The sequence below is a fragment of the Mugil cephalus genome, chromosome 14 (assembly GCF_022458985.1).
Source record: "Mugil cephalus isolate CIBA_MC_2020 chromosome 14, CIBA_Mcephalus_1.1, whole genome shotgun sequence".
NCBI lineage: Eukaryota > Metazoa > Chordata > Actinopteri > Mugiliformes > Mugilidae > Mugil > Mugil cephalus.
The window spans coordinates 17,382,744-17,620,914 of NC_061783.1; the positions used below are offsets into that span (position 1 = coordinate 17,382,744).

General features: G+C 44.1%; 6 protein-coding genes across 13 annotated transcripts; 1 reads left to right on the plus strand and 5 right to left on the minus strand.

Moving 5' to 3' along the window:
• Nucleotides 1-11,280: 11,280 nt before the first annotated feature.
• Nucleotides 11,281-14,955, minus strand: LOC125019428. 2 transcript variants are annotated; one of them, XM_047604199.1, is made up of 3 exons: nucleotides 14,627-14,955; nucleotides 14,044-14,106; nucleotides 11,281-13,317 (listed from the first exon to the last, which is right to left on the minus strand). In XM_047604199.1, exons 2-3 carry the CDS (start codon nucleotides 14,085-14,087, stop codon nucleotides 11,520-11,522), a joined length of 1,842 nt encoding a protein of 613 aa, XP_047460155.1. In that variant the 5' UTR covers nucleotides 14,088-14,106; nucleotides 14,627-14,955; the 3' UTR covers nucleotides 11,281-11,519. The 2 variants fall into 2 exon arrangements, with proteins under 2 accessions (XP_047460155.1, XP_047460156.1); XM_047604200.1 differs by lacking the exon at nucleotides 14,044-14,106.
• A 73,035-nt stretch (nucleotides 14,956-87,990) lies between these two features.
• Nucleotides 87,991-128,359, minus strand: sdc2 (syndecan 2). Its single transcript, XM_047604763.1, has 5 exons — nucleotides 127,905-128,359; nucleotides 94,713-94,827; nucleotides 93,869-94,038; nucleotides 92,181-92,304; nucleotides 87,991-90,292 (listed from the first exon to the last, which is right to left on the minus strand). The coding sequence occupies exons 1-5, from the start codon at nucleotides 127,962-127,964 to the stop codon at nucleotides 90,129-90,131; spliced, it is 633 nt and encodes a 210-aa protein (XP_047460719.1). The 5' UTR covers nucleotides 127,965-128,359; the 3' UTR covers nucleotides 87,991-90,128.
• A 3,225-nt stretch (nucleotides 128,360-131,584) lies between these two features.
• LOC125020201 (protein phosphatase 1 regulatory subunit 36) lies at nucleotides 131,585-138,394 on the minus strand. Of its 2 annotated transcripts, XM_047605509.1 has the most exons (11): nucleotides 138,292-138,394; nucleotides 138,028-138,092; nucleotides 137,842-137,925; nucleotides 137,524-137,660; nucleotides 137,196-137,265; nucleotides 136,996-137,094; nucleotides 136,696-136,830; nucleotides 135,258-135,300; nucleotides 134,287-134,486; nucleotides 132,767-132,967; nucleotides 131,585-132,098 (listed from the first exon to the last, which is right to left on the minus strand). In XM_047605509.1, exons 1-11 carry the CDS (start codon nucleotides 138,319-138,321, stop codon nucleotides 131,831-131,833), a joined length of 1,332 nt encoding a protein of 443 aa, XP_047461465.1. In that variant the 5' UTR covers nucleotides 138,322-138,394; the 3' UTR covers nucleotides 131,585-131,830. The 2 variants fall into 2 exon arrangements, with proteins under 2 accessions (XP_047461465.1, XP_047461466.1); XM_047605510.1 differs by lacking the exon at nucleotides 132,767-132,967.
• A 766-nt stretch (nucleotides 138,395-139,160) lies between these two features.
• Nucleotides 139,161-144,357, minus strand: LOC125019587 (probable thiopurine S-methyltransferase). Of its 4 annotated transcripts, none has more exons than XM_047604441.1 (9): nucleotides 144,255-144,357; nucleotides 142,078-142,200; nucleotides 141,763-141,855; nucleotides 141,520-141,652; nucleotides 140,069-140,121; nucleotides 139,907-139,981; nucleotides 139,736-139,821; nucleotides 139,561-139,605; nucleotides 139,161-139,378 (listed from the first exon to the last, which is right to left on the minus strand). In XM_047604441.1, exons 2-9 carry the CDS (start codon nucleotides 142,182-142,184, stop codon nucleotides 139,260-139,262), a joined length of 711 nt encoding a protein of 236 aa, XP_047460397.1. In that variant the 5' UTR covers nucleotides 142,185-142,200; nucleotides 144,255-144,357; the 3' UTR covers nucleotides 139,161-139,259. The 4 variants fall into 4 exon arrangements, with proteins under 4 accessions (XP_047460397.1, XP_047460398.1, XP_047460395.1 ...); XM_047604442.1 differs by having other exon boundaries at nucleotides 142,078-142,203; nucleotides 144,258-144,322; XM_047604439.1 differs by lacking the exon at nucleotides 144,255-144,357 and adding an exon at nucleotides 143,376-143,790.
• A 1,004-nt stretch (nucleotides 144,358-145,361) lies between these two features.
• Nucleotides 145,362-229,171, plus strand: LOC125019586 (exostosin-1c). Of its 3 annotated transcripts, none has more exons than XM_047604435.1 (12): nucleotides 145,362-145,904; nucleotides 158,060-159,418; nucleotides 214,809-214,902; nucleotides 218,259-218,366; nucleotides 220,736-220,855; nucleotides 223,891-224,023; nucleotides 224,288-224,406; nucleotides 225,801-225,896; nucleotides 226,304-226,390; nucleotides 226,508-226,668; nucleotides 227,784-227,955; nucleotides 228,045-229,171. In XM_047604435.1, the coding sequence occupies exons 2-12, from the start codon at nucleotides 158,472-158,474 to the stop codon at nucleotides 228,228-228,230; spliced, it is 2,223 nt and encodes a 740-aa protein (XP_047460391.1). In that variant the 5' UTR covers nucleotides 145,362-145,904; nucleotides 158,060-158,471; the 3' UTR covers nucleotides 228,231-229,171. The 3 variants fall into 3 exon arrangements, with proteins under 3 accessions (XP_047460391.1, XP_047460392.1, XP_047460394.1); XM_047604436.1 differs by lacking the exon at nucleotides 145,362-145,904 and adding an exon at nucleotides 145,930-146,033; XM_047604438.1 differs by lacking the exon at nucleotides 145,362-145,904 and adding an exon at nucleotides 146,607-146,852.
• A 585-nt stretch (nucleotides 229,172-229,756) lies between these two features.
• Nucleotides 229,757-234,870, minus strand: zgc:114119 (Mediator of RNA polymerase II transcription subunit 30-like). The gene is made up of 5 exons (XM_047604445.1): nucleotides 234,680-234,870; nucleotides 233,136-233,382; nucleotides 231,867-232,025; nucleotides 231,601-231,690; nucleotides 229,757-230,701 (listed from the first exon to the last, which is right to left on the minus strand). The coding sequence occupies exons 2-5, from the start codon at nucleotides 233,370-233,372 to the stop codon at nucleotides 230,606-230,608; spliced, it is 582 nt and encodes a 193-aa protein (XP_047460401.1). The 5' UTR covers nucleotides 233,373-233,382; nucleotides 234,680-234,870; the 3' UTR covers nucleotides 229,757-230,605.
• Between the last annotated feature and the right edge of the window lie 3,301 nt (nucleotides 234,871-238,171).

The window sequence follows — 238,171 nt, forward strand, 5'->3', positions numbered from 1 at the left end:
AGTATATGAGAAGGTCGTTGATTGCCATGTGAGTCACCCTTCTTCTTTTTCTTTAAACATAGGCTGAAAACTTTAATCTTGCTTTGGCTTTTATGACATAGTCTTATTGTTATTTTATTCCATTTTACAGTTTATATTTTCCCATTTTTATTTACTTATTTACTTTTTTATCTCAATCTTAATTTTGAGTGTTTCTGTATTTTTTTCTGCATTTTATTTCACTCTATTTTTTAATGTTCTTGTATTTTACTATGTTTTTTATATTTTTTTATTTACACTGATTTTTTATTATTTCAACTTTTTACAGCGTGCATTAGTCTCCATGCCCTTCTGTTGTTGTCGTTCGCTATATAAATAAAATTTGATTGATTGTTTGATTTCAGCTGTTCCCTTCTGGCGACGCCACCACTAATTATCCTCCTCCAGTCTCGCCTTACCCTCTCTAACACCAGCCACCTTCATGGCTTCCCTCACTCCATCCGTAAGCCTCCTCTTTGGTCCTCCTCCAGACCTCCTGTCTGGCAGCTCTAACCATTATTCACCATCCCTCCTCTGAACATGTCCAAACCATCTCCACCTGGCCTCTCTAACTTTCTCTAATGTACATTCCTATACTCTATACTACTCAGCCTGGTCACACCCAGAGGAAACATCTCCAATCTGCTACGTCCAGCTCTTCCTCCCTTCTCGAAAACCGTACATCATCGCTGGTCTCACCACGAGATGAGATACAAGTCGGATTGTGAGAGGTCCGTCAACTCCTTGACTCCGTCTGTCCACGTGTGTCCACTCTCGGTGGTGATTTAGAACCCATGTGTAAACTCCCTGAGCCCCTTTCAATCACTACATTCGCAACCACAAAACACAGGCTTAATCATAATGTCATCCTCTGACCAATGCTAAGGATACAGTGACTGCTACAGTGTTCTCCCAGCCTTGAGGTCAGAGGAGGCTGAACCGTATAACACCCTGTCAGCAGAGAAGGGAGGGCATGTCAACATGTGGTCACACACCTGTAATAACACGCTGTCCACCTTTTATATACACTGTCGCGCACCTGCGAGCCACAGTCTGACTGAGTCAGCTTTTTATTTGCTTGCATAGCCTTCCCTTTTTTTTTTTTGCAGCGGCGGTGCTGGTCTGTATGTATTTCACTCAGTGGCCAACAGACAGCGCATTCATTCCACAGAAAATGAACTTCAGGGGCGATCGAGGGCTCGGCTCTCAGCTCGAACCGAAAGACCGACAATTTAGTGGTGTGTGCGGAGTACTTTCCGTCCTTCCACAGACGGCGTATTGTTCTGCTGTACAGTTAGAGTTTGAGGCTAAATGGTGGAAAATTGTAATTAACTTTAGATATACAGACATGCTGGGCTTCATTTTCTGAACTCCAGCTGGGTGCCAAATAATCCGGGTGAAGATGAGCACATCTACTGCACTCCCATAAAAACTACATTATCTTGCTCTGCGTGCTGGAAAGGATTCTTTATTATTAAATCTGTTCAGATGATTTATGTGTGCATTCTTCCTTTCCATTGTAATAATAATGAGTCCTCGTAACCCTTGTTTAAACAGGTAAGGAAGTCACTGGATGATTCAGTGAGTGGACTTTGCAGGTTGAGTGTAATAATAAGCAATGATGGGAGATCCTGATACCGCCACTTTTATCTCAGTTTGGGCAGCAGAGGTCACGACAAAATAACAGTTTGCTTTAACTTGAACTGCAATTTCCAAGTATGTCAGGTTGGGTTCTGGATTTCTGCACACACTGGCTTATCAGAATGAAAATAAGAACGGAAACACTGGGATATCATTGTGAGGCGTGTTTTAATTTTAGACTGTACGAAAAAATGAATGATGCATCCCCACTTCCTCCATCCCCATAGGAAAAACTGACCCTTGAATATGCATCAGCCTTATATTTACAACCTAAAATGACAGAAACCATTATTGAAAACAAAAATTAACTTGTACTGCAGATCATAGCTCACGTCAATGCTGAGGTTTTATGAAATGGAGGGTTTTCACAGTGCGTCATCAGCGTGTCATAAATACGGAAGTCGCCATGTTAGAGGCGCTCGGCAGGGTAAACAGAGCACATGGGCTGAAGTAGATCGTGGAAAATGGTAAATTATTGTTGTGTTTTTGGCTGCACCGATTCGAATTTTATAGACTGCCAAAAGTTACTACAAATCGGGGAGAACAATGCCAAAAGTTATCAGAGGCGCATGTGGTTAGCAAAGCGTTGTGTAGTTTGGATGATCCTACCGTGTCTGCAGCGCTTCTTAAGTCTTATCTTTATTAAATCCTTTTTGTTTGTTCGCAGGCCTCATCTCCCTGTGTCCATGTAGGACCAAAGGGAAGGCAGGGCTATATATACACACATCGGCAGAGGGATAACAAGACACAGGTGAAACTAATGAGGGCGGGGCACGTAAGGAGAAACCAATCAGCAATCCGGGAAAACACGGGGTGAAACACCAAACAGGAAACCAAGAAACTTAACAAAATAAAACAGGAAACTCATGGAACAGACAGACATAATCATGACAAATGGCACCCAATCTGGGTCATGCTTTTGATAAAGGTCAGACCTTTTACCTGGAGTACAACAAGAAATACAGCAGATTGTAGCTCTACATTTAAAGAACGGTGATGCTACTGTAGAAGGCTATTAAATGTGGTCAGAATCAGATATATGTCAATACTGTCACAAGAGGTTGCTTGATATGAATTATTATTATCATTACACTAGAAAATTAGTTAAGAGTCGCAACATTACCTGACAAGTAATTCAGATGTTGTCCAGGCTATTGTCTGTAGATCCTGGTTTAGCTTCGCTAACCACAACTGCCTGCTTTAGCCTGTATTTGGCATTGTCCTCTCTGATTTGTTAAAACTTTTGGCAGTCTATAAAATTCCAAATGTTTTTCACAGACTGCCTGGTTGACACAGCCAAACACACAACGATAATTCACCATTTTCCACAATCTACTTTAGTCCGTGCGCTTTGTTTACCTTGCCGAGTGCCTCCAGCATGGCGACTTCTGGATTGATGATGCGCTAATGACGCGCTGTGAAAACCCTCTATTAATGTTTTTGTTTTTTTTTGTACTGTTATAATATGTCTGAGGCTCTCTTTTTGCCTTTGCTACACCATGTTACTCACGTGTTAGCTTTCTAAATCGTTAGCCCTGATAGCATCTAGGCTCAGAAATTGTTCTCAGGTGTTCTCACAACTTACTTTCGTCAAGCCTTTTTCTTTTCGCACCTTCGTGAGCTGCAGACAGCATGCCAGCAGATCAAACCCGAGGCTCAAGTGAGACAGACAATTTCCATCATTTCTGTCTAATCTCTCTCCAAAACTTCCTTAAAACGAGGGCATAAAAACTGTGTACATCCGGGCACGGCTCGGGGAATTGTATATCAGCTTAAATTAACATTATATTCTCAAGAGGAGACAAACACAACAGGTCAGTAATCTGTTTAAATGTTTCCCCCTGTTGGAGCCGAGGACAGAAACTGGCTCACTTAGTTGGCCTTAATAATGAGCTGGATGAAAATCAATACACCCACTCTTATTCAGTGTGTGTGTGTGTGTGTGTGTTTGGACTGTAATTTGCTTATAAAACATAGAAACCTCTGTAGTGGTTTAAGTGGCTCAGAACGCACAATCTGCGTCTTAGAGACAATAAAATGGCCATATTAAAGAAGCAGTTTAAAGCTGAAACAGATAAATATTTCTGCAGAATGCCCATTATTTTGCCAAGTAGTTTATCTCTCTCCTTTCTTTGCCCACTAAAAGGGCCTTGGTGGTTCTAAGTGGATATAATTGTACATCTGGTAGCAGTTAGAGCGGCGTACTTGGCACCGCCGAGGTTTCAGCCGCTCGAAAAAGAGAGCAGCAACACGTTCCAAAAGCAGCTCTCTGGCCGTCTCCGTTCACTCGCTTCGTCTCCTGGATGAAAAAACAAAAGAGCTGCTCGATTCAAAGGACCTCAATATTTCGGTCTTCGTGGGAGGGGGGCAGAGACGCGGAGGGAAAGGAGTCACTGACTTTCCTTTGGTATCTCTTGATTTCTTTTGTCAATCCCGGGCACACGCGATGGAGAAGGCAGATGAAAGGCGACAGAAAGGGAGCAGGAAGTCAGAGTGCAGGCACAAGACGGAGAGACTACAGGGATGAGAGCGCCTCCGGAGATGATTGATGACAGTTTGCGAAGAAGATTCGAGGCTCTCTCCCACACCTGTAATGATGATGGCATGTCACATGGCCATTTTCTCTCCCTTGGTTTAATAGGTATTCTAAATGTGACTATCGCGTTTTCTCCAGTTTGAAAAAAAAAAAAGACAAGAAATTAGTTATTTTTGTTCTGCCTTTCGTAAGAAAGGACTAAGAGTGTTTGAACAGCTGAGTCTAAGATCCCTCTGACTTTAGCAGGCTTTGTTTCATCTTCTCCTCCAGCCTTTTTGCCATTTTTTTTTTTTTTTTTTTTACAACCTCTTCTGATAAGAACACTTTGCTGTTACCACCAAAACAAAATGACTTTCCAAAGACGAAACAGATAGACCTCCTATGTAGTGCAAATGGCATCATCCCCAACAGAGTCATTACTGTTTGGGCTATTTCATGCCATTTCTCATCCCAGATGAGTCCCTCGGCTTTCAGCTAAAGCCAATGTTTGCTGGGATAAAATGAGGCTGTGTGCGGTGCCAGCTCCTACCAAGTGTTCCAATCTCTTGAGGCGCAACACCAGCGCGAACCCGAGATCACACACCAGCGCGTAGCAACAAACCAATTCCAGACAACAACGCGTTTTAACTCCTCTTCTGGATCCAGATGTTGATTCATGCAAGCGGCTCAAACAAAACATTATGTAATATACCTACAGCAGCGGAGCGCTTTCACCATGACCCAATCTCGAACATCTATAATCTACGTAAGTGCTCAGTAATTAACTGCTTCGTCTGTAGGCTGTCTAAGAATTCCCCTGAAACTTAGACGTTGGCCTCAGTGGCAGATCATTTAGTCAAGTTTCATTCGGGGATATTTCCACTTTATGATCCCCTACTACAATTAACTGACAGTTGAAATTACTGGTGATGTCAGGTTGAGGTTTTACATGTGTTACATTTGACTCTGGAAAGGCATTTTTAGGTTGGGCCAGTCACTTTTTAGATGCAGTTTCAAGATTTCTGTTTCCCCCAAAACTTCTGATATGCCATATATCTCTTGGACCCTTTTCCCAAATCCTATATTGAGACTTACATCTCTGCTATCCATTCGTCCACCCATTACCTATGACTGTTTGTCCTCTATGTATGCATTTGTTTTGTTGGCGCTCATAGCCAGGAATACCTTTGGAAACTAGCCCTAAAGTGCTGAAATACTTGGATCGGAAGACGAGTCGTTGCACCCCAGTGATAAGATCACCATTTGTGTTAAAGAGTTGAAATCCTGGACATCTGCCGAGGGCCGAGGACCAAGGAAATGCACGTCAAAAGGCCTTTAAATGACTGTATGACTGAGCGGTCGAGTTTTTTTTGTTGCAGACTTCCTTTCCGATTTGCAAGTTAAGAGTGTGAGAATTTTTCGTTACCAGGGAAAGTCAACACAGAGGGTCTGGAGCCTATCCCAGGCAAAAGTACACCCATTACAGGTCGCCGGTCTTTCACGGCCAATTTAGAATCACCAATTAACCCAACATGCACGTCTGTCACCCGGAGAAAATCCACACATGGACAGGGAGAACATGCCAACTCCGCAGATAAAGGCCCCAGCCAGCCAGTGGATCCAACCCAGAACCTTCTTGTTGTGATGCGTAAGCGCTAACTGCTACACCACCATGCCACCACATCTCCACTACACCTTTTCTGGATACACTGGTCAATATCACTTTCAGTACGTCTGGTCTGGATCGATTGACGAGGCTCAAGTTCTCGGTCACATCTTCGGCTCACTCCTCTTCAGCTCCTCAGTCTCATCCAAACATTGTCCCGTCTGGCTCTAAAAATGGCAGCGGTCACAGGCCAAACGTGAGGCTTCGAGATGACAGTCCACAAACCAACGGGCGCCGTCGCTGTGGCTACAACCACGGCTTATATGCAGCCTATGGTAATGAAAAACAACAGGATACTGTCTCAGTTTGACGACAAGCACACAATCCCTTAGACGGGAGAAACCATGGGCATGATGACTTGTTCAAGTCTGTAGCTGGAAGGTTATAGGACGCTGGTTTTTAACACGTACCATGACACTAGTTGGGTTCAGTAGACGGTGATTTAAGTTTAACAAACATTGTAGTTTGGCAAACTCATCATTTGAAAGGATTTGACTGGTCAACCTCCCCATTACTACACAAGTCTAAAAGGCTGATACTCTGGTATTTTTTTTCTTTTTTTTTTTGCTGTGATCACCCAATCATGATTCAGCTGGGTCGGAATGTAATTATAAAAGCATTATGAGGTGCTGAGAGCAGCAAGAACAAGATATGCAAGGGAGAACAGCCCAAGCTCTCCTTGCCACCAGGTTACTTTACATATCTGCAACCCAAGCAGCTCAACACTCCCCGCCTCCCCCGGCTCCTTACTGTGGTAATGGGCAAGAGCGGTCGGTCTCTTTGGCACAGCCCATCTGTTGTTTTTGTTTTTCAGACTTTGGGTTAGAGGGGAGTGGGTTGATGGGCGGGTTGGTGTTGGCCTGGGTGAGGAATGAGAAAATGAAGGGAGGCTCTGGCTGCAGACTGTTGCTGGGCTTGTTATTACTGTAGGCTAGCAACGGTTGCACGGCCCAACTGTTCGACACAATGGCCGTCTCTAAATAAAGCCGTGGAATATGGATGCAGTCGGTTGGTTTTACATCTACATCTCATCTAAACGCAAATGTTTTCACAGTGTCACGGCCACCTTGAATGTAATGAAATGTTGATTCAGGAGAGGCTAGCTCTGTACCTAGGTTTGTAGGTCTTCACAGCCTCCTAGCCTTCCACCTGATAGTAGCACTTCTGGTTTCCTGTTTCTGATTTGGACTACTGCCCCCTGCTGGTATGGAGAGTTATTTCCTCACACAGAAGCGTGTTCAAGTGTGGTGTTTTTGACCCGGACACAAGCAACATGAGTCCCAGTGAGACGATGTTGCCAGTAGTTCTGTGGCGTCGGCTCGGCGATTTCAGGCCCTCTGAAAAAAATTGCGTGTTTCGTAAAAATCTTGAACCACTCCTTTACAAATTACACACGCTACCTCGTTCGAGAACAAAGATATGCCTTCTACTCCAGCTACTCCACAAGCTGTCAGCACATTATTATGATTTCTTTTGTGGTTGCAACATTGGCGTGCAACATCTGAGCTTGAATTTCCTGCAAAAGTATTTCAAAGTTACAGTTACAGTATTTCAGCTGTAACGGGGGCATGCATGCTTTTTTGAAAAGCTGTCTCCCACTTTGCACCCTGATATAACAACTGCTTTTTTTTGCAGTGAATCGGCAGTTGCTGAATGAGCCGTGTGGAAAAATCTAGAGAATGTGGCAGGTGCTCAGGACACAAGGTACAAAGCATACAGGGTACAGTGAGAGTCGGGAGTGAAAGACTTGTTGATGAAATCTCATACTGTGCCTCTCCCCTCAAGGTTTTATATTCAGGTCCTTGAGTCACTGACGCTAGCATAAAAATATAACTTTCTCCTCTCACTTATCTTCAGACAAGCTCGCTTTTGTTTGCAATGTAAGCACCCCGCTGTATCATAGACACATTGGCTACTAAAGCCAGCCATTGTTCCAGGCCAAGATAATAGTATCAGTCCTTGACGGGGGGAGTTATACTTGGATTGACACCAGCTGTTAAAGCAGTCATACTTTGTCAACCTGATTAGATTACAAAATTACACTCAATCTCATCTGGCATTAATCACCGGACCGCAACGCACAGCTAACCTGGCAGCGTGCTTCACAAGCCAGTGCTACAAACTAATTGCACGGTGCCTCTCTGCAGTTAAACGTGTCCACAGTTAAGAGGTCTGCCTGTCACAGTGTCCAGAGACTTGTGGGTAATGTCCTGTGAAGAGTTTAACGGGGAATCCAGACACCTTAATCAGAGTACCAATCACGTTTCCCCGAGGAGAGGAGAATATTTTCCATTGTTGTTCCATCGTGGCTATTGTTTCCAGGCCACCTGCGGGGCACATGTGCCGCTGAGCTGGTGAGCGCTGGTGTTTCTTCAACAGTGGACCACACTGAAGCTGAGCTGAAATGTAACAGTTATAATTTCCTCGTGCTTAATGTGTAAGCAGTACGTTGTGTGTGGCAAATTTTTTTTATTATTTTTTTTTTTTAAATCCACGAGCCTTGTTTGCTGGAATCTCAACCAATGTTTTTAGGTGTGTGTTTCAGGAGGAGACAGATGGCAGACACATGGCTCTCCACACCCTCAGTAATGAGTAGTCGTCAATAATGTCTCAATGTCAGAGAAGCAGCAGCTTCGCTGAGCGGTAAGAGGTTACAGGTGTTGCACAAAGCTGACGGTGATGCTAGGTTTGGTATATTTCAAGTGGATAAGTACACACAGAGAGCTTAGACGTCAGACAAAACATGGTGGCTGAGTGGGTATTGGATTCAAAATAGCGCGCATTAATCTAGTGGACGTTCAGCGGCATTAAAGCATAATTTGTACGTCACAGTTTTATCTATAAGAGAAAATCAACACACTTGTGTGTCAATGCACACATACTATTTTGAGTCCTCTGTCTGGAAGAGAGAGGAGCTGGGGAGGAGTGACTGACTGAGAACCCGAGGACGGCTCGTCTAAGAATTTTAAAGACCTGTGGAAAAATGTTTTCCTTTAGTATTTCAAGGCAGGGAGTTGGCCTTTTGTTTAATGAGAGTCAATTGGTGCCAGAGATTTCGGATAAAATGATCTAGGGACTTTCAGTGGTATTTCACATTGAACCACTTCCACATTTCCTCACAAGACCCTGCAGCTTCACCCAAGGCTAGTGATATTCTACACAATACTATTACGCCAAGTACACTCGATACATGTATATTATCCCTCTGGGCATTCACTGTCCTAAAACTATTAAACACCACTGATGGTGCGTAAAGGTGGATGAAGTCTTGTCAAGTAACCACACCCATAGGATTTCTAAGAGTGGTTTTGAAGCTCAGTGCAGTGACTCACTTATAATCCCCTTCATGGTTTGTAAACAATGTGACCACGCCCCTCAAAAACAATGTGTTTTTGAGGGGCGTGGCTTAACTGGAAGCCAAACATCTCAAACACTATAGTCTGTTAACAGCGGTTAGCATGTTTTAATGGACCTTTTTGGCAAGAATGGACGAGGAAAACGCATATTTAGAGAATATACTAATAGACTCACTTTCCGACACCTTGAGGGGATGAAGTCTGGTCTGTCTTTAGTGAAGCCACTCCAACAAAGATCTTACAAAATGTAACCTGCGTACTTGGACACCCCTGAAACACACAGCTAACATTGCATTAGCTAGCGGTTAGCATTAGCATTAACATGTAACGAGAATCTCCTAAATAATGTTTAACTTAATGTAATTTCAGTCACGATTTATTCTAACACATAATGTTTTCCAGGCTGAAACTGATGATGTATTACATATTAATCTCATCTAATAAGAAGTGTGGGTGTTGTTGATTGTCTCACTCCGATGCTTTCTTTTAATCGCCAAGCCAAACTAAAGTTGCCTGGTATGTCACAAAACTCAGTGTTCTTGATTTTTCGGTTTTGGCACCAATAAATACAGCAAGACGACATTTTCATGGTTGAATGTGACGGTGTTAGCCTCAAGCTTCCCTCTGCCTCCAGTTAACATTGTGTAGGCTATGAAGGGGTCTATCTAGTGGCACATAATAATTGTACTTATGTTATTTACCTAGTTAATTCCCTTCTGAGAGAAGCCAAACACTACTTCATTACGTGTATAATGACAATAAAGTTAATCCAGGGAGAGACTTCCAGGTAAATGCATAAATTTAGACAGTTTGCATTAAACTGTATGAAGTGGAAATAACACAAAATGGAATCAGACTTGCTGTAGCTGCATGTGTAGTTTGCATCATTAGACAGTAGGCATTGGGACAAACAGAGACACCTTATGACCTAGATAACCCACTTCTTACTGATGACCTAGGCCTGCGACAAATGACGAAACTCAAATGAAACCATGGGAAAAACGGTTAATTACCAAATCAGTAATCTCATCACCTGCTTGGTATGACTAAACCACTAAAAGGGCGACTTTAAAACAACCAACGCACCGCCATCTGTCATAAACAGCACACATCACGAGAGCGGCGCTCTTCTGATGCTAAATATTATACCAGCGCTCTGCTTATTGCCCACACATCTGTTGTCAGACGCTACGAATCCCCACGCAGAGCGGACAGCGCGGTAAAGTGAACGGACCGTGGGAGTGGGAGAGGCAATGTTTGGGCGGCAGCAGATTTATTGAGTGATATCAATGGAGAACAGCGTCTCGGGTTTAGTGCAGCAGGTCCGCAGCCTTTGAGGCTGAGACACCTCCGGAGACGAGCAGGCTCGTTCCTATTACGATTAATAATGCTAGTATTTACAGGGCCCAGATCTCCCCTCAGATCCCCGAGGCCACGCTGTGCCAAAACCACCAGCACAAAACAACAGAGAGGAGGGAAGGGGAGGTGTGTGGGAGAAAACCCTGCACGCTTCAGCGCATCGCAAGAGCCTCTCCTTTGTGATGCTGTGGTTTTAAATTTTGTTTCATTAAGTCTTCAATGGAAAGTGCAAAAAATGAGGATTTTGCTTATGCTTTTACTTCCGCCACAGCTGATCTTTGAAGGGTGTTGGCACCATTAACGCGTTCTATGTTTGTTTAGTAGAAAAAATTCAAAGTGTGACGCCGCGGCTATCGGCGGCAGGTTGGGGAGCAACGCAAGACGGGGGAGCCCCAGGAAGAGAGAGATGTTTGGAGGAATTTGTTGGTAAAGAAAAAGAACAACTTCCCAGTGTTCAGCCACACTTTGAATTTTGTCAATAGAGCAAACCATCGTGTTACAGTAATTAAAAAAACACGTACTTTAACGGATCGCTGGTGATCCGTTTGGTTTTAAAGGGTTAATCATATCTTTTAGGTGATAACGTTTCTGTCTTTGTCGGCCGTGACAGACTGGAGACCCATACAGCGTCTACCAAACCACTCGGACAGTGACAGCTGGAGATAACCAGTAACAGATAGTGGATGGATGAATATGTCTCGATACATGAACTCAGACATGTTATCTTCAATAAATACACAATGGTTTTATTCACACCAGGTACATGTTCTAACCAATATCTGACCTCGTTAATGTAGTTTAGGTTGCAGTTATAAGGTTTAATACCACCTGAGGCTTAATAAAAAGATACTACACAAGTATGCACTGTAGATGATTGAAACACACTAATCCGTCTACTTCATAGAGCGAAAGGGAGTTTAACAACAGCTGAGACAGTTCAGACAAATCATACAAGTGATTGTTGCTAATGAGTGTCAGACTGAAATGAACCCTTCTTATCTTCATCGCTCTCCAGCGGCGCGAACTCGCAGTCACTAGGCTCCAAGAGGTTGAGGTTCGCCTGCACGGCAACCAGTTTTTCAACCCTTTCGCCCGAGAAAGAAGCCTTCGCTTTAGTGTTACAAAAGTGCGACCGCATGCGCTCGCAGGCGCCCGTCGCCGGCGGTATCTGGAGTATAGCGAAGGCCACGGCGGAAAGCGGCTCGGACGAACACAGGCCCTTCCACCAGGTGGACGCGGACACGTGCTGGCACGAGCTCCATATCCCGGCCCCCTTCCACAGCCCCTGCTTCGCCGAGAACCGGGCGAAGCTGCCGAGCACTTTGCCCTCGTCGAGGTTCAGGTGATGCGACAGGCTGGATATGACGTAGTAAGCTCCGTTTATCTGCTCCCCGGAGAGCGGCTGCTGCCCGGCGTGCTTTGGATCGAGCATGTACGCGGCCGCGTGGATGGGCCTCACGCAAAACTCCTGACACCTGTCCAGTGACGCCATGACGGCTTTCTGCTCGCCGCTGTGCAGCACGGACCCCGACAGGGAGGATCCGATCAGATATCTCAGCTGACTGAACACGTCAACAACACCAGAGAGCACGGCTTCTTCTTTCTTTATATAATCAATATAATTCCCGATCAAGTAGAGCAAGTTTAGGCTGCTGCTCAAGCCTTCCCAAAACGCAGAGTCCTGCAAAATAGCCCTGATGGATGCTTCAACATCCAGTGTGTGAGATATGCCCATTTCTTGTAGAGAGGTCTGTCCCTCGAGGAGGCTCCTGAACATGTTCACCACCCCTGTCCAGTCAGAGCCGGAGGGCAGCTCCAGCATCGTCCATTTAGATGTGTGGGTTCTTATTTTTGTCTTTTGCCAGCATCTGAAAGTCTCAGCTAATATTTTTCTCTCTCTAACGTACCTCACCACCTGCTCGGCCCTCCTGCACAGCGACTTCATAGACGGCTGAGCCAACACGTCGTCAAAGAGGCGACGGATGCCGTACGCCGTGCAGCCGACGGCCGACACGTGCGGGAAAGCCTCCTCCACCTGAGCCCACGCGGCCTTCATTTCCGGGGCGTCGTCCGTGACAACAGCAAAGACCTTCTGCGACCCGACCTCGTCGATGACGCCTTTCAGTTCCTCCGCAATGAACGCGCTCGTGTGCGTCTGCTCATTTGTCTCAGAGCATTTGTAAAACAGCGGCACGGGAGTCGCAACGATGTAAACAATGGTTCCATTTTCTTTGAGGTTAGACCAGCCGCTGCAGAGGATGGTGACGCAGTCTGCTTTCCCTATGGCCTCGTGAACCTGGCTTTGCACTCTGTCATACTCTAAGTCCAAAAGATGAGAAGACAAAGCTTCTCCGGTGGGCGGACAGTAAGCAGGCCGGAGCACGCTGAGAAATCGTTTCCAATAAATATTGTCTGTGAGAGTGAGGGGCGAGGAGGTGGCGTACACGGCTCTCGCCAGGCACTCGTCAGCGTACGCCTGGCTGCGCTGATCCACTGAATCGATGAGGAACTGTCTCCCGGGGGAGGCAGATGGTAGGAAAGAAAAGGAGGGAACGGGGATGGAGGCGGACGAGCTGCCGTCTGGGCCCGGCGACTGCTGCGAAACCACAGAGTACTCCTTGCATTTGTCTAAATGCATCTGCATCTTAGTGGCGTTCTTCGTGTACGTCTTCGAGCAGTAGTTGCACATGAAGGTTTCCCTCCCATCTTTTATGGCTGGTGTGAAATGCTTCCACACACCGGACTGCAAACGTGGCATCGTCCTGTACAAGTATGATGAAGATGAGAGAAATACTAATGAGAAATCGTAATTAATATTTCTACCCCATTTTTATAAACGAGGGCAGTGAAATACCAGAAACATCTCACTGTATAATGCAAGACCACAGGACCGCAGACTCAGGGAGTCACAATCAGGTAGCTGTCTCAATCCTTCTCTTTGCACAACATCCACCATGATTAGATTTAAATAGATATTCTTAATAGACTGGAAACACAGTGCACTAAATACACTTGCCTGGTCATTAGGTACAAACAAACAAGTAAACAAGTAAACAAATGCATTATATTATAACAGTCCAACCCTAAATCCACTGTCATGATGGTTAAAATGTTCAGTTTATATTTAAACGGTGCAGGAAAGGTGATGATTTTAGAAGATGTAGATCATGCTGCGGTTAAACAGACTTGACTAAAACTCTAAATTTGAACTATATTATTTAGCAAAGCCCTCTGACTAAAACAGAAAAATGTGTTGGTATAGATACAATACAAGTTGGTACAATACAACTGAACAACACTACAAAATAAATACGCAATTGAAACAAGAGCAATTTTAAACAAATGCTGAGATTTAGTGCTATCAGTAACTAGCAGTCGACACGTGCACTTGAAAGTTCCCGCAGTTTATTGAAAAAGAATGTCCACTTCTTTCTGGTAAATTATATGTTTCTAAGGTATTAGAAAAAAAATCCCCATAACGGAATCACCTGCTAGTGATACATTTACCGAATCGTCCTGACGGGTAACACATCACAAAGGCAGACCTAGTTCTGTGCATGGGAAAAAATAAAAAACAAAAATTTGATTGGTATTTCAATTGATCACGGTTCCTTTACTTTTTTTTTTTTTTTGGCTCATAACCTTTCAAAACAATATTGTTTACTTATAGTCTCTCAACACAGCTTGCCTAAATTAAAAAAGACCTAGTTGAGTTCTATTTGATGCTTTTTAATGGTTTTAAAATGTAAAACATAACATAATTATGAAGAAAAAAAAGAAGAAATAAATCTCAACTTCTTCTCATCTTTTATCTCTTCCAGACAACCACCCCCCGACAGAAATCCTTCCAAGTCAAAGACACTTATTAGGAACTTACTCTCTTAGACCAAGATCTCCTTAAATATAAATAAAAGTTCAATATTCAATCTTGCCCTTCTATATTGTGCCATGAGAAGGTGTTTCCCTTTCACTTGGTTGGAATAAGATGAAGAAGAATTTAACAGCCTGTGATAAGATTAGTTTATTAGCTGTTACAGAACAATTCAGACACAACGAAGTTTATTTACCCACCTCGATGTACAGACACTACTCCACTCTCACAGCTATCTGAAAGCACATTCAAATCGCCGGATGAAAAATCTCTATCCAAGTAAAGTTACTGGAAACATTAGCCTAGCCGTGCAGGCTAGCCTGACTCAGACGTTAGCCAAGTGCTCCTAATGAAAGGGAAAAAAGTACAAACTGTCCCGGCAGTAAACTTTAACCGGTTAAAGGAACGTCCGTACATTGAAAATAGCCCGTGTTACCGGTCGGCTTAGCATGAAAGTTGGGAAATTTTCTCATACTCTGGCGAGAAAAGTGCGTTATATGTCTTTGTTATGAAAATGAAGCTACTTCCTGACGCCGAACGCTCAAGTACGGGAGCTCACATGGGTCAATAACGCGAGGTTCCAGGTAAACAAGGAGACGAAATGTTTGAACGTGGTACTGATGCGGTAGGAACAAACCCGTGGTAAGTCAGTGTAAAATAATAATAAAAATAATAATCAGTTTAACATAGAAATGCGACCAAAATGTCATTAAATTGTGTTCTGATTCGCCCCTGTGGTTTTTAGATGACACTTACGGTTAAGAACGTTTTGACTACACAGTTGTGTTAATGAGGTCGCGTACTCTTGTTTGTGCTGGTTCACTGTCGTGGTTTACAAAAACACATGTTATTAATACACCACTGTCTTCCTTGTAGAGCTAAACCCCATTGTCTCTCCTGCACTTATTGAAATGCTCAGAAAGTTATTGAATGGCCTCGCAAGACTTTTTAGCTTTTGTGAAATTTTTCAAAATTTCAAACTTTAATGGCGAAAATTAAGATTAATTGAGAAACACTAGGACACTTCCTTGTGGTACAGCAGACATTTCACATTTGGAATGCTTAGACCAGCATTTTTTGCTGTTTAAACAGTGACTTATATGCTTATCCTTACACAAATCGCTAAATTTCCCTCTAATCCACAATAAATAGTCCTGTACCTTTCTTACAGTGTCAAAAGAAAAACATAAAATATTCCTAAATGGGCTTCTTTTTACAGCCCTAGTGCATATAGTCTGCTTTCAGTCCTTTGTTTCCCATTATCTAACAACTTGCATTGCACACAGACCTCTGGGTAAATCTAATGCAGCTAGCAATGCAATGCAAGTTTAATTGAAGCTAGTTGTACCTAGCTAGCCTAACTTGCCTATTCTTAGCTAACTGTGATGGTACTTTACAGTAACAAAGGCAACAACATCTAGATATAAAGCTGCAATGAAATAATTTTCTAACAAATACTTTTTTTAATTAACTTGGAAAAAATGAAATGAAAAATATCCTTCACAATTTCCAATAAACTGACACATTCACCTTGTTTTATTATAATGTAAAGCAAGTAATAGAAGTGAATTGCTCCAATTATATCTGGCGATGTTGTTTTTCAGTTTTAATTATTGTATCACAAATTAAAAATTCAGCCTTTGTCTTTAGAGTCGATCAATTGTCTGTGTCATCCCTACAGTGATGAGTCAAAGTGGAAAAATGAATAAAGAAATTCTCCAGTTCATTTTCACTGCATAAGTGTTGTAAACCATCATATATAACTTATTCAAGTCAGTTAAATCTCTGTGGTAAATATAATGCATCACAAGTTTGATCCCTTTACTGACTCTTTTTGTTGTTGTTGATCTCCTAATATAATTCATAGATTAACTGTTTCATGTCTAAAGCCATTCTTATACTTGAAATAAGTTTGAGTAATACGAGAGTTTCAGGTTTTTCTCGGAGTTGCACCAATTTAAACGTAATTCGTTCTGGTTAAGGCGGTAAAACCATAGGCATATTTAAACACATGTATTTTACATTCTTGCCACTGTAGTCAAATTAACCAAACTGATATTTTCCAGTTGATGTAGGCCTTTTCTGTTCTGGTTGTTAATGTCCCGCACTGATTTGCTCTAACGCTAAATGACAGTGATTATCTCCAGCTCAGGGTCACATTTCAGTACCGTACGCCTGTCATTAGAGACATTTCTGGAGTTTATTCAGTGTCCGGGGTATTATGAAGTGGCAAATGCAGCCAAAGCAAACCAACTCTATCTAATTTGGGTTGAGTCCAAGCTGATAATGTCAGGTTCTACCGCAGTACACTTCAGAGGGAGAATATTCATGCTGACACGCCGTAGAGAGACGAAGAGAGCGACGGGACCTCACTAAAGCTGAGCACTGTTATTTTCTTGTCTCTCATCGTTGGATTAAGTCGCTCCAGCCCTTCTGAGAGTTTCAGTATTCAAGCCAGTGAATTAAGGGCCTAGACCTAGAAGTCATGACATGGCAGTGACGGAGGGTGATGTTGGTTTTCTGGTTAGTCGGCGGATTCTGCTTTTGTCGAGTCTCTTTTGGTCTCATGTGTAATGCCATCTATTTGAAGTGTTTACTTTTTTTTATAGTTGAGGGTCTTGATTGGAAATTCCACTGAGGACTGAAAGAGAAGCACAATCAAGATGTCTTGGAGTACCAGAATTTGATTTAAAGCGCAGAAAAACACATTTTAAAGTGTGATAGATGCTTCTTTCTCCCTGTTTCGTTCCAGATTTAGCCCTCCCCTGAGCAAAAACTTCATTCCTAATCGCATTAAATGTGGAACGGCACACCAAAAGCTTCCATCTTCCATCTTTTGTGCGACCAACAGTCGCACAAAAAAATAATATATATATATATATAGTCATATACAGTAATACAATGGTCCAAAAACTGCGATGATGACACGTAAACCCCGTCGATCTGTGGAAAATTTGGCTCTAAGATTAAAGTTATCGTTCAAGATCCAAGAAATGCTTTCATGTCCTCTCTCTGAAATTCCTCCCGTCTTTCTAAAGCCCCGTCAGAGCCGGGCTTAATCCGTCAGTGCTAGCGTTCGACTCAAACATTTTGTGACATTAAAGCCTTTCAATTAGCCCATAAAAATGCACTTCTTTAAACATGAAACGGCGACGCACGCGCTGTCGACTTGGGAACGCGTCAGGCCCGACAATAGGGTTAAATTAAACGGTATCGCTTTATTCCCCTTTAATGGCCGGTCTCAACCGCTTGGGGCTTAAAGCTGCAGTAACATCACAGTATTCTGTTAGCAATTACTTGATTTATATCTTGGCTACTTTTAAACAGGCTGAAAATAGCTTCGGTGAGGTCTTTGAGAGCGGTTTATGGGAAAACATTTCTTACTGTATGTGCAGGCTGTGCTCAGCCTTTAGACAATGGCATTTAATGTTGTGACGGTTTTGTCTTTAACACCAGTTTCATCTGTTTTTTGTTTTTTTTTCACTCTGTGGCTCACATTGGTTAATACAGAAGTGTTTCCATGTTGCCATAAAGTTCCCCTTCAAACATCTTGGCGTTGCAGTTTGTTTTTCTTTTACTTATAGTTTTATTCATTTATTTATCTTACGAGAGCCGACCTTGCTCTTATCTCGGGAATGCTAATTAATGCCAGGCATTAATTTAACATTCCCCACCACGATAAGAAACTAAACTATACTTGATTCCCCCTTATTAAAAAAACAATCCAGGTATAACTTGATGAGCTCCATTCGTGGCTGACTTCTGATTGAATCTCGCAAACAATATTACATTCCTGTTCAATTAAAAAAGAAAAAAAAGACAGAAAGCCAAACATTGCTGTCATCATTCTCTCCAGCAGCTGTGCAAAGACAGGACAGATGCATCCTACAGCTTCTCTCCCAGTCAACAGCTGAGATCCATCCATGTCAGTTATAATCCCCCACAACAGTTGGCTGAATATTGATTTGTTATCTTAAGATGAGCACGAGCCCATAGTTTAATACAAGATTAAGCCAATTAGTGATCATCAGCCCATACTTGAATAAATGTCACGGCTGTGCGCCGTTCTACCCCGTGCATGCAGTTCCTTTACCACTCAGCAGAGGCCACTGTGGGCCAAGCACCTCCACAGAACGTTTGACATCAATGCACAGCTTTATTCTTATTATGCTCCGGTGACCTCAGCTTCATACCTGAAGGTAAACAGCTCAAAACCAGTTAAACCTTATACTTCACAACACTGACCCTGTTGTGGACGGCAATTTGTTGAAGCGCATAATGCGTTTTTTTGTGAGTAGTACTTCAAGTTCATTGTTTTGTTTAAAGCTGTAGATGATGGTTGTGTTAAAATGAAAATATCCCATTAGATTTCCTTGATGTGTGTATTTTGGTCATAGAGGAAATAGCTGTTCATCCACGACTGCAGCACAACCATTACCAGCAGCAACAGTAGCTAGTGAATGACTCCTAAAAAAAAAAAAAGATCCCAATTACACAAGCAGCTATGCAACCAAGTTGTGTCCTTAACACTAGGTCAGTGTTTTTGAAGCAGTGGAATTCAAAGGTGGGCCAAACTGATTTTGCACGAGTTGTAAATTATTGGAAACTCCTGACTTCACATGCAGGAGGGAGGGAGAAAATATCTCTTTAAAGATGGAGCATATTTATGGCGTGTTTAATGAACAATAGGTCTTTGTTGTTTCCCCAAGCAAGGCCTGAGCTGGGGCTATCTGTTGATGAGGATCTATTTTCCCACCACAGATGCATTTTAAACAATTAGTCCATAATAAAACAACGATCATTCCACACAAGTGATGTGTTCTATAATCACTCACTTTCAATGAGATTGTACAGTATTGTAATTTGTATGCAAGCTACTATTGTATATCTTTGTGGGGATGATAATGGCTGGACCATAATAGGATTGTAAAGAGATTTACAAGGTTTTTGTTCCTGAACTTATTGAATTTATCATCCGATATCGAGTACCGATCGGAAACAAGTCCATTAAGAAAGCTGGTAATTCCTTAAAACACTGTGCAGGCACAATTTATAAAATGAACCAAACTTGGTAGAGTTGAAGAAAATGGTGCAGTTGGTTGTTTTGTGTTGTTGTCGTAATGCAGTTGCCAGCATTTGCTGCTGCAGTTAGTCTGCGTGCAGTGACAAAACTCATTGCACACCTTGCAGACATTCAAGGTGGTTGAATAAGAACTGGTTTGTGTTACTGTAGCGTTAGCCAGAGCGAGCAATATATTAGCAGTTTTTTAAACAGGAACCCTAGTGTCCAGATTGATTCTGCGTCCACCTCTTTCATCATTTTAGGCAGGTTCTGAGGTATTAGTCACAGTAGAAGTATAAGATCTTCTGTTTGTCTGTTGCTTTAAGTTGATATTTACAGTTCAGAAACTGAAGCCTTTGCTTGTATTTACCATAATAATGTCTCCTTTACTGTCTTTGGTGGCCTTTCACTTCACTGTGAAGAGAATAAAAAGAGTCATTTGCACAGGCGCAATCGGTTTCCATTCACACAGCAGCTGTAGACATAGGGTGGATGTATTGACCCACAGAGAATGAGAGGCAGCGCGCCTCATCTCCCTTCTTAACGCGACATAAGGAGGAGTCCTGTCAGGAGGCAGGTGCGTGAGGGGAGGCAGATCAGGGGACTGAAGAGAATAGGTAAAGCTTAATGTTGCAGAAATGCTGGGGGAGGAAATCAATCACCCTCCCGGACTCTGAATGTTTCCAGTCCGTTTTATGTTTTCAGTGTGAAAATGACGCCCCGGCGATCCAACGCTTCATTCCACATGTAAACACAACACTGGAAAATCCCAGAATCGTTTGTCTCTGAAATGATCTCTCATCCACACGGAGCAGCCAGCCTTCGCCGCACAGCAAACTCAAAATGGCGTCATTTAAATATCAAAGGGGCTCAAACAGCCAAGGAATGCAAAAGAATTAGAAGATTAATTTCCCTAATTGCACTGAACACAGTGTTCCTACAGTAAAGCGTTTTACGTTCAGTCGCAGCGCGAGCACCCGGGAGCTGCTTCACACACACATTTCATCCTGGTTTAACCTCCCCGAAGGGATAATAACAATAATAATAATAATAATAATAACCGTAATTATGAAGGGTGTAATGCAGCAGAAAAGCTGTAAACAAAGCATCATATTCGAGAGAGAATTTACACAAGGTTCTATCGCGATGATGAAACCGGTGTGAAATCGCAGAAAATGGCAAATCTCCTACATACGCTACAGACGGATGTAATAGTTTTTTTTTTTTTTTTTGTCAAACAAGAACATGTAAAGGCCAAACTGTAATCTGACACACTGATAACACCAAGCCAATCGCAACCACATCTGCATCCCGAGCCACAAACTGTAGACCGAGCGAAGCCTCACAGTCACGAAGGGGAAAGAAAATCAATGACCGCAACAGACACATTCTTGAAGTGTCAGGGGTTAAAAGGAGCCCTTTTGGGTTGAGTGCACATGCTTCCAATTAGGTCTTAAATAGGCAAGAGGAAACAGTTGATTTAGGAATATTACTGAAGAATGACTTTAATTAGCCGAGAGACTGAGGGGCCCCGAACGAGGGCACCAGCGTCGGCACCGAGCGGCGCTAGACGGCATTAATCAGCGGCTCCGACGCGGAGCCTGAACTTTGAATAAGACAATGATATTTGTTTATCACCACCGTCCTAATGCGTCACATCTGTTGACAGCAGATTGAAAAATAGCGGTAAGTGCAGAGCAGATGGGAGGAGGACTGTATGAAAGGAAGAAAGGTTCAGTCCGCCTTTTTTTTTTTTTTAACTCCGCGGCAGAAACCAGCCTATTGTGCCTTCTCATCGGCACAGCTGGATTGTGACTGTTGTGACTTTCAAACCATTCATAGCCTCATTTGAAAGGCAAACACAGCTGAACTGAATGTCGATAAAGGCTCATTTTATTAGGCTGTGAAGGCGGTGAGTCACTAGCTCTGAATATTTTACAATATAGCGGTGTATGCTCGATTATGCGGCCGTCACTCTCAACCAAGACTGATTTGCTTATTAGAATCAGAGTGTTTGTGAGCTCAGTGAGACGAAGGTTAAGTAATGTGAGGTGTAGTAAGGTAGCAATGTTTAGAAGTTGCACAATCCCTCAGTACAGTGGATGTTTTTTCTGTGTTTTTTTAACTTTGAATGAATGGGGGTTTCACTTGAGGGGCTGTTTCAGAGGTAACCTTGTGGCAGTGGTGAAGAGAGGCCAAGTACATTCAAGGACTCGAGGACCATTTGTAAGAATGTTTTTTTTTTTTTTTTTTTCTTACTTCTCTGAAGCATTTCTATTTCATGCCACTTTATAATTCTGCTCCACTCCACTTTAAAGGCAAATGCTGTACTTTTTATTCCATGAAGTGGAGTAGGATTTTTGGCATCGCCTCACCTACTTCTAAGGAGAGGGAGGACGGGAAAACAGAAAAAATAATTAAGAAAAGAGGAAACCCACTGGTCCCAGCATAAAGTGTTTCTACTAAGTTCTGTAGGAGACAATTACATAGACTGAACTTCTCAGCAGTTTTTATATTATTCAGTTTTACTCTGCTTCATTACGTATACCAGATACATCAATCAGGCATAACATTATGACCACCTTCCTAATATCATGTAGGTCTCCCTTTGGGTCCTCTAGTGACTTTGGAGGCCAGGTCAACACGCTGTTTTTCATGTTTTCTGAGTTGTTCCTAAACTGTTTTTGTTTGTGTGTCTGTGCCATCAAGGAGTGTCATTGCCATGGGGTGGGGGTGTCTGGTCTGGTCTGGTGTAGGTGGGTGGTACATGTAGTGCAGTAACATCCACACAAATGGTCCAGGTCCAAAGATTTACCAGCAGAATAATGATTTGTCTCAAGATAGCCAGTGTTATTTACTTCTCCTCGGTTTACTTCTTCTAATGTTATGCCTGATCGGTGTATATTGCATTCTTATGATAAAAATATATAATTTAAAATATCATGCACAATTTCACATCTTTTTGGACTCTTGATCAATTTTTCTTGCTTGCAGTTTCTCAAATGTGTGGCTCTGTTGCTTTTCTTTGTCTCAAATTAAAATTAAATGAACTTTTAGTTGGGAAAATAGTCCAGGTGAAAATGACTGTGCACAAAGCTAGCAATTAGTTGATTTAAAAGGAAAGTAGTCCACATTTTCCACAGGAAAAACAACGTGTTACTTCCTTTTCGCCTGTCTTGATGATCCTTTAACCCTCTGGAGTCCAGAGTATAATTGGCCTTTTTCATCATGAAAAGGGTTTACTCTCCCTTGTTCATTCTTTTCAGCACAACCTCACCTGTGTCATTTTACAATTATATTTTTCATTTTGACAAACTGTATTAACACATTGGACCTAAAACCACACTAAAACCATGAACTCCGAGTAGGGAAAAGTTCGATTCTTCACTGTGAAAACCGCCAACGTGTTTAACGACCCATTTTTAGAACTTAAAATGCAAATCTAAAGTGTAAATTTCAAAAGCTTATGTACAAATTTAGCTAATGACAAATGTATTTATAATTATTCCCATTAAAATGCAGCAAATGCATCATGTATTTTTGTACTATTATTTACAATCATTTACAAAACTCTTAGGTGTAACAATAAGTAATAATATCTAAATGTCCCCAAACCGCCCCCCCTAACCTACGTACGTAGCCTATGCCGGTACAAACCTTTTATACTTGTGCGCTATTCAGTGTGGCTCCATCTGTAAAGACGCACAAACACTAGTCGGTTCATTTTTTTTTTCCCTCTTCCTGCTTCACTTTCAACAATGGTGACTTTGTTTGTATCTCTGAACCTCCTCAGTTAACTTTTCCTCGATGTGTTTCATCCTTTATTGATCCAAAAACGCTTATTGCTCTTACTTCTAATCAAGTATTTTTACTCTTTTATATAAAACTCAACTAAAGGATCTGACTGGCTCTTCCACCGCTGCATGGTCTTCCTCATAAATCATGTCTGTCAGCGGCACATAAACTCTTCTCTGATTTCATTTTGTCGCCAGTATAATTCTAATCATCAGTTCAGTTTTATTATGTGTCGGCGTAGCAGCCTCCCTGACGAATGCTTGGCTTTCAAACACGAAACCAACGTTCGGCGCAGGTATCTTCAGGTGCAGATGTAACCAGGTAGAGATCCACCTAAGATGATTCTCAGTAATTATGTAGCAATTACTCATCCGATTCAGGAGGCTAGGGGAAGAAGCAGCACATTAAAACCATTATGGGGCTTTGGCAGCTTCTCTTAATTGATTGATGCTCCTCAACTAGCTGGTGATTACCATGCTGTGCACTCATATGACTCATCTCATGAAAATACATGAAAAGATTAAAAAAAAAAAAAGCTTTCAGCCACACATCACACTTCAGAGAGCAGAAGCACGTGGGTTAAAAATTCACATGTATGGGAGGGTGTTAATGAATCCAGAGATGTTAGAATATTATGATCACGATTGTGTGTGTGTGTGTGTGTGTGTGTGTGTGCGCGTGTTCATGCAGGTGGGTCCCTGTGAATATGCTGGTTCATTATGTATAATAACCACAGAGCTCCCTGTCAGAACATTGTCTCTACACTTGACTTCACACACTGACTGTTTCATTAAAAAAACAAAAACTGCAATTTTCTTTGCATACCCTTTTAACAGACTTTTGTCTGCGAGGACTGGGTGCCCACGGGCGTGAGGAATAATTGTGCTGAGAGTGAATGATGACAGAGTCTCACCAAACACTGGAAAAACTGATAAATACACACTTAAAACAGGTTTGACACGAACAAATGGTTCTGGTTTCTAAACCTTTGCTTGTACTTTAACTGACACAGATGAAGTAATTATGATTGAAAATCACTTTTTAACTCAAATTTTATATAATATGACAAATGGTTCTAACACTCTATAGCTCAGATGAATGCATTGGAGACAGATCATACTATAAAGAGAATTAGGAAACCAAGTCATTTGTCATTTTGTCGGAAATTAGATGAAAGATTAGTACGAAGCTACGTGTAGGAGGTGGTTAGCCTAGCTTACAACTGCAAAGACTATGTTGACACATGCATGATGTCGTTTGCCTGCAGTCCTTTATCTCCAGAGGTCAAAACAGACCAACCGGTTCCATCGATCTCTTTCCTAACCCTTCATCTGAACAGCTACTTTCTTATTTAACTAGAGCAGTGGTTCCCAACCTTTTTTCCTTCCTTCTCCTGGCCCTCACTAGTCCGCCCACCCCCCGGTGATGTACCTTAAAAATTAAATTTGAGAATATTCATTTAATTAACTCTAACGGATTATAATTCGGTTTTCAATTTATATAAATATTGTAGGACAAAATTGAGCAAAATTTAAATCCTGGTATTTAATATTAGTTACTATTATTATCTTTACTATTTTTAAGTCCTTTGTTTGTAGTCAGGACACATTCTCCTGGCTTCGTAGATTTACATAATTCCGACAACAGTGACCTAGACGAAAAAATGCCGGCTTAGATGTTACCTTGATGAAAACTCGGAAACTTCTGATATCATAGTGTTCATGTTACAGTTTAACTCTAAGGAGAAAAAATAAGTTTGGTGTATTGTCACCATTTGATGAACATTAAAATATGTGTAGGAGATATTTTTGGGGAATTTTTTGGAGGCAGTAATTTCCAAGTTTGACAACTCGGAGCACATTCTTTCCTAAGTTGTCTTGAATGCAGCATCAGCTGGATCTCAACCATGCTTTCCAAGACCCACCCCACCCTACATCTGACTGGCTAGTGATGATAAATAGGAGAGGGAAAGCTGCGTTACTCTCCTTCCATTGGTAGACGAACCTGACAATATCCCGCATCAACATTTATTAAAAAATTTTTTCCTAAACGTTGAGTGGCGACTGGTGAAACGGGTCAAAACTGATGATGAGCTCAGATCTGACAAGTTTTGGCACAACCCCTGTGAACTCTGGGATCCCAGGTTGGGAACCACTGAACTAGAGGATTATACCATTTTTTTTTTTGGATGCCTCCTGGATTATTTATTCCTGAACATTATTCCTAAGTGACAAGTATAACCTTGAAAATATAAGTTTCTATGAATCAATGTCCAGATATAAAGCGATTTGCTCTTCGTCCATCACTAGTGGACCTTTCAGGTTTTGGTTGCCTGGGTAACCCTCTCTCCAACTGTATATTTTTCTTGGTGAAACAAGCGGAACATGGAAATATCTTCTAGTCACCACTCACTCACTTGAAAAGAAGGTCCACTGCGTCTCCATCTGGGTCCACATGATGTTTCAAGCCTGCTGTCAGCACGCTGAATTTAGTGTCAGGAACCGAAGTGAACATTCTGTGTTAGAAACTCCCACTGGTCACCGCTTCTATTGCAATGCCCACGTTTTTCTGCCTATCATCACTATAACTAACTAGATTTAATTTAAATTCTGTATTTTCTTGTTTCCACTTCACAGTTATTTCCGGCCCTTAAAACGCACTGATGTCATACAAAGAGAGATATTTACCTGCCAATTCATAGCTTATTTGCAATACAGTAATACTTGTTTGGAAAGGGTTTGAGTGATGTTTATTTGTATGTAAAAGCCCAACAATACAGCTTTAATTTAGCTTTGGATGCGTTATATGCAAGACTCCGGTAATAAGTGTCCTATTTCCCTCTGTTTTTTACAGTATTTATGCAAAGATATGCTAAGTCTAGCAGTTGACAGGCTCCAGTTTCATATTTACAAGACACACTTGAGAGCGTTATCAGTCCTCCAGCTCTTGGCTCTTCTTTTGAGAGCTGTGAAGTGCTTCAATGATCCCTCATGACAACAAACAGGTTGTGTTTGTAGGTGTTTTCTATAGAATATTCATACACCCCTCGGATCCTCGACGCCCTTCAGGATCCAGTTCTGCATCCATTATCCATATCCCCTCCATTCACGTGCACTTTGTCCTACATATTTGTATATCTCTCAGAAGAAGCGGCTCCTCTGTCCTCAACTGCTTCCAGATGTGGAATGCCGGAGATAATCTGTCCTTTTTGGATCTCAATGAGAGGAGGGTGTCTCGCAGAAGCTTAAGGTCCACATCCGGCTCCCAGATTGTAGACACGTGCGCACGTGGTAAATAGAAACGCACACCTGGGCGTACACACGATTACGAAACCTGACCGGAAGGGAAAACTAACCAGATCAAAACACACTGAGCCGTATGTTGGCATCGGTGGCCTGAGCTATAGAGGCGCAGCACAGAGACGTTGTTGTGGCTCCAGAAGTGTTTTCTTCATATAGATGACTTCGCAGAATTAGATGTTTTATAAACGCTCTTATGTGGACTGGCATCTATACACTCCACTGCTTCAGCGGTTGCAGTAATTATTATCACAAACGCAGAATAAGAGCATACGAAGCAGACGTGGCGTTAGTTCAAGACAAATTACTTCCTCGTGTTTATTTTTTATTTATTTCTCTTTTTTTTGATTGTGGAAAAACTCACACATTTAACAAACGCCGTCAAGATGGGGCTTTTTTTCCCCCCTCCTTCTCCCCCATTTGATTCCATTTGATTACTATTTATTCATTCCAGTTTATCCAACGTTTTGTCTTCAACTCTGTCGCTTTTGAAGTGGTGTTTGCTGATGGTTAACAGATGCTCGCACACAGAGAAAACAGATATGGAACACAGGAAGCTCGGAGAACTGGATGCCATATCAACATGTCAGAACGCTGCCCATTTAATGCGCGTCGTCAACGAGACGCTTTGTAAACGTGTCTCTCTGAGTAATACATATGCCAGTCGCAGTTGCCAGCGGAGCAAATATCTGCGAAGCGAAGTGACGTCGAAGGAGGATTTCAGGTTGTTTAAACACGTTGTTGACTTTGGTTTTGTTTTCATTTTTTCCGGAGGAAATATTCAGTGTAGGATTTCATCACTGTTGGTTTTAATGTACCCGCAGCTGGCAGCTCTCCCACAGCCAACATAAACAATCAGTCCTGTAAACCGGGGTGCCAGCCATCACAGCCACCCAAAATGTACATGGCAAAAGCTCAGAGCACACTCTGCTGAGTTGTCATCCAATCGGAATGACCTTTTCCAGGCTGGAAAAAGTGTCTGTAACAATTACCGTAGTTTGGAGGGAAGGGATCGAGCAGCAAACTAAACAAAAGCCCCACACAAACATGAGCGTGGAGGGAATTAATGTCATTACTGTACATCTGGGTATTTTGCCGGCTGCCAAAACAAAAGGTTGGCTCCATCCGAAAGACGGTTCGCTTTTCCAGTTTCCCTGGCACCAGAGCAGACGTCGCAATGTTTAGCATCGGCTCGACTTTACGGATGAATTTTAAAGGCAATTCACGTTCACGGAGGGAAACGGCAGCGATCCAGAGTGACCTGAGCTGGAATTGTTCTGTAGTCGCTTCCTTTGGACAGGCCTGAAAATACTTAACATGTAAAGCCTTGACCACGTCTTTTGTCTTTTTGCTGTGCATGCGAGGCTGCATGGGACGTTGAGTTATATTGTTACACGGCAGGGGGGAGGCGGCGCGTCAATAAGACACCACATCATAAAGCATAACAAGCTCACATTTCTCAAAACAGTCGGCCTCCGCTCGAGGGAAAATAGGGCCGTTTCGAGAGAGAAAATGGACGTTGGATTCCAGACATTACGGCTCATTGTTGTTTCTGCAGAAAGCACAGACGGATTCGGGGCTCCATTACTCAGCCACCAAGTCAAGTGCCAAATGCTCCAAACTATACATGCGAACCAGCTTGCTTTCAAACATTAACGTGCTCTGGAAGGGACACTTGTAAAGCTGTACCGCTCGGTATCGTTCAGGTTTCACTTGTTTGTTTGAACAAATCATTTTCATCTTTGATTTCCATTGTCTCAGAACTCTTTAACACGGAAAGTCAATCAGTCAGTGGGAAGGCACGTCCGCACCTTTTAAGATGTAAACCAGCGCAAGAATGTCACCACAGACACTGAAATCTAAAACTCCTGTATAGCAGGAGTGCACGGCATGCAATCTAAACAATGTTTCACCCGGGCTTGAAGTAGGTCAGGGTGAGACGTGTCACTTTCCCCGACTTGTTGATTGACTGACAGCACATGCGCACCAGAGACCAGGAACTGAAGGGGAAGCAGCGTCATGGAGGCGGCTGAAGGGCCACTAACGTGAAACAGAAGGCACAAAGTCTCCAAAAACAACCAAGAAAACTGTTACCTGCAAGGTTCGTAAGCTGACCCTTACGCACCACGGGGCCACCTTAGCTATACGTGAACATCTGAAGAGGAAACACATTGTGGAAGATTCAGATTCTCCTCTGTAACATAGTTTGCTCCCATGCTAGTAGCTTGTATATTAATACAGACCTTAGAAGGCTGGTTGCTGACCTGGTTGCATGAATGTATTTTTTGCAAGGGCGCAACTAACGTAGATAGCTGCTGGAAATTTAACCTTCAGAGGTAACCGTACTTTACTACTGAGGGGTGCAAGCTCTTGTGTGTTTGGTTTTTGAAAGGCTGACCCGAGACAACATTTAAGCTCTTGAGTGCCATGAAGAGAAATCAAAGCTCCTGTTTTTATCTTTAGCTCCAAGGCTGTGATTTGAGAGGTCTAGGACTGGCTTTAGCAAATAGTAAATTCAATTTTCCTTTTTTTTTTCTTCTTCATGCTGCAGGATTCTCCGTTCTTCTTAATGTTGTATTTTACCTTTCCGCGCTGCCTAGTATTACCAAGCTGCCTTTTACTTACTGGCTTTTCATCTTTATCTCCCCTCCCACCCTCTCTAAGAACCTCTTCTCGGCTCATCGTGTCCAATCTGGTCTCATCTGAATCTGATCACTCGCTCTCCTCTCTCTTCTCCTCCTCCTCCTCCTCCTCCTCTCATGGAGATGTGAGGGGCATTGCCCTGGGTTCTGGCCTTAGAACAAGCGCACGCCTTGTGAAGCTCTGTTTGCTTTGCAATGTGTTTTCTCACATAGCAGCGTTTCACAGCTTTGCCTGGAAGATCACACCTCTCTGTGTACGCCTGTGTGTTTGAGAATGTTCTGTAGTTCTCCCAGCTTGTTAAAGCAACTGTATAGTTAAGCGTATTTCACTACGCGGACATTAGCATGCAAGTCCCTGCGTTTTCCTCCGTCTTTACTATGTTCCCAAATGTGTGTAGGAATATATTTGCGGTGCTCGGTTGGAGTCGTGTATGTTTGGAGACGGAGTTGCCTCTAGGCTGTGCGTACCAAAAGCTTTGCACACCGGATAAGTAATGAAGCAAGGCATGCCTGCCTTCCTGTTTTCTTAATCAACAAACATTTAAAGGAATTCTGCAGGTCTTCGCATGGCATATTAGATAGACTAAGAGAAAAACAGTCCATACTTCAAGTTCTCTCACATGAAAAACCAGGAGAGACGTAAGTAAAACTCACAGAGGCAGTGACTGTCGCGTAAATTGCCCCTTGTGCTAAAAAAAAATAAATAAATAAAGAGCTGTAAATGATAGACGCACAGTTTATTTGTGAATAGACGCTGGTAAAGCTACGGTTCTAACCAACGCCGAGCTGTTTGCCCGTCTGTGGCCCCAGTTTAAACAATGTGTCCTCCACCATAACGTCATCCGGCTGGAGTTAATATAACGGAGCCGAGCTATTCTACCTGTTTAAACAACGATACTACTCTTTTTTACACGCCTGGTTGAAGCGAGGCACCAGATGGCTGCCACACCTGGAAAACTCAACGCAGGCATGCATCATGCTACCTCTCCGCTACGCTCTTTTTCTTTTTTTTATTATTATTATTAATTTAACACAGCTGCAGGTCACACACAGACCAACACTGAGGCAACTGGTGCTTAAATGTCTTCTTCAGGTTGTGTCTGACTCAGTTTCACATGCTGGGCTACTTTTTTATATATATATATATATATATACACACCTCATCGATCAAAATATTACACAATGGCCTCATAGAAAGAAGATTTGATGCAGTGTGTTAGGTTTCATAAACATGTCAGGATTGTTCATTTTCAGTCAGTTCAGACTCAGGTTGATTTTTTTTTTTTAAAGCAAATACATATGAAATATTTTGACCAAAAGCCTTATTTATTTATTTATTTATCCATGCTGAAGGTTATGCTGTCCATTGATTCTACCTTACAATGTTACCGTGGGGCCACTCAAGATGAAGACATTTAAAACATTTTAAAAAAAAAAAAAAAAACGCCAGAATAGATCCCCTTTTATGTCTGGTACTAAACGTTAAAACTTTTATTTTAGTAACAGGCGAGGGGGGGGGGCGGCTTGCAAGCGTGAAAGAGAGCTGCACCACAGCAGACACATTGAATAGGTCTGTACGAAAACGATGTGAGACGGTTAAAAACTAATGCTGCATAAGTCCAGGGAGCTAAAAGGATAACACATTGCGTCACTCCGCAACCACGACACCAGTGAAAGTAGCATTCCTGTATTATGTGTGTTTATCACACCTGCCTGCCCCGGCCTCTCCTGAGATGTCTGAGGTGATGCGTGGAGAGATGTTAGCATTCCCAGACACAACTCATTCTCAAAACATTTGCCGCTAAATGACCTGAGGGATGGGATTTCCCCGAGATAATCAGAGGTAGCAGAATAAGGCAACACAAACGCACCGACCTCCTTTTAAAACCGGCGTTATAGTCAAAGAAGTCCACGGCAACAACTGAGTTGCTGAATAAGACATTATTCCTCAGATTAAATCTTTAATTGGTTCAAACCAGTCGTCCCCACTATCGAGCCCAGCCCCTGTGATTTTTACCAAACTGAGGATGTGCAGAACATGAAAAAAAACTGAGAAGATAAACATGTATGTATCTTGAGTTACAGCACCCCACTACCGCCACCGCCGCCGCCGCCGTCGCTCGTACCCACAGAGATTTACTGGCTGGAACCAGACTGAGAGGAATTTCAGCGCCGTGGCCAAAAAAATCGGGAGACTGGAGCAGAGATCACATTGCAAGTAGATGTAGATTTCGAGCTTACACTGACACCGGGCCGACAGCAAGGTTTCACAGGATTGGCCAACATCAAGCGCTTATGCAAGAGAGTGCGAGCGCGGAAAACATAGACCTTGAGCCGGAGTCAGTGTACCGTCAGTCGTTCATATTGCTATCAGGAGGGAGCGGTTTACATCATATCTTGACTCTTGTGTCTCCTTTGAGATTGCTTTTACTCCTTCTCGTTTGTGCACTCGATGTATATGTGTGTGTAAAGGTAATGATTATAAAGCCCAAAATAAATGTTAAGTATGAAGGAAGGAATAATAAAATGAAGATTAAAAAAAAACATATGCAACAATGCAGTGTTATTACATTGAACAGGGATACATTTTATTCTTTATTTCTTGCATTATTCAGAAATAAACATACTGTTTGTTCAAATAGCAGTTTAATTATACATTATATGTCCTCTTGTGTGAGAGATCATGAGTGCTTTGCTTCCATCAGGTCAACACCTTGTGCTGTTATCCATGTTTTTTTTTTTTTTTATAGTTGTTCCTAAAGCGTTTTTGTGTGTGTGTCTGTGTCAGGCTGGATCCTGCTGTGGAGTGTCACTGCTGTGGGGTGGGGGTGCCTGGTCTGGTCTGGTCTAGGTGACCATGTCAAAGTAACATCCACGTGAATACCAAGCCCATGAAATCATTTATTTCTCCTGTCGGTGGTCATAATGTTGTGGCTGATCGCTGTGTACTGAAAGATGACGGCTATTTAAAGGATGGGCGGGCGACACTTCAGCAGATGATTTATGCTGATTTTAAGACTTTGTGTGTAAGTGCTCTCACACTACTCAGTGGAGTCTATGAGTGGTTCTGCCTTTAGCGTGTTGGTTCAGAGCTGGGCCAAGTTCTTCAAAGAAGCCGGAACATTTTAGGGGTCAAAGATGTGTTTCTCATAAATAAAACTGGATATTATTTATACAGTGTGCAAGTAGCATTTTTTTGTCTTCTAATTTTCAGGATTTTAGAGTTCAGTCATGGAAAGGAGACTTAAAGTACAGCCAGACATAGACGCCATAACCTACGCATGTAGCCTACGCCAGTACCAAGCATTTATACTTGTGAGCTCATCAGTCTGGCACTCTGTGTAAAAATGCCACCCAAGTGCGGAAATTTCACCAAAGATGAATTATAAAAAAATGCTTGTATCTCCTCGGACGACCTTTCCTCTATGTGTTCCGTCTTTATTGCAATTTGCGATGGAGATTCAGCCGGAAACACTAAAGCAGAAACACGCCAATACCGAGCGGACCAATCGCAGCTCTTGCGGTCTGCAACGCATAGTTCCATTTCTGGGGAGGCACACGTCAGACCTCAGCGCTAGGACCTGCGTAGGGTCCGGGCTGTTGCCGTAGCTACCATGTCAAACTGACACGGAAGCATAGACCGTCCATAACCCACATCTGATTCTGACTCGGCGCTGATCAGCACATATCTGACAGCCAGCAGGTTCAAACTGCACCGGTTCCCGTTTTAGAAAGGGTTGCCCACACGTTTCCCTCAACTTCTTTTCTCGCGCTCTGCATCTCTGTTTTTCCGTCCCTCCGCTCTCTCCCTCAAACATGCACACACCCGTCCACACAAGCCCTTTCCTGTACCCGGCTCCCCTTCCCAGCAGAGTGATGCAGCCTTTGCTTTTATGAGATACCGGCGTTGGGCTTGCGGCTGGATGACTGACCGGCTTGTAGAGAGGACAGAGGAACCATTTTGTGCCCTGCCGCCTCGCTGAATCCCTCTAAAATATTCATTCATAAACTCCTGGAGCCTTTTACTCCACATCAAACATCAGACCCATAGGAAAAGCACTGAGCTGATGCATCCAGAGAGGAAAACAAAAATACAGGGTAAACGGGACCACTGGTGAAAAACCAAAATTGATCCAAATATTTATGCGCTAAATATACTCTGATGTATTCATTGTGTTTTTAGGCAAATGGATTGGACCGAATGTGCATCAACAAGATCTAAATTGGGGAAAATATGCGAAAGCTCTTAGAAGTGCTTCGTCATGTTGTGGAGCAGCTGTGTTTATCTCTGCGAAATGGTCCGCAGTGAGGAGGTGTTTAATTGTGAGACTAAAAAGCAGTAGATTACACGAGTGACTATCAGGAAACAAACCTCTTCGTGCTGTGAAATGATGAGACATCATCTATTTCCTTTAGCAGGAATTTAGCCTAAATCCGTTAGAAGGTTTAAGTGTAAAGGTAGATTCAAGTTGAGGCAACGTGTAATCAGGAATCAAGGAATGCTGACTAATGATGTTTGTTGTACCAGTTTGGAGGGTCTGTCAGAACGATGGATTCACCAAAAGACTGAGTGATGTACACCGATCTGCCACAACATTAAAACCACCACAGAAGACATGCATAACACTGACCACCTTGTGAATTCAGTGTTCTGCTGGGGAACCTTTGGACCTGGTAGTCCTGTGGATGTTACCCCACCTAGACCAGACCAGGTACCTCCACCCCATAGTGATGACACCCAGCAGGATGCAGCCTGACACAGAAACACACAAAAACAGTTTAGGAACAACTTGAAGAGCAGCACACGGTGTTGACTTGGCCTCCAAACTCACTAGATCCCCAAACTTGCATCCCGACTATTTGTGGGATCATCCACAGAGGCCCCTCCCCTCAACCCATAGGACCCAAACCCCCCCCCCCCCCCCCCCCCCCCCCCACCCCCCCCCCCCCCCCACTAACAACATCCTGACCAGACACCACAGGACACCCTCACAAAGTCCATGTCTGTTCTCTGATTAACTGTTTTGGAGGCACAAGGGAGGCCTACACAGTATTAATAAGGTGGTCATAATGTTATGCTTGATTGATGTATTATTGAGTTGTGTGAATAAGTCACATATGTGCAGTTTTTGCATTTTCCAATCTCTGCAAACCGAGCTGCAGCCCAATGACAAGAGCCTCTACTACGTTGAAAACAAAAACGAGCTTGAAGAAACCCACGGATGACATCACAGAGGTTTTTTATGCAAAGCTGATGTAAATGTCGAGGAAGCGCATAGGTTCCTGATTTAAATTAAACTGAGAAATCTGGTGCACCACGGTTCCAGATGTTTACCACTGGTTGCACGGGTTTGCAGCGGCTCGCAGGCAGCTATTTCAGCCTCACTGCGGCAGGCGAGTTCGGTTCCACTGCAGGAAACGTGCGAGCTGCAAGTCAAACACACAATCGTCTGTCTTTTCAATTAAACGCAGGACTCTGTATTTACTCATTCTTCTCTCATTTTCTGCCCTCGCTCTGCTCCCCGCAAACGACTCCTCTTTGCGGCGCCCTCCCCGGCAGGTCACGCGGACTAACTCCTCGCCCGTGAGAGTGCGGCTGAATCCGTTCACAGACAATATTGCCATTTCGGTGCCGAACTGTCACGGCTAATGGGGCCCGGCGCGACAGATATATGCTTTTAATCAGGGGGGCAGTACAGTATGAGAGGGGGCTCGACGAGAGGGAAGAAGGCAGGAAACGGAGAGGAAATCAGGCCTGATTGTGATGAAAGTGGGGGCCCAGATGAAAAGGAGAAATGCATGAGGGAAGGAGGGAGGCACGGCTCGGGGGGGGTCTTACCAATCAGTCATGGCTGCCATTCTAACGTCATCTAATAAAACAACAAATAAGTCTAGTTTTATTCTCTATGTGGGTTCGAAATGAGCCGGAGACGCACGGAGGCCGACGACAATAGACGAGGGACGAAGTTCTGTTTTTTTCCACAGCACCACGTTCCTGAAAGCACCTTGGCCTATTTTTTATCCACGCCGTCAACACAGTTTGTCACGGCAGGGGCACCAAACATGCAGGCTGGCAAAACATCCCATTCTGAATGGGGTGTTAGATGGCTCCCACCCTCTCCTCTCCCCCCCTCCCCCTCCTTCCTGCACCCCCACCCCTCCCTCCCTCCTTCCTGCAGATACCATAAATCACCCCACGTCTCTTTGAGGTTGACCTGCTGATGAACCACTTGCTTTAAAAAAAGCCATTTAAATAGCTAAAGCAGAGGCCACACACACACACACACACACGCAGGCACCTCCGCGAGGTCAGGAGTTTAATACATAATAATGTCTTATTACTGTACCTTCGTGGCCATTTGCTGCGCAGTTGCGCCGATAGGAGCAAATAAAACAAATAGTCTGGCACCGGCAATGACCCGAGGAAGCAGGTTGGAAAGACTCAGAACACGACCGGTACATCGGCCGGCTCTGCTTTGCTCAAAGGCACGTGGTTCAGATTTCATTCAGGAGGCTATTTGCGGCGCTCAGTTCAGGAGACGCTATCACATAAAACGCTGATTTATTTCCTGTTTTCACTTTAACACATTTGCATTCCGGCTGTTCGGTTCTGGCCGACGGGAGGGACCCGGGAAGATCAGGTGGCTCGCTTATCTCAGCTTCAAGAAAGAGTCCAAAAGTGACAAAAGAGAAACAGACGAGGAGAAGCCAACGCCGCGGAGAACATATGGAGGAAAAGTGAAGAAATAGAAAACCAGAGAGAGGAATGAGAGAAAAAAAAAAAGCGGACATAAGTGTCCCGGGGCGAGGCCTGCAGGAAATGAAGTCAACAGTCTCGGAGAGATGAGAATGTGAAAAGCAGCTGTGGGGCCGGCCGTCCTCGGCTCGTCGATCTGCGGGGCCTCCGAGGATCGGCTCGGCTAACACCGCTGCACGGTTAACGGGGGAATCCAGGATATCTGGCCGATGACAGAGCGTGATTAAGTTTTGATTAGCCCTTGATTCCGGCTTTCCCACCCTTGTTGAAACAAGCCGGAGAGAAATAACAATACCTCGTCAAGGACTGCACGGTTTCCATTTAATCCAGGCTTACTTGAAGAAAGTTTACCAAAAAAAAAAACTGTGTAAAAGTAGATGATGCATGCCTCGCTGGCTGGGGTAATGGGATTATTAGACTTTTTAGCAGTAAATCCCAGTTTAAGACTTTTCATTATTCACGTTCTGAGGTAAACACTCTGGATGTTTTTGAACTGGGTGACGGTGAAAAAGGGGGCTTGTGTCCCTAATTTGGTCCCTTGTGCAAAGCAAACGGATGCAACATTGTCTTCCCTTGATTAAAAAATGTCCACAATCCAGAGAGTATTAAAAACGTTGTTTGCACAATAGCGTAAAACGCGCAGACTGCTGAAACAGAAGTCCCCAACAAAGAGCTGCATGATTTAGGGTCTTTACTGATGATGAGCCCACACACAGATGGGCTGAGACGGAAAGGAGGGAGGGGTGTGGGTGGAGGGGGGGGGCTGATTAATGATTAATCTGCCATGGCCACAACAGAGACGATGCAAACATAACCCAGGAGGAGAAGAGACACTTCAAACTCTAGCGTGGAGAGGAGAGACTCTGGCGAATATGGCGTCATTCAGCATGCTCACTGGACCTTGTGCACATTGTATCCTTAAGTGATGGAGCGGTGAAAGAGAGAGAGAGAGAGAGCGCTATTTAGAGCCTCACAGAGCCTATAGCCTTAAGATGTTGCAGTGGGTGGTGGGTTGAATAATGACAGAATAAAAGGCTTATGGGCACAAGCATTATGAAAGACCTTTTTTACCTTTTTATTATTATTCACTTTTAATGCATTAATTTTTCTGCGCTGAGCTGCTAATGACACGACATCCCCGCTCACCGAGGGGGGGTGGCATTAAATGAAATGATCATTTCAATTATCTGTTCAGATTCTGTGAAAGGAGGTAATTGTCATTTTAGGCCATATGTGTATTACGTGCTGTAACTTCCTCTATTAGGCTAGACTGTTTATTGTCACTGTGTACAGTTAACCTACTGAGACCTGTATATTTATACCTTTATACTGTATAGGATGGATATAAATGATAAAATATACAGTACATATTAGAATCATTTCCCTCTACAAAGCACTAAACTATCTTTCTTATTTAGCTGGGCTGATGCGTGGTTGTATTCATCGTTATCATATCACTCAAAATTCTGTTAATCTTCGAGTACAGGTGTTTAATTTAACTTGCCCATTCATACCCACCTAACTCTTGGGAACTTATTACCTACCCACAGCTATGAGTAGCTTTCAATTCTTCATCAAACAATTAGCGGAGCTCATCTTGCTCCTGCTTATTTACGTGTCTCCTGTGAAAACAGAGTTGAAAAGCCTAGTCTGCTCTGATTGACTGGCTCCGTGAGAAGTTTGTTCTCTCGTACCGAACTCAGAGGGAGTCCTCCCACTGCAGCATATACGCCACGCCCGCTAAGCATTGTGGGAATTGCGGTAGATGGACAAAAAGGTGGATTTTTTTTATTCTCATATCTTACCTTGTTCTTGCAGCTCGTTCTCGATGCATCAACTTTTTTCTGGTTCGGTGTCCGACAACTATTCTGCGATTGGTCAGAAAATGGAAGTGGGCGTGGTTAATGCGGAAAAGCGTAAATGCTAGCAGCCAGTGGGACCGCTAATCTCTCATGGGTAGAGATTGGTATACTGTGTGTGAGTGCATGCCGAATGAATGATCTGACATACTCGGCCGTCACTGGCAAACATCCAAAAACAATAACAAAAGTGCCTCTTGTCCATTTCCCACATAACCCACAGTACTTAGCGCATGTGATGTAGGCTACAGTGGGCGGGCCTACAAGGGGAGGATCTCCTCGCGGTTCAGCACTTGAGTTTCGTGACGTATAAATGACTTGACCAAAACTTTTTTCTGGTTCTCGCACTTCTAGGAGCAAGAACAAATTTCTACGTAAAAAGCCATATACGCTCAGGGAAAGTGCTGCGGGTGAAGGGAGATGCAGAGGGGAGGGAGGGGATTGAAAAGTCATTGTATACGCCCCCTTGTGTAAGATGAGTCATCGATATTTTTTAATTGGTTTTACGGGATGATAAACTCTAAAATATGTTTAGAAACACTTAAAACTTTCTTGCTGATGTTGGTCAGAATACTTTTGTGTATTTTATATATTTAAATTTGCATCAGCTAATCACATTTCAATTTGCCTATTTGGTTTAAGTTGCCTATTCACGTCACTTTGTATATATATATGTGATTTTTAAGTCTGTACTTTGTATCAGCTCCGGTTGTGAAAAGATTTTAAATATTTAATGCGATAAACTTACCCATGAATTCTAAAAAGGAGTAAAATAGTTACAATAAAACGCCTAACCCCGGAGCATTAGAGGTGAAAGGCTCCTATTTCTGGTGTAGAGGAGCCGCTGTGCCGGTGCGGATTCTTCCTATTACTGCTTCTGTATCATTCATCTGACAGCAGAGTTTGCTGCAGCAGAGCCGAGATGATTACTTCTCTGCGAGATGGACAAATACAGAGAATAGATCATGATGTTGCCCTGCCGGGTGAGGACAGCAATAAAACCGAGGAGGACGAGGTCGCCTGGTGGGAGGGAGAGCAAAACAGAGGCGGAGGGGATATGAGCATCTGTGTGGGTTTGGATGTGGGGTGCTTGTAGAGTTGTGCGTGTTTGCGTGGCGGCGGTGGTGTTGGTGGGGGATTTCATATAACAGATTAAAATCAAAACAGAATGACATTCAAAATGAAGCCGAAAGGATCAGACTCCAGCCGGCGTTTGCGGTTTGATGGACTGTCAAAACACTTTTGGAGAGATTACACACCTGTCACAGGAATGCTGCTGCAGACGTTATACAACACTGATAACATAATGGGATTCCTGTTATGAATTTTAGCTATGTCCTCAAATAAATAAAGGAGAAGAGAAACACCTTTCACTATTGTTTAGCCTCCTGACTTCAGGGCACCTGCCAAACTCGAGCTTTCTCCTCAATATGTTCCCCCATCAGGGCAGACACTTGCCTCCACGAATCCCAGTAAACTGCCGGATATTTATCCTTATTTCTTAGAATCTCTGTTTTTTTTTCCTTTCTCTTTATCGTTTTCCATCTGTGGTCACCGGTGACTCAAGCAGAAGGAAAAGCTGCAGAGTCCAGTAATACCCACTGTCAGCGACTGGTGCTGAACAGCGATTCGTAACCACGAAGCAAAATTTGCTGCGCTTGTTGTGTGCACCCTAATAGTTTGATGTCATGCAATATTCTATCCCGACTGGTTTGCTCATTTAAAGGCTGCAGGTGTCATCCGACTGATTGCGTTCAGTCATGTTGTGAGCAAATTAAATTTTACGGTGCTATTTTTATATAAAGCATATGAATGTATTTTCAGAAAAAAAAAAAAAGATAATGCTACAGGTCTCACATTCATACTAAACGTTCTTATAATATACCAGCAGAACAAGAACTAAATCAACTGCTTTCATTGCCGACGTGTCGTAAGTCATGGGTCTTGATACAGTCGACTGTGTTGCATCTGTAAGCAGACAGGATATTGGAAGTGACACAAAGGTGCGTTTGAGTGCTTGCGGGTCATTTTATCGATGTCGCACATGGAGCGAATGAGTCGTCAGGTTGACTCAGGCCCCTCGGGAACCCCCCCTCCTTTTTTTTTTTCAAGCGTCGATTGGAGGTGGATGGGGCGGATCTATACAGCAGTTGTCGGAAAGTTTGTGCGTGTCTGTGTGCGTTTTGTCTGTAGGAAACAGAGTCACACTCTAAAGCCTCCCAGCTCCCATGGGGTCTGAGAGATCAGACAAAGGAAACCGCCGGGCACCCGGGGGACTGCAATAAAGTGCCATTTCAAGCACACCCACACACAAAGTGACGGTACAGACTCGGGGGAGTTGTCACGTACGCAGACACTTGCCCAGACACCTGGGGCTCAGCGAGCACTGGGTCATCCATGGGTGCAGACATGTTGTGTCTGGACTTTTTTTCCGTTTTCATGACAGGTTCACTTTGACTGACTTTTTTTTTTTTTTTTTTCAGCGCCACTGTTGTGTGACAACACGCACGCATGGACGTCCAGACGATATACATACTTGATATTCTATCTCCATGCATCAGAATCACTACGATCTTAGCTAGCCACATTTGAAGATATGCAAAACGTTGAGCGTGAATACAGCTCATCAGAGTTGTCGGTGATAAATGTTCATTTTGTTGTACTTCTGTCCTGTGTATTTAACGTTGCGTAAGTTGTGTAAATATATCATTTTAAGTGTTTTTCTGGCCAAGGACCAGAGATTAAGTAGGGACCCCCCACCTATTATATGTGTTCTAGATTAAACTCAGCTTAGTGCTATTTATAAATATGCATTATTATTATTATTATCATTTTGCATTCAGTATTAAGCTATTCCTTATCCCTTTACTTCAATATATTGGATTCATGTTAATGTGTGTTTAAAGAAATTTAAATATACATAAAAAAATGTGTAGTCAACCAAAGATTTTGCGACAGTGCCTCCACACACCCCCTAGGTGGCACTGTCTCAACAGCACCTGACTCCACTAACGACGAGCAAAGAAATGCAGCATGAGTTACGACTGGCGATGCATCCTCTTAGTCAAAGCAGTCACACCATTACGCACAACTTTAACCCTTGATCTAATTTATATAGGGAACTCGCATAAAAAAAAATAAATAAATTTTGCTGTAAAGTTGGCTCACGTTTGGACCCAGCCTCAAGTGGCCATTCAAGGAACTGCAGTTTTTTTGTACTTATCCTACCTATATAACCTTTATCAGTACAGCTTGACACAAGTTATACTAAATGGAAAAAAATAATGGTTGCAGGTCTGTAACATCCTACTGAGAAGCTTCTCTTTGTCAACTGTGCAGATGTGTTGGCTTCAGTTTGTTTAGAGTAGCTAACGGAAGCAGACTGAGACTAAACCGGTTGTCTGCTGTGGTCAACAAATGAGCCTCAACATTATCTGCAGGGGCGTCGATTTTCTTTCATATGTGTAGCTCCTCTCTTGTCTTCCTTTTTTCTTTCTTTTTTTTCCCACATCTGCCCTGTAGAACTTCCTTCATAGTTTTAGGCAATCAGGCATTAGCACAAATGACAAATGTGTGTTTGTGATGCTTCTCCAAAGGCAGATGGCAGCTTGAATTCCTCATAGTTTCAGAAACCGGGCAGACTCCCAAAAAAACATGTCAAAACTTCAAACAGAAGCAGCATCACAGTGCAGTCTACACCAATCAGCCACATCATTAAAACCACTGACAGGAGAAGTGAATGGTCGTCACAATGTTAACTGGAGGCAAAGCAGAGGGAAGCCTGAGGCAAACACTGTCACTTTCAACCATGAAAATGTCTGTAAAAATGCTGTATTTTTTGGCGCTAAAACCAAAATCCTTGTCACACGTTGATGCTAATGCTAACCACGAGCTAACATAATGTTGCATACTTGCATGTTTCAGGGGTGTTTAAGGAAAAGTTGCATTTACTACATTACCCTCCACAGTGGTTCCGTTTACTTCTTGTTATATCTTTGTCAGAGAGGCTTCACTTCATAAAGACAGACCAGACTTCGTCCCCTCTGTGTCCTCCTTTGGTCAAATCGACCAGTGAATGTAGTCCAGAGTCAACTTTTTAAAGTTACTCTCACGGTGTCGGGGAGTGAGTGTATTATTATATTCAGTAATATATGTGTTTCCCTCGTCCATTCTTGCCAATATTCTTGAAATATGCTAACCACCATTTACAAGCTATAGTATTTGAGATCTTTGCTTCCAGTTAAGCCGCGCCCCTCAAAATACGACCCCGTGAAAGGATCTGTAGGACACGATCTGACAAGAACTCAAAACGACACAAGTGAGACCTACACAATAGTAGCCAGGTAGTCATAATGTTACGCCTGATCAGTGTATGTCTCCACTGTTGATCCTCATGCGTTTAGGATGTTTCAGACTTTCTTGCTTGGGGTTAAATATCGTGCAGCCAAAGTAGTTGGAGCAGCTTTTATGGAATTTCAGAAATGTTTTGACATTTTCACAGTGATTCACCGTAACTGCTGTTAATCCAAACTGATGCAGCTGCCATCATCTATGAGGCATTAGTCACTAAAGCAAGTGCCCAGTTATGATCGGTTTGACGCCGGAGATCAGCGTTCAGTTCACTCTCGGCATCGGTTTATTTTAACCGACGTACGCTAACTTTAACCAAGTAGTTATGATTGTCGCCATGGCAACCCCAAGGTTTTGTTGTCGCGTAAAGCTGCGACCTAACCTCCACAACTGCTTTTTATATATTTACCTTAGTAGACTTAAAACGCAGGGAGAAAAAATTACGTCGTCATGCCAACGCAGTTTGCTTTTTAAATACAGTCTTGTATGTCTTCCGCATGTGGCATTTGAGAAATTATATCACAGAGATCAGATTAAATGAGGGCAACTGTCTTTTTGTTCTTTTTTTTTTCCATTCATACATTAGAACACACTTAGAACGGGATTAATGATGCTGACGGTTACAAAACACACAAAAGGATTTTTTTTTTATTTGGCATTTCCTTTTTTTTTTTAGGAATGGCAGTAGTTTCGCTCTCGGAAATGCGCGCACACATCCTCATATTAACTCCATAGAAAAAAAAAAGTATAAAATCCATTTGTGAGGCTTCACAACAATACCTATGTGTGGTAAACTCATCAGCCGGCACCTCCCGCTGCAACAGGCCAGCATCCCGCTGCGTCTGTATTGAAATTCATAGTGTCCCTTTCTCTCTCAGTGCAGCACTAATATAAATACACTTTAATCAGAATAAGACACACTTAGCTTCTCGCTGTGATGCGCGGTGAAGGAAAACAGTATGATAACGAAAACCTGCCTTGCAGTGAAGCGGTGAGTCGATGAGTCACAGGTTTTTTGAGATAAGAGCTCTTCAGAGGGGATTACAGAGAAAACATTACAATGATATTGGAGTTGACCATAAAGAGGCAAATGGTCTCGTAGGAAGCGAGAGGCCTTTTCACTTTTCCTTATTGAACCTCCGCGCTGCTTCTAAGTGTCACCTTCCTGACAGCGCTCACCCCTCTGTGTGATTTACCTCACTCACCAAAACGTATCAGACTGCAAAGTTCAACCGGTGAAATCCAACCCTGCGAATCTTCCCTATCCTCAGCTGCGCGGGGACACCGATACGCATGTTCGGCACGTAAGCAAACGCACGCTTACTGTATATGAACACACACGCACCCTTACACATCTTTTAAATCTCACTTCTCCTTCAAAATAAAAGCAGCTTTTCCCGCTACTCGTGCGAGTGTCTGCGTCCGACATTGACATTAGCGGTGATGCTAAATGCGACACCAGCTATGGGTGCGGATAAGCTGCGCTTGGACAGCTCTCAGACAAAACAATCCACTGTTATTAATGGGGACATTTTTTCAACTCACTCCTAAAGGTAAATAAAACCCTGTGAACGTTGAGCCATGTGGGCTGCTTCAGAGAGGCCGGATCAAAGAGGAGTCAGTGATTCGGTTTGACATCAGGACAGCCCTGAAATAACAATGATCAGACCGGGAACCGCCACCCACAAATTGTACTTGACTCTGCCTGGTTAGCTGACATCACATCTAATATCCCCACTAAACTGTGTGATTGTTTCAGTAAGCAGCGAAATGACTTCCGATACCACCCACTATTAAATCATGACTGTTAATTTGCCACAACGTTATGACCACTGAGTAAGCCAATAACCATCCCGTGACACTTCAGTGTTCTGCTGGGAAGGCACTCTGGGACACCAGAGCCACACACTGCTATACTGGGCGGGTCCCGAAGCCTTTCATTTCTAACCCACCCAAAACTAAAGATCGTACAATATTGCATGGTCACTGCGAAAAAGAACATTTTAACCCTTTGGAAAAATGAGGACGTCCCTTCTTTCGTAAGGGAGACCAACCTACAGAATATCAGGAAGATGGTTATAATGTTATGCCAGATCGGTGTAAAAATGCATTTGGCTTGTCGTCCATTTCTGTGTGACCCTCTTGTGTACTATAAATGCAGAAATAGTCGCCACTCTGGATTTTTTTTGCTACAATATTGCTTCATTTCTTCAACGTACCATCGTCACTGCACGGCTTCCTGTCTCTTCCTTTGTACGACCATTTAACTGCATCACTGAGCGCTCCACTGAAGATTTCATTTTCTTTTGAGCCCTCAAAAGACCCCGTGTCCACGCCGGGTTTAAAAATAATCAAATAACTCTTGAGGTCAGAAACCCCGAAACGGTCTCATGCTTTCTATTACATCACATGATGTTTCAAAACTCATTTCAGTTTTTACCTTCAATTTTATTGGTTTTCATTTTTAGGATTGTTAATAATGTTAATCTAATATAGATAGAATAGATAGTAGTTAAAAAGTCATGTGAGCGGGCATTTTGTCTGAAAAGAATGTAAAAAGAAACGGCTTCATCTCCACGTCTCTAATTTCTTTATCATGACAAGTTGATATACTCAATGTGAAATTACTCGACTATAGTGGAAATCACAAAGTTTGTTCTTGTACTGGCGCTTTAGGTGTTAGATCCCATTTTATTCTCTCAAAATGTTCCTGCGAGCGCCACACCATGACCTGTTGTTTAAAACTGTCCAGTGTCTCTCGGGAGGATGGCAGCAGCGCGGCCCGGCATTTGACATAGCGTGAGGAAGTGACTGCACACTTGGCTGCATCTGGTATTTCTGTTATACCTAGAGACTCCAGCCTCAGAATAGTAAAGTTTGAGTGCGTTTTATTGTCTATTGGATTTCCACGGATCGTACGGTGACTCTATAGTCGACACGCGGCCGGGCAAAAACATCAAATGCAGGAGCCACGGCAATCAAACCGAAACACAAAAATATGTATTTTAATAGCTGATCCAAACCCTAGCAACACTTTGGAAGGAAAGGTGAAAGCTGCAGCGAGTGCAAGGTGGTGAACGTATTTTATTCAGGACAAGCCGTCTGATCTATTTTGAGCATTTGCTTCGCTGCACAAGTTAGCTGAAAAAAAAAGAAGCCCAGATCGATTAAGGGTTGTCATACTTGTATTCTCTAAGGCTAACCCAGATGTCCCGCTGTTTGTCAAGGGCAGTAACACATTTAGCTAGCATGTACCCTAGTTTTCCTCTGCAGAGTGTTTCTAAAGGATAGCAAGCGGCTCCGCAGAGTTCGCGGTGCAGAAAAACATTTATGACGGTGGAAATATCCGAAGCGCTTCGCTAATAACCCCCATTTATTATTCGATGATGCCGTTAAATTTTACGTCCAGACCGCAGCCCTTAGCTGGCAAAATAAATATACACGCCTAAAAATATAGTTTGGAATTACTCCCAGAGATGTCAGTTCCTACTACCTGTGAGGCGGAGTACACACAGTGCAGCTCCAGGACAGGGTGACATTTTCACAGAGGCACGTTAGGTGATTATATTAACAGCGGCACACCGACCATCCTTAACCCTGCCCACGGTCCACACTAGCCCCAAGGCCACATGGCTCCTGAACAATGAGAGGCCTATTACAGGGCAGGGAAGGTAATAAAACCGTCATGGTTATTAAATAGCCGGGGTAAGAAAGAATGAATGTTGAGTAAAAGCTGGTAATGATGATGGTTTTCATTGTTTTTATTGTGCGCTGCAATAAGTCCCTGTAAATTAAATCAATTGAAGTTGACAGTCTGGACAATTACTTCAGTGAGTATTCCACTAGAAATGCTGATGGAAAGATACAGGATGGGGAAAAAAAAAAAAAGAAGCCGTGACTGAGGTTCAAGGAAGAGATGATGAGAGAAGAGTTGAGGCTGTGTTAGTATAAACTTTGAATTGGAACATTTTGGATTAAAAGTTCAGCTTTGAGGTTTTGTTGCGATGGAATGAAAAGAATAAGGCCTAGGATTACTGGGTGAAGATAATCAATAACCTGTTCTAAAATAAATACTCTTAAAAGTAGACATCAGGCGTAACATTATGACCACCTTATTAATATTGTCCCGGTCTCCCTTGTGCCTCCAAAACAGTTCATCAGAGGATGGACAAAGGTCTCCCGAGGGCGTCCTGTGGTGTCTGGTGACAGGATGTTCTTAGTGGGGGCCCGTGGGTCCTGTGTTGGTCCTATAGGTTGAGGGGAGGGTCCTCTGTGGATCATCCCACAGATACTTGATCAGGTTGGGATGCAGTGAATTTTGAGGTCAGGTCATCAACGAGTGTCATTGCTCTGGAGTGGGGGTTTCTGGTCTGGTCTAGGTGGGTGGTACAAGTAACGTCCTCACGAATGCCAGGTCCAAAAGGTGACGTCATATTTTCTGGTCAACAAACAAGGTGGTTTTATGGAGTTTTTTTTTTTTTAGCTCGAAAAGGACCACCAGCACTCTGACCAGAATAAATGAACTCAGCTAATGAGTTGTGTCATAAAATTTGGGTTGGTATTTCATAAGAAACGACCTACGTTTTTATTAATTGGGGTCAGAGACTGTTGATGGTATTGTTTTAAGCCGCTTCTTCGTTTGCTTCACTTTCCTGACCTTGCGGCTACGCCCGTCCACTCGACACAGTCTGCTGCTGCAGCTTCACGGTCAACGCTCCTTCAATCAATCACGAGCGAACTGAACGACCCATTTGCTTGAGAGCAACACATTTTATAGCTTTTCAGCTCATTCTTTCGGTTTTTATGTTTCGCCACTTTTACCCTAATGGTCCTGGATGCAGCAGTTTTCGTCGCACGGCCTCTAAAAGCTGGCTGCAAACTACCTGCTCAGCATCACGTGGCTCGCGGGAACAGTTAGCGACCAGCTGGTGAACTTAGCGAAGCATTTAGCGCCTCAAGACCCGACTTATTTCCCTCAAGAGTCCAAAACGGAGCTAAAAGCGGAGAGCGGGCGGTATTGACTGTGTCCACAGCTTGTTACTGCCACTGAAAAGTGGCCATGACGGTAAATTAATATTACTTTAACATGTGGTTAAACATATCCAACTAAGGTTTATGGGTAAGGTTTATGTCCATCATACCTTTGTGGACATGTGGCAGTTTGCAGAGAGTACAACTTGTAGTTTATTGGAACTATGTGTTGGAGACGTCTCACGCTCACCACCGCCTACCTACTTTAGAAATCTAAAATTACACGATGGACGCACGAATCGGACGAGTAGCAATCGTTCTTCCCGTGATCAAACAAAACCCAAATCCCCTAATTGCAGGTTATTAGAAATAAATATCTGTATAACAGCTGGCACTGACACAGTGTCAACCACCATGTCACAGAGGTCAGAGGTCAAAGCGTCTGGAGCCGAGGAGACACCGGGAGCAAGGCTCGTCTATTAGTCACAGCACAGGAAGAACTAATAGACGTGAATGAGTCATTAGTGAGCGTTTGAGGGGAAATTGGTTAAAAGGCATCATTATTAACACACAGGGTGATGAAAGGTCAGTCGGACGCGCAGTTATATCTTTCACTCTGCTCTGTTCAGAAGAAATGATCAAAAGTTTTTTACTATTTTCTATTTTTGGTGTTTTCTGATAAAAAAAAAAAATCTGGATGTTGCCAAAAACAGCCTTTATACTCAGGACCAACTTCTGTGTCGCAGTGATTTTTATTAGTTATTTTTGGATCTTTTTTATGGCTAAAAATACCACATTGTAGAGACGCTCTTCTTCTCTTTGCCCAAGGAAATCCAGCAACCACCTTCTTTTTTTTTTTTTTTTTTTTTTTTAAACCTCGGCACCCTCCCAAGTTATGTTTAGAACTTAAGTTGATGTCACGCGGAGGTCACGATCCCGGGAATACAGCAGGTCGCAGCCCCACTGACCTGCCTTCATTTGACGTTATTATTCAGGTATGTGGGGAGGAGGAGGAGACTGGGGGTCAGATTACCGCCGTGGACCATCCATTCATCTAGACGATCGAGGGAGCGGAGCGGCGATAGAGGCGAATAAATATCGGCAGCAGCCATCTATGAACCACAATAACAGCAGAGATCCAAAAGCCGCAATATTAAATAAAGAAAAAAGAAGAAAAAAAAAAAGATGACAGGAAGTACAAGGAAATGAGAGGGCGATGCGGTGAAGAAAGCCCCCAGAGAGGCCGTCGGGCCTGAGACTTATTGGCACAAATCAGTGCCGTCGGCCCTCGCCACAAAACCTGCGATCTAATTTATAGATCGGTTTAGGTTTTCCGTGTCTGAATGGAATCTCGCTCTTTATTATAAAGTCCTGTGGGAAAGGAGCAGCCCTGACAGCAAAAGTTATTAGTCCAATTTTTTCCGCCATCAGGGTTGTAACCCTACTCTTCTGCAAAGTATTCATATTGAAAAGTCGACCCCCCCTCCCCCTCCCAGCCACAGCGTTTCTGTGAATGAGAATACCAAAGAATGTATCTTTACCTAAGTGGCAGTTTATCCATAATGATGGTGATGAAAATGCACACACTCGGAGCGGTTTTGCACTAATGCTTTGTTTATTCCGGGGCATGCCTAACGCCTCCTCTCCCACATACATTCAGAGCCCCTTAAAGGCTCCCCGGCTGCAGATTTAGTAGCAGGTATATGAATATTCAAGATCCAAACAGTTTAAGTACTTTATGAATAATGCCGGCTGTGGACGGAGTCGTTTCCAGGCTCATTGTCGTTTGTCATACTCCCCCAAAGCCCTCCACTCTGTTTACTGCTCCCTGCGACTGCCTACAGGGCAGATCCAGAACACGGCTTCCTCGGGAAGAAAATAGACAGATTTAAACACTGCTCACTGTCCTGGCTGGCTGCCCAAACCTCCGATGACTTCAGGGGCTGGAATTTAAAATAGGATAAAGACATAGAGAGAGGGAAGGAGGAATTAATGCGAGGTGAGCTTCAACGCAGCGACAAAGACAAGGTGTAGACGTCAGGACCTTCTAAGACGGGGTGGCTTACAGAAAGTGTGACACTGTAGCTGGGTCACAGTCACCGCAGGAACTTTATCCCAGGAACCTAGAACCGCTGGAGGTGTGTTTCTACTCCGGGGGCATTCACACCTAGGCCATGGTACCGAAGTGTTTCCCCACCAGGTCGCTCCGTTCGGCGATCTCAACCGCAGAACCACAGAACAGTGAAAAATGTCGGCGTCCAACCTCGCTGCCGATGCTCCATTTTCACTACCACGACTAATTTTCTGCGAAATTATGACCGCTCACTAAACCTTTTGCAAGTGCATGGCGGTACGTGGTTAGTTTGGGTCAATTGCCCTGCACACACAAATGAAACCGAAATTAAATGCACGAATGAAATATAGGTATGAGACCACCCCAGATCATGATTGTAGTACTTCTTAAAAGCGTTTCTTGCGGTTGGTGCTTGCAGCCCTTAACGTTATAAACTAGCTACAGAGCTATACTTCTACAGAATGCGTTTAAATCCAGCCCTGGAGCGTTTCGAATCTGATTCGCTACTAACCTACGTGACTTAAATGGAGCAGATTGAATCTGCAATATGTGGACTTTCCTTTGTGGAAATACTTTGGAGGACGGGAACATTTTTGCAGCTGTACGGAAACACCTACCAAACACACGGGCATAAACAGCACAAGTGGCTGCATATAGTATACATACACTGTAGTGTGTTGTACCAGAAAGGTATAAACATTCAAGTCGACCCAAACGGACTTGTTTACGCAGGTAGATTTATGCACACGAATTAAACACGTATGTGTGTGTGTGTGTGAGTGCAGTTCTCATGTAGATGGTTGACTTCTGCTGTGATAATTCACTACGTTCTAACCGTACCTGCTGAACGTGTCCTATAGTAGAATTCTTTGCAGCGCCTCTGCAGGCGAGCGTTTCTATAGTAATATGCATGGAGCCCAGGATAATTATCCATCGGAGGAATTATGTATGCCCTTAATGACTGTTTGTGTGTGTGTGTGTGTGTGTGTGTGTGTGTGTGTGTGTGTGTGTGTGTGCTGTCTTTAGGTAGACTCTCTTCTGCAAGTGGTCCCTTGCAGTCTCATTAAATGTGGTCTCTGGCAGGGAGAGTGGCGCTGCACATTCTCAGGGTGTGGTGGTGAGAGCTGGCTTATATTTCACATTTCTATGAGCGTGTGCACACGCGGCCGTGTTTGTGCGGCCGTGAGTGTGTGTGTGTGTGTGTGTGTGTGTGTGTATCTGGCTGCTTATTAGTTGTAAATGCCATTGTGATTGATCCCATAAGCATCCCCCTGGTTGGCCCTTCACCAGACGCACACTCTGGTTTTCATAACCTGAACATACACGACCCAGCTTTTTTAACTGACTGCACATGTCAACTTATATGTGTGTGTGTGTGTGTGTGTTGCAGTGTGCGTACGTGATGTATGTGGAGCAGGCACACTCACAGGTCTTTAAATAAAACCTGAAAAGGAGCCCTGGACGTCAACGTAAACCACTGCTGCCACCAAGAGAGTGAACCGCGGTTTCATAGAGTCGGGAAGCCTCGTGAATTATTTGCAAGGAGGAAATTATTTAATACACCTGTATTCCTCTTCCTGCTCACGTCAATTAAGAGCCATTCCCTCGTCTCTGTCGCTTTTCCCCTCCCTTCATCTCTCCGTCTGCCGCCGCACCGCCTCGCTGGAACTTTGAATTTTTCGCTCGTTGGTGTGGAGACTGCCACTCCGGCGCTACTTGGTGGGAAAACAGAACTCCAGCCGTGGGTGTCAGAGGTCTGTGAAGTCTGGAGCAGCAGAGTATAAAGCTCTTAGAGACCAAGAAATAGCTTGGCCTGTGACAGTGACACGTACAAAACAGCCTCTGTTAGATAGGGAACCAAGTCGCTGGTGTGTTTGGAATCTGTGAGAACTCGGAGGTGATTAGGAGGTCATACGATTAATTCAGTCACTCCTGAGAGTCTCCCCGTGAGTTTGTAGCCTTGGTAACATCAGTCAGCGGTATGGAAGCAAGACGAAGTCTGGTGTAAGGTGCAGTACTGGTGTCAGTTTGCGTAGTAAGCTGGCAGAATGCATCCCACAGATACTTAGTCAGTTTGGGATCTGGAGAATTTGGAGGCTGGGTAAACACCTTGTGCTGTTTTTCATATTTCGTATATTTTTGGTCTGGTGTAGGTGGGTGGTACACGCCTAAGTAACATCCACCCGAATGCCAGGTCCAAAAGTTTCCCAGTGGAACGTGTTGCTTTCGATGTTATTTGCTTCTCACGTCAGTGGTGATAATGTTGTGGCCGATTGGGCACATCACCGCGGCTCTGAGCAGCGCAAGTGCAGTATCACGCTGCAACTCCTCGACTGTTTTGTTTTCGATACGACAGTCAGCAGGATTGTTGCCGGGAAATTCCGAACCTCGCCGCTTTAAGTGTTATTGAGCAAGAGGCTGAATCCCTGCGAGTACACTCTGCTGTGATTAGTTCACTCCCCTGCAGTAAAGCATCACAATTACCAGCGTTATTATGTTATTAAAATCAGTGTTCCATAGTACATCATTTACTGATTACATAATCGTTCTAGAAAGGGATAAAAGGCTGAATGAAGCTAGAGTTACATTTTAAAAGAAGACAGCCTGACCTCTGGACAGATCCCAACGGCACAATTCATACACAAAAACAGGTTAGGACATAGGTCTTCAACAGGTGGTCCGTGATTCCTAGGGGGTCCGCGGAGGCTCTGCATGGGGGCACACACACAGACATATATATGTGTGTATATTTTAATTTCTTTAAACACACATTAACATGAATCCAACATACTTTAGTAAATGGATAAGGGATGGCTTAACATTGAATTCAAAACAATAATAATAATGTATATTTATAAATAGCACTAGCCCGAGTTTAGCATGAAACACATCCCTACACACGTCCCTACTTAATCTCTCCATCATTTCACTAGATCTCAAGCTGATCATGTATCTGTGGGATGATCCACAGAGGCCCCTCCCGTCAACCCACAGCACCCAAGGGCCCCCGCCACAGGCCACCCTCAGAAGTCCATTCTCTGATGTATTAGGAAGGTGGTTATAATGTTATGCCTGATCAGTGTTTGTCAGTCATGCAGCGGTATCAGTCCGCCCCCAATCGGTTGTCACCTCAAAGTTTAGATTACTGCAGAAGAAGAAAAAGTAGCTACTCCATTATCCCATGCAGGAGCTTTGATTAAACGTTATGGTCTTTCTGGAGGCTGTAGATCGTTGCCACTGAATTGTTTTGCACCATAATGTGAGCCGGTGATGGTAGAACTCATCGAGGCGGGATTCATCACGGAGCTGCTGCGTTAGCTGTTTGTGCTCAACAGGCAATTGATGTTTAAACCAGAAGTGGCGCATGCACGAAAACACATCGTTCTGAAGAGACGGCTGCCGTGCATTTACCTGACACTCTAGCACAGGACCCCCAAACCGAATAGAGACATTTAGAATTCCATTTTTATTCCAAACATGTGCAGCAGTAGGTGGCCATGCCAGAAAATTGCGGGGGAAAATTTAAAAAAAAAAGTATAAAAAGTATAAAAAATGTCTAATCAACCAAATATTTTATGACCCTCCTGCAGTATCCCTGTTGAAGACATATGCTCTAACATACACTGAGAAAGGTTTGCGGTTTTCCATCTCGTCCGTTTACTCACAACTTCTTACTTAAAACTGTGATGCACCGAGACGAGTTTACTCAACGCTGAGCAAAAAACTCAGTGAGCCGTAGCCAAAAAAAAAAACTCTCCGGCGTGAATCTTTACTGTTGTGACACTTCGCCGGCTACAGTCCAGGTGAGTCGCGAAGCGCAGACAGGGTCAGAGTAAACAACCAGCGGTGAGCAGCTGTGGCAAAAAGCTAACATGACTAAGACGTGATGCGTGTTGAGGCGCCGGCTCTGGTAGCTTCACGGCGACACACACACACACACACACACCCAAGAATGCTTCCATTTGAGACGTACACCCACCACATACCAGGTGTGCACTTGACACATGGTGATAATGGCATGCAGGCATGACTAATACGCAGCAGGGCCTTACTGGTGAGAATAGGGGTTAGCTGGGCATATGGAGACCATCACTCACACCTAGAGAGCTAGTGATAGCGGTGGGAGAAGATCTATGGTTTTCGACGAGGGCCTGGTCTCTGGCCTCTCGGTGCCAGAGCACATTACAGGCAATCACTTACTCTAAATAAGCACACCAAGAACTGATTAAAGGAGAGCCGTCGAGGGGGAAAAAAACGCAGATGGATGACTGAGGGCGAGGGAGAGAGGCTTAAACTACATGAATCATTGTGAAGTTTTCAAGAAAAGAAACACCTTCGTTAGTGCCGCCTCGGAAACCAGGCGGCACCTGATGGGACCGGAGAGGTGTCGTCCCAATTTATTTGACAACGCCCCGCCTGAGTCACCGGCGTTTTACGCTCGCCTTTTATCTCCCGATCCGTCCTCTCCGCAAAAGGACCCCATCGCTCAGCGAGAGAGCCCTGACTAAGATAAGCAAGTCAGAACAGAGCCAGATGAGCCGAGGAGAGGACAGGATGAAAGGATTAAAAAAAAAAAAGAAGAGGAGGGGAAGTGTTAGATCTACGAGCCGGTTAAGAAAGGTGCTGTCATTACATGATGATCCCTGGGAGGAATATTCAGGGCGAAGCAGCTCTTACACAGCAGGGCCCATGCAGGGCTGGTTTTGATTTCCAGGCGTGAGGTATAATACAGTTTAACATGCACTCCACAGTATGTGTGAGACCAGTTTACTAATACACTAAAATCATCTCCCATGCATCACGCTAACACGTAAATATTACATCTGATAATCTGATTGATACTGAGATTCTGCTGATCCGGAGTCTGATGCATTAACTTCGACTTTTGGTCTGAAAATATCTCAACGGCTCTTTGTTGCTTTCCGATAATATTTAGCTGAGACATTCCTGTCCTAACTGCGAGGAACTCTAGTGACTTTGATTGTTTCCCATCTGGAATCTTAAAATAACTTCCAAAGTGAAACATGGGACTGGCTTTGCTCGTCAAATCCAATGCTCATTCTGCACACGCACAGCACGGACATCATAACTCAGGCCATCTGTTGCCATCACTGTGATCACAACTTACAGCTGATCTACTACGTTTTCTGCACGCGGCCTCCCATGCATCATGATGTACACCTATCAGGCATAACATTATGACCACCTTCCTTCTTAATATGGTGTTTGTCTCCAAAACAGTCGTAACTAATCAGAGAATGGACATAGATCTTCTGAGGGCGTCTATTCTTAATAGGGGGCCCTTGATTGCTATGGGTTGAGGGGAGGGTCCTCTGTGGATAATCCCACAGATACTTGATCAGTTTGGGATCTAGTGAATTTGGAGGCCATGTCAACACCTTGAGCTGTTCTTGTTGCCTGTTTTGTTGAGTTGTTCCCAAACTGTTTTTGTGTCCGTGTCAGGCCGCATCCTGTTGGGGACAGCTACTGCCATCAAGGAGAGTCATGGCTGTGGCGTGGGGGTGCCTGGTCAGGCCTAGGTGGGTGGAACATGTTTAGCTACTAAGTCCAAAGGTTTTTGAATTGTCACAAGACGGTCAGCGTTGTTTACTTCTCCTGTCAGCGGTTTTAATGTTGTGTTTCATCGGTGTATACAAACAGGAACAGACTAGTCATGATGGCAATGACATCCAGCGAGTTGTAGATTACGATTGACATATGACGCAAGCACAAAGTTTCCCAAACATTTACAGTAAGGAAACAGCGTCAACCACTTTGGTTCCTACTACCAAATTCCCTGTGGGGGTAGTCATCGCTTTCACGGTATTTTCTTTTCAAATGGAGAGTGGTGATGACAAGGAGAGCTAGCTCTGTCTATAAACTAGCAATACTTTTATAAACTGCTTGTCTCAGTGTGAACATTTGAGATGAAAACCTGGAAAGTCTGGAACTTCCACTCACAAATCACTTCATATGTCGACAGGGCTTTAAGCACGTGTTCACAAGTTCCCACAAGATACATAGCAGTTGTAATTGCAATCACGTTAACATGCTAAAGTTACCATAAATGTACATCTGTGTGGCCCGACAAAACCACAGACATGCTTCTAGGCTATATCCTTTACAGCCTAATTTTTCTTCACAATATTTTCTACTGTGCAGATATTTTTGGATGACATATGTGGAGAGGAATGATATCTGTTGTTGAAAATTTTGGAAAGGAAATAGTCACCATCTGTTTTGTTCATAAAGTAATTTTAGCCCCCGTCCGACCATCTTAAGGTAACGTGCAGAGAAATATATAAAGCCACCACAGACAACATGAGAATTTTGGAGGAATCATAATCCGTGTGTTTTCTTTTCCAGACAGAACATTCCCTTCTGATTCACCTCATATCTTCACACTCAACAATCGCTACTGCTACATCCTGAAAATTATTTTGATCTCTCGGCTCCCACCACTCAGATTCATATATATATATATATGTATATATATATATATATATATATGGCCACTTTATATGGAGCCAGAAAGTAGGAAATTTTAGGTCCTGAACTGACCTGCTAGCACTTCAGACAAAAGGTATAAGATAAGACTGGATAACCATTATGTATATTATTTATGAACAAGCACGTGTGAACAAATTAGCTAGCACTATAGTTTCATTATACTTTACCATTTCATTTCTACTTCATAAGGACCGCAGCATTACTACAACATTACTAGCAAACTACTTTGTTTTAGCTAGCTTAGCTTAGCTAACGTTTGCGCTTGTTCCAGCAAAACATGTCGGCCCTTATAAAGTATAAGGTAAAATTTAATGCCACAAATTCTTGCGTGAGTAATGGCAAAAGAGAGCAACAGACTTACTGGCAGTTTGGGAGCTCCAGACGAACCGTTTCCGTCCATCTTTCGTTAGCAACAGGCAGCAGCAGCAGAGGCCCCCATTAGTCTCGGCCCCATTTTATAACCTGAAGGTACGCGTCCCTACCCACTCCCCCCCAAACCCTCCCCTCTATGCCAAAATCCTCACAGTAGTTGAAACTGAACTTGACTGAGAAACAACCGACAGTGTAAAAAGACACTGAAAAACACATAATAATATATATATATGTCAATTGAACATTTTTCAATGGTAGTACGTCTCAGTATCAATACAACTGTACAATGTCAAATATTTTTTTCAATGCCAAATATTAAAGTCAGTGATCTGACTCCATAACTTCACTGATTTCTCATTATCTTGTTAGCGTACTAATCTAATAGCAAACGCTTATACGCTTGCTCCAAACAAACTTCCCCGTTCGCTCCAACGCACACAACATGTATCATCATTCCCTCTGCATGACAGAGAATTATATCCCTCGCTATCTAAACACGGGGCAAAGATTTATTTCTCTCGATTTGTGCCTTAAAACTGATTTTAATTTGCAGTGTAAACGTTGGTTGCCGTGGAAACGGCATAACAGCCTCTGAGACAACAATACCACTAATAGGAAACAGCATACTCGATTTCTCGTGTTCAAGGGTACGGCCATCGAAAGCCAGCTCGGCCAAATGGAGTAATTTCATTTCTTCTGCTCTCTATACAGCGTTCGAGTGAGCTGGCTCAAAACAAATGAAGTTTCTTTATTTATCCGCACCAAACAACTGTCCCGTTGAATTATAATCCGCCTCCATCTGAGTGAAAACTATGAAATTGTTTAAAAAATCGTATGTCGGTTCATTCAGATGTCAAAGGACTTGGATGTGTTTAGTTACAAAATGTCTAATTTCCACCTACGCTCATGTGTTCTGTTAATAATGTGCCATGTGTCTGGAAGCGTGAACTAAATCTATGTACACAAAGGGATGCGAGGCAAATGAGTCAGCCACACACCCATTTTTTTTTTCTCTAGCATTTCCATAAAAATTATCTATTTTTACTCTTCTCACCTCCTCGTCTATTCTCAGCTTGTCACATTACATAAGCCAATCATTTAAAGGTTTTTTCCATATCTGCTGGCACAATCTGGAACAGAGAGACAGTTTCATATTGTGCAGTTTCTGGGAACGTGGGTTTACATCTGCGGCGTCCAGAGGGTGCTGCAATAATGACTATAAACAATTCTCAGTATTTAATTGTGGTAAATGAATATATTAATCTGCGAACAAGTGGTAAAGTCATACGTGGACTCTCGTTGCTGTTAAAGGGATAATAAATAAAAAATAAAATGAAAAAACAGAAGATGATATAACCCACATGTTTGGTGTTATTACTAATATGGCAGTTTTAGCGTTTTAAATTCATATTTTTTGATACAAATTTGGGATTTCTAAAAAATTAAATACTCATGGTTTCTTGCAAGATGTGATGCGTTTGCCTGTTTCCGTCAGTGGCGGAGGCAGATCAAATCAAATCAGTCTCTATTGTTAAATAAGCTAAATAATTAGACTGTAATTCGTCAATTTAGTGTTTTCTATGTGATTTGCTTGCTTCTAAATGCAAGAGTCGCTTTGCAGCAGTAGTCTTATGATACACACCGATCAAGCGTAGCATTATGACCACCTTCCTAATATTGTGTAAGTTTCCCTTGTGCCTCCAAAACAGCTGTGAGTCATCAGAGAATGGACATGCGCCTTCTTAGAGTTGTGGTGTCTGGCAACAGGATGTTGTTTGAGGTGGCCTTTGGGTCCTGTGGGTTGAGGGGAGGGGCCAGTAGTGGATCATCCCACTGATACTTGATCAGTTTGGGATCTGGTCTGGTGTAGGTGGGTGTTACAAGCCTAAAAAACATCAACACGACTGCCAGGTTCCAAAAGTTTCCCAGCAGGACTTTGTATTCTCACAAAACGGTCAGCGTTGTTTACTTCACCTGTCAGTGGTTTTAATGTTGTGGCCGATCGGCGTGAGGCTGATGATACCACCGAGCGCGCTTTGAACTCGACTCCTCACATCGCAAACCGCACTCTCGTGAGTTCCATTTGAAGGAAGTCTATAATTACTTTTGGCACACTCTGGACTCCTTACATCTGTACCTGCAGCTGATTAGCTTCCACATCCTGCAGCCACAACACTGAGTCACCCCTTCATGATTAAGTGGCTGTTAACCTATGGGCAGGATTATCAGTGGGATTATGTCTGATTCCCCGCTGTGCAAATTCAAATGTTAAATAAGTCAAACCCGGGGGAAAATGTTTTGTGATCTTTACGGAACATTCTCTGATTAAATTCTAATTCCAGTAAAGGTGGGAGTTCTGCTTCCTCTATCTGTACCTACAGGTTTATCATGACACACACACAGAGAGGGAGAGAGAGGGGAGGAGATGGAGTGGCGGGGGTGGATTAATGTGCTCATTACGAGGACGATTCGGCTCATTGCAGTTTTGACGCTGATACATGTAATCCAGAATTTTGGTAATGAAGCTACAGCTCTCCTCATTGGCTGTTTTTAATTGCTCTGACAGAACAGAGCGAATGCATCGGTCACATCCTAAAGCTCGGGGCTGTGTGACGGGCCATATCCGGTCCGTGTACAAACGTTTAGCTCTGATTTCAGTGTGTGGGCCGCTGACACAAAAACACCAATTTTGGTCAGCGCCGGAGCTGAAGAGATTGATTAAGGGTCAGCTTTAGAAAGAGAGAGAACAGTAAATCAGCAGCAAATTGACTTTTGCTGTTCTCGGGCTACGGGAGTTTTCAGCTAATTTATCCCAGGATTCCCTCCTCCCTCCACAGTCTGGACATCCTCATATGTGAGGTAATGTGACCAGATCTGCTCTTAGGGTTCCTGAACATCTCACACGTTCATATGTAGGTACTTAACAATAAACATGTGTGACGTGGATAATTACATCATTACTTTCACAATAACCAAGGACAGAAATGATCATCAAGGACTTGGAATCAGCTGAGATTGGCGTCAAGTAAACCTCCGAGCTCTCTAGGCTAATGTTAGCTCGCAAACTACAATACACACATATAAAAACATTTCTCACACTTGTTTAGCTTCTTTTGTTTTCTTTTTCTCACTGCGAACTATTGCAAGGTTACTCTTTTTCTTTTTTCTTGGAGCATTAACACCACCTATCAAGCAGAAGTGGGGATCCAGTGAGTTGCAAATTTGTCCTCATCACCTTCCCAGTGAAACCATGTGGCTGTGGTACATTCAGTGAGTATGTATACATATATTATATATTTTTACAAATTTAAACTTCTTTAAATACACATTAACACGAATCCAACATATTTTAGTTGGACTTTTGTCTGACTAAATGACCAAGATTACGATAAATCCCGTAGACACTTTTCTCGTGGTTTACACCAGCTCCTTACACCAGTGAGATAACTGCATAATAATAGTTACGACAACTCCAGATTTTTTCCTGTTTATTTTGCAAAAAAAACAAGTAAATTATTAGCTTTCATTTAATAAACTGCCCTTCAAAAATATTGCATTTCTTAAAAAAAAAAAAATAAGTGGAATTTGGGCACATTGTTGTGTTGTGCTCAGTCCTGGGTCTCAGTGTTCTGTTCTCTTACTAAAACAAATCAGGCAAATTAGGCGTAGCCGTTATTTTCATCGAAAAATGCCAAGGACTCACTTTCCAAAAGGACCAAAAAGCAAAAATAATACCCCGAACTGAATTCAAAATTTGTCCAATAAATATTTTGACCTCTTTGTTGTTATTTATCAGGATCCAAGTGATTAAAAAAAAAGACAGAGAGAAAAAGTTCTAAGGCATAAAAAAAAGAGTGCAGCACCGGAGAGATGGCGCAGCACGTCACATCTGGCAGTGCCCTCATGGTGCAGGTTAACAGCGGGCCGATAACAGGGGTGACTGTGGTGAAGGGGAGAGCAGGCAGTAGTTTATCAACGGGCTGAGGGGGAACAGCAGCGACGATACAGAGGTGCTGCTGAGACCTGGGGGAGGGGGATGGGGATGAGGGGGGGGAGGAAGGGTCGCATGGGAGCGCGAAGTCGGAGCGAGGGGTGAGGGAGTGCGTCGAGATAACGGAGGGGAAGGTGGAACGGCGGGAGAAGAGTTTATCTGAGCTGACTGAATGTCCCCCATTGTTGAGGTCCGGGCCTCCACGCAGATGTGCTTCAGCCGACCGAGGGGGAGAGGGGAGGAATTTGACGATATGCAACGTTATCTCTCGATCTTCACCCGCAGCTGCTACGGGCCAACCCCCCTTCCCTCCCTCCCTCCCTCCCTCCTCCTCATCCTCATCCTCCATCTGCCTTCACTTCTGTCCCTCACTTTCTGTGAGGCGTCGCTGACACTTTTAGAACAAAGAGAACACAAACATGCAAAGTCAGCATGGAGGGAGGGGATCAATGGCGCTAATAAGAACACTTCAGGGTTACCAGGTTGTAGATTATGTCTTTAATTAGGATTAGCTTAATAGTGACCTGCTTTCGTGCTTTGTAATAACCATGAGAAGTTAAAAGAATGTCAGTCAAAGGCATTTATCGTAACCCTACGACGCTCCTCAAAGTTATTTAGTGACTATTACAAAACAATTTTGCATGTTTATTACCTTTTGAATGGCATCATGATGGGACACGGTTGGTTTGATTTACAGGAGGATTTAAAATATTACATATGAGCCAATAGTTATCCTGAGATTAACCTACTGTATGTGTTCTGTATTAAACTAGTGCTACTTATAAATATATTATTATCATTTTGCATTCAATCGTAAGCTATTCAAATAATACACAGGTTTTTATTTCAATCGAAACCTTGTGTTTAAAGTTAAAACTGTCAACCTGTCAATTATTTTCTATCAATTTTGCATATATATAAAATTATTTTTCTCAACAGTTTTAACTTAACTTAACTAACATAGCTAAATACTAACACATTAAAATATGTTGGATTTTTGCTCATGAGTATTTTAAAGAAATTTAAGTTTGTGGGGCAAAATTTAAAAAAAAAATATATATAAAAAATGTGTAATCAACCAAAGATTTTCCGACCCTCCTGCAGTACCTCCGCGGGCCCCTAGGGGTCTAATAAACCGATCAGCCACAACGTGAAAACCACAAACAGGAGAAGTAAATTACATCGACCATCTTGTGACAATTCAATGTTCAGCTGGGAAGATTATTGACCTGGCATTTGTTTGGATGTTACCTAGACATGTACCACCCACCTAGACCAAACCAGGAACCACTCCACTTCCACCCCACCTCAAATCAATAACGCTTCTTGATCCAAAAGGCATTTAAAAGGCAACTGGATTTGTACGGTTTCTTGAAGACGTTTCGCTACTCATCTGAGTAGCTTCTGCAGTTCTTCAGAGACTGGAGGGAAGTTGAGGTTTAAATAGGAACCCCTGTGAGTAAAACCATCAGAAACGTGCCTGGCCTTGTTTGATAAGGGCCTAAACCACAATACAGTCTTAACTTCTGTCCCCGAAGAAGTTTCAACACCATTCATACCTTGAGACTGGAGCCTCTGACTGACAATGGCTTCATTAGAGCACAGTTCATAGGGAGTAGTTTAGTGGGTTTTAGTTCAAAAATAGAAGAAAGAAAGAAAAAAACATCTAAACTGAGTAATAAGCCTCAGAAAACAATTCTAAAATAAAAGAAAAGAACACTTTCACCTCAAGCTCAGACTTCCTGTACGTCATGTGCTGTCGGCCTGTTTGGAAGAGGATATGACAACTCTCACTGTAAACCACCTTCCAGCTGAGCCCCCCCTGTCCTATAATAAGTAACTTGTTCTGTTCAGTTGCTATGGACACAGATGGCACAGAACACGACCAGGGCATTGGTAATAGACAGATGGGGGAACGTGTGGATGAAGGGCAGTCACTGTGACACCGCGGCCACTGTTCTGGTAATGGGCTAGCTGGATGGCAGGTTACATAGAGCTAACATATACGCGCACTCAGCTGCTGGGGAAACAAGCAGGAAAATGGCATCATAATCATAATGTGCTTGAATCCGTCTTGAACAAGCACTGAAAAAGTGGAGGAACTTGACACAGACACTAAATGGAAATTATTATTTACACAACCTGATATTGCCTTCATTAGAAGAAGATTGTACAGGGGAAAAAAAGAGAGCCCAGTAAGATGGAAGATTTAAACAAACCCTCAGGTGTTACTTGGGAAACAAAAAGAAGGAAATTATTATTATCCAAATTACACACTACAACGTCAACTTTAGATGATTGTACGCACCATTTATGTGTGTCTTTTCTTGTGTTTTGGATGTTGGTTTTGGTACAGTGTTACAGCATCTTTAATCCAGTCACAACCTCAAAACTGCAGTTCCTTAAATGGCCACTTGATGCTCCCTGCAAAATCGAGCCAATCCCTGTAGACCTCCACATTAACCACCTGAGACCCGAGCTTTTATTTGGTGTGCGTTTTTCATTTCTCCAAGGTATTTGGGTTCAGTAGGACCCAAGATGTATAAAAACTAAGCATCATCTTTGAACAGGAAGTAGTAGTTTTTGGAAAAATAAATAAATAAAATGATGTCCTCATATGTGGACACTGGGATTATTTCCTTGTTTATATTATAAAGAAGTGACCAATGTGTGACAAAATATAAAACTGTATATTTTAATACCTGAACGTGGCTGTGCAAAGACTGAATTGCCAACAATGAAGTCCCAACGTCCTCAAACGAGTACTTGCTAATTACCAAAAATTGCCAATTTGTTAAACATGCAGGTCAAACTATCAAACTAGAAAAGTAGACTAGATATAAGATAAACTAGATAAGTTTTAACCTTTACTACCACTATGTGGCAGACTAAAGTGTCCACTAATGAGGACAATGGGTTTAAATGAAGCAGAATAAAATGCAATAAAACCTAAAACCATATGTCCCCATATGAAGACGCAAGGTCTCAGGAGGTTAAAATGTCCATCTTTACTGTAGAAATAAAAACCGCGTACAGCCTGGCGCACATTTTTTAATCTCTACACCTAATTTCCTCATTCATGACAACTGAATGTGGTGCCTTTTTCCGTACAATACATAATTTTTTATCACTTATGCTTTGACCATTTTTGAATTAGCCAAGAGTTCAAAGAGAATCAAAAAAGATCAGCAGGAGCCGTTTTTTTTTTTCGCAAGACAGTTTTCAATAGATTTTCCACACTACACTGTACGGATGCATCGCATTTGCTAGCTTTACCTTCTGTTTTGTTTCTCTGTACTTATCCCAGCTGCATGGAAATATTTCTGGTGTCATAGATTAAAACGAACCCAGGAAGTGTCAGCTCTCCAAAACCATTATTTTCTGCGCAATCAAGGATGTACTTGCAAATTAACAGGTGTGTACTAAGCTGCTTTGTCGCTGTTCGGTTTTGTTCCCGCGTCTCAGCGATTACTTATAAGACGTTAAGGCTGAAGGCAAAAAGAGACAAATTTTAATTATTATTATTTATTATTTACTTCTCCTGTCAGTTGTTTTAATGTTATCCCTGATCGGTGTATATTATGCCTATTCTGTTCTATATTAATCTTTAATCATATTCATCTTAAAAATTGTTTTTACATTGTGTTCATTAACCGTGCACAGGATACACTGTGGTTACAGCTGTGGAGGAACTACAGTACCACAGGCATCCTGTTGGATGGAACCTTTTTTTTTTTTTTACAGATATGAGACAATTTGTATTATTGGAGCTATATAAATAAAAGTCAACAGAAAAGAATCTGCAGGGAGTCATTTTTAGCTCGTTGTGCCCTCAAACTCTCCGCTGCGGTTTAAAAGCTGACCAGGAAGTGCTGGTGTTTCCTTGGGTCCTCAGAGCCGGTCACATGGCGAGCACAGTTGTTCCGTTTACACGCTGTGGCCTCTGCAGGGGATTAGCTGTACAATAACACGCGCTGTGTTGCACATACGCGACATAGCAACGCGGCGTTGGACATAATGAGAGGAGAGGGCAGATGAAGTGCCGCCACCTGTTAAAGATCACAACCTCCCTCTCCTTCCTCGGCCCTCCGCATGCACAAAAAGAGTCCCCGCCGAGCGCCGACTGCCACCGGCCGCCCTGCGATGTCGGCTCTGACCCCCCGCCCCCAACCCGGCAGCGTAGCTACCGCTGAACTAACCGCACAAGCATGCGCGCGGCGGCATGTAGCGGCGCACGGGGCAACCGCTGACAATTGGATAACATCCCCAGCTGTCCTGTCACTTTCACCTTCGCAGCTGCTAAGCCGTGGCGTGTACACTACATTAGGCTAAGCCATGTAAAGCATTGCGGGTGCATGAGCGCACTGTATGTGCGCGCATCATTACCAGCGGCCTTGTCAGGGGCGGCCATCTGAAGCAGGCTTCGACTCGAGCCAGGGCAGGCCTTTTCGCGGCGCACATCCATGGTTAAGAAAAAAAAGAAATAAATGAAGATATGGCACAAAGCCGTGGAGAGGAGCGGATTGGGAGGGGAGCAGGTTCCCCCTAAGCCGCGGCGCTCGGCTCGGCTCGGCTCGGCTCGCATGTAGAAATGAATATGAGTCTGCCACGTAATCAGCTTATCCCGGGACCTCGCTCGGTGCCTCGCTTACGCAACGCTCACACCATCTGAGAGCCTTTCATTTAGTTTTCATTTAGCGGGATGAGAGACTGATATTCCACATCTACTGGCTGGCTCGCCACAGCTGGGCTCAGCCACAGACATCCTGCTCTAATCACGCCCGCTGCTGCTGCTGCTGCTGCTGTGTGACTGTGTGACTGTGTGGGAGGAAACGGAGCTAGGCGTGGGGTTACGAGGAGCCGTGTGAGATTTGTCTCCTTTTTATTGTTCATTTCGCCGATCCCGTCTCGTCGCGAGGGCCGCCGCTTCGATTCCCCTCGGCGCGCCGCTGACTTGCCGTTTCAATAAGTCGTGCTCTTAATGTTTACGCATAAATGCGCGAATTTATCTGAAACAATCGCACCCTCCCGACCAAAAAGTACCACGAGCGTCTTTCGCATCATATTTCCTAATGCATTCTCTTCTTCTACCTTAACTAGGTCTGTCCATCCTCCCCTTTTTGGAAGCAGCTTGGGTAAAAGCTACCCTCTGGGGAGCGGATTTATTCTTGGATCCAGCTGCCTTTTTCACTTTACTTTTTAATGAATTTAACATCGCGGATACACGGTTTCCTCCTTAACCCACGAGCCACTGTGGGGCTTTGCTTCGGCTTTTTATGAAACTGCTTAACCCTTCTAGAGCTCCTGATGAGCTCCTTTTATTCTAATGTTTTACAAAACTCGCTCCTCGTACGCCTTCGTTCCTGAGGAAAAAAAAAAAAAACAGCGGCGGAAATAAATCAGCAGAGTCTCGAGCCTGTATGGAAACCACTGGTTTATTTTGCGTCTTGTTTGGATTGGATTGGACCGACTGTACAGAACCTGTTACAGTAAACATTTTAACTGTAGAGGAAATGCATGACCTTTAAATCCGGAGTTTTAATTATGTTATGGAGGAGTAAAAGAAGGTTTGTCCTAAAGGCAAGATGCCTCTGACTGAGGCACAAACCTTAACACATGTCTTGGATGAGAAAGCCCCTGTTTGTGGCGAGCACTGGAATGGATGGGCGACATACGGAAAGGAAAAAACTCCTGCAACGTGTATTTATCTCATTAAAATGTCTGCTCCACATGCCCCTGCTCCGTCATTTAATGGCTGCTGCCTGGAACAGTTGCTGCGTTCTCGAGAGGAAGAAGTCGAGGTTAGCTTGGTGGAAATAAGGTGTAACTGTGCAACTTTAAAAAAAAAAAAAAAAAAAAAAGTTTATGACGTAATCCTTACAATAAAATATATATGCACCAATCAGGCATAACATTATGACCACCTGTCTAATTTTCTAAGGTCTAAGGTTTTTCGAAATGTAGGTGTTTTCATTACCATTATTATTTTTTAATCGCAATAATTGGGTTTTTGGATCTTTCTAAGGGGAATGGAAACGCAGCATTTGTTTTAGGGTGGAGGTGTCTGCTCTGGTCTAGGTGGGTGGTACATGTCTAAGTAACATCGAGGTCCTAAAGTTTCCCAGCAGAAGATAGTCGGTGGTTTTAATGCATACTTTTTCTGTGTAACTTTCCCTGAGATCCTCCTCTTCTTCTTTTTCTTTTGGTTTAATTGGCACTGGAGAACAGTATTCATTCATCATCATATAAGTAGCTCTTGTACTAACAGTTATTAATCACAGTGCGCAGATTTTACCTGTGTATTATTAATATTGCAGCAGTAGTTGCAGTAACACTAGTGATCATATCAGCATATATATATCTAGCGCGGTGGGACCAGGGGAAGCAGCATTTCAAAACTCTGTACGTTTCTCATTTACATATAGTGGAAGTGACAATAAACGCAACTTGAATTTTGAATGTACTGCAACCCAGCAGACCAGAGTGAGAAATCAGCCGTTCACCGCTTTCTCCTTTTACGTCCAGTTCTCCGAAGCCACGTGAGGTGGTGCGTTCAACGATCTGGAACGATAATCTAAATAACATCCTGTGGTGTGTGTTTCGCTATTATTTTCAAGTTCAGGTTTGAGATTACAGAGGTCCGTAAGGTTTCTCCTTATGTGTGTGTGTGTGATGCAACGTGAACAAGAATTTTCAAAACCCCTGTAGTCTGAGTCTGGTTTAATAATCCGACATTACTGGATCAGTTGCCTCTTTGCATGCATTTGACACTATTCTCATTATTACTTGGTCTTGGGCAGTTTTAACGCAAATAACGTGGGCTTCATTCATTGTATTCATGACTTGATTTATCCACCGTGTGGCAAGAGTGACGCATGGGAACCTACAGAATACGTAACCCAGGCTGTGTTTGAGTTGATTAATCATTTCCACCGAGAGTGAGAATCTGCTGCTTTGTTTCAAAACCACACTTTTGCAACAGCTGTAACAAACTGTAAGAGGAAAGCCCCTCTTTCAGGTACACTTAGTTTCTTGGTGCAGTCCCACCCACCACAGCTAGGTTGTTGAGAGTCCCTAAAGTGTAGCTGCGATGCTTTTTGGTCTTTTCAGTTTGAATACAATTTAAAATGTCAATCTCATTTTACAGAGGAGTTCTGAGACTGAAACGTGACATTTCACTCTCCTACAGTTTCAGTTTTCTGCCAACAATGCACCGCAGCTGCAACCATTTGTCAAATAACCCGCTTATGAAATACACCAAATATCTCTCATGTGGATCCCAAAATAGGTTAAAAATAAGGTCCAGGTGTGTTTTTGATGGGGAAGCCAGAAAATCTTATTAGAAAAGAAGAGGAAAAAACGGGGAATGTTTCAGACGTCCAACTGGACGCCCGGCAATGTGCAAAAAATGACGTTGCTGGTTTGATTTTGCTGATGTCAGACTTCATTATTCTTGCGTATTCCTAAGTTTGATCCGAAGCGAGATCACATCCGTCCTCATTAGAAAGCGCCTCTGCGTGACATAACACATGTCTCAAATCTGCTGCCCCAGCCCTGCCTGTCACAGGCTAGTGATTAAAAAAAAAATGATCCACGGAGATCTGTGTGTGCCTTTCTGAGTTACATTGATTAATGTGTATTTCATCCTGGCAAACAGTCTTGAATACCAGCGATTCTCAATTACACACTTGAAGTTTTACCTATTGCGTGTGGGTAGATGACGCAAACGGGTGCACCGCGCAGCACCTCCTCCACCGCAAACCGTTTGAACAATTCCTTTCCTGTACGCGCAACTGTACAATTTGCCATAGGTGGTGAATAGCGTGCACGCAGCTCGTGGCCCTTTTGCCCACGATAGCAATCTGAACGCAGACGCAAATCACACATGAAAGGGGATTCATTCGAGTGGAATCCCCCCTTTTCATTTAAAACTACAAACAGAACCCAGGTCTCATCCTCCGTCTTCTGCTCTGCACGAGTGCGTCTGAAGCACACACTCGTGGTATGTTGATTGGGTGTAATACAAAACCTGAGAACCTTTATTAGAGTCTGTTGGGTGTGCAGCCGAGACAAGGAGTATTTCAAGTTGATGGCGCACCCACATCTCTTGTCTAGAGGAGAAACAAAGGAGGCTTTCTGCTCCCTGGGTAGTTTACCCACTCCGGTAACAACAGCACCGCCTCCTCATCTGCGCGACTTTACACGAGGCCCCCTCTTGCAGCAGTGAGCCTCGGATAGTTTTGTCGAAATGCATAAGAATGAGAAAAAATACAGAGGTGATCCATCTGCCATGGAGATGTTTCGGAGTACACTCATCAGCCACAACATTAAAACCACTGACAGGAGAAGGGAATAAAATTGACCATCTTGTGACAACGCAGTGTTCTGCTGGAAAACTTTTAGACCTGGCATTCATTCATGTGGATCTTACTTAGACTTGTAGCACCCACCTAGACTAGACCAGACCAGACCAGAGCAGACCAGACCAAGCACTCCCACCCTATAACAATAAAAAACCTGGCCTCCAAATTCACTAGATCCCAAAGGACACCCTCATGAGGCCTATCTCCATCCCCTCATGAACTGTCTTGATGGGTCAAGGTAGACCTAAACAATGTTAGGGAGGTAGTCATATTGTTATGCTTAACTGGAGTATATCTATGTATATCTTTGGTGCATTCATTCTAGATGAAAGGTTAAAGTGTACTGCTTTCTGGTTCTCTAACTCCGGGGGTATCTTTGAAAGCAAACAGGGTGAAGGTTGTGTTTGTCTGAGAGATCAAAGTACCCGTGGCGGACTATACCAGGAGGCGTCAGCAGGAGAAATATGTAAAAATATGAGTTTGATTTTACTAATCCCTCAAAGCAGCAGTCCAAAAAACAAAAAAAAGATATCATTCGGATGAAGCCTTGTTTCTTTTTATTGCGTCGTAAAAGTCTAAAACCGGTATGAAGAAACAAGCTAGGGGCTACGCTAGCAGTTCTTCTGAGCTAATGTGTGATCTTCAGATGTATCATGTTAATGGAATTCTGTCCAGTGGTCGTTGGGATCCACATTTTAGCCTGTAGACATTTGTGCATGTTACAGGTTGTCTGCACTTAAGAAAATGTGTGAGCGTGCCAGAGTGAACACGACATGAAAAGAAAGGCATTTCAGAGCAAACGCTGTGATGTCCTATGACCTCCGTTTACCTGCTCCTAAACATCAGCTGGTGAAGCCGAGCAGGGCCCGGCCTCCTGTTTCATAACACTGTGTAAAAGCCTAATTTGGTGCTAATAGGCCGCTGTCTGTTTTTATAAGCCGTCGCTTGCAGCCACGAGAACTTTACAAGGGAGTGGTTAGAAATGCAATTTTCTCTAAGAAGGGTATAGTTAGATGGGTGTAAGGGCGTGTGTGTGTGTGTGTGTGTGTGTGAGGGGGTGATTTTTGTGCTGCAGCTCAGGGTGGAGTCAAGGTCCAAACATAACCTCTTTAGCAATTCTCAGATGAAAACAAACTGTAATCTGTGACTGAGCCCAAACATAACAGTTGGCGCTCGTGCACTGAAAGGTCAGCTCGGCCACCGAAGAAGGAAGCGTTGTTAGCATAGTTTAGGTCCGTCCGGCACATTTAGCTTCACTTTTCTTTTTGCTTCATTTCCTGTGCTCTGTAATGAAAGTAACTTTTGGTGCTGGGCAGGATGTGTGGACATTCTTTGAGCTTTATTTACTTGTTTATTTATTTTGCTGGAACCACTGCTTGCTTTCTTGAGAGTGAACTGAAACAGTTCAGGGCTGAACAGGTAAAGCTAAATTTTTGTTAACCCCTATGACCAATAAGTCCCTATAAGTTATGTTTACATTTACTATAAGTTATTCTGTTGTAAGAAGAAATGTGCTGTTAGGCTGGAGGTGCACTTTAAACTAGTTGTTAATGAATGCAAGATGGCCGCCATCCTGTGTCCTTGGAGTAATTGGTCTAATGATCGATACTGAAATATTGATACTTCTGATGCTTCAGTCAACCGAGGTAATGTAGGAACACAGTGGAAAGTAACTATTAAGTTGTGGCAACACAACAAACCTTGTGAAACACCTCAGGTTAAACCACAACACAGAATACGATACGATTTATGTGGCACAAACGGACCCTAGTCAGGTGACTTTCTGGTAGGCATCACCTACAGATGTTCCCAAACTCCCCACCAGTCCTTTAGAACTGGGTGGTGAAGTGTCAAACAAGTCCAGTTTCTTTGGTTTCAGCTCAGTTTTTGAGCACACGTTGCATTCTACGTGTGCGGCCATTTTGATTGTTCGTAGTTTTGTGCTGGCATTTTGGCTTCGCTCTGTGATTACGCTACCAAAAACACAGCTCGCTGTGTTCTGTGTACTTCAAAGAATGGCGACCAGAACTGAGCAGCTCACGTTGGAGTCGGCACTAAAAAATAATGAACTGTTAAGTGGTTAATATGTGGGTTCAACAGTCGAGAGTTTTCTGCAGTGCCCTCTAGTGGAATCCTCCAGTAGCACAAAAAAAAACCAGCCACAATCTCTGCTGATATTTTACCCGAGGCTCCTTTCATCCTTGCAGGCTCCTGCTGGAAGGATTGTGGTAAATAAGTCCAACAATATTATTTATAGTGAACAAGCCGCCATGCTGAGAGGTGTTCCCAAATAGACAACGCAGCATGCGACATCCTTTATTCCTCTATGCTGCTCAAATATTGAGCCGCAGAGAAAAATACGGCATTACTGCCGAGATTTACCTGCTCAGAGATCAATCTGGGATCCCCAGATTTGTTTTTTTGTTGTTGTTTTTTCATATCATGAACTCTGCTGCACAATCTGCCGCCAGTAAGAGGCTGACAACGCAAGTGTGAGGTCTCATAATGGAGAGCTTTTCTGACATATCTGAACAACCCCGGCACGCTATTATAGATTCATGTGAGTGTTAGACTTGGCTATCCCGGCGTGATTGTACAACTAAGAGAGAGCAGAAAGAGGGAGAGACTAAACATGAGGCAGGGCATGTGATTATCTGATGTTCTCGTGAAATGAAAGGAAAGGAAAAAAAGATGTATTCATATTTTCACAGAAGTAGAAGAATAAAGGACTGCTCACATTCCAACACCCACTCATTCGCACAGTACAAATGTGATTTATAGTCAGTCGTTACCACTACCTTCGGGTAATAAGAGAACTGGGTTGCTCCAAAATACATTATCATAAATAGAAGAAGCGCTCGGTACCTGAAACAGAGAAAATTGCCATTAAAGAGCGCGTGAACTCTGTGACATATCTGAATAACTAGCAATAGAGAAGCCAGGAGCACACCGGATGCTCATTCCTCTTCTTTATGAAACGTGTCATTGTGTACAACAACCGTCGCCCGTCAAAGTAATTGTTGTAGTGAGAGGAGAAATTGTGCGGAGCCCATCTTCATGGGCTCCTCTGGATTATCAGCAGCCGGAGTATTGAGGAAGAGGTGGACGCATTTATTTTTCATGATGTTTTGGAGGTGAAAAGTGCACCTCAAAACAGCAAGTCTAGAAGGGCCATACCTGTGAGCGTGCATGGATATGTGCGTTCTTTCATGTCGTTATAAAATCCATCTTAGGAACCGTCTATAATTATAGGACTTTCCAATATGGGCTTTATTTTTTCCCATGTATCTGAATGCATGTGATTTATAGGGATTAAAATGATAGCGTTAAATAAACCGATCAGCCACAACATTAAGACGGAAGAAGTAAATAACATTGACAAACCAGTGACAATGCAATGTTGGTCTGGGTAACCACCCACCTGGACCAGATCTAGACTAAAAAACATTGAAGACCCCTGATCTATATGATCCACAGAGGCCCCTCCCCTCAACCCTCAAGGCACCTGGACAATATTAAGTAGGTGGTCATAATGTTATGCCTGTTCAGTGTATGCTAAAGGCTGCAAACACATTGAGTTCTGCTGTGCTGTTGGCCATTTTAACATGGAGGTCTGTGGGGTCTAACTATGGAGCAAGCCTCAACTGGGCCTTTGTGGAGCTGTTTTTGGCGCTCCCGTGTTGGTTTCATTTTTCAGCCCCACAGGTTGCCACTCGATCCCGACACGACGTCAGGAGCACGAAGACAATCTCAAGAGAGAGAAATGAGCCATCGCACCGAACAGATGCTTTCAGAAATGATTTAATAAGTAGAGTGTCCGTCTTTCAGCGCCGCGTCTTCATCATTTAACTTGATTTAGATGTGATGTCAGGATGTAATGTTCCTACATTTCGTGCAGCATGATGTTAAACCGATAGAATAAGGGGATGAAACTCGAGCAAAGTGCGTGCACACAAACTTAAGTCCTAACATGTACTTTCTGTGTGTTTTTTGTTTATTTATGACGCGTATGTTCTTAAATTATAAATGAAATCCACATTTGGTGATGACTAACAGTTTAAGCTAAGTGCATAAGAAAGCTATATTTTCTAGGTATATTTTTTGTTATCATTAGCTCATTATATAATGCTATAATACTTTATTTACACAGGTAAAATAGTTAGAAAACCTTCTAAACATCTAAGAACAAGCAATGAGCCTGAATAAAAGAATCAGGGCACAGTTTCTTGTCATCAATCTCTTGCATGCAACCTCTGGCAAAGTCAATGTTAACACCTGCTTTTTTTCTATTTGAAGCTCTATAGGAACAAACCACCCCCCCAACTATATTATGAATCCCTTGTTAACAAAAACCTAACTGGATGGCTTCACTTTGTCTTACACGTCTACACATGTCAGGAGTGTGTGCACCGAAAGTCCTCTCTTTGGCTTCGGTGTGGTCCATAGTTCTGATGACAGGTACATTAGTGCTCGCGCATAGGCTGCAGGGTGGGAAAATAAACACAAAACAGCTCAGTCATGCTGGCCTTTTGTGTGGAGCTTTGGAGAAATGGTGTTTTCCAAGCTGGCTTGCCTTTGGAGATTTATCCTAAAGGATGGGATCTGTCATATCGGGTAGAGTCAAAGGCTTTGTGACCACAGAGAAACATGACTGATTAATATAGATTCAAATAAGCATATGCTATCAACTCGTTGCACTTTACAACACTGTAGATTTTAAATCCATTTACAAAGTATGGTAGACGAGCTGGTAGATTGTAAAGCCTCCTAGGCACATTCAGGTTAGAGTAAATAGCTTTTTAACATTATTGATTATTCCTCCAAAGTGTTACTTTTACTTCTAAAGGTTATCCTTCTTGCTGATAAAACCAGTCTTTACTAAATTAGCAACCAATTCTGATGACTGTTTGGTTAAGTTCAAACACAAAACCTTCACAAGTGTTTTGTTGACCTATCCATCCACCCTAAACTCCTAATTTCATGGATTGGTTGGCTTTGTAACTACGTCATCTCACTTTTTTCCTGACATAATCCCTATTGCCACTAGAAGCCCTTATGATGCTCCTGAATTATCCGTCTTTTTGGTTTGTAACAAATCGACAACTTCCTGAAAAATAAATACAAGATGGAAGGGTTATAAAAAAAAAAAAAAAAAAAAAAACTGCAGTTCCTCAAATGGCCACTGGAGGGTGGCTCTGAATGTGAGTCAATATATCACAAAATTAGGCCACGTCCCCATTTGGGTAAAAACAAACCACTGGCAGTAAATACAAATCTTCCCCATAGTCTATGTTTATTTTGCGTTGCTATCATTCGTTGACTGGTAAATGGCTAACGTTTGTCACATATATAATGTTGTTGTTGGGCGACATTGAATAGAAAACTTGAAAAAATAGGGTCCATATGTCCATATAGCCTACGGACCAAGAATTGGGTAATGGAAGTAACCTCACTCAGTGGCCGTTTCATACTCAGACATTTACTCTTAAATTAATTAATCATGACATAAATACATCATGAAGCTTAGCCAACGTTAATCCAGTTGTTAAAAACAAAAATGCTTTACAGTAACGTAACTCTGCTTTGTTGTAACCTACTGTCATTTCAGTTCAGCATCAACATTCACTACTTTGACTTTTTAACATAAATTTTTAATTTTTAACATTTTAACTAACGACTCTGATGACTGACATTAGCTAACGTTAGCATCATAATTTAAAGTGTACACTTACCAGCTATCAGGGTTCCACTGCTTTCCATCTTTGCCCACCCATTTTATTGCCTGTGGCCATGCATTGCTCTGGTTTTTTCCCCTCTCTCTTGAGGAGAGCAGAGAAAATCTCAGAGTTTTATCTTTTACATTGTTTGAAGAATGATACACATTGCAGCAACTTCTCCTTTGTTTTCACCCATTAGGGGGCGTGGCCTTTTCAGTGACATATTCCCATTACTGTCTTACATCCCTATAGACCTATGTCCTTGTGAATTTTTATGCATAGTTAAGAGCGTGTTCATTTAAGGGACAGGTGGGTGTCGGCCTAGGCCCCTTACTTACATTTGAAGAAAATTTTCTAATATTCAAATGTTTTTTGACAAAACAGGTAAATAAAGGGTAGTCTTCTCTGATTGGTCAGGTCTAATGGCTACCTCTCATACATGTTCAGGTTAAGGTGAAGCTTTAGTTGCTGGTGGTGAAGGAGAGGCACTGAGGGTGGGAGATATTTGAATATTTGGAAAAACCGAATCTGATTGGACGAAACATTTCTGTACGCCCCCCAGTGCAGGATGAGTCATCACCGTTTTCTAACGGTTTTTGGGGAAACTTTAAAAAAAAAAACATGTTTAGCGCGAGACATATATTATAAACACACTTGAAGAGTCTGTTTGATTTCAGGGGGACTTTAATAGACAGTATCATTTATCTCTCACTCAAATGCCCCGTTTAAAACCTCCCCGCCTTCAAAAGAAATACAAATCCATAAAACCAAGGCGGTCGAATAAATATTTCAGAACATCCACAGTTAAAACCTCATTGGTAGACATATTCATGTCGAGTCGAGTATGGACACATACTGAACAGCTCACTAGATAAACACATCATTCAAAGTGGGCTCCGGCCTAAAAATACGGCTCATTGAATCATTTATGGGTTAACAATCAAAGTTGTTCTCCAGACATGAGCCAGCACAGCAGGACTCAAAACCTCTGACGACTGCCTCACTGAGCAGCTGATAGGGAAGAAAAGAGAGGAAAGAAAAAAGGGAATGACTTTAGAAAGAAAGAGCTTTTTACTCCCTGAGCAGTGTATTTATAATTTTGGTTATTACTGATCTGACACTGGAGGTGCACTGTTATACAAATTATAACCCTCTGAGATAACACCTTACTAATAGTGTTGGAGATGGCGTGAAAGAGCTTTCATTCTTTCGCAAAAAATGTCTGTGAGCATATTCTGTGTCAGAGAGGAAGATTAAGAGTATTATATTAAGAAGCAAAACCAAAAGCATTGATGATTAAAGCGTCCTCCAAAAATCTTAGCATTAAAAGACTGAACTCAGCGGAAAGGGGGAGAGAAAAGCTCAAGCAGGCAGAAGCACAAAGGTGAGTGCGAACCACCGCGCTGTGCTAATGTTGTCTTTCAACTCATTAATCTCCTGCTGGCTACGCCGCAAAAACAGGGCCTGGATGAGAAGAGGGCTGTAATCACACAGACTAAGCTCGCCCAGTGGCTGGCTGACCATCCCCGGCCTCCTGGCCTCCCCCGTGAAAACCCGAGTTAAATTCACGCATGCCAGCCTCAGAGCCGGCGAAACACGACAGCACGTGACCGCACGGACACAGAGAATAAAGATGGGAACAGACGAGCCAGGTGGAGATCGACGCTTCCATTCATGATCACATCCTGAAGGAAAACATTTGCAACAAGTCGCGTTCTAGCGGCAGAGCTGCAGGTGAAGTATTCGTGTGATACGCTTCTATTTTGCAGCTATTTCCATGCGCATTGCTACATTTGTTAGCGTCCGGCTATCGTCACTGGGATTCTATGAAGCGTCGCAGTAATTATGTTTGCATGGGCAATATTTCCCCAGCCCGACTGAAATAGTTCCAACTCAGCTGTTTACGTGATCTGATGAGATATCTGTTGCCCCAAAACTGGACAAAGTTGATCAGATTGAGAGTGTTCTGACTGACGTGCACAAAGCAGGTACCTCAACATGCAAATGAGTCCAATCCAACCAGAGAAACAATGAAACCATCTGATCAAGCATTCACATGGTTATTAGGCACTAACATTTTCCTATTGGACAGATTATTAAAGGTTTACCCCACCCCAACCCCTGATAAGGCCAGTGAGACCAGATTGAAGTGGTTAGATTTTTCTTTATTTCTTTACTCTGATTAGGCTGTAATTTACATTATTAGCCGAATTCCAAGTAAATGAAGCCATTGAAAAATACTCATTTACATGCTTGAGCATGAAAACAGGAGACAAACAGCCACTCATGCAAATATTTGCATGAGCGATCACAATTGCTACCTTTAGTTTATATTCTTGTTGACCATGTCTGTTGCACTACATCCAGTTTTACCTTTTTTCTGATGCGTCCCAGCTACGCGTGAAGGATTTTAATCTGGTATGTAGTCTAAATGCTGACTGACTGATTAAACTTAAACCGGGCATTTATGCAGACGCAAACAATGTTTCGTAAACCACGGGTAATGATTTCGTTCCTCTTCTGGGAAATCTCATCCAGATTTTGGAATGCGGCTGCAGGGATTTGCTTCTACTTTATCCGGAAAAGCTGTGGAAAGGGCAACGGTGTTTGGCAATGCGGCCCGAACACAAAACTGAGCTAAGCGCTTCTCTATAAACGCTGCTTTGGCACGATGAAACGGGAGCGCCATTAACTCACGAGTATGCATTTGGGGTCTAAACAATGGAAAAGAGAAAGGTATGTGGACGGATTTGTTGCAAATGGGCTAGCGCGGGGCACAAATGTAGCTTTACATCACATTTGCGAAGTCTTGCACGCTGAAGCTCCCTTCCCTTCGGCTCAAACGCAAACCGCAAGCATCAGAGTATGTACTCCCTTTGATAACACATGGCCTCAATAGATTGCTCCAGGCAGGAGTCATAGACTGTATATATGATAGGAGTCCACCACAGAGGAGAATAGCAGCTCAATTATCTGGGGGAGGGGTAAATGGAGAGCCAAGCTGCAAGGGGATGCAAGCAAGAGAGGGGGATGACCTGCAGGAAGGAGATGAGGAAGAGCGTAGGAGGGTTGCATTGATGGGAGGACAGCGGCCAAGTTGCCCACGGAGCCACTTTGTTGAGATAACAGGAGGGAGAAAAACTATCTGTTCCTCAGCGCCGGGGGCTTGAATGTGAGTCTCTGAATGCCTTTAACACATAGATGTGCCTTGGTAACCGCACATGCAACTCGTTTGCACTTTCCATACATCCCGGCCTGTAGTCGGGAGCAACGGGATGGGACGAGCACGGTTAGTTAAGCAGAGACACGATCCGTGTCCTGATCACAGAGGAGGGCGGGAGGTGAAAGGGGGTTGGCGGTGTCGGTGAAAGGAGCCGGCGGTGATGGCCTCGCGTGGAATTGGCAGAGACAAAAGGAAAGAAATCAAGGGGGAGAGACGGAAAACGCAAAGAGAGAGGAAACGACGGCATGTCCGCGGAGAGATGTTGGTCCCTTTTGAAGAGGACACGGGCCCTGCTCAATCACAGCCAACTTCAAAGCCTCATCATTAAAGCTCTGCCTGGAGACGGGAGCCCCTCCCTTCTCCCCAAACAGCCCCCCCTCCCTCCATCCCCGCTCCCCTTCCATCCTCATCCTCCTCATCCCTCCTTTCTTCGCTCTCTGTGTGTCTCACTCGCTCTTTCCTTCACTCCCCCCCTCCCTCCCGCCCGCCACGCCTGCCTCCGCTCATCCATTAAAAACAGCAGGTAGAAGAGGGCGAGTGAAAGACAAGGAGAGACAGAAGGGCACAAAGATCATCCAGACATGGCAACAGGGAGAGAAGAGTCGAGCCGAGCGGGCCGCGTCTTTTCTTAGAATCCATCTTCTTTTGTCGCCTCCCGAGCTCAATCAGCAGCGTTGCCTCGCTCCCCTCCTTTTTCGGCTTGAATGCTCGAGTCAGAGACGGATGAAAAGGTGCGCGCAGGCTCGAGTGAAGAAGCAGAATAGAAGCAGAGGCGAACGTTTGAGAGTGTTTGAAGCCCGCCGTGGCAGGGTGATGTGGAACATAACTTATGAGCTGTCACATGAAAACGCTCTGTTCCCAAAAAGTCAGTCTGGGGGAAAAGTGAGATCTCTGGGCGAATTTGACATAATTCTCCCCTTCCAAAAAAAATGCTCCATACAATGTTAATGCTATTCTCCCAAAAATCCTCTCCTCCGATGTTAATTAATAATCACCTGATTTGAATTTTGCAACGCGTGACCTTGGAATGATAAAATGCTGGCGTTGGTGGTGCGGCGGATCCGTTTGATCACCCCTTCCAGACGCACATTGAACACATCAGGTCCAATCAGCGTCGCGGTGAAATATGCACGGCGCTGGGGAGAAAGCAGCACAGCTGATCATTAGCGAGACGGCTGAAGAAGAAGAAGGGTGCACTTGCACTGGAAACACTCACTGTTCGGCTCTGATTGGGTGCGCCAGGCGTGGACATCTGACAGGTGGAGGGACGAAAATAAATAAATTAATAACTAAGTGTCCTTTGCAGGCCTGTCTGTCACAAATGATGAAAATGCAGCCATGATTGAAGGGGTGACAGCGAGACGTAAAAGCAAAATGTAATGAGAGAGCCATGTAGCTGAAATGCCAGGAGCTTGTTGCTTTTTATTTATTTATTTATTTTTTTGCATCAGTACTACAGATGTTCGCTCTCTCTCTGTTACACGAGTAGGATTTTTGATTACACGACTCAACAGCTTGTTCGAAAAAAAAAACACTGGAATCAAAGCTGTGTGCTTTGTAATTTGCTGCAGCCATGTCCTGTTAAAAATGATGAACGGAGTATTATCATATTTATTTTTATGTTTACCCATTGTGCCGAGCTCAGAAAATTATTTGGGTGAATCAGGCGCTCTGTGTATAAATTTGATTTGATCTTGCTGGTAGATTGTTTGCAGGCATAGCTCCTGCGATTAAGTTTAGGCAACAAAAGCACGTGGTTATGGTTGTGGAAAGGTTGTGGTTTGGTTAAAATGCTGATAGATATGTTGCGCTGTGAGCGAGCAGAAGAAACATCTGGACCTGAAAAAGGAACTGTTCCAGAAACTGCAGTTCTTCAAATGACCACTTGAGGCAAAGGTGAGTCAATCCATACGGACTTCATAGTTAAAACGTCCCAGCTTTACAGAAAAAAATAAACAACTCGATACAAAAAGCACTATCGTAAAATGTATTAATGTCAACTTTAAAAGGGATGAATCTCTATTTGACTCACCTGTTTAAATTATATCAAGGTTTAAATTTAAGTTTAGGAATAGTTATAAATAGCTTTATTGTTTGCTAAATTTGTACATAGGCTTTTGAAATTTACACTTTAGATTTACATCTTAAGTTATAAAAATCAAAGTTCATTAAACATGTTTGTGGTTTTTACAGTGAAAAACCAAACTTTTTCTACTTTTCTACTTGGATTTTATGGTTTTAGTGTGGTTTTAATACAGTTTATCAAAATGAAAAAAGATAATTGTAAAATCACACAGGTGAGGTTGTGCTGAAAAGAATGACACCAAACAAGGCAATGAAAACTGTTTTTTAAGATGAAATATGAAGGTAAAACCAAAAGTAGTTAAAACCTGGCAAATTCCATGGCCACATCACCGAGCTTCAAAACCTTTTCTTACCTTAACCCGTGTTGAGTGCACAAACATAACTACAAACCTTTTTCAGGAATCTTTATACCAATACATCCGACATTTTTCTGACTTGCTGAAACCGTGGTTCTGTTACAAAACTAGAAGCCACTAAATGGAAACTAGACGGATGGATGACTGAGACAAGTTAGTATGTCACTAGATAATTTGTGCTTTCTTTATATGATAGATTTGGGTACATTATGCCCCCCTTTTAAAACACGTCCATGCCAGTCGTCCCTCGCAGGACTGTGGTTGGCCGTCTAGCTTGAAAGCCTGCAAGACGGACTGTCGAGCAATCTCCCAAAATCTCGCCTACATTCTACATTTCAGGTACTGCAAGCAAGTAATTTGCACATTAACAAATAGTTAGTCTGGCCCTGCACGCCTCGGCACCCTCCAATTCTCTCCATCCACATTCGACTTCAAAGACTCTTCTTCGCGCCCTGTTTTTTTTAAGGCGATTTATTTGGAGATGAGGCTTTCATCCCCGGGTGAGCCCTGCTATGATTATGAGAACAAAGGCAACGGTGCAAAACCAGGTCCTCCAGAGTTCAGTAGTTGAAAGTATCCTTTTTCCGCGAGGAATATATATATATGTGTGCTCAAACTATAGAAAAGGTAAAAGAAAGGTGTGATCACCCGGTTGCGACTTTACTGAAGCTCCTTGTAGAAATTTATATTTATTATGAAGCTAATTTCAACATCAGAACTCAAATATTCCTCCTGTCTTGATCCTTCAGAGCTTTACTATTCACTGGATCGCCCCTACTCTTCTAAGAAATCACTGAGTGCACATAGGGTCTGTTGTAAGCCTTTAACACTACTTAAAACCATAATTTAAACCCTTGCTGAAATAAGCATTCAAGTCCCAGATAGGGGAGCGTTCCCATGGGCAAAAATCCATATGACTTTTCCTTCCTGTAGCTTCAGATGTAATTAGTATATAATGGTTATAAACGTTCCCATCACAGGCGCCCTAATCAAAAACAAAACTTCCATTCTCCCTCGGCGGACCTCCAATGAGCGGGCTGCATGTAAAAGAAATGACGGTAATATCGCGTTGCACTCGACGGTCGGGGAAGATGAGAAGCGCGTGAGTTCCTGCGAGGGTGCTGGGGGAATGAAATGATTTTCAAATCCTATCAAAAGGGACGAAGGTGGCACACTGGCATTTATTATCAGCCGGCGTTTAATCAAGGAACTCCGTGATTAAGTGGCAAAGTGAGCCGCTTGCCGTTCCTCCAAATTGAGTTTGTCGTGTGAGTGGAGGGTTACTTTGTGTTAACCATTTCTAAATTGCATCAGTCAAGAGTTTTGTAACATGCGGCATGTTTTGAACTTTTATCTGAACTTTTACTTTTAGCCCCAGGGGGGATTGTCCGAGAAGATGAATCCTAACATCCAACGATGGGGATACAGCGGCACAAACAGGTCTCCAATTATCACATTTATTAGCATACAAGCTACCGATGTTCCGCTTCGCCGTTATTTGCGAGAGTTTTTGGAGCCAAGTATTTCTCTGGAGGTTCTCGGTACCATTACCATGACCTGGATCATGTTAATCCTGAAGAATTGAAGAAGCTATTCGAGCTAATCCGGCTGCTACGTGTTCAGTAACCAAGTAGCAACCACATATTTGTCTGGAGGTGGCCATGCCAGGGGAGTGAAACCCATTCTACGACATTTGTGTCCTCACAGTGTGTAAAACTACACGGTTTGAGTTGATAAATGAGTCTTAATAATCTCATTACTCCTTATCTAAAGGCTGACTCTGGGCTTTGAGTCGACGGAATATGAGGTTATAACAATAAATCACCTGTGATCTTGAAATTTAATTGGCCGTGACGTGAGTGGAATCTGGGTGAAGCCTTAATAATAGTAATAAAAAGGAAAATATGAAAAGGACATGAGACAGTATTGTATGTTTTTTTTTGTTAAATTATTCAAATACTGGGTAAAACAGAGTTACAGAAAGATATAAATTGTGCTTATTAAACGAGATAAAGCCTATCTATGACTATATCTAAAAAAAAAAAAAAACATGCTTGTTGTAGTGTTCAGTAGTAGATCTGTAATATCAGTAAGAAAAGTGTTGATTTCTGCATTGTACTACTTTGTATTTTTCTAACAGGGAGCCAAAAATCCTCTTTCCTCCTTATCAGACAGCGACAGGTCACATCACTGTTCCTTCCGTCCCAAATGTGTCGCGCTCGACGCATCACCAGCGGCTTAATTGCTAAACGTCTGAAACCCAAACCCAACATCCAGCTTACGGAGGCAGCTGAGCGTTGCGCTCCTAACATGGACCCGCTCTGTTTACGCTTTCAACCAAGGAATTAAAATTGTTCAAATTCCCCAGTGGATCATCTGAACAAAGCAAAAGCGTCGCATAATTAGTTTATGCTCCTGTGAATGAAAAAGAAAAAAGAGTATTTTAAAAAGTGTAACCATAGCAAAGGAGGTGGAGATTAAGCCCACACTAAAGTGTCACATTCAGGGCTTTGTGGCAGTTTTCTTCAAAACATTTAGACCTGATTTGCCTCCTAAGCATCTCTGAGCATTAAAACCCCTGATCCGAGGAGGTGCTCAGCTGAGCTCACCTCCCTCCATCTGGGAATCACTCACATTCTTTGAGGAAAAAGCACCTCTCTCTCTGAGCTCTCTGACCAGTCTAAAGAATGTAAACGGGTTGAGAGCGTTCCAAAAAACATCAGTCTGACAAACAGACACGACTGAGAGAATTCTCCAGAGTCAAAGGGACCAAATATAGTGTCCAGATGACAGGCTAACATTAACACTTCCTCCTGTTTAATCTGACTGTGATTTATTTCTTCCGGTCCAAGCCCAGCCTCGTTTGTCCTGCCACATCGTTGCTGTGAAGGTCTGCTGGCGTTTCAGAGAACCTGCGTTCTGTTTTGAATGTGCCGTCTCGGGGGTAACAGATGGACATTCCTAACCTGCACCTATCTAGAGAGCACATAATTACACCCCGCTGAACTGTCGGGTGATAATACAAATGCCTCTTGACCTTGTGTAACTCCCGAGGTCTGGTTTTCATCTCGGCCCTGATACAAGTGGAACGACGTCACTGGCGTCATCTCTATGATATCAGTGTACTCTGTAAAAACATGCGGCGTATCTCCTCATTTTAGCATTGTTTTGGTAACTAAAATTACATTTAACCAAGCTCACGTGTTGCTAACAAGATGGATGACCATTTTGTTCACTCACCACTGTTTTCTGAGACCAAAATGTCTCAATAAAATCCACGATTCATGTAAAATTATTTGTACAGACAGAGGACTGATACTAGATTTTCTCTTAGGGATGGCACTAGTGGTGGTAATCAGGCTAAAAAACTGGGCACATTTCGGTGCCGCTGACTTTTTAATTAATTAATAAATTATCCATCCCTATCAGATATCAAGGATGTGTTTATGCATCAAGAAGTTCGCGCTAGTAGCCCCCGCAGCTTATTCTCGACACATCAACCGAGTAGAACTTCGTTCTCAACTGTTCTGTTATTGGTAATAAATTGGAGGTTAGTGGTTGAGTTAAGGTTTATGCGGTAAAGCAGAAATGCTAGCGGCCACTCTGTGAGCTCCCAGATGCTAATATTTGCAGTGTGACCGCTTATCTCCCTGAAGTATAAATTACTTGGCCAAAGTAAACTTTTTTATCGTTCTTGCAGCCCTAGAAGTGAGAACAAAGTCACTTCTTGCGGAGAATGTAAGAAACTTTAGTCAACAAATGCTGTCATGCTAACATTCCAAGTTAAAGTTTAAATGAATGTCTGTTGGGACACAATGTCACTGAATGAGGAAAAACTATGGAGACTGTGGTGAAAGTGTTGCAATGTTTATATATTTGCATTAAATACTGTGTGTCTGTGATTACATAATGGAACAAGAAGAAGCAGCTGCAGTGAGCTGTTAGATGAAGAGCTGCAGGCGAAACCACCATCCTGTCTGCAAAGTAACTCCATTTACTTTGCCCCTTATTCCACAAAAAAAAAAAAAAAAAAAACAATCATGGTGACTCACAAGATAAGGAATGGAAAAAATACAAATATTACCTAAATTCTTTATTAAAATGACACTCATATGTTTTGCTATTAACCCAAATGTGCTGTTATCATCCATAACTGCAGGTGGCGCCAAATCAGCCAATACTGAAATGTTTTGAATTGTCTTCCAAGCTGTTTAAGTTTGACTTTTTTTTTGTGTTCTGTTTGTGAGAATAAAGGCAAAAAATGATTTTTACGTTCCTAAAACTGTGTGCGCGCGTCGAGCTTTTGAACACAGTTCAAATTTTCGACGTTGATTTTTTTATGACACAAGTCTCCGTTTTTTTTGTCTACGTGTGTTTGGCCAACTCTAATGTTCCGTCGCAATAAGAGCCTGAGCTGCCTCTCAGTCTGAAGCCGTGAAAGCAGCCGTGAAAGCAGCCGCGTAGCGGTGTTCCTGCAGCTGGTAGAGCTGAGACTGCGGCTTGTGGCGACGGCGGCTCCGACCGATGCCAGGCAAGAGTATAGACCTGAGGTCGGAGATCCATAGCACTATAATCATCACAGTTTTATTTGCAGGACTCGACTTGGTGCCCCGGTCCCGTGCTGCGTTGCGTCTGGATGCTGTGCTGCCGTGTTTGGGTCACTGAGGTGCAACGTGTCCACCCTCGTCGGGCCCAGGCTTAGTCTCTTCAGCCATGAGCTCTTATGAGGCCTGACAGCCTGTTTACCTTGGCGCCAATTCCTTGACTGTTTCTGCATGGTTTGGTGCTGACTGTAAGTTGATGGCTGGCAGCTTTATTGAATTAGCTCGGTATGGAGGGAGACAAAAGAAGGAGCGGGAGAAAATGATCAAAATGAGGCTCTAAAAGAAGACCAAGCGTGGTTTACGTTGGCTGACATAAACACGCGCTGACCCTTTACATTAACCCAAAGGAATCATAAACACCGCATAAATCCTGGATGCACTTTCACACAAACACGAGGCCAACGGAGCAGACGCTTGCAACACAGCCCCGCAGACGCATTGGGAAACGTTTGTTACCGCAAGAGCTTCAGTATAGATGTCTCCTCTCCCATTGGCTCCCGGCTTCACCGCCCCTCTGAACGGGTCCTGGTGAGACGTCTTGTTTCAGACCGCCTCTGGGCAAACATCAAGTACCACGCTAGATCACACTGACCCGAATCCTTAGAGAGGTATTCACTTAAAACAACATATCAAAAAGCAGCAGCAGCAGCAGCAGATCCCCCCGTCCCCCACCCAGCCCCCACACGGCCCCCACCCGTCTACTGGAGCCACACATGCAGACAGACACGCTTTAGGAATATGTTCTGATAAGCGCTCTCGTTCTTCGTCTTATTCCAGTGTGAAGCTGCCTTCAAACGGGGTCGTGTTGTTCACCATGTTCACCTTGTGACATCTCACATCTTGTGGTGGTTACAACCTTGAAGTCGTAACTCCTTCTCTAAAGGAGTTGTGACTGCTGCCGTTTTTTTTGAAACAGCTGAGGCCAAAAAAAGCAAATTTTTGATTACTTACTTGTGCAGTTTTTTGTATTTTTTTTCAACACATCTGAGGAGAATTTTGACGTTCCCAGCATCCTCCTCCACTCGTCATGTCTTCGCATTAACTATATTAATTTAGCTCAGTAAATTCTTAGCCCGGACGCCAGTAGTTGCTTAGCAGCAGTGTTCTCGCGGGTTACGGCTGATGTTACCACCCGAGTGCACAACTTCCCACGATCTGACCACATGTTCATGAGCTGCATTTGAAGGCAACGCCAGATGGTACGCCGATCCGGCATAACATTATGACCACCTTCGTAATATTGTGTAGGTCCAAAACAGTTGTGACTCAGAAAATGGTTATAAGAATGTTTTTAATGGGGGCTTTTGGGTTTTGTGGATTGAGGGGAGGGGCCCTAGTGATGGGATCTAGTGAATTTGGAGGCCTTTTTTTTTTCTTCAGTTGTTCCTAAGCCATTTCTGTTCTGTCTGTGTCAGGCTGCATCCTGCTGCCATCAAGGAGTGTCATTGCTATGGGTGTGGGGGTGCCTGGTCTGGTCTAGGCGGGTGCTACATGTGTTAAAAAAAAAACATCTACATGAATGAATACAAGGTCCAAAAGCTTCCCAGTAGAACATTGTATTGTCACATGTTGGTCAATGTTGGTGAATCAAAAAAATGCATCAAAGGTGGTCATAATGTTATGCCTGATCAGTGCCACACATGTAGGTATTCACCTCCTCTAACCTTTTTTTTTATTGTTTTCTTTTCATAAAATAAAGATGATTATTTCAGCCTGTTTCTTGTTCTGATGCTAAACCTCACCGTAGCGTCATGTTTACTGTACACATTGTGACAAGTAGCTGTGAAATATTTTGTAATTTTGATTTGGCAGAGATGAAAAGCTTCCTGTCCCCCTCCTTGATTGCAAAATGTATCTAATTAATAAAAAGAGGAATGCTTGTAATGATCATCTCTGCAACTCCACAGGGGGATAATCCCATTTACTTAACGACGTGTTTTATGTGATAACTCTGAATAAATCAGTTAATGAGAATGAACCTACCCCCCCACCCCGAGCCCCTGAGAGTTTTGTTAAAGCTAGCCCCCCCTCCTCCTCCTTTTTTTCCTGAACCACTCAAGATGTGCAGTCCTGTGTGCAGATTAATCCCCTCTGTTACTCTAATCTCCCTCTGTAACAGGGTGAGATTAGGGCACTAAAATGATACGGTGGAGCACATAACCACATAAAGATTACTCATCTGCACATTGATAATCCCCTCGGACTTTAAGTAATGTTAGCAGAGTGAATGCGCTGCGGGAGTATTAAAGGCGGCCGTGCAATTTAAAATGTTCGGCACTCTATTTATAGAGGGCAGCTTTGTTGTGGGGTATTTGGGTCTTTGTGGTGGCCTCAGTAAGAAAGCCGTACTTTTGAATAATTAGCCAAATGAGCTCTTTGTTGGAGACATTTCTTTTTCTTTTTTTTTTTAGAGTAGTTAATGAGCTATGGAGAAAGGCGTCTGCTCTCGACTTTTTAGACAAAACATTCAGTAATAGATCCCAGGAGAAGTCTAGGCTAACAGGTATTTATATATATATATTTATACATACACACACACACACACACACACACACACACACACACACACACACACACACACACACACACACCAACTAGGGAACTTAGTAAGTTAGTTAGTACGTTTAAAACAGTAGTTCAACATTGTAGGAAATATATTTTTTACTTTCTCTCAAATAAATGGAGCATTTAGCCTAGCCTAGCTTACACTGCAACAAAAATGCTTGCTAAGAGGTTTCAGTAGAAAAAAAAAAAGATACAAATATATAAATGTTGACATTGAAACTGGTTTATTGCAAAGACCTTTCTTTGTTTTGATTCTATGTTGTACAGAGAACCAACTGACTGGTTGGAAAAACAGTGAAAGCAAGTGAGAGGGAGGCTATAGTTAGCTTAGCTTAGCTTAACTATAGCCTAGCATAAAAAGTTGAAACTAGGTGAAAGAGCTAGCCTGAATCTCTAAAACTAACAAATCTACCTTAACTAAAACTTAAAGTTGTTTTTAGTTTGTTTTGTGTCCGTGCTAAGCTAAGCTAACATTGGCTTCTTCTGTATTTAAATATATGAGTGATAATGATCGTCCATCTTTAATCAAGACAGCAGATGAGCTTATTTTCCAAACAGTCTAAAACTATTTAAGGCTGCTACCACCAGTTGTTTCAGTTCTGCTTAATCATTTACAATTCAGCAATTTTAAAAAAGGTGTCGTAGAAGTTGATCATAGTTTCAACTTTAAATATGCTCATCATTCCAACAGTTTAAAATTCAAAGACCTTCTTTTGTACAATTATCCAAGATGGAAAAAAGTTTTTTTTTCTTCCCCCTTTTAAATGATTTGAATCAAACAAACCAGGATCCCAGAAATCACACTGCCAACTGCAAACAATTGAGAGAATTGGAGTCTGAGCAGAGGCGCTATTTTCTTCAATCTTCTTGTGATTCAGTGTGGCAACCCAACGATTGAAAAACCCAGCATCCAAAAAAAAAAAACAACAAAAAACAATCAAATTTCTAAAAGGAGACGACACAAGCGGCTGGATATTAGGCCACAATGTTTATTCAGTAGTGTTGTTTCAACTTATAGGTACAATACTGTCAGCTTTTGTAAGACTAAAAAAAAGTTACCATTACAGTCATCCATGCTCACAGAATGCCAGTCAAGTCGTTTACACCCCTCCTTTGTGTACACACCCGCCACATGCTCACCTTGAGCAAGTACATTTCCAAATGGTAGGCACTTTGAAGGTTTAAAACATTTGTGAATATACATTTATATATATTTATATATCTTTTCATATGCTAATAAGCAATTGGACTCAAAGGTCAGGTCTCTAATAGAGAGAAACAAGAGTGAAGGAAAAAAAAATAAGAGAGAGAAAGAGGAAACAACATGATGTGGCCACGATGGAAGGAGGGGGGAGGGATGGTGGGGACAGAAATACTGTGAGTCTTTGGGTTCTTCAGTATATTTCAGTACCTTAGGTCCGATGACGAGAAAGGAACAACAGAGATGAGGGAAGGATGGAACGAGGAGAGGGTCACCGTGAGAGCGGCGGCGTTAGGAGTTTAGACGATGTGACTGCATCTACTGGATTTACTTCACTGTACAGATGAAAAAAAAAAAAAAAAAAGGCAACTTCAGACGAAACCTAACGGACGAAACGGAATCTCCCCGCGGATCTAGCGCTAAATGTGAAAGAGTTACTATCTCGAAGCTGCCGTTTTGTGTCTTTTTTTTATTTTATTTTTTGGGATGCAGAATGGCATCAGAGCAAACCTCACAGCTCAACACGTGCCCCGAAATAGCCCTCAACGTGAAGACTTATTTTTTATTTATCACCGCGGAGGTCTGCGCGCGGCCCTAGCTTTAGCCTCGCGTCCGCGGGAACTTCGCGGAGCAGATCTTTGGCCCTAAAGCATCGCGGCCGGGACAATGACGCCAGGCAAACTCGGTCGACTCGGTGAGAAAAGGAGGAGAGGAGGGGATGGACTGACGGCTGGCCGCGCTCCAATCTGATTATAAAGAGGTGGGAGAGATGCGAGGGTGCAAGTGTGCTAGCAGAGATTGGATGCAGTCGGTAAACTTGAGGGACACATCGAGGAGGAGGAGGGAGGAGGGAGATGGAGCACGCCACAAACACACGAAGCAGCGAGACAGCATTGGGAAACAAAAGCAGTGAATGTGCAAGAGAGGATGAATTTAAATAGAAAAGTATTTGAGCGAGACATGAAACCGGTTTACTTTTTAGCTTCTCTTTTTTTGTTTCCCCCTCGAGCCCTGACATGTTTCTTTTTTTTCTCTTCTTCTTCATCTTCATCAAGACCCGATTCCTGCGTATGAAAATAAAACACTGTCGAAAACCAAAAAAAAAACAAAAAAAAAAATATGAGAACTGAGAAGAGAACAAACAAATAAGGAACGAGACATAAACGCCCACGTCTGACGGGTGAGAGCAAATAATAAACATTGTAACCTGAAGGGAGAACATTTACATTGACCGTTAACAGCGTTAATATGAAGACCGGAGAGCTTCATCGAAACTACAAAGGCAATTCTTTTTTTTTTTTTCCACTTTTTTTTTTTTTAACATCAGAGAAAAGATAAATTAATGTAATACACCTTTAGAGATCAACATCAGACATGCTAGGACAAAATAAAAAGAAAAAAATGAAAGTAGGTTTGATACAGTATAATTATATTCGATCATTTAATTTTTTTTTTCTTTACAAATAACATACTGCTACAGTTAAAAGTAGTCAGCGACTAAAAACGGCTCCTCTGACAGAAGACGGAAGCGTTCGGCCTCCGCGTCTTTACAGATTCCTGCTTTTACTTTTTATTTTTTTCAGCCTTTTTCAAATAGTACACAAAATGTTTAAATATACTCAGATTCGCCATAAAAGGAAAAATGCTTGGGTTTCATTTAAAAACAAAAAAAAAAAAAAAAAAAAAGAAGAAAGAAAAGGTCTTAATTACAATACTCTATGCAAAAGCTTTCCTTTGAGCTGTTTGACCTCAATCGACTTGAAAACGTTTTGTTGCTTCTGTTTGTGTTTGAACGGGTTTCGCTGTTGTAACAGACTGCGCTTTTTCCAAGAGTCGCTCTGGATTTGGCGATCTGGTGACCGGGAGGGCTTTTTTTTTTTTTTTGGGAGGGGAGTGGGTGGTGTTTTTATGCATAAAACTCCTTGGTTGGGGCCTTCTGGTAGGCGGCGCCGGAGGGTTTCCTCTCTCCCAGGTCGTAGCTGCCCTCGTCCTTCTTCCTCATGCGGTAGACGAGCAGGAGGATGAGGAAGATGGCGAACAGGAAGCCGATCACGCCTCCCGCGATAACGGCTGAAAGAGGAGGACACAGACAGCGACAATAAATACACAACCAGTACTGACTTATTCATTCTGGTTTCTATTTTGTGCATTCAGTTTTCGAAGCGCCTCGTTCCCGCTGGTGCAACTTCCAACGTAACGCAACCCAACAGCAAGCGATCCAAACTGATTTCTTAACCGTGTTGAAACCGAGCTGCAACCCTGATAAACGACCGCTGAAAAAACCTGGCGCGGTTACTTCGTGTCGCCAGGAAAACCTATAATTTGTCTCGGGAGACGACGGAGTCAGTCGTTTTCCTCAAAGCTTAATTTCTCCTCTTCTAATGCGTTGGTGGGTCGGGAGGACACGCGGAGAGAGCGGCGGCTGATTGGACGTGGTTTATATTCCGGCGATTCCCAGTGGGGCCTTTAGAGGAAGAAGCTCGCGACGCTGGACGATTCAGAAAAGTCGGTCCGAGAGTCCTGCTCCTGAACCGACCGACACAGGCGCACTTAGCTGAAATGTCACAGAGGAATCCAGAAAACATGAACCCGCCGGGTCGTAGGAAACATAATTAGCTGCTGTGAAGCTGGAAAATAATGTCAAGTGGCTGTAAAGTGACAAACACGACTCATCCTGTCACACAGAGAAGTCCCAGCTCATTTCAACCTTTTTCATGAGTGGATCTGTGTCTAAACCCTCTTGGACGTCCGTGACTGGACTCACACAGGCCTCAGAGAGACTGGGATTCGAGCTAAATGAAGTTCTGTGGAGAACACACGCTATATTAAACCAGGGCTAACTTCAGGGAAATCACTTCCGAAGAAATGAATGAATTCCTCCTCTGTTTCAATAACACGTGCGCGAGGTTCTTCGCGGCCTCTTAATCTATTTAGGCCGTCTCCCGGCGCTACAATCTGCCCTCTGCTCCACGTCATGTTTACCCGCGCTCTCGTGGGTAAAACTCCTGGCACGCGCCCAGCTGCTGAGCTGCAGGAGGCGTGCTGAGAGAATTAATGAAAATTAGATTATAGGCAATTTGGGGAAATGGGAGCAGGTGACCCAGGTGTATATATATATATATATATTTCAATATTCTAAGGCCTAATGCAGAGACTTTAAGCTGAAAATCTGAGAACAATATGCAAAAGATGAAATGGCTAGGAGAAAGAGAGAGATGTGATTCGTCCTTGCGGGTGTTGTGTCTGCACACTGTCAACACCAGATGGATATCACGGCGAAGCGAAAGCGAGGTGCCGTCTCTCCATCTCTCTCTCACTCGCGCTGATTGTGATTCAGATCATCTCGAACCCTTCTTTCATGTATTCAAAGCGGGCGGCGCTCTCGAGAATCTCCCCGCAGCGCCGCGAACTCCACAAGGTCCCGCAGACGGAGTTTATCAAAAAAGAAATATAATTATCGGGAGCGGCGTTCAGGTGGGGGAACTTTCAGAAAGCGCTATCGAGATTTTCGAGGACTTCGCCGCTTGCTTTGAAAATACGCTGACGTGCGCGGTAATGGGACGATCGGACGGGAGAGTGAAATGAACGTTTCACATGCATCGGGGATTTCGTTCGGGGGAATGTGTTGATTTGAAATGTGAAGCCGCTTCTGGTTTACCGGCTCAGCACAGAGGACAGACACGGGGACGCAGCCCGGCTCTGTCCGAAGGTGATGCATTTGTGTACCGGCACTAATTCACATGTTCAGCGTGTTCTAGCTTGTTTGCTTAATAGCTGTGTAACCATAGATGTGTCGCTCCTTTCCAGCCGGTGCAGAGCTACAGAAGGCTAACAATGCTAACATAAAATGTCAACCTGTCCCTCTAGGATCGTCTTCTGCGCTCGGTTCCACACGAGCCCCAAAGTCAGATTAACGGTGGTTTATTTGATGCGCGCCGTCGTCCGCCGTGACACGTACCTGCCAGCACCTCTGTCCTCTGGAAGAGGTTTTCAGTGCGGACCTCGACGGGCTCCTGAGGTGAGCCGGGGGCACTGGTCGTACTAGTCATCCTTGGAAATTCCTCCGTGACTGGCACTTGGACCTGGGGGACGAGGCAAGAAAGAGAGGAAGAAAAGCATTAATCTGATGATTCAATTCGACTCGATTCCGGCCAGGAAGGAACCCTGAGCGGAACCCAGCTCGCACGGAGGGACTCGTCTGCCTGAGGCTGGCCGGGTGGAGACAGAGAGGAGAGGAGGGAAGAGCAGGAGGAGCAACATGAACATCTGTCATAGATATATACAACGGACTGAAGGAAAAACATGTGGAATCTGATGACGATACAGATACATGTAGCTGATGATGTTATAGTTTGAGGATATTATAAGAGGTAGACAGGTTGGAGCATTGTTCATTCAGGCAGGAGTGGTGTCTAATGGTTCTAAAAACACCTTAATTAATATTAAAATTTAAATAAATAAAATAAAGGTAACAAAATTGAATGTGCTTGGCTAGCAAGTTATGCTAAATCCACTCTTTATTGTCAATGTAACGTATGCTAACAGTATGCTAACACGCCTTGTACATCCAAACTCACTCTTTTCTAATCGATGTATCGCTAACATATGCTAACTTGCATATGCTAAAAGCGTTTTGCGGGTGTGTGCGGTGTAAGTCATCGCCCGACTTTGCGTGTCCCCGAAAGTTTTTAACTATTCCTATAAGGAAAAAAATGTTACTGGTCCAAGAGTAAAATACAGAGCAGGGGTCCTAAATGGAACCTGGCTAGTGAAAGCTGAAGGGGGTTTGGGTCAAAGAAGAAAATGCAGACTGTCCAAAAAGATTAGTTCAAGGCTCCAGAAAAAGTGGGAAGAGAAAGTGAGCCAGTGACCACAAGTTTTTTTTTTTTTTTTAGTTCTAGGAAAGTAAGCAAATCATGTGGAATGTATCTGAGCTCACGCGCCTCATACTCGCTACGACGACACCAGAGAAGAGCGCAAAGAAACAGAATGTAACCGAGCCACTGCATTTGGCCGAGGGGGGCAGCGACAGAGGGGGAAAATGGAACCAGGCCAGGTAGGCTTGGCTTAAGGGGTTTAGACGCTGATGACTAATCCCAAACAGATGCAGCGTCCAGCGCGCCGCGGCGAGGCTGCGGCGCGGGAGCGAGATATAGGACGGCCCCGCGATATATGATTACGTTCTGGTGAGGCAGATGTAATCCTCCACAATTTGCGGCGGAGCGAAAACATCGAGAAGTGACGTGAGCGCTTGATCTTTATCCTGAGAGCAACCTCGCAGCTCCTGGCATTACAAAGGATTTGATGGCACAGCGGGTCAGATGGAGACTGGAGGTGCAGTGTCGCTCGCTGTTGAGTCAGGACACTTACACATGAGCCGCCGTGATTATACGTGTCGCATGACAACGCGCACGGCAAGAGATTCACACGCAAAAGACACACAAATGTGAAGAATCCATCTTAGATGGTGCACGGCATTGAGCCTTCATGATGCAGAATATTTTAAGGGAGCAAAAATATATCAGCAGCATCACGTAAGTAAATATAAAATCTGTTTACTTGAATAAATAATTCAGTTTTTTTACTGTACGCTCGTTTTGCTGGTTCAGGAACAGCCTCGCGTCTCGACTCTGAAGCATTTCTTACCTCTGTTCTGAACGGTTTCCTGGGCGTGCTGTCTCTGGCCTTTTCTCTAACCGTGGACGTGTCCATCTTGGGGGTGAAATCTTTGGTGGAGTCCTGGGTGGGTTGCGCCGCCTTGGGTTCGATATAAACCATGCTGACGGTCGTCTGCTCCGGCACGACTTCACCCCCGCCTAGGAGAGAGACACGGGCGGAGAAATGAAGCCTCTCCACGTCGGGCGATCGGTGCACGAGTCAGTGTTTCATATCCAGATTTACGTATTTTGTCTTATTTAACCTCACACTTGTGGGTTTTTACCTTAATCTATTATTTACAGCCGATCTTTCCAGGAGAATGTGGAGCGGCAGAGCAGCGTTAATAGGGCGACTGTGGAATATCGGGAGAACTATTGATCACAGTCCAGTCTCCTTTTACCTCGAACGACCTTTTCTATTCTCCCCGCAGTTACACAACTCTCTCAGAGTTACTTTCGACCGAGGAATGAGCGCTGCAACGGTGCTTAAGGCGAGGGGAGCAGGAGAGCTACTAAAAAAAGACAAGTGAAATTTGCACACTTGCCAGCGGCGGTCTGGGTGACAAGGCAATCTCAATGCAAATCAAGTGAGAGAGAGAGAGTGAGATGTGGTGGGAGGAAAAAAAAAAAAAACAGACAAAGAGATGAGAAAGTGATGGAACAACTTACATTTGGATGGGAAGCGAGGTATAAAAAAAAAAAAAAAAAAAAAAGGCTTTGAGAACGGATGTCACCGTGCCTCCGAGCTTCAAACTCCACCCAAATCTGCCACTTCGTGTGTGTGTGTGTGTGTGTGTGTGTGTGTGTGTGTGTGTGTGTGTGCGTGAACCTACCTGAGCCCGACCCTGAGTTAAAGTCATCATCGTCTTCGGGGTAGTAGCCTCCCGAGCCTGTGTCGTCCAGGTACAAGTCGTCAGCCTGAGAGGAAGTCTTGGCGGCTTCTGCTATCTGCAAAACAACCAGATAACGAGGTGTTGAGGATTTCGTGTCGCTTTTATTGCATATCTCATTTTGCAGTCCGGGTGCGGGCGCAAGATTTCATTCTGCACCACATCACATCACATCACAGCACAGCACAGCACAGCACAGGTGAGCTCAGTATTTCAAGCACACGTGAGCCTAATGGACAAGCTTTTATGGATCGTTAATCGCGGCCACATCGCTTTTAGACCACCACTTCAGTTGGTTATTTTTCTAATTGGCGAATGGAGAATCCGCTTTGGTATCAAGATAAAGCTCATACCATTAGCAACAGTTTCGGTGGAGCAGTCAAAGCGAGAATCTGTCTCCGCAGGAATCGGTGCACCCCGTAGACAAAAATGCTAAGCCCAGTGTATCCCTGAGGGACGGCTACTATCAACACATCACCCTGTGTTTACATCTGGGGTTTAAGAGCTTCCTTTCCAGCCACACGTACAATCTGCACTAGTGTTTTTGAGCTCACTGCTCTTTACACATGCAAACGTAAAAAGAAAAAAAAAAAAAAAGATGTGTGTGCATGCAACAATCTTCATTTGAAGTGCACAAAATATAACACAAGTTTGTTTGTCCCTTTATTGCCATTCAGTTCAATAGACCAAGGTGGAATCAAGCTCAAGTAAAAGTCAAACAAAATCCTAATTTGACGCGACTGATGTCTTACATTAAACGCCACTATATCTTGAATACTGATGCATTACTTTAAGCAGCATGTTTCTGTTGTTGCTCGTGGAGGTGGAGCTAGTTCTAAACACTGTAGATACAGTTTTAAAGACCGGGCTGAGATGATTCATCAGAGACGAAAGAAGAAATGTTCTGATGGAAAAAAATCTCATTTACTGAAATGAAGCCACGCCAGAAGTTTGGTTAATTGTTAACAACTCGTGCACTCGGAGGGTTGAAATGTTTCACCGGCAGACATTCTGACATTTTCGTCCCTAGAGCCAAACTACTGCTTTTACGGCCTAAACGAGACGCAGGTGACCGTCCAATCAGGACGCGGCGCCCGTCTCCCCGCGCCATCGCCCGGACGACTGCCCCGACCGGCGGGAATGTTTGTGTTCCGGCTTAATGGAGTGATTGGCTGAAAAAGCCCACAGTTTAACAGAGCCTGTTTGTTTAAAAAGCGCCGCTTCGCACGGCGCGTGAGTTGAGATTTAGACGAGAAATAAGATAACAAAAAAATATATAAATAAATAAATGGTCCGAGGATGAATATTCGACGTTTAAATGTGTCGTGGTGCATGTAACTGTTTTCCATGCGGCGTTTAGTGGATGTGTGACTGGACCAGCTGTAAACCAGCATCCATGGCAACATCCATTCACGTCCCATTCACCAGCCTGTGCTTGGCTATACATCCCCTTCTATACCGATAGTCCTGCTTTAGAAGAGAAGGGAACAAAAGAACGGCCTCTCTATCTGATGGGTGAGTTGCACCCGTTTAGCTGATCCAGGTCTGCTCTGTGAATGTTTTGCCGATAAACCTTGGGCTGAATAAAGTTGTGGTGGAGCAAATAATCAATAGACTCGGCAGGAAGTAAGTGCACAGGCGTGCTATGAGAAAGGTAAGATAATAGCAACTTTTAGATGTTCTGAGTTTGAATGGGTAAAACACATCTATTTCCAGACTATTTAAAGGATTGAGCTGTTTTATTAGTGTTCTATATTGCTGAAGTGTTTACATGTGCCTTCTGTTCACGTGTTTGTGTTCCCCTCTTTTCCTTTTTTATAGTATGAAATACAAAAAGAGCAATACATCCCTTTTCAAATGCTTTTTTTTGGACATTTTTTCAGTTTGATAAATGACTTGGATCCAAGGTTTTTGCAGACGGATGTTCCCTCAATGAATCAACAAGTAGTTTCAGCATAAAAAGGCAAGAAGACAGGCCAGAGAAGATGCATCCTTTCCGGTGTGTCTCAGCTTCGCCAATTACACTCTGTATTCTAATGGGAATGTGTTCAGTAATGCTTTTAAGTTACTGTGTGTGTGTGTGTGTGTGTGTGTGTTTGCGCGGCGTCACGAGAGAAAAGGCCGGGCACTCTCCATGACAAAGAGACGGGGAGTACACATGGATAACAGCAGCGTGAAGGAGAAGAAAAGGAAGACGGAGGCGAGATGAAACACAACAATGCGTTTCTCCGTCTCCCCTCTCTCAGATGCCTCCCGACGTCTGGAATAAAGGCCTTTCACCGCCGAGCCGCCTGATCAAAGAGAAAATTTGTTCAAAGCAACTTTATCTTAACTTTCTTCGCCTCCTCCTTCTTCTTCTCCTCCAAACACAAACCCCCCCACCCGACCCCCTTTGCACTCTGCTCCAGCGGCCTGGTAAAACCGATTCAACCGGTCCATGTGGTCCACGGGTCCTTTGTGCGTCGCAGATACGGGCACAATGGCCCGAGAGGAGGCAGGTCACAGATCAAACGGCGACAAAGGGCACTAATGAGATAGAGGCCACACACACACGCGCGCACGCACGCATGAGCGGACGTGTTTTACAAATGTATGCAAACATCCACCTGATTATACGTAACACACGTATTACAGGGGGCAATTGAGCATAGAAACATCGCATGACATCACGGAAACTTGTGAAGGAACGCGGAAGAACGGGCGCATTAACTCCCCCGCAGGCTTATTAGACATAAATGTCAGACGCGTAATTACAACGCAGACACTTTCACCTGACTTGTTAAATGGAGGGATATTATGCATAATGATGTGCAAGACAGTAGCTAATTAAATATTTTTTTTATTTTTTTCTTTCTTTCGCCGATCTTAACGTCCCATACAATTATACAATACACTCACTGGTTCTAATTTTCTTGATCAGCAGAAAATACTCGCAACGTAGAACCTGTGATTTGGCTCAAATTTGTTGCATTTTAAGGTGAGGGTGCACCAAACGGACATCAGAGAAACTACCGGCAACCAACGCAAAGGGCCAAGAGGCAGCTAACACAAGGATTCCGCGCAAGCGTCAGAGGAAATAACTCTTCATACCAACAGGTGGCAGTAGTCTAGATTTGTTGTTCGGGGAAACAGGAAGAGCTAATATTAAATAGCAGGCTAGCATGTATAGAGCAGGACTCTACAGCTCATTCATTCTAGCTGAGTCTTCTGTGAGTGTGTTTGTCCTTTAAACTTTCTTATTTTGCTTATTTATGTCAGTCCGAGTGCACGTATAACTTATATTACGTATATATAGTATACAGACGTATATTACTTGAACGGTGCAATGTTCACAAGTTTTTAGGCGTCTCTCCTCTTCTGATTTGTGGCCGAATGTCCACAGTTGTCATGAAAGCGCTTACACGCCAATCACCCACAACATTAAAACCACTGACAGGAGAGGTGAATAACATTCGCCCTATCTTGTGAGATCCAGTGTTCTGCTGGGAAACTTTTGGACCCTGAATTTGTGTGGATGTTGCGTAGACATGTACCACCCACCTAGACCAGACCAGACCAGAAACCCCAGCCCCAGTGACACTCCTTAGTGACAGCAGCCATCCCCAACCGGCTGACACAGGCACACGAGGAAAAACAAGGAACAACTCAGAAAGCAAGAAAAGGAGCACGAGATGTCGACCTGGTTTCCAAATTCGCTAGATCCCAAACTGATTTATATATTTGTGTATCTCAGGCCCCTCCCCTCAACACATAGGACCCAATAAAGTTTACCCCAATAAAAACATCCTATTGCCAGACACCATAGTACACCTTAAGAAGACCCATATCCATTCTCACAACTGTTTAGGAGGCACAAGAGAGTCCTACAGATTGTTTGGACATAATGTTACGCCTGACCGGTGTACATAAACAGGACGTTTAAGTACCAGAGAGTGCAATTTCAATCATGGCGTGTATCATCTGGCTATTGGCATAGCAAATTTAAAGCAGATGAAAAAAGAATTTGACTAAAAAGGATTTTGTGGTACTTACAGAGATTTACGAGGCTGCATCAAATTCTAGCGAAAACCTCTCCAAGAGTCACGCTCCCCGTCAGACCTGCGAGTACACAAGTCTGCCATCTCCCCCGCAATCTTCACGTTTCAACAGTTCGAACAAAGCTTCAGGATTAGCGCGGTTCAACTGTGCAGGCTCCGCTGCAACACCGAATCTGTACAGATCTGAATCCGAGGGGAGGAAACGGTCCGTTTGACCTCGATAAACTTCACTTATCTGACACACTGGGACGCGCGCACACACACACACACACACACACACGCACACACGCAAACCGGCGAGCGTGTGTTTCTTGTGACTGCACACAATAAAAACTTGATAAACCCAGAATTTCTCCACCGCCGACACACGCAAACACGCGTGCGCGGACCGCAGCCGCTCCGATAAACTTTGCTCCATTTATCAATCCAGTGACATTTACAGGTAGTTTTCTGCTTTTACCTCTTATCTCAGAGTCTGAGCTGAACCAGACATCAATCCACCGCCAAGCAAATCCACGCAAACGCCGCAAATCAGGTAGCAACTTGGCCTTGCAGAAACCCAACTCTCTCTTCATATATATATATATATATATATATATGTATATATATATATATATATATATATATATATATATATATATATGCTTCCTTCATTGTGGAGTTGCTGCTCCTGTCTAAGGAGCAATTATCTGAAAAATCCTGCAGTGCTGTAGAGCACATTCGGGACAGGATGGGCTCGTAAAATGAATCTAATTGGAAATATAATAGAGCAACTTATCATCACTTTTTGGCTGTGAATGTCGGGGGCTTCATTTTCTGAAAGCCATCTGTTACACGGCAAAAGACTAACTGACTCATCCCTCCTCAGAAACCAAAGCGCTGCACTTTTACCCTCATTCATTAAACCTGAAAGCTGATGTGATATTTAAGTTTTGTGAACCAGTGAAAATTAAAAAAAAAAAAAAATGTAATACCTGTAGTGATTCTGTTTTGGTTCTGAAGTAGTAAATATATATTTTTTTTTTACAGCCGCCCGCATTCAGTGTAATGTAATTATGGTGGCAGAGGGATCATTAAAGCTTTCTGGAGGCTCACTGATTTGCTGTATTGATGTTAGCTTTAACCACCGGTGTGTTTATCTAAAAAGATGGATGAGCGCGCAGTTCCATTACACACCAGTCACACTATCATATGCTTGGGTTTGTGAAAACAGGTGGATCTCCTCTGAATGCCAACATATAAATCTAACTGTCACGGTGGAAAAAAAAGTACATCCCGCTTCTCTATAAGATCCAAACACAAAACGCATCGTGGGTTCCATTTCTTCTTCTAGTGATTTATTCTTCGAGTTTAATCCATATTCTTTGAGGCAGCCTTGTAGTGACCTGAAGATAATAAAAAAGTTTCAGAGGAAGGCCTTGGAGCACTAGCGGAGAGAGGAGGAGATAACATCAATGCTCCTACGTCACAGTCAGTGCATATGTGCACAAAGACGCTCTCAAAAAGGCGAAGGACAACCCATGCAGAGATCTACCCCGTCCTCTCTTCATGGCTCACACTAGCTTATTTTTAGTTATTTACTTAGCATTGTGTAGTACAAAGTAGATCTTCAGTGTCTGAACTACAAAGAGCCTACATCGTAGCCTACATGAATGGCTTCAGACTCGTGTGCTCTGCGGCGTTCTTTAATTACGCCGCTAAAGTGCTCGTCGAGTTTCTCTGTGGGCTTCAAACAACGGGCGATAGGAACCGAGTGGCTTGGAGTTAGATCTGACAAATGTTGTACAACAGTTAGCTTAACTGCAAATGTGTGCGTGCGTGTCCACTGATTTGACGGACAAAAAAGGAGGATGCGTTGTTTTTCGCGCCCGTCTGTACGGACGTGAGACACACGGACACAGATTGCGGTTTACGTCGCAGTGGTGTGTAGTTCTGTCTCTGGGGACGTGCAGATCTGACCGCGAGATATGGGGAAAGTGCAACTTTGTGTAAACAAAATTGTTTTGTCATAAATAAAAAACAATAATGCAAAGCCAAACAACCTCCACAGCAAAAAAGCAAAAGTTTATTGCAGAATGCCCGTTTCTACTTGAATGCCTGCATTCACATCACTGATACTGAACTTTAAACAGAGTGTATATGTTACTTTTAAATTAAGAAATAAATAATCCTGAATTAAACTGAAAAGTTTAATTCGTAGGAAGCAGCAGGCTTGGGTGGATCTTGACATTTTATGACTCACTTCGTCATGTGCCACTGTAACAGGTTACTGTTGGGGGGGATCTGTGTGTGTGGGGGGGAGCTGTTGTGCTGTAGTGATTAGAGAAGCAGCTTTGGGACTGAAGGGTCACAGGTTTGCCCCCCTCCCCACCCCCCCACCCCTCCTTCCCTCATGTCCATGGCTGAGATGCCTCGAGCAAGCCCCAAATTGCTCCCCCAGGTGCTGCACAAAAGAGGCAGCAGTGGCTCGCTGCTCTGAGTGTGCACACCACCGTGCGAACGAACGGATGGGTCGAATGCTTAATGCCGTGTGGCACCGAAAATGTTTTTTTTCTCCACAGTAGTTTAAGCCTTTAATATCATACTGTACCTTTGATTTGTGAGCACAGAGCCTGATGTTCAGCGACTCCCCATAGAATATTAAAATGCGGTTTATTTTTTTTTAGCTGGTTTAGAACCACTTAAACCTTTTTATTCTTGCGGTAATTAAGCGGTAGAACATAGCAACAAACTTAGCAACGCACGTTTGTGTTGCTATGTATCAGAAAACTGCCGTGATGAGGTGGTAGCTAGCAACGCCAGCCTTCTCGGTTGCGAGAGGAGCTGCTGCTGCTGCTGCTGCTGCTGCCATCTCTGCCTCCTAATGAACTAATAAACCAGCAGGAGGTCTGTCTGTCCTCCACAGCGCACGTCTTTATGTCTGTCTGTCTGCCCGTCACCCTGTTTGGTTCACCTATAAATCAAAAGGAGACGTAAAGATTTGGAGAAGGCACGAAGCAAAGACGACGGAAAGAGGAGGGGAGCGTCAGATAAAAGAGGGAGAGTGGGTGGACAAAATGGGGGAGAGGATGAGAACAGAGAGAGGGAGGCGAAGAGGAAATAACCCGGCGCTGTAGTGAATCCTGTAGCCGGGAGGTTTCTCTGCTAAAAGCCTGTCAGAGTCACATGTCCGTGCCTAGTGGGGCTTGAAAGACACCGTGCTTACATTATGTGCGTGTCAGTGTGTTATATGTACCTTTTCTTTTCTATAAGAGACGGACAGAAAGGATGGGTGGGGGGGGTACATGAGGGAGGAATGGAGTCATCTCAGCGGTGCCCAGACCGCTGACTTTCTGCTGTTGACACACCGCTCTCACTTCTTACAACAAATATTAGCTCAACTCCAAGTCAGGCCAGGGGGGAAATGGTGTCCCTCAGAGGAAACGCACACACACACACACACTCCGCGACCATCTGCGCGTCTGTGGCAGCGCCCGTGCGCGCCGAGGCGCACTAACCCCGTCTCCAGCTTCCGCACGGAGGCGTGAGACTGAGACACAGACACGCATCAATCACCGACTTCAGAGCGGTAAAAGTGGAAAACAAGAGCGCGGGGGCCGGCGTCTCAGATCTCCCCTCGACGGTCCGCTGCCTTCTCCGGTTCTCGACCAGCTCGGGAAAGAACAGAAAACTGCATCCCCGCTTTCCAAATTGCCACCGCGCTCTGCGTATAAGTCCTCCCGCTCCACAAATGTCCCCTCTCCATATTTAATAAGAGTTTCTACAGTGTCTGACATTACATTTGCTTGCACTTTCCAATATTCCCCCTTTTTATGTTTAATTTAAAACACGCTAGACATTGTTTCGACGAGCAAATTCGTACGGGCGAGGAGCGAATCAATGATTTATTGCTGGACTAATTCATCAAGTAAAAGCTGTCGCGGCTTCATGAAACTTGGTGAGATATATTTAGTTTCCCTTTGCCCCTGCAACCAGACTTAATGCTAATTAGGCTAACCATTTCAACATTTGAGTTAGATGAGATGTATGAAGCTGGAGGAGCCGGTTAGCTTAGCGGGGAGAGTTATCCGGACTCTGTGCAAAGATTTAAAATAAATCCAGCACCTCCAAAGCATCAACGATCAACAGATGAATCACAAAGCTTTTGTTGGGTTCAGTCCTCAGATCTAGTTTACTGCATCATTACCCCTCAGCCGCTCGTTTGCCCGTCTTATTTTGTTCGGTTTTATTAGTTTTCACAGTATGAAGGTTCTTCACAGGCACACCGGGACAGCTCTGCTCTCCGTTGTCCGCTTTGTTCCGTCCTGTGAATGGAATCTGTTCTCATTATCGCTACCAGGCAAACAAGCGGAGTCAATAACGGGCAGGAGGGGAGGGCGCGCGAGAGAAAGAGACGGAGAAATATTGTTAATCCCTAATTAACAAAGTAAAGGTGTCAGATTGGCCTGCTGGCTTTCGCTTTATCTGTTCCACTCGGCCTGCTGCGGATCCATACCGAGGGGTCGATACGGCAGCGCGGCGCGGCGAGCAGCGGCTGTGCTCCGCCTGCCTCGTTTCAGCCCGGTGTCGACGAACTCGGCTTAAAGAGAACTCTCTCCTCCTCCCCGAAAGGGCTGCTTTGTAACCTGGACTTTGTCACGGAGCGTCAGACAGGAGGAAATCAGCGGAAGATCAGCAGATAGGAGGGTGCAAAGTGAGGGGAGCGAGAGAGGCGTCCTCCTACATACTTGAGGGAGAAGGAGGTGGACCGGCTGAGAGCAGGCCTCGCTGCTGCAGCTGTCAGGAGTTTCTGAGGAGCGCTGCAATCAGCCGAACGTATGAAACAAAAGTTCATATGTAAAGCCTGTTAGCTTAGGGGCAGGAGACTAGTTCTAGTTGTTCCAAATTCTAACCGATTTAAAGCTGGAAACTTGTGATCGGTTCAATCAGGACGCGTGTTAATGCCAGGTCTGAACGGGGCCTTTGTTACAAATGAATGCGGCATAACTGCGCACTGGAGTCCAAGTCTGATCCAAGTTACAGCGACCGTAAAACATAACACCAGACGCGCAGATTAGGGTCATTAAATCTCTCGGAATTTTTCCTCCAGGACAATAGTTAATGAAGAATAACTTTATATCTATCAGCTACCTCTGAGTTGTATGGGAGGCTGTGAGGCAATAAGTTAAAGCTTAACTCTGTTCAATCAAACTCTCAGCTAGCATTCAGCGTTAGCCACATCCTGCTACCAGTATTATTCATACAATCAAATACATTTTAATTAAGTCTGGTATCAACTTCATCTACTTCTGCTTACTGATAGCAACCTAATGCAACAAGTAAATGGCTAAACTGACTCTATTTTACTCCTGTCACCTGTTTGCATATGTTTAGTTGATTATTGTTGCTTCCGTCAGTGCCTCAATGTTGCATTTTCTGTCGTTTGTTCCTCATGTTATGGACAATGCAGCTAATTCACCAGCCCCTTTTTTTTTTTATATAGTTTCCAGTTTTCTTGTTATTTCAATTTTACAATATGCTGCAGTCTGGGCACGTCAAATAAATGAGCTAAAAACTTTTGTCGCTAATGGAAAACATTACACTATGCGGAGACCTGATGATGCATTCAGCAGTTTTTATGTTTTTAAATTTTTTTTTTTGCTGGTATATTATAGAGTCATCAAATTATCCCAGAGAACTCTCTGTTTCCACGCTGAGGACCACTGGGGACGTCTGAGTTTACGCAGCGTCAGCACACGAGCAGACAGCTGCTGCTGCCTTTCGCGGAGGAAGCCTGAATAACGACTAGATCGGTGATGCTGCGGTTATTATAGAGAGAGGGAGAGAGGGAGAGAAAAATCAGGGCGGGAGGAGTTGCCGACAACCAAACGTTCAATTTGTCCCAGCAACACCTGCAGTTGACTGAACAAACCGCCAGCGAGACGGGCAGATAAAAAGGTCCGCGTGAGTCACGCCTGTGGGTGGCGAGCATTGTTTGGAAGATGGAAATGGGAAGAAGAGGCACCAACAGGTCTCAAACAGAGATGTCCAAACTGTAACTCTAATAGGCCAAAAAAAAAAAAAGGCTACCCTGAGTGTGTCTGTCTGTCTGTCTGTCTGTCGCCGTGCTCTTTGAACCCTCCCTAACTTTTATTGCCCTCCCAGGGATCATAATAAGGAACTAATTGATAGTGTTTGAGCCGCGGGCTGAGGAGAGGGGGGGAGTTCCTGCAGGAAGTCAACACAAATCAAACTCTCTCAGAGCCCTTGAGGTCTGGAGCTACTCCAGCTGAGTTGTGGTGGGTAACAGGCGCTGTGTGAATGTGTGTGCCGAGACAGAGAGTGGAACTGAGAATAAGAGAGCAACAGTCTGCAGCAGGTACTGTAACATTAAGTCAAAAAATGACAAATAGCAATTACGCGATCAGCCTCCTCACTTAACCACACGTGCGACTACTTTAGAACTGAAGGGTTCGCTTAATAAGAAACATCAAAAGGTGACAATTAAGATGATATTGATATGCACGTTACCTAAAGTCAACCCAAGATACCGCAGCCTTTTCATCTTATAGCTTCTGCAACGTTACGTGAAGTTAAAAACAAGGTGACTTGTTGAGACTCACATACTGTACAGTATCCTGAGGAAAAATTCACCCCATCCCCCCTGAATCCTTTCATTTTCGCCTTGCTTTTAAAGGATTAGGTCACATTCCCTCGATAGGTAGGTAGGTGAAAGCCCCCCCCCCCACCCCCCAACCCTCACCGATCTGTGCACAGGCCGAGCATGTGGGTGCATTCGGCTCAGATTCATATCGTCTCCTATTCCAAAACAAACGGCCGTCTGACATAGAAAGGCATACAGCACATTCCACAGGGCTCAAGGGGGGTGGAAGGAGCGCGAGGGGTTTCCAGCTCACACTTCCAGGGGTGTCTGCCCTGCACTGTGCTTTGTGTGACATTATGTTCCCCCTCAAACTTAAGTTGGGCCGCTATTCAGAAGGTTTGGAGGATTGGTGGTGGAGCGGTGGTATCCAGGCGACTTCGCCGCTTTGATGCACGCGCCGCAAGAGAAAATAGTCCCCCAAGTCTTGAAGAAAGTGTAATAATACATGATGTCTCTCACCCAATGTGCTGCAAGTATGCCCCATCCGCCCCCCTCCCCAACTGTCTTGAATAACGCTAGAGCTGAGAACCATAGCTTGTTAGTACATATATCTTCACCAGCTAATCGGTTACTTTGACTCCCTGCTGTGTTCAACGATGGGACTGTTTGTGCACAGTTAGCACGTGTGAGCTTGATGGCGGAAGATGTAATTTTATATCACATACATATCATCGACAGCTACTGCAGTTGCAAAACGATCTCAATCGCTGGAAATTATTTGCTATAATTGGCGTGAATCAATTCAAGTAATTATGCAAATGTGCATCTGTAGCAACAACACTCCTTCGAGTTTGCAAACAAAACAGAAAAGCGACGCTGCATCCTGAAGAAAAGGCCAAACCCTTTTTTTTTTTATAGCGGTGCGAGAATGCAGGTGAAAACAGGACACTTCCTTGCACACGGCTGTTAAAGGAATAAGACCCTCTTTTTACGGGTGCATTAGCACAACTTTATCCTCCTATAAAGATTAAGTAAACGGTCTGAGACCTGAGGACAATCGAATGCACCAAAGTCCTTTTCTGCGAATGCTGCTGCTCGTCGGGCGTGTCGCCTGACTGGCACAGCTTGGTTCTCTCAGCGAGTGCACAGGCTTTCTGAAACATTTGACAAATCTGGCGCCCCTTCGCTGCACAGCTGGGACGTTTTCTGCCTACACAGACTATCAAGGACTAAAACTGGCGGATTTTGGGGAGGGATAGGCAGGAAGTCAAATGCTGAACTCCATGATTTTTGTAATAATGGCATCTGTGCGGGAATGATTATTCCATCAATCAATCCAACAAAAGGTCCTCCCTCAAATATCTCAATAACTGAATTGAACTGAAAATATGTACAAATGTTAACGCCTTCATGCCTTCACCAACGCAGCTTCCACGTTCTAACACTGGTTAATCTTTACATATCCATACTGTTAAATCAGATATGAGCTAATTACCACGCTAACATGCTGAACTAACACGCCGAACGCGGTCGACATTATCCGGGCTTTGTGACTGTGAGCAGGTTGGCATGGCAGACGTTAGCGTTTATTTTAAAGCATAAAACCCCGCCTAACTACAGCCTCGTGAAGCGGCTCTTCCAAAGCAAACAAAAGCAAGTCACAGTTGACTTGTTAACTCAGGCTAAGGATCGACATTCGTAGCCGAACAGAACCGAACAGGGGTTTAATTGCCACTTTCAAACACAGCTGAGCACATCCCTCAAACTCCTAACACGTAAGCAGAACGCGTGGGTCCCTACCTACCGTACCGCGCCGCTTTTGGACCAGAGCGACGTGCTCATCTTAAGTTTTTTTCTTTTTCCTCTTCCCACAGACACAACATGGAGTCCCTATGATTTCCCCTCTCACAGAATTGCTTCCCGACAGGAAGTTACTGAATTTAATGGTTTCCAAAAAAAAAACAGACACAGGCTGAAGAACCACTGATGGGGAAGAGCGAACAATGGCAGCCACCTCACTCCGCAGCCTAGCTGTCTACAAATGTTCTGAGGCTGCCAACAGAATATACAAGCACCACCAAGACTCAAAACACGGGTTGAAAAATGATCACTTTTTATGGGCTGCGGGTCTCTTGCGAGCGCGTCGGTGGAAAAAATACGGATTCTCTCACATGCTGCAACACATTAGAGCCCTGTTACTTCATCTCAGACCACTAAATATTTCACCACTCTAATTAGAGGCTGTCTGATTCTGTCAAGTGGCTCTCTTGAGGGCCTGATCAGATTTAAAAAGTTAATGTAAACCTTTTTTTTTTCGCTGTGAAACTCAGCCGCGGGCGCTTCCAGAACACATAAAGAAACGAGAACAATGCGCCGCTCATGTGGCTCCAACATGGACCTATTTAGAGAATACCTCAGAGCTGTGGTATCCAGCCTCATGGACCGTAACTGGCTTTCTCTCTGCTTCCTGCACAAAAAGGAGCTCTGCGCGTTCCCAGGCCTTCGCAAGAGCCGCCGCTCCACTGAATCTCGCCCTCCTCTCCTCTCCTCCCTCCCGTACGCCGCCCTCGGTCCTAGTCCACCAGTTAGGAAGCTGCTCGGTTAAACCACGTCTGATACGCGGAGGAAAGTCTAGATTCTTTGTCAACTGTGAAACTCTAGACACTGGGAAATGAGCTCGGGCCTGCAGTCCTCTCCGGCGCTGAGAAAATGGGGGAAAAAACAGTCAGATTCGCTGCAGCGCGGCAGCGCGGTTCCCTCCAGACACGAGGGAAATGTGAAGCTTAAGAGAAAAGCCCGAGCAGCGTAGAGACGGGCAAATGCAGTAAAAAAGGGGAGGGAGAGTTTTTAGTGCGTTTTATATATATATATAATAAAATAAGTTTCATATATGTGCAAATGAAAAGTTTACAATATCCGAGCATAAGCTGCAAGAGAACAATCTGCCTTAGCCTGAATAAGCAGCCAAACATGAACGACCATCTGTTCTTAGCTGGACCGGATAGCACAGCACTCATGAACGGCTCAAATATCAGAGGCCGTGACCACTACGTGGGCTCGAATAAGGACGTTGTACGGAGCCGTGCACACGCAAACGTGAACAGCTGTACGAATGAGAGGCAGCGTTTGTTTCACGAGAAACAGAAATGAGGAGCGAAAATAAGGTTTTCCACAAATTCAACTGTCCGATTGAAGCGATGCATCTTTAGTGCACCAGTCACTGGTTTTCTGTTTTGCTAAAATACGTATTAATGTTAATTACTCACTATGAGTTAATTAAAAAAAAAAACTTTATGGCAAACTTTCCAAGGCCAAATAGGAAAATAGCTTTCGTGCGATTGTCCTCGTTCATAGGAGTCGAGAAAGAAAAGCAAGGCCCCGGGTAAAGACAATTAGAGCAAACACAAACAGAAACACTCCTTTCACAGAAATCGTTAGTTTCTTCCTTTAATCTATAGCCGCCTCTTTTTACGGCAACCTTGAACTAAGCTAAAGAGCTCCTCCGCTTCTGTTTCTCTGTCATAACAAAATAGCAAATCACGGCCGGGAATGACTAAGCCTGTGGGATCCACTCAGCCAGGGGAAAACATTAGCATTTTGACAAAAGCTTATTCCCTCAAAGAGGTTTCGGTGACCCTCCTCCATTAACTCGCTCCCGAAATAACACGAAAACTTAACAGGCGGAAGGCCTTTCTGTTTGAACAGCCAAATGGACGGACGACTTTCATCCTTTGTTTCAACCTGCAACAAATTACTTCTCACGTAGCTTTACTTTAAGGCCCGCAGGTGCGCTCTATAGGAAGTCTTTCGTCTGTGCGCGAGGAGGAAATTAATAATTACGCTGCTACGCTCAACGTGTATCCTCACAGGAGTTGAGCGTAGCGCACGTTAGAGAACACAGAACGTAGGACCCGTGTAGCACGACCCCCTCCGTTCAAGCGTTCTCATCTTTCAGTTTCCGGCCCCGCTATGCGACGCTCACCTCGGTGGGCAGGAATGCGCGCACGCGCTATACATCCACCGCTATTTAAATGCATGCGCGCGACTGTTATCCAGCGCTTCGGCGTCAAACGGCTTTTTCCGGGCTCCCTCGGTGCCAGCGCGCGGGCTTTTCGGTCGAGCGGCACGCGGGGCCAGAAACTGAAGCTCTGCTGTGTTAGCAGCCAACAAACAGATGCACACACACTCTCCCGGTTTATAGGCTTGGAAAGACGTACACTTAACAGAGGGAGCCAGGACCATCTGTAAGGGAGACGGAAGACAAGTATCTCTTTATCTCGTGTCCTTGGAGCTGCACGCTGAGGAGGCGGGTTGAACCGAGTGCTAACGCGTGTATTTGCAGAAGCTTATGGGATACGCTGTAGGAATAATGAGCCATATTAGGTTTTTTTTACATTAGGGGAAATACATGTAGTTCATAATAAGTAGCTCATTAAATAGAAAAAAAAAAAAGTTTGACATGCAGCATCAATCTTGTCAAATGACAGGGTGTGAACTATGGACTGTTAATGAAAGTAGCTGGTGAGAGACGTTCCTTCCTTCCTCTATCACCATCAACACTCATGAACTTATGATTATGATTTTCATGGCTGTTTTTTAGTCCTGGTAGAGTGCAACACTGTACTGGTAAATTTGTACACATAAAATAAAGTAAAATACTCTATTAACTTCATAAGATTACAAGTACATGTGCATATCAGAAATCCGGATCTTTAGCAGCTATGGTTGCACTTTAATAACAATAATAACAATAACAACAAAAACAATAAACAAATTCTAATAACTATATCTCAAATGACTGTGTATATCACCGTTCATAATACTCCTAATAACAACTAGGCAGACTTGCCTTTGACATGTAATGCAGTGGCTTTAGTCACTGCCAGAACTGTGTCTCTTTGCAGATGAGAAAGTCTCCAATTATAGAAGCCAGACGGCCTGCGAGTCCTGTGACCGGTGGCACCGATGCGTCGCTTAGCCGCATTTCTGCACTTGTTGACATTCGGCTACAATATCTGACCACTTCCTTCTCACTTCTCGAAAATTAAATTCTAGAAACCGGAGATTCATGTACTGTATTTCACACTTTGTGTTCCGCTTCCCCACATCTCATTTACATTCGAGTGAAGCGCGCGACAGCAAAGAAACCTGCACAGATACTCGTCTAAATCAGGATTTGTTGATGACAGATGAACAAAATATGATTTGCATTAGAAAACAAAACCCTCAATAAATATAGCCGCCATTATTGAACAAAGGTAGAAGACTTCAAAAGCTTCACAGGGGCTCCCGGCTCAGAAGCATCGCGCTGCCTGTTACATAAACCTCTGCTGTGCATACACACCTGTGCCACAGGCCACCGCACACTTTCACACCGTGTCTCTTCTGGAAACACACGCTCACGCAGACACATATGTACACATAAAGTTCCACATGTTCACCTGAACTACGTACCGTGCTCGTTTGACCTGTGCAGTGACCTGTTTTCATACAGTGTGCACACGCAAGGCCTTCCTGTACTTACACACACACACACACACACACACACACACACACACACACACACACACACACACACACACACACACACATCCATCCATAGAAACATGTCCTCCATCAGGTAGTCGAGTCAGTGCTGCGGAAAGGGATGAATGTGGTCTTTTTCATTCCAGCACTTACACAGGTGTTGCATCTGCTGGACGGTGCACACATGCAAATATGGACGCCATTTGTGTGCGCGCTAATCTCGCTGTACAAACACAGCGTACAAATATCGAGCGTTCAGCACCACTGATTGTGCTCCGCAACAAGAAAGCGCACACATACTCTACTGGAATGTGTTTTGTTTGAACCCTATCCTTATAATTACGCCTTTGTACTCGCGCCCTTTGTTCTTACAGCTAACAGTTGCTCAAGTATTGCCAAATGCTGGTCATGTAAACTACATGGAAAAAAAAATAAGATACGTCGTGGGCCTTTTAACCTTCTGTCCTCAGTCTCCTATTAGCCGTTTTACCTCTGGTATGCACATAATGTCTCACATGAAGGGGACCCGGTGGAGGTTTTGAACTCGGCGCCCTTAATCTTGGAAACAATGGCATGCGCGCAGTCCCAGGCGCAGGAGGGGGGTCAGTGTCATTAATCACTGATCATGTGCTCCAGACTTAGAGCTAAGCTAATTAACTCGTCTTGTAACAATCAAGGTGGAGGGTCGATTCACTTTCAGCACTGCACCGATTCAAACGGACAATTAGTGAGTTTGTCCCGTTCTAAAAGATGTCTGATGTCTTCTCTGTATATATATATATATATATATATATATATATATATATATATATACGTATAATAAATGGATTGTTAGCGGTCGCCGCCACATAATCCACCAGTGCTCCTTGTCACAACACGTCTCTCACACCTCACATGGTCTGGTTTTCTCTGTCGCTTCGTCAACAGACCGACATGGTTTCCATTAACTCCCTTTAAAAAGTATGTGTGTGTGTGTGCATGTGTTTCTTGCTTTGCAGATGGTAGGTGTGTGAAAGAAAGAGAGAAAGAAAGAAAGAAAGAAAGAAAGAAAGAAAGAACCACGAGGTCAGATTTAAATTTAACGTAGTCTAGTTGTTTTTTTTACCCATTTTAGCGTCTGGAAGTCTACGTGTGTTTGTGTGTGTGTGTGTGTGTGTGTGTGTGTGTGTGTGTGTGTGTGTGTGTGTGTGTGTGTGTCTCTAACCAAAAAAGAAAAACCTTGAGCTCTTCATTGCCACATCATTAACACCAGAACATAAAAGCTCACCGGAGGACTGTGGGGGTCAAAGTTTGACCCAAGTCTTCCTCACATAATAAACTACAACGGATATAGAGGCTCGATCGGACGTGGAGGATTTAAGAGAGAGGTTGAAAGTTTGTGGCGATTTAGAAATTGACCCTGTTTATTTAGCTTGTCCCAAATGCTGCAGCCATTCACTCGCTCATTCTTCACTTAAAGTGACTAAATGTTACGTGTATTTGCCTTAAAGAGCCGAAACTCAGATAATCGAACACGCCGCGTTTTCCGTTTACGCGGTTATCGGCGCGCGGGACAAAAATGATGATGTACCACATTCCTCGGGATGCCAATCTCCCGTCGCTGCCAGCTCTGACAGATAGCCCTTCATCACCTGAGATGAAAGCCAGCGGGGAGAGGAGGAGAGAAGCAGATGGGGCAGAGGCAGACGAGGAGGGGGAAGAGGGAGGAGCCCAATTTCGCCGCTTTGTTGGCTGATCTAGTTCAATCCATGCGGTGTGGCGATTGAATTCCCCATCCAAGCCCTTTCCTTAAGAGGATTTAGACTCAAGAGAGGCGGCGGGCCATAGGGCCGCAGTGTGAGGGGAGCAACCCCTGTCGGGATGATGGGAGTGATGGAGGAGGAAGGGAGCGAGGAGGAAAGATTGGAAGTTTGCCGACAAGCGAGTGAGGATTCTCATGTCGCTGCTTTCCTTGCGGGAATAACGACATTTAAATAGAAGAAACGGTTAAAGGGGGATGTGACAGTGGCGGCGATTTAAGGAGTGGATGAACAGAAGGAGAGCAAAGGCACTGGAAGGATGAGAGGAGATGAGAGGGGTGGCAGGTGGTGATCTCTGATCCCATTATACAGGGCTTATCCTGAGCAGCAGTGAGCACGTTTGCATGTAATTGTGTGCGTCGTTGCCGTTGGTACGACAGTGACACGAACCCGGTCCGTCAGTCAACCTGTGACCAGACCTGAAGAAAAACTAAGATGTGTCAAAACACCGAACGCTGCAGTTCCTCAAACGGCCACTTGAGGCTGACTCCAAAAATAACACAATCCCTATAGACATCAATGTTCAAATGCACCATTACATCAGAAACAAAAAATGTTTACAGTCTGGTACTTAAAACATTTTGATCTCTATAGGTAATTTCCCCCCATTCATGATATCAAAGCTTAAAGTTACGCTAATTTAGGGTGTGGCTGCTTTGGATGAAAGGTGAGTGATGTCTGCCCCAACGTCACCTGGCCTCCTCGGCTCCATTCATGCTGCGACTCTTTGAACATTTTTTTTTTTTTTTTTTTTTGGATTAGCAGAGTTGTCAAGATGGCGCCGGGCAGGAAACTGATCTCGACAGCAGCTACGGTTGACCTCGCATGGGATTTGCCCATATACATACACATAATACGAATATTTAAGAGGCCTTTGTAGTATATCTGAATGTTAAAACCTTTTCTGCATGGGACAAATGAATAACCAAAGACGTGAATGTTTACTTACATGAAACCCTTCTTAATAAGCCATTTCTTTGTCGCTTTGTCTTTCGTGTCTGAATGCTCTCCATCTCACCCCAGCGTCAAAAAGCGTCTGACGGCTCTTCGCTCGTCACGGAACTGTGCGCGAGTTTTATCATTTAGCATCGGCTAAATAATAAAACTCTGGCTTCAGAGCTGGAGAGAAACAACGGTTTGACACAGAGAGCCTGAGAGCTGGCAGCGCGAGTCCGAAGCGTCGTCACGTACGGTACAGTATGTGCAGGGTTATATTAATAGTCGTTTAGCCGGTGTGTCTGGGTCACCGTGGTGTTGTTTCTAAAACACGCACCATTCAAGTTAAGGCTGCAGAAAACACCACAGGTAATAGCGTTTACAGCGACTAAACTACACTGATTTAACTCCGATAACTGTTGTTCACAATGTGACCTTTGTTCACAGGGAGCCCCACAACGGCTTTGCTTAATAACATTGCTTTGACAATCAAGTCTGAGCCCCCGTGTCACAATGTAACCTCTGGGAATGTGCTGGTCAGTGTTGGCGTTAGACTAAGATGTTAAGAAAATACAAAAAAAAATCAACAATTGAAACATTGACACGTGAGGGGTTTTGTAGAGTATAAATAGTTATGAGCAACTTCAATTGATTTGACCAGATTATTGTGTTCCTGTCAACCTTGAACTCAGTGATATAGTTTTAACTTTTAACATAGTTTAAATTTTTCTTTATGACTCTTAAAACAGACCTGAGGAAAATAAGCTACATTTAACTCACTGCGGGTGCTCCTTCAGCCCCCGTAGCCGTTAGAAGCGTAACTCCTGACAAGAGCTTTGAAGGAACAAAAGAAAAGTTTCCAGCCACCATGAAGTCTCTCTTTTTTTTTCTTTTTTTTTTTTGGAAAAGTAGCACGCAGGCCAGAGCATGAACAGAACAGTGCCTACATGCAGCATGACTCATATAATTGCACATTAATGACATCGTCTAATTATTATGGGGAGCCATTCAGCAGACTCAGCGTAGGTTCCACAACCGCTGCTTCTTCAATTTCTTCGGTCTCCATCGGTAGAAACACGTCACTAAAACCTGACTGAGGACATGATTTTATTTTAGAATCTGGACACACGCTGCATGACTACCTTCCTGATACTCTGTAGGTCTCCCTTGTGCCTCAGAAACAGTTGTGGCTCATCAGAGAATGGACATGGGTCTTCTGAGGGTGTCCTGTGGTGAATTTGGAGGCCAGGACGACACCTTTTGCTGTTTTTTTATGTTTTTCGGGTTGTTCCTAAAGCGTTTTTGTGTGTGTCTGTGTCAGGCTGCATCCGGCTGGTGCCATCAAGGAGCATCATATTGCTATGGGGTGGGGGTGCCTTCTCTGGGCTAGGCGGGTGCTACATGTCTAAGCAACAGCCACACAAATGAATGCTAAGTCAAAAAGTTTCCCGGAAAAACAATGAATAGTCACATGATACTTCACCTGTAAGTGGTCATAATGTTATGCCTGATCGTTGTATATTTAATTCCTATCGTTTAAATAATGAAAAGTCCACCAACGGAGGACTCGGGAGCTAAATTCTGAAGCTGATTTTTTGTGTTGCGCCGTAAAAAACAATATATAGCTCTAGATGTGATCGTCTAACCAGATGTGGTGCTTTGAAGAGGAGCTTCAGAGGGAAGCACGAATCCCCAGATCACGTCTCCACTGCCGCACAGTCGCATGTGGGGATTGACTGTAGCGAGTCACCTGAGGTTCACTTGGCACATGCAGAAGATTAGCCAACTCTGCCTTTAAAGCATTTCAGACCTCTTAGCAGCGTTGTCCTACATACATCAAAACTTGGAGAACAGGTAGTAGCACACTCACCATTAGGTTTTTTTTTTTTTTTAACAGTCTCAGGAGCAGTGTTTGCAAGTTACACAAATTTCAAGAGAAGCAGAAACAACGAGTTTGTTAATGAATTATCATTCAGCTTCACGACTATCTGATTATTTACTTAGAATAAGGATTTTTTCTTGCATATAACATACAATTTCACACATTTTCATAACTTACAGGCCAAGTAAATTAACAAAAATACTTTAACTTAGGTTACAGGACACGAACAAGTTCATCAGTAACACAAAACAACAAATGTGATTTTGTCTGCACCATCATAGCTGCTCGACAGAAACACCACCCGAGTGGACGGTGCTGTGTGTGTTTGTTTGTTTCCGTCGGAGCAATGTGCTCCACAAATAAAGGTTAACAGATGCAGACCAGCTGCCTGATGCTGGATGCATTCCTGTCTTATCAAGCAAAACTACAAAGGGCCTACAAGTAAGCTCACAGATACAAGTAAACAACTGAGGCCAATCCGTGTGAAATCCTCCGGGGTACGTGTGTGTAGCCGTTCAGTTTTGATTAGCCCCAGACTTGAACTCAAGTGGATTACTTGGATTCTTTTTTTTTTTTTTTCTCCTCCATTCTGTCGAATTTAAAAAGGGTGAGGATACGCTTCGCTTTCTTGGGAATATTTTGTATGGCTTTTTTTTTTTTTTTTTACAGAGTAAGCTGTCGCGCATATTTGAAAATGACACAGTGAAATTCTTATTCATGTCCCATCCTATGTAAATAATTGAGCGGATTCTGGCAACCAAAATAGACTCTGTGCTGCTCGTCACCACAACTAGGCTGCACTTTCAATCTTTAATGACTATGTGAAAGAATAAGCTAAAACTTTCTAAGAGTGCCAATTTATCAAGACGGAAAACACACGTTCGGCCGAAAGAAACACACAATTAGCAAGAACCCGAGCACAGAAGAGAGAGGTTGTTTTTTATTTTTTTTTTGTGTGTGTGTGTGTGTGTGTGTGTGTGTGTGCACTTCCACATTTGGAAGCGGGACAGAAATTACGACCAAAACTCCTGAAGCTAAAAATGGCTTTTAAAGCCTCTGCCAAACCTCTACTCCCTCGCTCACTACAGTACACGTCCTTTTCCCCAAATCCTCCCCTGCACTGTAATTCTGCAGGAATGTGCGGTTTTCTGAAGACGGCAGCCTCGCTTTTCCTGAAAGGTCCTAAAGACAAACAAAAGGCGCTGGCCGACTGGTTTTTACCAGGTTTTGGCCCGAGGACGCCGGGGTCTCAAAAGCTCTTAGGGAAAACCTCGGAAAACAATACGAGACGAAACAGTAAGCTCCGGTCGACGGCATGAGATGGAGAAGCTTTAAAGACCGTAAAGTAAAAACAGACAAAGGTATGCCGTGAAAGCTGAGGGAGGGGAGGGGAGGGGAGGGGGAGGGGAGGGGAGCGGGGGTTGTGGTCACGCATCCCCACAGCAAAGAGAAGCCACTATCAAAAAAACCCACCACGCAACAGATGTTTCGCACTGCAGGTCTAAAAACACTCGCTGCGGTCGCCGAGTCACGCGGAGCGGAGTGCAGCCGCACTAAACAAAAGCAGGGGCTGCAACAGTAAGCAGCAATCTTCAAAAGGGCCCGTCTCAAACGGACCCTTCAGAGCAGTGTGTGTCGACGCAGACTGTGTGTAGGCACACGCATGGATGTGGATGTGGTGAGGCCAGTGGAGTTCATCAGATTGTCACTCCGCACTGGCTACAGACGATAAAGCAGGAGGGAGCCGATTCAACCGGACTTATTGTCATAACAAATGCAGAAATCGGTCTTTTCACATGATAATTACGTCATTATGTGTTATTAAGTTGGTCACAGAGTATGAAATCAGAGCATTTTGATCTTAAATCTGCATTACGACTCTTTATTCAACACTCTCAAACCACCGGAAGGACGAATGAGACAGAGATTTTCAGAAAAGAGCAGCCGAGCAGCCGAAGATGGGCCGTGATAATTGGGATTTTCTTCTCATCGCGCGACTCGACGGCGGTGTTTTCTTAGACTTCTCGCATCTCTTTTCCATTCCGAGGCTGAGCCGAGAGATTTTCTCGAACCTGACAAAAAATCACTCCGCGGCCAAAGCCGACACTGCTCGTTTTCACAGGTCGCGGAGATCCCTCCGTGACTGACGAAGTCGTTTTAACACAGTTAAGCTGTGGAATTCCCTTTTTTTTTTTTTTTGGAGCGTGGGTGGGTTCGCCACCGCCGCAGAAACTTCGTTGAACTGTGTTCCTAATTCAGTCTGTCAGACTTAAACTTAGATTTTGTGGATCCACAAGGGAAACTGTTTGGTCAGAGTAGCTCCGAAAAAAAACACTTGTTAAAAACAAACAAAAAATTACAATAAAATACTAAAGAAACATAAATAAAATTAATTAATTAGATATATATGTTACGAGTAACCATGCCCACACTACCTATTTCCAGTCTCCCAGTCATACATTTTTTTTAAAAATATTTTTGATTTATGCAGTAGATGTTGTTGCTGTCGACTCAAACTGTTGAACGCTGGAATAATGCATCGAAAAAAGTTTCATCACACTCATGTGCAATAATAAATAATTATTTATCACTGTACCTGTTGAGTTTTCATGTAAACACGAGTTAAATTTATGTTTAGCAAAATTCTCTTTTGCCTCTTTCGGTTCTAATAAATACGTTAGAATAGATTTCCTTTCTCCCAGAGTGACTCATTTTATTTATTTATTTATTTTTTAATGTTGTGTATTCATTCTCACAAGTGCACCTAGTGGACACTTGTTAGTTCAAACCTTTCTGAACCTTTCTGACTGAACCCTCATTCTCTGGACTCAGAGCTCTGAACCTGGAGGCTCCAGACAGAGAGGAGGAGGAGGATGAGGAGGAGGAGGAGGACGAGGAGGATGAGGAGGATGAGGAGGAGGAGGAGGAGGAGGACCCTGCAGATTCTGGAAAGGAAGCGGTCATGAAGCCGTTTTCGCTCAGCCACCCAATCACTCGGTTAAACAAATTATCATCATCAAAGTAATCAAGCTCTGCGCCCTGCCTGCCTCCATTTTACCATGAAAACTGGATTAACCATAGCGTGAAAACGATACGGATTACAAGAGAAGCTGTGACCTTGGCAGCTGGAAGCAGGATGGAGGGAGGGGGGGGGGGAGAGAGAGAGAGAGCTGGAGAGAGACAAAGGGGAAAGGTGGAAGCAGGAGAGGGAGGAGACGAACGCAAAAGTGTTTAGAGGAGCACTTTCAAGTGTCAAGGAAGAAAGAGTTTTGTTTTGTTTTCTGCTTGTCTACGGTGGTCTTTGTCTTTTTCAAATAAAGGGCGGCAGATGGAAAATAATCGAAAGTAGTGAACATTTAACTCACATCAGGGATCTGCTGTTTCAAGTTCTGTCCTGTGTATGTTTGCGGTACTTGCTGTGGTTGTATGGTCCTGGATAAGTGAATTGTAATCATTGTACTTCTTCGTCTTGTAGTGCTATGGCAGACAGCAGCAGTGATCTTCTTCCACTCTGTTAATTACATGCGACGTGCCTCCGTAAGATGACACCCCGCTGCCGTGTGTTATTTGCTCCAAACTAGCGAATGGAGACCCACCCAATGTGCGTGTGTGCGTTTTTGTGGAAACACGGCCAATGCAAATATGAGAAAATCTGCAAACAGAACGCGGTCTACCCTGCAAAAAACACATTTCCAGTAAAGGGGTCGAAGGGTCGGCCATGTACCTGACAGCCGACGCGACGCGTTCTGACCGGCAGCCTCTGTTTGTTTAAAGACCTGTCTCTGAAACTGTGCACCCCGTTGGAGGGGGGCTGCGCGACCGCCCTCCGAAGAAGAGCGCCGGCAGCGGGCACGTCGGCGATATTTGCGTTTAAAAAAAATCAAAATGGTCTCCGCCTGACACGGCATCCCTCCAGTCCAAAGCCCTCTCTGCGCCGCGTAACAAACCCAGGCTCCGCTGAGAGGGTTTACCGTCGGTGCCGAGAACACAGACGGCTGTTAACAGAATGCATTAGTGAAGATCAACTCGCCCAGTAGAGTCGCCACATCAGTGCCTCCGCTCGTGTCAACAGCCGCGGCGCACGGACGTGACGAGGCTCGGCCCGCAAACTTAACCGGGCACGTCGAATTTGCCTTCGGAGCTTAATATTTAAATAACACCGACGGTATCGAACCGCGAAACAATACGCAGCATCCAGCGGAGTCAGAAACAGCAGGCGAGGCGCTGGTAACGATGCCAACTGCGCGGGGAAGTCATTTTCTTCTACGAGGCTATAATAGGTTGCACACGTTTCGGCCCATTAAGCCGCGCGTCCTATACATTCGTCATTTCGATTCCTGCGGAACAATTACAGATAGAACAAGTGAAGGATGAACCGATTGAACTATGCTGATAATTGGCTATTTTTTTCCCCTTCGAAGATGCGTTTCATACAAATTTTTCAAACAGATAAGAGTAATTAATGGAAACGCGGCCTCAATGTCAACTCGTCTGAAGCGTTCAAAACCGATAATTACGATCCAGTTATAGCTTGGACCTTGGTGGTTCAGGCTTAAAGTTACACTTGCGGAAGAAGAAATAGCTTATAGTGACTCAAGTTAATTAACGTGACACATTTGAGCTTATGTTAGCTAATGCTGGTGTCTTGTGAAAGTCAACAGAGAATAAAAACACTTGGCTAAGCTACACATTAAAGTTGGGGGACATTTGCTGATGTTCTGAACGTTGAGTTTAAAGACCAAGCATTTTTCAGGGTGTTTCAGAGTCGGTGCGAAAACACCAACGCGTCTGATCCTCCGACGCAAATGAAACTCCACTCCAAATATATATTTTTATGTGCTCTCAGCAATGTCCCTCGGCATATTTCCCCCCTTTCCTAACCGCCCTTAGCTCATTCGGTCTCACAGCGTGAGTCACCGTCTGGACCGGCTTCACGATGCGGTCACGGTTCAGACTTTTCGAGCACGGGACGTCTGCCACAGCGCTACAAAAGCACATCCCCGGACACGGACGCGGGGGTCTTCGCTTCCACAGTCGCTCCGAGTCAAAATACGGAACCGGAGAAAACCGCATCAAAGTCAGCGGCAACCACTGGCCTTTGGAATTAAGCTAGAAGTAAAAACAAGAGCATGAGGACGACTAAAAAAAAAAAAAAAGAAGAGGGGGGTGTATTTGCCATGAATGTGGAATTCAGGAAACAGATGCAAATTTTTAAAAGCGTGGAAACAGATTGTTATTAAGTAGCAGATCATGTGCTCATGAGGAAATTATTGAGAGCTGGCAGCTTTCAGAAGGCTACACGAGAGACGGGGAAAGAACTTTTCCTATTTTTTTTTTTTTTTTTTTCGTGGTTCGTTACAATGAGGGAAAAAAAAAACATCTCAATAATGAATATTCATGAGCACTTAATTGCAGACTTTAAAGTCACTGCTTTTCACCAAATTGAGACGGGTTAACGCAGCAGCTTTCATTTAGAGGAAAATGTGTTATGCGCCACGCGGGGAGCTCGCTAATGAATTCCCTTCTCCAGCTCATCAGCTTTCCCAAATACCCCCTGGAATCTCAGAGTTTTCTCGTGAAAACAGCCCTAAATGAAGTGATAGCGTGGAGGGTAATTTGCGGCGGATAACACGCCCCGCGTAGAAAGCGCGATTTACATTCTTTACCTCACTCATAGCTGTTTTGACTCGAGATCAGGCGGGAAGCAATGGAAACGCCAGACATTAGAGGTGTATTTTTCTGCTTGGGGAAACGCCAGCGCAGATATCAATTTGGTGCCTTTTAAAGACGATAAAGCGCCCTCGTAAAAATGAGTGAGCACAGATGTGTTAAATGCGCCGTGCCGTTTTTTCCACGGCAATCTCGGGAGTCGGATGGAAAGAGCCCAACTGACGTCATGGCTTCATATATCCACCAAGTTTTGGATGGTGCGCAGATGGAACACATGTGGCCCTCACATCATCGTCTACGCAGCAGAACAAAGTCGACCCGGAACGTTTCACAAGCGGCGTTTGATTTCACTTCATCCTTTAACGAGCCGACCGCCAAAACCTGAACCGACCACAATCTACGCTAATGACATTTAATACAGCTTTAAAGGGAACAAGTTTATTTTAGTTGGAGTCATTGGGAAAGCCGTCTAACGTCAGGATTCCTGATTTACAGTAACTGGAACTACTTAATGTACATTTTTATTTGCTTTGACTTCTCTGTGCCTATGATTTGCACCAAAAACCCACAGAAATAAGGTTCAACAGACTAATTAATAACAGTAACGCCATCCATTTCGTCAGTAAACGAACACTGCAAAACAAATCTGAGTTTACCATTATGGATGACACGCACAGATTATGTAAAAAATTTACTGTGGAAACGTGTCAATTTGCATAGAATATGAAAACACATCACTGTAGTGGGTGGTACGTCTGCTGACAAAAGAAAGCCACAACCTGATCAGAAAGCTTAGCGGAAATAAAACATCCCTGCAGTATAGCACAGCCGACACGTGTGAGCGCCTCAGCAGAGGAGACCAGTCAGTTTTCTGATCTCAAAATGACCAAGCAGAGGTGTCGGCATCGGACAATACGGGCCTGAATCACTAAGATCCCAGATAAGGGGCAATAAATTAATTATAAGATTGCGTCCACAGCTGACAACAGGTGCAAAAGTGGTCGAGGTCGCCTATTTAAATGAGGATTTTGCGCCCACCTCTGATTTTCGCAAAAGAGAATATGGGAGAACAGGCAGAATTTGAAGCCATGGAATCAAAGGTGTTAGTGCAAGAAGCAAATAAACATATTCTGGAGACATATTTTGGAGTAATATCAACATGTCCAGGAGAAACACAATATGGGAGGCTGTCTGGGACAAACAAGAAGAACACTGCATGAAATGAAGACGTAATGTGTGCAGCTACTCATGGTGCAGATAAGATGGAGCTGTCCCTCAGGTGGTTCTTCTACCGGCTCCGTTTACCTTCTTCTTCTGTGACCAGTTTTCTTGGATGTTTTTGTTCTGGGGTCATACGCCATGCACACATGCCACATGCTGGTGAAAATTGATTTCCAATCGCATTATCCGAGTGTCTTAGTCAGATAAGGAGAACTCCGATTTTAGTCAGAGCAACGCATGTACATGCACTTAAGTTGTCCAGTTAGAATCGGACGAAGGCGATGTTTTGTTTTTTTTCACGGGCATGTCGACATAGTGACTGTGTCCTCATCTGCTGCGTTTCAAACTCAGTGAAGACTCACCAGAGCAGATGCTAATGGTTGGTATGCCAACGCCAAGCAGTTTGTTCCTGCACATATAGACCGAGAAAAAACTAAACGACGTGGACGTGAGCAACCTTGTGCAGATAAAATAATACAGCTGCAGTTCCAATTACAATCAGCGCAGGTCAATGAACTTCCATGAAACGCACTCCCATCATTTTTTCCTATAAATAAACTCAACTTCTAAGTTCAGTTTTATATATATATGTCGACTGCTTGAACAATAACTTGATGGATCAGCTTGTTGTGGCGCTATTTGAACGTATCGCACAAAACCCAAATACCGAGTATGAGAAAAAAAAGTTGTCATTCAAAAGTATTAAATGGATCTTTCACATAAATTGCAACAGTATGACAATATTCCTAAAAACACACAACTGTTCCGATCAGACAACTCCAGCCATCACCTGACAAATGCAACAAATGAGTGACCCCATTTTCCAGATGCCTCCGCCCGTGTCACTTTAACTACCGCCATGTTAGACACTTTTCACACCTCGCACAGCAGAGCTCCAGACAGGTCCTGCCTGGTTTAGAAAACAAAAAAAAAAAAAAAAAAAATGAACACCAAAAGGCAGACGGAGCTCACGCTCTTCCCCCACTCCCGTCTCTGATCTCCCTCTCCTTTACCTCCGACTGACTGAAACTGGAAAGCAGCAGGCGTGCAGTTTACAAAAAAAAAAACTGAAAACAGACGTCCTGACACAGGGTTTTCCCCATTTCTCACCGTCACAGCCACAATCCCCTCCGCCGCCATCCTGCCAAGGAAGTTTCCATTTGCTAAGCTAATTAAATAGAAGAAAAACGTGAAGAAAGAGGCTGGGAACAGAGGAGGGAGCGGAGTTCCAGGTCTGCCGGGTTTAAATATTTTCGAACAGACGGCAGCGTGCGCGCGCACGGGGTTTTATCATGCGCTGGTGTGGCCTCCGATAGTCTGCTAGCTAAGGTGGCCGCGTCCCGACATAAACCAGCGCTGCTGTCGCCCAATTTCGCCGCAGCCACATCTCCCTAATGCGTTTTCCCGACGCTCGGCTGGCTGGGGATGACTTCGTATCTCAAACATTTGGCTCTGAGCTGGGATGTTAAAAAGGCACAAACAAATGCACAGTTGACAGAGTTTGACTGTTTGTGAGTCTCGACTAGTATGCACGAGTCCCTGCCAAAGTAGGGGAGGAGGGGGAGAATGGGGGAGAATGGAGGGAGGGGGGGGCTTCTTTCAAACACACATACGTCCTGCAGATGTTGGCAAATTCAATACAAGCACTCACACCTTCAGGGTAGGGAAACGGGAAAAAAATAGAGTGCATCAAAAAAAAAAAAAAACCTCTTCCTTCATCCCTCCCGGCTGCCTGAGAGGAAACACGCTGCCACTGTTCTCACCCTAATCCCAGGCACGGTGGGAGGACGGACAGCGCCTTAACCATGGAGGCAGAGAGGGAAGACGGGACGGACATCGGGAGAAACGACGAGGGGGGAAGGGAAAAGGCCGCGCGCGCGGTGACCGAAAACACGCACGGACACAAGCGGGTTCGAGAAAAGGAAGGGGGCGTCTGGTCCGTGTTTTGCTTTCAGCGGTCCAGCAGGCCCTTTCTCTCGCGGAAGTCCATTAGCGGTTGCGTAACGCTTGGCGGACAGGGACTCGGTGAATGCGCCCCCCCCGCCTCCCCCCGAAGGGGTCGGACGCTGGCGAGGAGGCAGGTCGCTCTGAAGGAACTCGGCGTTCCCATGCGTGGCGGTGGCAGATTAATGAGGAAAAAAAAAAATCTGAAAAAAAAAAGACACTTTGGCTTTTTCAGAGCCGGGACAAAAAGCCCAAGCGGTTGCACGAAAGTCGGTTTTGTCCTCAGTTTTAGGAATTCTAGGTTAATGCAAAATAAAAGAGCGGCGTTTAAATATGCAGCAGGGGGAAGCTGCAGCTGTGGCACGGCATCTGTCCTCCGCTTCTGTGTGGCAAAAACATCCTTTCGTTCCTATCCTCCGTCGTGACCCTTAATTCTTGACACGTTAATCCCGGCACGTTGCTCCTTGAAGTCACTTTTGGTGCAATATGCCACATGGTAAATATTTAGCCCACGCAGACGGGGACTCTGCTTGTTCGTCGCGAGGTACATCGGAGATAAGGTGCCTAAAAGGAAGCGTCTGTTTTTGTCAATGGTGAATGGACAGAAAATTGCCAGTGTGTACCCCACCTTCAAACTCTGAAAGCTCTTGTGCTGTGCAACAAAACGAGCGCAGCGACACATTCAGTCGAGTGGCCTTGGAGAGGGCGTCGGGACGATAACAAAAAAACCCTCAAAACAAAACGTGAAGAGAAGGAGGATTAAACATAACCTTCATATCAGTCCACAGAAAAGTAAGTGATGATGTGGGTGATTTTTTTACTTGGTTAGGGAGAGAATGATGTGAGTTTTATCAGCATTTATGGCGAAATACATGGGACAGCCTTAAGTTGAGAGGAAGGTCAGCCTGTGTGTGTGCGTGTGGGAGTGCTGTTCATTTCGTTGCCACCAAATCAGCAGATACAAAACGAGCCCTTCAGCCAGAAAATGAAACTCGAACACAGCTCTGGGACTCGGATAATACGCCCCTCACAATGGAGAGCCCGCGCCTCGTCCCCCCTCCCTCAAAAAGCCATCAAAGGCTCCACCTTTAAGTCCTGTATTTGATTCCTTGGCCTTTTCACCCTCCAAATAATGTAAGGGATTTTCTCAGGCTTAGCATGACTTTGCCGTTCGTCTACCTGGGGGCAGTTTGTCGGAGGGGTCTCGACCTCGGCCTTGCCCTTTTCGAGAGGAGGCCGAGGCGGCTTTCATCCCGCATCATCCTCACGAATGGGGGCCAGTCTATAACAAAACACCCGGGAGAGAAATAAAAACAGACACGCGAAACCTCCTCTCGTTTGTCTCCGAAATCCCTTGAACTTCAATAGAGACATTTGATGTGATTTTTTCTCCTCCGTCCTCCCTCCCCACTCTAGTTTTTTTGCCCTGACCGTCCTCGGAGGCCGGGCTCACGCCGTATCCAGCCCTCCTCTTTTAAGTGTTCCCTTTGAGTCCTGCATCAGAGAACCAGACAGCACTCAGAAACCCCCCGTAAATCAGGGACGTAAAAGGGAGGTGAACAACACCCACGCTTCCCACCAAAACACGACACAAATTACAGACCGCAACATCTGGTGAGTGGCGCACGCACCGAAAAAAACACCGCGCCGGGGCGAGGATGCGCGGCTCAGCTCAGACTCGAACCGTGCCTCCTTGTTGACGAAAGTTTGTGGAAAGCGGGGCGGGGGGGGGCTGAAAAACACGGCTCGTCTCTATGGTGACCTCATCCATTTGGAGATACGATAACAGCGCGCGAGCTTGGCTCCGCCGCGCATTCAGCGTTTCCCCTCCGACATGTGCGCGGACCTCACATGTCGCGTTAGCGCATTACTCACATAGAAACCCGGACAAGCAAACCAAAACAGGAAAAAAGTCCAGACAAATATATGAAACTGGAAAAATGAATCGCGATGGCCGTCTTCCCCCGGAGCCAAGACAGCTCGGTTTTTATCAGCATGTGTAGAACCCCGTGATGGGACGGGGTAATTAAAACACAGACAGATGTGCCCGGAGCGGGTTATCAACCACTTGCCAACACCAGCGCCAACGCGGAGAATCAATGTCACATGTCAAGTCCCGGCCAAGCCCACGGGGGACGTGGGTAACAGGGGACAGATATCGATATCAGTATCTGCCATGATTAAAGTTTTACGTACGTCTGTGTCAACCAGTTTGGAAATTTCTACACGAGATATCTCATTATTTTCGAGATTGTGGCTTAGCCAGCGAAAGATACATAAATAAATGTGTCAAGTTTTTAAGATACAGTGACACAAGAGTGTTGGCTGCACCTCTGTACTGTATATTTGAGGCTGTAATTTGTAGCAGAGGAACATTTTGAGGTCAGGTGCGAATTGGGGGCTTGCACGATAAAAATAACGTCCGGCGAGGATATCGAGATACATTTTAAAACAAACAACGAACAAAAAAACAGAAAGAGTACTGTGGCGGTGACCCCGCTCAAAACAATGAGTCATTAAAACAACAGCGACTGAATCGGCTAATTGGACAAGTGGTTCCAACAGAGGAGGAGGCGCCGTGCCAAGCGACAAGTCACAACCCACAGAGAAACAACAGCAGGGGACAATAATGACAGGGGCCGCACATGAAAGTGCCAAAATCTGTCCCTCCGGCCACCCTGCCAATTTGCAGGGTGATTCACGTTGTGACTTTAAGCTGGAACCGGAAGAAGGACAATACATGGATTATTTGTTTTTTCATTTAAAGCAAAATGAAGTTGTGATCGGCAATGCACCAAAAGAAGAGGAAAAAAATGTGATGTGCCTAGCAGGACAGATGGGTCCAATTGTGGCATTTGCTCAGTGAAGCTTCTGTTCCATCAGCTTTAACCTGCACGGATGTTGACAGGAATCTCCTCTGTGCAAGTGGCAGAGAGGCTCAGTCTCTCAGCAGTCAGTTCGCTGGCTGTATCCTTCATTTCAGACCTCCCGTCGTCTCTAACGTCCCCCTCTAATGACACATTCTGCTCAAATGTGCCTCCGAAATAACTTCGTGGCAATTCTATCAACAAAGTCCCCCCTCGAAGAGCAATAGATGGATCGAATAAAAGAAGCCGGAGGGGGGAAATACCGAGAAACACGTTGCCTTCTACAGCCTCTGTTTGGACTCGACGGGTTTATTTTAACGTGCATTTAAACTTAAAGAGAATCGTCATCACCGCAGTTCCCGAGCAAAGTGGCACAAACAGGCCTCTGTTCCCGGCGAGATACGAGAGACGGCGATGTATATGGGAGTTAAAAGCTTCATTGTGTGCGGCGTGTGTTTTTTTTTTTTTCGTATAGTAAATTAAGGCAGCACACTGTGAATAAGAAGAACGCACAAACACTGTGTTTTCTCCTAAAAACGGAAAAAAAAGCAGCAGCAGCGAGTGGGTCCGTACGTGGACATTACTCTTGCCCCTTTCTACCCCACAACTCAGTGAACAGCTTTACCTTCCACAATAAAATAAAATTTAAAAAATATACACAGAAACTTACCCTTTCCCCGGAGAGGAAGACAGTCAAGCCGAGGGTGAAAATTATCCAAACGTTCCTCATTATTCCTCTTTATTAATGAAAAGCGCACAGTTGCAAGCGAAGTGCCAAATCTTTTGCCCTTCTTCTTCTCCTTCTCCTTCTTTCTCCCTCTCGCTTTCCTCGCACCCAACTCCTGCCGCTTCTCTCTCTCTCAGGAGTGGGATCCCACCGGATACGTGTTGCGTTTTGATTATTCCTCCTCCCCTCTTTCCAGGCACTTCTTCTTCTTCTTCTTCTTCTTGCTCTTCTTCTGCGTAAATCTGACAAATGTATACAAACGAGCCCGTTTTAATAATAACTGCAGGGTCCTCCGCGCGCCGTGTGTGTCTGCACGACAACTCTGCACGAGACACCTAGCTGGCTCGCTCTCGGCTCGCTCGTTCGCTCTCTCCCTCTCTCTCACTCTATCGCTCTCTCTATTCGCTCGCTCGCGAAGCAACGAGGACAAAAGTGTGTGAAAGCGCGCGCACGACCCCCGCTCCGGTGCTCCGTGTCACCGCGAGACGGAGAGAGAACTTGCGACAAAAGTAGCCGAGAAGGAAACCCAGCAATAAATAATAACAGCAGTCACTCACAACGAACCAATTAAGATGTGTACTGACGCGAATCCTTAAAGGAACTAATTATAGTATTTTTTATTTATTTTTTTCTATTATTATTATCTCCAACTGAGATTGGAAGAGGAACGCCTTGCTGCTAAATCGCCCATTCATCCCCCTGTAACCATCATTAACTGCGCCCTAATGAGAGTCTCATGTAGCGTCTGCACCAGTTCATAAACAGGCCTCGTGTTTATCATTCAGCAACAATTATTGTTTTAGCGCAAGGTGATATCAGTGCATCTGTTCGGGTGTGAATAAAAAACACCCAAAAGAGATGGGAATAAACAGTTACATGAGGTAACCCCCACCCACTCCCCCCCCAGATCCACTGAGATCAACCATTTATGGGCAAAGTCTCCCCCTGCTGGTATAAACTCACAACTTCCTTATCATTTATAGAATATTACATTATTTAAAACCGCAACTTCACACTGTATTCTGTATCCTGTGCTTGATGCATTTAATGTCTTCGGATGTTCAGTTCCCAACATGTTAACTTTGTTGTGCATTTTTTATGTTTTGTGTTAGCCCTCACCCTGCCTTTTATCTGGAGGATTAATGGCAGATTTATACCTCCAAATGATTAGATCCTGGTTCTGTGTGCTTTTATGTAACCGTTGGGTCGTCCTGGTTTTAGCAGCTGCAGAGAGATTGATCCTTTAATTTCCTCCGTGTGTACAAAACCCCAGCTCTCACTGATGCCTTCCTATTTTGTTTTCTGCATCACAGGACTCCAAAATGAAAGATTATTGCACAGAGAGGTAGACACAGCCAAAACCGTCCGCGCATTTCCCCCATCTGCTCATATTTAAAAAGGAGCTTTATGTTTTCAAGAACATAGTTCCGACTGATTTGGGGGGGGGGGGGGAGAAAACTAGACACATGAAAATCTGAAGTGCTTTCATTTCATTTATTTATTTGGCACTTTGGTGTGGTAGTTTAAGTGAGGGCTTCACAATTAAGAGCCTTGACACTCGGTTCCAGCTGACACAGGCAAAACGCCTGCTGGTGCATGAAGGAACGCAGGCAAACGAATCTGAGGATATACGCGGAGAGAAAGCAGGAAAATGGAGAAAAATGATTTCCTTCAAAACCACTAATATACATTCTAGATGTAATTTTTCAGACGTGTGTTTCCACCCCTTAAACTTTCCTCTGACCTTTCAGCGGTGCCATCTAATACTTCACAGTCAAATTTCCAGACCCCGAACTGGATTTCTTCCCAGACCCCTTTTGGAAACCGTGAATCCTACACAGAAACCGAATTACAAGGTGACTTCCTTTATATAAAAAAAAGAAAGACAGAAAAAAGGAGGCGAAGGACCAATAAATGTAGGTATGTTTGCATGAAATGTGAATGAACTCCTCCTGCATTAACTATGAAAGTTGAAAATAACATGCTCGACGTGGCTTTACCAATTAACCCCAGATGGGGAGACATATGAGTCACAGCCATTAGAAAGCTTTACTCATTAGTGCCACTCTCTCATCTTAAAAAAAGGAACTTGAAAAGAGACTTGCATCACGCTGACGACTGATTAAACCGAATATCGTCGCGCGCGACGGCTAATGACAATTTGGCTTTTTTAATGAGGTGGTTTCATACTTTTGAGTGTGAGTGGAACTTGTAACGTAATGAATTCGTGACACGAACCTTCACCTTGACGTGTCCTAGTTTGAATTGTGATTTTCAGAGCTCACGGGACGAGTGGGGGGTGGAGGGGGGCAATCAATGGATAATTACGCTCATTTTGCTCCTTTTCCTTGGGCTCGCTGGTACATGTTTCCAAAGCAGGCATTTTCACGAAGCCGTTTCAGGGACAAAAAAAACACGCGGAGACATCAGATAAAAGAGCAGCCAAGTGTGATCTTACTGGAATTAAAGTTTAGCTTCCAAATGACGAGAAACGCATACAGTCCTACTTCAAGATACAACCTTCATGCTTGCGTGATAAATATGAAGCTGTTAGCTTATGCAGTAGTTAGCTCAGCAGTAGGAATCTGTCAAACAGCAAACAGTTCATTTTTGAGCTTTCTAAGTGTTGATAGAGTCTGGTCTTTATGCTAAGCTAAGCTAGGTACCGAACAGGCTTGAGGCTGGTATTCGTCTTCCTTCTTTCTCTAAACAAGAAGGTTAATCAGCACATTCCCTCAACCGATTAAACATTTTCTTCTAGCTCGCTTCTGTCAATTACAGATGGCGGCCTCTGCTCCACGGCCCGTGTAGCGCCTCCTCGATTATTTATTCAGCCCGGGCAGAAAGAGGGACCCGTTAACCGATAAGGCAGGTCTCACTCTGTCAAGCGTCTGACGACCGGCCTGGCATCAGTCACAGGGCACTGGAGGCAAGGAGGACAGGGGAGGAGACACGGAGAGAAAGTGAAAGTAACCGTCGGGGGACAAAGACGAGACAGCAGGGGAAGAAGAGAACTGTACATTCTTTCCTCATCCTTATTAGATGGCTTTCATTTGTGTCAGAGAGGGCTAACAAGCAAGAAACTGCATGTCCCAGACTCGGTCAAAACAGAGCACTTGACTTGATTGTTTTGAGTGCGAAGCGGCTTGCGTTTAAATCGAGAGCACTTCAAATTTTTTGAAACTAATTTAAAATATATCTCGTTCTCCCATCCCCCATCCTAATGCGCACGCTCCCCAGACCTCCTCCTCAGAGGGCTTAACTCTGCTCCTGGTGTCCCAGATTACACAGCCAATTAGGGCGGAGGCAAAGCCCCTTCTGCTACCGAGCCTGGCTGGAGTGAGAGTGTGTGAGCATGTGTGTGTGTGTGTGTGTGTGTGTGAGCGTGTGTGTGTGTGGCACCGGTTCACGTCACCGTCGGGCTGGTGCGAGGCCGCACAAGGACAAAATGTGACACAGACGTCTAACGGAAAACCTTCAGCGGTCTGAATAAAGGAGAACACCAGTCAGGATGACAAACCCGATATGAAAAATGCATTTTTTTTTTTTTTTTTTTTTTTAAGCCAATAGTGTCCAAGGTGAATTATGCATACATACACTGTGGACAAAGTGGAGGCCTTCAGAGTTGTTAAGGATTTTATTATATTTTATTCAACAGCACCTCCCGCTGGCAAATACCACACAGGTTTATATGCAGAGGCGCCTTTAATTTTAACAAATGAATAGATCCCTCATTGTTGTAGAAGCACCACCAGGCTGAAAGCCACTGTATAAGTAGAACATCATTTACCAAAACCCAGAAGTTACGTGAATCCTTTCTCTTGGTTTCTGACCACACAAGACTTTCTTCCAGTTTCACATGTGTACATTTAGGATGTGAGGTCAGTGGAAGCTGCAGAGCTTTTAGCGTTCGTGTGGGCGGCGCTCGCGTATCTGGCCAGACCTTTTGACTTGGTTCCGACGAAGGACGACTTGCTAGCTTGAACGTACTTGATTCCAGAAGGCTCCGCGCTTTTGCCCTTAACGTCACCGCCTTCTTCGCCGTCCTCATCCTCGCCTGTGTTGCTGCTCTCTTCTCCGCGGGGCATCAGGGTGCTGCGGCTGAACTGAACCAGCGGCTCGCCCAGAATCCCAAAACTGATTCAATAAAACGAGAGATAAATAATAATAGATTAGCTTAATGCTGCCATACAGAGCCACTCGTACCAGATCAAAAATATGCAGCAAAAAGGATGAGAACTACTGAATTAGATGGATTTTTTTATGTTTGATGTGCATTTAAATGTCAGTAAGTTATATTAATATAAGCATTTTTGTGTATATGGTGTAAAAGCTATAGGATGGCATGCAAAAAACATTAAAACGTACTACACTGAGGATAATGTGACAATAATATCATGTAAAATAGATCATAGTTTTAAAATGCTCATTACAGCCAACTGGTATAACCAGACCACATTTCATTTTTTGGGCAGCTTTAAGCCATGATCTGAATTTTTCTGCCGCGCAGAGACAGCAGATGGCAGATTCTCTTGTATACATAATAAAACCACTGGAAGCTGCGGCAGCTTCCTGTGAGGAAGGTCATTAGTGAGATAACAACCAAGATATTTTGTTTACGAGCCGGTGGATCAAACCACGGCGAAAATGCAGAAAACACAACGTGATGAGCGAGAAGGTGGCGCCAACAGCTACTTGACGCAGGGCAGAAACCGTGGCGCTGGTAAAACAGACACATCACGGACGTGACCACACTAAACCCCCCCCCCCCCGAGACCTGCGCGTCGTGTAATGTTTTACGCCACCTGACGCCGGCCAGCTGCCGGTGGAGCCGCTCCGCCAGGGCCTCGGCGTCGCGGCGCTGGGCCTCCGGCGGGCTCCGACTTCCCGCCCGGGCGCCCGGGAACAGATGGGGCGAGCGTTCTTTGGGCGAGGGCAGCAGAGACACCATCAGAGGGGAGCGCTGATTAACGGCGCTGCCGAGGGCCGGGCGCCCCCGGGACGCTCTGGAAAAAACGGTCAGGATGAGAAACAAGGCCAGAAAATACATTTTCTCTCTCCGACGCCTGCGGGACGAGCGTCAAACCGATGACATCGCCTTCGCCGTAAAAATTAACCGAATGTTTTATTAACAAATGTCTGCTTATATAAAAATCCATCCGTGACAACAGCTGTGTAAACCGTCTGAGAGGGCGACATTCCGCGCATATTCCGTTTTGTCATACGTATTTATAGTGGAAAGCTAAATATCGAGAGCTAATTCATCAGGAAGGCTGCTGTAGTCGAACCTTCAACGTCCAGGTGCAGTTCCAGACCAAATAAAAATATAGAAGATATACACTACCAGTCAAAAGTTTGGAACTGAATGAGAAGGCGTGTCCAAACTTTTGCCCGGTAGTGTATATGTTCTAATGGATTTTTTAATGCACGCTCTTTTTTTTTTTTCTTTTTCTTTTTTAATGTGTGTGTTTATGTTATGTACATTCACACTCAGGAGGAGAGCTTCGCTGCGAGCCCAGCTTTTGATTGTTTGGCCTCAGCCTGACAGCGGGAGAGAGCGCCGGGCCTCTGACAGCTTACACAACTGCCAATCTCGTGTCAGACGCGACTGAGCAACATAAAACAGGCTGTCAGACAGTCTCTCCTATCAGGCAGGGCCACAAATCTGCCCGCATCAATCATATTTCAGTTGCGAGGCCTGACGCGGCATCCGTCAAGTGCAACGGCTCCGCTCCCTGAGCTCTGGAGCCGTTTGCTGCAACACGGTGTGATTCGAAAATAGTGTAAGACTGGTTGCACTTACTGAGGGTTTAAATAAAAACACGAGCGGTAGCTTTTGTTTTGAGGTTGGAAAATGTTAAAGGAGCGACGCTGCGTTGATGTTGTTGCCACGGTGATGTAAAGTAAAAGGTATTATGGTTTTTTCACTTTGCAGAGACAAGATTTTACAGACATTCCTGATCAATTCAATCTCACCATCGATTCATCCTATCTACTCGTGTTGCACAACTGCTAGTAGGTGGTGTTTATTCTCCATTTGGTGGCCTTTTAGTTCAGCGCGGTGCATCATATGAATGGTGGGGTGACAGAATTATTGAAAGTTGTGCTCCTGCTGGCTGTACAACAACAAAACAAATTTCAAAAACCGGTTTGGTAATTGATTTTTCAAGTGCTGCTAATATTCAGAGCACTAGATACAAGAAAGAACCTCTTCACAGGCAGTAAATATGTCGTCCTTGGTGTTGAAACAGGTGTTAAAATTGAATGCTTCGTGCATTTAAACGCCTCATTACCAGAGCACGGCCTTTATCCTACTTTAATGCACCTCTGCCTGAAAGCATTTTTATTTCCCGTCTCCCGGTGGTCAGCAGCCCCCATTGTTCTCGCGTCTCCCTCGGTCGCGCTCCTCACCGCCGCGTTGAAGGCGTCAGAGTATAAAAGCCGGCCCACCTCCTGCTGGACGTCCCTCAGGTCCTTCCTGCCGAACGTCACCCACGCCGCGTAGCAGAAGAAGCTGTACAAGCACTGGAAACGAGAGCCAATCAGAATCAGATCGGGTCATCAACAGGAGTCCTGAGTGATCTGATCACAAGTGTCCAGCTTTAAGTATGTGTTTACAGCTAGCGTCAAAATGTGTCTTGTGCCACCGGTTCAGAAAAGAAACACAGAAAATCCAGACGAGAGAGACAAAAAACGATGCGCATTTATCTTTGCGTCAGTCCTTTCCTTGAAGTCATTTGTTTGGACATTCATCTACTTAGTCCTGCTCTCACCATTCCACGTTCCGAGCACGGGCCCAGGTGGCCACTTATTCCTCTGTGTTTCTGAAAGGTCGCGGCAGCTATTTCTGTCCAAAAAAGGTCACACGCGGAGAAGGCAATGGATCGCCGCTGTTAGTGTGATTTTTCTCTCCCCTTCCAGCCACCTGGCTAAATACTGGAGAGAGCCTGTCTAAGCAAAGCACCTGCGTTGAATCAACATCTCCTTCCACTGACTAATTCATTCAGGCCACCAGGCGTAACCGGCGCTCAATGTCGATCTGTTCGCGGCGAAGTGGCCTCCGCTCCCGCTCCCACCAGAGGAAGGGTCTGTTTTTGTGCGCAGATGAGGCAGCGCAGTTTCAAATGTTTCCATGTGCTGCCTCCGCGAGGAAAGAATGTCAGGTCCGTTACAGGATTCAGTGATTCGCAGTAGCACAGATTAGGATTTATATTAATCAGTGGCTAACATTCTTGATAATATTAAAAATTACGGTGATGAATGTATGTGTGCCGGAGTGTTGTGATTAGCACATACCGCATGCAGTAGCCATTCAGTTCTGTCTGAGGACACCTGGCGCCTGGAGATACACATATTCAGAAAATATAGAAAAAATAAAGAAATAAAAACAATAATAAGAGTCACAAAAACTTCAGCTAATAAAAAAAATGCTTCCAGGTTAGAGGACAGAAGGCTGAGGGATGTGAGGCCGTCGCTTCATTCAAAAGCTCCTAAAAAGACTTTCTGCTTCATGTTTAACCATTCAGAGTTAGTTTGTGAGTTTAGTACTTGGCTTTGGACATTTTTGGTTTCTTTTTTTGATCGTTGATTATTGAATACAGACACTGGTTTGGCCTCTAGGAATCCAGGTTACAACTCAGAACTAGAACAACGGACTAATAAAATTCTGTGACAGAGCTAGTCGGATGCGAGGCTAACAGCTGACCCACCTGATCATGGGGCCAAAGAAGCAAACTACGAATGATGAGGTGGATGACATCGAAGGAAATCCCTAGATTCACTCACCAAGGACATTTGTGCTGTCAGAGTACAGCAGCAAAGTATCGTAGATGTGGCGGAGGAGGTGAAAGCTTCACGAATACAGAACGCGGAAAAGGACAAATGACTCATACATCTTGGAAGTGTATGAGTGATGAACTGAAACAATGTCCAAGTATAGAGCAGTTTAAGAAAAAGTATGAAAACACGATTTTTAAAAAGTACAAGGATGAAACTGATTGAAGATTATAAAGGTTGACATAGTTTCTTTTATTCTTTCTTTCTTTCTTCATTGTTATGTTGACGACTGTTGGTTTTACTGTAGTATTAGTAGTTGGTTTATTTTGTTAATGTTGGGAGTATTCTTCTTGTTATTAGTCTTCTTCTTCTTCTTATTATTATTATTATTATTATTATTATCATTATTATTATTATTTGGAAGTGGGTTAATTATTCATTACTTGTGTAGGCTGAAGGGGTGGGACTAGTTTCTATTTCCTCTGCTCCTTTTTAAACATGCAAAGGACAAACTTGTTTGGCTCTTTGGTTGTTGTTGATGCTTTTTTTTAACATATATAATAAAACAATACTCCTGCACATGTATGTAGACTGAAATGAATTGTTATTCATGTACATGGATCTCTTCTTAATCTGATTTTAATAAAAGTGATTGGGGGGAAAAAAGCCACAGTCCTAGTTTGGTTTTGATGAGTTTTTTAAAGGTAAAAATTACAATGTAGCAAATCTATATAAGAATAGTTATGAAGGTTAGATGGTTCCTAAAATATGTCATACTGGGCTAGATGAAAATATGAGTGATGATATTTGCGCCTCAATCCAATAAGATGATCAAACATTTAAAAGCATGCATATAATAAAAACAACCTAGATCCCAAAAGAAACAAATAAATCCTAATAAGTGTAAAATTCTGGTAAGGTGAGAATAAGAAGAGCGCTTTCTCCACCACCTACTTACTTTTGATACGTTGGCCGCTGTTCCCTCCCCAGATCCATCAATAGGCTGAAGTAGCAAACAGCCAGCTTCTTTTGAGCGATCTCCTTTTTGGCCGAAGTCTCTGCCATCATCTTGTGCTCCGTGATGATGTCCACACTGATGTGTAGGTTAAAAAAACGGGTGACAACATTAAAGCGTACAGAGCATGACAGAACACAGGCCACGAACATGGGCAAATAAAGGAAACTGAAAGAAACACAGGCAGTGACTGTAAAAAAAAAAACACAGGAGAAGACAACAATCACCAGCCCGCATACTTACAACCCTGAAGATGCAGTTTTGTTCTCCAGAGACTTGTGTTCAAAGAAGAAGGACAGGTAAAGTAGAAGCGCAGTCAGGACTTCATCAAGTTCTTTACACCTAGACACAGAAAGGAAAGTCATTGTAACGTGTGTAAGATGTTTTCATTTGATATACCAGCAAAGGAAACTGTGTGTATTCACGTCACGTGTGGCCGTTACCTCAGTACATCCAGAAAGCAGTATGGGATGGGAAGCAAATAATTCTCCTGCAGCAAACTGACAGCCACCTCTACAACACAGAAAGCTCTGTGAGAACAGGATCAAAGACCGGCTCTCATTCCCGAAGGGCAATGTTTAGTGTTATTTCATATCGATATTTGCAGAGAAAGTTGAAAAGCAACCATTATAAGAAATAAAATAGACCACACATTGCACAGAGAGATGCGTCAGTGAGCTAAATCCACATTATTTCACTTCTGTGTGCAAATACTCAAAAATGCAAATTAATTATATAAATTTTGGTAAAAATAAAACTCTAAAAACTTGCGTTTAACATCATCAATGGTGACTCGGTCCCCCTGCCTGCTCATCACAGACGACCTGTATTCATTCAGGTGAGCCGGCCTCAGATTCTTTATGGTGCTTTGGCGCCCCCTGTGGTTCAGAGTGCAGACCTCAGCCAACCTGAGGAGACAACGGTAAAGGACATGTGTAGGTTGATGTGAAAGGTTAAGGAAAATAACGTGGAAAGGGTTGCTTTTAAAATATAAATAAATAAATGAAGATGAAAAAAAAAAAAATAACGAATGTGTTTCTAGGGTTACCACAAACAAAGCTTAGGCAAGTTCAACAGACTCCGGCCTACCACTGCGCTCGCTGCTGAAGCTCGTTAATATCGACATAGGTTTGATTTTTTTTCCCCAAAACACCTTCCTCTGTTGGACAAGATCTGTAAAGGAAGAATCTGTTAAATATATTATATCTTAACAACGTCTCTTGTGCAACTGTTAACTGTTACTTCCAAGTGCACAGCGGCTATTTTTCCACTCACCTGACAAACTCCACAGTCTGGGATTCATTATTCCACACCCAGCGACCTGAAGGCAGAGCACTCACCTGAAAGGCACTCATTTAATGTTAGTTATACTTTCAAAGTGTAAAAACTTACGGTGACGGACATTTTGACCGGTTACAGAAGTAACACAAATAACGATACTAGTCATATTTGCGGTTAAAAAAAACTGTAAAGGCTTATTGTCACATCATCTTCAAACTTTTCTTTTACAAAGTCGTCTCTCATTGTGTAACAACTTACATTTTTTATGTCCTTTGGGTATTTTGTCATTTCTGCAAACAAAACTTAGTTTGACCGAAGTTATGCTACTTCCGCTTTACGCAGCGTTAGTTACCGTATCCAGGCAACAGCCAATGGGGAAGAAGTAGGTCCCAACACGGAAGCAAGTTATTTACACTATGTATGTATTAGTTATTATTAGCTTATTATTCATTATTAGTTTATACACGCAATGGTACTGCTTAATACTTCGACAAATTTCATGCTTGTAGGTCAAAAATACTGAAATATTTATATTTTATTAAAACATTAACTTTTAACCATAGTGCAAAATGAACAAGCGAATTCTGGATTGCAGCACGTCTACTTTTAAAAACTTATTGCATGCAGTGTTCAGTGTAAATACTTAAAAACAATATCAATACTTATTCTGAAACATTGCTATTTAAAACTGTAGTTTTTATATAGGCCTACTGTATTTTTTAAGTTGTTTCTATACTTATTACACCAAACACAAATTCTTTGTATGTGTGAGCACGTGTCAATAAATCATATTCAGTCTGGACAGGCTGACATTGACACTGATGTATTAACTTACTGCTGAAGCAAAAGTCACTTTAATATGTCATCAGTTTTGCGGATATATGTTAAAGGCCAAGTGTTTGTGAGGCTGAGCTGATGATTATTTAACCGCACAGTTAACGTTTGATGCTAGAGACTTCCGAAAGAAAGAGTTTAGATTGTGTGGTTTTTGCCAGTATAAAACAACACAACTTGAGTAGGCGAGTGGTTTCATCAGCTCCACAGTTACTGTGGTTACTGTAGAAATCTGCAGCTGGAGGGGAACCAACACACAAAACAACAACAAACAAAAATAACACACAACGATCTTGCTTAGAAACATGATTTGTTTTTGCTTTTATTTAAATTCTTTATGAAAATTCACGAGTTAAAAATTTCCTACAGTCTCCAGACTCCAGAGCTAGTTGTTAACTGCTCTTTGTAGTGAGGAGGTACACGTTTTCTTTTAAAGAGTCCAGCCCCCAGCTTCGCTGTCTGTCGGTCATAGCGTCCACTGAAAGCAGTTCCTCAATATCGCAGCTTTTTCCTGAAGAAAACAAGAAAAACACAGTTTTAAAAAAATGAATAAATATAATCTACAGATCTAACAAGCATCCACAGATCCCTCGCGTGTCATCCTGTCATTTATTTATGATACATTTTGGCTAGAAAATACCAGAATCACACGCACAAAAAACTGAAGCCATAATTGATTTTAATAATACTCACCGAACAGGCTGTGCAGTTGCTCATCCGGCACAAAAAAGGGAGGTCCTATGAGACAAACACAGACACAAAGAGCTTTTACATTTCACCAAACTCATTGGCCTCTTCCAGGCAGATTAAAGACCAGAGACGTCTATGCATATGTATAAATATCCCAACGCACAATGTAGAAAAGTACCTGTATACAATTCAGGATTGTAAATCAAAGTGTCCAGAAGGTATCTGCAGTCTTTGGCCATCAGAGAAATGATGAGAGCCGCATACCTGAAAGATAAATCAAATAAGAAGATGGAGACATGGAACACACTGTTTTCTCAGGTAAGTATAAGAGAGTTTGATCTCATCTTACTTTTCTCTGTCTCTTGGGTTGATGGCCACCAGAGAGCCCCTGTCCCAAATCGCTCCGAACTGGCCCTCGATGGAACTGTGAAATTGAGGAAAAAAATATCATTTGATAAAAGCGACTCAACCTCTAAGAGGCATTAAGAAAAGCACCTGCCATGTTCCTCACCTGGAAAAGTTGTACAGGTCGCTCTGATACAGGGAGATGTTTTTCTCTGAGCTCTGTGGTACAAAGAGAGTGTGACATTACACATTATTTTATACCGTCATTGCAGTTTGAGCAAATGCTGTAATGTTCTCGCAGTTAGGTCCACGTGTTGCTGGACGTCTTAAAGTGCAGCCTCACAGCTTTAGACTCAGACTTTATTTGTCATTCAGATTTGCATCAGATAAGAAAAAGATAAACATATTGCACAGTGTAATTACTGGGTAATATTACACAGCAATACGGCACAGAGGTCCTAGGTGGGTGTGTGTGGGCGAATTTAATTTAAGTGTAGTCAAATCCAAAGTAGAGGAGGGAGTTTAGGAAGAGAAAGTTTCTTTAAAACGTATCCCTCTTTTTCAAGGGTTCAAAGGTAATTGGACGATTAAATCAAAAGCTATTTTCTTTTTGGACAGATGGGAAATATTTCTTCGGGTACACGCTGTTTCCAAGTGTGGCAGTTGTGTTTGGAAAGTGTTGCTGGAACCCCACGAAATGAAAATTGAAGTGAAACAGGCCTTCCTAAAGCTGCATAAGCCAGAGTATGGCGCACACGCACTGGTGAGCTCAGCAACATGAAAAGGCACGAGGACGGGAAGATCTCATTACTCTCTCCAGGCAGTATCCAGCCCCATGAAGAACACTCTCTGGGAGGTAGGCACAACATCACCCAAGACTCCTGTAGAGATGGGACTAACTAAAAGAGTTGGTGTCAAGGTGTAAACCCTTCATAAACCTCAAGATTAGACCTCAAATCACCCATAAGAGTGGGACTTGTGATGTAAACCATGCAACGTCATACGTAAAAGATCTTTGGAGCAGTGTGATGCATGACTTCAAATGGCACAAGGTCACTAATGTTCATTCTGAAGTGGATAAGGATGTAGTGTCTGCACACATTCAGCCAGATGAACCAAAGATGAATGGGCGGTGCAAGGACAGACGACCAAGAACACACCGTGAAAGCAACAGCAAAGGAGTTTTTTTCATCACATATCATTTGCTGAAGACAACACTAAAAGCAGAAACAGCTTCTGGCAAACAATAAGTAACAGCTGCACTGAAGACCTGGCAAAGCAGCACGAGGAGGAGAACAATTCTTTGTCGACGTCCATAGAATCCAGACTTTGGGCCGAATTGAGAGATGCTGAACTAAATGTATTAAAAGTGAGCCCTTGGAAATAAGGGACTGTGCATAAAAATTATATACTTCTTTAATAACCTCCCAAATTAAAGCTTAGATTGTGCACTTTAAGACTATGTTCATTATAACTGTGACTTAAATAAGTTTCGGAAAACACCTAAAAATGTCCAAAAACATATAGACAGGATGGCAAAGACATGGATCCAGGTAAAAACTATCAAACACGCGGTGATCCCTCAGTGTTAACACACATTTAACATACTTCACCTACCCTGTAAACCTTTGCTCCAGGCATCTCCGGCACGGGCTCCTCACTGTACGTCATGTTGTTCTCCTCAAAGAAAGCTCGAATAGCCTTCTCCGATATCTCCACCCCGACCACTGAATGGCCCATGTCCGCCAACCTGAGAGTCACACAGCAGGAGGGGAGGGGGGGGGGGTAAAGTTGTTATATGTTATTATAGGGTCAGCAGTAGCTGGCGTGTTTTATTGGACTTGGAGAGGTTTTGAATACCACTTCATATCCACGGCTTTCCCACAGAGCGGGAAGAAGAAGCGAACACCTGTTCGTCCGTTGAGAACTTTATCAATGTTGCTCTCCAGCATCCTACGAGGGGAAAAGAAAAACACTAGATCACTCCAGTAAGAGATTAACACGTTCCTGGGTGTGTGTTTCAGATAGCTGGGGTTGAATTACTCTGAGTGAACATCTCAGCTTTATGAAAAACGCTGCAGTGTCTGGACTGAAGCCTGGTGTGTGGTCTCTATTTGCCGTATAAATAAGTCGATTTTCCACAGACAAACAGGTAGATAACAGTCCTCTCCTTACATGTGCACTTGCGGAAGATGGAAGCCGATTTTGCCCTCCTGCCAGCGTTCCTCCCACTCCCCGAGGCCCATGAACCGGTCCGCCTGCGGCGCCAGCATGCTGGTCATGTTTGCCTGACCCCAACTGGAGGAGCAGAGAGCGAAGAGCAGAGAGGCAGAGGAAGAGAACGTGGAGAATGGAGTGAATGGCGTCCACGTCTGCGGTCGGAGGCAGGGAGGGCGAGAACACATGATGCGCACGTCCTCGCACATAAACACATATACGACAGCTGTGCGGTGCAGTAAACGCACACGAACGTTAAGATGGGGGGGGGACGAGCGTTTAGAGAGGTGCTTACGGGGTTAGAAAACTTGAGCCAAGTCGTGCGGACTGTTCTTGCCTTTGCCACCCTGTCAGCCAGGAAACACCCTCAACCTCCACACCGTCATGGTGTGTTGGTGAAAGAGAACCTTTTTTTTTTTGTTCCGTTTGCTTGGTTGTTTCGACATTTTTCCTTATTTGTGCGCTTGCTGTGTGTGCTCTGCTCACGTGCCAGTGCTGCGGTTTCAAGCGGGGTGGGATTGTGGGAGGGATGAAAAGAGTGGGCGAAAAAAAATTAGGAAGGATTAAAGTCCTTTCTGTCACGTTGATGCCTGCGAAACCGCTTCCAATAAAGACAGACAATTAAAAAATAAATAAATAAAACTAGAGCAAAGTAGAAGCTAGCTAGGGCACACTGTCAGGACGCAGGCGAATGAAACAATGGTTTGGGGCCCTGTGTGGCGAAAAAAAAAAATGTGAAAGGAGGCCCCAGAGATGGCTGTTTTTTTTTTTTTTTTTTTTTTTTTTGGGAAGTTTTGTCATAAACTTCCCAAAAGCAATCAAACCAATGTCGTGATATTCCACAACTCCTCTTTCGTTCACTCTGCCCTTTCATTTATTTGAGCTGCGGAAGGATTTGCACGTGCAGTTTTTTGCCAAAGAAAAACAAATGACGTCACTGGAATCTAAAGTATCCAACACCTGAATCACAGAGACGTCAGTCAGGGTAAAATGTCGCAAAGCTGCATTTTTTTAGTCTGCAAGTCAGCCCGTATGATATTTATCTCAAATACAAATGCCGACCATTCCTGCCAACCCAACAATGACACATGGTGATGAATGAATAAATAAATAAATACATTAAAAACTTAACTAATGACTTGCATAACGCGAGAAGACGTTCCTGGTGTGAAGAATTTGAGTTAATCGTTACACAATACGCAGTTAAATAATACGCCGTGTAGGCAGTTTCATAACAATGTGAGGTTCTCGCTTACCCAGCAGCAGACTGGCACGAAACCAACCACAGAACTTTTAAAATATTGCCCCGCATGTTTGACTGTACCTTTCCTCGAACGAACACGGGACTACGGCGAGACGACCCCCTGGCAGCGGTACCCACACCACCTTTTGTAATCGATGCAAGGTAACGTTGTCTGGGTTTATGTGTCCCGAGTTTGGTTTATCAGGCAACCGGCTCGTTTTACTACGCGTACACGAGCGCAGGCAAAGGGAACGGAGAGATGGCGAAAACGCGGCCTGGCAGGAAAAAATCGGGGATTAGAGAAATTTTATCGAACGCGCTTTTACTTCTGGGTTGGGAGGAGCTTGATGCTGCATTCAGGGAACATACGGAAATTTCAGATTTAGATTTAACAGACGTTTTCCTCAAAGTCGAAACGAATATTTTATAGGACTCGACTGTCACTAGCCAAGCACAATGCAGTATAACAGAATACTAATTCCACTACTAATAATAATAGTATTAGAAATAGTTTGATTAAAGATAAATATACCACATAACTGTACAGATAGAGTCAGATTGTACAGATTGTACTGTATGTGGCTTGTTAGCGTAATCACTGTGGGATGTCAATATTGATGCACTTGAGATGGGTTTGTCTTCGCTGAAATTTGATCAGAACTTCGCCCATTACAATTAAATGCATTCTGTATATGGACATAAATTACACCTGAAGTATTTTGTACACAACAGCAGCCACGGAAACTGGGTCCACAATGAACAGTACAATACAGCTCAATATTATGACACAGTGATAAAAAAAAATAGGAAACTAGACATTTGTACTGAGATTACATACATATTCACTTTTATACTGTATCACTGAATATTTGCAAACTGAAACGCAACTTACTCGTCAATGGACGCTCAGAGACGCCCACTGTCCAAACTACCTCTGTAGTTCCCAAACTGTCCCGGCTGCTTTTAGTTTCATACAGTCTGAGCAAGTTCTAGAGACTACCGCCTATGTGAGCAATTAACTAAAGAGCTATTGAACCAATCAGAGCGCTAGGTGGGCGGGGCTTAGCGAGACGATAACAGCTGTAATTAAATCATCATATGATCATATCAGGGATCTACGTGCCTTTGCCATGCCTGTCTGAAAAATTTCTTCTGACGTGATATAGAAAGAAAAGAACATTTGACTTCAGTCTCGTTTCTTTTCCTTTTTTTCTTAGTTTAAAATCTTTCTGTAAAGCCACACTGGGATAGTGACAGCTGCCACTAATCCTCAGAAAGCCTGTGCGCTGTTGCTCAGTGATTAGTTTCGCTTCCCCCAGCCTGCGTCTCTTCACACTCGGTTTGGTTGAGCGCTGCGCTGGAGCCAGGAGACAGATCCGCACATAAGATATTCTCCACTACTAGTCCGCCGCTAGGGAGTCGGTGTGAGGAAATGAAATGCCTTCACCCGGACGCAGAGCGGCGCAGGAGTTTCAGAAATCTCTGGCTCACTGCAGAAACAAGGCGCTCAGTCACCCCGAGCTCTGTCTCTCTCACTGTTATTATCATGTATGATAATTTGGTCACAGAGCATTTGAAAGAGATGTTCGATACAAGAATGTCTAAATATATGTGTATATATTTAGATTTATAAACGCACACTGCTGCCCATAAAGAATATTTTTTTCGACCTCTTCTCATAATTGTGACAATGTAATTTATATAAATAGGAATAAAAAAAAAAATGTGTCTGAAAACACATATAGTGTAGCATTTAGGCAAACTACATAGCGTGTGCTATCATAAAACCACAGATTATTAGCATCTGACCGGATGTTTGGCCACACGCACGCTTCTTTAATAACTGGAGCGCACAGTGTCTGATTGTTGCCAAAAATGAAGAGGCCTGTCACTGAATTGTAATTTAGTGTTGCGTAATAATGCGTTACAGTCCATTTTTATCGCTTCTGGCTTAAAGCCTAAAACTCTCTCTTTGTTTTTTTCAAAGAACAGACCCACCTAATATTACTGAAACACTAAAAAATCCTCCCGGGTAGCTGTCCCTCGAACCAAGTCAAGATCTAAATGTGGCCCAGTGTTTACAGAGTGTGTCCGCATGCTTTCCGCAAACACTGTTATCTTCATCCACAACAAAAGCCACGGCAAACACGAGATTAAACGAGCCCCGAGAAACGCAACGCTCCTTCCGCGTCCGTTTAATTCCTGCGCGTAATTCGGTGCTTCCAGAGCGCTCCAGCTGCTCGGGGTCGCATCCAGATGTGTGTGTGTGTTTTTCTTTACGGTGAGACGACGAGCTCTCGGAGGCAGCTCTGAACCAATCGCCACCGCCCGGGGGCGGGTCGTGTGTGTGTGAACTGTTGTGGGTATGGAAAATGGACAATTTATCGCGCACATTCATCACTGAGCATCCCGACGGGGGAGACCTGCGACTGCACCTCGGATTGATTCGCAAATGTCCGGCCGTGGCGTGAAAAGGAAAATCACCAAAGAGGAGGAAGAGGAGGAGGAGGAGGGGGAGAAGAGGAGCGCGGTTCGCCACCCGGTAAGAGCGAGCTCCGTATCGGGGAGAAGTCGGAGCGCAGTGGGGATCGTGCTGGGTGATTTCTGGTGTCTGTAAATGCTTCTGGTCAACAATATGAGGATTCTACCGAGGTCCCCATCAACAAATCCTGTATGTGGCTGTTTCTTCTTCTTATTTCGCTCATATCTGCTCTGGAGGAATACATCACCACTGCAAGACCGTGCTCTTAAATTACAACGAAACGCTTTCATGCTCATTATCTAAAGACTTGTGTGGGGATGGCACATGCTGCGGATGGAAGCAAAAACATAATAGCCGTAAACTACTCGGCGCGTTTTGCCCATCAACCTTAGAGCGGCGCTGGCTGCTGTAGCTCCAGATTGTATTGTCTGCGCGGCGCTCGGCAGCGCACCTTTGTCGCTCGGGCTTGCTCGAACGCTGGGATGGAAATCACAAGTGTTTAACGCAGCCCTCGTGGTCACAGGCGGCAGCGGGGGACCTTTATTACGCCGAATGATGCACGGGAGCAGCAGGGGCGCTTCGGCTCACCCCTGGATTTTCTGAGACTACCAGTCTTTAAATGTGATGGGCTGCCTGAGTGAGTGAGAGGCTGTGGGGATGCGGGGGTCCCTCGCTGAGAGAGGTGCATGCTGGATGATAAAGGAGAAACACGCATATCGAGCAGCGAGGGGGATTTTGGGGAGGGAGCAGGCGGGACACTCTGCCGTGACGTTATTTTTTTAATGGCATGCGAGTGTGTTGCAACTTCATCGCATAATCGGGAGCAGGGGGAGAAGTTGGGTGTTGTTGAGCCTCTATCTGGTGTCACAGGCGGCGAGCAGGACGCTCAACAGTTCAGTGCGCAACCGCTTCGGGGTGACTGAGCAGACCTCTGCGCTCAGAACTGGATAAACCTGCTGCTGCTGCTGCCACCCGCAGCCGCTCAGCCTCAGTATCTTTCTCTGACAGGTAGTGTGACAGCTAGGCTTTCTTTCCCCTTCTTTTTAGACTGTGGTCAAATACAGCAGCTGTGTCAAACTATAACAGATGCATTTTGGGGAAATGGTTAACTGCGAGTGCAGCTGTAGCCTGTTGTTTTTTTTTTTCTCTCTCTTTCTCTCTCTCCTTTCCCCAGCCAGTCCTCCCTCATTAACCATAAATATATCTCTTTGAGGAAAGTCTTCGGCGCAGGTTGAGGTCTCCTGGCAGCCGATCCGCTTCTCCCACCGGGCAGATGGGCTGCGGGTTGCACACTGCTCCGCCACCAGCCTAGAATATTTAATAATGTTGCCACTAGATCGTCTGTCATCCGGTTTCGGCTTGCAAAACAGTTGGCAGCACCAGAATCTGAATCCCTTCAGTGGGTTAGCAAGCTAAAGTGCTTTCCAGGCACATATACAATATGAGATTTTGCCAAACGGACCCACAATATTTAAACCACCGACAGGAGAAATGAACAACATTGATCATCTTATGACAATTCAGTGTTCTGCTGGGAAACTTTTGAACCTGGCATTCTTTCACATGGATGTTACTTAGACCAGACCAGACCAGACCAGACCAGACACTCCCACAAAGCAGCCATCCCCAGGTGGACGCAACCCCACACAAAACCGCCACAGGACACCCTCAGAAGGCCCATGTCCACAGCTGTTTTGGAGACTTACACAATATTAGAAAGGTGGTCATAATGTTATGCCTGATCGGTCCAATGTGACGTCCTCTTAAACAAAACTAATTTCCACTGATCAGCATCTCCCGAGTTGTGGCGATGTCCCGTTTACCTCATTTTACTTCTGCATTTTACATCATAGTTTCACATTGAAAAGAATTTCCTCACAGGTCTGGATTCTCCTTTCATTCAGGATATATTAGCTAATAGCTCAAAGCTGAAAATTACCTGCTTTCACATCCCACTAAGTACTAATGAATCCCAAAGAAGCAAACAAGGCTGCCAGAGTTGTCATTATCAAGGATGTGCAGGGAATAAGAAAAAAAAAAAGACTCTCGGGGGAGGGAGGTTGGATTTTGACGACAAGCTGTACATGGATTCCATCTGATTTATGAAATCACTTCATTGTAACAGCAACCCCCTCGTCTTAATGTGATTTTGCATTCACGGAGGTTCTCGTAATACCCTGCCTGGTGATTAAGAGAAGCTCAAATCTTGTCAAAAGCGTGGCCAAGACGGTGAATAAACACATTCTGGAGACGGTGCAAATGCACGTTAAGGCTTTTGTCTGAGGTTTTCCAGCGTATTAACCCTGGCAGGCCACGTTGTGATCGTGCACTCCGGCTCCGTCCTCGTGCAAATGTGATAAATAGGGGGTGAAGCATTTGAAAACCACGTCTCCCTCACAAAAATCGAGCAATCGGCGCTCCAATGTCAGATGTCGGGGACACTCGGCTAATTGAACCTCTTCTGGAATGTGCCCCTTCTTCCTTATCCCAGGGTCAGATCATATATCTTCCCGGCGTTGTCAAGGTCAGATTGTTTATATGGGCCGAAACGATCCGAGTCCCGCGGCAGGACCGACTCCGGGCCCCCCCTCCCCATGGCTGCAGAGATAAGATGAGTTGCAGTTAAGATGCACGGGGAAGCAGGGACGCTTAATAAGGCAGATGGATTTCGCTACATGCTGCTTCTGCTGCGTGTGTTGTCAGGTGCACAGCCGGGCGCCCTGAACACAGAGCCGTGTGCTGCGCCGTATCACAGTATCTGCATGCTCCGGAGCCGTGTTCTGCTCCCACAACGGTGCCAGCCTCTCCTCCGGTCCCTTTATCTCGGACGGTAAACGTCACTGCCAAATTCACAGAGCGAGCCAGAACCTCCTAATAATTGTTCCTACCCATCTTGCTCATTCCGTTAATTAGCCCTTGTGGCATTGGAGTGCAGCATATTGTTGAGACATAATTAATCAACCGGGCTTGTAATTACGCCGGGTTTGGAATGCGAGCGTGGTCGGGAGTTTGGTTGCCTCGCAGGGCGTTCAGCTTGAGGTAAACATCTTATTAACCGTGTCAGAGTCCTCTCAGCCCACGCAGAGCAAGTGTGGTTTTTTTATGAGGCCGGAGAAGAATGTTGCCGTTATCCATATTATGAAAATGGCTCCATAAAAGAACCAGCGCTTGATTAAGTTTATGGCCATTATGGTTCCGAGGTGGTCGAGCTAATGGAAAAATACTTCAGTAGCTGTGCGGAGATTTTTTTTATTTTTTCAGACCGTAAAAAGCCATTTGTGCAGCACAGACTAAAATGCACGGATGGGCGTGTGTGTGTGTGTGTGTGTGTGTGTGTAGCTGCTATGCATGTGGTGTGTGGGAGTGTAAAGAGCCCCTCAATTTGGAGGGGCAACTAGAAGGTGAAGGGAGGAAATAAGAGGATGGATTATATCCCAAGCCTTTAATGCAGGTATAACACGAGCGAGAGACCGTAGACAGTTTGAATCTACTGGTTCGGATTCCTAGACTGATAGGAGGAAATGTGAGATGGTGGAGGGGATGATCAATGCTTCCTTTGCAACACGCGCGGCTGAAGTGCGCTTAAGCGAGGGCTTAGTGCTCCACTCCTCTTTGTGCGTGTAATAATAACGGGTAAAAGCAGAGGTCCGGTTTACAAGTGAATAATCTTTTTCTTTTTCTAAGTCCCTCTCCACCTTATTGTTCTTTCCCTCCACTCATCTGGAATTTCCTTCATTCTCAGCCTTCGACTATTGATCATGCACTGCATATAATCTAAGGTGTAGCATATTCACCAGGACGATACACTTCCTAATATTGTGTAGGTCTCCCTTGTGCCTCTAAAACAGCTGTTTTTTTTTTGCCTGTGTCAGGCTGTGTCCCGCTGGGGGTGGCTGGCACTGACTGTTTATACTATGGACAAACCCATTGTGATGTCACCCATTGGATTCTGAACCTCATAAATGAAGCCCAAAGTGGGCGCGGTCACTATGATGAATGTGCTTTACTCTGCCCACACTTGGTTACTCCAAATATGGACATTGGAATCGTGACGGATGTAGAGACCTGCCAATCCAGCTCTTCCAACTCTACCAGGCTGCAAACATGTTTAATAATGCTGTAGTTTGGCCTTTTAACACAGGCGTCTATGGGGATTTGCTCCCATTTGGAGCCACCCTCAAGTGGCCACTCGATGAACTGCAGTTTTTTGCCATATGGGCTCCATCGCTCAGACCCGGAGGTTGCCGCCTGGTGTCTGGTCTGGTCTAGGAGGATGGTACATGTCTCAGTAACATCCACACGAATGCCAAAAGTTTCCCAGCAGTGAGCAGTTTCCCGTCAGTAGTCTTAATGTTGTGGCTGTTCGGTAAACTTCCAAATTCAGCTGCAGTGCAGTCAATAAGAAGCCCTGCTCTTCAATGTCTAAAGTCTCCTGCTCCTTTTTCTGCCTTGTTGCTGGGCTTGTTTTGAGTTTTGCAGAAGCTGTTTCATTCAAGGCTCCCGCAGTTCTAACTGACTGCTGGCGCGTTTAGATAATATATTATTATATGTAACTTGACGCCTGTTAGCGGATCGTTATAAAACCGTTAACCCTGTGCAAAGAATGCAGGAGGGGACCGAGTCCTTAAAATACCCCAGTTTCTGCAGAATAAAGTTCTGAAATGAAAAAAAAAAATAAAAAACAGCCCAACACCAATCCTTTAAATGTGAAGAAGTCACTTGGATGAGCGAGGAAACGTATTGTATGTTTCACACTAAAAGCAGCAGTGGGAGTTGTTGGCAGCTCTGCGGTAGCTATATGCATATGTGCATTTTGATCCGTGCTTCACAAATTGCTTTTTACCGTCGACTTAAGCAAAAAAAACAAAAAAACTAGGATAGGAAAGTAGAAAATATGTAGTTGTATATGTATTTTATGTATTGGATATGGCTTCCTGATCTATGTGGCCATAAAGAGCTCCCAAATAAAACCATCTAAAAGGGTAAATGTGACCTTTTATTGGAACCAGCCTCCATTATGTGACACATATCACTATTAAGGGGCCACGCATTATGTAGGTTCAATGTGAGAAGGTCACGAACTTCTGCAACAGCCGAGGGTGCAGCCACGCTCTGGTTCTCGGTCGCGCTGTCACATCTCACGGGCCCATAATGACAGAGTCCACGGTTTAATTTTAGCTCCGCCGAGCCTTTCACCTCGCCGCAAGATTTGTGTTTTCGTTAGAACGCTTTATTTTGCTGAAGTTATACGTCGGCCAGCAAAAACACACATGCCAGATGGGCATTTAAGTATAGCTCGGACGTATGCTCGCTCACACAGCCACGAAAAGTCGCCTCCTGCCACTCAGCACTTGTGCTGAGCAGTCGTCCAGAATTTGTGTCAGTGTACGGTGGACCTCCATCATTCAGGTGGACCGTCTTTATGAGCTAACCGAATCATTTTAGAAGGAATGGAAATCTCATTTTGCCCTGCATTTGGCCCATCCAGTGTCAATTTACAACCTGCACTATGTCTACCCAAATCATTTCAGACATAATAATGTTACCGCTGTTTCTCTTGCAGTGGCAACGACTCCACTAGAACGGCTGTAATGGTGGAGGATTTCATTTTGAGCATTTACAGTGTCAGCCGTGCTCAGCGCCAGCGCCGTGGCCTGAAAACAGCAAATTGAACAAATAAGGGGAAAGCCAATCTGTCACTGAGCGACGGAAATCTCTTTATAAAAAACATCCCATTTGGCGGAGGAGAAAACACAAATTGACAAATGCTGAGTTTCCGGCAGAAGGCCATCATCGGCTACATCCATTTCAGGGCAAGTCGGTCTTCATTTTCTACCGAAGCCTGCGTAACCGCTGCCGAACCCGCCACTGTGTAAGCTAGCGATTCTAGAGGCACACGTGGGATGACAAATTTCCAATTCCATTACACAATGACTTAATAGTGTTGCTCTGTGACAAAATCCAGCATGGAGCAGCAGTGAAGGGACAAGGTCATAGGTCACAAACGTAGCCTTTATCCCCACTGAGCTTGTGGTTGTGTTGAATTCCTGAGTACGTCTTATATTTCTACAGTTTTACAACAAATCCCTTCCTCTCTTGACTTGCAGTGAACATGATTTATGTGCAACTCTTGGCTTAATCCTCGACGGCCCATATTTTTGCTGAATTATGCTCACACGGTCAGACAAAAGAGGCGAGATTTCGCCTTTTTATAGGGATTGTGTCCAGCTGTCATCCATCCGATATTGATCATCGAGTCCCTCTCTACCTCGCCGTTCTCTTCTTTCGTGCCTCTTTAATCTTGGTCACGCTCTCCTTTTGCCTTGTTCTGTGCCATGAACTTCAGACTACTGTACATATTCAACAGGATGTTTTACTTTCAGAATTTAATTACAATCAATACGATGTTAAAAGACCACTTTACCTGGTCCTGGCTCTTGGCTGCTGTTTATTGTTCCACGACTTCCTTGACTGAATACAAAGATGGGCAAACCCTCCTTGACGTCACCCATAGATTTCCAGAGGAGCAACTCTGAAGCACATTCGTAGACTGTATATATATGGACGATGTATTGCCACCTCCTTATGTTGGCTAAACTGATGCTACCTAGTCATTCCCGTCATTGACACTTGAACATGCATCAACATCATATTTAGTACTTAAAATGACACAAACCATCCTTGAAAAAAAAATCTATTAACATGGAGGAGGTGGAGATTATGACCTATGCTGCAGACAGTCACAAGGGGGAGCTCTGCTTGCTTTGCCTTTGAGGAGCAGTTCATCCATCCGTCTCTATTCTGTCTACGAGCGCAATGCAGTGGTCTCGGTTATCGCCGTATTGCGTTTGCCTGACTCGGCCTAATTGTGCTAATTAAAAAATGAGCAAAGAGATATGGCATGAGCAGAGCTGAGGAAGCCAGGTGACACCCAGCTAGCGTCCGGTGGTGGCATCCGCCTGCCATTATTCCCTGAATTATGCATAACTTTAAGCCTTGATATGCAGAAACATTAAAGAATGGCAACTGGACTTGTAGAGTTTCTTGAAGACGTTTCTTCCGAGTAGCTTCTCGGATGTTAAAGCTCAACTCCCCACCAGTCTCACCCCACAGTACGTTTACATGCATGTGAAAAAAACAAATTATTGCCTTAATCTGACTTTAACTAGACAATTTAAGTGCATGTAAACACGGTACTCTGACTAAAATAGGAGCTGTCCTTATCCACTTAACACAGATAAAGTGATTGGAAATCGATTTTCTCCGGCATGTATATATACGCTTAATCTGACTTTAACTGGACAACACACGAACAAAAACATCCACGAAAGCCGGTCGCAGAAGAAGAAGAAACTGAGTCGGTAGAAGAACCACCTGAGGGATAGCGCCATCTTATCTGTACCATAAGTAGCATGAACATTACGTACAAGATTGAAAAGCTATTATCCATCTGATTGTTGTTTGAAATGCCGGTCTGCAGTATGAACAACTCTTGTCTATTATATATTGTGTAATAGCTCAACCGGAAAGTGGGCTGTATTAATCCATTGAAAAGACACATATCGCCACCTAGTGTAGAGGAGGAGGAGGGTTTGTTCCCGTCAGTTATCAGATTTTCTCCGTTGTTGTGTTTTTCGAGCATAGCATAGCATAACTAACCTGTGCATGTAAAAGTACTGACTGAAGAAGCTATCAAGAAACTCTATAAGTCCAGTTGCCTTTCACAGACATTTAAGCTTTGATGTAACTGAAACAAATGTGGTGAAATTGCAAATAAGCTATAGACCAAAACCTGCTTTTAAAACAGGAAATAAAAACACTGTTATTTTTGCTTTAGAGCTGGTCATTCTGACATGGAGGTCTATGGGGGATCGGCAGATGGTCATAGGAGGAGGTGCAGTTTTTGTACGTTTTTTCCTATTTTATACACACAGTATAAAAAGACCTCTCTGTAAGGCTGATATTGACAAGATACATTCTCAAACAGGATGTCTGGATTACATGCACGCTTTGTACCCTCAATCCATTGAGCTTGTGAAGACACGTTCCATCCACCTCCTCTTACCAACAATTAAACTGTTATGCAAAGAAAAGAGGTAATTATGGGATATAATTACAAATAATGACTAAAAATTATCTAATGAAAATAACCAGAGTTAAGATCAGGTCAAATAAGGTGAGAAAAGATCTGCCAGAAAAGTGACTTCATTCGTCCTGCTCTGATAACAAACAGGCCACAACTTTGATATTATTGTGTTTTCCCCTTTTCTACTTGTTTCTCTTTGAGTGCACTCTACCTGAACCCTCCTGGAAGTTTCTCTGCACTCAAGGCAAGCGGGTGATCTAACGACTGCTGGGCGTCTTCCCCGCGTTTGCGGTTATGCGTTTTCCGGCCATCCCGTCCTGAGGCTGATGGTGTCGCGTCAAAGCGAAACCATTCATTCACCTCGGCAGGACAAGGGAGGGAGGAGGACGGGAGAAAATAGTAAGGAGCAAATGATGGAAATGAGCTGAGGCCAGGCGGTGCAGATGGGAAACAAATGGCGAAAGGTGGAATTGTAGAGCTCCGAATCCAGCCCTCACCTTTCCTTGAACCCCGTCCTCCACCTTCAGATCCCTCTATTCAATGAGCCTTGAGGTCTTTTTTTCTTTTTTCCGAGCTAGTCGCCCAACCATAATGATCCATCATTGATCCGTGACAGCGGGACTCTCACCACTTAAAGTCACTTTTGTGTGTGTGTGTGTGTGTGTGTGTGTGTGACTTCTTTTGCAGCTTTGTGGATGTTGTCAGACCCGGTCAGGTCCAAGCACGCCCCAGAATTTCACTGGCTCACATTCATCATTATTGCTTATTGTTAAGGGCCGCATTCAGTCATTGTACGCCTTGTCCTTTGACATAAATGTGCACGCAGGACTAATAAACAGAGCCTTTCACACACCTGAGATGAAAAAGAACGCAGTTCATTATGTAAGTGATGGAGGTTTAATATATTGGAAAATTATTGTCAGGGATTCTGTTCAGGTTGCATTATGTCCTCAATTTCTCAACGCGACTGGCTCCGATAATTTTCCCAGTATTTTAATGTAGGAGTCAAACTGTCAGCTGCTATTATTTGACAAGTTAAATTTAATAAACGTGTCAAGAGAAGGTTTCATTGTGAAAGTTAATTCCCCAGCATCGATCCAACAGCAACAGAGAGACCTCGGGCCACCTAAATCAATGCAAATATCCCCATGGAAAATGTTATTTTTTTGCGAGCAAGAACTGCAAGAAGCCGAGCAAAAGCAATGGCGTCCCGAACGCGAAATGGCTCGGCAGCAGATTAGATAAGGCAACGGAATCCATTCTTCACGCCCGTGATCATTACCATCATTATAATGATACCCTCCATCACTTTTCTATTACACTTTCCTGCCATCACCATCAATTATCCCAACAACCACAAATCAGCAGGACGGAGCCCCGTACACATCTCTCAACGGAGGGAGATTGAGGTCTAATTGTGTGCGCTGGTGGCAGGGGATATAAAGCGGAGAAAAAAAGAAAGAATGAAATAAATAAAGGAAGAAAGGAAAATCAATGCCTTAACTAAAGAAGCAAGTGAATTATTGACGAGGAGCATGTAATGGGATCCCAAGTGTCTCCCAAACTTGGACCGCTCCCTTCTCAGACTTCTGTAGCCAGAAAAAGCAGAAACACGGAAGGTGCCAAAAAAACCACCACGCTAGCATCTCCGCACGCAGGTTCGCTGACCCTGAATAATCTGGGGCTATGCTGGCCGATAGCTGGTGCCACCGGCTTCCACGATTTCCCATAAACGCTGGCACGCCGCATTCACCAAGCATGATTTACTTTTTATCAAGTTTGAACAAATTCGGTGCTTCTGCAGCCTCATTTTGACGAGCTTGCATTTCACAAAAAAGTCAGCAAACAGCCTTTAAAGTTACTCATAAATATTTAATGCGAGGCGCTGAGTGCGAAACTCTGGCTTATCGAATGCTTTGGCGTTGTCGTTACCCCTTTAACAGCCTTCCAGTTTTGCCCTTGCTACGTTTTCCTTCTCCAGTGATATGGAACAGAGACCAGTAATAACCTCGTTTACAGATATGGCATCATAGCGTGCAATGGTATTTTTTTTTTGTTTGTTTTTTTGGAGCGTGGGAATATTCTGGTCAAAGATTTCAACTCGCCTCTTTACGTGGACCTGAAATAAAACAAGGTTAAGAAAAAATGCTCCAAAAAAGTCCGTCGGAATAGGAGGTGAGTTCTTTTTGCGGAAAAAGAACAGTGGTGCATCGATTTCATCTTTTCAAACACTTGTTTGAACAACTTGTTCCGTCCTTTTGTCCCTCCTGAAATCTATCCATTCCAACCAGAGGGGTGCGAAATAAAAAAGATAGTGCTGAAAATTCCCTCAGATCGGGTCGGTGTGTTCAGACTGAGGTGGTTGCACAAGGTATTTTTATTCTGATGGGCTATTATTCCGATTACTAGTGGCATTAGTGTCCAAATTTTGATTAATAAGTGAAAACTCTGATTAATGCATGTTTGCTGGACTGCAGCCAGTGCTATCTAAAATTTGGAGCTCTGTATATTAATAAGAAATATACTGTACATTAATAAATATTTTATGTATTTAACCTTTTAAATTTATGCAATTATAAAAAAGGTTCCGAAAATGTCCCGTGAGTTAGTGTTTTTGCCCATTTTTATTTTATTATTCGCAATTTACTACATGTTATAAGAGTGTAATAACCACCCTGGTGAGGCGCAAGTAAAATTAAACATAATGACACCATATTAGCTGTAAAGCACCACGTCCCAGCTTTCAGAAACCGTTGGAATTTTTCTGAAAATTACGGTAATTGTGCAAAGTGCACCTGCGCAAAAGTGACAGCCGTCAGTCGATTGATCTTCTTGGACTAATCGTTCATTACAGCGATAATAGGCAGACGGGAAAAAAACGTACCATTGTGTATTTGTCACCAGGGAAGTGCACAAATTTTGATTTTTATTCCTCTTGGATGGCTCAGTAACCCTCGAGTTTAATTAACCCTTGAACCAACTCCTCCAGGAAAGCTGAAAGCAGAGAAACAAACACCCCTAGAGGGCCCGATTTCCTTTAAAACATGTAAATTTTCAGTCTCGCACACACGCAGACAGATTAGACTTTTATGTGAGCGGCGGTGGGTGTTTGTCAAGCAGTTCGAGCGCATCGCGCATAACTCCTTATTTCCCCTCTGCCTTGGAGCTTGAAAAATCAGAAGCTACATTGATTACCCACTTCATCAGTGAAGCTGTTTGTTTTGCCAGAACAGAAGGCTAGCATAACTTCTGCTGGAGGAATGTGAATGAGGGGCAGAGATGGGTGGGGGGAGGAGGGGGGGGGGGGGGGGGGGGGGGGGGGGGGGAAACGGCCAGGTGAGACCTGAAAGCTGCCTTTGTGCGGCAGCTGGCAGTAAGAACACTGTCCTTCAGTGTGAGGTGCGTCCTCCGCACACACGTGTACTGTACAATCTGGGGAGTTACGGGAGTGCGTCTGGCACAATTATGAGGCCGAGGAACCGTTACAGGCAACAAAAAGGAGCCTTCAGTCCCCCCCCCCCCACCCCCACCCCGGCTGACGTTTTTCGGAGCCGTTGACCCACCGCGTTTCCAAGCTTCAGAATCGCTTGTTTTCTCCTCCGATGCACCTCGACTGCATCTGGCTAAGTTTAACTGGAGTCTGAGGAGCGGGATTAGCCCCGGTCGGTCGACTGCTCCGGGTTTTTTAGCGCGCCGTCACCCGAGAGTCAGTGCACATCACTGAGAAAGACTCCGTGAGGAGGTGGTTCTGATGTGTGGTTAATCACGGCGGGACGCCCGCTTGAGAGAGTCCTCTTTTCTCAGTCTCTCCTCGTGAGCTCCGGCTGAAGAGGGATTCTGACATCTTAAAAAACCCTCTGCTGCCTATGAAACATTACCCAGCTGCGCTGCTTCACTGCTATTTGATTATATGTGTGCTTGCGTGTATTAAATGTGATGGGGCCCGCAGATTACATGTGTTAACCGAAATGAAAAGTCATCTGCGTGGAAGCCTTACACCCGCTGGGCCGTGAGAGGGCCTTAGTTGCGGCGTCCGTCGAGACACCAACTACTGCCCCGCGTCTCGGCGCTTAGCTGCAGCTCTCCCTGTGTGCTGATGTGTGTTCTTGTTTGTTTACTTCTCCCCCAGGAGGGGCCCTGCAGACAGCAGTCGCGCCAGGCGTCATGAGGCGGCAAGCTTGGCCCGCGAGAGCGGAGAGATCGCCCTTCATCACTCTCAGCCACGCCGGACAGCGGAAGAAATGCACACAGCGGAAGCAGCGGCGCATGCCACAGCGGAGGCAGGCCAACGCGCGCATCTGAGGAGAGTACAGTAACTCGGATTGCGTCATCCTAAATGGCAGAGTGGACCGGGCCACACTCAGAGGCAGTGATGTCCTTGTTAACGCATTGTCCCCCGTTAGAAGCTCCTTGTTAGAAGTCACAAGCCAGTCCCGTAACCCCTGTGAAGCTACGGAGCTGAGGGGCAGAGCAGACGAATAACAGAGGACGATAAAGAGACAGAGAGACAGAGTGGAAAAAAGAGACTGTGACGGGCCCCCATGCAGGCACGTAAGAAGTATGTTTTGCTGGGCTTGTGTGCGTGCTGCTGGCTGGTCCTCTTTTACTGGGGCGGAGGAGTCCAGCTGCGTCTGCTCCGGCTGCTGACACGCCACAGGGGCGAGGTGGTGCGCCCCTGGCCCAACTGGACGGACCGGGCCTTCTTGCCCCGCTACGCCCACCTGGATGAGCTCCAGACGGACCCGGGGACGGCCGAGTCGCCCCGGCAGCGGCGCCAGGCGTGGTCAGCCATCTACAAAGACAGCCGCTGCAGGATGGAGACCTGTTTCGACTTCTCCCGGTGCCGCCGCAGAGGGAGGGAAGGCTTCAGAGTGTACATATACCCGTCGGAGAAAAACGACCGCGTTTCGGAAAGCTACAGGAAGATCCTGACGTCCATAGGCGAGTCGCGGTACTACACGTCCGACCCCCGCGAGGCGTGCCTGTTCGTGCTCGGCATAGACACCTTAGATCGGGACCAGCTGTCAGGACAGTTCGTGCCCAACGTGGACGAGCGCATCCGAGGTTACCCGCTGTGGAATGACGGGCGCAACCACCTGATCTTCAACCTGTATTCGGGCACGTGGCCAAACTACACAGAGGACCTGGGCTTCAACATCGGCCAGGCCATCTTGGCCAAAGCCAGCCTCAACACGGAGCACTTCAGGCCAGGCTTCGACGTCTCCATCCCGCTCTTCTCCAAGGATCACCCCCAGAAGGGCGGGGAGCGGGGCTGGCTGGTGAGGAACACCACGCCGCCGCGGAGGAAGTACCTGCTGATGTTCAAGGGGAAGCGGTACCTGACGGGCATCGGCTCGGACACGAGGAACGCCCTCCACCACATCCACAACGGGAAGGACATCGTGTCGCTGACGACGTGCCGCCACGGCAAGGACTGGGAGAAGCACAAAGACGCCCGCTGCGACCATGACAACCTGGAGTATGAGAGGTAAGGCGCGGGTCACGCGGCCCGCGGGGGGGAGGGGAGCGACGAGGCGTGAGTCACCGTGGCGCTACACGAGCATTTGCCACAGTGTTACCCTTTTAATAGCGCACGCACGGTAGCGATGTTGTGTTTGTCTTCTAATTTGAATTCCGCATGCTGCTTTATTGGTCTTTTAGATGCCACTGATTTTCTACGAGCAGTGTCACTGGCAGCTTTTGTGTCCCACTGGTTATTTTTGTCCCTCTTTTATGGCTGCGCAGTATTGGACCGTTTGAGTTTATGATGTTTGGCAGTTGCCGCCGAGATCAAGGCCGGCGTCTCTGGCAATTCAGATTCAGGTCACTATTTACAGCGATCCTCTCATCCCTATATTAGCGCTATTAAAATGTATTTGTAATGTGCTCAACTCGCATTAGCCGACTTCATTATTCAGAGAGTAAATAGGTCCTACGGTGTGGTGGATGAACAAATTAGAGTTTGTTCCACTTTGCATTGGTGTGTTTAGCGCTGTAAGAAAAGGAAAAAAAAAAACTGTGGCTGCAGCAAAAAATAAATGAATCACAGCTGAAACTACAGCGTGCAATGAACCAAAGATAAGGTCATCACAGAGAATGGCTTTGCGAAATCTCCATTATCTCCAAGAGAAAAAGAAACGCTGTTGGGTTTTGTTTGATTTAAAGGAGAATGTCCATTTGGTTGTTCAATAGAGAATGCCTGTCATTTTCGGTTTAGTCAACACAAAGGGGCGAAAGAGTGGACGAAAGACACTGAGAAATGAGATCCGAGCAAAAAACAGTGATGTATTATTAAAACCAATTACGTTTCGAATACAACATTTGCAAGGGTATGAAAACAGGTTGCACAAAAGGCACGTAACACCACATAATCTATATACGTCTTCTCCTGGTTTGTGTGCTCTATGGGTCGTTTCACTAGCTGGTTTTCAAGTATGAGCGCCATTGTTGAGTTAATAATGAAAAGCTCCAGGAAACACACCCATCGGCCTAATGCATGTTGCAGCAGCTCAGTAAACATGTCTTTTACCCGCAGCGCTTTTGTCTTCCCGGCTTATTAGGGCTCAGGCGGATAAAAATAAACGAACGCACTCGGGAGAGGAGGCTTTTTCGTCACGTCGCTAAAACAGAGGCACGCAAGTTTTGCAGCGTTTCATTTGTCCGATGTGTCGGACAAATGGCGGCGATCGGTTGAAGGAGGACGAATGTGTCATAGTGTGCTAAAAAGTTGAGCCAATTGAGGTGTTCATCCCAGAGATACCAGAGAGGCCCCTCCACATAGGACCCCCACTAATAACACACTCAGAAGTGTCCATTCTCTGATGAGTCACAACTGATTCGGAGGCACAAGAGTGACCTGCCCAGTGTTAGGAATGTCGTTGCCTGATCGGTGTACGTAAGCCATTGTTTGTTAATAACGCGAGGATCAACTCTGCAGCCGCACGGCACGACTTCCCTCTGTCTCGCCAGCGCTTGCTTAACTTACACTTTGCAATAAAAGTCTCTGAGGCCGAAGTGCTGACAGAGCCCCTCATTATAAAGTCTGTGCCTGTCCGTTCGTAGACAGAAACCAGTGGTCTGATCGTGCAGAACAGTCGCGGACAGGAGATGATGGATCTCGGCGGAAGGGAGGAGGGCGAAGGAAGGTGCGAGAATAAGAAGCGGGGAAAAAAAAAATAAGTTAACAAATGGAGAAATATAATTGGAGGCGTTCAGATGTTTTTTTGGGGGGGTTTGCTAATCACTTGTCCAGTGTTGCGCAATTCGTCCTGCTCCGTTTCCAAAGAGTGTTTTTCTGATGCACACACTCTCCTCTCCTGGCTGTGGACTATACCTTAGCCTTGTTTACGTTGGGCCGGGCCACGGTGGGGATGGAGCTGCTTAAAGCTGAATGAATGAGCTCATTTATTCCGCAGTCACCCGGGTGGGCAAGGGGTGTGTGTGTGTGTTTAGGATGGAGAGGATAGTCGGGCGGGGGCGGAGGGGCGGCGGGGCGGTCCCGTGTGGTGTTTTTCTGTAGATTTGGACACACAGAGACGGCGTGAATGAGGGGAGCGCGGTGTGAGAGACAGCTGCCGTTTGTAAGGGCAACACACAAAGCTGGAAGATTTTTTTTTTTTTCGTCTCTCCTCTTTTGTGCGGAGGAAACAGGAGGCTTTTAGCCTCGGAGAGAGAGGTGTGAAGGAGAGACGTGGAGGGAGGGATGGGGGGGAGGGAAGGTGCGGGATCATCTTTTTTTTTTTGCATCCTCCGAATCTCTCTTCGGGGAAGGAAGAGGGGGATTTCTGAGAGGAGAACATGAGAAGCGTGGAATCGGAGCGAACGAAAGTAAAACAACAGGGAAATAAACAAAAGTGGCTGAGCAAGCTTTGGGCCGTGCAGCGACACATCCATCTGTCTGCTGTCGTATTCATCCTACTTCTCCTTTCGTTCTTTTTTTCTTTTTTTCCCTTTTAATTTAAATCAAAAATCCAGCACACTACTAATTATAGTCGACGGAGCGGGCGTGTGTTTTTGTTTTCCGACTGTTGTTCTCCGCGCGGTGCGGGGCGCGAGCTTGTGTGTCACGGTCAATGAGGCTCTTAGAGGGTGGCACCAGGTTAATGAGCGCTTGCATCTGGTACGCCAACGGATTAGCCTTGAGGGACCTGGACAACCAACCACCTGAGCGAGCAACAGACAAAAGGCACAGAGAGGAGAAGGAGGAGGAGGAGGAGGAGGAGGAGGAAGGGTAATGCGCATGGAGAGATCAATACATCATTTTTTTACGCCCAAATAAAGACCTGATAATCCCATCCTCTCTTTTTAAGAGAAGGTAGAATTTGAATAGGGATATAAACGGTAGAGAAGGCCCCTGGGTTAGCATTAACTTTGATGAGTTTTCGCAATTAAGAAACGCTAAAAAGGCCGTATATTTGCGTGACATGTGGTTGACGAGCACTTTGATTTGAGGTTTTTTTTGCACAACGGACCCTTTTTTCAAGGCAAAATCAACCCTTATTTGAGCCTCTGTCTATTAAAATTACATCTTTTCTCAACATCAGTGTCATCTGTTTAAATCATAGGTCTTCAACGGGGGGTTCGGGACCCCTAGGGCGTCCGCGGAGATGCTGCAAGGGGGGGTCGCAAAATCTTTGGTTGATTAGACATCTTTTTTATATATATATATATATATATATTTAATTTTCCTCCACAATTTCCCCCCACAAACTTCTTAAAATATATGAATCCAACATGTTTTAGTAAGGGATAAATGGAACCTTGGAGGGATAAATAGCTTAATATTGAATGCAAAATCATAATAATAGTGTATATTTATAAATAGCACTAGGTGGAGATTAATATAGAACACATTAGTTGCTAGGTAGGGGGGCCCTACTTAATCTCTCCATCAGTTTGGGGGTCGTTGGCCTGAAAACCGTTGAAGACCCCGATCAAACTCCCGATGTCTTGCCACTCAGCAGACGTTTTGCTAACACCTCCTGGAACCTATCTTTTAGGGCTACCAAGACCAGGTTCAGTGGTCCCCACAGTGTAAAACCGTAGTGTCACCAAATCTGGTTAACACTGTTGTCAACATTAGGGCTTTGTGTCAAAATAAAGCTTCCGCCTGGACACGGTTTTACAAGGCTGACTTGACTCACAGCTTAATCCCCGGCGCCGTAATATGACCATCGTCTCTGATTCATCCTGTCAGAGAGCTAACGGCGTATTTTATGGCAGCGGCAGAGGAAAACAGAACACTTAGACTCACGGTAAGAAGTCTGTCTGCACCTGCTTTCATCAAAGCCGTTGCGAACCTCAACTGTGCACTCGCTTCCGTTCGTGATTGGGTTATTTTTTTTCCCCCCCAGTTTTGTCGTTATAAAGCAGACAATTGGATTTCTGCAGAAAGAGACAGGATGCCGGTCACTCTATCCGCCATCTTGGACTTTGGTGAAATTTCCGCAGGCGCAGATTGACATTAAGGACTCTTTAAAAGCAACTGCAGTATCTCGTTCTAGCTATACACCGATTGGCCAGAACAGACACCCCCACCCAAAAGCCATAACACTCCCGGATGGCAGCCGCCACCCCCAGCAGGATGCAGCCTGACACAGACACACAAACAAAACACTTTAGGAGCAACCCAAAAATCATGAAGAACAGCACAAGGTGTTGACCCGGCCTCCAAATTCACCATTTCCCAAATTTATCAAGTGTCCGAGGGATGCACTGGAACAAGCTTGATCCACAGAGGCCGCTCACCTCAACCCGTAGGACCCAAAGACCCACCCCTCCCACTAACAACATCCTGTTGCCAGACACCACAGGACACCCTCAGTAGGCCCATGTCCATTCATATGATGAGGCATCCCTCATCGTGTGGAGCGCAGAAATGGGACCAAAGACAACAATGTGGAAGCAATTTTCAGTAGTTTTTGTTGGACTGCTAAAAAGTCTTATAACGCACTTTCTTCGGCTTAATGAAACAGTGATAGTATCTCCACGGTTGTTAGCAAAGAAACTCTTTTTTTATTTTAAATACCCCATTGTATTGTATTAACACATTTGTACTCTCTAAATGGTAAAATGGTTGGTAAATGCTACCTAGAAATTCCCATTAAACTCTGCCATAGGGAACAAGAAATCTGAAAAGGAACAAATAGCGTCTGGAAATATTCTTTTTTGGGAGGTGGTGAATTGGTGTGTAACTTAGCGTGTGTGTGTGTGTGTGTGTGTGTGTGTGTGCGTGGGTTATAGATGATAGGAGGGGAAACAGAATGAAATAGAAAGGAGACAAGTTGGGAGATAGGACAGCGCGGTACCCAAGGCAAAGAAGTAGCGAGGCAGAAAGGGAAGAAAAGAAAAATGTCATGCGATAAAGATGGTAGAAGAAAGAAAAAAAATGGGGAATAGACCGAGGGATACCGCGGGCGAGTTAAGGAAAAAGGGCAGGAGGGAGGGTGACGGAGCGGGAAGAGAAAGTGGGAATTGGAAGAGAGGGGGATACTTGAAGCAAGCGAGAAGCAGCGCTGCAGCCTAATGGCCTAGTTCCCCCCCCCCTGCTTTAGAGAACTCTCTAAGAAAGGGAAGGGAAACGTGCATTGTACAGTGAATGTAAATGAGCAGGGGTGTGAAAAACAGAAAGGGGCGGAAGAAAGGGAGGGATGTCTCGGACATACAAAATGCGAAACTTTTCTGGGTCCCTTCACGCCCACACTGAGGTGTCTTTGTTGACGGTAGAAGAAGAGGATGAGATTGGAGCGACCGGGAGAATTGCGTAATCGCTGTAAAACTCTTTGTTGGTCTTAGATGACCTTGGTGTGTGTGTGTGTGTGTGTGTGTGTATACGGGCGTGAGCTGGAAACCCAAGGCCTCGAAGAAACTCAAGGTTGTTAAGAGAGAGAGAGAGTGAACAATCGGACTTTAAAACCTGGGTAAGCGTTCAGGATGAATGCGGCATACTAATCACACTTAACAGAAGCGGAGCACTGCAGGGGTTTAAGGCGAAACACCACAGGTGAATAGGGTACGTTTTTTAACTAATAGATATATCACCATGAAACCTCTCCAGTTAATTACTTCACATAAATACAATATATGTTTTGCATTGCAAGTTTTATGTGAATTCATATATAAATACGCAAATGAGGAGTTATCTACTTAAATATGCGCTTATTTGCATACATTTCCAGACCAGAAATCTGAATAATGGCTAAAGTGAGTTTCAAAATTCTTGTTTCATTTTGTTAACATATTAGGTGTAGAAGTATTTAAAGAGGCAATTTTGGATATCTCTTTTTATCACTTCGTAAATCACAGAAGATATTTTTTCAGTGTTTTTATGAGTAAAATGTTCTATAAATCAGGATCTGAATGATATATGAAAAAATCCCCTCTACAGTTATCTGAAGAATGTAGTTTGGAATAAATCTGGAAAGTTTGGTATGAGTAAGTGCTAGTGAAGTGGAGGTTTCTGGCTCAGAGCATGTAGAAAAATTCATTCTGAGAAAACGGCCTTTAAAGTTTCACGTTGCAAAATCGCGTATATTTTTATTGGAAACCGCTATGTGCCGAAACCAGATCTACTCAAATCCTTCAAAACACATCATATAATCATGTCAACATGTGTAATATCAAAATATCAGATTAAATTGTCAATAAGTTGAATCAAGCGTGAGGGATGAACGATGATCCGTTGCTGATCGTCTCCACCTTCGGCTCCTTTTACCAAAGGCAATTTACGCCTGGGTGAACTCAGATGAGTCCGACTTCCCCTCTCCTCTCCTTTTCTTTGCAGTTTCTTGCTAATTTGAGCTGTAATTTTCTCCTTAGAGAAGTTTTTAAATGTCCCTCGTAGATAAACACAGACCGGCGGGATATCAGGTCACGTTGTCAGAAATCGACACCAACCAATGAGAGTGCGAGTTTAGCTTCGGATCGGCCTTTCTACTTTCACGATTGGTTGCCAATACAAAGGATGCGACCATATTTGGATCGGACAGACTTCTGTGGAAGAAAGACAGCTTCACAATGGTACCTCATATGCCGGGGTAGAGATGGGCTTAGAAAACTGACTTCTATTTAGACAAAGTGTGGTGAAATGACCACCTAAATGCGCCTTAATGGTATATTTGCTGCCTAGTTTGAGGGAAATACATTTAAAGTGGATATATTAGGTGTGGGAAGTCCTTCACAGACAGGATTTTAGTGTAGTGCATCAGACCTGAATTAAAGGAAAAGCGTTTAACTGCAGGCAAAACATAAAAAAAGGGGCTGTGTAGTTACTACTTCCACACAGTCTAAATTAAATTTGTGTACGTGTGTGCGGCTGGATCTGTAAAACGCTACACAAGAGAGTGTGCGATTTGGGATTTTTGGCAAACCAAATAAGAAGCGCTGTAATTAGGGCCGACGCTGTGGTCTCCGCGGCCGGTGCGGCCCATCTCTGCCGTCCCTGTTTAGAACGCTTGGAAACGAGAGGCAGCCTTGCGATTCTCTGGCACTTGCGCGCTCGCATCCTCCGTTCCTTTTCCTCCTCTTCAGCTCACGTCTCTCTAATCCCACACATCATTCCCTCTGCGCTTCGCTTCACTTGCTTTTGTCGAGCACGATCATTTATAGCTATTGAGTCGGAGTGCAGCGAAGGGGTCGCGTCCGGGTTTTGCGATTAATCTGCTGGTAATGTATTCTCTGGGGTTTCATTTATCTTAAAACTGTTACAGCCAGTGTTTTTGCTTTCACAGTGATCCTGTGTGACAGATATGTAAGTTCAGTTCAGTTCAACGGAGATTCGAAGTGTCTTTCAGCTCATTGTTTTGGTTCGGTGGCCTTTGGCTTTGCTGTTTTGATTCAGTCCCTAGGTTCAACTTTATGACATCCAGATGAATGTTGAGGCTGTTATATAATCATTTGGAGTTTGGAAGCAGCTCGTTCTCGACACATGGACCGGTGCTACTTTTTTCTGCGATTGGTCAGAAACTAGAAGTGGGTGTGGTCAATGCGGAAAAGTGGAAATGCTAGTGGCCACTCCCAGATGCTAATATTCATAGGGTGACCACTAATTTCTCCCAGTGTAGAGTTGGTGCATGCTGAAGGAATGGCCCGATCCGACATGACCGAAACAACCCTCCAACATGCAGAAGTAACGAGAAAGGTGAATCTTGTTGTCCATCTCCCACATCTAGCACAATGCTTAGCGTGTGTTGTGTGTGTATGAAGCTATGGACACGGCATATGAGTTTCTCGTTAAGTATAAATTATCTGGCCGGGACAAATTTTTTCCTGTGCTTGCTCACCTCGAGTACAAGAAAAAAGTCTTGCAGAGTATGTAACAAACTTTAAACAAAGCTAGCAACAAGCTAGTGAACATACTGGAGCATTTAGAAGCTAAACAGACAGGTATCTTTTCATTGGTATAGGTGGAGGCCGATTTGAAGTGGTAATAAAAGCAGAGTGAGTATTGCAGCTTGGAGCCTTGAGTGAAAATCAATCAGTACTGGTTTAATACTTTTATGTCTTCAATTATACATTTCTCATCCCTTTGGTTGTTGAGATCATCTCCAACTCCGATATTAGGTCGATTTTTTCATCTCCTGAAACCAACAAACAGGTTAAAAATATGTCCGAATGCATTTTGAGTCATTATTAATGATATCGTTTCATCATCCAGACCACACTTTTGAGTTTATTTCTGCAATATATTTTAACATCCACTGCAATCTGTCTTTCAGGAATGCTTTGGCCAAGGAGTAATTTGCAAGGCCTTGGGTCTGGCCCTCAACAAATTTTACATCTTTGATGATGATCCTTGGTTTAAACCGCAACTATCGCAGAGGGAGAAACTTGATCTCAAATCCGAAAGGTGTGCTTGCGAAGCCACAAAATCTAACTTTGCTTCATTTGATGGGAATGATGACTTTGGCTGTGATATTCACTTGGAAGAAGGCTCGGTGTTTGCATTTTTTTTTTGAGTCTTCTACTGCAGCTCAGCAGTCTGCTCATCTGAAAAGGCTGAGAAAACCACAGCTTTCATTCCACAAGCTAGAAATAATAAAACGTTTCATCCTTGTTATTGCTTGTCATTTCTCTTGACATGTTTGTGGTCTGCTCTTCATGCCCTCATTGTTGCTCTCAACTTCTGCTCCCGAAAACCCGGGCCTCCCATTTCCTAAACGCTGCTATTTCAGTTTGAGTTTCTCGTAAGTCTTACGTTTTTCAGAATAGGTTATAATTAGGTTTTCTGGGGGTATTTAATGTAACAAAAGCTTGTTTACGCCGCCACACCAGCTGAAGCAGTGACACTGCAGGCCACACCACACCGCGACACGAGTCAGTCCAGGTCTCGACAGCTTGGTGCTGCAGGAGCACTGGAAAACTACGGCGCCGTTTTTCATATGCAAACAAGACTCAGAAAAAGCAACCACCCTAACAGTTGATGTATCTGCCCCACCCAGGATTTACTAACAATTGGGAGACCTAAATTTTAATCCCAAATGTACATCTAATTACTGTGACTGACAAAATGTGACATCTGTTTACACAAACATGCCCATGAAAGCATTTTTCAGATTTCTGTCTCTAAAATCGCATGTCTGTTTGAATGTACCCTGTGCACAGCTCCTCTCACTTTTTACATACTGTACACTACACAATCCTCCCCCAGATCACTGTGAGCCGCCTACCATCCTTCCGAGCTCCAGTATACATAATTTATGACCGGGCCCTTCTTCTCCAAGAAGGCAAACTTTTTTGACAGCACAGCTGCGTCCGTATGTTACACAATTGTCTCGCGCGCCATTGTGTTAGCCACATGCACATGAATGCACACATGCACGCTCGCAAGCTCTGACGAACAGTCCCCTCTTTGCTCTCACTTGTTAATCTATGCATTCCAGCTCTGACGCCATGTACCCCCACCCACAGCCCACCCTCCCACCTCTCCCCCAGACCCCCGCCCCATCCTGTGCATGTTTTGATGAGTTGGACAGCATGCGGAAGGTTACAAGAGGAAAGGTCTCCCAGCGTGTGAGCCTGGTGAGGTTTTATCTCATCCACACCCCGAGAAGTGACAATTCACGAGCCTTGACCTCCGCTGCACTTAAACATGTTTGTATAAGCAAGCAGAGTAGCGGATCACCTGCTTGCATTTCCAATAATGCACCATTTGCAGGGTCTACTAGTGTAATCCCAAATACCTTTTTGGTTTTCTCCTGGTGGAAAATTCCCTCGTCTAAATCGGGAACAGGGTAAACAAACAAGACGTGACATGTTAATTTGTGAGCTTTAGAAATGCTGATAAGGAGATTGTGTTATTGTTGGACGAGGGCAAGGGTAATGTTTCCCCCTATTTCTAGTCTTTGTTCTCAGTCAAGACAACACGCTGCTGGCGTTACATTTACAGACAGACACAAGAGTGGAGTCAATCGTCTCAAACTGCCTGACACAAAGCAAAAAAGCCGTAGTAATGTAGATCTATTCATAGAAAAATCTAAAAAGCATTGATAAATTATTAAATTACCATTAGAGAAGACAGAATTTTATATATGGTGTCTTATTAAATCCAATTATTGGTTGCAGGTTGGTGTCATTGTACTGTAGATGACCCACAGGAATCCTTAAGAGCATTTCTGAAGCTCAGTGTTTGTGGCACCGGCCGTCGCCATCTTGAATTTGTCTATTGACGCTGCTCAAGGCTAATTCATAAATGAACAAAAAAGTGGAGCACGAGTGGAGCTGTGGCAGGCAGTTGATGCCTAGGCAGACTGCTAACAACATTCGAGAGTACCGACCTGTCGCTCAAAGCAGCCACGCCCTAAATTATGCACAACTTTAAGTCTTGATATACATTTAACGGGCAGGTTATGTAAAAATTCACCTCTGTGCAGTTGTCAAGAATGGACAAAGTAGCTATATGGACCAAAACTGTTCATAAATACTTAAGTTGGGCACTTTTTTTTTCGATTTTGCAGTCAGCCTCAAGTGGCCATTTAAGGAACTGCAGCTTTTTTTACTTTTCAATGTTTAGCCCCAGAGATTGCTCCTCGGTTGACCTCTGTTCGAGTGACTATTTGTCTATGCAGCTAAGGATTATGGGAATTTCACCCGCGTGAAGGCTACAAACCAGCCGTAAGCATATTGTCCCTGGGTGAAAACACAACACTTGGATGGAAAGCAGATTGGTTGAAAGCTTTACTGAAGGAAACATTTAGAGCAGTTTACAACAAGAACAACATATTAAATGGCAAAGAAGCGTAACAACGTCTTGCTCCACTACCTAGCCTTTACGAGAGACACGTAGGAGACATGTAGGTTACTCTTGTTGCAGTAGATGTGCATCTGCAAGGCTCTCAGAAAAGCTGCCATTTGGACCGAGAAAGTAATTAAACAAGAGTTTTGTCATATATGCTACCTCTGCTAAAATCAGGCCCAAGACAACTGTTAACACGCCAGTAATAATTTCGTAAGACTCCATTCCTTTTGTATCTAATTTGGCAATAAAACATTTGGCATGTCAACAGAGGCAGCTGGTCTTCTTTAAAACCCTCCAAACCATAAATTCTAGTCATACTGTACAACAAATACAGTCCAGCTGCTTCGAAGGAGATCACCTTACCTGTAATTTCCTCTGTCTGTTGCTCGACCTCGCCGTGTTCACTTAATACCGGCATACGTGAAAACAGGGACGGTCAAAAAAAAAAGAACACATCTGTTTTCAACTGATCGTCCCAGAGAAGCAGCAGTAGCTCAGAGGTCGAGCAGTTACAAACCACGACTCTTGAGGAATGGTGGCGGGGTTAATCTCGGTTTATTCCAAAGGGCGTTTAATCCAGGTGGACTGGATAAGTGGGGCTGTGCGGTTACAGCAGGGGCCCTGTTTCTCTCTGATAATGTGGGAGGTTTGGCTCAAAGTTACGACCGTAGTTATGACAGAACTTTTTTTTTTTCTGCAGAAATAGTTTAGGGCAGAGGGTTAACCAAAGCCATATTTAATAGGATTTGGCTTTGGGTAACCGATAAAGGCTTGGAGACGGAAACATTAGCCTCTTTGAAATTTATATCTCCAGAATTTATAATGTTGGGAATAAAATTATAAGCAGAAAACTTTTAAAAACAAACATAACTCTTGTCTTCTGAGACTTTGTCCGGCGATATCTGTGGAAACACATGTGCAAAAATATTGTCAATTACCTAACTTTCTCTGATAGGCTTGGCAAAGACTTTTTTTTTGTAAAACTGCAGGGAATTCTAGTCTATTCTTCAAATCAGATGTTTCGGATAGATAGTCCACATTATTAGAGATCGGATTTGCGCGTCCAGATATCGCCAAGCTTATCTGCACAGCGTAGAACATAGGTTCACATCTATGCCTATGACTACATTTAATCTTTCTTTTACCTTCAGTAAAAACCTTAAGCAAATTTTCTAATTAGTGGAATACGGTTTCGTTCGAGGGGAATATAAAGAAAATAGGAAAACATTTTGGAAGCGCCATTCCTTCTGTATTTCGGTTCATGAATATTTAGAGAAACGCTTGTGAACTTATTATTTTTGTGATGTGTTGGTTTGATGTTTTGGTGTGCGGACAACCGATCCATTTTTGCCACCATCAACTCCTCATTTCTTAATTAGGAGAGCTCGTGTTTTGTTTTCACTTTAAAACTCCGGTGTTCACAGTGTGGGAGTCTCCAGTCAGCCAGGTACTGATCACATTTCTCAAGGAAGGCCGTTTGCCCCCGGGCTACCTCACTAGTGTGGATGTCCTCTTAATGGGTGCCCATTCAGCGCCCTAATCGGGCTCTTTATCAACCCCATCTAACACCACCGCGATCATAGCAGGAAAAGCCTTCGGCGACCGCGCACTCTTTTGTCCAGGCCAACTGGAGCGTAAAAGCTATGACAATGACAACGCATTTGGGAGAGAGGAAGACGGGGGTGTGGATGGGGGGGGGGTGATATTTCTCAATCCTTATACAGTTAAGGAGCTGACCCTCAGCTCAGTGGCCTCATTTCCACTTGTTTACTGTTTTCTGATAGCGTCCGTTTGACCTGTGGACCCAGCGCCACATGCTGTAAGAGTCTGTGGCGGCCTAATTATGGAAGCATGGAAGACGAGTGATTAGTGATATCTCTGTTTCTGTCTTTCCTGAGGTTTGAGAGTTTCTGCCGTATCACTGGAAAGAAGAAATTGCGAATTTAGGGCGCATTTGTTTACGGCTCATTAACTGCTTTAAAAGCCGATCAACCTCACCAGAAAATATTAATAAAAAATATTGAAAAAAAGATGTGCAGAAAGAGCCGGGGTTTAGACGTTCAAATCATTAATGTGAGAAGAAGCCAGCAGGCAAATCATTACTTACAGATACACGGCACTCAGACCAGTTTTGCTGCAATTAAGCCGTCCCAAACACATACTGAAGATCTTTTCAAGCGCTTCCTTGCAGGACTCCTAAATTGCCTGAGATATCTGGTGTAAAATTAGGTCAGAAAATATTGTGTAGCGTAAGTTAGCAATAAGATGAAAAGGCTTTTTAATAACGGCTTCTTCTTTTTCTTTGATGTAGAGTGCAGCGCTTCTATTGGCTGGTCTTGAGATGAATGACTGATACACAGTGATAATCCCGAACCACTGGAGGGTTCAAAGGACTCACTAATGCATGCTGCACTATCAGCATTAAAATGATCTATGCATCTCGTTTTTTAATAACACAGTGGGGTATTGGGGCTAAACAGGGATTTGGGCGATGCGTGCCGTCCAACAAACTCTATCATGTTTTATGCTAAATATTTCATAACCTTCCATGGAACTGTTTAATTATTTCCCCCCTATCCCTTTCTGAGCATTTGTTACATTGTGTGTTTATGAAATGTGTGTAGCACAGCGTGAGATATATATGCAGCGGTGATTAAATATGAGGCTTACTCACAGAATTAACGGAATAAATGTTTAGCTGGTAGGTTGTTGACTCAATATGTAGTTTTATGTTAGGATAGGACTGGATTTTTATCTGCTTTGCTTTCATTGATGCTAATCATTAAAGTTTTGGGCACACCAAACTGAAATCGGAGCACTAGAAGCGACGAAGTTCGTCCGACTCGTTCCTCCGCCAATTTAACATGCTGAAACACCCACAGAGGTCCAGCCAGTGTCAACGGTGCCAGACACACCGGCAAACCTAGGGCCACCGGCAAACGACTGATCATCTACTTGGTGTGTCACAACCTTAAAATCCATGCCTCGTTTGACCCCGATAATAATCCCTAGGATGCATTCAAGATATCTCCATAAAAAACAGCTGTTTCAATGAATGATCCTATGAATGTTCACCATCTGATCATCACACCTCTTTATTAGCGTCTGGGCCGCACTCCTCATAAAATTATAGTGTGTGTGTGGGCAGACGAAAACGCTCGTCTTTTCTTCCAGGAACACTTAGAAACGCACAGTTCTCCCAGAAGAAGTGTTGCCGTCTACTTGCAGTAGGTTCGCTCCATCTCAAAATAGGCAACATTTAAGATTGAGTCACTTCAAACTCTTTTTCCATGCTTGCGTTCTTCTTCAGTTCTAAGTGTACTCACTCCGACTCTCTTTGGACTGACAGCTCACGGAGAGGCTTTCTCCCTCAGCAAATAGTTCAGTTCCACTTCATCGCCATTTAAGTTGTTTGAACTGGCATTAGATAACTGACTTCATTGGATTCTGAACTGCCTTTCACAACATTATCTAAAGGAATACATTCTGTCCCGGACTTCATTTCCTCGTATTAAGAGAATACATTGGGTACTTTTTAAAATTAGGAAATAGCAGCTTGGAACAGACAGTATTTCTCTTAAACTCTTGACTTATTCAATGTCAGAGAGACTTTGGAGCTACTAAAGTCTTGCACTTTTTAACCACCCACTCTTTGTCCAGTCCTGCTGATCAGACAAAGGGTGGAAACCAGGCTTAAATTGCACAAAGTGGGTATTACTGGTGTTAGAATTAGGCTGAGAGTTCTGTTAAATTGCAGGGTTGAGGAAAAAATAATTAAACTTTTCAAGAGTCTCACCTGTTCGCTTGACTTTCTTTCTTTCTTTCTTTTTTTTTTTTTGCAAAGTAATACATTCTTCCCTGATTGGAAAGCACATGCGCTGGTGTGTGTTTGTGTGTGTTACTGTTGCCAAGAACAACAGCAGACAATAGAGTGTGTGTGCCCCAGATAAGGGCTTTTTTCTGCTACCTAGCAGATGAAGAATGTGTAGATGATCATGAATTACTCATGAGTTAGGGTGTTGAACTCTTATTTAATGATAGCCATGCTGATACCGCTCTGAACCTCTCGCCTGTCTCCCTCCTCGTCATCCTTTGATGAATGAGAAACAAGTTGAGGAGGAGAGAATGAAAACTTGCCCTTAGTTGCTCCAGAAATGTCTTTTCTCCGCTGTAGCTCCTGCGAAACTGCACCATAGACACAAACTGTGCGAGCCACAGTTGCACTTCAGAGTCTGTGATGTATGGCCTACTACTCTGAACACTCACCTACAGCACGCTACAAAACAGCTTTCCTCCAAATGCTACTGCACCCAATATACACACTCCGTCAGGTCTGCGTGCTGTGTGAAAAATGGGCTTAAGGGTGCCTCCGCCTGCTCAACCCAAAAGCAACCTTTCTAGATTAAAACCTCAGCGCACGGAGCTCCTTCACACCACAGTAGGCCCTGACTCATCCCAATGTGACGCTCCTTTCGGCCCTCATTCCTTTTACATCGCACACACCATTAAGCATATTAAGTTCAAAATCAGACAATGCTCTTGCCCGTTCTCTTAATGACAAAGCCGCTGTTGTGCATCTTCATTCATCGGCGAGTGCGCGTGTCAAGTCAGGTGAGGTGGGGAAAATTGCGTTGTCACATGAAAGCACGTGAGCACCGGCGCCTCTCTGGAGGACGGTTCTGGGTTTGAACCCGCCGGCTGTGCTGAGTTTGCATGTTATCCCTGTACCTGTGAGGCTTGTCTCCCAGTGCTACATGTTATACACGCTTGTTAGGTTAATTGGTGATGCTAAATTGGGTGTGAAGGGTTGTTTGTCTTTCTGTTTCGCGCTCTGATAGATGACGCATCCAGAGTGCACCCTGCCTCTCATCCACTGATAAAAAGTGAAAAGTCTGCGTGCAGTGGTTAGAATGACTGTCACTCACACGTATACCATGTCTATTATTCGGTAAATGCGCATGCTAGCATTAGATAATTAAAATAACACCGAAACACTGAACTGAGCAATATGCTATCGTCAACATGGTACATGATCAAAACCTGCAAGTTTACTGTGTTTATCTTATTAGTCAGTAAATACACAAACTAGCTAATTAGCTAATTAGTAAAATAGCACTGAAACCCTGACCTGAGCAATACGCTAACATCAACGTGGTACATGCTCAAACCCTGCAGGTTTACCGTGTTTGTCTTATTAGTCAGGAAATATGCATGCTAGCATTAGCTAGTTAGCAAAATAACACTGAACTGTGCATAATGCTAATATCAACACGGTACATGTTAGCATTAGCTAGTTAGTTAGTTTTCAGGTCTCACGATACACGACATTTTATAAAAAAAAAAAAGAAAATAAAGAGGTTAGTAATCTATGTATAGATGAGGCGAAGGCAGACTGCTCTACTTGAATTAGCATCAGCCAATCAGAATTGAAACAGTATTTCTTGTTGCCAGGTAAAATAGCAGGGCCGCCATCCCGCCTTCCACAAATTTAAATTTGAATATTAAATTGAAGTCTGTTTAACGGAACTTGGCCTTTATTAGAATAATTAATAATAATGCATTTAACATCAAATAAACATACATGCTCAAAGCTAACACACTGTTTTTAGCACCAAGCATGTTTTGGCTTATGAGTTTAATATGCTAGCTAAGTATGCTAGCTAATCATCAGCAAACTGTTTACAGGGCAATATACTAATTGCAGTATGCTACATGTTACACTACAAAACAAACACACTTGTGTTCAGCAAGAAACATGTTTATCGTGTTAGTATGCTAGCATTAGTTAATTAGTAGGCTACTAAACACTGCACTGATCAATGTGCTACACGCACAGAAGTGTGCATATACACTGATGTTCAACAAAATACACGTTCATTTTTTAAATATATATATAATACCTTGCTAGTTTTGGCTAATTAACATTAAACACAGCTCAAACTAAAAACACAGATGTCAGCCTGCTAGTGGCACCATAGAGAAGGTCAGGGAATCCCTGAAGTGAACAGGATACATCATCTGCGAAGCATGAATGTTGATAGCCGACCAAATGATGTGCTATTTCCTGAGCCGTGTCGTTTTTAGCCTAACATTACATGTTCATGACATTACTGCTATTAGCTTGCTGTCGGCATCTACTATGATGACCTCTAACCGTCCGGTGGCGGCATTCAGTGTCTCTCCCAACCTTTCACCCAGTGCCAAGCAGGAGATTACACACTTACATACCTCTCACACTCTTTCCTGCCCCCTGCCCGCTCTCCTCTCAACACAAGATACATGCGGTCACAAACATCGCCCCTTCTCATGTTTCTCGGCGTGTGCCCAACCAGCAGTGCGCTGCGCGCCCACGGCTTGCGTCTGTCTCCAGCTGTCCCCTGGTCATCACTGGCAGCCAGTAACCAGAGCGCTCTTTCCCTTTCTCTGCGTGGTGACCTTCCTTCTCTTATTATAGGTTGAGCCTTCGCATAGTTCCCATCTTTTCCTTTTCTTTGTCGCTGTGCTTTCCACTCTCTGGAGACTTTTACATCCCGAATTTATTTTGCTGCACTGCTGTAATGTGATCAGGTTCAGTGTGTGAGAACGGTCTTGGTTATATTCACCTCAAAAGGTAGATTATGCCGGTGTCCTCTCTGCACTGCAGCTCATTTTTCTTTTCTTTTTACGGAATTTCCATGCCTCGCCACACCTGTAACCGACTTGTGGCACTTACTCATCCGCATGAGTCCGAGCCTTGTTCATGACACAGCCGCAAATGCAGATTTTTGCTTTTCCAAGAAAATATAGCTTAAAGCTTTTAGATAATTGGTATAAGCAAAAGTGCTGGAAGCAGGAATGTTTTTGCACATCCAGAAAGCATTACATACCCTTAACCCACCCCGCCTCTAGCCGCTTACTATGCACATCCAAGCACTTACACACACTCTGTCACACTCCATCATGGCCTCTAATAGGGTCTGGGCTGATGGAGTGGCCAGGCCTGCTCAGCAGACGGTGGTAGAGTGAATCTATATTCGGTCTCCGCACTCCTTCCTTCTCCTCTGGAGCCTGATGAACTCAAGGGAATCCATGGAGCCAATAAATGTCCTGTGATCTACTGTAGGGAGGCACCCACCCTCCCATGCAATCCATACTCCACAGGGTATAGTTTTTTCACCCTGGAGGCGGGAGTGTCTATACACGGCCATTTTTCTATCTTCATTTTTTATGGAGAACAAGGTCTGGTGGTTTAGTGCATCGCAGTTTTCCGAGTGTAATGTAACAGAGAGCCACTAAGTGAAGGAGTCAGAGGGAAGAAAAAGGGATGGCTTAGGTAATGACTCTCTGTTTTGTCATCGCTGCAGCTATCGGTTTACTACAGGGCGGCTGCAGCAGATGAGACAGAAGAGAGTAACAACGTTAGCGTCCCATAAAAATGCAACTTCCCTTGAGAGTGCCTTCACTGCCTCACTGCCTCGTAGGTTAACGCAATGATGATTAAACATGCGGGGCTTCATCGATCCCTGCAGAAACAGGCAGAGTGTTCACTCGGAGCCCAGAAAGAACCTCAGGACAGGTGTCGAAACTGATCCAGTGTTTTATCAGCTGTCTGCAATCTGACAGCAGTGACTCCCTGTGCCACGCTGAGCTAACTTTTTTCTCCTAAATTTCTCATTAAGTAAGCAATGCGCCATCTACCATCTTTGGAACAATTATTATTACCAGCAGGCAGCGATTTTGGCACAACGCGCCACGCAGGACAGTTTCTACATCTGGATAGTGTAGCTGCGTTTAATGCGGAAATTATATTAATGTGAAATGGAATACTTTGAGAAGTCGGGAGATGTATTTATTTGCTCTCTTGCCTCAGTATGAGTTGATATGATCAATACCAGTCCTCCTCTAAAGGCCCGGACAAAGAACCATCGGCAGCTGAGACGGATTGCGATGTCTCCTCACGGTGCGACAATTCGTTTCTGGACCATAAATTTGCACTTGATCACACTGGAAGGACTACAGCCAGCTTGCATGTGTGTTCTGCAGAGTATATTGTCAAAACTAGGGCCAGAGGCGCTTGCTGGGTACTCGACACCGGCAAACAGCCAATTGTTGACTTGCGTCTTAGCCCTTAGGTCTTCCAGTCTTTACGCAAAGCTAAGATAAGCTAAGATGTCTGTGTAATTAATCTATGCAAAACATCTACGTATATTGTTTTGTGTATTCTGCCACCACACTACTCAACAGCTGTCGGCACGGATCTCTGCGAGTCGCCAGAACTCTAGAAAACCATTTGGCCTAAACTACCAGGGACGGTATTTCAGCGATAGCGTTGGCAAACACTGTCTAACATGAATTCTCCACTCTTTACACTTTGGGACTGAGGGCAGCCTCCTTCATATGTTCTCCTCCTCACATCTCAGTCTTAATAAAATGTCTTATTTGTATCCTGCAGCACGACTTCACAAAGGCCCGTGACTGTTATGCTTTTCTACTCATTTGTTTTTTTTTTTTCCTTCAATTTGTCACTGTCTGACAGGTTGGGAGGTCGTATGCTAGCGCTTTTTTGATGTATTGTGCACTGGCAGAGTTTCATTTAGCCGCGAGGTGACTGGCTGAGCAGCGGGCTTGATGTCATTTGCGCATTCGCGTGAAAAAAACAGGTGCAACGAAACCGTAAAGGCGGAAGCTGTTAACAAAACCCAATTAAAAGCTTGCGTAGTGAATTATCTTGGCTATTTAAATGGCCGTGAAAATCAGCAAAGGGTTTTCTTTTCTGAAATGATGGGAAGGAAAACTCGTTTAAAGTGCTGACTGCGTGCAGATAAAAAGGCTGAGGAGGAAATTATTGGCAGAAGACGTGAAGATGTTTTTCTCCTGTGATGTCCAAACCACTGTGGTTCTTGTGCATTTCAAAACGTTAGGATTTTATTAAACTGCGGTGCAGGGGAAAAAAAACAAAAAAACTGCTAAGTGATAACCTAAGAGGATTCTGCTCACAGAAATAAAATGTCTGGATCTCGTAGGGAATTAGTCTTTCATTCTGGGTGCAACTCTGCACACGTACGATAGGAAATGTCTTATTTCATTAAGCCCATGAACTTTGAAATGTTTTTTTCCTCATCGATTATTGGCTGGCAGTCCGCCATCTTGGATGTGCAATCTCCCCGTTTGATTTAAGGTCTCACATTAGCAAAGGCAGAGAGAAACACACATGGATAGAAAGCATGCCTGAGGCAGAGATAATCTTTTACATTTTTTACTCTGTTCCACCATCCCTCCCTCTCGCCATCTCCCCTTCTTTCTTTATGGTAATGCACCATCTTGATCTATGCTGGGAAAAGATATTGCTAATTCACTCAACCTTGCTCAGCCCCTGCTCTGCCTCGGGCTGATTGCACTATCATCCCTAATGCTCCCCCGTTCGTCGTCTCCGAGCTCTCCCTCAGCTCCAACCAGCGTCCCAACCAGACGCGCTTAACCCTTCGGCCTTCCACCGCTGCAGGACGGCTGCCGGCTAACGGCCAAGTGGCGCTAATGATGACAACACCGGGGTGCGAGTGCCAAGCGAACTCAGCTGGTGGAGGTGGCGATTTGACGATTTGAGAAATCTTGTGGAGAAAAGTTACAGATCGTGATGAACTGCAGACGAACTGACTCGAACGATGGCTCCGAAATGAAAAAGATTTGGGCTTTATTCCCTTCTCGAGGTTTCGTGTGAGCGTATAAATATAAAATGAGGTCTGCCTGGGTTCTATCGTGCATCTGCTCATTAAGTCACAGGTAGCTTTTGATTACAATCCCGCTGCTGCAACAAAGCTGTGATTGATGCGGCAAATCATGAAAAATGTGCAAAAATAGAGAGCGGAGGTTGTTACTGCCAGTTTAATTTGACACCGGCAAATTGAAAAACAACTATACGCTAACTAGCCGCGAGGGGAACGTTAACAGCAACGTCCAGAGGAGAAACGCCGTTATTTTTGATGAAATCAAATATCACTCATTTATTTATGCGTAGCTTCCTTCACACGCTCGCAGGCCTGAAACCACATCGCCGCCTCATCCTCTCAGATGTCTCTTGCTCCCTCGCTGCGACATACGAGTGCTCGTTTCTCCCCTCATTCATCATCAGACTGCCAGGTGGGGCAACCTCCAAAGCACAGCGGCTACAATTAAACTAAACCCATTAGAATTGTGCCTGCGGTACCTTTTCCAAGGGCAGGGAGTTAAAAAGAAAAAAAACAAAAAAAAAAGAAAGAAAAGCAACTTGCACCCGAAAGCCAACATTTTTAAGAAATCAAAAAATAAAGCACATTGTTCTGTAGACCTTTAAAACTTGGGTACAGTCAGTTTGTATTGACACACTCATTTTAGAAAAATGAAAATGTGCTCCCAAAGCAGTGGCTTACCAAAAGAGATATTTTAGGCTTTATTGGTTGTTCGGCCAAAGGTCTACATTTTGAGTTTGACGGTAATAAGTGATGAAATATATGATTTATTCTCTTGGATTTGGTGAAAGACTTTGTAAATCTTCATATTTTAACATAACATAACAGTTCAATAATTTAAGAAAGTTAGTGAAAGAAGTCTTCTCTATTCTTACCAAAAATACATATGATGCTGACTGGTTAGCTTAGCACAAAGACTGGAAACAAGTGGAAACAGTGTTAGCATCATTTAGAGATTGATGATAAACAGGATGAACCTTTGTGTCTTTGCGCTAAGCTAACTAGTCGCTTCTAGTCGATCCCCAACTCCCAGAGTGTAGCGCAGTTTATCCATGTGTCACAACTGTAAGGAGTGTGTGGAGACTTGGAGTGACACGTACTGTAAGTGACCCCCAGCTCCACTCACTCTCCACCTCTTTGCCCATTATTGATTTAGCTAAGATGGCCACCAAACTGAGCTCCAAAAACCACTCTTCAGGATGGGTGACATCGCTGAGGGTTCATCCGTCTTTAGCTACCCCACAGGCATAAACTGAGTATCAGTTTTCTCATTCAAGCCAAAGCAAGCCTACGTCAGACAACATAGGCAAAACTCTCGGCCAAAAATGAAATTGAGAAAATAATTCCGTATGTGTTGAGAACAACAAACAGACCAGACGGAAACTAATTCAATCTGCTCGACCTGTTCCAGGTGAAACGTTCAAAGCAAGTTTTTGATGTTGTTTTCCGTGTTTGATGTCACTCAAGTGCTATTTACATGCCTTTGAAAAGCGCAAAGTTCTCTTTGATGGAGCTATCAAAGTGGCGTTTACGGGAAATGCCCAACGTGTGCCTGGACCCCGTCTTCACATACCGTCCCCGCACTTTTGTGTGTGCGGCCCGGCGGCGAGGTCAGAGCGTGCCGTGACATTTCCGAGAATGAGCCGCGTAAATTTCCCTTCTTTCATTCCCCACCGTCGCAGTTATTTTTTTTCTATTTTTATTTTTTGCATCCTTCAGCAGCTCAGATTGTAAATTTTACACACCGTCAAACACGCACATTCCAAACTAGGTGCCAATCACTATTTTGTTTTATTGCACGTCCCTTATCTGGCCTCCCCAGATGTGCGAGACGGATGAGAAAGTGGGGAGTCAGGAAGCACTCGCTGCTGCTTTTAGCTACAGTCTGGTTCCTCGCTGAGCTCTCCCCGGAGGCTTGAGGTGGCTCTCCTCTTGTTTTCCGACCGTGCAAACCTCCGATTGGCTCGGGGGGCCGTTCCCCGCGTGCCAGTCAACTCGTCCGACTTAATTAACCACTAATCTCTCAGCTGTCAGCTTCTGAGGCGGGAGCTGGAGTGACTTCAATCTCCCGCTCTTCTCTGTACGTTTTCCCCGAGAGCTCCGGGGTCCCTGTAGAAATACCGCAACCGCAGCCCGCCCCGCTCCCAACCTGATAAAGCTGACATCAAATACCCGGCGTCAACCCCGCGTCGACAGCCGGCAGACGTCAGCCGCCCACGTGAAATTGAAAGCTGGGCTTTAGAGGTTGACAAGGCACTGCAGTTTTTTTTTTTTGCTTAAGTGTGTAAAAAAAAAAAAGGCACGTAACCCCTGCCAGGTGGGAGACGTTGATGGACGGACAGCTGGGAAGGAATGGAATGAATTTCCGTCTGATGAAATGAGGGAATATTGATGTCCCAGTAGTCTTTAATGGAGTCTTTACCTCGTCTGTCTTTATCCTCTTACTTGACTTGCAATCTGACTCCTTGACTTTCCCGTTTCTCTACTTCATATCGCTGTCAGGAAATATGCACCGAGCACACGTACGTTAAACATACATTTGGTTAAGGGATGTAGGACGTTTTTCCAGCTGAATGGAGGTGCCGTCAGGCTAACAAACGTTGGCCCAGATTTTCCGGCGTTTGCCTTCAAAATGCCAACGTGATGGATGCGCGCGTACATTCGTTTTTCCCCTCGCCCGTCAACTCGGTGTCCTTCACCCAACCCCGTCATCAGCGGTTTTGAAACATCATCATCACCCGCCCCGTAATTATCCCATGATTACACACGCTATGTAAGCAATTCCACATTTCAATTTGGGTCTTATTTTTGTTGTTTTGGACAAATGGAGTGCGCTGGAACTGCAACGGCAGTGAGGAGAGTTATAAACAAAGCTAAAGTCGGGCCACAAAACCAAAACATGAGGCTAAAAAAGGCTAAAATGTTCCGTGGAGTTGTGGGGGAACTGCCCGGATCAGGCGAAACATTATGACCACCTTCCTAATATCGTGTGGGTCTCCCTCTGCGGCCCAGTGAATTTGTGCTGTTTTCCATGATTTTTGAGTTGTTGCTGTAAGTGTTTTTGTGTGTGTGCGTCTGTGTCAGGTGGTCTAGGTGGGTGCTACATGTCTAAGTAACATCCACATGAATGAATGCCAGAACACTGCATTGTCACAAGATGGTTTAAATGTTATTTGCTCCTCCTGTCAGTGGTCATAATGTTACGCCTGTTCGTAAGTTTGTCAACTTTCTCCCTCTCATCTATTTGCACACATGCATCTATTTTCCATCCGCTGCCAGCTCTGTGTAAACTAATTATTTGCTCACATTTTAAACTGATGGCGGCCTCGCTGTGACACAAGGGCATCTTCGCAGCCACGGCGCGACAGATTCGCAGCACTTTCTATTTACTGTACACAGCCAAGAGCGTCGGGTTTCCCTTCATCTGCGGCAGACGAACGCGAATTGTTTCATTTCATGCGATTGCCTCCTGCCCTTTTTTTTCAAAAAATTCCCCCGGGCGACTTCCCCTTTTGTCCGTTTCGTCACCAACTTTGATCTCTGCTTTCGCGGCTCGCTCCGGGGCCGTTCGCGAGAACTGCGGCGAGGCGCATTAGCATATTTGTTGGATATGCCCTTTCATGCTTGCACATTAGTTCTACACCTTCTATGAGCTCTGCTAGGCAAGTGCAGTGGGAATGCTAGGTCCAATATGCTGCTCTAATTAGATGCACTGTGTTGATTTGAATGCACTCAGCGGGGTGCAGTAAGAGGACTTTTTGTAATGCAGCCACACATGCTGCACAAGTCTTGTTGTTTAATTACTGGATATCACTTCCCCCGAGGTCCCTCTTCTGCTTCTTTAATTCCTCCTTTCTTTCATCCCGATTTTCCTCTCTTTTTTTTTCCACCCTTGACACTGCTTTCTCCTCTTGTGCTTCCTCCATCTATTTATTCTTCCCCCTCATGTTCCTAATTTCGGCTCTGCAGTCTCTGTTGCATATCTTCTCCCTTCCCTCCGTGCACCTCTCCTCCTTCCTTCCTTCTGGAGGGAGCGCTATCCGAGATGGCCACTGGCTCATCTGTGGCCCAATTAGGCATAAACAAACATTTGGACATCTCCCTCCTGAGCCCCTCCCCTGTCGCTCCATTCTTTTCTCTCACATTTTCTCCTCACACGGCGACAGCACGGGCGTTCCTTTCGCCCGTTACTATCGCCGTCCGCGCTCTCGGTGACCCCGCCGGTTTAATTTGCACGTCAAAATGAGCAGCGTAGGAAAAAGAAAGTTCAAAGGAGGCTAAATATAAGAGGAAACACGCAGATTTGGGGGAGAGGGATTAAAATATGTGACAGGGGAATTAAAAGGCAGACAGAGATTTATCAGTAGAAACGGTCTCTCAGGAGCAGATGGAAACTGATGCCTTATAAGGTGCTTTTTCTTTATTTCTGGTGCGTTTTTGTACCTACAACACATAAACCACTTCTTGTTTTTCAGTGAGGTTGCTGTGCCGCTGTTAGGAATGTGTTCATACTCAGACATTCCTTAAAATCTGTGCAGGCTGCCTTTATTGTAGATCTGTAAGGTGCCTGCAACGTTTAAAAGGGTTGCGGGCGGCTAATATTATTCAGTCGTTTTTTTTATGTAACCTTCTAAATCCCGTTGCTACAGCCCCATTGAAGCAAAGACATTAAAAGACAGGTTACAAATATATTTTGTGTCCCTGGCAGCAGAGCGAGCAAGTGAGTGTGTAAGGAGGAAACACATTAGCTGTGGAGTATGCTAAAGGTAAGGCTAGCTGAGTAGTTTTAGCAGTTGCTACGTGGTTTGGTCTGAGCCATGGGTGTAAGGTTGTGTGTGTGTGTGATTTATTTTTCTCCCAAAACTGTTGTAGTTTGGTTTTGTGTTTGGGTTTGCGGGTCGTGGTTCAGTCCTGTATCCTCAATCTCCGTCACCAACCCGAACATGGGTTTGTATCCTTATTCCCCTATCCTCCCATCCACCCTTACCACCCACTCGAACTAAGGTAGGTATCCTCATCCTTCCCTTCCGTGGAGAGAGGTACCTCAGACACCCGGCTGACACAATTATGTATTTTGTTGAACAGCAGTATAAACGGCTAAGCTAATCTCTTGGTGGTTAAAAGTTACGCGGTTGTGCGGTGGCAGCTTAGACAGAGGGGGTTACTTCAGGACACTGGAACTCACTGTTAAGCCTTCTTGAGGTGTTGTGTGCCCTTTTGAAAACCCCAATGATTGTTGGCTAGGCTAGTTAGCTGGTGTCTTCTTGTTGGTTGCTAGCTGACTGCTAGCCTGCTGGTCAGTTTTCAGTTGGACTGGACTTCTAAATGTGTTTTGCCTGGGATCTTGGCACAAGGGATTGTAACATATTATCCTGTGTAATAATGGATGCTTTGAAATGCTCACTGCTAAACTGACGTCCTGCTGCTGAGCCGCAGGTCCAATTCCAGCTTGCGCCCTGTGCTCTTTCTTGTTTATCTATCTGTCACCGCTAGCAAATATCGAATAAAGGCTTAAAAAGCTCAAAAAATATCTTAGAAGTCCCTGAAGCAGGGAATTTTGTACTACTAAACATCGCTTTGGGACTATTTTCAGCTACGGATTAACACAAAGTTGGCATTCTAGAGAGAGTCGCTAAAGTCACATTCCCCACGGAGTAAGACATTTTGGAAGTACTCAGTTCTGGGAAAATTTATTTTGAATAGTACTTCAAAACCTTTGGGTGTGGGAATTAGTACTGGTTTGATCATTTTATCTCACATCCACAACCACCCATAAATTCGGTTTGCTCACTTCAAGTCTAGCATTTTCAATGCTTCGAATCCATTTTTCGACTATCGGTGGTCTTTTTTCTTGTAATGAATGACCCAATTTTTCAAAGCGGTAAATCAGAATCAACAGCAGAATCACTACTTCAGCCTAACTACCGTCAAAAAGCAACAGGCTACAAGTCAACGGAAGCAGTTACATGAAGCTAGAACCAGATTAGATGATCAGAGAGAACTATCTTGCAGTCTAGTCACACACCTTGGATTGGAGTAGGTTGTTGCATGATCATTAGCATCATTAGCAAGTCATACTGTAAAAACAGACCTTTGAAGGAATTTAAACTGTGAAGTAGATGCAGACAGCCCATGGTCTGAAGGAAACTTTTAGTTCCTTGAAAGATACTACCTGGGTCCGTAAGTGTTGGGTGGTGTTTCAGGTGGAATTGCGGCAATATAGAAGCAACATTTACGCAAATGAATTTACCTCCTACATGATGGGAATAGGGATGTCTGGATCGGTATGTGGGCTAATCCTGGCATTTTCAAATCGATGGGATCTACCATGAACCAAATCCCCGTAGCTTCTGTTTTAACAGTGGTTGGCCAGTGTCAAAACTGAACATGTCTACTGTGTGGAAGTACTTGACTTGACAGACGTTTGGTGAGGTGGTAGTAGGGCATCATTAGCCAACACTACCAACTTGATTCGCCACACACACAAAAAAAAATGGGCCGGATGCACTGAACGCTGAGTTTAAAACAAAAGTTTTTGAGAGAGAGTTTTTGCCGTGTGTTGAAGCCTCTGCAGCTACAAGCTACCCTTTCTTTGATGTTGTACGTGTACTACCACTACTACTACTTCTTCTCTTACAAGTAAGATAAGCCTTGAATCTCCATGGAAGGAAATTTAATTCATTTAAGATCAGATCAGCTAGAAAGCTTTGACATAAACTGTAAAATGTCCTTTTCTCTGCTGTGTTGTTTTACTCTGCGGTATAGACGGATATACATATATATATTTACAAATATGGGTCTGCGGGGTCTACGTGGACCTAAAGAAGCTCCTTTTGAATTTAAACCATGACAGAGTTAAGGCCGGACTCAGCTAGGGAGAGCAGAGTAAACAGAGGGGGGATTAGGTAACATTTCTGACGAATAGCATGTGTTATAGATATGGCCAGGAAGGTGTTGGACAGAGACGCTGTGGTCTCCCTCCACCCTTATCCTAAGAACGAAAGACATCACAAGTTGGCGAGAAACCAGCAGCATTGTCAGGGGAGCTAGTCGATGAAACTTTTACTGGATTGTTTATGTAGCATCTGAGAGGAGTTGAAGAAGTCAGCGATGATTCAACCCTGCATGTTGCTGTAATTTAGGTACTTTCACAGCAGCGAACTGAAACTGAAACTTCCTGCGTGTTTGCTATCCGTCTGAGTGAACGGCGATTTATATTTCCTTCTCCTGCTCGCATTTATATGCGAGTTCAGATGTGTATAAGCTCGCGTGTGGGCGTATTTGTGTACATATTAATGCTCAGACACATCCACTCGCAGCACTTCTCTTCCCTAGAGGTGCAGTGTAGATGATTGTGTCACAGCAGGGAGACGCTCTCTCTGAGCCCCATGTCTAATTAACTTTACGCCTCATTTTGTATGTGTTTGTGTAAGAGCGGACGCGTGCGCGTGTGTGTGGGCTCGGCTGCTCATTGTGACTCCCGCCATGGCTAAAAATTGAGAGCGAATTACTTAAAAAAAAAAAAAAATGAAATGAATGTGAAATATTTCAAATCAGACTGAAATATCGGCGTGGTGTTGCTGCAGGAGGCGGGATGCGGAGGCTTCAGCAGCAGAAAGGAAGATGGTGAGACACTGTTGCAGGGTTGTTATTTTTGGGAGCCGTACTGTATGGGTTTAATGAATGATAAGATACTGACCAAATATTCTTTTAGTGCACTTACTTACACCGATCAGGCGTAACATTATGACCACTGACGGGATAAGTAAATAACGTTGACCATCTTGGTGATAATTCAGTGTTCTGCTCGGTTTAGGAACAATTCAAAAAAACATGAGAAACCTTCCACTCATAGGTCCCAAGGGCCCCCACTAATAACATCCTGTCACCAGACACCACAGGACACCCTCAGAAGGCCTATGTGCATTCTCTGATGACTGTTTTGGAGACACAAAGGACACAATATTAGGAAGGTGGTAATAATGTTATGACCAGTGTATGAAGTGGATATTTTCGATAAGCTAGCAAGCAAACTAATGCTAAAAAACAACCAATCCTCTTGTATTCTTGAGGTCTAACATACAAGCAATACAAAGCTATTTTGCATTACTGCTAACTTATTTTTCCCCTCCTTCCCCTTCCGCATTATATCATGCTAAAGAAAAAATTTAAAAAAGTCTTTATCGTACGTGTCTTGCGCAGTAATCCTTGTTAGCTTGGTTGCTAAGTAGTGAGTGGACGATAGCTGCATGCTGAATGTTTCAGGGTGTCGCATGTAAAATCTCCCATCACAGCAGACAAGGAAATGGCAGAGATGCCTCCTGCAGTTTGATTTAACATGATTTTTGTTGGTGAAAGTGTCTCTTTTAACCCATTTTTTTTTCTCATATCATCAAACGGTTTTGGTGCCAAACTCAAACCAAGCAGTGACTGAAACATGAGTAACACAACTTTGCTTATCCCATTTCTTATAAAGATGTCAAGGGGTAAAAGGGGTAAAAGGGGTTTTAACTCGCATACGATTTCGTTTCTGCTCAACCAGCAGCGCTTTGATGATACCTGAGTGATGAGCTGCAGTTTATTCTATAACCGTTTATTGTTAACAAGCAGAATCAGATTTTCCGTTCAGCTTCTGACCTCTTATTGTGCAGTGAAGGGCCATTCCTCACATTTGCATACTCACATTTGTTTTTTTGTAAAGTGGTGTGCGCCCAGATCTCAACGACAAACCCGGCGACCGCGTCGTGATTTGAATTAAAACGGCCACTGCACCACTCTACAAAAAAAAAACAACAAGTCGTAATAACGCTCGACTGTGAGCGCTGTCCCGCATGTTTGTGCTAAATGGGATCTCGGGGTCACAGCTTAACTGCAGAGCCTCAGACAGGGACAGATGTTCGAGGGGCGATGGTGATAACAAGAAAAGGAGTGTTAATGCGTTAATTGCCGTGCGCTTTTGCAGGAGTCCTGTCGACAGAGGGATCGCGCAGGGTGGGACGGCACCCACAGCATTGTTTGCTCAGACGCGCGACGACTATACATCAACTGCGTCAAACTCAGCAGGGTTCAGTTATTCATTCAGCGCGGCCTCCTTCCTGGTGTCATTGGTGTGTTTAATCACACGTCCATTACGAATTCACGAAGCTGCTTAAACCTGCAACACAACACCCACTTTAGGGAATGCACCAACAGTCTGCAGAACCTGATAAGAAAAACACGCACTCATGGATGCACGCAAGCAAAAGAAGAGGTAAATACACACAAGAAAAAGAAACAAAAAAGCACACAGACACATTATACATGCACGTGCAATGCAAATGCTTTTCTGCATTAAAGCAAAGATATGGAAAGATGCACATGAACATGCACTCATGTAATAATTACACGTGAGCAAAAGACAACGAAAGAAACGCACACCATAAACCTGGAAAAACACCAACAGACATAAATGCTCATTCAAAAGTATAGATTTTTCTCCCTCTCAGCCAGAGAACTGCACATTCGCATGCGCCGCCCTCCTCCCGCTCAAGGGCTGCGAAATCAATAGAAGTACGATTCAATCAGTCTTAACTTCCAGTCGATGTTTAATCTCTGGGCTATTTTTTTTTCTTTACTTTCCTTTTTTTTTTTTTACTGAAGAAGCAGTGTTACGCCTCGATGTGAAAAGCCGTACACTGCCATTTAGTTCCGTCTCACAAAAACAACAACAACAACAACCTAGAAATTTACAGTCAGCCTCGGCTGTTCCTGAAGTTAACAATATTCCTCGCAGACAGAAATCGACGACGGAGAAATGACAGCTGAGCTTCCTGCTCACTTTGCGAATCTGTGAAACATGGTGAGAACGTGGATGCCACTCTCGCACGAAGCCACTGCCTGCCTACCAGCGCCTGCGACGCTCACCAATTAAAATTTAAAATCTTTCATGTCTAATTCTGAAATAACTTTCCAAAACATCCAGGTGGATGAAGTGGTGGTTTCGTGCCAGAAGTTTCATGCCAGGCTCTTTCTTGGCTGCCTGCAGTCACTGACTGTCACTTTCTGTGATTGCCAGGAACTACTTTTTGTTTTTTAACACTTTTTACACACACTGGAAAGAGATTTAACACGTTATTTAATGGAGATTAAGTTCTTGTTCTCAGATTTGATTGTCTCCTCTAACTGCAGGATGAAGAGTAAATGACATGTTGCAATTTCACAAATACTTCTTTAATAAAAATGGAGACATTAAGTACAGTTTAGGATATAGACGGTGTAACCTACATACGTGCGAGCCACTTATACATGCGATCATTAGTCTGGCTTGCTCTGTAAAAATACCACCCAGACACTAGTCGGCGCTGTGTCTTTTTTTGCCAGTTGGGTTGTTTCTACTTCCTGCTTCACTTTCAATGATGGCGACAGAAACTTTTGCCGAAATTTCGCCCAAGATGAGTCATACGAATGTTCGTATCTCCGAACCTCCTTCAGCTAACCTTTCCTCCATGTATTAAATCTTTGTTGGCCCGAAACAATCACTTTGAAAACTTGCTGGAGAAGCAGCCAGCTATACTAAGGTGGACCAATCATAGCTGTGGCGGTCTATGTCGCACTGACACATAGTTGCATTGTTACGTCAGGTCTCTGCGTGGAGTCTGGGCTGTGATTTCTCTCAAGGCTGTGACACAACATGTGATGACCCTGTGGCAGTGGTTTTAGAGATGTGTCTTCCCTTAGTTGGACACCTGTTCGTAGCATTTCCACCAAATCAGTCTGTTCAATCATCTTAGCCACGTACCATCCTTGTTCCGGTCAACACCGACGTGAGGCAACGTCATGGCAGACGCTCGTTAGCTTCACAAATCACCTAACTATCTTGTTTTTCTATGTAGCGTTTTCTGTTGTGGAAACCGAAGTTACTTGTCATTTAACTGTGCAGCTACTTTATTTTCCTGGTTGAAATGACCGCCTGCCCTCCGAGTTTGTGCCGTTTCAGCACATAATGACCGATGTGTGTTGAACGGTGCTGGTTAAGTCCAGTCAGTCAGATGCTGTCTATCCTGCAGAGGCAAGCTAACTAGAAATGAGTCTTTGTCTGTTCAGGTCAGCCGGTTCTGTGAATTGTTTAGTTGTTTTTTTATATATATAAAGAGAATCTGCTGACTAAATCGTAATAATACACCATTATTTACTCCAGGCAAGTTATTATTCAGAGTCAATAAATTGCTTGTGTTTACTCTCGTGCTCATTACATCTTCCTAATACTGTGTGAACAGGCATTTGTTAGAAAATCTGTCACCGCTGCTGCTGCTGCTGCTGTTACGAACTGCTGTGAACCCGGCAATCAGAGCCCACCCTCCCCGCGATCCCAACCACCCACCCACGCCCGCCCGCTAAAACAAATCCTCATTCAACCCCTGCTGCTGTACCGCCAAGTTATCAAACAGATTTGCAGGAAGTGCTCGCACTAAACTTACAAATATGTACTATTAAAGAAGGAGCTGACTGGAAACAAATGAGACGCTGCCTGGTCGACAGCTGGCGCTCGTAGGGAAAACTGACAATTTATTTTGTTAGCGGCTGCGTTTAATAGCTTTTTTTTTTCTGACAAGAATACAGCTGTAAGACAACTTCTGCATTCTCAAGCGGTGCGTGCCACCGATGTGAAAATGCACCCTGAGATAGAGGAGTTTGAACAGTAAAACAAGCATCATTACAAAGCTGATGGTTGAGGACCATAAAATGGGCACTTGTCTGCGTTCAATTATCCCAAATACTGCAATAGAATCAGTAGAGCGGCGCTCCGCTGATACCGTAATCAGGCCTCTGAAAGAAAGCCTTTTTTTTTTTTTTTGGGTGTGTGTGTGTTTGCAAATTGAGGCAGAATTGTCAGAGATCATAGGAATACTATGACACGGGTTAATCCCCTTTCAGGATGGATTTTATTCTCTCTGTAGGAATTATGTAGAGCCCGTGCTGCTGTTTGTTGTTTGGCTTGTTTACCAGCAACCGTCCAGCCTGCCAGCCATCCAGCCAGCCATCCAGCCAGCGGTCTCTCAATGGAATGTTCTGGAGAGTTTCTGGAGCGAGGCCAGTCGTTCCACACTGCGCCCACTGTCTCCCGGCTCGCTGCGCCGAGAGCAGCGCGAGCCGAGGACGACGACCGGCGACGACGTGGCCAGTGAGGAAGCCCGAGAGGCCGCGCGCATGAGCGTTTTTGCTTGTGAGTGTGTGTCGAGGGCCCCCGTTTAACCGTATCCCTTTCAAAAACCCGACCGGTCATGAGCTTAAGCCGGTCGCTTGCGCTCACCTGGAGAGAAGGAGACGGTTAGTTTGCACTTCAGAAGACTGAAAACTGCGGCTTGAGTAAAAGCGCATAATTATTAGCTTAAAGCGCTACAGTCTGAATTTTACACCAATCACACGACAGCATGAAAAAAAAGGGCTCTCGTGTTGAATACATACAAGATTGTGCCTTAAACCTGCAGCTCCACTCCAGCTGCATGGAGATTAATGGCGAGTTTCGGTTCGCTCTTAAGTTTTCCAGCCGGCAACTTTGATGTTTCAGTTAATTTTCACAGTCATAAAGTCTCATAAAGATTCGGGCGCCAAAAACTCACTGTACACTGTATCTGTCCGGCACCACGTGGCGCAATTATAGATAAACCCGGGAGTTACAGTGGAGCTTTTAACAGCTTAAGGGCGAGATATCTCCCTCAGCAGCTGGAGGAGACCAAAAGCGGAGCTAAAATATAACGAAATTTTGGATTAGCATCTGTTCGCTGAGCAGGAATGTGACCTCAAAGTGATACATTTGGTTGTTTTGTACATGTTGGATGAGCAAATTAAGCATATAAATATATCACATGATGTTGTTTTGTTTTATACACTTGTGTTTTTGTAGGGACAGGTTCAGGTCCGCACATAAAAGCCACTTACTCAAATATGTCACACTGCCACCTCTCCTGGCCTCTAAAAAGACTGAGATTTAGCTTGGACTGCCAACAACCCGTCTCCACAGAAATAAATCTGAAAACTGTGATGTCGGATCACAGACAGTTTCAAGGGGTGAGTGGGAAATGTTTGGTATCCACTGCCTTAACAAGCAACATCCATGCGTCTGAGTCATAGTGGGTTTATTTCTGAACCCAGTATGACGAGGAGATACTTTGAATGAGCTTCCGTTTCCGTGCAGTGGCATCGGTTCAGGTTCACCTTAAAGAGAATAGAGAGAATTATTTTGCAAACATGATTCCTGAACATTTGCAACTGGCTGGCCTTGCCCGAAGGGAGCAGGGAGCAGAGAGATTTTGAGTGCAGGTGGAGAAAAAAAACAGTGGCCCGGGAGCGTACATCACAACACTGTATAATGAAAAATGCATTTTCTATTTTTTTTTTCTACTGTAAACACCATTTATTTTACAACCGTGCTACGTCTCATCCATGTCAAGGATAAAGATTTATCAAGATGATGCAAGCGTGAGTGACAGGACGGGGCTTCATTTCCCACAAAAGTCTCACAGATTAGTCGTACAGACATAAAAAAGCGAATTCTTCTGAGAAATGTGCAATTATTTTTACTAAAAAAAAAAAATTAAATTAAAAAAAGCTTGAAAATGGGAAAATCAACAACAACCAGAATGCTTTGCAATCCTCTCCTTCCAAGGACGGATAGACCTGACCCCATCTGGAAAGAAGGCTTATAAAAAAAAAGGAGAAAGTAGAGCCAGTGTAGTTTGGAAGAGGAATGAATGAATGAATGAATGAATGAATGGTGTGATGAAGGGAGCATGAAGGGAGAGATGTGATTTGTGCATTGTAGATGTAGTCTTCTAGTTCTTTTTTATAACAATAGAAAGCCTGATCAGAATCTCTCGAGTCTCGCATGAATATCTGTGTCCTTTTGAAAGGAAATGATCAAAATCCGTCCAGTGTGAAAGCACCACGCACTACACACAACTGTGCTGCTGCTATTCTCAGAAGCCCTACGGCGGAGACGGCAGCACACGTCCGTGTTACCACCAGGCTCAGCAGACGCCTCTGGAGCCAACCTCTCGGCGTCCTTGAGGAGACGACGAGCGACAGACCGCAATGCAAGAGGCAAGAGCGGTCGTGTCGGGAGCTGCTATAAGCGTCCGTCGTAAACTAATTTTACATCCCTCCTGTTAACATTGTAGGAGAGAAGCCGCCGCCGCCGCCTATAAAAAGACAATGTAGTGACACAGAAAGCTGCGCCCTGGAGCAAAGGTTCGGGTGGCCCAAGGTGACCCTGACTTGAAAGTGATGTGTGACTGGGAAGAGCACACACACACACATATATATATATATATATAAATCAAAAGAGTGGTTGGGCTATGTGTGTGGACAGATTAGGGGCTGTATGAAAATGATAGGGACAGGTGGAGGCAGGGAGAGCGTCGCTTAGGGTAGTGGTTCCCGAATGAAGCCGCACGTGTCTGTAGCTCGGCCAAAAAATAATTTACTCAAAGACAAGACGAACTTGCAGTAATTAAAAGGGAAATTTCTGCTTTCCTCTGATGCCCCTGATTTGTTTTTGGACCTCCCAGACTTGACGTCTTCATCTACCACCTATCAACGCGCTCTCAACCGACATTTTTTTTGGCTTTTTTAAGCGTTGGACCCGAGAAACATTTTCACACCACAGAAGGAACATCGCGAATTTGTTCCTTGGCTGTCCTGTCGAGCATTAAAAGGAGAAGATCAACTCCGTTCTCAAATCTGTCAGTGGAATTCGAAGCCGGAGCCGGGAGACGTTCGGCTCGGCCTAACGGAAAAACGCGGTGGAAACAACTGCCCTGCCTGATTTCAGTGCATCCTGGCTCACGCTTGGAGAGCAGCACCCCCATAAGTTTTGCACAGTTACACGAAACGAGGCCAGTGATCATGACGGCAGGGATGACTCGCAGACGTTCGATAGGAATTCCAAAGAAATGCCGACTGCAGGCAAACGCTTAACATTCCAGAAATGCCTTCCAGAGAAGTGTGTGTGTGTGTGTGTCTAGAGGCTGGTGGTGCTGGGTCATTGCAATACAAGTGAGGTCACAATGTCAGACTGCGTGTCGTGTAAAATTAAGGTCATATTCATCGTTGTTTGTTCCATAATGCGAGTGTGTGCTTATGCCTGCTTGTGTGTGTTGTTGTGATCTGAACAAGAGTCTGCGGTTGATAACATTTGTCCCCGCAGGCGGTAAAACTGTCCGATTGGGCGTGAATGCCAGTGGACACATGTGCATACCTATCAGCGGCGACCGGCAGCGAGGCGCACGCATCTTTTAAAACGCCACCGGCTCCAACTGACATGACCCCCCAACCGCCCACCCCCACCCACCTCGCGTCTGCTGTTTATCTGAGCAATCTGTGTTTACGCAGGTGTCACATGCGTCGTCCCGTAGACCCCACAAGCTCGCGCGTAGACGCGCAAACACTCATAAACACACACTTGCAGGTGTTTTTAGGTCTTCTCGCTCCCTCCCAAGTAAGATAAACTATTTCCAGATCTGATCTTCGCTGACAATCATCTACTTGAGCGGTTCCCAAACTGGAGTCAGGAACTCCGACAAGCAGCCGCAAGATAAATCAAAGGTCATGAAACACACAGAGAGGCAAAAAGACTGTGTGCCTCAGACAGACACATGCGTACGCGGATCAGGCATAACATTATGACCACCTTCCTAATATCGTGTTGGTCTCCAAAACAGCTGGGACTCATCAGAGAATGGACATGGGCCTTCTGAGGGTGTCCCGTGGTGTTTGGAAACAGGATGTTGTTAGTGGGGGGGCTTTGGGTCCTATGGGTTGAGGGGTCTAACTCTGGTCTAGGTTCATGTCCAAGAATGAATGCCAGGTCCAAAAGTTTCCCAACAGAACATTGGATTGTTACAAGATGGTCAAGGTTATTTACTTCTTCGGTCATAATGTTATGCCATATTGGTGTTGCACATGTCCAGAGGAGTACTCAGAGTAACTGAAAAACCTACTGGACAGCGAAGTCCTCTAACCACATACTGAGCTGTTCCCGAAAGGCCGCAGGCTCCTTCACCCCCCGAAGACCACAGGTAATCATCCCCCAGCCCGCCGTCTCCATCCGAGAGTGTGCACGCGTGCAGCGGGGAGCACAATGGCCTCATGATCGAGCACGCACAAGCTGCTGAATTATTCATTTTTCATTCATTTGCGCTCTGCAACGGTGTCAGATATGCCGAACAGCACCGCGGGCAAATGCAAGAGAAAGACCCTAGTAAAGGCTGTCAGAATTCTGGGACGTGTCAAAAGTCAGGGAGGATTCAAGCGCGGAAAACACAGCCGGTTGAATTAAGGGCTTTATTTCACTGTCAGCAAACAGATGGGTGTCAGAATTAGGCAAATAATTCCAGAGGGGGAGAGGGGAGGACGAATGGATGTGACAACACAACACAGATTTGAAGGTTGAGGAGTCAAGATTAGGTGTTCCCGATTTAGGACGGGAGGCGCAGGGAGAAAGAAAGCAGCGTGTACGATCTCGTCGATGTGAGAATAAAGTTTTAGTTTCACGGAGCTTAATAAGGTGTCAGGCTTCCAACTTGACAAAGATCAGCCCTAAAGATAGGATGCTTCATGTCACTGTTGATGCTGAACTTGAAAGAAATCCATGCGGTGTCTTTAACCATCAGCATCTGCTTTCCAGCTTTGGATGCTTAAAGGCTCTATGCTGTGCAGTTTTGAAGACTCATGACTACCGATGAACATAGAAAGTATGCAGGTTACTACAGCCGCACATGGCCACACAAACACTTGATTGGGCGAATGCTCTCGGTTTTCTAACCAAAACTAACAAGGTTGCTCGTTTGGAAACCTTCTCTCCGAAGAATTGGGATCTGGTGAATTTGGAGGCCATGTGCTGTTTCTCCTTTTGTTTCGCGATGTTCCTAAACTCCATCAAGGAGTGTCATCGCTATGGGGTGGGCAATGGGGGGTGCCTGGTCTGGTCTAGGTGGGTGGTACATTTCTAAGTAACATCCACACGAATGAATGCCAGGGCCAAAAGTTTCCCAGCAGAGCACTGAATTGTTACAAGATGTTATTCACTCCTCTTGTCGGTGGCCATAATGTTGTGGCTGATGTATATACTGTAAATAGTTTGCTGTAATGGGTCATGTATATTTACGTAAAACGTACAGGCTTGTTAAATTTGTGTATGCTACCAGTGTAAATAGCTCATTTTGGGTACATTGTGTATCCCGATGATTCAGTATGGAACTGGGATACAACTGTTCAGGGTTTGTGTGGGAAAGCTGGATTGGAGAGTGTCATCACGTTGATGGCACTTTAAATAAATTGGATTTGTTTTTTTTTTTTTGTTTGCATGGATTTAAGGCACATACAGTGGTGCTTTTTTTTTTTTTTTTTTGTTTTTTTGTTTTTTTGGATCTACCACTTCAGTTTGATTGTTTCTGGGCAATAAAATAGCCAGAGAGTGTTGCAACATGTAGTTTACAGCCTTGTAACCAAAGCGTGCGTCTGCGCTCTGATTACTCCCAAGTCCTTAGAAAAAGTACGAAAACAAAACACAACAACAGAAAAAGTTATTTCCTGCAAATGGGCAATTTCCACGGCTGCTACAAAGAACTGAAAAGCCGCATTCGGTGTTTACACACAAATATACAACAGAAAGGCCTTTTCTTCTAAACTGTAACTCTGCACTTCTGTGAGTGCTGATCATTGTAATCCCTCTTGTATTCGTGGCCTAAATAAACACCCATGGGAGTTTCTTTGAGGAAATATATCTGCTGTCTTCGGAGCATGAAGAATTAGTGTTTTAAATCCAAACAGCTAGGAGCGGCGCAAAGAAAACAACACCCGGGATGGAAAATAAATAAATAAATAAATGAATAAAAAATACATGGTCGCCTGACGCTGAGGTTCTTACGTAGATTACTTGAGTATTTTAAGGATTTAATCAGGGACAATGCTGCGGAGTCTCTTTTTTTCTAATCTGTAAAATCTCAGCGTGCACTGCATCGCTCGCTAGACCGGGAGGACGTACAGGTTGAGACGAACAAGCGAGAGCTGGCGCACAAACTCGGGCGCACGCACACACAAGTATGCAGATGTCGGCCATCTCCTCGCCCACACACACGCCCGTGTTCATGTGCGAACCCCCGCCCCCCCCCGGGGTGGTGTCAGGGCCCCTGACTGATGAAAACACAGCGGCGGTGCTGGTGTCAACGCCATAAAACAAAGGCTGCAGTGTAGATGAGCTGCCAGCCGTACCTCCAGTGATGGATTTCACCTCCAGCGCATTCGCCGCTGAAAACAGACCATTTAGTTTCCTCTGCTGCTCTTTCTTCTCCCCCCCCACCCCCACCCCCCTCCCTGCTCTCTTAATTCTCCCACTTCCACCCCGCTCTCTTGCATCCTCCATCACCGGGCGTATTTTATTTGTCCCCCGTTATTTGTCCTGTGATTTTTTCCCGTCTTTTATTTACAGTGCTCGGCGCCCTTCAGCCAGTTTCAAAGCCGAATGCTTACGAGCCTTACAGAGGAACACATCTGTTCCCTGCCTATCCCGCGCTGTCTGTTTCGCTGTTGTTGGTCCTCTTTCTTCTCACTTGTCTGCACACGTCCGCGGCGAAGCCTTTTCAGACCGCCTTTTGTCCGTTCAATATCCTTCACAGGTGAAAGGGGTCAACGCCGGCTCCAATATCCTCTAAGCCCTCTCCAAAATAAGGGCCGCGTGCATTTAGCCAATATCGTCCACAGATGAAAACTGTCAGGCAGAAAATTGGAAGATTCTAGCTTTATCACAATGGAAATATGTTATCGCTTCAGCCGGGGGAAGGTCATCTGAAGTTTCAACTATTCGCGAAATGGTTATTGTTATTTTCTGCTTTCATAGTCAAGACTCATATCCTGCGCTTCAGACGGGCAGATTGGTGAATAATAACAGTCGACGAGGACAGATCCGCGTTAAGCCGCGCTCCGTCGTGACTCAGAGTTTTTTTTGCAACGTTACTGGGTGCAGAACGGCGCTCGCTGAAATATGCAAAACCCCTTAAAACCGTGCAACTATTAATAGAGGATGAAGTATCACAGAGACAGATTATGTGCACGCCAGGGAGTCTCAGCACAGACTTTTTGATATTTAGCAGTCACACTCAACAATGCATAACAACCCCCCCCCACCCGTACCCCCAGCCCCTCACCAACAAGCGCCTGGGTTATTATCATGCAATTAAAGAGCATGTTTTTCTTTTTGGTGTTTTGCAACGAGTGAATCACGGAGGATGATTATAAAAGAAGAGATGTGAGGTAGTTATGGTAAATGCAAAACATTCCTTAATGAAAATAATTGTTACTGTTCCACTGATTAATGGCTGGCGCGGTTTTAAATAATAATGATTAAAAAAAAATTAGAGCGTAATCAATGTTTTCATATTAGCACTTGGATGCATCGCTACTTGAATGCGAAAGGTTCCGCTCATCCGACTTTTACGGGTCAGCTCAGATTTACAGATTTAAGTGTCAACTCTTGTTGACTTTTTCAGGTGTCAGAAACTGCAGTTCCTCTAATGCATAGGTCTTCAACAGGGAATCTGCGACCCCTAGGGGGTCTGCGGAGGTACTGCAGGGGGGGTGGCAATATCTTTGGTTGATTAGATATTTTTTATATATATATATTTTTTTAAATTTAAATTTCTTTAAACACACATTAACATGACTCCAACATATTTTAGTATGTTGCTCTAATGGCTATTGAGGCTTGCTCCATAAGCGAGTCAAAACCCACAGGCTGGTTATTTTCAAACATAATGGTACGCCGAAACGACTCGTGAGTCCCATTTCGCCGATTGGAAATTCTCCTGAACAGACGGACTCTAACTTGACGTTGAAATCAACTTAAATGGTAAATGGTCTTGCTCTTATATAGCGTTTTTCTACCTACTCAAAGGTACTCAAAGCGCTTTTACAGTCAGAGACACATCCACCCATTCACTCACACAAGCACACACACATTCACACACCAGCGCCAGTTGCACTGGGAGCAATTGGGGGTTCAGTGTCTTGCTCAAGGACACTTCGGCATATGGCACACTCGGGGGATCGAACCGCTAACCCTTCGGTTTATGGACAATCCGCTCTACCTACTGAGCCATAGCCGCCCCTTAACCGATATTTAATATTGGCTCATTTTCTACAATAAACAAATGCAAAAGCCTATTTTTGTTTCATTAGCTCGAGTGGCTTTTCTTTGGCTACTTACAGGACTTCTGTAACAGTTTGCTGAAGTTTTGAGTTTTTTCCAAGACCAAGACTTAAGCACCATTGTACAGTGGTCAAACGAGAAAAAAAAAAAAAAAACGCACTTCCTACTAGTGAACAGATAGCACAAACTCCAAGCTGTTAACTAGCTTGAACATAGTGCAGGATTTATCAGCTAACACTTTTTTTTTTTTTTTTACAAGGATATATAAAACGATAAACCAATTTTCACCTTGCAAAAGACGTACACAACAACAACAACAACAACAACAACAAAAAAACACCATTTTAAAGACGCTCAATCATAAGTTCAGCGAAGCCGGCAAGAAGACTCAACCCCACTGATCCGACCGTGAAGGTTTACAATAAACGGGACTTTATGGACGGATGCTCTGTTTAGAGACGGCTCCATAAAACACGCAGCCGTCCAGTGGTTTATGTCTCATCATAAAAACGTTAAGGTCATCGCCGTTTGAAGCCTAGATTCATTCTCTGCTTTTGCTCGGCGGCAGTGGATCAAGGTAGACAGGGGGTCGACCTAATTTTGGAAACTTTGGGTTAAGTTTGCACAGAGAGAACATAAACTGAACAAAGTGTCAATAAAGGGCATTCTATTCTATTCTATTACTCAACAGATGAGCTATTTGCGAGGGCAGGAAAGGAGCGGCTAAGTATATATATATTTATATATATATATATTTACACTAATGATCCAATAGTCAAGTGCAAACTTTCCCTCTGGCTTCAGAAGGAGCCGCCACATGACAGCCATACCTATTGTTGCACCACCTGTGTATGGGCGTTTCAACCACTGCTATTAGTACAGCTGCTCGCCTATAAGCGGTGGTATTTGTTCAGAGCTAAAATAGCTTTAATGACAGTGTCTTTGACACTGTGATCTCAAAAGCTCCGCTCCATTGTCTCTGATGTAATGTCTGTCGGGCTTAAAGGCCCATAGGTGGTCCAGCAACGGCGGCTGATGGCGTTCGTCTGCCTCCGTGTCTGGGTGTGTTTTAATGTCAGTTGGACTAACCCGAAACGCGGAATGCGAGGCTCCAGAATCTGGCTACTCCCTGGTGAGCAGCAAACAAACAAAACATTTGTTGGATCTTTCCTACAGCGAACAATGAAAAATCTGAAGGTGACACGTGAACATTTACCGCCTCTCTCCGTCACACACGTATACGTATTCACGCGCACAGCATTTCCCGCCATCCCACACGAGGTCCTAACACGTTTTATTTTCAGCGTGCAGCAGGGAAATCATAAGGGGGAGAAAACTGTCATTGATGTGTAAATTCACTATAAATAATTCCTCTCTCGTCTCACCCAAAAGACCGCCTTGACGCACGTTCGCTGCTCTGGCTTCCAGCTTGCGCCTAGCCCTCTCTAGCCGCCCCCCCCCATCCCACCACCTCCTCCTCCGTATCCATCTCCACCAACATCATTACTTATGAGGCGCCGTAATGAAAGACTCTCATTTTCAGTGTTTTCTGAGGCCCTCCGTCGTCGTCCTCCGTCCGTCACTCCGGGAAGGGCAGACCGGATGAAGCATCCAGCGGTAATGGAAAACGAAAGCGGGGTTGTGGCCTACGCACTCACGCGGTGTGAAAAACAGGGGAAGTGGAGGAGTCCTCGCCTTGCTCCGCTCTATATTTATAGGCAGAAAACCTGATTTCAGATCAGTCACGCATGACTTGCAGCAGACACCTACTGGAGGTGGGCAGGCAGGCAGAGGCAGACAGCGAGCTTTTCCTCCTCCTTTTTTTGTCTTTCTTGAAAAGTGTATGTGCTGCATTTTATTTTCTGCCCATGTTTACCCCTGCTTTTTCTCTTTCTTCTCACTCCATTTGATGTCTCCCATCAGCAACAGATAGACTTTTTCCTCCATTTATATCAAGTATATTTTTATAAGCAAATCGTCCGGGTGAGTCAACTCATTTGTGAGGAAAATCCGTACTGACGCTCGTTCATATAAAATTCTCATAGATTTTTATTGTAAATCCGCTCCTGCAGATTTGTTTTTAGAAAGTAAGACTTTCAGAGTTCATTAATAGAAGAAATTCAGCTCTGTAAGCCCCCGTTGAACCCTTGGCTAACTAAAGAAAAGTTCATAAAGCTAAGATAGAAATAGTTTCACATTTTGGAAAGCTTTACTTTTTGTCAAGTTACATCCCCACCACTCTCTGTCTCTCTCTGCCCTTTAAATCAAAAGGAGTTTTTGTTAGGTTAGCATTAATACTAGGGCTGGGGAAGGAACTGCAATACATTTCTAGTACAGACCGAAATGCTCCGTTCCTGTCGAATATCTATCTTTCGCTGCCAAATTCTGATATCCAAAAAAGTAAATCTCAGCCATTGGGAGCCAGTAATCACTTTTCATTTGTGTGTCAAGATCTAAAGTCTTAAGTGTAACATGGATTTGGAGGGAAGCTTAGCCACAGATGCTAGTAGCATAGCATCAAGAAACAAATGGAAAATCGCGCTTGTTAAACTGTTTGGTGAAAACAAGCGAGGCACCACCCCGTGTCATAAACCGGTAACTGATCTATGTAATACTCTGACTCTGGTATTTTCGTTGTTGTATAAAAAACTTAATTGGTTTTCAAACATCTGGTTTTAGAAAAAGTATCATTCTGGAACCAAGGTTTCGAAACTGGCATCGCATCAAAACAATTTGAGTGATAACCAGCCCTAGTTAGCACTGACGAGCAGCTAGCCTTAATTTTTCCAACTACAATGTCTAGTAGGAGCCACCGACTATGAAACAGCCATCAACCACATCAGTTTTCTTATCAAAGCCTATAAAAGAAAACATATCAAATGTGAAAATTTTCCTTTAAAACAAGACTTAGACACAGGTCACACTACAACACATGGTACTCCAGAAATGAAATAATCATTCAAGTTGCAGTTCCTCAAATGGCTACCTGAGGCTGACCTTGAAAGCGAGTAAATCCTCATAAACCTCGATGTTAATACGCTCAACCACACGGCAGAATTAATCATGTTTGCAACCCTGGGCATATAAACTGTTAGTTCCCCAAACATGACAACTCTATCTGGGTGAAGTTGAATCAATCAGATTTCATGAAGGTGTGAATTTGTGCACAATGAAACAGCTGTGTTTTCCCAGCTCCACTCAGGGTTCCGGTCTTTGTCTAATTTTGAATTAGCTGGGTGTTTTGCAGACTCTTCCATGATGGCAACTGCTGGAGACACCAACACAACCGGCCTTCAGAGAGTCAGTGGCTTACATCTATATATAGAGTTAATGCCACCGACCATCAAGCAGCCGTCAACCACATCAGTCTTCTTATCCAAGTCTCCATAACGCAACAAATCAAATGTGAAGCTTTTCCTTTAAAACTACATTTAGACACAAGGCACACTACAAAACAGGGACTCCATTGGCTCAAGTCAGTCCCACAACACTGCCTTGGCACACACCGTAGGATCATTTACCAAGTCGATCAAGAATCAAAGTTGTATTTCATGCTTTTCCTTTGATCCTTTAGTTCCACTCTAATCTGCGCACCGCTACGCAGACACCTAAACGTCTTTAAATCAAATTTAACCTAATCTCCTTTCAAGTCCTCGCTTAACCCAGCTGGGGGGCTGGGAGATATCTTTTTCCGTCCTTCATCTCGGTTTTGTCATACGGCCGAAAGCAGGCCACTGACTTCATGGTCATGTTCCTGGGCTGCTGTGCTTTTAGCCTAATGGACAGACAGCTGTGCTCCCATTTCTATATTTAACTAACACATGATGAAGTTTGTCACACCTCATCTGTGGCCGACCACATAGTTAATGCCCAAAGAATACCGCATGCGCGCCCGCTGATTATAAGCTGCCGTCACTTCTGCTTTTGTACTTTTTTCGCGCAGACCTGCTCTCTTCGCTGCTTTTCATTTAATAATTCCCTAGCTAAAAATGAAAAAGCACGGGTTTACGTAAACTCCGAGGCCGCATTTAAAGCGGAAAAGCATTTTGATAAGCGGGAACGACTTAAAGTGCTGTATTTAATGTAGCTTTAATCTGCATAAACCCACAATTCTGTGATTAAATGGATGCAGGATGTAAAAATAAAATCGTTTTTTTTTTTTTTTTTTTCTCTATCCGAGATGTTCAGTCTTAGCAGACGGCCTGCCGATCAAGGGGAAAATAGTAGAAAATCTCCTCTGCCGCATTCATGGCATCCTTGAATTCAGTCTTTTTGCAAGACTTAAAGAAAGAAAGCAAAATATAAATCATTAACATGGCTGTATATCTGTGGATCTGTACATCTGTATAATTGCATGGGTGAGCTCAGGATTGAGGCATAAGTAACAGCCTTAAGGGATCAGCTTCTGGTGGGGTCGTGGCCATTCAGATTACAGAGCTTAGTCCTCCCGTCTAAGTGTAATTAATGAGAGGGGAGGGCTGGGGTTGGGGACAGATAAAGACAAGGAACCGAAGGACAGTGGAAGTGCCCATGAGGAGTTGAACTGGAAGGTATTGGAAGCGGTACGAACGTACAGGCATGCAACTGAGCAGGCGAGGGATAGTTCATAATGACAGGGTGCTCGGTGGTCAGTGTATTTGCGTACACAGGGTTCTGGAGTCCAGAACCAACAGCAGATAGGGCTGGACTGGATATGCGGCCAGTCTAGCAGAGTTCAGGACCTCGGCAACGTCAACAGGGATAATAACGAGAGGAATGCAGCGGTACGAAGCCACATCTGGAACATTTACACTGTCAGATGTTTATTTATTCCCTTGTCTCAAAAACACGAAAACACAGAGGAATTGTACACCGATCGAGCAAAACATTATGACTGCCTTCCGTCTCATTTGAGTCTTCAAAATACTGGCGCAAGACTCGTCATAGGATGGACACAGGCTTTCTGAGGGTGTACTATTGTGTCTGGTAACAGAATGTTCTTGGGGGCCTTTAGGTCCTATGGGTTTAGGGGATGGGCCTCTGTGGATCAGGCTTGTTCCAGTGCGTCCCACAGATACTTGACCAATTTGGGATCTGGTAAATTTAGAGGCCGGGTCAACAACTTGTGCTGTTCTACGGGGTACGGGTGCCAGGTCTGGTCTAGGAGCGTGGTACAACATCAACCAGGAATACCAGGTCCAAACATTTCCCACATGAATATGATCAAAAATCTCACCAAAGTATGTATCTCAACTGTCCCAAATCCAACTGGATGAAAGGCAGTGGCATCAGAAAATCCTTAATTATAAAGCATCCTTAATAATAACAAAAAGTTGGCATCATGAAATAAAGATGCAACAAGAATTGATTTCATTCTAGTTTTGAGTTTTTTCCAAAACAATAAAAAGAAAAAAATATTTTTACCAAAATATTCGATATCAAATGTTAAGGCCACCATCTGTGAGCAGAGGATGTAAGACTATGTATCAGGCGACAATCCTCACCCCAGCTAGCAGGTGTGTATCATGCGATGCTGGTGTTGTTTGTGCTGTGAACGGTGTTGACATAATTAGCGTTAATTTAAAAGCTGAAAATGTGGCTTGATGCCTGTGTAAACGATGCAGTTACCTCATTAATAGCGGGGGTTTCTGCTAATTCGCACAGAAAACCGTTCGTCGCTGGGGAGTAATGCATGTTCTCTCTAAACCACATGAATTGAGCATGAGATATTTTTAGCATGTCTGCAAAAAAAAAATGAGCAGGTTTATTGTTATAACTGAAGAGTTTGATGGTTGGGGAGGCAGAGACAATCCAAATTCAAAATCGCTCCTTCTTAGCCTAGCTTTTATAATGACTCTCTGTAAGTGGGGATGACAAAGCTGCATGGCAGAAAATCCATTAGCGAGTCTGCTGCTAGAAAGCGAAGAGACACAGAGGAGTGGTGGCTTTTGATACCGCGACTGAGGCTGACTGCACTGGAGGCCCTTAGAATAAACTGCCCGCTGTTTATTTGGTGAGAGTCTCCAGAAAGCTGGCAGTTAGCCCGCATGTCAAGAGTGCATTGGATGACTAATATCTGAAACACTCCTGTATCACTGAGGTGTTGGTGTTTGGTTCAGCGATGGTGCAGAACTAAGGGGTGGAGTACGGAGAAACCAAAAGAGGTAAACATCTGAGGAATTGCTGCAACAGTAACGGAGCGCTGACAGAAATGCCGTTAAGGAACACAAAAAAAAAAAAAAAAAAATTGCATAGCATTACCGATATAGTAATGTTGACCTGATAGTTTCCCATCAGGGGTTGGTGGAGACCAAAAAGGAGTTTGAATATTGGAGCTCAAATGGAACAGAAACATAAATTAAAACTAAACTAATGCTAATGTTGCCACGATACACAGATCAGGCACAACATTATGACCACTGACAAGTGCAGTAAATAACATTGACCATCTGGTGACAATACAATGTTCTGCTGGGAAACTTTTGGACCTGGATGTTACTTAGACATGTATCAACCACCTAGACCAGACCAGGCACCCCCACAGCACAGCAATGACATTCCTTGATGGAAGCAGCCATCCCCAAAAACTATTTAAGAATGACACAAAAAACAAGTAAAAAGTAACTTAAAGTAAAAAAGAAACTTTGATTGGGGAAATAAATACATAAACTAGTACGTGACCAGTTGAACCAAACCATAAATTAAATGGTCAAATAAGGTTAAATACAGAAGCAAATTAAAACAGAAATATCTGTCTATGTTCTGTTTTTTTTATATAAATTATTAAATGCCTACATTTATCTTTAATACTGTTTTTGGCGAATGTAATGGCATAATAATTTATGTATTGAATCATTTATTAGTTTTTTACTTGGGCACTTTTGGTCCTCCGTAGCTCTGAATTTACAATCGTATCATTACCGATAAAAATCTGATAAGCTGCTATTAACTTTTAATTCAGATCAGTAAACCTTTCTGACCGCTAACGCCCTGGATATCTTACTTTTTCTTATATAGAGCAGAATCAGGGTTAATTATCGTAGACAGAAATCATGTTAAAATCAAACTTGGTGTACACATCTTTGTTTAATCTCAGTCATCCGGGTTAAAAGGAGCTAGCTGGACTTATTGAGCTTTGGGAAGACGTTACATTAACATTAATGGAAATTAGTTGCACCAGTTTCTGGTTGTTATAGAAAGAAGTCAAGCAAATTTCTGATGTTTTTTTTTTACCACAGTTTCCTATTTAAACTTCCCACTAGTCCCTTAGAACTGAAGAAGCTACCCGGATGAGTCCAGTTGCCTTTTTTAAACGCCTTTTTGATCTTTGTTGAATTGCCACCAGGAACCTCGATTGGCGCCAAGTTGCAGCCGCCTCGTACGGAGCGGGGCGGTAGAAATGTGGACTGGCAGTGATATACGTATCACTTCACACTTCACACTGATACACTTATCAGCCTCACTCCACCAGCGGGCAAAAGAGTTCCAGTGGGAAGGATAGGCTTCAAAATCCGATACCATTATAATTTCACTGGGCTGCTCAGCAGTTTCTTGTGTTACTTCTTCTACAACTTCGGAGTCTTTGCTGGATCTATGAGCAGAACAGCTCCGTGTTTCCCCCTAAATGTTCCTGTGAATACCAAAAAGTAAAAGCGGCGTCTGCTTTTTTTTTTTTTTTTTTTTAGAGGAGGAGAAAATAGAGGAGGATCGAGGGGAGATTGAAGGAGATGGCTTATCCGTTCATGTGCTGTTAAGACAGGCAGGGAGCCCGGGAGGTGGAAGTGTGTCAGTTTCTTCCATGCAAACACAACAGCTGCAGGGGAAGGATTTAACATCACCTTCTCTTTCTGTCTGTCTCTCTCTCTCTCTCACACACACACACAAATGCATGCAAACGCCGGCCTGTTTCTTCTTCTTGAGATTATCGGAACGAGAGGAAAGATAAAGACAGAAGGGATGATGAGGATGAAAAATAAAGATTACGGGCATCACTTCCTGCAGTGAGACATCATCCGCACAAAGACGAGCATGAACACTCGTCTCCCTCTCTCTTTTGGTTTCTGTGTGTGTGTGTGTGTGTGTGTGTTTAATGTAAGTGGATACTAGAAGACCTCATTCCTCTGCACACTGAAACCTGAACTCTCTATTTAGCCTCCTGCTTTTCACTCTCTCTTCTCTATCTCCATACACCGCTCGTCTTTTTCCCACATCCATCTCATCTTTTCACTTTACTCTTCACATTTCTAGCTCGACTCGTTGCCCTGATTCAGTTTTGATTCTGCAAATGATGCTTTTCTTGCTACACGGTGCAGCAGTGACATGTCTGCCGCTGCTTCTGCCTGATGGCTTGTCTGGAGGAGGTTGCAGCCCAGCCTCTGACCTACTGCCTGCAGCTGTAGTTTTGTGACTTACCCTCCTCTTCTGAACCTCCCATCCTCTCGGGTCCCAGAGGCTGCAGCAGCTGGCTGCATACATATTTCTGAATGAATGAGCAGGCGGGCAGGCAGGCAGACAGCCGAGGTCTGGATACATGCTAACGACTTTATTTTCATTTTAAGGAAGCATACCATATCGCTGCATTAGATCACAACATCAGGAGCAGATGCTGATAGTGGGTGGCTTTGTTCCAGCTTGTTTATGGAATTTGTTAAGGAACAAAGCATCGGTGGTGCTGCGGTTGCAGTTTTATTCGTTACTGTTAAATGAGAGGGTTTGCTTAAATGCAGGGCTGCTGCAGACCATTATTTTTTTTTTCACTGGCCAGTTTATCCTTTGGTTAACTCACCACTAAATAGTAATCATAACATCGAAATCCTTAAATTTCTATTTGGAGGTTTTCTCATAATAAATATACACCGATCAGGCATAACATTACGACCACTGACAGGAGAAGTAAATAACATTGGCCATCGTGTGCCAATGCAATGTTCTGTTGGGAAACACGCCCACCCAGGCCGAACCAGGCACCCCCACCACACAGCGATGGCGCTCCTTGATGGCAGCAGACGTCCTCAGCAGGATGCAGCCCGAGGCACAAACACGCACACACAAAGGTCCCCGCTAACAACATCCTGTTGCCACCAAAGACACCCTCAGAAGGACCGTGCCCATTCTCCGACGAGTAGGTGGAAGGTGGTCATAATGTTATGGCTGGTAGGTGTTATCAGTACTTACGTGCAAAATGTTTCTTACACCGCCTTTGAGCTCATCGTAAAGGGAATCTGTGGTAGTTTAGTTCTACAAGTCTACAAGACAGTTTGCAAATGCACTGAAAAGCAGCGTTGCTATGCTAGTCGGAGCCATTAGCATCTGCTCCGGAGAGTCTTCGTTGAGTTCTTGTCTGAAAAACTGCAGACGAGGACACAACGACCAAGAATCAGACAAAACTCTCGAAAGTCTCTGTAAGAGCGTGAATCTTGACGTTGCCCGTCCTGGTTGGAAAGCTGGCAGACCTCTCTGCCTCTCTCTCTCGAGATGCTCGTGCGTAGCGGTTATGCTGCTGCGGTAGTCCGTTTCATTTTCACAAAGCGTCTCTGTTTGAAGAATTTCCACACTTCTGACAATCTGGACCAAGCCTCTTTTCCACCGTAATTAGGGATGAACGCAGCGCATTGATGTGTTCCACGCAAATCAACGCAATCATGTTACTCATGACGTTGATGCAGGACCTGCTCGTGTGCAAATATGTTGCTGTAGCTTTTTTTTCATTATTATTATTTGGATGTGGGCAGTGAAGAAGTGAGTGGAAATGTGGGGAGAGAAAAAGGGGGATGACATGTGACAAGGTCCCCAGCCAGAATGAAACTAATCGGTGGCCACCAAGAGCCCTGTAATTTTCCAAATCTTTAAACGCTCATGCTAGCCGTCATTCATCCTGATGTAAAATGCCAATCTGTCCTTTCATGCTTCTCATGCATCTTAAAATCTAGTTCAGCTCGTAAATCAAGTCATCGTCGATGACGGTTGTTTAGGCTCCAGGTTTTGGGCCATAATTTCTAGTTTGGGCGCTGACATTACCGAGACGGCATCCTCCGCCTATTCAGGTCTCATTGGGCTCGATGATGGATGAAAACTATCGACAGTGGCCAGTTAGCGCTGTGACAGCTAATCCATAACCTTTGTCAAGCGGCGCACACTCGCGTACACGCGTGCAAACACACAAATACCGGAACACGCTCGCCCCCTCCTCACCTGACCTTTACAGGAAGCAGAGTGGAAGTCAACTGACCAGAAGCTGCTGTCAATCAAGGAGAAACCCCCCCCCACACACACACTTCCCTCGCTCCTCTGCTTTCACTCAGTCAATATCCTGTAAGTGTTCACCATGAGGATGAGCGTATGTAATAAAGAGAAGGGAGAATGTATAGTAGTAGTTATTGTGGAATAAACACAAAACACACAACGTAACAAGTCGGGGAGGTGGGAAGCTCAGGGAAGCTGAAACGTGAGAGGAAGGGGATCAGGAGATGACGCAGATCCGCTTATCAGACGCCTTAAAATACAAATAAATGCGCAGGCTGCGACTCAGAGCGCTGCCGTCTTAGTAAACACAGCTTTGACGATATGGGTATCGCACTGAGCCCAATGCTTTGGCTTGAAGAGGGGAGACCGAAAGACCGGATAGGCAGGGGAAACTCAGCATGAGAAAAATGATAGCAATATGGAGACATCAGGCCCAAATGTATGTGTGCGTTTTCCAGAGCGTGTTTCTTGGCTGCACAATCAGCCCGCGCTTATCCCTCTACATATCCTGATCCTTTCGCACATAGATCGGCCCCCGATATTGGATGTTTAATATTTAACTATATCTGTCCTCCTGAGAGATGGGCAGACTGCAAAATGAATGGAGGGAGGGAGGGAGGGAGGGAGGGAGGGAGGCGGTGAGCAAACACGGAGCAGTGGTGCTGACTTCCACAAATCTAAGTGTACACACAATCAGAATCTTTCATCAAAACCCACAAACACTCGAGCTGCGCGCAATCAACGGCGTGCCGATGAGATGGAAATGTATTCAGGCAACACCTATCGTCAACATTTTTAAGAGCAGAAACTTTACGTTGGCTGCGCACATCACATACAACTGGTTTATCCTGAAATAACAGCTGAAATAAGCATGAGTTACTGGTCTAACGTCACTTTGTTGACCAGAAATACCGGTTTCATACACTGGAAATCAGCAAAAACAGGCTGTGAATGTAATACTGGTAAACAGTCGCCTTTTCATAAGGAACGGTTCAGGATATGGAGCAACATTTGTGGCCATCTGATCAATCTGAGTCCAATATTCACTTGTCAGGGTTACGATTGACCCTAACCCTAATGCGTTAACCCTAACCCTAACCCTAACCCTAACCCTAGGTCCATGCAGGCATCTACCAACTCTTTTTTACCATCTTTGCTGAAAATAATGCAGACAGTGAACCCAAATATTAAAAAGGCTTTTACAGATAAATAAGTGGCTGAAATTGCTAAAAAAATAATTATTTGTGGTTTCAGCCACTAGGACCTACCTCTTTAAAAAATGCTAATCGATTGAATCTACTGCAAATATCACAATATTGAGAAAAGCCACTTCAGTGTAAGGATTTGTTAAATTTTTATAGCTGTAATGGAACATCTTAAGTCAAATATTAGCAACTGCATTTTTTCTGTTTTGTGTTGTCTTTTAATAACAGTAATTGTGCACTTATTAGATTTCAGGCGCAGTTGCTCTGCCTCATTAACATGCAGGGAGTCTCGTGCGACACACTTCTCGCTACTCACGATATGAAACACACAGGAATGCACCGCGAGTCGTTGTTATTTAGCTGCAGTTTACCTAGCAGCCACAGACACACTGACTCAGTCATTCACTCATACATATGCAAATCCTCATTTGGTTTTTTTTGTTTTTTAAATATTCTTTTTTGATGTTCCAACGACCCGTACAGATTCACAAAAACGCATATTTTCTCACTTGGCTCCTCAAGGTTGTTGGCTGATAGGGTGCCGGCGTACAATCTGAGATATTAACCTGATTCCACGAGGCTAAAATGGATCATGCTGAGAATGAACGAGCAGAACTCTTTTTTCGCTCTATTGGGGTTTTTTTTTCTTTTACATGAATTTTCACTAATGTAACGAAGGTCCTTGATTCGTCGAGTATCTAAATCTATTTTTATCGGCCAAACAGCCATTTCTCTTTAGCTGCTGCATCTATGAAGTGTTCCTCAATAGATTTGATTGTACGTGGCAGTGGTTGTATGTAACTTCGGACAAAATCTTCTGCAAAGAAATTAAAATATCTATGTGATATGAAAATTCTAATATCACTAGAAAATATTAGATTAGAATGTGTGTGGCTATTCCAAGGGCTCAAGCAAATTCAGAAAAGCAGACAATAGCCAGATACTAGAGGCTGAAACCAGGAAGAGTTTTCTTTTCATTGATTTTTCTTTTTCATTGATTATCGTGATTTTAGCGGCTTTTAGTTTTCTGTTAAATTACTAATTGGTTAAGTGACCAAATTTTCAGCTCTAATGAGGCTGCACCAACCCTGAAATATATCAAGACAGACATTTGGTGTTGCGAAATACATGCGATACAAACCTACACTGCGGCTTGGCATGTTTGCCTTTGGAATCTATATGAGAGAGGGCAGCGCGCTCAAAGGAACACTGCAGAGCAAGAGCAGAGAGGAAGTAGAAGAGAGCGAAGGAGACACAGCAGGCCCCGCTGTTTGTTGTTGGAGACAAAGTGCTTTTAAATGATTTACTTGTTCCCTCATTAAAGAACAGCAGCCGGGTTCTCAGACGGACCAAAAACCTGCGTGTAGACGGGCACGTGAGCCCGGTTCCTGATGCACGGGCCCGAGTTGCGGTCGTGCATTATCAAGCGCACACGAATGCGCAAACAGCAGACACGGAGACGGAAGTGGGTCAGACCAACCGGCTCGGTCTCACTACGTCTGAAACATGCAAAAGGTCCTGCTGTTTTACATTAGATACACTGGATGGACATGGACACACACACACAACCCTGAGAATAGTGAAAAAAACAATAGATCTACGCTACAAGTGAATATATTTACTCTAAAGCGCAACACGCGCTCTGTTGAACATGTTATTTATTTTCTTGGTTAAAAAAACATGAAAACTCTATTTTATAATTGTATCATACACAGATCCGGCATATCATTATGACCACCTTGCTGTTATTGTGCCTCCAAAACAAGTGTGACTCATCAGAGAGTGGACCTGGGCCTTCTGAGGGTGTCCTGTGGTGTCTGGTATTTAATGTCGGGACTAATTGACGTACATCTTCACAGACAGTCTCTTAAGATTTAAGATTTTCATGCGAAGCGAATCTGGACGCAAGGTCCCTGAGAAATACATTTTTCACGTATTTGGCTGCACATCCATCCTCAGCATGTATGCGCGTACAGGGGAGGCTGCACCAAAGCTCTGTCAGCAAGGGGAGGAATATCAGAGGCAGACAAGGCCGTCTTTTAGCCCCGACGACAATGTTTGCGCACGTACGTGTGCGTCCGTTAGCTGCGTTTTGATTCATACTACGCTGGATCTACAGCACGCTCTGAGCTCTAACAGTGACGTCCATTCACATCTTGGCGTCCGGGTCTGAGAGTACCACTGTTAGCGGACGCCAACATCAGCAAATGGAGCCCCGGTGGATTCGAACGGCGAGCGAAGGAGGTCTGGGTCTTGTCACTCACGGGGGGGGGGGGGGGGGGCTAAATAAACGAGCGAGAAGATTAACCGCAGGCGCATTTTACGCCGTGCAAATAAACAAGCAGAGAGAGCTGGATGCGGGAACGGGGGGGAGGGCCGAGGAGGACGGCGGGATGAAACGTCGGGAGGCGGAGAGACGAGGCGGGGAGGAAGAGCAGGACGGGAGGTTGAACTCTCCCTTAAGTGGCCGTTTGTTCCCCCATCTGTTTACAGACACCATTCGGCCGTTGCCCGCTCGACTTAAAGGAAGAAGGAGAGCATTGATGCGGAGGTTTCCATTTGGTTTCTTGTAAAACGCAGTATGAAATATGAGCACGAAGCAGGCGGACCTCATCCGGCCCGGCAATGAGGGCCACGCGCCACATTTCGTACTTGGCACCAGTTCAGACCATCCGCAGCACAAATCAGTGCCGAGCAGAGATTAGGGCATATTTACTCATGAGCTCAGTGATGGATACGTTTTTTTCCAACGTACAGTAGCTATCTGAGCCGGTGCCAACGTGTCTGCGCGGGGAAGATTTATGACTGCACATAATCTGAGTCATTATGACTAAATATCAAAAATGAAAAGCCACAGAAATCCTGGTTTATTTTACGGGTGGCAGATATTAAATATGATGCATTAGTGGGAGCGTTAGTCCCCACGCCGGCAGACTGTTTATTAGATTTGTTTGCTGCCGTTTGGTTGTTCCAGGAGATAAGGGCTTCACACTGTGAGCATCTTTCGCTCTGCACCATTTTGATCTTTGTATCAATATTAATCTTCCCATTAGCATATTAACATCAGACTCTCTGCTGACTTCTCTTCACATTGTAATCTTTTGCAGAGACATAACTCTGCAAGACGCGTGCAGAATAGGGGAATTACCACAGCTCCAGAGCTGCTCTTAATAATAGAGATGGGTCAAAGGTCATCCTACAGCTAACAATTAACAAATCTCGTCCCCCGTGTATATCGTCTGCACACATAATTTTGCCATACCAGTTTTATTCGTACTCCGTACACATGAAATCATGATTAATGTATTTAATTCGCTCTTTCCCTGTCTTAGGTTTGACTACCAGGAGCTCCTCCACAACTCCACCTTCTGTTTGGTGCCTCGGGGCCGACGCTTGGGATCTTTCCGCTTCCTAGAATCACTGCAGGTAAATATTTATAATATTCTCCCTAATACACACCGTCGGCTGCACTTTCTCATAAATTATCAGAGCTTTACACCTGATTCCTCGATGTGAGAAGACCAATTAGTCCAATTTGTGTTTGTACTGTGAGCTACGGGGTTCAGACACAGATTTCACGAGAGATTAGCTGTACTTGTTGTTTTTGTTCATGCTTTTCTCGCTGATTTTAATTGGGTTTACACAGCTGGGTTACTTTATTTATTATTTATTTAAGTCAGATTTAGCAATATCTGAATCACGGTCTGACAGTTGATGCACAGTTCACTAATGGCTGTAATGTTCAAATCTGTAGCTTTGCTTTTTTTAGTCAATTGGTTTTCAGACTCCATACAAAGTCTGCACTCTTTTTTTATTCTATTTTATTTTATTTATTTATTTTTATCTTTTATACTCTTGATATTTGTCTTCCACTCTGTATGCTGTTGCAAACTGCAGTTTCCCTGTTGCTAATTCTAATTTTAATCCTTCACGGATAATTTTCCGTCCAATTAGCTCTTCAGCTTAGCGAAACGGTGCACGACACAAGAAACTAAAATACATCTTTACCTAATCTGAACATTCAAATACACAAGTGTTTCCACAGCAGCACAATAACGAATGTAGTGTAGACCCACCGATCATCACGGGATTCAGGAAAGGCTAGCGCTGGAGGAAGGCTCGTAGCCCTCCCTAGCTTCCTAGCCTTCCAGCTAATTTTAGCTCTTCCGGTTTCCTCCTGTGAGTGATGAATAAAGTTCCTAGTCGTGCCAGTGTCTGGCTGTTACCAGACATGTCAAGTGAGTTCCTGATGGGCTGCCGGCTGATGAACTACATGTCTGCATGTAGTACAACTTTTAGGCCCAGACAGAGGAGATCTGAAGCAGTGTCCTTGGTGGTTTCTGCTTCTATGATCTACAGTATGTTGTAGTTACTCATCAATGTTATGAAACGCTGCGTGCACTCTCAAGCATAAATTATTCGCCGGGCAAATATAGCAACATACCACTGACTGAGAGTTATGTTCTTCGTGGAATCCTGTGCAAGTACTTCAGGACTCTCCCGTTGCTCAAAAGGCCCACATGCGCAAACAGCTTTGTGCTAACACAGCAATTATAAAAACATTAGCTGCTGTATTTCCCTCCGCATTGTTTGAGCGGCCAAATTGCGCTTTTACAGGAAACAGACGAGCCTGAATGCGATCCAGCTCGCATACAGTTCAATCAACACCGAAGTGCACAGGATGCAGAGTGTTTACGTTCCAGAGCCGCGGTTTACGCAGTCTTTTTGGTTATTGACACCTTAATGGTCACATCTGCAAGTTGTTTTCTCCCGGACCATTGTGTTGCCTTGAATCCAGATCTCGCCGTTAAAGGCTTTATTTGCCATTTGCTGGGGCCTTTAAAATGAAAATGGGTCCATTAACGCACACGGACGCAATCGCGCACTTATGCAAACACTGGAATCATTCGCCCCATCAGTGAGACGTGCACAATGGAGGAAAACCGCATGCAGTCGAGCGAGGGGAGATTTCAGAGCTGCCGCAGATCCCTCTCTGCCACCCAAGTCGATGGTCTCACACCAGCAGCGCAGGAAGCAGCAGTAGTGGCTGTTTTTAGACTCGCCCAACGCTGAACTCTCTGGCTGCCACAATGTTCCCTGGCTGCGCAGCTCTCCGGCGTTGTGTGTTCGCGTTGCAGAGTGTGTGCGTGTGTGAATGGCCCCGGAAGCATCCATAGGAGTGGCAGCCTGCCCTACCGCTGATGTCTGCTGAACGGACAAATCCACACACAACCCACTTGGCTTGGCAGCAGTCAGCGGTCATGGTCCCTTTCTCTTCCTGCCTTCCCTCTTTGTCTTCCCATTCTCTTGTTCTCTCCTCCCTGCCATCCTCTTCTCTTTTCCATTCAAGCCACTTTTTTTTTTTTTAAAGATTGTTCGGTTGTGTGCTCCTCTTTTTTTGTTTTTAAATATATTTCGGTGCCAGACGAGCCCACAAAAGAACTGGCAATTACCACTGTGGTAGGAAACTTGCTGCCAGCTTTCCAGCGTACGCACATACACACACACTCACGGAGACACATATTTGCACACTCCTCCACCTACACAATCGCTCCAAGGCCTCCCCTTCTTCATCTCCCAATGCAAACAAACCAAAAACAACTACACGCACAAGCACGGAGACTTTTATATTACCCCACCTCCGGGCAGAAGGGGCTTCAAAATGTTAGAAACTCGCCCTCAAAGAGCCTCATCTCTCGGGGGCGCGGACTCGGGCTGCATTTCAAATCTAGAGGCCTTGGATTATCACTGTGGGAGCCTTTTTTTTTTTTTTTGACCTTGTCCTAACCTGTGGCAAATTCCAACACCTAGACGCACGAACAAGTCCTCCTATTTGCTCGAGTGTCCTTCAGCTGGTTTATTCTCAGATGAAATGCATGAGCCTTGTAACCCCAGTGGGCTGGAGAGTGTGTTTGATCTGCAGCGTTTCAGCTGCCGATGCCGTTCTCTTGTGGTTTAATTAGGGAAAAAAAAAAAAAAAAAAAAAAATGAAAAAAATAAAAAAAAGCCAGACCTATCAACACCCCAGACCACGGTGGGTATAAAGAAAGAAAGAAAGGCTAGGATGTGAGTTGCAGCTATTGGAAAATGGGGTAAAAAGAGGGAGAAGATGATAGATTTACAGAGGAGGTGGAGACCAAAGGGGGCTAGTGAAGGAGGGGAAAAAAAAAAGTGGAACAACATCAAAAGCCTGTCAGGGAATGAGGGGAATGAGGGGATAGGGAGAACATCAAAAATCAGCTTCAATAAAGCGTTACGCCTTGACGTGTCAACTGGTTCCTTCGTATTCTCCTCCCATCTCTTCATCCCCTTCAGTCTACCTTTTTCCACTTTCCCTCCGTGGTTGTACCTAATTAGTGCACAAAAGAGTCAGCCCTGTCAGCCACATCTGTGTTTGCATGTATGTGAATGGCAGTCTTTAACAAGCCTCCGGGGCTTCCTGGGAAAGGAAAGATAGAAGTTATTACTCATCCCAGCCACCCTATAGGGGTCGTGCACGCACACGCACGCGCACTCTTACACATGCGTTTACAAAGGAGCATTGATCACATTATCTGCTCGGCCTGGGACATCTCAGTGCCAAGCAGCTGGAGCCCAACTCACACAGATTGCATTGTAGCCATGCAGCTGTAGTGCGTTATATTATGTTGTTTACTGGCAGTAGTAAGGGAATCTGTGAAAGGATCGAGTTAAAGTGCAGCTGATAGCGGCATATATATTCATTTGAGTTGTCATTTGAGTCGAGCCTCCCTAAAGATCGTCTTATTTCTGTGGGTCACCAGGCGGCGTGCATCCCGGTGCTGCTGAGTAATGGCTGGGAGTTGCCATTTTCTGACGTCATACAGTGGAACCAGGCGGTCATTGAGGGAGACGAGAGATTACTACTCCAGGTAAGGCTCACGAGATTCATACGGTAGGACATCCTGACGGTCATCAGTGGGCGCCCAAGGCCTTAGCGTACCTGTGGACTCCCACTCACCAGTCTATACGTTCAACAAGTCGGTGATCGATGTTTGCATATAAAGATGGATAAAGAACTCAATGCAAAGTCATCCAAAAGAATTTATGAACAGTGGATTTTAAGCTGCTGGCTCCGGCCATTGCCAACTTGGCAGTCCCTGACTTCAAGCCCCAGTTAATTTAAGAGCAAAGAGCAAGGAGTTAGTGTCTGAGCGAAGTGGGCGCCTAGCCAGGCATCTAGCAACTGAACATCCTTCTATTATATGGAACTGTTAGCCCAGTTATAATTTAAATCATCCATTCTACTTAATTGTCATGAATACACAATGAATACAAACTGTAAATATGACTTATTTCTGCTGTAAACATGGACGTGTACAGTGACTTTGGAATCAGGCTTAAGAGACCATTTGAGAAACTGCGTTTCTTTCTTGACAAAAAACGTTGCTTCATGGTGTGGACACAAATTTTTACCCAGCCAAACAATCTGGATAAATTGAAGCTATGTGTTTACACCTATGGTCTACCATCTTGCTCTCTGACACTTTCTTTTTTGGATTTCAATACTTCCTTCTAATACTAAGTTCCTTTTTTATCCAGAGCATCAGAAACTTTTCTTAGATGCTTTCTAGGTTCCGTTTTGCCAGGGTAAGGGTTAGGGTTAGGGTTAGGGTTTGAATTTACAGAAGCATAGTTATATTTCCACCACAAGCAATGGGTTGTAGGTTACCACATCACTGGCACTATGGTTGCTTCACTCTGCTCGACTTAAATCCCATCACTACTGATGCGCTGGTCTACTGTGTAATACATCGACGTGCCGCTGATCAACTGAATCATCCTTGTGTGAGGCTTGACTGTTATTGATTTTCATTTATGTGAAAGTCACGCTCTCCAGGGTTAAAGAAGAAAGCACATATTTCTGTGATTGGTTTATTGATGGCTGAAAGACAGTATATGTCTGAGTTTAATCAGTTAGCTTCTTAAACTTTAGACTTAGACTCAACTTTATTGATCGCTTTAGGACGACTCCCTCAGGGAAATTGTATTTCCAGCAGATATATACAATAAAAAAAAAGAAATAAGAGAAATAAACTATGTTCAATGAATGATAAACCCTTAACAGATTCAATTGTAAATTAAATTTAATGTCCAGAATTAATTCTCCACATAAATGTCACCCACTTTTGGCATTGTGCCATTATGTGAGAGTGACAAACAGAACATATGAGGCCAAAGAAATAACCAATACAGCGTAGGGAAACTCCCTGCGTTTTCCTGTACATCTCTGTGATACCAGTAAACGGGTTCACTCGGTTTAAATATAATCACGGACATTGGAAAACATCCACTATGTCGGGCTTCAAAGCTGGCATTACCTGTATCAAACGGTGTACTTACAGCTCGGAGCCCCTGTGAGATTAAACACCCATAAAAGCCTTAATCCAGCTCCATTTCAAAAGCACTCACGGCCTCGTCATCACACAGACACGCAAATAAACACAATGAGCGAGCAAAGCCGGCTCTCTCCCAGCTACAACCTTTATCTCTCCCCCTCACACAAATTACATCATGTCTCCTCCGCATTGATCCGCTTCGATCCTGACCGCTGGATTGGCATTCAGCTAATGAACAGGAACAAAACCCCGCGAGCTGAGCGTTTTCAAATGAGGGCAGCATCGGATTGAATGAGGTGTCCGCATCAGTGCCGTTTCTGCACACGTGGAGCGACACACGGTATATTACGCGGATACACCGGTTGTTTATGATCTCAGGGCAAGGCTGAGCGAGCACTCCAGACATAAAGGACAAGGCTGTAGCGACGCTATCCTTCAGATGTACTGAAAGAAAAGGAGTAAACATGGCAGAGAGTAAAAGGTGGGTGAAGAGAAGCCGAGGGTGAAATAACGAGGTGATTAATTAACAAAAGGAAGATGGAGATAAAGAGATTCATGGCCTCGTAGCCTCTTTAATTGGTGTTCATTAGAATGTGTGCAGGCTTTAAAGGAGTCAACCACTCCAGCGTTTCTCGGCTCAATGTAGGTTTCTTCTGCTTTGACAGAGTTCAACAGCTTAACATTCTCTAAGTGATTAAATCAATTTCAGAGATTCATTTGAAACCCACAGTTTAGCCCTGACTAATACATATTCTAATTATCTGAAAAACAGGCCCCTAAAATAAGCTCCGTGCCAAATGTTTTTGGGTGGCCGGATTAAGCCAATTTTAAGAGAGAAAAGGGAAGATTTGCTTTTTCCAGTGTTCCATTTAACTGAACCTGTTCTCATCTTTTCATTTCAGGTGCCATCTACGGTGAGAGCAGTAGGAAATGAGAGAGTCCTGGCCCTCAGACAAAGGACCCAGATGTTGTGGGACGCCTACTTTTCCTCTGTGGACAAGATAGTCCTCACCACGCTGGAGGTCAGCCCGAAAACCTCAACTCACCCAGCATAATAAGGCCCAGTCGCAGAAACAAAATTCATCTCCGAGTTTCTTTTTTGGTTCGAGGAGCTCGGTGCGGCTGTGACCAGACCAGCCGATAGACTACTTTATATTTCAGCGACACCATTCCCTGTGGCATTTTATCCACAGCATTGCACATTATTCATATATTGGCATTTCCAGAAGAAGCAAAATCCTTGCATTAATGTGGTTTTCTGTTTCAGTTTGCTGCTTCTAGTTCCAAGCAGCTTAGGTGCGCTACGTTCAAAATTACGAGAGTTTTGGGGCTGATTTATCCCTGAATTCACCCCGATTGACAATCAGTGGAAAAATCCCACCCGGACCTCGCTCAATTCGAGGTTTGACGCGGTTCATTTGGCAATGTGATATTTGGGATTTAACATGTGGATGGTTACATCAGCACGTTGACAATAACCAATGAGAGAATTTAGTCCACGAAGACACGGAGAGGCCAAGCAATGTAAACGTCCCAGCCCTCGAGACAGCCCATGCTGACTGAGTCTCCCCAACCATTTTCTCATCCACACCCAATCCGCCTTTTTTTTTTTTTTTTTTCCCTCCCTCTCACAGCGCAGTGTTACAGAGCCACTGTGATATTCTATCGGTTAGTTTGGCAGATGGCGCGCCGGCTTGCACGAGTACGAACCAGTAGAAACACAGCAAGTTGTTGCACTGCGGTGTCACTTTAGGTCACATCCACTTCCCTGTGAGATCATGGAGGCGCTACATTCAATGCCCCGCCGCGCGATGACCGCACATGTTGGGCATTACAGTGTGTGATGCAAGCCGAGTAAACAAGCGCGATTTAAAACTTATGCAGTCTGAGCCCAGCTTTAGTTAAGGTTAGTAATGCAAGACCAGGGGTAGGAGCGTGGCAGACGTTTCTAGTCATTTGACACTGGAAATATGCTATGTTCTGGGCTTTTTCAAAGTTAAACACCCACTCGCCCAAGCTTCTCTCAGCAACGAACAAGTGTGTTTCTACTCTAACAACTTCATTGTGAGACGACACATCAGTTATCGGTTACGACGTGGGAGAACGGTTCTAGAAAGCATTGTTCCTCCAAAACAGTTGTGACTCATGAGGGTGTCCTGTGGTGTCTGGCAGCAGAACGTTGTTAGTGGGGGCCTTCCGGGTCCTATGGGTTGAGGGGTGGGGAATCTGTGGCCCATCCCAAAGATACTTAATCAGTTTGAGATCTAGTGAATTTGGAGGCCAGGTCAACACCTTGTGCTGTTTTTCATGGTTTTTGAGTAGTTTCTGCATCCTGCTGGAGATGGCTGCTGCCATCAACAAGTGTCATTGCTATGGGGTTGAGGTGCAAGGTCTGGTCGTGGTGGGTGCTACATGACTAAGTAACATCCACATGAATGCCAGGTCTAGATGTTTCCCAGTAGAACATTGCGTTGTCACAAGACGGTTAATGTTTTTCACATCGCCTGCGAGTGGTCATAATGTTACGGCGTGTCAGTTCACCAAATCTGAACCGAGTGCAAAACAATCCACTGAATTCCGATTAGATGCTGCTGCAAACCTTCAAGGTTATATATCCTGAACTCTAGTTACAATTCAAGTTGCGTCGTGTCAGGATTTTATCTTCTAGTTCATGTGACGCTGCTGCACACCTAACAAATGTTTTGAAACTCTAAATACTCTGTGTTTTCGCTACCATTCAGATCTATTCAAAGAAGCGCAGCCCGTAACCTTTCCAATGAAAACATCTACAAAAAGAAGCCACGGCCATAAACACAGGTTTTATGTTGAACACAGGGCTGGAGTCGCTGCCTGTCCGCGTTTTACTGCCAGCGCGCTATCATCAGTCCTCTTTCAGAAAGCCTCTGCAAACGTTTTCACATTTGAATCAAACTACTCTTGTATCATTATGATTATAGGGTTGGATCCCGGTTCATGCTAGAGCATTTCCACTCTTTCACTATCTCTGCTTTGTGCTGGTCTAAGGAACATTTCAAAGCAGTCCACAGCCGACCACCTTAAGTCTCAGAGAAATCCCCTAATGTATAGAAATGATATATTATTACACTGCAAACATCAGTCTGAACCTGTCAGTCTCTGCCTCGCTGCATACCATGATCAGACTTAGAAACGTCTTTTTTAAATGCTAAGTCAAGTCAAGAAAAAGAATGAAGAAAAGTTTCATAAACGATTGAAATGGAGAGCCACTCTCGTTATTTTTTCCCTGATAGTCACAGTTCTCTTCATCCGTCTTTCTCACACAGCATTTTTCTCAGCTCATCTTTTGTTTTGAGCTTTCTGCCTTTGAACACGCCGCAAAATAATGTACTTCAAAAGTAGCTGCTCCAGCTAAGAGAAAGTCGTTTGAAGGTTGGCCCAAGGGTTAGGTGGTGCATGAAAAAGAAATAACAACCCCCTTATATGAGCTGGATTTGCAGGCGCTGCCAATGTCAGTTTTAGCACTTCAAAATGTAGGCGAATAGCAGATTTAGATTTTAGAAATCACACAGCGAGCGGTGGACGTTGCAATCTGATGTTCATAAAGGCCAGCTTGGCATCCCCTCGTGTATTCCTGTTGGGATTTGTGCCAGTGATAGTAAGGGAGAGGGTCTGGAGGTTGTTGATAAGCTGCTTATGTACAGTACATACAGCATACAGAGGGGAACCTCTCCCCAAGAGAGACAGCTGCACAGTCAAGCTGAGGTCAGTGACACTGAGTGTTGGCCGCTGCATGGACACCCCCTGTTGGCGCACCGTGGGAAGTGCAGGAACCATGTCATTAGGATATGCATTACAAATGCATAAAAAAGTGTGTCAAGCCTTGAACTGCAGTGCAGTTTATATTAAGCTCCAAAACTCCCATCCACCGACTTAGAAAATAATAAGAAAAAAAAATAATGTGGTGCAGGCGTATACACGACGAGCACAGCAGCCGCTTTACTGCATAAAGCAATCATGTTCTACTTCTCACTCTGCAACCCACATCTAACCTCGTCCCTTTTTTACTTTCTCTCTTCAGATCATTAAGGACCGAGTGTTTTCTCACATATCAAGGAACAAGTACATGTGGAACTCCTTGCCGGGAGGTCTGCTCGTCCTACCGGAGTACTCCACTCACCTTGCACATTTCCCTTTCTACTACCTTGGGCTAGGTAAACACACGCTTCATTTGAACATGCCAATTACGATCTCACATTTATCAAAACTAAGATGAACAATCAAATAGTCCTTTTGCTACACTACTGAAATATATCAATAACAACTTCTGGAAAGTGGTGCAGCCTGAGCTGCTTTAACAAGCAGAGTAGAATTTCTGATACCCTAGTTGGGAATGTTCAAATTCTGTCTGTAAAACTGTATCTGATGATCACACATGCCGTCTTCTCTTCATGTCTTTGTTTTGGGATCTTTCTCAGGGGTCAGTCCGGGTCAAGAATTCACCGCTGTCATCCATGCCGTCTCTCCGTTGGTTTCACAGTCTCAGCCGATCATGAAGCTACTTCAGGTGGTCTCCAAGTCAAAGTACTGCTCACAGGTAAGACGAGCAAAACTGTGAGATAACGGTCAAAAACTGTTTTGTACATTTGCATTTCAAGGTTCTCTGTACATCTTCACGATAAAATGGTAGTGAAGCAACAATCAGGGCAAGTTCCCAGAAACACACTGTGGAATGGGTCTTCCTGGACTTGACTAAGCAGAAGGGCTTCGTTCAGGGAGGTTACCATGGATCTAGAGAAGTCGTCTGCAGTGATGGAAGAAAGATCGATGGAGTGCTGCCGAGATCACGGCTAGACAGAAGACACTCAACGCCTTGTTATGAAGAAAATGGATTCAAAGGACTATTTCAGCAGAAGTGCAAGCATTGTGTCCGTTGGAGCACTGCTCATCTTTTACAAATACTATCCCTGCAGTGAAGCATGGCGGTGGCAGCATCATGCATCATATAAGGGTGCTTCACAGCAGCAGGGACAGGGAGATTTGTCAGAATGAGAAGGAGGAAGAATTCGGTCGAATACATATGGGTCCTTTGCAGATTTAAGGTAGCTGTACAACAAACCAAAGAATTAAGGTTAGGTGGTGTATCGGTTCATTCCAAACACTGGTATTCCTTTTCGTTACGATAATTTTTAATATACCGGTGTATTTGTTTACACAGAGTTTGGAATGCTGTGCTGCAAGACACTGTTTCAGACCTGATCATGTTCAATGTAGCGGTTGTCAACACGCATGGTGAATGTGTCACTGCAAGGCATGGTGAAGATGGAAAGGTCTGAAAATTAGCGGCAAAACGAGAGGACACTGAAGACACGGACGAAGCCAAAAAAGATTGTGTTTGATTATTCTACAATATTTACTCATCATCACAGTAACATAGTCCATCCTTTGTCAGTCTACGGCATTAATTCCCCTCTCAACCAGCAGAAAATGTTGTGAACACCTGAGTATGCATGAAAAAAAAAAAATACAGAGACAAACCGCCCAGCCCTACAAAGAATATACTGCCTTAGGCCACAAGTCTCTGTCAGCCCTTTAGTGGCCCAGCCTAAATACTAACATAAACCCCAGAGAACATCAACAGCAAATCTTGTATATGGCAGTTCAGATAATGGTGAGATTGTAAGACTTGGATCTCAAGTCCAGCAGTCTTTGTGACACTTACCCACAAAGGCTGTTGCAATTGCTGAATAGTAAATATGAGATTTCAGTTTTGAATTTTTAATGTTTTCAGTTTGTGAATTATTGAACATTGATTGATGAGCAAAAGTTTAAATTAAGTCTACAACGGAAAGCGCACGAGAAGTGAAGCACGTTATGAATCTGCTGTATTACGAGAAGGGAGCACATCTCTGCCAGCAGCCATTTCCAGTAAATCAACTGCGCCCACATGTGTATTGTGTTATATGAACTTCATTCCTTCCGCTATCCTAGATCATCATTCTGTGGAACAGCGAGAAGGCGCCACCCAATCGGAGCAAGTGGCCTCCCATGCCCGTCCCCCTCACTGTGACAGACGGCAGGAGGAAGGTGAGGCCCGACGCCACTCACAACTCTCGCAGAGAAGCTGGCTCTGACGTCTGAGTGTCAGGATGACAGACTGTCAGCCGCTCCGTCTGTTTATGTAGCCCTCGCTCTTTGTCTGCATAAATCCATCTTTCAGCCTGATGTCTATTTTTCTCTTTCTTTCTTTCTACCCGCGCGCATCCGACGTGTTCACCGATATGTGTGGGGTTCACTTTCCTAAACGACGCTCAGTCTTTACGTATCGTCCGTCTTCCTTTCAAGCAAAATAAAAAAAATCTGCAGTGAGAGCACTCATTCCCACTTAACTTGAATTAGTGTTAACGTGATCATGTCTAATCTCTCAAAGCACACCCCGGACTACAAACAGGACCAGAGTTAGACTGGATTTAACGACATTGTTTCTCTCACAGACCACCAGTCGGTTTCTACCTCACGTTGCCATAGAGACAGAAGCAGTGCTGAGCCTGGACGAGGATACGGTCCTGCTGACCAGTGAGGTGTGTGTACATGCATTTGTAATATACACAAAGCAACAGTGCACAAGCGTAAGAAACAGTTGTTATTACCGCTAATAATTATACAGTATCTTGAGTTTTCCACGTCTCTACTTGCAGGTCAACTTTGCCTTCTTGGTGTGGCGGAGCTTCCCTGAGCGGATTGTAGGCTACCCTCCCAGGAGCCATTTCTGGGATCCCCTAAAGCGTGCCTGGGGCTACACCTCTAAGTGGACCAACGACTACTCTATCGTCCTGACTGGAGCTGCCTTTTACCACAGGTGGATAAAAACACATGGAAAAAAAATTAAAAATAAAGATGTGAAACTTCATTAAGAGATATATGAGATACTTGTAGTGGAAGTCTGTATCCAGGACAAAGAGAGATTTGAAAACAACAATATTGTGCTGATAGTTTTCATTTAATACATTAGAAACTAATAAGAGACAACCTGGTGAGGGGACATTCTGAAAGAAAAAGGCATTGAGAACAATTGTGTGGGTGAGCCAGAGGAAAGAAAGAACGCGGGCGAATTAGTCTGGGATTATTTTGAGCACTTTGATTAATAAAAAAGGCCTAAAGTCGGTTTTTGCGCAATGGTCGTGACTTCTTCCTCAATATGCATGTAATTACTCCGCAGACAACACACTCCGAAAGCCGCTCAAGCCTCGTGACATTTTCAGACAATGCCGTCATTTTTCGTCAGCGGTTTGAATGAAAATTTAAATCCTTACAGAAAATAGACGCATGAGCATTCACCTCAAATGCCCTCTTTTCACTTCCCGAACAATGAAATAAGAATGAGTAGTGAAGTCTATAAAAGATGCATTGTTCAGCCTGGGAACAGACGAGTGTAGTCTGTCACTATTGATATCTTTACTTTATACTAATAAAGCAATCTTTTTCTTTTATATAAATAAATGTGGTTGAGCCTAAATAGCGGAAGTCTGACTCAGTCTAACTCACACACTGAATTGAAAGCACGGCACTGCGATCGCCAGTCTTGAAGGAGTAGGGGACATATGCATGCAGCAGTGGGGTCTAGCCTGACGTATACAATCTTAAATCCCACTGGTGGTGAAATGGTTAACTTGTCCCAGATACATATCATTGACATACATGGACAGATTCCTCTGTATGACCATCACCATCCACTTCACGGTTTCTCGGCCTCCTGTTGTGATCAGTTACATAAATATCTCTTTTTGGGTTGAGTTTTTAGACGCCAGTGCAGGTATGATGCTAAAATTAAATAACAGTGATACAGAAGATCACGTAGAGCACACCAAGGTGTTCTTTCTTTTCTAGTCATGTCTCCTCTTCTTGACACTAAGATGCCCCAGATGTTCCTTCACCTGCCTGCTTTAATCAAGAATCCGCTTATCTGCACCACAGGTACTACCACTACCTGTTCTCCCACTACCTGCCCCAGTCTCTGAGGGCTCTGGTGGACCGCACGTCCAACTGCGAGGACATCCTGATGAACTTCCTGGTCTCTGCCGTGACTCACCTGCCGCCGATCAAAGTGGCTCAAAGGAAGCAGTACAAGGAGCTGCCCGGTCCACAGGTAGGTCGCCGCTCGCGTTCAGCCGCGCGGGACTCAAATGTCGGGATGGGTCTGGATGGCGAATGACGAGTTCTTGCTTTACTCCCCAGGGCACCAAGAGCGTCCCCTGGGCCAACCCGGAGCACTTCAATCAGAGGCAGGAGTGTGTCAACACTTTCGCCAACTGGTTTGGCTACATGCCTCTAGTCCACTCCCAGTTTCGCCTGGACCCCGTGCTCTTCAAAGATCAAGTGTCCGTCCTCCGAAAGAAGTACAAAGACCTGGAGAGGGCATAAGGAGTACGGGCATCTCGTCTAGTGGCCTTTCGGACACACAAGTGAACCAATGAGTTGAGGACTGACTGTGTCCACGGTGGCAGCGGGGTCCATTTGTGACATGGACAAAGTACAATCATCAAACGGACCCTGGTGGTCTGTCCTGGACTATCTCCATATGAATATGAAGACATATAAGGGGGTCTGTAAAGGTTTGAAAAGAGCTTCAAATGATTCTCATGGACCTCCATGAGTCTGGTAAGACAGCAGAGGAGGAAATGCCTCGAACCGGCCTCTCACTGAGAAAGGACAATCTCTGTTGGACGGCATAATGAAAAGATGTCACTTCTACCGCAGTGACAATGAGGAGGGACAGACTATCTCCTGCCAGGAGCACCCATGGGACTGGCACTGGTGCCATGCACTCTGGCTGTCGATGAGAGTCTCAGCATTACTGTGTGGGGACCGTTGCCAAGGAAACAGATCATTTCACCCCCAAAAACGCTAACTGTAAAACCAATAAAATGATTTCTAAATGCAAGCTCCACTGTGGTGGCTCTGCAGAAATGGTCCAAATGGTTTCTGTTTTCCTAGCAGCTCCGGCCAAACAAAGCAAAAAAAACAGACGCTTTCGACCCCCGAGTCACATTTTAAGATACAGGAAACGTATCAGTGTCAGCGAAAGGCACGTGATGCTGAAAGCAACTGACCGCAATTGTATTCTTTATCTCTAAATGCTCTGGGAAGTCAACAAGGAATAATCTCATCCTCATTCCTGAGAAAAGGAGTGTCTCATCTCGATTACATGCTCTTGGAAAACTGGAAAAAAAAAGAAAAAAAGTGTAGATTTAGTGGTTCAAAAAGAGACCAGACTTGAGACCTGTACGTGAATGTGGTGTACAATGAACACACTTTGTCTAGAACATCCAGTGCCGCACGCAACGGTCATTTGACGATGTCATCAATGGCTCTGAATGTCAGAAAAAGGTCTGTCACCAAGGTGACTAATAGCCTAATAGCTCCAAATCCAGCATTCAGCCAAATGGTCACATTTGGAATTTCAATAATCATTACAATATCAGCCGTCTAATTTGTCTGCCAGTTGACTTATTCCAATTTTACTCTCAACAAAAGCATACCACTATAGTTTGGAGACACATTCTCATTCAATTCAATGAGAACGTGCGTCCCAACTTTTTACTGGTACTGTAATTCTAATTATCCAACCGTATGTCAACGACTGATGACAAGCAGAATGAAATCCTGCGTTTTTTTTGAAGGAGGAACGAAATCAGCGAGTACTACAACTGTGCTGCGATTCTGATGCTTTGTTGTTGTAGCGTAAGGAAAGAGTCCGAATGTGCCTCATCGTGCGTAGGTGGATGCGCTTTGATGGTCTTATATATCGTCTCAGTTGTAAAACAAACCGTCCATTCCCACATCAGCCCGCAGGCTATGGAGTCACAGAACGGAGCGCATATTTCAACGTCAGAGTGGGCCAGTCTTCTGTTTGGGAACAGGACATATATAAAATAGATGTTAGGAAATTTTGTTAACAAAAAGTTTATTTCGTACAAAAACAGAATCGGCCCAGCAGGCCCAGCTTTTTTGTCCCACCGTTTACAAAAATAAATTCACAGGCAAGCAAGTCTGTACACCCTCGGGGTAAACAGGTGCGGTGTCTAGCACTCAGGAAGCTAATCTCATTAAGCATGTGCACACACACACACACTTATGTACAAAGCACCTGAGATACATAGCTGCCAAGGGGCTACTTTGAATTCTGAACCCATAGTGTTTTACAACCGACATAGCATATTATGGGTAATTGTTCCTATTGTAAACACAGTCATCAGATCAACTTCTGTGCTTTCTGGAAGAATTAAGAGGAGTGAATTCAAGCCCGTCTGGTGTCAAGTCAGTGCCTGGAGGCAGAACACCGTGAATACGGTGTTTTTAAAACGCTTCTGTTGTTATTCTTACCTGAGGCAAAACAGGTTTCAACTCATTATTTAAACAGTATGAAACAGGAGTTGATAACTTATTTGAATAAGCATAATTTCACAAACAGCTGCCGAGCACTTGGCAAACGTACGTCTGTCGTCAGCTGCCTTGAATAAACAGAGCTTCTCGGAACTGGAGTGCGTTAAGCAGACACAAGCTAATCCTCGTTTCGGCTTCAAGTCTTTTCTCATCGATAGTTTGTCTCTCGAAAACTTCTGGATTGAGAGTTTCAGTGATGCAGTGACAGCACGAGAGAAAAAAAGAAAAAAAAAAAAAGACGGATGTGGATGGTCCCATATCCAAAATCCAACAGAAATTCCCTTATTTCACCCGCCGTTATTCAGTCTGTACACGTGCGGAGGAATGCACGGAGAGGACCTCACAGGGAGCCGTCATTTCCTCAGCGTCAGCATGGCATTGACGTCCCACAGCAGGTTCCTCATTTGATCCATCAGAACCTTCATCTCCTGGTTCTTCTGACGTACCTTCTGCAGGTGAACCCCAAGATATGTGGCAATTAGTCAAACTCGTTTTTTTACACCCACAGACTGGGACATCAATAACGATGTCAGCAGCAAAAACACGCGAGCTAACGACCCTCGGGGCGACCGTTTCTATTTTGTCCAATCCCCCGGTGACAATTTTGTAACCTAACCGAAAGTACTTAGTGGCTTCCTGCTGCTCCCAACCCACCGCCCCCAGAAAACAACCCAATTTTGAAGATGCAAATGATGCACGGTTCCTGCATTCTCTCTATCACGTCCAGAGAAAAGCTCAACTTGTGTCGGCACTGCCACCTAGAGGAATCTGCAGGGGATTTGTACTCAGCTTCACTCAGTACAATGCAGTGAAGTATCACTGCTCCCATTTAGTAAAATATAGACTAAAATGCGCACTTTATGTTTTAAAGGTTATTTTGTCGAAGAAAAATAATAAAAGACAGTGAAATAGCCAACTATAATAATAACAATATGAGTAATATTAAAGCAAAAATGCCAAATTTCTGTTTATTGCTGCTCATGAGTAAATATTTTTGAACCGTTCAGCCTAATAAAGTAATCGGCACGTTAATATATGAGCTAGAGCTCTAAACTTGCATAAAGGTGTGGTTTTTACACTATTTATCTCTTCACATTGCTTATTACAATTAGCCAGTAAAGTTAAATCATACTTAATACCATTTTCGCTTATTAATGACAGCCTATAATGAAGAACATCTTTCCTAATTAGGTCAACACATCACCGTTTTTTTTTTTTTTTGATAGATCATATCAAATAAAAAAGAAATCCTTTGTAGCAGCCCGACCTGAATTACAAAGAGTATGATAATAATTTTCTGTCACTGCTGATTTTTACTTTAGAGAAAAAGAAAAGAACACAAACCCACCTCCAGAACCTCTTTCCTTTCTTGATTGACAGCGGGACTACAAGGCTCCACTCTGGCAGAAACCAGCTCCTCTCCAACATATGGCACAAGCTAAATATACACAGCAAATGCAAAGAGCATAAAAAAGGGTGCAAATTATGCAGGGAGACAAGTCTGCAAATGCACTGTTATTCTGGATGGAACGACAGAAGGAGAATCAATTTTCAGGATTACTGGTTATAAAACGGCAAACAAGGTTTTTACAGAAATCGGAGCGTGATCCTTACCTCTGTTGGTCCCTCTTGGAGGTCAGAGGTCATCTCCACGCAGCGTTCATACAGGAGCCGGAGCTTTCGGAAGAGCAGGGCGAGCTGCCGGAGGTGTTCCTGGAGCTTACTAAAGCGGTCCTGATACATGGCCTGGCTCTGAGTTACGCCGTTAGGAAGCTGGTCAAAGGCACAAAGCGTCACCTCATGAGCATATGTTCATATTCGATTCCAGTGCATTTATACACAGAATTTCATCATTTTTCTGTACGTTTGATCCCAGTTTTAGTTTAATTCACTCTGCTTTTAACATATGTTCAATACAAGCGTACCCAGCCTGGGTAAAAAGGAGTGCCAACACAACTCATATTTCGAGTTTCCAGAGGTTAAAGCATAGGCAAAGAAAACATATATATATATATATATATATATATATATATATATATAGCTCAGCATGATGAGCAAGAACAAGCTGGAGAAAGTCAGTGATTCACTGGAAAACACAGACACACACAATTAGAGACGCGGATCAGGTGGAGACGGGAGGGTGAGCAAGACGGATGCTGACAAGCACGCCAAGCAGATACGCCAGAAAGGATGACAGGGCAAATTTAAAGTGACAGGGAACACAGGAACCCTTTAAGCCAGAAAAAAAAAAAACACACAAAAAAACCCCCCATCACCCATTCCGATAAGATATACACACACTTGACAAGAGACAGCGAAGGACGGACTGCAGTGCTCTTAGAGAAGTTTCAGGGTTTCTGCAGGTTTGAAAGTAAGACTTAAGACTTTGTTAAGACCATTAACAAAGTCTCAAGTCTTCAATTTAACACCTACACTGTACGAAAAATGAGGAAAATCAGAGACCCACAATTACTTTCAAAATAACAAAATGAACTATCACTCAACAATCAACTCAGGACATCCCCGAGGGTGGGCTCCACTAATGAGTAACAAAAACATAATAGGCCAGGGATCATACTGCAAATTAAGTGGCAAATGGATGTAAAGATTTAAGACTTGACTAAATGTAATTTAAGAACTACAGTGCAAAAAATTGCTTGTATGTAAGATTTGATAAGGCCTTCAATTGGGATTATCAAATTTTAGACTCCACAGAAACCCTGAGTTATCTCAAAAAAAAGAAGATATGTCATAGTGGTGATAAAAAATTCTCTGCTGCCCTTCCCTTTAAATATATCAATAGACAGAACTAGTGTAGATTATTGATTTGATTACTAAAAAGGCTGGTGTAGAGACAAAATGACTAACAATATGTCCCATTACCTGCGTGGCTCGTGTAATCTGGAAGATCTCCATGGTGCGTGTGACTATATCCTGTACCGTCTCCTGTCCGATCCTGCAGAGGAACACTGGAGAGATCTCTCTCAGGGCTCCCTGGGGGGGCATGGGCTGTTGACCTGGAGCTCCTGCACCACCGGGGGGCAGGTGAGGTGGCTGTTGCTGCTGCTGCTGCTGTGGCATCCCTGCCATCCCCGGCTTCTGGGGTAAAGAAGCTGCCATATCTACAAATCTGTGGCAAACATAAAGATGGTGGTTTGGTTCTCTGGAATGTGGACAAGAAGACCAAGGAGCTGGTCGCTGACTTCAGGAGGAAGAGGACATCAGTGGAGACCATCACCATCTAGGGCCTGGAGGTGGACTGCTACAAGTGCCTGGGAGTCTGCATGAACAACAGGCTGGACTTACGGGACAACAGCGATGCTGTTTACAGGAAGGGCCTGAGCAGACTCAGCTCAGGTCTTTTAATGTGTGTATTGAGGTACTAGAGTCATTCTACCAGTCTGCTGTTTTGAGTATCCTCTACTTTGCTGCCACTGGACAAACTGCTCTCCACTGCAGACAAACATTAGAGGGACAGAGGAGCTCATTTTCCAGCGGAGTGATTCAGTTCTGCTTCCATAGTGAACGCTACAGGACTTCTCTTATACCTTACTCCATCCAGCTGCATAACAGCTTATGTTTTTTGTAAACGTTTCACTCTTAACTGCACATCTCATGTCTCATGTTCTCCAATCCCTTGTCCATCATATAGCCTATTTCTGTTATTATGTTATTTATTAGTTTAGTTTTTTTTTTTGTACCGTATTTTATGTTTCAGGTTGACTTTTAACATCTGGCCAGGGACAGCAGATGAAAACTAGCCTCTTGGCTAATTCTGGCTCATTTATGATTTATTATACCTACAATTCATCGTTTATTAATGTGCACTCTCCCTGACAAATAAATCAATAAAATAAATAAAACAACTAAGCTACTATGACCAAACAATTTCCCCTGTGGATCATTAAAGTCTGTCTAAGTCTATTAACTGTCCTTTATTGTTATAGTACCAATCTAACCACCAACACACTGAGGATGAAATCACTTGCTCCATCACCCTGACAGATGTACGTGGCTGAAAGCAACACTTTACCCTTCCACTCTGGACTTTCTCCCTTTGCGCCATCAGCTACAGTTTTCAGAGAGGTTGCCATATTATGCATCTCACCGCTCTAGTTTAAATGAATTTAGCAAACCTTATTTCTGGTGTGTCACACTTCGTGGAGTATAAAGCTAACGTTAGCTTATTCGAATAGCTAAAGGGAACTACATCGCACTGTATAGCAGTGCCTTGTCAGTCTGGTGTAGTTTTGTGGGTATAGTGCATACACCATACCCACAAAACTTTACGAGACTGTCAAAGAAACGCCGTAATTCAGTGACGAAGCTAACCATGCTGGCCCAAACAACTCAGTAACGTTACTAGAGCAAGCTAGTTAGCATGTAGCCCGCTAACTTGCTAGCAACACGTTCAAAAAGCCGCTTACCTGAATTCACAGCGTCCTTTGGCTGTATGCTGTCCGGATACGCCGGTCTAATCGAGTTGTTCCTAAAAAGAATAAGCTTGTTTATTTATTATTTGAAATAAAACATGGTAAAGAGAGCTTTCCCCCTTTCAGAAAGCGCAGCGCGTTGTTATTTGTCATGGCGTCATTTCCGGTAAGAAAACGGCATATTTCCCGCCACTAGATGGAGACAGTCGACGCCACAAAGGTTCTACATCACAGTATAAAAGTACAAAGGTAGTGTAAGACAGGTGCGACTCTAGGTCAGAGCTTCATGGTGATAAAAAAATAAAAAGAAATTGAATTTAAATGAGAAGATGAAGTAGGAATAATAAATGCATAACAAATATATGTGGGTCAATAAAGATAGGAAACCTTGCCTAAGGGACAACATCATTCTGTCCTTTGTCTCTCCTTTTTCCCTTTTCACATACTTTATACTATTGTGCTGTTTTGTTTTTGTCACCTTATCATGGACAAATCTTTTAAATGAAAAATACCACCAAAAGAAATTCTTTTCAACTCTTATTTTTAGAGGTGCAGGGACAGATCTTAGGGGTCCCTAAAAATGGGCTAGACAAGCGAGGTAGTTAAAAGTGTAAACTGTGTAAAATATTACTATTTTTACAGGTAAACAGTTTCTTAATATTGTGGCTTTGTGTGCGTTTTCGTACATTGTGTTTTGTTTGTCCATGTAAATTAATGCTGGGTAAAAGAAACACAAAATGGTAATCCTCATGTTAAAGTACAGCTGCTTCAAGCACAGTTATTCAGTAGCTAACCTTAATTAAACACTTATTTTTGTAACTCTGTCATGCGTCTCCAGTTTATGTTACGGCCCTTGAGCCGGTTCGCAACAAATGAAACTGAAACTGTTTTGCAAATATTACATTTTACTATATGTCACTATGAAAGGTTACACTGAATATGTAGTAGATTACAGTGAACAAATAGGATAAAAAACATAAAAAATCCTCTATGCAATAATACACGTTTGGATGTTAAAAGCAAGTCACATCACCAGTACTTTTGTTTTCCTTGCGACCCAGCCAAGCCAATAACATTCAGGAATGGCAAATCACGCGTCACTCATTGCAAAACTGCTTTTTTTGTTTCAGGGCAGACGATTTCATCTGTGGTTTATGCGAGAGCAAAGGTTGCAAAGTTGGGGAAAGAGGTTTTAAGGAAGTACCTTTTGTTTATTTTCTGGTAGTGTGGTTAAAGTTGAAAAGTTCCTACCTTGGCCACAGTAAAAATGTCGAAGAGTACAATTATTGACAAACATACCTGAATTTTAAAATATCTTGCAGGGTGATTTGCTTGAAGCATGCGATGATTGGTCGAAACCACCTGTGTGTCAGGTGAATGCTGCGTCAGTGGAAAGACTCAAGGAAATGTGACCTTGTTTACAAATGAGTTAACAAGATACATGGCTCTGATTTGTTTACATTTGATTGCTGACCTACGGGAGTAGTCTTTTTTTTCCACTTGACATCGTAACTTCATCTGTTTTTAAGGGTTTTTTTTGTTTTGTTTTGTTTTAAATCTGATCAGATTATTTCTGTGCTTACACAAAACCAGCAATATGTTTTGATATCACCCTGGGTTCATTTGCGTCTCTCCACTTGATGTCACGGTCAAAGAGAGGTCTACCAAGTAACGAACAGCACTGCGGGGGGTGGGGGGGGTTAATTAGGTTAGCAGGCAAACATGGCAAACCATGTAACCACTGTAAGAAAACAAACAATCAGTAAACGGTAGCTTGTTAGCATTGTATTGTGAGCATGTAAATTAGCTAATGACAGCATTTGGCTCAAGCCAAACTGTGTTTAGACAGACTTTAATGATCCACAAGGGAAATTGCTTGGTCATAGTAGCTTAATACAAGCTTTTTGCTTAGTTACAAAAAGATGAGCTGTTATACAGCTGGAAAGATTCCTCTCAACTTTTAGTGTTTGGTGTACTGGACGGGGTGGATTGTCCATAATGTCGAGCAGTTTGTCCAGTCTCCTCCTGTCCCTTACTGAGACTCCAACTCCCTACTAAGCACATGTCCAGCCTTTCGGATCAATTTGTTGATCCTTCTGATGTCTTTTTTCCTAGTACTTCTCCCTCAACAAACCACAGCAAAGTACAGGACACTCGCTACAACAGACTGGCAGTTTCTCTGAAATTACCGCAATCATGAGGAACATGGCTTGTAAGTAGCCTCCTCCTTCATTTTATAATTCCGCTAAGTATCCCCTTTGCCGTTGTTCCTTGTCATAACACTTAAACGTTTTGCAATTTTAAGGTTACATGAACGTGATTCTACCAAGTGACGCATTTTACAAGGCTCCGCTTCAGTTTCATAGCTGTTTCTCCTCTTTAAGGCTCAACTCAGTAAATTTCCAGACAATAAACCATCCCTTGACATAAGGTAACTCCCATCTGATAAAACATCTCAATGATTAGCAAGGCAATGCTTAGAATTTCAGCTTTTTTTTTCTTTTCTTTTCTTTTTTTTTTTTTAAAGAACCCTTACAAAAGCACTCTTGTATTCACCACTTAGCACTGACTACCCAGATGCATTGCGTTATCTGAAAGAGACATTTAAATAACAACATCCATAAGGAAACAGGCTGAACGGTGATAACAGCTGATAACTCGCTACAAAGGACTGGTTGTGATTGCCTTGCTCCCAGAACAATGCGTTACAGGAACTAGTCTGTTTCCGCCTCAGTTTCTGTGGGTTGTGCGGTGATGATGAGAACATGTGATTTAAAGATTTTAGATTTCAATTCACTCTCGGGACCTTCAATAGTTTTGAAGTCACACCTGAATTTACAGTACGACGTATGTCACACAGAGGCCTGGGTAGAACTGTGCAGTTTACCTCATAAAGTGTTTCTGTCATAGCTCTGTCTGTTATCTCGAGCCTAATAAAAATTCAAACGAGAGGACACTGTATACTTTCCTTTAAAAATGGTCTTATCAAAGTTTTATGGGAAGACAAATAGGCCTTAACAGAGGTAAAAAATAGTATTGCCTTCAAAAGTAAAACAGTGCCACAGTTAAAATGAGCAGCACAACAATGGAAACTACATAGTGAAATAATGTTACCCCATTCACATGCGAACTCCCAGTGCTGTCACGTCACTATTTTCAAAAGTGATAAGGTTGCCACATTTACCTCATGTGTTTGCAGAAACTCGGTATCAAAAACAAAACATCACAAGTACAAATTCCTCTGTGTTATTCGACAGCTCCTTGAGCGGCAAGTCAACATGAAGGGTAAAAACTGACGTGAGTTATTCACCAAATCTTCATCAAAATAAAGTTCACTGGAGAAGAAAAATGTGTGGCAAAAGTAAGTGAAGTGGAATTCTTGTGTTAACCCTGGAAGTGTTGTTTGGGTTTCGGTGGCTACATTCCATTTTTGCGAATTAACTTATCATACGACATCAATTTTTCTTTACCCGACTTTCCTGAGGT

Excerpts from the sequence above, each read along its gene's own strand:
- LOC125019428 (XM_047604199.1), bottom strand. The coding sequence starts at position 14,087 with ATGTGTTACCCGTCAGGACGATTCGGTAAATGTATCACTAGCAG. Across the intron at positions 13,318-14,043 it reads GGTAAATGTATCACTAGCAG|GACGATGCCACGTTTGCAGT; the intron begins GTGATTCCGTTA and ends ATACTTGTACAG.
- LOC125019586 (XM_047604435.1), top strand. The coding sequence starts at position 158,472 with ATGCAGGCACGTAAGAAGTATGTTTTGCTGGGCTTGTGTGCGTGCTGC. Across the intron at positions 224,407-225,800 it reads AGTCAAAGTACTGCTCACAG|ATCATCATTCTGTGGAACAG; the intron begins GTAAGACGAGCA and ends CCGCTATCCTAG. Across the intron at positions 225,897-226,303 it reads TGACAGACGGCAGGAGGAAG|ACCACCAGTCGGTTTCTACC; the intron begins GTGAGGCCCGAC and ends TTTCTCTCACAG.
- LOC125020201 (XM_047605509.1), bottom strand. The coding sequence starts at position 138,321 with ATGACAAAATACCCAAAGGACATAAAAAAT. Across the intron at positions 135,301-136,695 it reads CAGCGGCCAACGTATCAAAA|GCGCCAGGTGTCCTCAGACA; the intron begins GTAAGTAGGTGG and ends GTGTATCTCCAG. Across the intron at positions 134,487-135,257 it reads CTGAATGGCTACTGCATGCG|TGCTTGTACAGCTTCTTCTG; the intron begins GTATGTGCTAAT and ends TCTCGTTTCCAG.
- zgc:114119 (XM_047604445.1), bottom strand. The coding sequence starts at position 233,372 with ATGGCAGCTTCTTTACCCCAGAAGCCGGGGATGGCAGGGATGCCACAG. Across the intron at positions 232,026-233,135 it reads AGATTACACGAGCCACGCAG|CTTCCTAACGGCGTAACTCA; the intron begins GTAATGGGACAT and ends GCCTTTGACCAG. Across the intron at positions 231,691-231,866 it reads TCCAAGAGGGACCAACAGAG|CTTGTGCCATATGTTGGAGA; the intron begins GTAAGGATCACG and ends GTGTATATTTAG.
- LOC125019587 (XM_047604439.1), bottom strand. The coding sequence starts at position 143,431 with ATGCGGGGCAATATTTTAAAAGTTCTGTGGTTGGTTTCGTGCCAGTCT. Across the intron at positions 141,653-141,762 it reads AAAGCCGTGGATATGAAGTG|GTTGGCGGACATGGGCCATT; the intron begins GTATTCAAAACC and ends TGTGACTCTCAG. Across the intron at positions 139,982-140,068 it reads GACCTGTACAACTTTTCCAG|TTCCATCGAGGGCCAGTTCG; the intron begins GTGAGGAACATG and ends TCAATTTCACAG.
- sdc2 (XM_047604763.1), bottom strand. The coding sequence starts at position 127,964 with ATGAGGAACGTTTGGATAATTTTCACCCTCGGCTTGACTGTCTTCCTC. Across the intron at positions 94,039-94,712 it reads TAACTCAGGGTCGGGCTCAG|GCGGGGGTGAAGTCGTGCCG; the intron begins GTAGGTTCACGC and ends TCTCTCTCCTAG. Across the intron at positions 92,305-93,868 it reads GGAAACCGTTCAGAACAGAG|GTCCAAGTGCCAGTCACGGA; the intron begins GTAAGAAATGCT and ends CTCGTCCCCCAG.